This window comes from Lepus europaeus, chromosome 17 (assembly GCF_033115175.1).
Source record: "Lepus europaeus isolate LE1 chromosome 17, mLepTim1.pri, whole genome shotgun sequence".
Classification (NCBI taxonomy): Eukaryota; Metazoa; Chordata; class Mammalia; order Lagomorpha; family Leporidae; genus Lepus; species Lepus europaeus.
The window spans coordinates 39,408,885-39,697,242 of record NC_084843.1 but is presented as its reverse complement, the minus strand read 5'-3'; the positions used below and the strand labels follow the sequence as shown (position 1 = coordinate 39,697,242).

Below are 288,358 nucleotides of genomic sequence, written 5' to 3'. Positions count from 1 at the left end.
TAAATTCCAATTCAGCGTGGCAAACACAACTCTAAATAGGCACATCATAGAGATATAGTACAAAGATGAGTGCAAGTAGTGAGTGATTTCCTTTGTTTCATGAAAATTGCGCTTGAGTTGGACTTTGGGCTTTCTTCCTGCTTTTCACTAAAGAATGACTATATTCACTCAGCTTTTTACTACTATAATGAAGTACCTGAAACAGCCTACTTATAAAAAAAGAGGTTTATGTAGCCTCTGTTTTAGCAGCTCAAAGGCATTACACAAATATTAGTTTGGTTCTGGTAAGGACCTCACGACAAATGGCAGGTAACAGTGGCAGGAGTGTAAGAGATCACATCTCAAACTAAGAGCAGACAGAGCATGGCTGAGATCAACTTAGACTTTTGTAACAAGCCTCTGGGGATAACCACCAAAGTCCCACAACAACTACCTGCTAAGGGCATGCCCCCAGTGACATACAAGCTTCCCTCTAGCCTCAGCCTCTGAGGAGTTCCAAAATATCTCCCAATACCAACACCTTCAGATGTAATAGACCTTTGAAATCTAATTGAACCACACCCAAACCATAACAAAAACATATACAAAAAAATGAAAACATCATAAGACTAAAGCAAGGCATGAGAGATCGGAATGGCAGGACTTGAGTCTGAAAAAGCAGGCAAGGTCCAGATTCTGACAGTTTGGGCTTCAGTGAAGCCTGTAGGGTAGGACAGGTTGAACACAAGAGGGATGGCCTAGAAAAATCACTGAGGATATGGTACTGAGGATGGACGGGAATAGAAATCAGACAGGAAATAGGAGGAATGTTTAGCAATTTCTTCCACTGTCTAACATGGAAAATTGGAATTTCCTCAATGTAAGAAATACGTTTCCTAGGAATACAACATTATTGTTCCCTCAACTTCTGAAAAACTTTGGTTCTGGGTCAGAGTGCACTCTCTTGAGTCTTTAAAGTGGCAAGCAGAGAAAGTCATTTCAGCCTCAGGACTCAGATTTAGAATTTTTGCTACAGTTTTAATTCATTTATGTTACTGATTTTTAATAAAAATCTGGCTTTCCTGTGCATTCTTTCTGAAGATGGGTAGTCTAATCAGATCAGATCTGTAGATCTTGTCCTAAAATAAGAAGCAGTCACTTCCTTTTTAAGAGGTAACAGGATCTAAATAGTGATGGCCAAAGTTGAGCAGAGAGTTTCTGTAAGTCACATGGAAGAAGTGGTTCCTGTAGCAATTTGGGGATAGTCAGCAGAGAAAAAAATGTTGCCCTCACCTCCACTTCATTTATTTTTACTCTATTGGAAAATAATGCTAATATGAAGACTCTTCTATCAGTAGTAAAGTATCTTTTTAACCAAAGATACCAAAGATCTCTATGATGAGAATTATAAACATTAAAGAAAGAAATAGAAGAAGATACAAAAAAATGGAAAAATCATCCATGTTCACAGATTGGAAAAATCGATATCATCAAATGTCCATTCTTTTGAAAGCAATTTACAGATTCAATGTGATACCAATCAAAATACCAAAGACATTCTTTTCAGATATAGAAAAAACGAAACTGAAATCCATATGGAGGCACAGGAGACCTCGAATAGCTAAAGCAATCTTATACAACAACAACAAAAAAGCCAGAGGCATCACAATACCAGATCATGACATACTACAAGGCAGTTCTAAACAAATCAGCCTGGTACTGTTGCAAAAACAGATGGATAGACCAATGGAACAGAATAGAAACACCAGAAATCTATCCAAGCATCTACAACCAACTTATATTTGACCAAGGAGCAAAAAACAACCCCTGGAGCAAGGACAGTCTCTTCAACAAATGGTGCTGGGAAAACTGGATTTCCACATGCAGAAGGATGAAGCAAGACCCCTACTTTACACCTTACACAAAAATTCACTCAACATGAATTAAAGATCTAAATCTACGACCCGACACCATCAAATAATTAGAGAACACTAGGGAAACCCTGCAAGACATTGGCACTGGAAAGGAGATCTTGGAAAAGACCCCAGAGGCACAGGCAATCAAAGCCAAATTAACAAGTGGGATTATATCAAACTGAAAAGCTTCTGTACTGCAAAACAAACACTCAGGAAAATGAAGAGGCAACCAACTGAATGCGAGAAATTTTTGGATTAATAACCAGAATATATAAAGAGATCAAGAAACTCCACAACAACAAAAGTAACAGCCCAGTTACGAAATGGGCAAAGGACTTAAACAAACATTTTTCAAAAGAGGAAATCCAAATGGTCAACAGACACATGAAAAAATGTTCAGGATCACTAGCCGTCAGGAAAATGCAAATCAAAACCACAATGATTTTTTATCTCACCCCAGTTAGAACAGCTCTCATACAGAAATCAACAAACAACAAATGCTGGCGAGGATGTGGGGGAAAAAAAATCCACTGTTGGTGGCAATGTAAACTGGTAAAGCCATTATGGAAGACAGTATGGAGATACATCAAAAATCTGAATATAGACATACCATATGACCCAGTCATCCCACTCCTGGGAATTTACCCAAGGGAAATGAAATCAGCAAATAAAAGAGTTATCTGAACCCCCATGTTTGTTGTAGCTCAATTCACAATAGCTAAGACATAGAATCAACCTAAATGCCCATCAGCTGAAGACTCGGTAAAGAAATTATGGGATATTTACACTATGAGATACTACTAAGCAGTACAAAAAATGAAATCTGGTCATTCACAATAAAATGGATGAATCTGGAAAACATCATACTTAGTGAAATGACCAGTCCCAGAATCAAATACCATATGTTCTCCCTGATCTGTGAGAACTAATAGAGTACCTAAAATGAAATCTGTAGAAGTGAAATTGACACTTCAAGAAGTGATGTCTTGACTGTCAAGGAACAGTTTCATTTTTTTTTTTTTTCGTATTTTTTTCTTCATACTATTTGTTGAACTCTTTACTTAACATAGAGCTAATCATATGTGTATAAAATCAATTGAGGATGGATTTCAGTAAAAAATAAGAGTGTGAATAAGAGAGGGAGGAGGAAGTTTGTAACTGTAAAGCTGTATAGTTCTGCATACCCTTACTTCTAAGGGTACAGTTTAAAAACTTGTCATGGGATTCCAAATCTCATTAAGCTGTGTGACAAAAATGCCATCTTAAGTGTTAAAGTGATCATATTAAGTGTTAAAGTGAACATATAGATAGGATTAAGTGTTAAAGTGAACACATAAATGGGATCAAGTGTCTAGTAATAATAATAATTATTAGTCCTTGTATTACTGGGGAGGAGCAAGGTATGGTATATAAAGGGACTCCATAAACTTCATGGACAATGGAATGATTATATAATGAATTATTCTAGAAGTCAGAAATCCAAAATGGGCCTCACACGGCTAAAGTCAAGCTGTAAGTATGAGTATATTCTTTCTGAAGGCTTTATGAAATAATCCTTGTCTTTGGATTTTCCAGCTTCTACAGACTACCTACATTTCATGGCTTGCCCCTCTCTCCATTGTTGGTAATCACAACATTCTTCCCTTACCTCTCCTGCTTGGACTCTCCTACCTCTCTCTAGCACTGTTTAAAGATCTTTCTGATTACAGTAAGGCTACTTGATAATCAAAGATACTGTTACTATATGAAGATATTTAGTCACATCTATTCCCTGTTGCCATGAAAAGCAACATACTCAGAGATTCTAGGAATTAAAATGTAAACACTTTCATAGACCACTTTTCTGCCTATCTTATTATTATTTAATCATATCTCTGTACCAGTAAATAGATGTCAGCTTTTAAAAAGTTGGCACCAATGCAAAATGCTAAGGAGAAACGTACAAGCCTGACTTCTTAGGACTACTTTTGGTTTACTTCTCTGTTTCTGATGTAAATAACAATTCTAGGAAGCACCATGCAGAAAAGAGCACAGTGTGTCTAAAATAAATATTCTTCCCCCCCATCCCTTACCACAGGCAATTCAAAGGTGGCCTAAAACTTGAGAAATCTGCAGCATGGGCAATTTTGAAAGGACAAAATCCTCAGCAAATGGAAAATTGAAGTACATTGAGATTTTAGGAAACAATACAGACATATCTAAAGAAAGTGACCACAGGAAGGAACTGAATCATATGAACAAATCCACTGAGCGCTTAGCTGAACTTCTTCTTTTAACATTAATTTTATTTCCTTCACTGTATAACTTATAAATTGAGCATGAATGGAGAAAAATCCATGTATCTATTCCATTGCAATGCTAAGTAGTGACATTTCTAAATGATTTCACAGAAATGACTGAGAGCTGACTTGGTTAATCTTTTAACAAACACAGCCCAATTTTGTTCTACTATACCATTGTAGCTTTTCTCCTGGCTCAGATCCTTGTATAAAAAATACTACATATCTTGATATGTTTGGTCAGTCTATCGAATGTTTGTATTTATTCATTAAATCCAAGATAGTTCATGATCTTGCAAAAATTTACATCTCTTTTTTTCTAATACTGAAAATATAACAGGGCCCTAGAATTCTGAAATCTACTGATTCCTCTGGTAGCAATGATTATGGTATATTCACTCCACTCAACAATGGTGCATATAGTTAGCAAGTAAAAAACACTCCAAAGAACTTTGTAGCCAGCCAATACTGCAATAGCTCAGAGTGGGCACAGAAATCAATGGCCTAGAAAGAAGACAGTGAAAGTTTTTGAAGGGAAGTCAGATTTGAACTGAGTTTTAAGGAGTGATTTGGATTTGGACAGCCAGATAGGATTAAGAACAGTCAGGTCAAATAAAGAGCACAAGAGAAGAAAGACCAGAAGACTGTAGCTTTTTCAGAGGCAATGAGGAAGTTAGTTTGGGAGGTGAGAGGGATATGCAAATGGGGATCATAATTAAAAGAATTTCTGAAGTCTCTTCCCAATTCTTTTAGATAATTAATCCCTTCCTTTTCTATGTCCACATGGCATTTTTAAAACATACTTATGCTGTAGCATTTAATATCCTACATCATAATTATTTGTGCTATCATGTTGACTATTAAATGCATTACATGGACAAGAACAAGCAATCTTTGATTGACTGATTGATTGAATCAATGAATGAAAGAATAGTTTCTTCATTACATGTGAGCTCTAAGAACAAAGCTTGTGTTCTACTCATCTTTGTATCTCTGGCTCTGAACCTATAGGTACTCAATAAATATAAAAATGATTTAATAAGCCCAACTCCACTCATTGTTCAAGGCTACTCCTCTTTTTTTTTTTTTTTTTTTTGACAGGCAGAGTGGATAGTGAGAGAGACAGAGAGAAAGGTCTTCCTTTTTGCCCTTGGTTCACCCTCCAATGGCTGCTGCGGCCGGCGCATCTCGCTGATCCGAAGGCAGGAGCCAGGTGCTTCTCCTGGTCTCCCTTGTGGGTGCAGGGCCCAAGCACTTGGGCCATCCTCCACTGCCTTCCCGGGCCATAGCAGAGAGCTGGCCTGGAAGAGGGGCAACCGGGATAGAATCCGGCGCCCCAACCGGGGCTAGAACCTGGTGTGCCGGCGCCGCAAGGCAGAGGATTAGCCTGTTAAGCCACGGTGCCGGCCGGCTACTCCTCTTTTTACCCTTAGCTTCCTCTACCTCCCTCTCCCTTATGAAGCCTTTCTGACTTACTAGCCAGATAAATGTAGCATACACCCACACACTAGGCAACCCTCCCTCTTCTCCTGTAGTTCCCCATGCACCAGGGTGCTATTTACAGTGGAGTGCTGGAGCTACCTCATAGCAGATCCTAAGAGACAATTATGAAACACTCAGGAATTTTGTAAACCAATTGTTAAGATCTACTTATTATAAAAAGTAAATGTTAAACTTAAAACTAAATCAGTTATATTTTAGAATCCTTCCCTTCCTAAATATTTTGCTAAATTTTACTATTATCTCTGCTGTTTCAATTATTTGTGTCAATTACAACTGTATAATGGAAATACTATATAATCATGAGGTCCTATGCAACTCTTCTCAACTCCAGTTCACTAACGTTCTGTGGGTGGTTTCAAATAAGCCAAAGAGCATTACAACATGTCAACTGGCAAACATACAGAACAGAGTGTGATTTTTCATTTTGTTGGTTATCTAGACTAGAGATCAGCAAACTCTTCCTGTAAAAAGCCAAATAGTAAATATTTTAGACTTTATAGGCCATCTAAGCAACAATTACTCAACTGTGTAATTGTATCTTCAAAGCAGCCATAGACAACATGGAAACAGATGGGAATGCTTGTACTCCAATAAAACATTCTTTTTTTTTTTTTGACAGGCAGAGTGGACAGCGAGAGAGAGACAGAGAGAAAGGTCTTCCTTTGCCGTTGGTTCACCCTCCAATGGCCACCGCGGTTGGTGCGCTGCAGCCGTCGCACCATGCTGGTCCAGTGGCAGGAGCCAGGTACTTATCCTGGTCTCCCATGCGGGTGCAGGGCCCAAGCACTTGGGCCATCCTCCACTGCACTCCCAGGCCACAGCAGAGAGCTGGCCTGGAATTGGGGCAACCGGGACAGAATCCGGTGCCCCGACCGGGACTAGAACCTGGTGTGCTGACGCCGCAAGGCAGAGGATTAGCCTAGTGAGCCGCGGCGCCGGCAAAACATTCTTTATATAGTCAAGGTGGATTAGGGTCATGGAGTAGCTTTGGTTGTAATTTGATGGCTCTTGGTCTAGATTTAAGAAATGTTAGCTATGCAAACTAAACTAAATGGTGAAATGTTAGCTATGCAAACTAAACTTTAAAAATGTATCATGACTATTACATTGTGAATAGTACCAAATATTGAGGAAATATTCTTCTATTTAAGAGTCATCACCCAATTCAGCAATGAAGTTGCTTTTATAACTGATGAATGAGTGAGGTTATAACATGCTTGTTTTCCATCTTTTTCATTAATTTATATGAAAATATCAATGAGCATTCACATCACAACTACATTCCTTTGTCAGTTGTAACTGCAGGATGACTATAGACACAAGGATTAGGCAAAATCAATGAAAGCATTCTTTGAGAATAAAATGATTTTACAGAATTCACAATAAAACATTGCTTATTTTATTATTATTTATAAATTATTTGCTACACATCCTTATAAATACATACATAAATAAATGTATGTACAGACCTATGTGGACATATTTTTACCCAAGATTGCTGGTTGTGAAGCATTTACCAATACACAACGGTTCTATCACTCTACACATTAATTTCCAGTTGTCTCTATCATCTCTTCTCCTAAGACTTTAAGCATCTTGAAAGCAGAAATCTAGTGTCTTTAGTCTCACAGCCTGGGACAAAGCTTAGCTCTTATGAGCTAAATAAATACATTATTGAAAGTAATTATATTAATGATCATAATGGAAATGACATGTATTCTGAACCTTCACTATGTAACAGAGACAGTATGAAGTATTTTATATGCTCATTTAATGCTCACCAACAACCTATGAGATAGTTTGTCCATTTTAGTGTTGGAGAGACTGAGGATTCGACAACATAAGTCATTTGCTCAAAGCCATGGACTGAGTAGTATAAATAATGCTGGGATTGGAAACCAGACAGTGTCACATCACAACTTATGCCCTTTATGACTCTGGTGTCTCCACACCAATTCCCATTTGCACTACCTCTTAAAATTTCCTTAAAACTGGCTTTTTTCAACTAAGTATATTTAGCCTCATTTCTGAAATCACATATTTGATAAACTGCCCATGTTTTTCCAAATATATTAAAAAGATACACCCAGATGTAAAGTGAGAATGTCTCACCTTCAAGGCACACTTTTAGAAACACTGGCCTTTCCTATGTTGCTCTGTAGAGTGGTCCTTGGAAAACACCAATCAATCAAGATGACTGTCTCTATTATGTGGGCTCCTGGTTTTCCAAGTAATGAGTTAATAACAGTTTTTCTAAAGACCAGTTGCCCTGGTTTGTCAGCACAGAAGACAACATGCTTTGGGGTGTCGGACTTATATGTGGGCTTAGGAACAAGAAATAAGTTGCTTATTGCACCAGTACAGCCATTTTCTCAAGTCTAGGTTATCAGAGATCTATGGATAAAATTAAATGCTATTTTGACCTTTTTTGTCCTTGATCCTTAGCTGTAATTTATTTTCTCTTATTTCAAAGGTAAGGCTTAATTACATCCAAGGGTCCTGGTCAAATGTCATCTCACGGAATCCCAATATCTTATCAATTTCTAAAACACAAGTTTTCTGAAATCAACCCCATGCCCAATACAGACACTTCATGGAGAATTAAATTAAACCCTGCGGAAAATTAAACATTGCTTATGAAGTGGCTAAGGTCTTTATATAAAAGTCCTATCCAGACAAGTTTCATTACTACTTGGTCTGCCATCCTTAATATAGTCATTTTTATTTTGTGGAAGCACTGCTGGCTTGATTAAACTTTGTGCTCTCCTGAGGACTCTCCTAAGGAAGGCTAAAAAATAAGAGATTTCTGAACAGGATGGCCTTAAAAGGAACAGATGGTGTTTTGGTCACTCACCCAATGCATATTTCTCTACCATAAGCCACTATTCCTACCACGAAAGACACTTCTAGTTTGTTTAAACTACCTAAGAGTAAATGATTAGAAAGCAGCTTAGAACGCAACTGTGATTTTGATGAGGTTGAACAAGAATCCTCACCAGCTGCATATAATAGGAAAAATGAAAAATTATGTGACTGCCATTCAGCTTCAGCACAAACACATCACTATTTTAGTGCATGTGACTAGTGTGATCAGCTTGGGGTTCTCAGCACTTCTGAAGAGACCCCCTCCGAGAAGACCTCAGTGACTCTCCTGAGGAAACTTGGGCCACATTACCTCAGCCCCTTGCCACTGGGAACAAGACCCTTGTCTGGCAGGTATTGTATTTCTTACTTCTTATCTGATTTTCCATCCATGAATAACGTGGCAGGAAAAATGATGTCCTACTTACTCTTGTAATCCAACTCCTAAAAGAGTGGCAGTGCATAGTCAGTGCTCCATAGAAATATCACTACTTGGCTGCATGAGTACAAAGTGAGCCTCTGAGAGGGCGGGGTGTCCTATTATCAGTTTTACATCTAGCTGTAATTGGCCAGTCTTATCCAAAATATTGTGAGAATAAGAAAGCAGAAATGATTTAAATGGTTGTTGTCTAATTAAAAGACAATGAAGTATACAAACTAGAAATGTCTTCGTTTGATACAAAGGTGATAGGTGGAGGGCAGCATTGTGGTGCAGCAGGTTAAGCCACTGGTTATGATACCTAATTGCATATGAGAACCAGTTCCAGTCCCTGCTGTTCCACTCACAATCTAGCTCCCTCTGAATGTACCTGGGAAAGCAGTGGAGGACAGTCCAAGTTCTTGGGCCCGTGCACCCAAGTGGGAAAGCAGATGAAGTTCCTGCCTTCAGCTTAGCCCAGTCCTGGCTGTTGTGCCCATTTGGGGAGTCAATCAGAGAATGGAAGATCAATCAATTGCACTCTCTGCCTGCCCTCCTTCTAATGAACAAACAAATCTTTTTTTTTTAAATGATATATGTAAGATTCAAAAATAAACTTCTAAACTAGATGCAAAGTTGATATCCAGTCATACACAGACTGGAAATTTTAGAGGCCAAATACAACACAATTTTGATAATCAATGGGCCACAGAAATTGAAGATGCAAGAATCTTAGCTTTAAAAGAATAATTAATTCTTTACTTTCAAAGAAAATAATTATAAATATTTTTCACTGCCTCAGGAAATCAAATGTCTAAAATTCAGTAATTAACAACCATTCATGAGGACCATCTTAAGACCCAGTTCCACAATTCCCACCAGGCAGAGCAAAAGGCAATGTGAGAGAGACAGAAAGTTGAATTCTGTAGTAGGAGTAAATATGTTTTCAATTGCATAATTTTACATCCCATGTTGGGCAGAGTGCATGAATACTTAAAAGTCTGGTAAAGCATTAGTTTGAGTGTGTTTCCAAGGATAAGTGTGTAAGCCTGAGCGCACTAAGTAGGGAATAATCTCCGCAAAGAAAATGAATAATGTGAACAGATTTTTAGAGGATAGGAATGCCCTAAAGGAAAAACAGCAGGCATAGATATTTGGAGAAGTGATTAGACACTGCCTGGGACACCTGCATCCTATATTGGAGTGCCTGGGTTTAAGTTCCAGGTCTACTCCTGATTCTAACTTCCTGCTAATACTTACCCTGGGAAGCAGCAGATAATGGTACATATGGTGAAGTTCCTTCCACCCTTGTGGGAGACCCAAATTGAGTTCCTGGCTCCTGCTTATTCCTGGACCAGCCTGATTGTATTTAGACTTACAAATTCTGTTCTCTCCTGTTGAGGGTCACTTGACTTCTCTCCCCAATTTGGAAGAAGTTAGTGTTGACTTCCATGCACATTCATTTCAGCGTTACTTTATTTAATTTATATTTTTGTTTTTGTCACTTCTCCTTTGAATCTTTTGTAACATTTGTGTAGGTGTAACATCAAGAGTGAAATAAAAAATTTAGCATATGTTGATTATTCATCTCTATAAGAGCTATGATTTTATCATTTTTTGAAAATTAAAGTGATAAATCCGTCTATAAAATAATACAGGATATCTTTTTTTTTGCTTTGCAGTCTCTTCCTCTGTGGGCAAATTTATCACCACTTCCTGATCTCACACAACCCTGGTGACTTCACCGGGTACAGCAATAAACCAGATCTGAACACATCAAAGATGTTGAGCCTGGACTTCACCCAAGAAAATCATGCCCACAGTTAAGTAATACCATGGCATGTCTGTGATTTCATGTGACACAGACTAGATGCTAATGAATTCTTGGAAATGAAATTACACAGAAAATTTAGTAATTCATCTTTTCTTTTTTCTACTTTTTTCAACTTTTGACATACTTTTCTAGTCATGTGCCTTATTCATTTCAATATCTGTAGAGGGCTATAAATATTTCGGTACTGTGTGGAATATATACACTGAAAAGCTTTCTAATATAAAATAACTACAAATGACAGGAAATATATAGCAAACATTTCTTAAATACATAGCTAAACTTAAAAGAAAATAGGACAAATAGTGCTGGAAAAATTGGATCTGCAAAAAAAAATCTAGACCTATACTTTACATCTTTCAAAAAAATTAACTCAGAATGGATTACAGACCTAAATGTAAAATGCAAAACTAAATTTCCTGAAAAATAACAAAAGAGAATTAGACCAATAAAATATCAATGGATATGGCAAAATAAAAAATAAAAATAAAATAACCAAAGAGAAAGTCTAGATGACCTGGAATATGGAGGCAATGTAACAGAAACAATAGCAAAGACACAATCTACAAATAACTGGAAAAAAAACCTTCTAAGAGACATATAATATTTGTTCTCTAAAACATACAAAGAACTCACAACTCAACAATAAAGAAAGAAACAACCTATTAAAAAATGGGAAACAAGGGTATGTGGTCTACAGGTGAAGCTGCCACTTGGGAACTCTACACATCACATACTGGAGTCCTTAGGTTCAAGTCCTAGCTCTGCTCCTGATTACAGCTTCCTGCCAAAAAACATCATGGGGGCCAGCAAGTGATGGCTCAACTGGTAGGATCCTTGCCACCCATGTGGGAGACCTGGATTAAGTTCCCAGCTCCTGCCTTCAATCTGAACTGGTAATGCTTGTTGCAGTCATTTGGAGAGTGAAATCAGTAGATGGGAGTACTTGCCACACTCTCACACTCTCTTTCTCCCTCTCCTACCCCCTCCAATAGATAAATAGCAGGAAATACCTGAACAGACACCTCAACAAAAATATAGATGACAATCACGTGAAAAGATGTTCAACATCATATGTTATTAAGGAATTTCAACACTGATGTAGTTTTCATTAAAAAAAAAAACAGTCATTTCTCTTTTTTAAAAAAACTATTTTATTTTATTTATTTGAAAGACAGAGTTACAGAGGCAGAGAGAGAGGAAGGGAGAGAGAGAGTCTTCCACTCACTGGTTCACTTCCCAAATGGCCACAATGGCTGGGGCTGGGCTGATCCGAAGCCAAGAGCCTGGTACTTCTTCCAGGTCTCTCACATGGGTGTGGGGGCCCATGGACTTGGGCCATCTTCTACTGCTTTCCTAGGCCATAGAAGAGAGCTGGATCAGAAGTCGAGTAGCCGGGACTCAAACTGGCACCCATGTGGGATGCCGGCACTGCAGGCAGTGGCTTTACCAGCTACACCACAGCACTGGCCCCTGATTTAGGTTTATAAACCTATTACATTGGCCAAAACCTGAAACACTGACAACATCAAACGCCGGTAAGGATGTGGAGCAAGAAAAAGTCTTTCTCATTGCTGGTAACAATGCAGCTAGTACCCCTACATTGGAAGACAGTTTTGTGGTTTCCCACACAGCTAAACAAATTATTATTAAATGATCCATCAATCTCACCCCTTGGTATTTCAAATTGATTTGAAAGCTCATGCCTATACAAAAGCCTACAGATGGATGCTCATACAAGCTTTATTTATAATTGCCTAAACTTAGTAACAACCAAGATGCCCTCCAGTAGGTGAATGGCGGCAATCAAAATATTCTTTCCCACATGAATGGATGGCTATACTATGCTGCATCCAGACACAGAATATTAATCAATGCTCAAAAAGTTAACTATCAAGTCATGAAAATAGGTGAAGGAAACATAAATACATATTACTCAGTGAATGAAGCCAATCTGGAAGGCATAAATTCTGTATGATTCCAACTATATGACATTATAGAAATTATCAGTGTATTACCAGGGTAAGTAGGAAGGGCAGAAGAAATGTAAGTGGAGCATAGAGAATTTTAATGGCACTGAGACAGTTAAATAATATTATAATGATAGATACATGTCACCATCCATTTTTTTTAAATCCATAGGCTGTGTAACACCAAGAGCAAGCTAATATAAGCTATAGATTTGGTATAATAATATGTCAATGTAGGTTCATCAATTGTAAAAAAATATGTACTACTCTGGTGTGGGATAGGATATTGGCAGAATGGAACAAGCAATGAATATGTGAGAATTTTCTGAACTTTTCAACCAATTTTGCTTCAAACATAAAACTTCTATAAAAGATACAGTCCTAGACAATTTAAATGTCAAGCATTTCCAAATACTTCCTAATTTTATACAAAATATTTCCTAATGTAAAGATGAAGGAATATTCTACAACTCGTTTTGTGAAACAAGCACAGTCTTGACACCTAACTTGCTAGAATAGGAACTGTCTACACCCACATTCAGCTGAGACACTATGAATGCAAATCAAGTCTTACTGTCTCTGTTAACAGGACTATTTGTTGTCCTTTTGCCTTCATTAGCATGATTTTTTTTCTTCCAGGAGTAGCCTGCCCAGGCAAATCGTTTTCTGATTCTTCATTATAGAAATTTCCTCAGCAAGTCTTCAATGGCAAATATCAACACACAGCTCACATTCTAGGAAGGGCTGAGGCTCTGTCTTTCCACCAATTCTTAACTGTTATGTCTTCAAGGTTATCCAATTCCAATAATGCCTACCTGCTTGCAAGAAGCTGCTTTGAATCAAACTTCAAATTCAATAAATGTTGGCCTCTTCTTTCTCTCTTCAGAGACACCGATTTGTTGTTGTTTTTAAAGATTTATTCATTTACTTGAAAGAGTTACACAGAGAGAGGAGAGGCAGAGAGAGAGAGAAAGGAGAGGCAGAGGGAGAGAGAGAGACAGAGAGACAGAGAGACACAGAGAGAGAGACAAAGAGAAGGGTCTTACATCTGATGGTTCACTCCCCAATTGGCCGCAACAGCTGGAGCTGCTCCAATCCAAAGCCAGGAGCCAGGAGCTTCCTCTGGGTCTCCCACATGGGTGCAGGGGCCCAAGGACCTGGGCCACCCTCTACTGCTTTTTCAGGCCATAGCAGAGAGCTGGATCAGAAGTGAAGCAGCCGGGACTCGAACTGTCACCCATATGGGATGCTGGAGCTTCAGGCCAGGGAGTCAACCTGCTGTGCCACAGTGCTGGACACTAGAGACACTGTTAAGCCTTGCAGAGGTGCAAGGCTCTGATTGCTGTAAGTTACTGTCTTGGGAAATTGTCAGCTCCATTTCATCAGGTAGAGTTGATATTTGGGGAGGGGCTGGCTCTCTCTGGCTCTACCTCGCTCTGTAACTCTTTATTTTATTTTATTTTTGACAGGCAGAGTGGACAGCGAGAGAGAGAGAGACAGAGAGAAAGGTCTTCCTTTGCCGTTGGTTCACGCTCCAATGGCCGCTGCGGCCGCGCGCTGCAGCCGGCACACCGCGCTGATCCGAAGCCAGGAGCCAGGTGCTTATCCTGGTCTCCCATGCGGGTGCAGGGCCCAAGCACTTGGGCCATCCTCCACTGTACTCCCAGGCCACAGCAGAGAGCTGGCCTGGAAGAGGGGCAACTGGGACAGAATCTGGTGCCCCGACCGGGACTAGAACCCGGTGTGCCAGCACCGCTAGGCGGAGGACTAGCCTGTTGAGCTACGGCGCTGGCCAACTCTGTAACTCTTACAAATAAATAAAATAAGTTTTCAAAAATTATTTACTAAAAAAATATTTGGGGAGCCAGCTTTTGATATTTTGAAAAGACAGCATACAAAAAGAAATTTACAGGTCAAGCTTACTCATGAAGAAGATGGAAAAATTCTAAGCAAAATTTTATATAACCAAATACAGATTTTCCTTGACTTAGAATGCTGCTATGTCCTGATAAACCCATCATAAGTTGAAAATATCCTAATTTGAAAATGCATTTAATACACCTTTCCTGTCAAACTACATAGCTTAGCAACACAATACACTATACAGTATGTTGATTCACTCTCCTATTCTTGTAAGATTGACTGGGAGCTATAACAACATACAAGGTATCCTCAAAAAGTTCATGGTAACAAGAGTATAATGGAGATTCCAAGATGGCAGAATAGGAACAGGGCAGACTGCTCTTGGCAAGAGGAAAATACTAAAAAGAAAAAAAAAAAAACTGGAGAAAGTATATTCTCAGGGGAGAGTTGGAGAGAAACCTTCAGCAGAGATTCCATGGATGGAGGGATAATGCCTTAGATCATTGTAGAAGGTTCAATGCAGAGCAATGAGCAGAGATACAACACATGACCCAAACATCCCTGAGCTGGAGAAAGTGCCAGCTTTGGAGAGCAAATTGAGATCAGACTGCAGCAGTCCATGCCAATGGAGATATACCTGGAGGGAGAGCCTATGGATTATATTATCTTTGAGTCTGGCCCAGAGCCCTGAGTGAACAATGTGCCCACTCACCCAGAGAAAAAAAGGGGGGCACATTTCTCTCTCAACATCCCCCCAACAATGGCACCTGGAAACCAGCTGAGAAATCCATACATGACATGCATGAAAAGTTTTCCCATGAAATTGAGATTTTAAGATAAATCAAAATTAAATACTAGAAATGCAGAATTCAATAGGTCAAATAAAAAAATGTGTTGGAAAGCCTTAAAAACAGATTTGATTAGACAGAAGAAAGAATATCTGAGCCAGAAGACAAATATTTAGAAATTTTTCAGTCAGACCAAAAAAAAAAAATAGAAAAATTAAAAAGTGTTGGAGATTTATGGGATACTATCAACCAACCCAATATAGAGGTTTTACAAGTTCCTCAAAGTGTAAAGAGAGAATGGGGTAAAAGGCCTATTTAATGAAATAATTACAGAAAAATTACCTAATTTGGAGAGAGAAAGGAAGCACATACAACTCCAAATTGATATGACCAAAAAAGGTCTTTAAATGTCTGGTAGAATTTAGCAATGAATCCATCTGGTCCTGGGCTTTTCTTTGTTGGGAGGGCCTTTATTACTGTTTCAATTTCTGTCTCTGTTATGGGTCTGTTTAGGTTTTCTGTGTCTTCCTGGTTCAATTTAGGTAGGTTGCATGTGTCCAGGAATCTATCCATTTCTGATAGATTTCCCTGTTTGCTGGCATACAGTAATTTCTGGTGATTCTTTTTATTTCTGTGGTGTCTGTTGTTACATTTCCTTTATCACCTCTGATTTCATTGATTTGGATCTTTTCTCCTCTTTTTTTAGTTAGTTGGGCCAATGGGGTGTCAATTTTGTTTATTTTTTCAAAAAACCAGCTCCTCATTTGGTTGATTTTTTTGTAATTTTTTTTGGATTCAATCCTATTGATTTCTTCTCTGATTTTAATTATTTTTCTTCCTTTACTAGATTTGGGTCTGGTTTGCTTCAGTTTTTCTAGATCCTCTAATTCCAATTCTTCTCAAACTATTCAGAACAATCGAAAAAGAGGGAATCCTCCCAAATTCTTTCTGTGAGGCCAGCATCACCTTAATTCCTAAGCTAGAAAAAGATGCAGCATTGAAAGAAAATTACAGACCAATATCCCTGAAGAACATAGATGCAAAAATCCTCAATAAAATTCTGGCCAATAGAATGCAACAACACATCAGAAAGATCAGCCACCCAGACCAAGTGGGATTTATCCCTGGTATGCAGGGATGGTTCAATGTTCACAAAACAATCAACGTGATACACCACATTAACAGACTGCAGAAGAAAAACCATATGATTCTCTCAATAGATGCAGAGAAAGCATTTGATAAAATACAACACCCTTTCATGATGAAAACTCTAAGCAAACTGGGTATGGAAGGAACATTCCTCAATACAATCAAAGCAATTTATGAAAAACCCACGGCCAGCATCCTATTGAATGGGGAAAAGTTGGAGGCATTTCTGCTGAGATCTGGTACCAGCCAGGGATGCCCACTCTCACCACTGCTATTCAATATAGTTCTGGAAGTTTTAGCCAGAGCCATTAGGCAAGAAAAAAAAATTAAAGGGATACAAATTGGGAAGGAGGAACTCAAGCTATACCTCTTTGAAGGTGATATGATTCTTTATTTAGGGTATCCAAAGAACTCTACTAAGAGACTATTGGAACTCATAGAAGAGTTTGGCAAAGTAGCAGGATATAAAATCAATGCACAAAAATCAACAGCCTTTGTATACACAGGCAATGCCACAGCTGAGAAAGAACTTTTAAGATCAATCCCATTCACAACAGCCACAAAAACAAACAAATACCTTGGAATAAACTTAACCAAGGACATTAAAGATCTCTATGATGAAAATTACAAAACCTTAAAAAAAGAAATAGAAGAGGATACCAAAAAATGGAAAAATCTTCCATGCTCATGGATTGGAAGAATCAATATCATCAAAATGTCCATTCTCCCAAAAGCAATTTATAGATTCAATGTGATACCAATCAAAATACCAAAGACATTCTTCTCAGATCTGGAAAAAAATTATGCTGAAATTCATATGGAGACACAGGAGACCTTGAATAGCTAAAGCAATTTTGTACAATAAAAACAAAGCCAGAGGCATCACAATACCAGATTTCAGGACATACTACAGGGCAGTTGTTATCAAAACAGCATGGTACTGGTACAGAAACAGATGGATAGACCAATGGAACAGAATAGAAACATCAGAAATCAATCCAAACATCTATAGCCAACTTATATTTGATCAAGGATCCAAAAACAATCTCTGGAGTAAGGACAGTCTATTCAATAAATGGTGCTGGGAAAATTGGATTTCCACGTGCAGAAGCATGAAGCAAGACCCCTACCTTTCACCTTACACAAAAATCCACTCAACATAGATTAAAGACCTAAATCTGCAACCCGACACCATCAAATTATTAGAGAAAATTGGAGAAAACCTGCAAGATATAGCTACCGGCAAAGACTTCTTGGAAAAGACCCTGGAAGCACAGGCAGTCAAAAACAAAATTAACTATTGGGATTGCATCAAATTGAGAAGTTTCTGTACTGCAAAAGAAACAGTCAGGAAAGTAAAGAAGCAACCAACAGAATGGGAAAATATATTTGCAAACTATGCAACAGCTAAAGGGTTGATAACCAGAATCTACAAAGAGATCAAGAAACTCCACAACATCAAAACAAACAACCCACTGAAGAGATGGGCCAAGGACCTCAATAGACATTTTTCAAAAGAGGAAATCCAAATGGCCAACAGACACATGGAAAAATGTCCATGGTCACTAGCAATCAGGGAAATGCAAATCAAAACCACAATGAGGTTTCACCTCACCCCGTTACAATGGCTCACATTCAGAAATCTACGAACAACAGATGCTGGCGAGGATGTGGGGGAAAAGGGACACTAACCCACTGTTGGTGGGAATGCAAACTGGTTAAGCCACTATGGTAGTCAGCCTGGAGATTCCTCAGGAACCTGAATATAACCCTACCATACAACCCAACCATCCCACTCCTTGGAATTTACCCAAAGGAAATTAAACTAGCAAACAAAAAAGCGGTCTGCACCTTAAAGTTTATTGCAGCTCAATTCACAATAGCTAAGACCTGGAATCAACCCAAATGCCCATCAACAGTAGACTGGATAAAAAAAATTATGGAACATGTACTCTATAGAATACTATACAGCAGTAAAAAAAAAAAACAATAAAATTCGGTCATTTTCAACAAAATGGAGGAATCTGGAAAATATCATGCTGAGTGAATTAAGCCAGTCCCAAAGGGACAAATATATGTTCTCCCTGATCAGTGACAACTAACCGAGCACCAAAAAGGAAACCTGTTGAAGTGAAATGGACACTATGAGAAACAGTGACTTGATCAGCTCCTTTCCTGACTGTTGATGTACAATTTAATACTTCATCCATTTTAGTATTTTTTTTTTGTTTTTCTACTTAATACTATTGGTTGAACTCTGTAATTCACACACACAATTACTCTTAGGTGTTTAAATTTAACTGAAAAGTGATCCTTGTTAAATATAAGAGTGGGAATAAGAGAGGGAGGAGATGTACAATTTGGGACATGCTCAATCAGACTTTCCCCAAATGGTGGAGTTAGAAACATGCCAGGGGATTCCAATACAATCCCATCAAGGTGGCATGTACCAATGCCATCGCACTAGTTCAAGTGATCAATTTCAGTTCACAGCTGATCATATTGATAGGTCTAAGAGTCAAAGGGATCACATAAACAAGACTAGTGTCTGCTAATACTAACTGATAGAATCAAAAAGGGAGAGAACGATCCAACATGGGAAGCAGGATACACAGCAGACTCATAGAATGGCAGATGTCCTAAATAGCACTCTGGCCTCAGAATCAGCCCTTAAGGCATTCGGATATGGCTGAAGGGCCCATGAGAGTATTTTAGGCATGGAAAGCCAAGACACTTACATAACTTAAGTAAAATTTAAAAATAAATAAAGAAGATCTAATTCTATTCTTCTCAAACTCATAATAACTAAAAATGAGGGAATCCTCCCAAACTCTTTCTATGAGGCCTGCATCACCTTACTTCCTAACTAGAAAAGATCATAAAAAGAGAACTACAGATCTATATCTTTGATGAACATTGATGCACTAATCCTCAATAAAACAGTAGCTGATCAAATCCAAAAGCATATCAGAAAGACCATTCATTCCAAGTGGGATTTATCCCTGGTATGTGGGGAAAGTTCAACATTTGCAAATAAATAAATTTGATATACCACATTAACAAACTAAATAACAAAAGCCATATGATAATCTCAATAGATGAAGAGAAAGCATTTGAAAAAGCACAGCATCCTTTCATGATTAAAACCTTAAGCAAACTGAGTATGGAAGGAACATTCCTCAACAGAATCAAGGATTCCAACTAAGATCTGGAACCAGACAAGGATGCCCACTCTCATCATTGCTATTCAATATAGTCCTGGAAGTTTTATCCAGAGCCATTAGGTAAGATAAAGTAATAAAAGATATACAAATTGGAAAGGAGGAAGTCAAGCTATCCCTATTTGCAGATGACATAATTCTATAAATGGAGGATTCAAAAGACTCCACTAAGAGACTAACAGAACTCATATAAGAGTTTGATAAAGTTGCAGGATGTAAAATGAACAACAATCAATAGCATTTTTATACACAAACAACTCCATGGCTGAAAAAGAACTTCTAAGATCAACCCCATTCATAATAGTTACAAAAAATTAAATACCTTGGAATAACTTTAACCTAGGATGTCAAAGATCTCTAGGATGAAAATTATAAAACACAAAGAAAGAAATAGAAGACACAAAAAAGGAAAAATCTTCTATGTTCATGGATTGGAAAAATCTGCATTATCAAAATGTCCATAATACTGAAAGCAATTTACAGATTCAATTTGATCCCAATCAAAATACTAATGACATCCTTCTGAAATCTAGAAAAAAAAAACAATGCTAAAATTCACAGGGAAGCACAATAGACCCCAAATAGCTACAGCAATCTTATACAACATGGATGGGTAGCATCTTCAGCATGGATGTGTTGGACAAAACAACGGTTCATGCCCCAATTGGGATGGAGCAAAATGGTGTAAGATTTCATCACAGTACTCAAAATGACACACAGTTTAACATTTATGAATGGTTTATTTCTGAAATGTTTTATTTAAGATTTTCAGACCACAGTTGATCATGGGTAACTGAAAATACAGAAAGTCAAACTACACACCAGGAAGAGATGACTGTATTCTCTTTTCATGGAGCACATGGTCATAACAGAACTGTTACAGGTGAGAGATATAATCTTTGTTATGCTTATGGTGATGATTAAATGATTGCATATATTCATAAACTTGCACATTTAAAACTAGTCAATTTTATTGTAGATAAATAATATCAATACATGAATGGAAAAAAATAAAATGTTCAGAATTAGTCCACGTATATATGGTCTGCTTCTCTTTGGCAAAAGTAAATATGATTTAAAAATAAACATATGACAATAATAAAGGTGATTTAAAATACTGGGAAATGAAATGTAAAATTGAAGAGACCAGATTTAAAGCATCATTGCACTAAAGTATTAAGGTCATTGACCTGTTCATAAAAAAGAGTACAGATGTTCTTTTCATCTGACTTTCCAAAGTATACATTTTTAAAATATTAAGTATAACCACCAAAACTGACTATAAAATATATGGCCGTGGAAAGCAAAGGAATTTGAAAAAATTCATCCAAAAGAATTCAGGGGGCTGGTGCCATGGCTCACTTGGTTAATTCTCCACCTGCGGCACTGGCATCCCATATGGGCACCGGGTTCTAGTCCCGGTTGCTCCTCTTTCAGTCCAGCTCTCTACTTAGACCAGAAGGGCAGTGGAGGATGGCCCAGGTGCTTGGACCCCTGCACCTGCATGGGAGACCAGGAGGAAGCACCTGGCTGTTGGCTTCGGATCAGCACAGCGCCAGCCGTAGTGGCCATTTGGGGAGTAAACCAACAGAAGGAAGACCTTTCTCATGGTCTCTCTCACTGTCTGTAACTCTACCTGTCAAATTTTTAAAAATAAAAGAATTTAGATAGGGATTGAAAATTGAAGCTTACAGAAACTGTTTAAATAGCTAAACATGAGAACACAGAGGGGCCAACGTTGTGATACAGCAGTTTAAAGCTCTGGCCTGAGGAGCTGGCATCCCATATGAGCGCCAGTTTGAGTCCCAGCTGCTCCACTTCTGATCCAGCTTTCTGCTGTGGCCTTGGAAAGCAGTGGAAGATGGCCCAAGTTCTTGGGCTCCTGCACCCGCATTGGGAGACCCAGAAAAGGCTCCCGGCTCCAGATTGGTGCATCTGCAGCCGTTGTGGCCAATTGTGAACCATCGGATGGAAGACCTCTCTCTCTCTCTCTCTCTCTCTCACTCTCTGCCTCTCCTCTCTCTGTGTAATTCTTGACTTTCAAGTAAAATAAATAAATCTTTAAAAAAATAGAGAACATATAGATAAATCCAAGTATATCACAGGAATATGTGATATAAATCCAATGAATCACATGAATATTTGGAATGCATCTTCCCAGGAAAAAACTAATGATGTCAGATTGCAGTGTCTACTATGTGCCACAGATTGTGCATGGTACAAGGGATAGAAAGGAACTGAAATGACTGCAAAGTGAGAACTCAAGCAAATGACGATTGAGTCTGTGAAACAGATCTGAGAGCTCTTTCCAAGTGTTACAGGAGCACTGGCAAGAAAGCATGAGACTCTCTGTGAAGTCACGTATCTCAGTGAGCAGAAAACCAAATTGAGCTACCCAACTAAAGAGGCAGAAGGGCATTCTTGGCATAAGGGACAGGCTGAGCAAAAGCACACAGGGGAGAGACAGCATGCTCTTTTAGGGACAACAGCAACTTCACGTTGTCAGAGTGTCAACTAGCCTGAGAGATGAGTTTTGATGGATGATGCACTGATAAACGTTTATGTTTACACGTAAAGGATTCATGTAATTCTCTGTCTCAGGAGTACACTATCCCAGGACAAGATCATTTTGAGGGCAGTGCCTAATACAGTGTAATCAATCCCCCACAGTGCAAATCACTTTGTCTTCAGATCTTTATTTTCAAACATTCCTGGAATATATGAATGAATTATGCATGAATTAATAAATCCAACTTCGCAAATTGGGTGGATTTTCATGATTCACTTCCTTACCCTGAAGGTTGAACCCACCTTTTACCTTTTCTGTGTACTTCCCTGAAACTTTTTCCTCTGAGCTGTGAATGTATTTACTTCTGGCTTAATATATTTTCATTTTTCTACCTCATTCTTTACTTAATTGTATCTTTAAACTTCTACAATTTCCAGAACACAATGCGATGCCTTATCACAGTACTTTGAATTAAGATGACAGAATAGTTATTTCTATAAATTATTCTTTCAAATATGATTTTAGAATGGGGGCAGGTAAATGGCAAAGCAGTTAACATGCTGCTTTGGATCCCAATATCCAGTATCAGAGTGCCTGAGTTTGAATCTTGGCTCTGCTTCCAATTCCAGCATCCTGTTAATGTAACCATGGGAAGCAGTAGGTGATGGTTCAAGTGTGTGAGTCTCTGACACCCACTGTGAGAGACACCAATTGAGTTCTGGACTCCTGCCTTTAGCCTGACCCAGCCACTGCTTTTGCCAACATTTGGGAAATGAACTACTAAATGGAAGATTTCTGTCTTTTTGGCTTTCAAATAAATAATAAATTAAATAAAATGATGTTTTACTTGGAGTCACTAGTGAAAAAATTAGATTAGGCTCTTGCATGAATTTCAGGGATTTTTGTGTTCTTCAAAAGAAAACAATTAAAATATAGTTGCCCATATACTATTTGAAGATGTGGGAATTTAAATAGTAGTATTTCAAGACCATGAATAAAGCTCACTGGCAGACACTTCTGCAAAATGGCCACAGTGGCAAACGGATACTGAAACTGCAGGAAGGGTTGCTTGTTCCTGCGAAGTCCCTCATAGCTCAGCTATGGTACTAGCAGCAGGAAGGTGGGAAGCTAGACTCCTTCTATGTAACCTTCCCAAGACGTCTCATCTTTCTGGTATTTCCTATTGTCTAAGAAATAAAACCTTTGTCTGTGATTCCTTTCATTCTGCAGTTATACCTGCTTAATTTTATTGATAACTTGGAATACTTAAGGTGCTTCTTTATTTCCCCTTCAATTTCCCATTACCACACTTCCTCCAGTAATTCCCAAGCTAGTGAGGGGATAAGGAAAACAGAGATGCTCAGAGTGCCTCCGCCATGAAGGGTGCTGTAACTATGCACTTTCACATCTGCATCTTCATGAACCCTCACAAAACCCTGTGGTAGGCCGGTGCCGTGGCTCAACAGGCTAATCCTCCACCTAGCGGCGCCGACACACCGGGTTCTAGTTCTGGTTGGGGCACCGGATTCTGTCCCGGTTGTCCCTCTTCCAGTCCAGCTCTCTGCTATGCTGGTATGGCCCGGGAGTGCAGTGGAGGATGGCCCCAGAGCTTGGACCCTGCACCCACAAGGGAGACCAGGAGAAGCACCTGGTTCCTGCCTTTGGATCAGCGTGGTGCGCCGGCCACAGCATGGCAGCCATTGGAGGGTGAACCAATGGCAAAGGAAGACCTTTCTCTCTGTCTCTCTCTCACTATCCACTCTGCCTGTCAAAAATTAAAAAAAAAAAAAAACCCCTATGGTAGCAGATGTGATATTAATAACAGCTAACACTTATCTCTACATGGACTATGTCATTTGATTTTCACACAAACCTTTTAAAGTGGGCATAGCATTCTCCCCATTTTGCAGACGAGATCCACAGAAGCTCAGAGGAGATAGAACACAGCCAAGAAATCAGGGCATACAGCTTTGAGTGCATGTTAATCTCTCCAATAGCCATACTTTTAACTATACTGCCTATCTGCAAATTAGGGAACACATCTCCTTTTTAAAGGTAACAGCATAGGTTCAAAATGTATGCAGGTCAGATATTTAATAAATATCAGAGCAAAGATTTAAACCTGGCTGTGTCAAACTCCCAAATCTTAGTGTTCTGCCTTGCTGAGACAAAAAAACGAGTTTTAAGATTGGACTGTATAGTAAGGTTTATTCTTCTCCTGGTCTAAATTTGAGTCTTTGATAAGTTGCACGACAGAGGCAGGAACCATAAAAAAGTAAACAGGAAAGAGTTGGGATGAGCCAACACTTCACATGACAGAAAAGCCCTGACGCTAAGATAGCTCAATAGAGGAACTTGGTGTTTTATATGAGCTAATAATCAGCACAGGCTTTGTGAAACAATCTTACTGTTGCTCCCTTTCCTTCAGATTTTTCTTGAGGAAAATCAGAATACTTGTTTTCATTTCATTTTATACCAGTCCAAACCCAAATGCTTCCTTGGGTTTTTAAATCTGTTACCCAACCAAGATTATGAATGGGCATACGGCTTCAGGTTTTTATCCAGAAGGCGGAGAATTCAGTCCTATCCAAAGAACCTCTTGTAGACCCTCGTTACTCATTGTGTGCACACGCAAAATCATCTGGGCACATACTAGATACACAGAGTCACGAGGTCTAACAAATCAAATTCTGCATTTTAACATGATCTCCAAGTGATTCCCATGCACACTGAAGTTTGACAGCCCTTGGGATAGAGCTTGAGAACCTCGGCACTCCAGCCTCCATCTCCATGTCTGTCAAGCAGGCATGTTACAGAGCCTGACTCACTGTAGGTGTTTTACAGAAAAGATCAGTTAGAATTGTATCACTGTGTTATTTTCCCCCTTCAGGATAACAGCTAAATAGAACACGTCTCCTGGCTCTGCTTTATCTCCTTCATGAGCACATTTCCTTCTCTCCTACCCTTTATAGCAAAGCATCCTGAGAGAGTCATCTGGACACTGTCCTTCCTCTCCTCATTTCTTGCTTACACCCACTCTGGGAAGCTTTTCGTTCCCAACAGACCAACAAAACAGGTTTGCTAAAGGACGCCAGTGACTGTCAGGATGCTCAATCCAAGGGCCATTGCCCAGTGCTCATCTGACTTATTTAGTGTCACAGCAGCTTGCTTTCTGCCTTAGAACATTTTCATTTTGCCTCTCAGACACCATGCTCACCTGGTTGTACTCTTACATGTTTTCTTGTTCTTCCCTCTCTGTTTATCTTACTGCTACTTTCTCTCTTTCATACTTATGAATATCAATAAGTAGTAGGACTCAGTATTTATTGTTTTTCTTCTTGAGAAAACTTTACATTATAGTCAAAGCTCCACTACATAAAGAGGTCTACAAATAAAATGTAAGAATACCATAGTTCAGCAGGAATACAGGCAAGGGCTATGAAGAATAATTGAATGAAAAGACTTTCAACTTAATTCATATAAAGTAAATTTTATAGCAGTCCAAATTAGTAGTATACAATCCTAAACAATTTGTTTGACTAAGATTTAAAACAAGTTTGAAAAACAGTATATTAGCAAAATTGATACACAGGAATTTGTTTCTTTTTTTTAAATTTTAGCTCCCACATATTAGGGAGAACATACAGTTTTTTTTTTTTTTTTCCTGTGTATGGCTTATTCCACTTACCATGATGTCCTCTTGTTGCAATCATTTTGATGCAAATGATAGAATTTCATTTTTAACTGCATAATATTCAATTGTATGCATGTTCATTTTCTGTATTCATTCATCTGATGATGGACACCTTGATGCAAGGTAACAGAGCCCAGTATTTGGACCAATGTTTTTTCTCTGTAGACAATCATGCCCTGGTAATCTCATTTAATCTAATGGCTTTCATCATAATATCTTCTATTAAGTGATGAGTTCTAAACTGTATCTCTAGCCTGGCTTTTTCCCCTAAACAACATGCCACGTATCTAGCCATCAGCTTGCCATGCTCAGCCATAGGCACAGCCTACTTCCTTCACCTCTTTCCTGGAAATGCCCCCTTCAGTGACAGCTGCTTGGACATCCTAAAATTCAACTACCTCACCTCTCCACTGCAAAACCTATGTCTTCTGTTCCTGTTTTATTTTTCTTTTAGGCATTTAACCATAACTGTGATATATTTTAACTCATACATCTCATCGGCTATTTCTCCCCCTGTCAGTTGAATATATGATGCACTGGCAAGGATTTCTCTTCTCTCTTCTCTCTAAGGTATTCCCTAAGACAGTGCTTGGCATAAAGTTGGTCCTCATTAATCACTAGGTGAGTGTAGAATCCCATTTCATGGTAGAAGGAACATAGGTTCAAAAATGGGCATTCCCAAGGTCAACAGAGCTAATCAGTTGCAGAGTTGTGAGCTGAATGGGAGTCAATCTGACACCAAATCTCTTACTTTTACTCAGTGCCATCTGTTGCCTCTATTTGAAAGAATTCTACATGACTACTTTCATTCTTCAGCTTTCATTTTTGTAAATGATATGTTTGCAGGGACTCAGGACTTTCTTCTTGAGCAGAACCCCAAAGTTCATGAAAAAGTCAAATTAAAACATAAGTATATTTTGGTGCAAATTTTTTTGAAATACATGCAGTTTTTTTGTAACATGCGTTTTTCATAATTTTTTTAAAAACTCCTCATAAATATATATTTTGGGAATTTTTAAAAGATTTATTTATTTGTTTATTTTAAAGGCAGCATTACAGAGAGAGAGGGAAAGACAGAGAGAGTCCTTCATCTGCTGGTTCACTCCCTGGGGCTGAGCCAGACTGAAGCCAGGAACCTAGAACTCCATCAGAATGTCCCACATGGGTGGCAGGGAGTTGGAAAGAAAGTGGAGCACCCAGGACTTGACCCAGCACTCATATGGGTTACTGGCATTGCAGGTAGTGGCTTAGCCAGTTTTGCCCCATCTGAGAAATTGTTTACACCAAAATGAATTTATTTTTCAATCCCATTTCACTTGAACTTTTTGAAGTATGCTCATAATTCTCTACCAAGTCATATTAGCACACTATCAAATCACTAGGAAGTGTCATATGACATCTTGCCTGAGGCAGCCTTTGCAAATGATCTTTTCAGAGAACTTGAATCAGAGCAGACAAGGGAAATGTGTAATGCTTCCACTTTATTCCTTGTTACCCCCTCTTTCCTCTACTTTCACAAATACTTCTGGGATATTCTTTCCACAGAAAGAACATAGGAAGGAGAAGTTTATCACATTTCATGACTCCTCTAAAATATGGTCTGGATTAGAATATCAGGAAACACACTTGATTCTTTCCGCTGATTCAAGTTAGGAATACATGTCATTGCCCCTTCCGGCCACTGCAGCCACAGCAGCAGGGCACGTGGGAAGTGGATATAACTTTTGCAGAAGTATTACTCCTAGCTCTGCCATTTCCAGCAGTGCTTGAGTTTCATTTTCCTTGTCTTAGAAATGGGACTAATAGCACTATTTTAGAGGGTTGCTGCATGTGTTAAAGATAAAACACACAAGGCTGAGGGCAAGGCTTATAGGCTGCTATGAAAGTCAATTTGTTTCTGACTGCACTAAACACAGATTACATTTGTAGGATTTGTTGCTGCTTATTCACTCCAGTAGTAAAGCAAATGGATTGGATCCCTTGGGGAAATAGCAAGGAATAGGTTTTACAGAGCTCTGGTATGTGTCATGCCACTGTGGAAGCCCTTGACACACAATCTGTGAGTGGCATTAGCTCTACTTCAAAGATGAGGAAATTCAAGTTCAGGGGTGGCACAAACTTGATTCTGGATCATTTAGTCAGTAAATGGTAGAACAAGGGTTCAAATTGAAACCTAATTCCAAAGAGCTTGTTATTTGAAGCAGAGTAGCACCACCATAATCCCATAGGCACAAATAACCACCTCTCCCCAATAAACACACACATACAAACACCACTTACCGATAAGAAATTCTTCAAGCCTTGGGAAAATATCACTACCTTATCAAGCCCATGTATTTCCAATCCCTTAATTTTACTTTCCCAAAGCATTTCATATCCATTTTCTTTTCTACCTCCCTTATGCCATATCTCATTTAGATGTTAAATATCTCAACCTAGACCATTGTTATTTCTTCCTAACTAGTCTCTGTGCCTCCTGTTTCCCAGTCTCACAACATATTCTCAAGTGGCTGTCTAGTATGACAGAATGAAGACAGATCAGGCCTGCTCTTGCTCTGAGTTTAGGGATGCTCCCAATAGCTTACAGAGTGAATCTCAAGTTTCCTATCAATGACATCCAACCACCTTTTCCAGCTCATCTCATGCCAAATCTATTATGTATAGATTTACTTCTGTCCTAGTGTGTTCCTTAGTGTTCCCCAAATATCAAGTTACACTTACCCATATGATTCTATAAACTTGAAGTACTGTTCTCTGATCAACACATTCTTTCTCATACTAATATAGGCGAAGGATTGGGAACACATGTTTTGAAATATCATTTATTAAAAGATCTCAAATTGCTAGTGAATATCTAAAATTTTTTTTGACAGGCTGAGTTAGACAGTGTGAGAGAGAGAGAGAGAGAGAGAAAGAGAAAAAGCTCTTCTTTTTTCCGTTGGAGTACCCCTCAAATGGTTGCTATGGCCAGCGTGCTGCGCCGATCCGAAGCCAGGAGCCAGGCGCCAAGCGCTTCCTCCTGGACTCCTGTGCGGATGCAGGGCTCAAGCACTTGGGCCATCCTCCACTGCCTTCCCGGGCCACAGCAGAGAGCTGCACTGGAAGAGGAGCAACCGGGACAGAACCGGCACCCCAACCGGGACTAGAACCCGGGGTCCCAGCGCCACAGTTGGAGGATTAGCCAAGTGAGGCGCGGCACCAGCCGTGAATATCTAAATTTTTATGCCTATGTTTCCCTTTCAGGAGTTTATCCTAAGGACAATTTCAGAGATTAGTGCAAATATGTAGAATGTTATCTGATTATAATTCTTTCAAATTATATGCAATCTAAAGTTCATCCAATAAGAATTTTCTTAAAATAGTATAAAATGTATAAATTATGATACATTCACATCAGAGAAATGTGAGTTTTAATCATATTTTATAAATTATTTCATTTCATGAAATGTTCTCTCAGTATTGGAAGTGGGAAAACATTAATGAAGAAAGTGTTTCCATCTTATAATTCTAGTTCTGCTAAGAAAAAATATAAAAATATAACTATTGTGTGATGTATGTTCATTTAAAAGCTTGCAAGTACAAATACCAAATACAAATATCGGTCATCTTTTAGTGTAGTGATTGTTAAGTTATTTAATTTTCTTCACTGTATTTTTATAGTTTCAAAATATGTAGCAAACATGTGCTGAGTGTACAGTTTTCTTCCCTGCAGAGAATAACTTTAAATTTTCCTACTCAGTTCAAACCCCTAGCACAAAATCCTCCTCTAATGCTCTCCACATTCTCCTAGTCAGAATCAACTCTGCTTCCACTAAACTACCTACGCAGTCCTGCTGCATCTGTCTAATACACACAGGGTTATGGGCTACCAGGGTCTGAATATAGCCTCCAGGTCTTAAACTCACCTGGCATAAGCTTCACCTATTCCAGAAGTCCTTCCTAGAAAAGGATTAATGGGGACATTTAGAGAACACCAGAATGAGGAGGAAGAGTGATGTGTTTTTACAGACATGGCTTCATAATCTACTTTCACCTGGGACTCGTCTGAAATAGAAATGGGCTTGTGCAAGAGATGATTTGGAATTTGACACTCAAAATGGGAATGTTTTTCTTATGGCTCTAACTTCCTATGTTCTTAGTTCTACCCCCAGGTCACGTGTCAGTACAAGTTGCACACAAAGCACAAGTCCACACGACTGACTCAGTACCTTTTTCTCAAAGGGCCCCAACCCTCACCACTTAGAATTTGAGGTCACTATTCCTTTGGATCTTAGCCAAATTTCTTTAGAGTTTCTTTACCTACTTACTAGAAACTGTTCCATTAGCAGTACTGTGATTTTCAAGATATCATATATAAGTTTTTCAAAGTTACATTTCTAGCAAACTTTTTAAATGTTAGTGAATTTATTTCCTTTCATTAGAGAAGGAATGGGCTGCCTTTTGCCCTGATATATACTTCCTTATTTAATCCTTATCTTCTAAACCCTGGCTTCAAGGCCTTGTGGATTCTAAGGCATGCTAAGCATAAACTGAACTATGAGTGTTCTGAGATAGTCTTTGAATTCCACTCTTATATTTTCTTATGAGGACCAAAAACACACAAAGAAAAATAATTTACGAGAGGATATCATGAGAGAAAAAGAATCAGCAATCAAGTGCCTCTTTGCTTCTTTTGAATTTCCATCTCAACTTCTGTTCCAGTCCCTCTAGCTTTTCCCTGAACATCAGGTGATATGAGGTGGAAATCCATCCTCCCTAACTAGCTTCTGGGGTCTTGGGAAAAATGTATAACTGAACCTCAGTGTTCTCATCTGGGGAATGTTGGAGAATGGAAGTAATATTCCCCACCTCTTTGTGTGATGATGGAGGTAAAATTTAACATTGCTCCTCCTGTTTAGTATGTTCACATCAAATGTTTATTTGGCAGATAATTTATCAACCATTTTTAAACTTTGATATTGCTACCAGAGGAAATTTAGAAGGAAGAGTTCCACCCACATCCTCTGCAACCCATAATCTTTTGTCCTTTTGAAAACCCCAGAGCACTTTCCCTTCCCATTTGCTATTAGGCTCCTAACTTCCAAGAATGGAAGTGACCAGTTATTCATATAATTCAAATCTTCATGCTTAGATTTACATACTTGCCTCATGGAGAAGTTGCTCAAATATTCTAACAGCTTTCATGATGTGTGTGGTTAATTTTGTTTCCAGTCCATTTATCAAAGGTAGTTGAAGCAAAAATCTCATTAGTTACTGATTGAGCCATCAGTTAGTATAACAGGTAGAAGAGTGGTGGAACCATCCCATGAAACAACAGTATCCAAACACTGTTTGTTCATTGTCACACCCCTATCACCTGGAAACATGCTTTCAGGAATTCAATCATGACCAGTAAATAAACAAACAAATGCATTTTCAACAGTGTTCTTCTATGGGTAAAAAATGATAGCAAGCCCACATATGCACTTATACATTTAGGTAATTATATTCCTATACTATATTATGATCATATATATATACACTAGAAAACCTACACTCAACAGACACTAAAAAAAAAATGAGATGATAGAGTGAGAACAGAGGTTCTGATATTGCCTTGGACGCAGAGGCAGCAGTAAGGGAAACATCAGCAGTTTCCCCAAACCACTCTTTGGCTTCTCATCCTTCGGCCCAGAAGCTCAAGCTTCTGCCGTCTCCGGTCCCCTCACACTCCTCTCCCCTGCCCCAAGAATGAACCCAAAGGCCTTTACAGAAGGCTGAGTCCCACACTTCTTGGAACACACAGTATTTATTCTTTGGGAAATCAGCAAGGGAAAAAATATTTATAAGATGAAATTTATTTATTATTATATTCAATTTGGTAACCAAAAGGAAATCCTTTACATTTTTATCTGTCCATAGTTAGAAGAATTGGAAGCCATGCAGGCAAAAGGAGCAAGTCAATAAAGAAACACAGAATCTGGCTGCTGGGAGTTTGTTTCTGCATTTGTTAAGAATAATGAGTCACCTGCAAGTATGGTCATTCCAGGCAGAACCCCTTAGTAGTCAAGTAGCAGAGGAGACACAATGCTAGAAGACCACCACCACCCCTTCGCAAGCCAGACCAAAATATATTGAACCCAGACAGGACACCTCTCGGCAAAGATCCAATATTAAGAATTGGTTCAATGTCAAGTGCAAATTCTATATGTAAAAATACTTAACCCATTTCTAATTTCATCATACAAACTTTTACTTTAGAAAATAAATAAGCAAGGACACATGTGCAAGTACTATAGGATTTATAATACCAACAAATAGATTAACTAAATGATCATACTAAAGGATTTTACCAATCATTAAAAAGAATAGTTAGATCTATAGGTACTGACCCAAAAATCTCAAGAATACATTAGAATGTGGGAAAAACACAAACTGCAATAAAATATATGGAATATTACTCTATTTATGCTTTTGAAATAAAAAATAACACTCTATCCTTGTGTAGATAGATGGGTAAACAGATAAGAGGTGGAATCTCATGAAATTGCTGATATTTGACTATTTGTGATCTAACAGAGATTTTATATGCCCCAAGAATACTTTATATGCCTCAGTGAGGAAGACATGTGCAAAAGAGATGCAGAAAAATTGGGCAGCCAAGAGGAGAAGGGAAAAGAAAAATTCTGAATGCAGATGTAAAAACACTAGAGTAAGAAGAAAATTTAAAGGGCATCATGTATGTGCTTTCCCTTCTCCACTCCTGAACACACCTCAAATATTTTGCAAGATTAAACAAAAACTAAAATTGCATGCAGTTGATTGGAAAAATAATAATGCAACAAAGACACAAAGGCATCTGATCTCATTAGAGGAAGCCACAGTTAAAAATGAAGCTGCCATGAGACTAGTGCCGTAGGGCACATTTCAAACAGATTGTTAAATGAGTCACACATAAAATGTTAACTTTCTCCCAGAGAAGATTAATTCTGATGGCTAAACAATGATTAATTCTGATGGTGAAATAAAATCAACCACACATTTTATGTAAGTAATTAGAAAATGGGGAGGGAAACTGTATTGCGCAAGGCTGGACTTCCAAACATCCTAACGTCAGCAGTTGATCATCCCTGGGACACCACAACCATCCTCTCCCAGGTCATGCACTGGCACTCTCCACAGAGATATATATATATATATACAATCAGCCCTCTCCGCTTTCATGTCTCCATACCTGTGGATTCCATTACCTTAGGCTTGAAAATATTTGAGGAAAAACAGCTACATAAATTTCTAAAATCAAAACTTGAGTTTGCTATGTACATTCTGAATCCATGCCAATTACATAATGTGTAGGCACTGTATTAGGTATTTAAGCAATCCAGAGGCAATTTAAAGAATTTTGGATGATGAGTGTAGGTCACATGCAAATACTATCCCAATTGTATGTAAGGGACTTTAAACTGCAGATTTGGCTATCTGTGAGGGCAATAGAATCAGTCTCCCTCAGGCTGAGGAGTAATTACTGAGGGATCAGTTATTGTTCATGAAAAAGTGTTAATAAGAATGGTTAACTTGAGGCTAGTGCCGTGGCACAGTAGGTTAATCTTCCACCTGTGGCACCGGCATCCCATATGGATGCTGGTGTTAGTCCCGGCTGCTCCTCTTCCAACTCAGCTCTCTGCTATGGCCTGGGAAAGCAGTAGAAGATGGCCCAAGTCCTTGGACCCCTGCACCACCGTGGGAGACCAGAAGAAGCTCCTGGCTCCTGGCTCCTGGCTCCTGGCTTCAGATTGGCGCAGCTCCAGCCGTTTCGGCCATTTAGGGAGTGAACCAGCAGACGGAAGACCTTTCTCTCTGTCTCTCCCTCTTACTGTCTGTAACTCTACCTCTCAAATAAATAAATAAAATCTTTAAAAAAAAAAAGTTCAACTTAATTTTCTTTTTGAGGACTTAGCTTTTAAGTTTAGTGGCTTGTGACCGAGTGAAAATGAGTTTGAAGTCAATTTCAGAGTCTACGATTGGCACCTTACAAGTGTTATCTAATTTAATTAACCCAATGATCTCATAGGAAGATCTTCCTGCGCTTCAGAAGAGAAAAATGAAGCACAGAAATATACAGGAACCCACATAAAGTCACACAATAAATAGGCAGTACAGTTGAGAATTGCATACAGATCTAATTTAAGTTCAGAATCCCTGTTTCTCTACCTCCATTCCCTGAACTGTGGAGTTAATCTGTGTCATGCCCAGGACTCTACCTACAGCCTACTTCTATGTTCCTCTGCATGCATGGTAGAGAACTTAGAGAGCCTTCCAATCCATGTATGATCTAGACAGGGAAATACTAATGTACAGAATATATATATATATATATATATATATATATTACATACATACTATGTATATGTTTACAAATGTGCTTGCATATGTTTTTATTGATAGACATTATTACAAGTAATATTACAGATTTGAGAAAGAACATAAAGATCATGGTACACATACACAGGTACAGCCACTCAAACATGTCTGCCTTACAAATACAATCCTTTCAAACTCAGCCTCTACATCAGTGTGTGCTATCTTTAACTCTTGCTCAGGGATAGTACCAGCTCTTATCAGTGATGCATATATATATATATGCATATATATACACATATATGTATATATACATATATACAATGATGCATATATATATACACACACACACACACCTATGTGCCTTTCAGGAAATGCTAACTTATAGGAAAGTTGTGGGTTGATGATGCATTAGTCAGTGAGCACTATTAAAACTAATTCTATTTTGGATACCAAATCGGGTTAGATGAAAGGCACCTACATGTAAAGCCAAAGAGAAAGAAGATGGATCAGTCTTCCTAAGTGAACCTCAAAAGCTTTCCCTTCGGGGCACACTGACTTCACTAAAACTTGGTGTTATTTCAGACAGAGCATTGGACTGAGAAAGCCAGGATCAGAGCTCTTTCTCCAGCTTCATTTCTTATTTAGCCAATTCAGAATCACATCATTTTCCTCTTTGGAAAGCATTCTCAAATATGAAATGAGGGATCAGGGCTGCATCAGATAATTTAATTTCAATTTAATTTTAAAATATTTATTATGATCAACAACATATAACATAAATTTCCCTCTTTAAATTTTAAGTTGTAGTACAGTAGTGTTAACTGTATTCACATTGCTGGACCATAGATCTCTACGCCCCAAAGTTTCTGACTGAAACTTTACCCACTAAACAGCAATTCTCTACTTCCTGCTCCCAAGCCCCTGATTTCACTTAGCATAATGTCTTCAAGCTTCATCGATGAAGCACATAACAGTATTTCTTAGTTTTTCTAAGGCTGAGCAGTACTCCATTCTATCTTTATTCACTTTCCGGCCATGAACATTTAGGTTACTTCCATATCTTTTTTTTTGTAAAGATTTATATATTTATTCATTTACTTTTAAAGATGTACTTATTTATTTGAAAGGCAGAGTTACAGAGAGGCAGAGGCAGAAGCGGAGGCAGGGTGGGGGGAGAGAGAGAGAGAGAGAAATCTTTTCATCAGCTGGTTTACTCCTCAAATGGCCACAATGGCCAGGCTGAAGCCAGAAGGTCCATCCAGGTCTTCCATGTGAGTGGCAGGGCCCCAAGCATTAGGCTGTCTTCCATTGCTTTCTCGGGGAAAATGACAGGGAGCTGGATCAGAAGTGGAGAAGTCAGGCATCCAACTGGCATGTATATGGGATGCCGGTGTCATAGGTGGTGTCTTAACCTGCGATGTCACAATGCTGGCCCTGCTTCCACATCTTGTCTGTTGTGATTAATACTGCTATAGAAGTGATGAGTACAAACAGCTCTTCTTTATTCTTTACAAACTATTCTTTTTAAAATGTTTATTTGAGAGGTAGACTCCCCAGATTCCCTCATCAGGCCAAAGTGGGAGCTGGGCACTCCATCCAGGCATCCCACATCCACATGTGGAAGGGACCAAGTACCTGCGCTGTCACCTGCTGCTTCCCAGTGTCTGCATTTGGAGGAAGCTGGAATCAAGAACATAGTCAGGACTCAGACCCAGTTACTCTGGTATGGGATACGAGCCTCCCAACCAGTGTCTTAACCACTAGGCCAAACGCCCATCCTGATCTTGTTTCCAATTCTTCTGTGTATACCCAGACGTGGAACTGCTGGACGATATGGTAGTTCTATTTATAATTTATTTTTTGAGCAACTACTATACTGCCTTCTATAGTAGGCACATCATTTTACCATTCCAACAGTGCACAAGGATTCCAATTTCTCCATATCCTCTCTGGTACCTATTATTTTCGTGGCCATTTTACCAGGTACAAAGCAGAATCTCTCTTTAGTTTGATTTGCACTTCCCTGATGATTAGTAAGGCTCAGCATCTTCACATATGGTTGTTGGCCATTTGTATCTCTTCCTCTTTTTTAAGATTTATTTTTTTATTTGAAAGGCAGAGTGAGAGAGGGGGAGGGAAGGAGAGAGAGAGAAAGAAATATCTTCCATCTGCTGGTTCACTCCCCAATGGCAGGGGCTTGGGCCAGGATGAAGCCAGGAGCTTCATCTCTGTCTCCTACAGGGATGCAGGTGCCCAAGTACTTGGTCCACCTTCTACTTCTTTCCCATGCACATTACCAGGGAGCTGGATCCAAAGTAGAGCAGTCAGGACTCAAATGCATGCTCACATAAGATGCTGGTGTTGCAGACGGCGGCTTAACCTGTTGTACCACAAGACCAGCCCCTATTTGTGTATCTTCTTTAAAGAAATTCTATTCAATTCTTTTGTCTATTTTTAAATCAGGTTATTGATTTTCTTATTAAGTTGTAGGATAAATTTTTTTTAAGAATTGAGATCCATATGCTATATCTTAGATTTTAAAAAGTAGTATATGTGATGGACAATCTAGTGTTTAAGATGCCCACATCCCACATTGGAGTACCTGGGCTCACCATCTGGCTCTTGCTCTTGATTCTAGTTTCCCAATAATGATGACACTGGGAGGCAGCAGTAATGGCTCAAGTAATTAGTTTCCTGTCAACCTTACGGGAGACCTGAATTGAGTTCGTGACTCTCAGCTTCTTCCCTGTGCTGTCCTGGCCTTTTGGGGCAAGTGGAGAGTAAACCAGCACGTCAAAGAGCTCTGTTTGTCTCTCTCTCCCTCTCTGTACCTCTCCCCCATGACCACTGTGTGTGTGTGTGTGTTTCCCTCTCCCTCTGTTTCTCTGTCTCTCAAACTATAAGAAAAGTAGTATCTAGGATATTTTGAGAGTGAAATTGGAGAATCTGTATAAATGATGTAGATCAGTGTCTGGCGCATGGCAAGTAGTGAATAAATGTTAACTAGTTTTTTTTTTTTTTTTGCATCATGCAGCTAAATATTATTTTTTCTTGGCTTACTTTCTCCTTCTAGTTCTGCATTGTTTGTATTTGTTTTGAAAGGATAAGACCCCTTCTACCATCTTCATGAACATATCTGTACTTCTTGTTAATGTGTCAGTCTGGTAAAGTAGTTTTACTGCTTGGTCTATTGAAGCGTTAAGGCTGATGCATAGCTGCTCTGTAAAATTACTAGTTAAGTAGAGTACTACCTGATCTCTCTCAGCACTCGAATAAATGTCAGCGAGGCACTGGCACATCTGCTTTTTCCCCTTATGATGTGCATATGTTTGTGCAATAAAATGTGAGTTTCAAATATGTTACTCCATAATAATGTGTTTTTAGTACAGCATATCACACATTTTAGTGGAGTACCTGATATTTATAATAAATTATGTAATCACATGTGCAATGTAGATGACTCAGCTGCATTACAAAGATTTCTTATCATTCTTCATTCAAAGGACTGACATTTTATTAGATGACTGCTATTTTTATCAGCATCTCAATGGTGTGGAAATTGAGGTATGACATGTTTAAATTATTCTTGAGCTCCTACACTTAATATAAGGTGCAATGAAACTCTCACCATATGTTTTTACCATTCGGGGGAAAAGACCATCAGATCATTGGGTACCCAAAGAGGGAAAAGAGTTACCCCAGGAGGAGAAATCAGAGGACTAAAGAAAACATTTCATCTGCTTGTCAGTTTTACCAAAGATCATATCAGGGAAAGAACAAGAAAGGCTGAAACCAGTATCATGGTACAGTAGATTAAGCTGCTGCTTGTGACACTGGCATCCTCTACCAGAGTGCTGGCTCAAGTCCTGACTGCTCAGTTTCTGATACAGCTCCCTGCTAACGTGCCTGGGAACGCAGCAGAAGATGACTCAATTGCTTGGGCCCCTGCCACCCATGTGGGAAACCTGGATGGGGTTCCAGGTTCCTGATTTCAGCCCTGCCCAGCTCTTGCTGTTGTGGTCATTTGGGGAGTGAACCAGCAAATGGAGGACTTCTGTGTCTCTCTCTGTCTCCTTCCCTCTTCCTTTCTCACCTCTCCTCTAACGCTTAAAAAAAAGAAAGAAAGAAAGAAAGACAAGAAAAGAAAGAAAAAGAAAGGCTGGATATTAGAGGAAGATGGAGGTGGGGTGAAGTAAAGGATGTAACTGACTCATGCTACCATGAATAAAACAGAAGCCCTGAAATTATTACCCAGGGCAATCCAGACAAGATGGAGAATTGTAAATGAGGTTTTTTGATGGCTTTTGTCCCCACCTGGTAACTGAATGTCCATCTGATGGTCAAATTTTTTTTTCTTTGAAACTGTACTTAAAAAGCCCATTGCCACCAGTCCCTTTGGGTTTATTCCTCTCTTTGAAACCTCACTCCACGCCACTCTGTTTGGAGGTCTTTGACTCTAATAAATACTTTTAAATCTCAAAAAAAAAAAAAAAAAAGGATAAGGGAGGAAGAGGTCACTAACCAACTCACCCTCACCTGTCTGATCATTTTCCCCAGGTGATAACATTGTGTAAAATAATCTCTGAAAACCAAATATTCTAGTACCCGTCAACTATTACCCATCTCGTAGCTTTGTTACAGAACATACGAATGTAACAACATGAACAAGAAATTTCTAAGTTATATTTAATAAGTATTTATTGATACAAGGCTCTGGGCCAGGCTTGGGAAATAAACATGAAGTCTACATATTCTGGATGTAGTTATCCAATAGTTAAGATTTTTATACTACAATTGCATTATTTTCACTAAAAGTCATTGGTTTCATGCAAGCCAATCACCTTTTAATTCAATTTAATAACTAACATTTTAATAGCTTTTGCATATTGTTTCATAACATATATTCACAAGTTTGAAATAATTCCTATGCTGTGCTTGGGATATAATCATTAAATTTCTCACTGTGGTATTTATTAGCTCTAAAACTCTCTTAGTCTTCTGAGCCACAGTTTTTTTTCACTGTTTAAACAGGAGTAATAAAAACATTTCCTGCTCTTATATGGAGCTATTCTGAGGATAAAATGAAAATTATATATATATATATATATATATATATATATATGAGAATGAGTTCTAATGAACATACAAACATAAGGCATGACATCTGCAGCTAACAGATCTCATTTACTCAGAGAAATCTTGGTCAAATTTAATTCTCCTAAACCTCAGAATCCTCAGCTACAATATGAGAATAACAGTAATTAGTTGAAAGAATTAAATGAGCTAATGTTGATATAGTAGAGTATATACAGTGTTCAAAAATTGGTGGCTGTTATTTCATTCACTCAATCCTTCACTATTTACTGATCACCTCTTATGGGACTAAGAAACAAATATATAGCATGCCACAACCAATGTGCAATGAAGAAAATTAAAGAACAAGGAAAGAGTGTGACAGGGTATGATGGAGGTGCTTGTATGTATCAAGTAATCAGAAAAGGCCTCCCTGCAAGGTGCTATTGAAGCAAAGATCTGAAGGATGTGAGAGAGTCAGCACTCTGGAGGAAGATGATCACCAACAGAGCAAGCAGCAAGGGCAAAGGCCCTGAGGTAAGAGTGAGTTTCATATTTTCCAGGAAGAGCAAGGATGGTCAGCATGACTACAGGATGGAGAGATAAAGGAAATGGTTCAGAGAGGAGCAGGAAGTGGGTAATGTAGAGCCATCAATGATATGAAAAGGACTAGAACTTAACTATAAATTAGATGAGAAGTCACAAGGAGATTTTTCAATTCAGGCATTGTAGGAAGACATGTAAGGCAGTAATTGTGAGTCAACAAGAAAGATAATGGTAGTACAAGTGGAGAGATTTCTGGAGTTTGGATACATTTTTGAAGAACTTGTAGAATTTACTCATGGACTAGATGTTGTACGAATGAAAGAAAAGAGTCAAAGATTTGTTTTTCTAGTTAGACAAGTAAAAATACTGGAGACAGTGACTGACTAGGATAAGAACAACCATGGAAAATGAGTACGCTTGAGTGAAAGTAAACCGAAGAAAGAAGAGTTTGGTTTGGGATGTATTATGGTGGGAAATGCCTATTGGGCATTAGTGTTAAGATGCCAATTAGGGGGCCAGCGCCGTGGCTCACTTGGTTAATCCTCCGCCTGCAGTGCTGGCATCCCATATGGGTGCTGGATTCTGTCCCAGTTGCTCCTCTTCCAGTCCAGCTCTCTGCTGTGGCCAGGGAGGGCAGTGGGGGATGGCCCAAGTACCTGGGCCCTGCACCTGCATGGGAGACCAGGAAGAAGCAGCCATTTGGGGAGTGAACCAGCGGAAGAAGACCTTTCTCTCTCTCTCTCTCTCTCTCTCTCGCTCTCGCTCTCTCTCTCTCACTGTCTATAACTCTACCTGTCAAATAAAAAAATTAGATGCCAATTAGGTATTTGCATGTGCATGCACAAATCATAGGAGAGGCCCATGTTGGAGACACAAATTTGGAAGCCATCTGCTGTGGAATTAGATATAAGAATGGAACACCGAAGCCTTACAACAGAGTTGGGGAAAGTGAGACACTAACAAAGGAGAATGAAAAGTAGTGATGAGTCAGGTGGGAAAAGACCTATGAAAGCGTGGGCTATAGAAGCCAAAGGACAGCATATTTCCAGAAAAAGGACATAATGTAGTACTACTTCAGCATGGAGGGTAAGGTTAGGCCTGAGAACCTGAGAAATCATCCTTGAATGTCCCAGCATAGGGAGGGTTCTTAGTGACCCTGAAAGGTGAAAATGAAAACCCTGCTAATAGGTTAAAGGGAGAATGGAAGATAAGTAGAGACAATGAGTTTACACAATGTATGCAGAGTTTAGCTGCAAACAAAGGAGAGAAGTGGGGGGCCTGAAGGGGAATGTGGGAGATGGCTCAAGGAACAATCTTGTTTTTGAAAGACAAGGGCTACTAAAGCATGCTGGTAAACTAACTACGATGATCCAGTAAAAGGAGGGGCAGTGAGTAATGAAGAAAGAGAATGCAATTCCAAGAGCCATGCCTTTGAGGAGGGAAGGGGAATGGAGTCCAGAAGACAAACAGAGGGAGGGATTGGCAATGGAAAGAGATGTGACTGCTCATCCTTAGAAGGAGGGAGGACAGAGCTTAGATGGGCAGGGGGAATGCAGAAAACTGTTCATATGGCTTCCTTTTTCTCATTGCAGGAAGAGAAAAAGTATTCGGATGAAAATGAAAGAGTGGAGAAGGTGCTAGAGATGGAGGAGAGAGACAGTCATCCCAGATCCGTGGCAACTGATTGGACTAGAGAAATGACAGAAGAATTCATCCAGGACTTAACACCTTCCTGAGTTTAGTGGTATATTACTCACGTGAAATAAGAATGTTGGTTAGTGACCTACTAACATTTTTGTTATTAATTTGTGGCATCTTTTTCTTTAAATATTTATTTATTTGAAAATCAGGGTTATAGATGCAGAGGGAGAAGAAGAGAGGGGTAGATGGAGAGAGGGAGAGAGGGAGGAAGGGAGAGAGGAGGAGAGAAGGAGGGAGAGGAAGGGAGAGGAAGGAAAGGAAGAGAGAGGAAGAGAGAGGGAGAGAGAGGGAGAGAGATCTTCCATTCTTTACTCCCTGCATGGCCACCTTGGCCAGGCTGAAGCCAGGAGCCAGGAGCATCATCCAGATCTCCCATGTGGGTGGCAGGGGCCCAATCACCTGTGCCATCATCCGCTGTTTTCTCAGGCACATTAGCATGAAACTGGATTGGAAGTGGAGCAGCCTGGACATGAATCAATACCCACATGGGATGTTGGTGTCTGTCACAGGTGGTGGCTTTACCTGCTATGCCACAATGCTGGCCCTAGTTTCTAGTATCTTTTAGTGGGATTTTTAAAATTAGTAAATAATTTTAAACTCATATTCAAGATGAAAAATTTTATCAAATAATACCTACTTCCATATTTATTAGCAGATGTAGAAACAGAAGATTCCCAAAAATGTTACTGTCAAAAGTTGGAATTTATTTCTTTATCTCATAGATCTTCAGCAAATTTGAGAACTTGGTAGTGTGCAAGTGGTACTCACCACTTCATTTGTTCATCTCTCTATTTTACCCCTTTATTTTCCACTTTCTAAGTTTTAATCTTAGACCCCTCCCTCTCTCTTTGACTCCCTCTGTGTCTCTCTATCTATGCCAAATAGTCCTAAATGATAACCAGACTTCAAGATTGCTTCTATGTCCTGTGAGGTAACCTTAACTTCTAACAAATCTGTAATTTAAAATTATTTATTTATTTGAAATATAGAAGCAGAGATCTTCTGCCTATTGGTTCACTCCTCAAATGCTCAAAACAGTCAGGGCTGGGCCAGGAGCCCAGAACTCAATCTGAGTCCAAAAAGGGGACAGCAACCCAAGTACTTGAGCCATTGACTCTGCCTCCAGGATGTGCAGCAGCAGGAAGCTGAATCGGAAGTGGTACCAGGAGTTTAACTCAAGTACTCTGATATGGGACAGGGTTATCCAAATGATGTAACTGCCAGCCAGTCCCAAAGGTCTGTAATTTTGATTGGTTGACTTACTTAAAATTATACCTTATATTAATATTTCAATTTGTGTTCTCTGTTCCATGAAGGGAATAAATATCTTGGATTTCCTGTGTTAAATCAGACCTGGTTTTGGAAATTTCCTTTTATTGGCACACTGCTGGAAGTTAAAAGTAAGATACAGTCTAAGACTACTGCATTTCTTCTTTAACCAAAGAGTTTAAAGGTGTAATCTCATTGAAACTAACAATGATAAATTCAGAATTTACAAAATAATATTTAAATAGTAAAAGACCTATGTTAAAAAATTATTTCTCCATACAGATAGAAATCAAGCAATGATAAATTCCAAGCCATTTTATTGGCTATTTTTTATAAGATGCTGATTCCAAGAATGAGCTTAATGGATAGTAAGTTTCTACATTTGTAACATTAGGCTAAATCCTGATGATGCTTAATTCAATCAGAAATATTTATCAAAGCAAACTGGGTTTACTTTTATTTATTCTAGGAAGAAACGTTGGCATGGAAGTCCTTTCTATGTTGATAAATTTTATTTTTATTCATTTTTATTTTATAAAAAGCATAAATTCTAACAGAACTAGATTCATTTGCACTTTAAAAGTTCTCATATTTTACTAGTTGCTTCAAACATTTACATTTTAGTATGCTCTTGGGAAAATGGGCCTATTTGTTGGAAAATAAATTTATTTTACTTGGGGGGAAGGGTGGGAAGGCTGATTCTTGAGCCTGCAAAACAATGAAACTTAAAATAGAAAGCATGTGGTTTTCATTCTTTTGATAAACCTCTGTCCTCTGCCATCCCATCCCATCCCACACCACACACAACTCATGACAGCACAGGGGTATCAACGTACAAAAAGTGATCTGGCTCCAGTTTCTCAATAAAGTTTCTGCCTTTTTTGTTTCTTACAGAAACAAGGTGAATCACATATTTTAGACTCATGGTTTCAAGGTAAACAAGTCATTACACCTGTGGGCACCACTAGGATGAAGAAAGATCTGGTTATTCTGATCAAGTAGAACGGCTGTTACAAGAACATTTTCACATGATTTAAAACAGTGGACTGCAGTTAAATGTACCAGATGCTTTCAGGAAAATAGGAGCCAAACTGAACGGGTCTAAATATTCATAACATGGTATGGCCATCTAAAAGGTTGGATGTGTTATGCAAATTAACATATTTTTAAAAGGGAGGGAGGGAGGGAGGAGAAAAGAAAAAGAAGGAAAGACAAAGGAAGAAAGGAAGGAAGCAAGGAGAAAGAGAAACAAGCAGTTGGGGAGAGAGAGAGGAGAATGGGAAGAAAGTTGGAAGAGAAAAAAGGGAATAGGGAAAGAAGAAGGAAGGAGGAAGGAAAGGAAGCAGGGAGGCAGGCAGGACGTCCAGCCAGAAATACAACAGGAAAAAAGATAATTCAGAAATAGGTGGGAACAAACTTTGTAGTGGACTACAACCTTCCATGGCCTATATAACTCATCAGTGTTTCCTTCAAAATAATTAGATCCAAAGATAACTAAAAACTAAAAATAACAATGTACCACTTTTCATATATTATTTAGTTATCACACTCTATGAGTAACTGCTAAATTAATTCCGTCTTAAAGCTGAGGATAAATCTAAGAAAGGGTAAATAACATTTACAAAGACACACAAATGGTAAATTGCAAATTTGAGAGTTAAACCAAGCTGCGTAACCCCAATATATTTCTCTTCTAATCTTTACAAAAGTGGGACAACTAAGCTAATACTATTTGACCTCCTTCAACTTTCCCAGCATGCTATAAATACTTTAACATTTTTAAATGGTGTCTGTGTTTTTCCAGGATGCTCTGTTCCTACTGTGTTATGTGTGTAACAGTTAAGACCCAAAGAACTAAAGGCTGCTTTGGTATTCCAACTTCATTTTGTAGAAGAAAAGAAAAAAAAAATTCCCATACCCAGACTCTATCCAGACCAATTAAATAAGACATTTGTTAAAGTACCCAGGTGATTCAAATTTGTGGCCAAGTTGGAAACTCATATTTAGGACCAGTTTAGTCATAATGGAGTAGCATAAGATGGCATTACCTATTTTGATATCACTTCACCACTTCACTGTTTTGAAGCATTTGATGTAATACATTGTCACAGATACTGTTTATAAACTATATGTTCATAAAATTCACTAAAACTGATTAATCAGTTCATTTCCACTCTGAATGTGTGCATATAACTTCGAAATTCTGGAGCAGATCTTACTTTTGGGTCATTGCCTTTTCCATCATGTCAAAGGGTTAAGATATTTCTTGATACTGTTTCTACCAATGAACTTGATACTCTTCTTGGTTTCCTGTCATACATAATGTTAAACATCACAATTCGTGGGATTTTCCAAGGTAGAACAAAGACTAGAGGATCACTGTATAGTGTTAGAAATGGTTCTTCAATTTGGCAATGAGCCATTTGCTAATCATCTCCTTTTGTTGTTCATCAAACAAATTCTATCAACTTCTATTTCACAGGCTACTTCTGACATACTGGCCATAGCAAAAAGATGTTTTTAATTGACTTCCTTTTGGGAATTTCTTGGATGTTCCCATGGCCAGCACTTCTGGAATAAGAACTTTATCTCCCAGCTGATGAATATCCAACTCAAACTCCATTATCTTTTGATGATCAATATTATTTACTTAAAAAAGCACAACTCTTCTGTCTCAGGCCTGAAAATTAAAATTTATGAGCTGCTAAGAAGAATTGGAATCCACTGGGAGTTAATATGAAGGAGAATGAAGGACATGAACAAAAGAGCCAACATTTTAAAGTAAGTTATTTATGATGTAGTGATGCTCAATAAATATTTCTGTGAAAAATAAATGCAATGTCTACTGTACATCTAATATGTGTCCTAAAATTATTAAAATTGCAAAATGAATCTGCAAGGTAGAAGGTTATTATTCCCATTTCATAAATGAAAAAAATCGAACAAAGAGTTAATGAACATGCCCAAGAAGACCCTAATTTAGGTCCTGTATCTTTGCTTTTTTTTTTATTTTTTATTTTTATTTTTTGACAGGCAGAGTGGACAGTGAGAGAGAGACAGAGAGAAAGGTCTTCCTTTTGCCGTTGTTTCACCCCCCCAATGGCCGCTGCGGCCGGCGCGCTGTGACCGGTGCACCACGCTGATCCGATGGCAGGAGCCAGGTGCTTCTCCTTGTGTCCCATGGTGTGCAGGGCCCAAGCACTTGGGCCATTCTCCACTGCACTCCCAGGCCACAGCAGAGAACTTCACTAGAAGAGGAGCAACCGGGACAGAATCCGGTGCCCTGACCGGGGCTAGAACCCGGTGCGCTGGCGCCGCAGGTAGAGGATTAGCCTATTGAGCCACGGCGCCGGCCAGTCCTGCATCTTTGTATTGGTGGCAGAAGGACTGGCCCTGGGTAGCATGTAGCAAGTGTGAGTGGCAGCTTGACATTTTTCAGTGGCAGCTTCCTTTGTGTTTCCTAGTAAGGGCAAACTTAGTGGTTTATTTTATGTAATGTAAAACTGCATCCTCTCTCCAGCAAGATATTTACCTTAATGCATGTCCCTGAGAAGCTAAAATAGACACTCAACGTCCCTGGTACGTAAGTGACAAAACCTTACCCTCTGAAATTAGGTCTGCATTCCAATCTGGCTGGTGGTCAACTCTCCAGTGACAAATAAGTTATGACCTCATTTCAGAAAGGGAAAAGTGACTAGATGCCTGAAAGAGCTGCTTATCACCTGTAAGGTGAGGTATTTTTGCCTATAGATTTTCTGCTCAGAAAATCTGAGATGGGGAGCCAGAGCTGTGATGCAGTGGGTTAAAGCTCTGGCCTGAAGTGCCAGCATCCCATATGGGCGTTGGTTCTAGTCCCAGCTGCTCCGCTTCTGATCCAGCTCTCTGCAATGGCCTGGGATAGCAGTAGAAGATGGCCCAAGTCCTTGGGCCCCTCTACCTACGTGGGAGACCCAGAAGAAGCTCCTGGCTCCTGGCTTTGAATCAGCGCAGCTCTGGCCATTGTGGCCGTCTGGGGAGTGAACCAGCGGATGGAAGACCTCTCTCTCTGTCTCTACTTCTCTCTGTAACTCTTTTAAATAAATAAAATAGATCTAGAAAAGAAAAGAAAATCTGAGATGGCTTCTCTGCTCATTTTTACCAGATGGGCTACAAAACAAGACTTGTCAGTAAACTGAAACTTGCAACCAGAGAGGCCAGTTGCCAGGAAGCATGTTTCAACACTGCTCTGTCAGCATCACAACTTATGTAAGTGCCTGTTTACGAAATGGGGGACAAGAATTTGAATTGATGAGAGTTTTAAGGTTTGATTCCATGTCACGTAGTAGAGTTTTTGATTGGAAAGTCTAGTCATGATTCTACCAGTAACTTTGTGATGTTAGGAGCCATTTAACTTCTCTGGAAAAAAAAAAAGGCCTACAAAGTCAACCTTGTAGAGAATTGTAAGGAAAAAGAACTTTCCTAAGTGAGAGCCATGCACCCTGGCTAAGAAGTAGCATGGTTCCTTATGGTGACTAGAAAGGGAGTGGACAGCTGTTGGTGACTGTCATGAGGCACTTTAGAAGTTAGAGGACGCCAAGGACAGAATGTGCACATTATCCATATAGAATCTGGCAGAAAAAGAACTGACGAAAAGCAAGAACAGCAAGAACAAGGCTGGGATGGGAATGGAATGGAACAGAGAACACTGAGCCCGGGACGTCGGTGCTTGCTGTACAACGGATTTCAGAGGGACAAAAATAAGGAGGAGGAGGAGGAGCAAACAAGAAAAAAAATTTACAGGAAAGAGTAAAAGAATGAAGGAAAAGGAAAGCATGGTTCTGATCAGGATTACAGGCTGGTGGGGAGCCATCCCCCAGAATCTCTGAAAACAGGCTGCAGGAACGGTCAGTAGATACCTGGCAGGACCAACAGAAGACCTCAGCTCACAATATGCATACCCATTTAATCTAGGAGGGTATTTGGCAGGAAACACATTCAAAAAAAGAAAGAACAGTAGTTTAAATGATCAAGGATTTTATTGTCTCTATGGATCTTTCTCTTTTTCTATTCCACTATATTCAACAACATAAGCATAGCAACTAAAGCCTTAACATACCCATTTCAGGTAAGAAGAAGCAAAAAAGTGATGAGCAGAAAGCACAGGCTGTTGTTTGTTTTGTCCAAAACAACCCTCCCTGCCCCCAATCTGCCATCTGCTGTCTCTACTGAATAGAGCATGGGTATAAATCACTACTCCCTACAAGGGGAATCTAGCTATTTAGTTGGTCTCATTTCTGCTCTGGATAAAAGTATGTTAGTAAAAAAAAAAAAAAGGAAAGAAAAGCAAAGAAAGGGTACTGGGTAGACAAACTGAGTATCACAACAGGAATTAGTATTTTAAATAAATCCTATAAGTATCCTTCCAAAATCACTTTATCTTTTTTGCATATATGAAGTACAGTATTTTTAAAATATAAACAGTAAATATATACCAAGATTTTTAATGGTGTACTTTGGCTTTTTATTATTTTTAAATAATTCACTAACTTCAAAATATTTGAAATGGTTTTCCAAATACTGACATAAAAATGAGAGATTTCAAATGTGTAGACACATAGAGGAATTACATAATTCTGAGGGTGAGGAATTAAACAAAATGAGAAAAGCTGGCAGTAGTGTACAATTCTTGTGAATATCCCACCACATGAAGGACACAAAAATGTACTCCTAACAAAGATAGCTAAGCCAAGATAGAATAAAATAGAGCATCTATAGAATATGAATGGTACATGAATTGCTAAAAAGTACTCCAATATCTTGCTGCATGATATTTCAACTCTTCACCAAGACAACTGGTTGAATTACCTGAAATCAGAGGTTTAAATACATTTATTTTAAGAACTGACTTTCAAAGAAAGTGAAAGGGAAGACAATAAACGCTGTTTCCATGTTAAATTCTAATACATAAAAAAGAAGTAGCTAGCAAATGAAAGGAAGAAAGTATTGCTGAATTTGTGAGGACCTAGGAGAATCTGGGATATCATCATAGCACACATCCTATAGTTTACAAAAACAGACGTCAAAAGTGGTGAAGCAGACAACTGACACTACCAGACTTCAAGACTAAAGTAAGGCTAAAGTAGCCAATACAATATGGCACTGGTGAAAGAACAGAAAAATAGATCAGCTGAATAAAACAGAGAGCCTAAAAATAAACAACATAAACTCAATCAGGTAATTATTGATGATGAGGCAAGGCAATACAGTGGAGAAAACTTCAACAAATGGCTCTGGAACTACCCAACATCTACATGCGAAAAACAAAATCTACACACAGATCTTATCCCTGTCATAAAAATTAACTGAAAATGCATCATAGACCTACCTGTAAAACATAAAACTACTTGGCTGGTGCTGCGGCTCAATAGGCTAATCCTCCGCCTGCGGCGCCGGCACACCGGGTTCTAGTCCCGGTTGTGGTGCTGGATTCTGTCCTGGTTGCCCCTCTTCCAGGCCAGCTCTCTGCTATGGTCCAGGAGTGCAGTGGAGGATGGCCCAAGTCCTTGGGCCCTGCACCAGCATGGGAGACCAGGAGAAGCACCTGGCTCCTGGCTTCGGATCAGCGCAGTGCGCTGGCCGCATTGCACCAGCCGTGGTGGCCATTGGAGGGTAAACCAACGGTAAAGGAAGACCTTTCTCTCTGTCTCTCTGTCGCTGTCCACTCTGCCTGTCAAAAAAGAAAAAAAACAAAAACAAACTACATGTAGAAACAAAACCAGAAATAAGATTCCTAAGAGATATCACTGGAGAAAACCTAAGTTATCTTGTGTTTGGTGATAACTTCCTAGATAAAACATGAAACATATGGCCCATGAAACAAAATAATCAATGATCTCAACTTCATTAAAATTAAAGATGTCTGCTCTGTGAAGATACTGTCACGAGGATGAACAAATTCACAAACAAAGCCACAGACAGTATTTGCAAATACACATCTGACGAAGTACCTGTATCCAAATATACAAAGAACCCTTAAACTCAATAGCAAGAAAATAAACAACTCAATTTTTCAAAATGGGATATATGCACAATAAATGCATACCATGACTGCATATCAATTCAAAACAAAATAAATACTTGATATTCTTCAGGGTTTTTTTTTTTAATGGGAAAGATATCAAAAGGCACATTACAAAAGAACATCTATGGATGTCACTAAGTATATGATGATTCTCAACATCATATGGGATCAGCAAATTGTAAATCAAAACAATACTGAGGCACCTCTACACACATATAAGAATGACCAAAATCCAAAACACTGATAACATCAAATGCTGACAAGGATGTGGAGAAATAGAAATCTCACATGCTTTGTTTTGTTTTGTTTTGTTTTGTTTTCATTTGTTTTGTTTTTTTACAGGCAGAGTGGATAGTGAGAGAGAGAGACAGAGAGGAAGGTCTTCCTTTTTGCCGTTGGTTCACCCTCCAATGGCCGCTGCAGACGGCGCATCTCGCTGATCCGAAGCCAGGAGCCAGGTGCTTCTCCTGGTCTCCCATGGGGTGCAGAGCCCAAGCACTTGGGCCATCCTCCACTGCCTTCCCGGGCCACAGCAGAGAGCTGGCCTGGAAGAGGGGCAACCGGGATAGAATCCGGCGCCCCAACCGGGACTAGAACCCAGTGTGTTGGCGCCGCAAGGCAGAGGATTAGCCTGTTAAGCCACGGTGCCCGGCCTCACATGCATTGTTAAATGGCTGTGCTGGAAAGCAGTCTGACAATTTCTTACAAAGCTCACCTAAACATATTCTTATCATGCGATTTAGCTATATATGCCTTTATATTTACACAAATGAGTTGAAACCTTATGTTGATACAAAAACTTGAACACAAGTGTTTATAAAAGTTATAATTGTCAAAACTTGGAAGCAACCAAGATATCCTTTGATAGGTGAGTAGATACATGTAAGTATAGCAAATACATAAATGAATATTCCTATGTACCTTCAAAAGCACAAATTGGAACCATATTGAGAAACATTTGTAGTCAATTAAGACAGACTTTTAAAAGCACAGATGTCCAGGCCGGCGCCGTGGCTCACTTGGCTAATCCTCCGCCTGTGGCGCCGGCACCCTGGGTTCTAGTTCCGGTTGGGGTGCCGGGTACTAGTCCCAGTTGCTCCTCTTCTAGTCCAGCCTTCTGCTGTGGCCCAGGAGGCCAGAGGGGGATGGCCCAAGTCTTGGGTCCCTGCACCCACATGAGAGACGGGAAGGAAGCACCTGGCTCCTGGCTTCGGATAGGCGCAGCACAGGCCAGAGTGGACATTAGGGGAGTGAACCAGCAGAAGGAAGACCTTTCTCTCTGTCTCTCTCTCACTGTCTATAACTCTCTCTCTGTCTCTCTCTCTCTCTCTCACTGTCTAACTCTGCTGGCAAACAAAAACAAAAACAAAATAAAAAAACACAGATGTCCAGTGCTAGAATAGTCTTCATGAAATGTCAAATTCTGTCATTAGGAGAGACTAGATGACTAGAATACTGGATGGAACTTGGATTCAAAGACCTCTAAAGGACTTTACAGCTCAGATATTCTGTGCTTTTTGATAAAGTTTCTCCTAGAAGACAATGAGAAGAGTTAATATATCTTGTGCAATAATCTATTTGAGTGGAATTGTGTTGAATGACAAAAGTATACAAATCACTAAAAAGAACTCCAATGTCTTGCTGCATGATAATATTCAACTCTATTCAACATTTTCAGTCACTGTCTTGGATGGCAACACAGAGAGCTTGTTAACTACATTTGAGGCTGGCATGAGCTAAAAAAAGATGATAAACACCTAAATGATGAAAAAATTTTAAGAGATTTTGGTGGGCTGAACTGAAGTGGTATTTAGGGGTAGAAGGAAAAGTCAGAACAAGACATTTAAAATAATGTAAGCAGGTATTATATTCACAGAGAAGGTGGAATGGACAAGGGATTCTTCTCCAAAATTTGGCTTCTCAGACAAAGTAAAAAATTTGTAGCTAGATTAGAGAAAATACAATAAGATGTCAAGAGCCTAATGAGGTCGCAGGGATCAAAGCTGAGAGAAGATAGTTGAGAGAGACAAATGGGCATCTTTCAAATTAATACGTGTAAAGTTCTCCATAGAGGATACAATGGCAATCTCAAGTCTCAGCTTTAGTACCAGATCCTCTAGGAATCCTTCTAGGAAACCTTTCCCTCCACCCCCACAATCATCCCCACCCCAACACTGACTTTAGGAGTCACTGTGTGTGCTCAAGTAGCACCTTCTCTTACCCCCAACATAGCCCACACCTCACTATGTTGTAATCATCAGCTTACCAGTCTAACACCCCATAGGCATAAAGGATTCCTCAGTAAAGGTTTTGGGCCTCATTCACTGTCATAACTCTAGTACCAAGTTCAAGACCTGGCGCATTATGAGCAATTGAGAAATGATTGTTGAATGAAGTAGTGATCCATGTTACACAAAACAGTGATGAACTCTCTGAAGGGCATCAAAGCCAAGAAATAGGGAGAAGCAGAATAAAATGAAGAACAAAGAGAAGGAAGTGGAAGAGTTGGAAGGGAAATAGGAGGAGACATGAAAGACGATGAGAGGAGGAGAAAGAGAAGAAGGAAAAAACTGCTTCAAGAAAGAAAGTAGAACACTGAAGAATATCATTATATCTAGAAAAAACTTAGACTCATCCTTCATCTGGAGAAGAAGTGCAGGACAACAGAAGGATCCCAGAACTCCAAGGTCCTGGTGAGCAGAGTCTTGCACTATACAGTGACAGCTGAGTGGAGTCCTGATGTGGCCACCAGAGATGATTCCGGGGGTACATTATGCATCCTTATCTATCTGATGCTCATCTGATGGCTCACCCCTGGGTTGAGAGAACAGATACTCTCCGAGGAGTTTCAGGGTCAATGAAGTGTGAAGAGAGGAAACTAAGGGAGCTAAAGAGATAGAAAAAGGACCAACCTGGCACCGTGTAACATAGATTTGAAACCTAGTTCCCTCACTTACTTATCAAACTGATCTTTTGCAAATTGTTGTATTTTTCCTAGCCTGTTTTCCTTACCTGTAAAGTGGCCATAACAGCTTTCTCCTTAGGTTGTAATGAAGATGAAATGAGGTAACATACAATTAACATAAAGCATGTAACCCAGCAGGCACTCAGCAAATACTTGTTTACTTTCTCTCCCTTGGTTTTATAGAGGTCATTTTCCTTATTTCCCCCTGCAAGTATTTGGGATTCAAGAAGAGCTGGGTGGGGAATAACTGTTGTACAGATGGTAGGGGTGTTTGAGAGAACTATCTCTGGGATCTTCCCTCAGTGCTCTCCTGTTTTTACAGTTTTTTATCCAATGACTTAAATGCAGATAAAGATAAGCTGCATAACAAAATATATGGAAGACAAAAACCAAGTTAAGTAGGACTATTAAAAAAGAAAGATCAGGGCTGGCACTGTAGCACAGCAGGTAAAAGCCTCTGCCTGTAGCACCAGCATCCCATATGGGCACTGGGTCAAGTCCTGGCTGCTCCTCTTCCAATTCAGCTCTCTGCTATGGCCTGGGAAAGCAGTAGAAGATGGCCCAAGTCCTTAGGCCCCTGCACCTGTGTGGGAGATATGGAAGAAGCTCCTGGTTCCTGGCTTTGGATCGGCACAGCTCCAGCTGTTGCAGCCATTTGGGGAGTGAACCAGCGATGGAAGACCTCTCTCTCTCTGTCTCCCTCTCTCCCTCTCTCCCTCCTTCCCTCTCTCCCTCCCTCCATCTCTCTCTCTGTCTCTCCTCTTTCTGTATTACTCTTTCAAATAAAATAAAGAAATATTTTAAAAAAATCATGAACTAGAAGCAATGGTCAAATTTTAGAGGATGCCGTACAAAAAAGTAGTTGATAAGCTCCCATCTAGGATCAAACAACTCATGTGTATAAAGAACATATCTGATGTATTTTACACTAATTTGTACAGTAACATGAAACTCAGACAAGAGCATCTCTACCAAATTTGTCACCAGCTTGAGTTTATATATAAAGGAAAGTGAAATGATATCTGTTCCTGCTTGTCTAAAAAAGATGAAGTGGTCTCTTTCGTTTTCCCTAAATATCTTCAGGCTATTCTAAACAAATACAGTCATTATGATTCAAAACACAAGGAAACATGTCTTAACTTACTACAAGACTTTCATGTTTCATGACAAATGCTTTCTTACAAGCATGAAAGACATTCATAATCTAGAGTTGATATTCTGAAAAAAATTAGAGACACATCATAAAAATGAGTAACAAAAATCAATGTTATTAAACAAAGGGTCTTCAAACACTTCATAAAAATGTGTGTTGTGAAAACAACTATGCACAGATTTCAGAATTTTTGCACCAAAATAATCTTGTCTTTTGTTTTTTCCATAAACTTTCTCCCCAGAAACCTTTTATTTAAGGAATATAAACTTTATGCATTCATAAATACAATTTTAAGAACACAGTGATTCTTCCCACTGTACCCATCCTCTCACCCACACTCCCACCCACTCTTTCTCCTCCCACTCCTATTCTCACTTATTTTTTACTAAGATCTATTTTCAATTAACTTTATACACAATTTACTCTATAATAAGTAAAGAGTTCAATAAATAGTATGAAAAAGAATTGTTCCTCAACAGTAGAGACAAGGGCTGTTTAAAGTTACTGCATCTCAAAGTGTCAATTTCACTTCTAATAGATTACCTTTTAGATGCTCTATTAGTTACCACAGATCATGGAGAGCATATGGTATTTGTCCTGTAGGAACTTGCTTATGTCACTAATTATGATATATTCCAGTTTCACTCATTTTGTTAAAAATGACAGGATTACCTTTTTTACTGCTGTATAGTATTCCATGATGTACATATCCCATAATTTCTTTATCCAGTATTCTATGGACAGGAATTTAGGTTGATTCCATATTTTAGCTATTGTGAATTGAGCCACAATAAACACGGGGGTACAGATAACTATTTCATATGCTAATTTTATTTCCCTTGAGTAAATCCCCAGGAATGAGATGCCTGTTTAAGTCCTTTGCCATTTTTAACTGAATTGTTTGTTTTGTTGTTGTTGAGTTTCCCGATTTCTTTTATATATTCTGGTTATTAATCCATTATTAGTTGGATAGTCTGCAAATATTTTTTCTCATTCTGTCAGTTGTCTCTTCACTTTCATGATTGTTTCTTTTGCAATGCAGGAGCTTCTCAATTTGATGTAATCCATTTGTCAATTTTGGCTTTGATTGCCTGTACCTCTGGGATCTTTTATAAGAACTCTGCCAATGCCAATGTCTTGCAGGGTTTCTCCCAATATTTTCTATTAATTCGATGGTATTAGGGTGTAGAATGGTCGTTAATCTATTTGAGTGGATTTCTGTATAAGGTGTAAGGTAGGGGCCATGCTTCATACTTCCTCATGTGAAAATTCAGTTTTCCCAATAACATTTGCTGAAGAGACAGTCCTTGCTCCAGGGATTGATTTTAGCTCTTTTGTCAAAGGTAAGTTAGTTGTAGATGCATATATTGATTTCTGGTGTTTCTATTCTGTTCAATTAGTCTATCTATCTATTTTTGTACCAGTCCTAGAGTGTCTTGATTATGACTGTGCTTTTGTATGTCTTGAAATCTGGTATTGTGATGTTGCTGGCTTTGTTTTTGTTGTTTAAGATTGCTTTAGCTATTCTGGGTCTCTTGAGTTTCGATTTGAATGTCACCCTCACATTTTCTATATCTGAGAAGAATGTCCTTGGTATTTTGAATGGTATCACATTGAATCAGTAAATTGCTTTCAGTAGTATGTATATTTTGATGATATTGATTCCATGAACATGGAAGATTATTCCATTTTTTGTGTCTTCCATACCTTTCTTCAATGTTTTGTAATTCTCATCATAGAGATCTTTGATATCCTTAGTTAAATTTATTCCAAGGTATTTGATCTTTTTGTAGTTATTGTGAATCAGATTGATCTTAAAAGGCTTTTCTCAGCCATGCAATTGTGTGTGTATACAAGAGCTATTGATTTTTGTGTGTTAATTTTATATCCTGATACTTTACTAAACTCTTCCATGAGTTCCAATAGTCTCTCAGTGGGGTCCTTGGATCCCCTATATATAAATCATGTCATCTGCAAATAGGGCGAGTTTGACGTCCTGCTTCCCAATATGTATCCCTTAGATTTCTTTGTCTTGACTTAATGGTTCTGGATAAAACTTCCAGGACTATATTGAAAAGCAATGGTGAGAGTAGACATCCTTATCTGGGTCCAGATTTCAGTGAGAATGCTTCCAACTTTTCCCCATTCAATAGGTTGCTGGCCATGGCCATACTTAACTGTGTTTAAGAATATTCCTTCTATAACCAATTTGTTTAAAGTTTTCTCTTGAAAGGGCATTGCATTTTTTTCAAGATTTATTTATTTATTTGAAAGAGTTACACAGAGAGAAGGAGTGGCGGGGGGTGGGGGTGGGGGAGGAGGTCTTCCATCTGCTGGTTCACTCCCCAATTGGCCACAACAGCTGGAGCTGGGCCAATCTGAAGCCATGAGCCAGGAGTTTCCTCTGGGTCTCCCACGTGGGCGCAGAGGTCCAAGGACTTGGGCCATCTTCTACTGCTATACCAGGCCATAGTAGAGAGCTGGATCAGAAGTGGAACATCTGGGACTCAAACTGGTGCCCATATGCGATGCCAGCTCTGCTTTACCCATTACACCACAGTGATGGCCACCATCCTGTAAGTTTTGGTATGTTGTTCCTTTGTTACCAGGAATTTTTTGATTTCTCTTTTGATTTCTTCAATGACCCACTGTTCTTTCAGGAGCATGTTGTTCAATCTCTGTATGTTTGCATATGTTCTAGAGATCCTTGAGTTGTTGATTTCCAACTTCATTCCATTTTGGTCAGAGAAGATGCATATCATTTTCATTTTTTGAATTTTCTGTAACTTACTTTATGGTCTATCATGTGGTCTATCCTAGAAAAAGTTCTATGCACCAGTAGAAAGAATGTGTATTCTGCAAATATAGGATGAAAAGTCTGTAGATATCTGTTAGGTACATTTGGTCCCTATTGTTGATTAACTCTCTTGTTTCCTTGCTGATTTTCTGTCTGGTTGATCTGTCTATTGCTGAAAGGGGGTATTGAAGTCCGCTATTACTATTGTATTGGAGTCTATGTCTCCCTTTACATCCATTAACACTTCTTTTAAATAGCCTGGCACCCTGTAATTAAGTTTATAATAGTCACATTCTCCTGTTGAATTGATCCCTTATTCATTACACAGTGCCCTTGTCTCTCTCTCTTTTTTTTTTTTTTGACAGGCAGAGTGGACAGTGAGAGAGAGAGAGAGACAGAGACAGAGAGAAAGGTCTTCCTTTTGCCGTTGGTTCACCCCCCAATGGCCGCTGTGGCCGGCGCACTGCAGCCAACGCACCACGCTGATCCGAAGCCAGGAGCCAGGTGCTTCTGGTCTCCCATGCGGGTGCAGGACCCAAGGACTTGGGCCATCCTCCACTGCACTCCCAGGCCACAGCAGAGAGCTGGACAGGAAGAGGAGCAACTGGGACAGAATCCGGCGCCCCGACCAGGACTAGAACCTGGTGTGCCAGCACCGCAGGCGGAGGATTAGCCTATTGAGCTGCGGCACCGGGCAACCCCCTTGTCTCTTTTAATAGTTTTTGTGTTAAAGTCTATTCTGTCTGATACTAGGATGACTACACCAGCTCTTTTTGGTTTCTGTTAGCAAGGAATATCTTTTTCTATCCTTTCACTTTCAAATTGCATGTATATTTTTTGGTGAGATGTGAATTGAGGCCATTTACATTCAAGGTGACTATTGATAAGTAATAGACTTGGCCCTGACATTTTTCCATGAATATTCCTATTGTTTACTTTGGATTTCCTTTGTACTTATACTGGGAGATTTTCTGCCTTTACCTTCTTTTTGTAGTGATGACCATGTTTCCGTGTTTCTGTGTGTCACACATTCTTAAGCATCTTTTTTTTTTCTTTTTTTTTTTTTCTTTTTTGGACAGGCAGAGTGGACAGTGAGAGAGAGAGAGACAGAGAGAAAGGTCTTCCTTTGTCGTTGGTTCACCCTCCAATGGCCGCCGCAGCCAGTGTGCTGCGGCTGGTGCACTGCGCTGATCCGAAGCCAGGAGCCAGGTGCTTCTCCTGGTCTCCCATGGGGTGCAGGGCCCAAGCACTTGGGCCATCCTCCACTGCACTCCCTGGCCACAGCAGAGAGCTGGCCTGGAAGAGGGGCAACCGGGACAGAATCTGGCACCCTGACCAGGACTAGAACCTGGTGTGCCAGCGCCGCAAGGCGGAGGATGAGCCTGTTGAGCCACGGCGCCGGCCTCTTAAGCATCTTTAGTGATGCTGGGTGAGTGGTGACAAATTCTTTCAATTTCTCTGTGTTTTGGAAGGACTTTACATCATCTTCATCCATAAATGAGGGCTTTGCATGGTACAGTATTTATTGGGGCCAGCGCTGTGGCACCAACATCCCACTTGGGTGCCACTTCTAGTCCCGGCTGCTCCTCTTCTGATCCAGCTCTCTGCTATGACCTTGGAAAGCAGTGGGAGATGGCCCAGGTTCTTGGGCCCCTGCACCCATGTGGGAGACCCAGAAAAAGCTCCTGGCTCCTGGTTTCAGATCGGCACAGCTCCAGCCATTGCAGCCATCTGGGGAGTGAACCAGTGGATGGAATACCTCTTTCTCTGTCTCTACCTCTCTCTGTAACTCTGTCTTTCAAAAATACATAAAATAAATCTTTAAAAAATAAATAAATAAAAGCAAAGATTTATTTATTTATTTGAAAGTCAGAGTTATACACAGAGAAAAAAGCCAGGAGCCAGGAGCTTCTTCCAGGTCTCCCACACAGGTGCAGGGGCCAAGGACTTGGGCCATTTTCTGCTTTCCCTGGCCATAGCAGAGAGCTGGATTGGAAGTCGAGCAGCCGGGACTTGAATCAGTGCCTATATGGGATGCCAGCACTATAGATGATGGCTTTACCTGCTATGCCACAGCACCAACCCATGCACAATTTTTAAACATCTCTTAATTCTAGTGTGAGGAATGGAACTCTGGACAGCATTCACCAGGGACTAACAAATAAAGCCTTGTTCCCCTGAGGTTCCAATACAACCCCAACAGGAAAGCATGCCTTCTTCCTTTAGTTTGTACATGAAAGTAGAAAAATAAAGATCATGAAAAGTTACCACATACATGGTAGACATATAAAGAAAGTGGAGGCTTAAAGAAGAGTTTGCACACTAAAGACAAAAGATGATACTGACTGAGAAGTTAATATTTAAGTATCAAGACAGCAGCATAGTGGCAGACATTTAGCCTAGAAGTTGACACTGGGTAAGTAGTATAGTGCAAAGAAACATAAACTTTATAATTACAAATGCTAGCTTAAGGTCCAGATCCATCATTTTAATTGTGGTACTATAGCTTCTGTTACACACTGATTCATCTGGAAATACCTTGGACCTATCTGTTTTCCCAACCTGTAATAACCACATTATTCATACAAAGGAAGAGGAGAAGGAAGTGGCCGCTGCCTGTTTCTCTGTCAAACAAATCACTATGGGAATGCTTGTGGCTAAATCAGGAAGAGAGACTATCAAGCCGCCTACGCTGCACAGCCCTTTCCCAGTCCACCCCTCAAATTAAGCACAAGAGTCCAACTGGAGACTCAGGTTTGCCATCCCTGAGGAAAGGAAGGTCTTATCACTGTCTTTGTAGAAGGAGCCTGAAATGACTTCTGATAGGATGAGAGCAAGAGCCTCAGAACACTCAGCTGCCTACACAGGGCCAGGCACAGAGAGAAACAAACCATGGCACTATCTGCAGCCAGGTGGCTACTCTTCAAACAACTATTCAGTCACAACTGCAGCCAGGTCAAGGCAGGAGAGCAAGCAGAGATAGATCAGAAACTACTGCTGGAATATTATTTAGAAATAGATGTTAATAGATTTTCTGAGAGCCTAGGGTGGTTACTGGCACTATAAACTAGAGTGTCAATTTGTTGGGTCAACAACAGGAGTCACTGTGCACTTGCTCCTCATGTGGGATCTCTGTCCTTAATGTGCTGTACATTGTGATTTAATGCTATAACTAGTACTCAAACAGTATGTTTCACTTTGTGTTTCTATGTGGGTGCAAACTGTTGAAATCTTTACTTAATATATACTAAATTGATCTTCTGTATATAAAGAGAATTGAAAATGAATCTTGATGTGAATGGAAGGGGAGAGGGAGCGGGAGAGGGGAGGGTTGCGGGTGGGAAAGAAGTTATGGGAGGGGGAAGCCATTGTAATCCATAAGCTGTACATTAGAAATTTATATTCATTAAATAAAAGTTTAAAAAAATAGATTTTCTGCACAAAAACAGCATGTCAAGCCAATAAATCTGGAAAATGTTACAAAACAAATCCTTCCCCCAAAGATTCATATTTCACAGGAGCACATGGAGGACTTCCCTCAATTGTTATGTTTTATCATGCTAATCTTCTTTTTTTTCTTTTAAGATTTATTTATTTGAAAGTCAGAATTACAGAGAAGGAGAGGCAGAAGGAGAGACAGAGAGAGAGAGAGAGAGAGAGAGAGAGAGAGAGATCTTCCATCTGCTGGTTCACTCCCCAAAAGGCCGGTACAGCTAGGGCTGGGCCAGACTGAAGCCAGGAGCCAGGAACCAAGAGCTTCATCTGGTTCTCCCATCTTCTGCTGCTTTTTGAGGAGCATCGGTAGGGAGCTGGATTGAAGTGGAGCAGCCTGTGACTCAAACCAACACCCTGATGGGACGCTGGGGCTGCAGCGGCTTAACCCAGTACACCTCAGGGCCAGTCCTGCTAATCTTCCTTCAGCCACACCAATATATCAGGATTTCTGATTCAGCCATTCCTTCTGCCTTCAGTGTTCTTCCTCTTCATCACCACATGACTGGTTCTTTCCTGTTGTTGCAATCTCAGGTCAAACAGCACTTTCACAAAGAAATCTTCCTGACTACCACTTTTAAACCAGCCCATTGAATCATGTTTTATCATGCCTATTTTAATTTTCTGCATATTAAGTAACCTCAATGAAAGCATGGACTTTTCTTTGCTAATTGCTAGCTGTCTAATACACAGGAGTGTTTGGCATAAATTTTGCACTCAGCAAGTATGTGTGAATAAATGCATAAAGTTTTCATAATATGCATTTTCCACAAACATTTCAAAATTTATTCTATTGAGTTATTTATATTTATATAATATATTTATATATTATTTATATATTTATATTATATATTACATATTTATATTTTAACTAAATCCGCAAGTTTTTTGAAGATCCTTGATACAAGTACTTTGTCCACACAGGCAAACTGGCTTGCCCAAGTCTTAGCATTCCCAGTAAGGACGAGGAAAAGCAATAAAGAGCTAAATCCCAGAATGAAGAAAAAAATGAGGCCAGCGCCGCGGCTCAATAGGCTAATCCTCAGCCTTGCGGCGCCGGCACTCCCGGTTGCCCCTCTTCCAGGCCAGCTCTCTGCTGTGGCCAGGGAGTGCAGCGGAGGATGGCCCAAATGCTTGGGCCCTGCACCCACAGGGGAGACCAGGAGAAGCACCTGGCTCCTGCCTTCGGATCAGCACAGTGCGCTGGCTGCAGCAACCATTGGAAGGTGAACCAACGGTAAAGGAAGACCTTTCTCTCTGTCTCTCTCTCTCTCTCACTGTCCACTCTGCTTGTCAAAAATAAAAAAAATAATAATAATAAAATAAAAGAATGAGCATTTATTGAGTGATCCTATCTGCTTTTCAGTGTTAAAAGATTATTTAATCATTTTACCTAGAACAACTCTACAAGAGGGACATTATCTTTCCCATTTCTTTAGCTGAGGGAACAAGGACTCAAGCTAATAAGAGACAGGGCTGAAATTTGAACCCAGGTGCATGGCAGTCCCAAGTCCATGACTATGATATATATATATCACACTGTCTTTCTGGAGTGAAAGAACCTACCACAGCATTACTCGACTGAGTTAAAAGTGGACCCTGCCTTAACCAAGTGAAATGCAAGAGCTCAGGCACAGGCTCAGAAGCCCAAGACCAAAGCCTGCCCATAAACCAGTGATACCCTATGATTGCCCAAAACTGCTGAGTGAAAGATTCTTAAATTCTGCCTTTCAGCAACAGCACTGGTCCCAAACACTGAGCCAGGATTAGCCTGTAGATAGGAGCCAAGTGTCTTATAGCTGTAGGTTTCTAACGTGTGAGCAAAAATTAAGGAGGCCATTATAAATACCTAGGCCAAGAGTTGCCTTGGAGAAAACTTGAAAGATGAAAATCCTATGCAAAGATTATGGTTTGCTTATCAATGCAGTTGACACACAGAAAGAAAATGCATACATCACTCAATGGATACACCAAAATGCATACATACACAAATATAGAGTGTTAGCCACATCCCAGGCACTTGGTTGCATTCTTATAAACTAGTAAACAAGACAGAGATAGTGCCTGCTTTATTTGATAAATACTTTATAAGTGAATGAAATGTAGAGAATAATGAATGCATTTGAATTTGTGTGAAAATTCAAGGGCTACCAGCTCTGCTTCAATAGATATGCATTTACCGTTGGCCAAAAAAAAAAAAAAATCTAGGAAAGAACACTTGAGTATGTCACTATTTCTCACCTAAACATCAATTTACCTTGAGTAAATTTAAATTTGAGTGTTATTCCAAAGGATACTATTCTGTGTGCCTCTGTTTGGTGAAGCTGGTATCATCAAATATCAGCTACCATCTACTTCTTATTCCTGGAAAACTGATCCCTGAGAACCGTATCTGAATGACTTTGATTCAAAAGTTTTCACTTTTCAAGAAAAAAATGTGGTATAACCTGAGTCAGGGTTCTCCAGAAAAACAACCAGCAGGATATGTCTGAATTCACACAGAGACTTAATCTCGGGAATTGGCTCATGTGAGTTTAGGTACTAATGAGTCCTAAATGTGTTTGGTCAGACAGCTTGAAATTCAGGGTTTCTACATTGCAATTTTGAGGCTCTATCCTTTATTTTCTAAGAAAACTGTTCTTGTTTACTAAACACTCAAGTGATTGAATGAAGCCCACCCACATCAGCAAGATTAATCTCCTAAAGTCAACTGATGTAATAACCACATCTACAAAACACCCCAAAAGGCAACACTGTGCCTAGTGTTTGATCAAACAACTTGATATGAGAGCCAAGTCAAGTCAACAAAACCTCTCAAGAAGCCAAAGCTTTTTGCGTGACCTAATGAAAACATCTGGTTAAGTTATTGCTTCATATTTCTCAATGATAGTTCCAAAATCCATTATAATTCAGGGACCTTTTAAGAAAATGAAACAAGTGAAGTCAGCCAAGAATACAACAGAAAAAATGTATTTGCTTCTGCCCAAAAATCCACTGATTGTCAAGAGATTGATTGCATGATATTCAGCAAAAGAAAAACACTGCAGAATAGCCAACTTAATTATTGTTGTCACTGTAACAGACAGGATGTGTGTAAAGATGATAAATTATCATGGGATGCTGGCTCCCTCAGTAAATCAGAACTGAAGAAATTACAGAGAAATGCATGCATGTTAGGAATTAAGGAGGAACAAAAACAGAGATAAAGAGGAGAAGAAGAGAAAGGAGGAAGAATTGGAGAGTAGAGGAGGAAAAATAGGGTGTGGAGAAGGAGACAAAGGAGGTAAAAGTGGAGGAAGGTAGATAGTAGAAGAGGAAGAAGAACAGAAAAAAACCCTTGAAGCGCCAGCAGACACGTTCCCAGCTCTGCTGCTGAGAGATGACCCAGGTGGCTTGGCTTTTGCTGCTGTATGAACTTCCTCACCGCAGGAGCCCTCTGGAGGATACCTGGACACCTCAGGTTTGGGGAAATGATGAAATCCTAGAGATAGCTACATATTTCCAAGACCTAAGAAAATGTATACAACTCTAAGACAGAGATACAGGGAGGGAAAACTCCCATCTACTGATTTACTCCCCTGTAATGGCTGGAACTACGCCAGCCAGAAGCTGGGTGCTGAGAATTCAGTCTAGGGCTTCCATATGGGTGGCTAAAACCCAATTATTTGAGCTATCACCACCACCAGGCCATCACCTGCTGTGGCTCACCTATGCGGGAAGCTAGAATCAGAAGGCAAATGAGACATCAGGCCCAGTTTGGAGGCTGGAAGTTCAAGGTCACGTAGTATCATCTAGAATGGGCCATTGCACACTAGCATGGCAGAAAACCATGACAAGAGGTATTTTGCTCAAGAACATGCCTGATTACTGAAAGGGCTTGCTGGATGTGGAGGCTCCTGACGAGGCCAAGGCAACTTCAGCTGGCTGACAAGGTCACAGCACAAGGTCTGTCTCAGCAAGGTATGAGAAGGACAGCTGCGGTCCTCTTGGTGGCTTTAGGTTTGATGGGAACTACACTCTGCATAAGCAAGCTGGAGCTTCCTGGTGGTCCTGCTAATGATTGCTGTATTCCTAATTTTACGGAAGAGCACTTAGTCTCATAACCTCCAAAATGTCCATTGCCTTGTAGAATTTTAATCAAGCAGAATGTTAGTGTAGAAGAAAGGGTTAATGCCTTATGCAAGGTTGAGCTGTTTGTGGAAAAGAATTAAAAGGCAACAGGCTCTCTGGTATATACTTCCCACTAGAATAAAGATAGATGTTAATAAAGCTTTAATTCACTATATGCTACAAATACTACAATGGTTAGGATGTCAGAACTGTAGAACAGATCTAAGTAAACCTTTAAATAAGTACAATAAAGAAATTAAAGAATTACAGAAAAAAATTGCAAAGAAGGGATACATTTTAAAAAGGGTCTACTTTGAACTTGGGGCTTCTAGTAAAGATTAGATTAGGAAGGTACTATTCTAGCTTATATAGTCAATTTCTGCATAGTTCAGCAGCACTCGAGGCCTTGGCTTGTGTGGGCAGCCTGTTATCTTGCACCTGTCTGTGATTGCAACCCATGCTCTGAGTATACCCTTGAAAATCAAAAAAAATTGTAATTAGAAAAAATGGACAACAGGCTTTTCATTGTAAGAAGAAAAAATCATTATGTGGCTTATAATATAAAAATAAAGTCTGGTGCTTGAAAGTCAGAGCCATGCCATCAGCCTTGCTCTGAGTGTCTCTCATTTCTTCGAGCGCCAACACCTCTCACACCTTGGGGCCCCTGAACTGGCTGGAGCTGGTCTCCAGCAGGCTCCAGCAATACATGAATATAATCCCAGAGTGTGAGACAGCCACATGTAGCATGGACAGTAAGTGACGGGAAAGATCTGGAGATGCTCACTCTGTGGAAAGTACCTTGTATATGACATATCAGTCTTTGTTGTTTCAGTTTCACTCATCTGTCAGACCTCCTGAGAAAGAGGTGATGCACTGATTTTGCATCCCTATTATATATCAACCACAGAGACCTCTGTGTGTGTATTTGGGGCTTAAATACCACCGCTATTATTATCATGCAGATGGTGAAGACTGGACACAGAGGGTATAAAATTATGACCAAGGGGCACAGTTTGTAGGCAGGCAAGACATGATTTAAACTAGGATCTGGGGCAGGCATTTGGCTTGGAAGTTCAGATGCCAGTTGACACACCTACATCCAATGTCAGAGTGCCAGGGTTACGATCCCAGTGTGACTCCCAATTTCAGCTACCTATTGAGGCACTCAGGTAGATAGGTTCCTACAACCCTTGAGGAATCCTGAATTGAGTTCCTGGTTTCAACTTGCCTGTCCCAAGCCCTTGCAGACATTTGGCAAGTAAAGTAGCTGATGGACTCTATTTCTTTCCTTCTCTGTCTTTCAAATAAATTAATTTTTAAAATACATAAACAAAGAGCTGCTTAATTTTCAAATGAGCTCTTTTTGGTACCATGATGTATGAGACTTAGCAGAAAAGGTTTTAATAAAGTCAAAGAAGCTCTAGATCTAGTGAAAAGGTGGAAAGTAGAAGGCCAAGCACATTGGTCTAAATAAGATCTGCATCTTCTGATAAAAGTTTGAACTGGGAGTAACTAAACTATTGATGCCGACAAAGAAAAACAGAGAAACAGAGATCTCCTATCTTCTAGTCTACCTCCCAATAAATATATACAATGGCCAAGTCAAAGCCAGGAGCTGGAAACTCCATCAATATTTCCCACATGGGTGTCAGAGACATAAATAATTGAGCCAGAGCCTGCTGTCGCCTGGGGGTGCACATTGGCAGTAGTGTAGAACTGGGAGGCAAGCCAGGACTTGAACCTGGGCACCCTGATATGGATTGAGGGCATTTTATTCTGTATCTTAAGCACTGGGCCAAATGTCAAACTGGGCCTTTCATCTCAAAAAACCAGAAATTTCATTTATGGTTTCCATTCTTGAGAAAATGATGAAAACTCAGGATGGAGAAAACTTGAAAATCCAATCCTTTTATTAACAAGGTCTCTATAGGAAGTTGTCAAAGTCAGATTATAAATCCTATAGCAGAGAAAACATTTCATGATGGTCTGAGTGCCATTTGATTTTTAAAAGTAACTGAGTTTGCCAATTTTTTTTACTGTTAATATGGAAGCATACATTTATTTACGCTAAGATTTTCTGTAGGAGAAATCCAGAATTCATCAGTTTTTTTATTCATAGGAAATACTATATTTCTATGTAAGGAAATGTTATTTAACCTGAAATTGTTATAGTTTCAAGTAATTTATACCAGAATTGGATGTCTGTTCTTAATTTTGCTTAATAAGATCATGTGTGGTCGTGTGTTCACAAAATTTTTTAACTTCGGTTAAATTAAAAAATAAACATTTTATTTATATTGGAAAGTTAGTTGCAGAGGGAGAGCAGAGGGAAAGGGAGAGGAAGGGAGAGGAAGCTATGTTTCAGCCTCTAGTTCATTCCCTAGATGGCCACACCAGCCTGGGCTGGGCCAGGCAGAAGCCAGGAGTTTCTTCCAGGTCTCCCATGTGGGTGGCAGGGGCCCCAAAACTTAGGTCATCTTTCAGTGTTCTTCCCAACCTATTAACATGAAGCTGGATCAGAAGTGGAACATCTGGAATTCAAACCAGGGCACTTTACTTTCTATGCCACAACTCTGGCCCCTATTTTCAACTAAAGATAAGCATTCTGGTCAGTGCAGGGAAGAATGGAGTAGTTTTACTCAGTGGCTGCTCCATGGACAATGGAATGTTCCTAGTGTGCTTCCTTCTCAGCAACACAGAAAGAAGCAAAACATCTTCTCCATCAGTATCTCTGAAGGCCCCATATCCAAAGTTACGTTCTACCTGAAGGAAAGCTTCTCCTAGTCAATAATAGACTCGCCTGTGTTAGCCATCAGCTCAATGGTCACACTAAAGTGCTGCACTGTGGGGCTTTCTCTTTGACACTTCCCTCTCTGTGTGGGAATGCAACAAGGCAATAAATGACTTACTTATTACTCATTTAAAAACAGACAGACCTGAGGTTGTATAAGGCAGGGGATCTTGAAATCAGGAAATCATATAGATGTGTTTACAGAGATTACAGACCACATCTACATTTACAGAATAAATAAAACAACAAAGAAATTCCATGAGAAGCTGAGAAGTGGAAGGTTGTTTTGGACTGGTATTTGTGTGTGTGTCTGTGAGCGTGCATGCTGATGAGTACTCTGGGTGATATAGTCTAGAGTACAGGTGTAGGAGTCTTTGAAAACAAAATCAGAGCAGAGCAAAAGTCCAGCTGGGATGAGGAGGTGAGGAAAACAAGTGAAACTGAATGGCTTCAGGAATTCATTCCATCACCATAACCTCTGCAAGCTCCTGGTGCTGATTTATAATCCCAGGTGTTCCCCTCTCTCCCTGCTCATGCTCTGATGATAACGATGGAACAGTCACTGGAGGGTTGCTAGGTGAGCAATCCCAAAGGAGATTAACTGATTTTTACACTTCTATGCCTCATGTCTTTCTCTTTCTTTGAACTCACCAAAGTTGTCAGAAACTATTTCTCAACCTCAGCACTTTTGACACTTGGAGCCAGAATATTCTTTGTTGTGGGAGGCTGACCTGTGCATTTTAGGATGTTAAACAGCATCCCCCACCCCTACCTCAGAGATACCAGTAGTTTCTCCCAGTTGTGATTACCAAAATTATTTCCAGACAGTGCCAAATGTGTTTTGTGGTGTAAAACTGTCCCAGTTTGGTAACCACTGGACTAGAATCTAACAGTCCTTCCCCAGTAAAAGCCACTAGAGTAGCCAACATGAGTGAGACATATTTGAGTAAGAAGACTACTTCAAAAGAAAAACAACCAACTGGAAAGTATATATTAGTGAAAATAAAATCATTCAAACTGCAGTAGGCATTTGACCTACAGGTTAAGACATCTATGCCCACATTGGAATGTCTGAATTCAATTCCCAGCTCCAGCTACTGACTCCAGCTTCCTATGAATGCAGACCCTGAGAGGCAGGGTTCCCACCATCCAGGTGGGAGACTTGGATCCTTGCTCCTAGCTTCAGTCCCAGACATTATGGGTATTTGAGGAAGCACATCCTATCTATCTATCTATCTATCTATCTACCTACCTACCTATCTATCAATCATCTATCAACTATCTGCGACTTGTCTCTTTCTCTCTACCTCTTATCATCTTTATCTACCCTACCTTCCCTTCTCTCAAATAAAAATTTAAAATGTTATTCCCACTATTATATTTAACAGGGATCACTTTTCAATTAAAATTTAAACACCTAAGAATAATTGTGTGTTAATTACAGAGTTCAACCAATAGTACTAGAACAAAACAGAGAAAAAATACTAAAATGGATAAAGTATTACATTGTACATCAACAGTCAGGACAAGAGCTGATCAAGTCACTGTTTCTCATAGTGTTCATTTCATTTCAACAGGTTTCCCCTTTGGTGCTCAGTTAGTTGTCGCCGAGCAGGGAGAACATATGATATTTGTCCCTTTGGGACTGGCTTAATTCACTCAACATAATGTTTTCCAGATACCTCCATCTTGTTGCAAATGACCGGATTTCATTATTTTTGACTACTGTATAGTATTCTACAACAGTGGGAATAAGAGAGGGAGGAGATGTACAATTTGGGACATGCTCAATCGGACTTGCTCCAGATGGTGGAGTTAGAATCGTGCCAGGGGATTCCAATACAATCCCATCAAGGTGGCATGTACCAATGCCATCTCACTAGTCCAAGTGATCAATTTCAGTTCACAATTGATCACACTGATAGGTCTAAGAGTCAAAGGGATCACACAAACAAGACTGGTGTCTGCTAATACTAACTGATAGAATCAAAAAGGGAGAGAACGATCTATCATGGGAAGCAGGATACACAGCAGACTCATAGAATGGCAGATGTCCTAAATAGCACTCTGGCCTCAGAATCAGCCCTTAAGGCATTTGGATCTGGCTCAAGAGCCCATGAGAGTATTTTAGGCATGGAAAGCCAAGACACTCTGGAAAAAAAAAAAAAGACCTAAATGAAAGATCTCTGTGAGTGAGATCCTAGTGGAAAGAACGGGGCCATCAAAGAAGGAGGTACCTTTCTCTGAAGGGAGGAGAGAACTTCCACTTTGACCCTGTCGGAATAAGATCGAAGTCAGCAAACTCAAAAGGCTTCCATAGCCTTAGCAACTCATAACTAGAGCCTAGGGAGATTACTGATGCCATAAACAAGAGTGTCAAATTGTTAAGTCAACAACAGGAGTCACTGTGTACTTACGTCTCATGTGGGATCTGTCCTTAATGTGTTGTCCAATGTGAAGTAATGCTATAACTAGTACTGAAACAGTATTTTACACTTTGTGTTTCTGTGTGGGTGCAAATTGATGAACTCTTTACTTAATATATACTAAATCTTCTGTATATAAAGAGAATTGAAAATGAATCTTGATGTGAATGCAATGGGAGGGGTGTGAGTGGGAGGGAAATTATGGGGGGGGAGCCATTGTATCCATAAACTGTACTTTGGAAATTTATATTTACTAAAGAAAAAATTAAAAAAGAATGCTATTAACTGCAAAAAAAAATTAAAATGTTAGAAGTATTAGAGACTGGGAGGGAAAATAGTTTTAAATGAGAAATAACCAAGGGAGAACAAGAAATATGTACTGGAAAATATGAATGAAGATTGCTTCTGGGAAGAATACTAGGAAACCAAGAGCCTGGGGTAGGAGGGGGATGCATTTTTTATTTCTGTTACTGAACAGAACACAGTATAAAACAAATCTGCAGCCATTTTAACAGTTTGAAGCAACACACATACAACTACCCAACAGGTCAGGAATTAACTATTGCATTCTTCCAAACTAGAACAGCTTCTCTTTTCTCCAGAGGTAGCTGTATTCTGATTTTTATGACAATTGTTACTTTGCTTGCCTAGCCTTGTCACTATGTATCCTAAACCATACAGTCTGGTGTTGCTGATTTTGAGGTTTATATAAATGTAATATCATTGTATATATTCTTCTATTTAACATTAAGTAAGACTAATACATATTGCTATAAGTATGTACGTTTGGTCACATTTATTTCTGTATAATAATGCAGTACATGACTATATCACATCTCATTCAGTGCTGTTTCTCTTGATGGATGTTTGGGTTATATCCATCTTAAGGCGATAATGGAAAATGCTGCAACAAATGCCTTTGTGTACTTTCCTAAGAGCAAGTATGTATACTTTTCTCAAGAGCATGTATGTGTAAGTGAATGACTAAGTCATGAGGTCTTCTAGGGTCACCTCACTAAATAATCCAAATAATTTTCCCATGCAGTTTTACTAACATACACTCCTAGAAACTGTAAGTAAACATCATTTTTGCTCCATGTTCTGTTCAGTATTTTGTTTGTCAAAATTTCGTGCTTTCAATTTTTTTTCTTTTTTTGTGTGTGTGGTGTATATGAATGTGTAGTTCTATGATGATTATTAATGAGGCTGCTAGATGCCTTCATTAGTGAGGTTCAACTATCTTAGAATATGATGCAGAAGAGCAAAGAAAAGAAAAATGTGTGATGTTAGAGGCCATGGTATAAGGACATTTAATAAAATATACGTAAAATATGAAAAGTTTAAATATATTTGACTAGGACTAGACATAGATAGGAGTAGATATAAAACACTCCATAATAAATAGGATCTCAAAATATAGGTAAGATATGGAGGAAGCCATGCAAGAGGAAGCATAATGAAATTGTAGGAACGGCTGAGCAGCTACACATCAAAGAATGAGCCAGCAAATGATTTTATAGAAGAAAAAAGCTTACTTTGAAAAGCAAAATCTATATCCTCTGTTTCCAACAAAAGTTGAGAGCTAAATAAAATTAAAGATACATTATGAAGGTTATAAATACTTTTCTAAATCTCTGAACTAAAATAAGTCACAAATCTTTAGGCTGAAAGAACATTCCATATGACAGAAAAAAAAAAATCAGCCTAGAATTTGTCTGGACATGGACATACCCTTATAACGTTATTGTAGTTCCAAGATAAAGAAACCTTTCTCTGGATATCCAAGCAAGATGATCAAATTACTAAAAAGGGGTAAAAATCAGATTTGCCTCAGGTTTGTCCATAGAAACATCCAATTCCAAAAGAAAATAGAGCAAGACTACAAGATGTTTAAGAAAATGTGAACCAAAGATTTTATAACCATTGAAACTTCTCTCCAGCCAAGTCCTACATTAATACCTGACTAACCCACTAGGTTGTTAAGTTTCTCAGTGGTAAATGAATGTCTGACATGTGAGCACCCCTAGGGTGTCTGCTACTCAGTGGTATTAGGTATGTATTTGAATCAGAACAGTATCGTGTCATCTCAGAAGGCAGCAGCTTGGTTCTGCAGGAAAGAAACATAGAACAACGAGCTTCAGGGCAGAGGGAGGGCATTGCAGCAGCAAATCCTGAGTGTCAAGGGAACAGCAATCCCATAGACCCTAGAACAGGAAGGCTGGTCCAGATAATGAAGGACCATGTTGGGAACCAGAAGGGAACTAAGATTTATTGATCAGTCATTGTGTATCTGCAGATGAGCAGATTTGTCAACCTCTCTGCCAGGCACTTGAGGAACACAAACACTTGTGAGACAGGATCTAGGGGCTGGCGCTGTGGCACAGTGGGTAAAGCCACTGCCTGCAGTGCCAGCATCCCATATGGGTGCCAGCTCGAGTCCTGGCTGCTCCACTTCCAATACAGCTCTCTGCTATGGCCTGGGAAAGCAGCAGAAGATGGCCCAACTCCTTGGGCCCCTGTACCTGTATGGGAGACCCAGAGGAAGCTCCTGGCTCCTGGCTTCGGATCGGCACAGCTCCGGCTGTCACTGCCAACTGGGGAGTGTACCAGTGGGTGGAAGGCCTCTCTTTCTCTACTTCTCTCCTCTCTCTGTGTAACTCTGACTTCCAAATAAATAAATGACTCTTAAAAAAAAAAAACAAAAAACAACACAGGCTGTAGGCTTTAAACATTTGGGGAAATGAGAGCAATACAAAGTTTCACACATGCCTTTGAAAACTTGCCAGTACAGATGGGTGAACAAGACATCCAAACAAATAACTATATATATGGTAAATCAAGGCTCCAAATCCTATCCAACTCGAGGCTGATCCAAACTTAAACCAATAAAATAATTTGTGACATTCTGTTAAGTTCTAAGACTGGAGTGTAAATTGCTTATGTGAGAAAACAGGAGATAATTAGACAAAAAGACAGATTCTGTAAAAGATAGCTATTATCCACATACCCAGGATACACAAGAGAGAACAGCAAATACAAAAGGCCCACCTAAAGTTGAAGCCAAGAAGCCAACCAGTCAGAGATTGACAGAGAGCTTTTGGTTAGGTAGCAAAGAATTACATGATGGATTATTAGTGTCTGATAGCTGTGGGGGCGGGGGCAAAGTCCATTTATCATGTGTTACTGTCCCAGCCCTGGACATGACCCACTCTACTACCCTCAAAATTCAGGGAGAGAAAATATCACCAAATATGGGAGTACTTCAAATGTTCAAGGAAAATGGAATTAAAGGATAAACTTATTTTGGTACAAAATTTTTGAAATCCATGTGTAGTTTTCTCGTAATACTTACTTCCCACGAACTTTTGAAGATCCCTTGTATAAATTAATGAGACAGCAGAGGTCACTTTGTGCTCTACCAGCAAGAAAAAAATGATACCAGACTCCCTCTGATGACATATTTTGTCCCCAGAACATTCTTTATGAGCTAAGCTTCCTTTGTTAATCATGTAACTCCACTACTGCTTTCTCTGAAAACCTGCTGATCTTTAGTCACATGTCCTTCCTTTCATTCTTATATGACAAATATTTCCTTGAAGATATTTCCCCCTTTTTCTATTATTGTGGGTACATGTCATATTGGTACATACATCTGGGCAAGAAAGTGAAATCCAAGATTCTTCAGTTGCATTGTGCACACATTTGCACACCCACACCACACACACACACACAAGCATAACACACTACACACACCACACACAAGTTTGAAACATGCACACAGAGGAACACACATGTATACCACTCACACATGTACATACACACACTATTCAAACACACATACCAACAAGCAAATCATCATACCCCACTCAACACATGCACACATACAAGTACACACAGCACAACTACACACAAACCCTACCCCCATACAAACATATCACACTACTCACATTACACCATACACAAACACAAGAAAGAATTACATTTTACTTTTCAACCTAGTTTTTTCAGACAATTATAAATACAAAGAGGGCAAACATTCTGTCCCATTTATCTGTGATCCTTTTGACCTCCCCTGGCACCTAACTGTGTATGACCGGCCAGAGCATAACTGTTCCTCTGTAAATAAAACAAAGGTTTGAAATCTAATAGCTGCATCTTTGAAACATAAAGCTATGATTTCTTTTTTTATGGCTTGATATTACATAATATTTTCTCAGAGTTACAGTATTTTGCCTCCCACATCCACTCACCCCAAGCTATATTTAAGGTAACCTCATAAAAAATGTCAAAACACATAATGGGAATACAAGATACAGATAAAGAGGCTGAAATGAAGCAGATAAGGGTTTGAATAATGCCTCCACACCCTATCAATGGTGCGGCTTTAAGTGCACTGAGTAATATTCCCAAGCTTCAGTTTTCTCTTTTTTAAGACTTATTTTTTATTTATTTGAAAGCTGGCATTATAAAAAGAGAGGTGGAGAGATCTATCTGCTGGTTCACTCCCCAAATGGCCACAATAGCCAGAGCTGTGCCAGACCAAAGCCTGGAGCTTGGAGCTTCCTCCAAGTCCCCTACATGGCTGCAGGGGCCTAAGCACGTGGGCCAGTCTCTGTCCCTTTACCCAGGCCACTAACAGGGAGCTGGATTGGAAGTGGAGCAGCAGGAACATCAATCGGCATCCCTATGGGATACAGGCATCACAGCTGGCAGCTGAACCCACTACGCCACAATGCTGGCCTCCTCATTTTTCTTATTTATTTATTTATTTATTATTTTTTTGCAGAGAAAATTGTGGTGAATGAGGTGTGCCCTTGGCACAACCTCTACAGATTTTTTTCTTCCTCTCCTCAACTCACTGCAAACAGTCTCTGGATCTTGACTCCCCCATGAGTTTTTTGATTACTAATGTGGTGAGTGAGGTTCTAGCTTTGTATAAATAGTAGGAGACAGGAGATTTTGAGCTAAACAGGAACAACAAGGAGTTTGTTGCAGGCCGGCGCGGGGGCTCACTAAGCTAATCCTCCGCCTGCGGTACCAGCACCCCGGGTTCTAGTCCCGTTTGGGGTGCCGGGTTCTGTCCCAGTTGCTCCTCTTCCAGTCCAGCTCTCTGCTGTGGCCCGGGAGGGCAGTGGAGGATGGCCCAGGTCCTTGGGCCCCTGCACCCGCATGGGAGACCAGGAGGAAGCTGGTCACTCTAACCTAATCCCTCACATTCTGCCTCATCTTCCCTAACACTGAATTGTTTGACATAGATGCTTTGCAAAACTCTAAGCCTTAAACCCAACTCCCTACCTATTTTTCACCTGCTTCCACACATCTACTTGACCTGGAGAAAAACACACACATGCTGATTGCCCATGCTTTAAATTCATGACAGATAATCCCAGGAGAGGCCTTAATTTTGGTTGGCAATCATTCTTTTCCCCCTACTTCATTCATTTCCCCATTCTCCTAGGAGATTATTTTATTTCCTTGTTCCTGTTTTTCAAGTTTCTACCCTTTTACCCTCATTTTCTCTCTTACCTAATGATTTTTTTTCATTGAGAAAATAAAAGTAATCGTAAACTTGGATAAATTCCCACTACCACATTGCCCCATCAAGTTGCATATATGCCCATACAGCTACCTTCTTCCTATGTTTTGAATCAAGGCCATCTCTATCATAAACATACTGGATCCCACCCCCACTTACGTCCTCAAGAGAATTGCTCCATCAACAATTTCTATAACCACATAATTTGCTGTTAGAATACAAACATACTTTCTGGAGGCCGGCGCTGTGGTTCAGTGGGTTAACGCCCCAGCCAGAAGCGCCGGCATCCCATTTGGGCGCTGTTAGGAAACTGGCGCAGTCTTATCTGTGGCGCGATCTGCACCTTGATTTACATTCTACACCCCGGTTCCCACTGCCATTGCTGAAAGCTAGGTAGCCACATGGCCCAAACTACCTGTGCCAAGCTCCACCCCCAGCCTAATGGGATTCGCTGCTCCTGCTTACCTGCCCGAACTCGGGCAAAGTTTTAAAAGGACCTGTTCCTGAACATGTGGCTCTCTTGGCTTCTCTCTTCTCTCCTGCTCACTCTCTCTAATCTTCTCTCCTCTCTCACTCCCCCTTTTCTCTTTCTCTCTTACTCTCCTTTTTCCTCTTTGCCCCTTCCCTCTGGTCTGGTAGGTTTTCCCCAATAAACACTTTTCCTTACTCCTTCCTTCGGTGAGCTTTGTGATGGCCTAACAGAAATATATAACAGGCTCGGCTGTTCCAGTTCCAGTCCAGCTCTCTGCTATGGCCTGGGAAAGCAGCAGAAGATGGCCCAGGTCCTTGGGCCCCTGCACCTATATGGGAGACCCATAAGAGGCTGCTGGCTCCTGGCTTCAGATCCACACAGCTCCAGCCATAGTGGCCAATTGGGGAGTGAACCAACAGATGAAAGACCTCTCTCTCTCTCTGTTTCTCTCTCTCTGCCTCTCCTCTGTGTAACTGACTTTCAAATAAATAAATAAATCTTTAAAAAAAAAACATACTTTCTGATCGTCACTCTCCTTATTTTTCTCCTCTTATTTATAAGAGAATTCTGTGAAACGTCTAAACTTACTGCTCATTGTGTCTCTCCTCCTGTTATCTCTTGATAACAGATAGGCTTTTGTCTATTCCATTCAGATACTTTTGTTTTGATCACTTATTCAAAATGGCTCTTGGTGATATCACCAATGTCTTCATGAAATCCAATGGTCAGTGCTCAGTTCCTTCTTAGTTGAACTATGAACAACAAACAGCATTTGATAGTTACTACATTCCTCCTTATAGTAACTGTCTTCATATGGCTTCAAAGACACCCCATTTACCTGCTCTTCTTCCTACCTCTCCATCTACTCCTTTTCAGTCTCCTTCATTCATTCCTCACATTAAATATTGGGGTGAAGTCTTCTCTTGTCTATTCCTTTTATTTTATAAATCTCATTGAGTTTCATAAATTTTAATGCTTGTTGGATGATAATCACTTTCAAATTTACCTCTGGCCCACATTTATCCCTTGAACCTTGGGGTTTATATGTCAACTTCCATGGATGGAAATCTTCCATCCACCTGGTTCACCTGCCTAAGTGACATCCCCATCTATATTCTGTAGACAAAACACATCAAAAACTGAGCTTCTACTTCTCCCTTTACTCAAGTCTTGCTCCTGAGGGAGACATAGCCATCTTAGTAAACCAAACTCTCATACATCCAGTTTCTCAAGATAAACTCCCCTATTTCTCTGAAACCTATATTCAGGCCATCAGTAAATACTATGTGCTCTACTGTTAAAACTCATCCATAATATAAGTATTTCTCACCATCTTCACTGATACATATGGTCCTCGCCACAACCATATCTAAAGCTCTCTACTTCATCCCAACTTTGTGCTGGTAGGCTATTCTCCACACAGCAGCTAGAATGAACATTTCAGAGAATCACTTCTCTGCCTTACTCTTCCCATGGAGGAATGAGCCCTATGGTCCTCACAATAACATATCACAATCTACATAATCTGGCCTCTCTGACCTATTCATGTAGACATTCACAGATCTTCAAGCCACTTGAACCTTTCTGTTCCTCACAGCATTAAGCACATGTCTACCTCAGTAGCTATTACCCTTGGGATTCCCTGAGTTTCTCTCTAGTTATTCAAATCTTATTTTTTTCAGTGAAGCTCTCCCTGGCTATCCTATATAAGATTCCATGACAACCCCCACTTCCTCTCAGGTCAACATTCTTCACTCATTCCTTATTTTATTACTCTCTCAGAGCCAGGTAATCTTTAGTATGTGTGCAGTTTATATCACCATTTTGTTTAGTATCTATCTTCCCTGCTATGATGTTAAATTCCATGAGGACTTGGATGTTTATTCACAGCTATGTCCCAATGTTTAGAATAGTGTCTGGCACACTGTATGGGCTCATTTGGTGAGTTAATTAATAAAGAAAATACGTCTACATTTATGCTAGACATTGAGGGCTGGAGTGAGAGCAGAAGACCATGAATATAATTCATGTCTTTAAAGTGTTAAATAACCCTGAAGAGGAGATGTTAAATAAACATAAATAACAATAATACAAGGCAGTACATGATAACACCAAGACAAGGGATAGAAAAGGGGTAACAGAAATTACAAGACAGCTTAAGAAGGCCAAGAAGATTGGTGAGAAGTCCTTTCATGTCAAGGAAGTCGATCTTGGATTTGATTAATCAGCACAAGACAGACTTGGGAACAGAATCTTTACACAGGATTTCAAGTGGCTACATTCAAATATTCTATACATGTCACTGGAGATTCTGTTGTGAACATACCACTCATGGTCTTCCCTCCACAATGAGGTTTACAATCTAGTTATAGATAAAGTAACATCAAACTAGGTAAGATATAATCTACGTCAACTTCAAACTTTATGGTTTACAGAACTATGAAGTCTATAGAAGAACTCAACTAGATTTGTTAAGAAAGACATATAAGGGTCAAAGTGTTATATTAAATAAACTAAATGAAACTTTATGTATGATACAACTTTTTAAATATTTATTTTATTTATTTGAAAGAGTTACACAAAGAAAGAGAGGGAGAGGGAGGGAGGGAGGGAGAGAGAGAGAGAAGTCTTCCATCTGCTGGTTTACTCCCCAATTGGCAGCAATGGCCGGAGCTGCATCGATCCAAAGCCAGGAGCCAGGAGCTTCCTCTGGGTTTTCCCATGTGGATGCAGGGGCCCAAGCACTTGGGCCACCTTCTACTGCCTTCCCAGGCCATAGAAGAGAGCTACATTGGAAATGGAGCAGCTGGGCAGCCGGGTCTTGAACTGGTGTCCATATGGGATGCCAGCACTACAGGCAGCAGCTTTACTCGCTACATCACAGTGCCAGCCCCATGATACAACTTTTAATCCTGTAGTCCATCAGAGATTTTCATTCTATGACTGCCTAAAAATTGGTTTTACTAAACTCTGGAAAAGAAGGGTTAATTTTAGGGTAGGAGCAGGGTAGGGAATGGCTAGGGTCCCAAAGATGTCTGTTGAATGACCCCTATGTGGATGCAAAAGAGTCTTGGTACTAAGAGAAAAGTATCATCAAAGAGTGATAGTTATGGTTGAAGGAGGAGAAGTATTAATAAAGACCAAGGTTATCAAGGGTTACCTCATGGAGCAGGTAGAATTTTTAACAGGCTCACAAGATGACTCTAACTGGAAACAAAATAAGTAACTGACAGAGCCAGTTGGAGAAGAGGCATATATGGAGTGTCTGAGAGTGTCCCCAAGGCCACATACCATTGCTAATGTTCAGCTCCATATTCAAGTATAAACTTATTGGATATTAAACTAATGAAACCAATCAGTCTTCACTATTCACAAATTCCTCTTTGCTTAAATTTTTTTTTTTTAATTTTTGACAGGCAGAGTGGACAGTGAGAGAGAGACAGAGAGAAAGGTCTTCCTTTTGCCGTTGGTTCACCCTCCAATGGCCGCCGCGGTAGGCGCGCTGCGGCCGGCGCACTGCGCTGTTCCGATGGCAGGAGCCAGGTGCTTATCCTGGTCTCCCATGGGGTGCAGGGCCCAAGAACTTGGGCCATCCCCCACTGCACTCCCTGGCCACAGCAGAGAGCTGGCCTGGAAGAGGGGCAACGGGGACAGGATCTGTGCCCCGACCGGGACTAGAACCCGGTGTGCCAGCGCCGCAAGGCGGAGGATTAGCCTGTTGAGCCACGGCGCCGGCCTGCTTAAAATTTTTTGCTACCTAAAAATCATTATTTATGGCCCTTTCACTGGCAAAGTCGCAAAAACCTCTTTAATATCTTTTTAAATTATATATATTTTAGACTTAGTACGTCACAAAATGTATCTCTTTTTGTCTAAAATATTTTAGACATTTGTGTGCAATTTCAATGTTAAAATATATTATGGGGATAGGCATTGTGGTGCAGCAGGTTAAGCTGCCAACTGGAACAACCACATTCCATACTGGAGTGCTAGTTCCAGATTCCACTACTCCACTTACTATCCAGCTTCCTGTTAATGTATACCCTGAGAGGCAGTAGGCAATGGCTCAACTACTTAGGTTCCTGCCATCCATGTGGGTAATACACATGGAATTCTTGGCTCCTGGCTTTGGCTTAGCTCAACCTTAGGAGCCGCAGGCATTTGGGGAGTTAGTCAGTGGATAGAAAAGCATTTCTCTTTCTCTCTCTTTCAAATAAATAATTTTTAAAAACTTTAAAAAACTTTAAAAATAATTTTTAAAAACTGATAATGTTATTTTTCTTTTTACAATTCATTTATTTGAGAGAGAGAGAGAGAGAGAATGCTGTCACTCTCCAAATTGCCTGCAATGGTAGGGGCTGGGCCAGTATGAAACCAGAAGCTGGGAATTAAATCCAGGTTGCTCACGCTGGGTGGCAGGAATCCAATTATTTGAGCCACCACTATTGGTTTCCAAGGTATTTGTTAGAAGAAAGCTGGAAACAAGTCAGAGCCAGGAATCAAACCCAGAGACTCCAATGTGGAACACAGGTCTTTGAAACTAGGCTAAATGTCTACCTCAAATGCGGTTTTCTCTGATGAGGACAATAATTGGTTCCTAACAATTCCCTAATTTAAAGGTTTTTTAAATTGTTCATTTGTAGAATATTCATTACAAGAACTGGAAGGCAAGTGTCAATCAAGGCCAAATTTCATATAAATTCTACAAATGATCTGGAGAGAACGTCAGTCTTTCTTACCATTTTTTCAATGCCCACAGAGCCATCAGCCAATTCTCTAGTTGCTTACTTCTATTCTTATCATATCAGGCAGCTTGTATTGAGCTACAGGATGACAATCTAGCTGATATTCCTGAAGGGGGAGCCACTAAACCTTTGTCAGAACACACACACACACACACACTCACACACACACTCACACACACACATTCTACCAAGAATACTGCTGAAAATTCTGCCAATGTACCATTGTTGGGGATGTAGGGGACTTTCAGATCTTTCCTTTCATTATGGGTGAAATTATTACCAGCAGTTATTTGAGTAGGGCTCAAGTCTTCTTGATGGGGAATAGTGACTTTCCTCCAGGCCTAATTTGGCATTATCTTCATCAAGATATGTCTGTATCAATTTTTTGTGACAGATCTTATCTAGATAATTGATCAGCATTAATCATGATGAGTCTTCAAGCTTTTATCCCCATCTTAACACACAGTGTTCTTGCTCTCTCAAATCTCAACTGAGAAAATTATCTGACTAGGAAACAAGCCAGCTACTTTACATTTCCCAACAGACAAAATCAAAATTTATAACTTGACCATGTGACATATTATAGCATATCAGAGCTGGAAGAAATATTAGACATTGGGTTTCATAAGGGACAAAAGGGTAGAATCCAAGAGGGAAGTAATTGCTCAAGTCTATGTAAAGTATGGTTAGGCTTTTGAAGGCAAGAAAATCACACCATTTTCTTTTTTCTTTAAATTTCTGCTCTAGAGTTATTTTTCATACGATTTTACTGTAATAACATTGTAGAATGTTATTTTTAAAGGATAACTATTATTAAAAGAGTGATTCCAAATGGAAAAAGGGAAAAGATATTAGAATTGAAGGTAAGGTGTAATTTGAGATTCGTTATGTTTTCAAGTTGTTTGAAAGGCAGAGAGATAGACAGTGACCTTCCATCCACTGGTTTACTCCCTCAAATAATTGCAACAGCTGGAGCTGGACCAGGCTGAAGGTAGCAGCCTGGAGTTCAGTCTAGGTCTTCCATGTGATTGGCAGGGACACAAGTACTTGAGTCACCACCTGCTGCCTCACAGGGTTCAGAGGCTGAAGTCAGAAGCCAAAGTTGGGACTCAAACCAGGCACTCCAATATGAGATGTGGGTATCCCCTGGAGCATATTAACTGCTGCACCAAACTCCCACCTAGAAACTGCTAATGTTAATTAAAAGGGAGACATACAACCAAAAAGTTTGAAAAGCATTGTTTTGCTTGCTAAAAGAACCCTAATTTTTAAAAGTATCATGAATCATAAGGGATTCTGAAAGGCATCCTCAGACCAAACATTCTTTTCTACATTTCTTATATGTGCAAAATGTGTTAACAGGGTTCATGAATTTCATTGTGGTATTTAAAATGTAGCTATTTTTGTGCAAAAACTAACAATATTGAGAGGTACCTGGGATAAGCAACTTCAACAATAATCTGGAAATATTTCTGCCATGAAGATTGACTACTCAATATTTTGTTAAACAAAAATGTTGTAACTGATGCACTCCACCGAGACATGATGAAACTATTTTATGCCCCTGGTAATGATGCCACTGTTGTTTGAACACGTTGGGAGAGATCTCTCTTTCAAAACTAATTTCAGGGGCCAGTGTTGTGGTATAGCAGGTAAGGCTTCTGCCTGTGATGCTGGCATTCTATATAGGTGCCAGTTCATATCTGGTTGCTCCACTTCCAATCTGGCTCCCTCCTAATGGCCTGAGAAAATCAGTAGAATGGTCCTGTAGAACGAGTGGTGACCTTTAATCTTTTGCAACTGCATCCAGTGCATTCAAGGTTTCTCAAATCATGACCCATGAACCATTTATAAAAGAACTCCTTGTCCCTATCCAAGAACTGCTGGATCAGAACCTCTTCAGTGCAGCCCCTGAAGCTATGTTTTCTATAGTTTCTTGGTGATCCCTACCCATTCTAAAGTTTGAGAACTATGGTTTGACTTGAATAACAACTTCTAGGATGTAATTAGGACTAGACTTGATGATTTGCCATCGCAATGATACACTGAGCTGGAAGATTCATTAATATTACAAATTTCATTCCTCAAATGGGCCAAATAGTAAGAAATTTCTCTCTAGGTAGGCAATCATGAGAACATAAAGTCAACATTAGAACTGCATCCACTGACTTTAATATATTTACTTTCTTATGCTCCCTAGGTTCTAGATGTGTTTGAGCACTCAGAAGCAGATTTTAATATATTCATTTATTAAACAAACATGAACATCTGCTGTAAGCCAAGTTTATGCTTGCCACCAATAATATAATAAGATAGGATATTTCCCATTAGGAGCTCACATCTACTCCTTTCTTCTTAGTTATCCCTAGCAATTGCTACAGAGCAACCACCTGATTCCAGATAAAGAAATTCTAGAAATTCCCTAGTCCACTGGTTTTTCACTGTGTTCTTAGAGCTCTGAAGTACCTCAGATGTTCCCTAAGAGATGCGTGGGTGGCAGATCAAGTAGACTCTGTGTAACTACCTTCCATTCAGCCATAACAACTCTAGTGTTATTACTTATTTTTATTACATTTCCACATAAGATTTTAGTTAAGGCAAGAAGGAAAGTTTGTAAAACAACAGCCTAGTTAGACACATTTTCAAATATTTATCTTCAATGAAAACTTACAACTCTAATGTAACTTCCCCTTTCTGTCCTTTTTTTATGTTTCTGGTAAATCAGAGAAAACTCCTTAAATTGGTGAATGTTTGGCATAACATTTTCCCCCATGAACTAAACTTTAAGAAGGGGTTTGCCCCTCACATGTGATGAAAGCAGTAGAATCACTAATTTTGAATGGCACTACTACCCTGGCATCTCATGTGGAAGCAGAAGTTTTGGAACCATGTCAAACCACAAATGGAATATTTGAAGCCAAAATATTAATTCTCTTGTTCTCTGAATTCTTTCTTGTTCAAACCTGCTCCAATCTTGGTCTAGGCTAATTTCTTTGCTTAAATTCCCATTAAGATGTGAATCAGTACCAACTTCCACTGAAGTAAAAATAAATAAATATATTTTCATTTTCTAAAATAACATTTTCCCTTCACATCAAGAGCCTGGATTCATGTTTATTAAATTGTTTTCAACAACCCAGATATTGAAAGAGAAAAAGTGCTGGCGTCCAGGCTCACTAGGCTAATCCTCCGCCTGCGGCACCGGTACTCCAGGTTCTAGTCCTGGTTGGGGTGCCGGTTCTGTCCTGGTTGCTCCTCTTCCAGTCCAGCTCTCTGCTGTGGCCTGGGAATGCAGTGGAGGATGGCCCAAGTGCTTGGGCCCTGCACCCTATGGGAGACCAGGAGGAAGGGCTTGGTTCCTGGCTTCGTATTGGTGCAGCGCGCTGGCCGCAACGCGCCGGCTGCAGCGGCCATTTTGGGGGGGTGAACCAACGGAAAAAGGAAGACCTTTCTCTCTGTCTCTCTCTCTCTCACTAACTCTGCCTGTCAAAAAAAAAAAAAAAGAAAGAAAGAAAGAGAAACAGACAGACTTCTTTATTTGTCATCACTTAATCATATAGTAATACTATACTTCTATCATTGTTCACGTTTACACACAGCAGACATGCCTGCTGAAGATCACATTTTAAGACACATGTAATAAAGGACAGCAGTTAGGTGGAAGGGGAGGGGGAACCAGAGATTTCTCTGAAAGGACAACTACTTTTATGACCCCAGTGTCACACAGCGTCATAATCTGAGTGACAACAGGTCAGGCTATTTGTCCTCTAGCCACTTGCTTATATCACTCAGTAAGCTGATGGAAGACAAATGTCTAGAGTGTGAATATATCCTTTGCCTTGGAGTAATTCTTGTTGAAGCAACTCTTAATATACAGCAACTACAATTCTTTCACTTAATATTTACGTTAGCAATTGTACTGAGGTAGAGGGTTATTCTGAATAAGGTCACTTACATAGTAATGGATTTATTGTGCTGGAATAGTGACTCAACTCTTGTCTAAAGTCACTATAATAAATTGGAGAGGTTTTACATATTCTTGATATTTTATAGTAAAACTTTAGGTGTATGGCTTGAGAAAGCAAAAGATTTAAATTTACATGCTCTCCAAAAGGATGCATTGGTTGTTATGGGCATCCTTAGAGATAAAGCTCATTGGAATTTGAATTCTTATTTGTTTAGTGAATTTTGGCATCTTATTTAACATCTCTTTCCTCAGATGTCAGATTTCTTGTTTGCAAGACATGTAATTATTTACTCCTCCAACATCATAAGGTTTATATATATATATATATATATATATACACAATAGATATAGATATAGATATAGATATAGATATAGATATAGATATGTGTGTGTGTATGTGTGTGTGTGTTCCTTTGTTTTGGAACAGCAGGTAAAGTCATCACCTGCAATGCTTGCATCCCATACAGGCACCACTTCATCTCTCAGCTGTTCCACTTCTGATCCAGCTCCCTGTTAATGAGCATGGAAAATCAGTGGAAGATGACCCAAGTACTTGGCCTCTGCACCCACAGAGCAGATCTGGATGAAACTCCTGGCTCCTGGTTTAGGCCTGGCCAAGCCTTGGCTGTTGCAACCATCTGGGAAACGAACCAGCATATGGAAGATCTCCCTCTCTGTGCGTCTTTCCTTCTCTCTCTCTCTCTCATCTGTAACTCTCTTTTAAATAAATAATCAATTTTTTTAAAGATTTATTTATTTATTTGAAAGTCAGAGTTACACAGAGAGAGAAGGAGAGGCAGAGAGAGAGAGAGAGGTCTTCCATATGCTGGTTCACTCCCCAGATGGCCACAATGGGCTGGAGCTGTGCCAGGAGCGAGGAGCTTCCTTCAGGTCTTCCCATGTGGGTGCAAGGGCCCAAGGACTCGGGCATCTTCTACTGCTTTCCCAGGCCATAGCAGAGAGCTAGATAGGAAGTGGAGTGGCCAGGACTTGACACCGGCACTGCAGGTGGCAGCTTTACCCTCTACACCCCAGTGCCGGCCCCTCAAATAAATAATCTTTTACATTATATATAAAATATTGCTGACTATGAAAGAATTCTGTAAAAGTAAAACCCTTTATAAATGTAAGGATTGTATAATAATATAATAATGATTATTATGTTAACTAAACACAGTCTCTAGCTAGACCAAATTAGGACCCTAGACTCTTCACATTTCCACAAAAAGTTGGTGTTCCTACTGCCTCCAGCTTCCTTGAGTACAGCTATCTCTAGCTGGTGCAGAAAGGCTGCCTTGGACTGCAGTATTTAAGAACTGGCCAAGAGAAGAAGGAAACATGCACAACTGAGAGCTATTCATGTCCTCTAACTTATTCTGAAAGCAATATTTCCTCTATTTCCTCTCATATACAAATAAAGACAAAGGCACAGAGCAGTAACAAACTTTATTTTCTGAAAAATGATATGTGGAAAGGTTTATTTCCTGGGAGACTTCAAGACTTTCATTGGTTTAAGCACATATAAGCACAAGAGGAAAATCTCCTGAGATGAATTCAGACACTATTTGCCCGTGATTTGGCATCATGCTACCAAATGCAGCCAGGCAATTTCTTTCCCAATAATGTTTTGGAAGGTGTAAGGCATACAGTGGCATGTGGAAAGGAAATACTAAAAGAGTAGTACAAGCGCAGGCATATCTACCACCTGTCGAGAAAGTCATGCCAAGTGGTGGGAAATCATGCAGTCAAGTTCACTCAGGCCACTGACTCAGAAGTATAAAGAATGGAAAACACCTTCAAGAATGACTGAAAGGAGAAATGCTAGGGTGATGATGTGACTGTCAACAAAATCTTCTCACCTCTCTGAATAAAACACATTGACCACTCTACAGTTTTAAACAATTCTGCAAGCCGTGTATGTCCTAATCCAGGTAGTACCACCCACATTAACTATAAACACTGCACTCCCTGAAGTTGTTCAGTGTGCATAGCTATATGGAGCAGGATAACTCACTGTCATTTAAGGAAAGAAAACAAGAGTCTCTTCCTCTCCCTTCTAACTCACCAAATAAACACCAATGAAGAGACAGAAAGTATAAAATGGAACCAAATAGAACTCCCAAGTTAAAGAGTACAAAAACTGAAATTTTGAAACTCCACTGTGGGGCTCAAGATCAGCTTTTAGGAGAAAGAAGAAAGAATCAGCAAACTTGAAGCTAGATCAACTGATACTAAAGAAAAATGGACAGAGCCTAAGAGGCCCATGACCATCATCAAGCACATCAACATGCAGAAATGGGACCCAAATAAGGAACAGAGAGACAGAAAATGAACAGAAATAATATGGGAAGATATAATGGCAAAAAACGTCCCAAATTTGATGAAAAACAGTAACATACATGGCTAAGAAACTCAACAAACTCCAAATGAAATAAACCCCAAGATATTCTATCAAATATATTATAATCAAACTTTCAAAAACAAAGTATCTTAAATATGACTTATCATGGAAAAGGGATTCACAACAAGAATAACAGCTAATTTTTCATCAGAAACCGTGGAAAACAGAAGGAAGTCGATTGCAATAAAAAAATTCTATCCTTCAAAGACATCATTCAAAAATGGGGGGGCATTAAGACTTTCTCAGGTAAATAAAAACAGTTAATAATTAATAGAACTAGCCTATAACAAATGGCAATGTGAACATTTAGGGCTAAAATGAAACTATACTAGATAGTTATCAAAAAATCAGATGAAGCAATAAAAAACAGTGGTGAAAGCAACTACACAGGTAATACAAAAGACAATATAATTTTATTTCTACACTTCTATCTGAAGCAGAAATTGAATAAAATAATTATTATAAATTCTTTATGTAGCACACTATGTATAAGATATAATTTGCCATTATAAAAACATGATGGAAGACAAAATTATATAGAAAGAAAATATTGGTATACTACTGAAATTAGTTTGTTATAAATTCAACTAGTTTTATTATAAATTAAGTTTTTAATAGTAATCCCCAGAGAAACCACTAAGAAAATGACTCAAAGCTATGTAGTGGAAGAAATGAAAGTCAATTAAAATGCACGCTAGAAAACATTCATTTGTCACCAAAAGGGAATAATGAAGAAACTGAAAAGCCAAAAGTGAAACATATAAGACAAATAGCAAATTACAAAATCCTCTTCCACACCAGCAATTACATTAGATGAAAATCACTTAACCTCCTCAGAATGAGTGGAAAATACAATATAACTACATGCTGTGTACAGACAACTCTTTTAGTTTCAAAGACACAAATAGGTTGAGAATAAAAGGATGAAAGAGTTATTCCATTTAAAAAGAATGACCAAAACAGAGTTGGAATAGCTATTTTAATATCAAACAAAATATATTTAAGGAAGTTATTACTGTGAGACAACGAATATTATGCTCAAAGAGTCAATCTACCAATAATATATATCAATTACATACATACATGTACCTACTACAGAGACCAAAAATGTATGAAGCAAAGCTGATAGACTTGAAGGGACACAAAGTTTAAAAAACACCAATACTCTACTTAACAATGTAAACAATAGCAAGACAGAAGATCAGCAAAAATAAATACATAAAAAAAAAACCAAGTCATACACACATCAAAATATCCCTAAAACCCAATAGACTTAACAGCCATCTGTAAAACATTTCAACAACAATATGCAATCATAGAAGGAACATACTATCATCTCAAGTGCAAATGGAATATTCTCTAGAATAAGTCATATGTATAGGCCTCAAAAAAATACTCCACAAACTTCAAAAGATCAAAAATATCTTCTTCGTCCACAAAGAAATCAAACTATAAATCAGTAACAGAAATAAAACTGAGAAACCTACAAATATGTGTACAGTAAGTGTTCATAAATAACAAATAGGTTATGGAAAAGAATCACCTAGGAATTAGAAAATCATTTAAGGTTAATCAAATGAAAACACAATATGTCAAAATTTATAAAACACACAAAAAAATGCTCAGAGGGAAATTTATACCTGCAAATATCTACATTTTAAAATAAATAATTGAAATAAATAACTTTATCCTTCAGTAACTAGAAAAAGAGGAACAAACAAAACCAGAAGCTAGTAAAATATAAGAAATAATAAAGATTAGAGTAATATAAATGAAATAAAGACTTAAAAAAGAGGAAATCAACTAAACCAAAGATAGTTCTTTGAAAATACTAAAAAAATAAAAAATCTTTGAGTTAGACAAAGAATTTAAAGAGTTAAATAAGTAAAATCAGAAATGAAAATAATAGAAGTTTTACAAGTGAATCTGTAAAAATAAAAGGATCTTAGAAGAATATTAACATTTATATGATGACAAATTAGATAATCTAGACAAAATAGACAAAAACACACAAACTTCCAAAACTAAATCAAGAAATTACAAATCTGAATAAATATTTAACAAAGAAAGACAATCAGGGCTGGTGCTGTGGCATAGCCAGTAAAGCTACCACCTGAAGTGCTGATATCCCATATGGGCACGGGTTCAAATCCCAGCTGCTCTACTTCCAATCCAGCTCTCTGCTATGGCCTGGGAAAGCAATGGAAGATGGCCCAAGTCCTTGGATCCCTGCACCCATATGAGAGACCTGGAAGAAGCTTCTGGCTCCTGGCTTTGAATGGGCACAGCTCCAGCCATTGCAGCCAATTGGGGAGTGAACCAGCAGATATAATCTCTCTCTCTCTCTCTCTCTCTCTCTCTCTCTGTAACTCTGACTTTCAAATCAATAAATAAATCTTAAAAAAAGAAAAAAAGAAAGGCAATGAAGAGTATTCAATGCCCCTTGCCCCCAACAAAGAAAAGTTAATCTCCAAGAAGCTTCACTGATTTCTATCAAACAGTTAAAGAACAACAATTCTTTTTAACTACCCCCTCCACGAAAAAAATGGATGCCAAGATAACACTTCCCAGGTCAATCTAGAAAAGTACAATTAATATCCTGATACCAAAGCCAGACAAATATGAAAAGAAAACTAAAGATCAGCATCTCTCCTAAATATAGATGAAAACATTCACAACAAAAATACAATAGCAGCATACTGAAACAGTTATACATCATGATCAAGTGAAATTTATTGCAATATGGTTGAACATCAATTAATCTAACATACCACATTAACAGAACGGTTATATCAATAGAGGCAGAGAAAACATTTGACAAAATCAACACCTTTTTGATTAAAAAAAAAAAAAAAAACACTCCAGAAGAGAACACTGTACAGATAGCATCACACAACAGTGAAAGTGTGAAAGCTTTCCCACTAGCTCCAAGGAGGAAGACAAAGATATCCACTGTCATTACTTCTATTCAACATTATATCTAAAGTTCTAGCCAGATGATAAACCAAGTAATAAAAGCATGAAGATTGGAAAAAAAGAAGTAAAAATATCTCTTCATAGGTAATATGATCTACTATATTTATAAAACCCTAAAGAATTTACCTAAAAACTCATTAGTGGTTAAGAAGTGAGCTTACCAAAGTTGCTGGATCAATATACAAAAATAATCTGCATTTTCATATATAAGCAATGAACAATCCAAAAGAGAAGTTTGGAAAACAATTCGATTTTAAGCAGTATCAAAAATAATAAAACAATTAGGAATAAGGAATTTCAAGGCTTATATATTGAGAACTACAAACCATAGCTGAAAGTTAAAAAAAAAAACTAAATAAATGAAAAGATTTCCATTGTTTGTCGATTCGAAGTTTTAGTATTTTAAGATGGTAATACTTCCCCAAATTGATGTACAGATTCAAAATAATTTCTGTCAAAATTCCAACTGCTTCTTTTGCAGAAATGGAAAAGCCATTTCCAAACCTAAAATTCATATGAAATTGCAAGGAACCCTAAATCATGAAAACAATCTCAAAAAAGAAGAACAAAGCTAGAACACTCATACTTCCAGATCTCAAAACTTGCTACAAAACTATATATAATGTCTGAAATAGTGTGAGACTTGGGTAAGACACATAGATCATTATAACAGAATTAAGAGTCCAAAAATAAATTTCACATCAATGGTCAACTGATTTGTAACAAGAGTTCTAAGGCTACTGGGCAAATTAGTATTTCAAATAAATTGTGCTGGGACAAGGGGGTACTACAAACAAAAGAATTCAGATGACACCCCATACAGAAAACTTAGCTCACATAAATATAGGAGCTAAAACTAGAACTCTTAGAAGAAAATATAGGCAAAAAGCATAATGAATTTGCCTAGGGAAGTTTCTTAAATATGACACCAGGACTCTAAGTAGCAAAAGAAAAAAAATAATTAGATAATCAAAATTAAAAATTCTTTGTGCCTCAAATAACACTATCAGAAAAACGAAAAACAGCCCACAGACTAAGAGCAAGTACCTGCGTATCATCTATCTGATAAAGATCTAGTATCTAGAATATAAAAACAACTATTACAACAAAAAGATAAAAGATTATTTAAGGAGCAAAGGAGATAAACATTTCCTCAAAGAAGATATATAAATAACTAATAAACACATGAGTAGATGTTCAACATTATTCAACACTTATAGGAAATTGCATAGCACTAAAAATTTCTATAGTATAAAAGAAGATATCGGGGCCGGCACCATGGCTCACTTGGTTAATCCTCCACCTGCGGCACTGGCATCCCTAATGGGTGCTGGGTCCTAGTCCTGATTGCTCCTCTTCCAGTCCAGCTCTCTGGTGTGGCCCAGAAAAGCAGTGGAGGATGGCCCAAGTCCATGGGACCGTGCACCCTTGTGGGAGACCAGGAGGAAGCACCTGGCTCCTGGCTTCAGTGTAGCTCCAGCCGTAGCAGCCATTTGGGGGGTGAACCAACAGAAGACTTTTCTCTCTCTCTCTTTCTCTCTCTCTCTCTCTCTCTCTCACTGTCTAACTCTATCTGTCCAAAAAAAAAAAAAAAAAAAAAGAAGAAGAAGATATCAGATCAATGATATGAGCTTCTATCTTAAGAACCTAGAAAGAGAAAAGTAACAAAATCCTAAGTAAGCAGAATAAAGGAATTAATATAAATGAGAATAGAAATAAAGAAAATAAAAAATAAAGAAATAATATTTAAAAGTAAATAAAGGCAAAAGCAGTTTCCTTAGGAAGATCTATAAAATTGATAATCCTCTAGTTAGAGAGGTAAGGAACAAAGAAAACACAAATTTTCCTATCAGGGAGAACAGGTTACATAAATACATAGCCTACAGATGCTAAAAGGGAAATGAGTAAGTATTTTTAAATGTATGCCAGAGATGAGCATTTAGCCTAGCACTTAAGACAGTACGATGCCCACATTCCATATCAGAGTAACTGGGTTTGAGGTCCAGCTCCAGCTCCTGACTTCACCTCCTGCCTAGGCAGACCCAGCGAGGGAGCTGTGATAGCTCAAGTAACTGGGTCCCTGACACTTAAGTGGAAGACCTGGATGGAGTTCCATGCTCCTGGCTTCAACCTCGACAAGGGGGCCATCGCAGACAACTGGAGAGTAACCCAAAAGTTAAGATCTCTCTCATAATAAAAATGTTAAAAACTTATGCCAATATATTTGACAAATTAGAAGAAATTAACAAATGTCTTGAAAAACACCAATAACCTGAACTCATGAAGAAACAGATGCACTAAATAGTTCAATATCCACTAAAGACACTGATTTATAGGGGGAGAACCTGAGGTGGGTGAGGGAACAGGGACGTAAGCCTCAGCCATTCTTGCTCATTGCCCAAAAAATAGGAAAACACTGAAATATATTCCTTGTCCTTGAATCTCAATTGGGTCTCACACCCTATTGCTTTCATACCCCATCCTGCATTCTTTTCCAGTCTCCCAAGGCCTCCTGGCCAGTTCCAGGAATTCCCCTCTGCCTGCTGCCCCCTACCCCACCCCCATCCTTAGCCCTCCATAAAAAGACCCAGCCCCTGGAGGCCTGGGCCTTCTGCCAAGTGTTCCTTCAATGTGCACACAGGCAGTTGGTCCCCCACCTCTACGAATTTATTTTCTCTGAATAAATTCAGTCTGGCTGTAAATTCGTACACTGCCTCCTCTCTATTCTGCAACTCTTTTCCTAACATTTTGGTGCCCTGTGTGAGGAGGCACCAATCTGCAAATTCTCCTAACAATGGGCATTTGCACAGTTGTTAAGATGCCACTGAGATGCCTGTAGTCCTCATCAGAGTGTCCAAGTGAGAGTACCCAGCTCAGCTTCCAGTGCCAGCTGCCTGCTAATGTGCACCCTGGGAAGCAACAGGTGATGTCTCAAGTAGTTGAGTCCCTGTCAGCCACATGGGAGGGCCTGGACTGAGTTCCATGCCCCTGGCTTTAGCCTGGCCCAGTCTCAGCTATTGTGAGCATTTGGGGAGTAAACCAGCAGATGAAAGATCTGTCTTTCTGTGTCCATCTCTTTCTCTCTGCTTTTCAAATAAGGTGAAAATAAATAAATAAAACGTATATGGGGAGAAAGTCTTTCAGCAAGAACACTCAGGTCCTCATGGCTTCATTTTACCAATGTTTAACGAAGATGTCATATTAGGTCTACACAAACTCATGGAACAGGTGGGACGAATTCATAATAAATTTTTATAAAGCCAGCATTACAATGATACATTTTAGAAAAATACATTTCTAGCAAAAGACATTAAAGAAAATTACAGAATAATATACATCATAACCATACATACAAATCTTAAAAATTTAGTCAATGTAAAACAATGTAATAAAAGGATAACATTATAGCCAAGTAAGATTTATCCTACTATGCAAAATTGGTTTAACATTTGAAAATCAATTCATTTAATTTACCATAATAGTTGAAAAGTCACATAATCATCTGATAAATGAAAATGCTTTCCAACATTCATTTCTTATTTTTTAAAAATATCTCAGAAAACTAGGAATAAAAAGGAATTGTTAAACTTGATGAAGGGCATGTAACAACAATTCAGAGACCTTAATTAATTAATTAGTTAATCATACTTAAAGGTGAAAGAATGAATGTTTTTCCAAGATCAGTAACAAAGAAAGGGTATCTGCTCTTATTATTTTTATTTAGTTTTTTCCTGGAGGTGTTAGTCTTCAGACCAAAGCAAGAATGCAAGACAAAGGAATACAAAGTGTCTAGGTTGGAAAGAAGGAAGTAAAATGTTTTGATTTGTATAACACTTTATTTGCATCTCTACTCCATTCTAGATCCAAGACTGTCAGAGTCTGACATTATTGTCTTTGTTCTGCAGGCTGGAATGTGGAATGGAATAGAAGCTCTTAAACTCCAGGGACATGCTGCAAGCAAAAAAATCATCTTAGAGGATGATCATGTACACCTGGCTAATGACTTTGAACTGGGAAAACCAGAGCTCAGAGAGAAACGGGTAATAGGAAAGAGACCAGAAATGCAAGAACCAGAAGCAAGAGGGAACTCTTTTTTTTTTTTTCTTTGACAGGCACAGTTAGACAGTAAGAGAGAGACAGAGAGAAAGGTCTTCCTTCCGCTGGTTCACCCCCCAAGTGGCCACCACGCCGGTGCGCTGCACCAATCCGAAGCCAGGAGCCAGGCCCTTCCTCCTGGTCTCCCATGCGGGTGCAGGGCCCAAGGACCTGGGCCATCCTCCACTGCCCTCCCGGGCCACAGCAGAGAGCTGGACTGGAAGAGGAGCAACCGGGGCAGGACAGAATCCAGCGCCCCAACCAGGACTAGAAACCGGGGTGCCGGCGCTGCATGCAGAAGATTAGCCTAATGAGCCACGGCGCCGGCCAAGAGGGAACTCTTAAGACAGTTAAAGCAGTGATACCTAGAGTAGGGCATAACAGGGCATGACAGGCTGAGCGGACAAATGAGAAGGGACATGAGCAACGAGACGAGATAAGTGTGGGAGTAGCAGGTAAAGCTGCTGCCTGCAATGCTGGCATCCCACACGGTTCAAGCCCTGGCTGCTCCACTTCCTTTTTTTAAAAAATTATTTAATAAATGTGAATTTACAAAGTGCAACTTTTGTATTGTTGTGGCTCCCCCCCCCCCCAACCTCCCTCTCTCCCACGGCCCTCCCCTCTCCCACTCCCTCTCCCATCCTGCCCTTCATCGAGTTTCATTTTCAATTACCTTTATATACAGAAGATCAACTTAGTATATACTAAGCAAGGATTTCAACAGGCTGCCCTCACACAACCGCACAAGGTATAGGGTATTGTTCGACTAGTAGTGTTGTTTTTAAGTTTCATAGTAAAACACATTAAGGACAGAGATCCTACATGGGGAGCATGTACCCAGTGACTCCTGTTGTTGATTTAACAATTGGCACTCTTATTTATGGTGTCAGCAATCACCTGAGGTTCTTGCCATGAGCTGTCTAGGCTATGGAAGCCCCTTGAGTTCACCAACTCTGAACTTGTTTAGTCAAGGCCATATCACAGTGGAGGTTCCTGCCTCCCTTTGGAGAAAGGCGCCTCCCTCCTTGATGGCCTGTTCCTTCTGCTGGGGTCTTGTTCACCAGGATCTTTCATTTAGATTGTTTTTGCATTGCTTTCCATGCCTGTGAGACTCTCATGGGCCTTTTAGCCAGATCCTAATGCCCCAAGGGTTGATTCTGAGGCCGTAGTGCTGTTTTGGGCATTTGAGGTTTTTACTTAAGCTTTACTTCTAGTCTATGAAATAGGAAGAAGCCCTGATGCACATCACCCAGCTGGCTCCCTCTTGTCATACAGGTTCCCTTCCCACATCCCTCCTCCCATCACCTAGGTCACCTTTATCACAATCTAGCTCATTCTTCATAGCACTAACATAATCTAAAATTAATTTGTTCATTTATTTGTTTATTTTCTGGGATCTTTGATATCAGTTTAAAAAGCTATTATTTAAATAAATAGACTGTTAGCTATGAGAGATTGTTTCAAGAATAAAAAAGGAATCATGAATGCAAAACATTTACCATAGTGCCTGGGCCAAAGTAAGTAATCATTACGTTAAGTAGCAATTATTAATAATATTATCACCATCCTCATCACTGCTATCAGGGTTACTTATCACACTGTACAAGCTCATTCAGGTACTGCCTGAATTGAAGGGCTGGGCTTTAAGCCGGGGAGGGGAAACAGAGTAGTCCTAAGTGGTCTGATGTGCTTGGCTGTGTGCTTGCAATCCGAGCGGAGACGCCCCCAACCAGATCCTGCCATTGCAAGAGTCAACCAGAAAGAAGCCACGACCCTGGGCAAGCAGCAATCTTACAAGCTGAGAGATGTGGGGCAAATTTCTGAGCCTCTCAGTGCCATTCAGGGGGTTACTGTGAGGGATCCAATGAATTTCTAGACAGAAAATGAGTGGGAAGATTCCAGTATATAGTAAGCACTTGATAAACGTCAACCAAAGAACAAACGAACAAGTCAACCAAAGAGAAATAAACAGCCAGCCAGAGACAGGAGAAGTACCAAGAGGCATCAAGATGTACCAAAGGGCAATCAGCCCCACAGACGCAGTCAGTCTGTGTGGTGGGAAGCTACTAGCATCTGCAAACCCACGGAGAACCTAAGGGAAGAACAGAATTAAGGTTTGAGTCTCCACATCAGCTTTGATTCAAAGTCTTTTTGATTGGACATGATAGGTCTTATCAAAAGCGTAACAGAAACTCTGCCTCAAATTGTTATAAAACAGCAGCATTTGCCAAGCTTGGGGACTAGAGGGTCAAGATGAAATTTAGTGCCATTAAATAATGTCAGAGCATGCACATTGGCCCCTAACAACACACGTGGTCAGTCTGCCCCGCCCCCACCCCATGGGGCACCACAGCCTGTAGCCTGCACTTAAGATGTAGCTCTTCATTGTCCACTCATGATAGCCAACCATCTCCTCCTAAGCTGGTTGGCACCAAAGGGTTTCCTCCTTCAACACTAACACAAATGGATGCTGTAGAGCCTTCATGTGTTTTTTTTTTTTATATTTTTTATTTTTTTTGACAGGCAGAGTGGACAGTGAGAGAGAGACAGAGAGAAAGGGCTTCCTTTGCCGTTGGTTCACCCTCCAATGGCCGCAGCGGCCGGCGCCAGCGTACCACGCTGATCCGAAGCCAGGAGCCAGGTGCTTCTCCTGGTCTCCCATGTGGATGCAGGGCCCAAGCACTTGGGCCATCCTCCACTGCCTTCCCAGGCCATAGCAGAGAGCTGGACTGGAAGAGGGGCAACCGGGACAGAATCCAGCGCCCCGACCGGGACTAGAACCTGGTGTGCCGGCGCCGCAAGGCGGAGGATTAGCCTATTGAGCCACGGCGCCAGCCTTAATGTTTCTTTTCTTTTCTTTTTTTTTTTTTTTTTTTTTTGACAGGCAGAGTGGACAGTGAGAGAGAGACAGAGAGAAAGGTCTTCCTTTTGCCATTGGTTCACCGTCCAATGGCCGCCGCGGTAGGCGCGCTGCAGCCGGCGCACCGCGCCGATCCGATGGCAGGAGCCAGGTGCTTCTCCTGGTCTCCCATGGGGTGCAGGACCCAAGGACTTGGGCCATCCTCCACTGCACTCCCTGGCCACAGCAGAGAGCTGGCCTGGAAGAGGGGCAACCGGGACAGGATCGGTGCCCCGACCGGGACTAGAACCCAGTGTGCCGGCGCCGCAAGGCGGAGGATTAGCCTAGTGAGCCGCGGCGCCGGCCGAGCCTTCATGTTTTAACCAATGTTCACTTTGAATACAAGAACCAGAAAGGCTTCTACCCAGCACAGAACAGGAAGTCGTGGAACCTCAAAGTAGGAAGCACAGTGGTACAGTGGTCCCTGGGCTTAGCATCTGGGCCTACTGTGCCTCCAGAAACCAAGACACTGAGTGATCTACTCTTTCCAGGGTTGTGTGTTAGTCAGTTCTCCTCCCTGATAATCTGCTCTTCCTTCTCTTGTTCCGTGGATGATCTTTCCTTGTACAATCATACCCATGGCATGAATGGAGCCCCCCAAATGGCCACCTTTGGTGGGCAATGAATGCATTAATTTCCAATCCACGTTCTTGTCTCCAGCAGAGGTGAAAACACCTCATATCAAGTGTACCGGTATCATGCGCAAACAGGAAGAGACTGTTTAACAGCGAGAGAATTCACACACGTACACACGCGAGTGTGGGCCATGCCATATTGAGAAATACCAGTATACATGGGCCAGTTTCCTGTAAATGAGAGCGAGGGGAAAAAAAAAAAATAAAACAAAACAGAAAAGGGTACCTCTAAGCGAGAGCGGGAGACGTCTGTCCATGAGCGGGGGATGTCCGTCGCAGACAGGTCCGAAGCGTCTTGGAAGAAAACTTTCTTCTGCTTCCCCCCCTCCTTTTTATTAAGGAAAGGGGTGGCACCTCATAGGACCGAAGGCTGAAAGGGCGTCTGAGCTTGCGCTCTGGTCCTGGATGCCACAGGTGCATCCTGGGAAGGTGGAGGTAGCATAGCAACAGTTAAAGAGACAGTACCACTTTGCCGGGATAAACAGTTTCAGTTCACCTAACATTCAACCAAGTAGCTACACCATATCAACCTTACCCCCTCATTTACATATTCTACATTCCAATTTACATATCCTACATTCCTGGGAGATAGTCTAACAATTCCTAGGTGGATATCATTCTGGACCATGGTACAGAAACCTGTGGCCGCGACAAAGAGATCGTACAATATACTATGGCACAGGGTCCAAACCAGTGTGTATACGTGTGTGTGTGTGCGTGTGTGTGTGCATGCACAAGCATGCATGTGTGTGATGTTATTAAGCTCTGTCATTTTTTTTTTTTTTGACAGGCAGAGTTAATGAGAGAGAGAGACAGAGAAAAAGGTCTTCCCTCCGTTGGTTCACCCCCAAAATGGCCGCTATGGCTGGCACAATGCGGCCAGCGCGCCACGCTGATCCAAAGCCAGGAGCCAGGTGCCTCCCCCTGGTCTCCCACGCAGGTGCAGGGCCCAAGCACTTGGGCCATCCTCCACTGCCTTCCCAGGCCACAGCAGAGAGCTGGACTGGAAGAGGAGCAACAGGGACAGAACTGGCGCCCACATGGGATGCCGGCACCGCAGGCAGAGGATCAGCCCAGTGAGCCGCAGCACCGGCCTCTGTCATATTTTTTTAAAGATTAATTTTGTTTATTTGAAAGCCAGAGTTAACAGAGAGAGGTGGAGACAGAGAGAGAGAGGCCTTCCACCCACTGGTTCACTCCCCAGATGGCTGCAATGGCCCGAACTGCACCAATCCAAAGCCAGGAGCCAGGAGCTTCTTCCGGGTCTCCCACGTGGGTGCAGGGGCCCAAGGATTTGGACCATCTTCTACTGCTTTCCCAGGCCATTGCAGAGAGCTGAATTGGAAGATGAGCAGCCGGGACTAGAACCGGCGCCCATATGGGATGCTGGTGCTTCAGGCCAGGGTGTTAACCCACTGCGCCACAGCGCTGGCCCCTAAGCTCTGTCATATTTTTAGTTTCAAAGCTAAAACAGTAAACCACATATACTTAATGTGTACAATTTGATAAATTTTGATATATATATATATATATATACACACACCTATGAAACCATCACCAAAGTAAAAACATCATCCCTAAAAGGTTTTTCATGCCCCTTGGAAGTGCACATTTTCTGTACCCCTCCCCTACCTCACACAGTTACTGATCTGCTTTCTGTCACAATGGATTTGTTTGTGTTTCTCAGAGTTTTACTTAAGTGGGAATATATAGTGTATGCTCCTTGTTGTCTGGCTTCTTTTATTCAGCAGAACTATTCTAATTTTCATCCTTATTGCACGTATGAATAGTTCATTCCTCTATTGCTGAGTTGTATCCTATTGTATGAATACTATCTCAAACATTTTTCAGACAGTTTTTCAGAGTTCACAAATATAAAATAACTTAAATTTCTAAAGTTTATTTGAAAGGCAGAAAAACAGGGTGGGGAGGCAGTCAGAGAGACAGAGAGAGATAGCTTCCATCCTCTGATTTATTCTCCAAAGGCCTACAACAACTGGGGCTGAGCCAGGCCAAAGAAAGGAGCCTGCAACTCAGTCCAGGTCTCCCACATAGGTGGCAAGCACCTAGTTACTTGAGCCATTATCTGATGCCTCCTGGGGTGTGCATTAGCAGGAGGCTGATGTGGAGAGCGGATAAGACTCCAATCCAAGCACATAGAATGCAGGGATCCCGAGCAGCAGCTTAACCACTGTACCAATCATCTCTCCTCCCCTTAGTTCACATCAGTTGCTTACATGGCAGGACAGACCTTAAAAAAAATTAGAACAAACATTTCACTCAGATTCCTGCAAGTTAGCAGAGTTGTTCATATTTTCCTTATGCAAACGTTAGCAAAAAGTACAGATTGTACAATTTATTTTCTTTTTAAGAATATCACACCACCAATGGATTTTTAAAAGTAATTAATTTGAGAAACACACACATAGAATGGAGAGAGAGAGAGAGAGAGAGAGAGAGAGAGAGAGAGACCTCTTATCTACAGGTTCTTCACTCCAATGCCCTCAATGGCCAGGTCTGGGCCAAGCTGCAGCCAGGAGCTAGGGACTTAATCCAGGTCACCCGTGTAGGTGGCAGGAACCCACTTAACCTGAGTCCCCACTGGTGTCTCCCAGGGTCAGCAGTAGCAAGAAGCTGGCATCAAGAGCCAGAGCCAGAGTCCAGAATCGAACCCAGACACTCCGATAAGGAATGTGGGCATGTTAGCTGGTGGTATCTTAACCACTAGGCAGAATGCCAACCTCTGTATCAATATCTGCTGGTGACCCATAACAGCACATCTGATCCTTACCTAGAGCGAGCCCCCAAAGGCTCTGAGACCCCGAAAGCAGAGAGGGTCAGGAAGAGCACAGGTCTTTGGGTTCTGGCACAACTGTGTGACGCAGGCCAAGTCATGTTCTGTGCCTGAGCCTCGGTTTCCTTATGTATACACTGGGGAAACTGGAAAGGGGTGCCTCGGCCTTAGCTCTCATAGCCTCTCCGTACTGCAGGATGTCAGCATGGGCACTGTCTCCTCAGCGATGTTGGGGCTGAGGCACATTAAACCCAATGCTGGGGGAACTCATGCTGCGAGTAGGATGTGACTTCCAGTTAGTGATCATCTCCAGGAGGCTTCTTTCAAAAGCTGTGAGTTGCCAAATTCTGCTTAGGAGTAGGCGGCAGCTCCTGGCGTGGAGCCACGCTATGCACAGAGAAGGAACCCTCTCCAGGCAAGCACAGGCGGGTGCCACCCTCCCTTCTGTCCTCCAGCTCTGCCCTTGGGGGTGCCCCACTCCTGACCCTGGCAGGAAGTCCACCCCTAGCTGCTCCTGAGAGATGGCAGTGAAGTTAGAAGCAGGAGGAAGCTAAGATGGGGCCGAGAGACGCCAGTAGAGGGAGGAAAGCGGGGCACTGTCATGGCACAGATGGAGGGACGCTGAGCCCCTTCCTTCCTCCCTTCTGGATGCCTGAGGTCTACCTTGTCACACTGGGCACGCAGAGCCTGTGCTCATCCACTCTGCACCCTCTGCTCCGTCACACGCCATCTTCACAGCTGCCTAAGAAGCAGGCAAGGCCAGTTATTGTGACCTCAAACTGCACTCATTTCACAGAGGAGAAAAGTGATGTTCAGAACCAGTTAATGATTTCCTCCCAAAACAGAGAGCATGGGACCTCAGTCTGAGGTTCTTCAGGCGCCAAGGGTAGTGGCTGCACCTCAGAGACATTTATATGTAAGATCCTTGAAGGAATCCCCATCAGGGCAGCTCCCCAGGGAGCCTTGCAGGAAAGGGAAACTTGGCATCTATTCCTGTTTTGCACAGTGATCAGGAAGAATCAGAAAAGAAAAAAAAAAAACACACACACACACACAAATATTTTAAAAGAGAGAATGCCCTGGGGCCTTTATCTAAAGAACTTCTATTCACACTAATTTGCTTGGCTTTTTTCATTTTTTACTTTTAGAAACTGTTTATTTACTGTATACCAGCTAAAGAGGAAGGAGGGAGGAAGGGGTGAGGGAGAGGCTTTTGGTTTGGTATCAGAAAGGGTGGAGTGATGATATCTGTATTGGAAATCAGTTAATTAAATGTGACTGGAAGGTTTTTTGTTTGTTTGTTTGTTTTTACTTTCTCCTGTTCTCTAAGTTTGGAATCTTCCCATGTGCATGCATTACTTTTGTAACAGCAAAATCTATTCCTTCCTCTCTATCCCCTCTCCATTTGTCTTGGGACAGTTTCTTTGTCTTTCATCTGTCATCAGCACACTTTTGTCAGAACTGGTAACAGAGTGTTACTGTTTAGAGGGTGCTTGCTCTATGTGAAACCAAGCTCCCTAATGTTTTCTTATTCCTCAGCACAATTCTAAGGGTTGTTCCTACCAGCCTCTTTGTACAGATGAGGAAATTGAGCCTCAGAGAGATGCAATAATTTGCTCAAGGTCACAAAGTTAAGTAGTGGAGCTAGGGTTGGAATTCAAGCAGAATTGGTACTGGTCTCTTAGCTGCAATCACTATGGCTATTTTCTGCTGCCAGTTTTTTTCTTAAACCAGATCCAATTACAGCACTCCTTTGCTTAAAATTTGCAAAGCACTCTCTTTGCTCTCGCCATTGTCAAGTCCGGTTTTTATTTAAAAATCCATCCATCTATTCATTATAAACCAACAAATAATAACAAGTCCTAACATTGGCTTCATAGCAATGTTACATACAGTCTCAAAAATCCTGTTACACAGGCAAGTGAGCAAACAGTTCTACGCAGGCTTAGTGGCTTGTCAAGAGACAAGACGAGAATGCTTATAGCAGGGACCCAAACCAAAGTCTCAACTCTCTCATTAGGCTTATATCTTGAGCTTCCTTCCTTGCACATTTGGTGCTCTGAACTTCCTGCTATGTTTCAAGCATGTCAAGCTCTTTCATCCCTGTCTGATTTTTGTCAATACTATTCGTTCTGCCAAGTATGCTATAAACCCCTTCTAGTGAATCCCATGCAAATCCCTTATGATGTGACTCAAATGATCCATCTTTCTCTGGACTCCTTAAAAAACCTTTTAATAGCTATGATACGGACCATATTACATTAGCTGCATTTGTTTTCCTGACTCTCTCTCCCAGGAGACTGCACTGTTCTCTAAAACAGAGACCCAGAGATCACAAGCTGTGAGTATGGCCATGGTGGGAAGCTGGGATGGAGAGAGAAGGAGATTGTAGAGGAAGAAGAGAGAATGGGCAGAGACACGACAAATGGCAAAGATGTGTTTCTGGTACTTCCAGGACTTATGCAACATTAAACTAATATTTATCAAGAACTGAGCACAGTACTAGAGGCTCAGATAAATAGTAAAAGGGACAAAAATGCTACTGTGCATGTGTGTTGTATGTCAAGAGAGAGAAAATGAGTGGGATATATAGTGCGTATATTGTAGTGTGCATATAGGTTTCATGTTTGTACTCATATACATTGTGTTTATACATAAATATGTGTATATGTAGCATGTTGTGTGAATATTGAATGTGTATGTGCAAGGTGCATACATGTGTGTGCATATATATGTAGCACATATACATACACATTATTGTCTACACGTACATATCTGTGGTGTGCACACATATACGTATGTGTGTATTAGAATGCAATGCAATAGGAGATTTACAGAGTATGTTAGGAGATGGTAAGAGAGCTATTTATTATATACCATCTATAATTTTTAATTAAAAAGAGAAGCACTTTGAGCTTGCCTTCCTGTTGTGGTAAAAGAGGAGCCATTGGAGAAACAACAGCTGGAAAACTAGGAAGGAAAAGAAAACTTCACAAAATCAACAAGAACCACATTCCAACATGAGGCGGTTAACAAAAACAAACACCAAAAGAAAAAAAAAAGAAAAACCAAAGAGATGGAAAACCAAGAGGAAAAAAATTCCCTGGATTTGATCATGGGGAAGATAGAAGAGTGGTGAACCCAGAGCAGAAGTTTCAGGAAGAAGTGGGGGTGGGATGACTCAGAGGCAAAGGAAGTAGAAGGAGACAAACACAGACTTCCGTGTCTTTCCACAACATTTGCCTTGAAAGGATGATGAGGCCAGCAGCCTATAACAGAAGGCCTTTTGAGGTTCCCTGTAAGAGGGAAGTGCTGAGGCCTGCATGTGGACAGACAGACAGCTGTCATCCTGGATGGCAGTCTTGGTCCCCATGTCACACAGCACCAGTCTTAGCACACAAGACAGCAGCCAAGTCTTCCAGCCCATCTAGCCCTTGACACACAGCGACTCTGCTAGAGAGCTGCTGTCATCAGCTTCACTTTGTAGATGAGGAAGCTGAGGAACACAGAAGTTAAGTAACTTGTCCAAAGTCACCCAGCGATTCGGTTCCAGAACCCAGGTTCCCAGGTCACCTGACTTTGGCTTTCAGGCCAGGGCAATGAGGGATGCAGAAAATGCATTGCTTGGCCTGCCGGTCACCTTCCCAGGTCCTGCTTACACTGCCCTAGGTCTACCTCCCCTGCTCCCTACCCCACAGAGGCCTTGACTCCAGGCACACCTGAATCTAAGAACTCATCATGGGCCAGGGATCCTTGTTTGTTAGGGGCAGTGGCCAAAGAGAAACAGTAGAGTTAGCCTATCTGTGTTGCAGCGGTTGTATCTCTGGCAGTTGTGAGAATTACCATAAGCACTATCATAAGAGAGGTATAGTACACACTGTCAAACCTAATTTTGGGGTCTAGAATTTTATTACCCAGAAAAGGACACATCACCTGTGCAGCACCAATCTTCCATTCATAACAGGGAAGGAGGATAATAATAATAATCGTTATTATTATTATTATACATCCCTTAGGACTATTGCCAAGAGTGAGTGAAACCATGTGTGAATAGTTCATACCCATAGGAGCAATTTATTTGTTATTATTATTATTAGGCTCTTAATACATCTGAAAAATTGTGTTTTCTCTCTTCTCCTCCAATCCCATTTACCAAGCCATAAAGAACTGCAAGACATCTGATTTTGATAAAATTACCTTTAAAAAAGATTTATTTATTTATTTGAAGGCAAAGTTACAGAAAGAAAGAGGGAGAGACAGAGAGATCTTTCATCTATTGACTCATTCCTCAAATGCCCACAAGAGCCAGAGCTGGGCCAGGCTGAAGCCAGGAGCTAGGAACTCCATCTGGGTCTCCTACATGGGTGGCAGGGTCCCAAGCACTTGCACCATCACCTGCTGCCTCCCAGGATGCATTACCAAGAAGCTGGATCAGAAGCATAAAGTTAGTGAGACTAGAAACAGCACTCCAATATGGAATGCAGATGTCCCAAGTAGCTGTTTAATCTGCTGGGTCACAACACCCACCCTGAGACAGTGTTTCTATTTCTAAGTTCAGATACTTTCCATGTGTAAAACTTGCTCCAAATCTAACATTCCCTTGGATGGTGGGGCAACATGACACTTTTACAAATTTTACATTCATCATGATAGTAATATAAGAGGATTTCAAAAAGTTCACGGAGAGTGGAATAAAAGGTGAGTGAAACAATTTTTAAATCCATGCGTACATGAGGTCTTCAAAAAATTCATGGAAAACGTCTATTACCAAAAAAAGAACTATGCATGACTTAGAAAAACCTTTTTGCATCAGAACAAAGTTACCTTTTAATTCTGTTTTTCTATGATACTTTGAAGTACCTTCTTATACCACCTCCAGCAGTATTTTCCCCTCACATCTCACTTCCTCTTTCTGTGGATTTCACTTTTATAAACTGAAGGCATCTTTAGTTCCCAGCCTTGTTCTGCTGTGGACAGTGGAGGAGGTAAATTCAGTCTAGCAGCCAAGGGAATGATGTTGGGGGGAGCATGAACAAATCTCCCCAGCAGCCACATGCTGGCTACCTCCTGACAATCATTGGGAAGACTTAAGCCCATGTCTCAGAAGTCGCAGAAGCTGGCAGACCATGGAGACCAGGTTTTCCAATGGATTTTTTTCACCTTCCGAAAAAGATTGTTTGGTTCATATATATTGAACCTAGAATTACAGGCAAAGTTTCTGTTTTTGAAGTGTTTGTATAAATTATCTTGATTTTTAACTCAGCAAAATATGAATTGCATCCCAGAGTTAATACTATAACAGTTGGGCAGCAGCCAGATGGGGTGCTTGAAGGGTGATAGGTATGTGGGACACTTACTGTCACAAGTAATCTACAAGAACATCTGGGACACCATCTCCTTTTACAGATGAGAAGCCAGAGATTCAGGGCCAAATTTTGCTTTATCTTTCTTTAAGAAAGGACTGTGCACTCTTCATGTGTGTTTTAATTAAGGAAACAGAATATACAAAACCTTCAGCTTTTAAAAGCATGGTCATTGTGGTCGTTTGCACTAGCTGAGGATGATTTCATGGGAACAGGGGCTTACTCAAAACTCTTTTCTGTTTCTTCAGCTACTCTGTGCAAATACTTGACCTCCCAGTTTTGCAAAGCAAGGCAGTCCTCCGATTCTATAAATCCCCAAACACACCCCAAACAAAATAATCAAATATTTTCCCAGCATTATAGCATTGACCTATTAAGCAGCAATTGGCAGAAAAGCATTGAGAATAACTGAGTTTGTCCCTCTGTAAAATCTCTAGACTAAACAAACAGACTATTTCTCCTGCTTCCCCTCCTACAAGCAACGCCACACAAAGCAAAACAGCCCACCCCAGCCTCCTCTCTGTTCCTGGCAGGGCTGAGGATGCTCTGCAAAACACCTGCCCTCCAAGTCCCCCCTCCTTTTTCAGTTTCATCAAAATGCCAGTGCATCAGGAGTCACGACTTTTTTTTTTTTAAGTACAAATTATATTTCTTTCAACATAAATATACAATTCTATGAACAAGTAGAAAAGGCTATCATCTTGGTCACTGTCCAGCAGGAATATGAAGTCAGAAGTTGCATCCTTCATAAAAATACATTCAACCAAGTTCTAGGGCACTTTCAACATAGGAAATTCCTCTTACTGCAAGCAAATCCCCTTAGAGGTGGCTTGAATGGGCCAGGATGGGTGTCCACTTTATATCTAGGAATCCACACTATGGAAGTGAGCTAGAATTTGATACAAAGAAAACAACTATCTTAATATACAAACAGTATATAAATTACTTTGTCAGATAGCAAAAATACATCAGATTTTATCTGTAACAGTTTTTATCAGCTAATAAGTTACTTGCTTAAAAAAATATATAGCTCAGATGTGTTTCTTCCGATTCAGTTGTGGATTGCACAGCTGTCCCGTGTCTGAGGGGCACCCACTGCCCTCAGACCATTGCCCTCGGGGGGCTGCAAGACGCAGGGTCCCCAGGATTTTGTCCCAGTGTGTGAAGTAGGGAGCGAAGTTGCAGTTAAACTGTGAGTGATGCAGGTCGTGGTGCGCCACGCCGCCGTACCAGCCAAAAGGCACCAGTCTGTGGGTCGACCAAGGGAAGTCATAGCCGGAGTGGTCCTCCACCGACAGCCAGATGTTGACCACGTGAAAGATCAACACGGTGAGCGGGTGGCACCCGAGCAGCGTGACATTCGCTATGTCAAAGAAGCCCAAGGAAAACAGCTCCCAGACGCTCATGTACTGCGTGGCCAGCGCAAAGGGGGACGAGTTGCTGTGGTGCACCTTGTGGAAGGTGCGGTATAGCCAGGGCACCTTGTGGTGCAGCACGTGCCATGCGAAAAACTCGGTGTCGAAGAGCAGCAGGCAGAGCACGACGTGGCGCACCAGCTGGAGCAGCTCGGGGGGATCGGGGGGCAGGTGCGCCGGGCTGCGCGCCCAGTGCAGCAGCGACACCGGGAACACGAACACCAAGTGCTGGTAGAGCGTCTGCCCCAGGCAGGGCAGCAGCTGTCGCGGGGACGGCGAGAAGTCGGGGTGGATCTTGTAGCGACGCAGAGCCGGCAGCCAGGGGCACAGGAAATCCAGCACCACGAAGGGCAGGCAGAAGCCCACGTAGGTGAAGATGGAGAAGATGACCGGGAAGAAGGGCGAGTGCAGGACGGCCTCCCAGGACTTCAGGCGGTCCCAGAGAGGCTGCAGGAACAGCTGCCCGGGGCTGCAGACCACCTGGACCTCGGAGCTGTTGTAGCCGCTCATGGCGAGGATGTTCCCGGGGCGGCTGTTGCGGATCGTGTCCCACTCGCTTTTCTGAGGACTTGTGGCCCCGCCCCGAGTGATGTCAGCTGCCTTTTCGCCCGCTCTCCCGACTGCGCGGAACTGAAACCAATAACCTGCAGTTGGCACTCAGATGCTACCAACAGGCTTATCTGCAGCCGCATCTACTGAAGGTTCTCCGATATGCGGGTATGCAGTAGCACGTTGTAACTTTCGTATGCATGCACGATTACTCGCTCTTATTTATTTTTTTAAACCCTCGCCCAAAGTACACAAAATGCAATAGGCTACAGGGTAGAGCCGCTATGAGTTTTGGCAACTCATTTTGCGTCTCCCAGTTAGATGATGTTCGCATCATCGCCAGAAAGCGCTCCCTTGCCATCAGCTCAAAATAGCTTGTATTTTTACATGCATACATAGAACTGCATCATTGTGTTTTCAGAAACACAGAAACACGCCGGCAGAGCTGCATTTTTTAACACAAGAGAAACTCCGTAAAGCGACATACCTTGGGTAGTTCAGGTCTTTGCTGTCTGCGCACCCCACAGAGATCTGAACCGCGGCGGAGGCAAAAAGACCCTTTCCCAGAGGGAACCGCGGTCCCCGCCGACCGACTCCTCCCGCGGCGGTCAGGGCGCAGGGAATCAGATGCCAAGGGTGGCGGGCTGGGAAAACTCCACGCCCTCCCGCGTCCTGGGAGAGAGCGCTCCTGCGTGGCTCGCAGGGAGCTTGGGGACCCAGCGCGAGCAGACTTGTCCCGAGGAGCCGGTGGCCGGCCCCTCGAGCATCGGCGTCCAGGACAGCCACAGAACCCAAAGGCGGAGCAGTGAAGAGTCTGCCGCGGCCAAGAGGCTTCGTTAGACGCGGGGAGGTGCAGAGTTGACTCCCCAAATTTGCGCGGATCTGGTCTAAAAGCCACGGACTCTTCTGTGTGGAGTGGAAGCCGTGGAATCGAAAACCCGCTTATTCTGTTCCTCAAGGGCATAATCTGCGCGCCCCCGAAGTCTCCCGGGAGCTGTAGCGGCTGGCAGGGGTTTCCCTAGACCAGCCCTACCAAGCAGAACCCTCACCCCCACCCTACTTCCTTCCCCCAAACACTCCTGAATCCAGCCAGTCTCCATCCCTTGCATTTCTCTGCCCCCAAATTGGGGTCCAAGGACAGAGCACAGGGAGGAGAGATCCTGGGACCACCATGAAAACCACATCTGCATTGAACCCAGGAGCGCTGCCAAGAGATCTCCAGGGGATAGAACTCTGGATAACAGCTGGGAAGCCGGGGACCACTGCAGTTTCAGCTGTTGAGTCTCCTATTAGGGCCAGCCCTGAACTCCTTGGCTTCCTACCCCCTCAAAGGGAAATGATAATAGGAGTCAACCTGTGTGTGTGAGCCTTAAGTAGAGGAACGCCAACTCCAGAGCCTTCCAGGTGTCTGGCATCAGTGAGTGCCTTACTGGAAGTGATGTCATCCAGTCTTTAAAAGAACCGAGGTCCCCTCCTTGCCTGGAAACAGGCGTCATGACTGTTGTGGGTTGACATCACTAGCTTCACTCTGCCCAGCAGGCAGTAACCACCCAGATGTAAGAGACGTGTGTTTTATGTCTGTACTCCACGGCTTCTCCCAAGGAACACCAAATGCAACAGGGCCCGGAGGCCCTGGTGGCTTCCTGGAAGGCTTTCGAAGCGGCAACCAGCGAACACTGCTGAGGCCAAGGCCACAGAGCTCTAGGAGGCAAAGACAAGGACCAGGAGGGGCTCTTTGTCACTGAGCTGGGCCTCCTGATCAAGGACATGAAAATCAAGTCCCTAGAGAGCTGTGTCTTCTCCCTGCCCGCCATGGAGGCTGAGATCACTGACTTTTTCCCGGGGGCATCCCTCAAGGACGAGGTCTTAGAAGATTGTGCAGGTGCAAAGTCTTATGCGGGCCAGCCAGCTGACCAGGTGCAAGGCATTTGTAGCCACATCATCCTTGGTGTGAAGTGCTCCAGGGAGGTAGCCACCACCATCCAAGTGGCCACCATCCTGGTCAAGCTCTCCATTGAACCAGTGTGAAAAGGCTACTGGGAGAACAAGATTGGGCAAACCTCACAAGGTGCCTCGCAAGGAGACCCCTGAGGCTCTATGCTGGTGCACTTCATCTCCACCCACAGAGGCACTGGTATTGCCTTGGTCCCTGAGCCCAAAAATTTGTTGCTGATGGCTGGTTTTGATGACGGCTCCACTGCAACCAGGGGCTGCCCTGCCACCCTGGGTAATTTTACCAAGGCTACTTTTGATGCCATCTCCAAAACCTACAGCTAGCTCTTGACTCCTGATTGCTAGGAAGAGACTGTGTTCAGCAGGTCAGCCTGTCAGGGAGTCACTGACCATCTTGTAAAGACCCACACCAGAGTGTTTGTGCAGCCCCAGCTGTGGCTGTGACATAGGATTTTTACAAAAGAAAATAGAGTGAATTAAGCTTTTTAAAAAAGAATCTATGCTTTACATTTTACTAAAGAACAACTGAGATATTTACAGTTAAAATATGACTATGTGAAGAGAAATGAAAGATATCAAGGAAGCCATGTTATGAGGAAAGAATACTACAAAAATATGGACCAATATGAGACTTAAGATACAATAATATGCATGGCATTTAATAGGCCCTTTCTTAATTTGGAACCTCCCAGGATGGACATTCCTTGAATGCCTATCTCTCAGGCATTTTTGTAAAATCCCAGCCTGCCATAAGAATATCATTGCATTATGTGAGGCTGGTGTTGTGGCACATCAAGTTAAGCCACTGTTTGTGATGCCTGCATCCCACATAGGAGCACTGGTTGGAGTCCTGTTTGCCCCACCTGGGATCCAGCTCCTTGCTAATGTACCTGGGAAGGCAATAGACAATGGCCCAAGTACATGGGCCATGCTCCCCATGTAAGAGACTAGATTGGAGTTCCTGGCTCCTGGCTTCAGCCTGGCCCAGATCTGGCTGTTGAGGCCATTTGGGGGATGAACCAGTGAATAGAAAATCTCTCTTTCACTCTCTCAAAAAAATACATAAAATATTAAAAATATTATCATATTGTGCTTGCATATTTTCCACTCATGAGATAAATGTTCAGCTTTAAACTTCTCACCAACCAATGCAAAAAAGGGAAAGATGGCAGATTTTAAAATGCTGCTGTGATGTCTACATGGTAGCGTAAACAGATGCAATGCAGTCCCCTGGCCTCCCTGCCAGAGGGTTTTCTCCAACCAGACAGCCTCCTCTCTAGGCTCCTTTCCATTCACCTCATTCCTCAGTGTTCTTCATACATCACTTTGGGGAAACCCAGCAACTTTCTTCTTTCTCCCTCCTGGTGGACGTGGCCTTGCCCTTAACACAGTATCTCACACAGCAGGGTCATTTTTCTGCTTCAGTCTTGGGCCCCTCAGTGCTCCAAAGGCACCATCAGAGCTCACATTCTCAATAATAAATTAAGCTCATAAATATTATTCAAGGTCACCCTTATCAAGTTGCATCAACTTTCAAATTTTTTTCAACACACACTGTCCTTTACTTGGGGCCATTCACTATGCTTGGATGATTGCATGTTCTTATAGAACTTTCAAGGGAGTGACAAGGGCAGATTGCTTAATTTGGACTTAGTTGTTAGATTTGCTGTTGGGCCTGCCTCCTTCAAGGCCCAGCCCACCCACTCTTCCCCTGCTCCACGGCTTCCATCTCCATCACTCCATGGGCTCTTTGTGTCCAGTCCTTGCAGCAAGACCTGGAAGTTGGGGCTTCAGCTTGCTTTGTCCAGGCTAGTCCCATCTCCCTCCCAGTAGAACAACCAGCTCCTCTGCCAGTTCTGCACATGCATTCTGTTCCCCAGCACAGAGGTTTGCATCTGGTATACAAAAGTTTGCGCCTGGTACACATCTCAGGGCTGTCAGTCTGTTACAATCTCAGCTGTCCACTCTATGCCATGGAGGACACTGAAAAAGTAGGCACAGTCTATGTCAGGTCACCCAAGACAGCAAGCCCTCAATGGAGAAAAATAAAAATCCAACCTTCTATAGTGTTGACTGAAGTGCTGTCATTGCTTGAATTTGCTTGCATCTGTGTGAGTTTCTATTTGCACTAACAGCTCACTAGGTAAACGGTTCTTTTAAAGAATGCAGGATGTAACTTCTAGAACTTTTCTCCACAATGCAGAGCATTACAGCTTGTAATAATGAGTGTTCCAAATACATGTGTGGATTCAGTGCACATTTTAAGAAGGACTGGCTCTAAATCAAATCTAAAAGATAGAACCGCTTCTTCTGGAGTGCCAGGCGATGCAGTTTGGGTCAACTTACCTCCAGAGATGGTTTTCCAGAGGGATATTTTCAGATTTTTGACTATCTTAGGGCTTTGGCCACACCATTCCTGGTACTTCTTCAGTTGGTTGTGGCTTCCTGTAAGTCATTCTGATCTTGGCATGGTCTCCCTCACAAGGTTTGAGGACAGGAGCCCTTCTTCTCTGATCATCGCAGAGGGTCAAATCACCTCTCTCAGAGTATGATAATCTAGTGTGTGCATATGCAACACAATCTTTAAGCTATTTGTTACCAACTCAGCAAGAGACTTTTTGAATAATGACTCCTCCTAAAAATAGAACATGTGGTTGGCAGAACCTATTATCAATATCATGATCTTTCTTTACTGTTTATGATTTATTTCTTTACAAAGTTGCATGAGACTGTTTTGGCATCCATCTTACCGAAACAACTATTCCTGGATATCAGAGATGTGCAATGTTGTGTAACAAGTTTGCCTCTTACAGGGGGACCTATCTCAAATATCAGAATTGGATCCCACATTTTAAAGAGGAAAGATTCAGTCTCAGACAATTCAAGACAGCTTGGGTTTGATAGAAGTCACTGTCAAACCCAAGGCACCACCAGTTAGTGTCCATTCCAATGAAAGTTTCCCTGTGGGAGTTTGGTTTTGGAAGAGGATATCCCAGATACTTTTACCTGACACTTTCAAAGACTCAGAAAACATTCATGACCAAAACCAATAGGAGATGCTAGCAAAACTTACGGGGATGTTAACTCCCTGCAGCACTCTCCTGATGCTCCTATTAACCCAGATACTGATGCACATTTGGTTTGAAATATTTTGTACTTTTAATCCATCCATGTCACATGTGAGTATCCCTACTGATATTGCTGGAACACTCACCAACTCATCTCAAACACTTAACACATATACAATCATCCCCAAGAAAAGGCAGACCATAAGGCTGCCTGTTAAGCAGAGAAAACAACACTCACCTCGCCTGACAAAGGAGCTGGCTGCCAACATCAAAGCCTTTGAAAACCCCAGAAGGCATACTGTGAAGTGCAAAGTGTTATTTTTAGTGATATTAAGACAATGTGACAGAGAATGGGTGTTACTTGCTCAGTGTGGAATCCAGCATTACATCTGCAGCTAGCACAACACAGTAAACACCCTTGAAGGAACGACAACTTTTATCAGAAGAATTACTGCTGAGGCCACCCAGAGATCAGCATCTGTTCTGTTTTGAAAATCTATTTGGTAAACAACATTGGAGCTCAGATTGCAATATATTTTAAATGTTTCACTTAACAAATTAGCACTTTTAATAATCACATAATTTTCACTATTTAGAGATAATGTCACAGGTCTAAACTTTGATCTTTAGCAAGTCTGAGGCCTGGGTCAAAGCTTTGTCCGCGCTTCATCCATGTTCCAGGTGCTGATCACTTGTTTACCTGTTAGATAAGTTTTTACTTTCAGGTCACATTTCCCAGACAACTTTTCCTTGAGAACATTTTTCAGATATTTATCCATTAGGCCAGACTAAATCAGAGTTCTGGGGAAGAATGATCCCAGCCACGGCTTGCCTGACTCATCATCCAATTACCAACTGGCTCAGAAAGCAATGAAATTCACTACTTTTCCCAGAGGAAGGCACCACCAACACTTGGTGGGGGTGGGGTGGGGGTGGGAGCTGAGGAAATCTGCATCAGAGCCAAGAGTGTCCTCTTGTGGCAAATGAAAGAAACGACTCTTCATTCTCAATTGTGATTCATTTCCCCGCTGTGACAACAGGATCTTAGAGAAGACGTGTAGGTTGGCAGAATAGTCACTGGTCTTCTGTGGAGATCTTCTCATTCCACTCAAAAGAAATGCACCAAAGCCAGATGAAAACAGCAGAAACTGTCACAGCTCACCCCATGGGAGACCAGGATAAGCACCTGGCTCCTGCCATCGGATCAGCGCGGTGCGCCGGCTGCAGCGCGCTACCGCGGCGGCCATTGGAGGGTGAACCAACGGCAAAAGGAAGACCTTTCTCTCTGTCTCTCTCTCACTGTCCACTCTGCCTGTCAAAAAAAATAAATAAATAAAAAATAAAAATAAAAAAAAAAAAACAATGAATGAAAACCATGTGAACACAGCCAGGATTACAAGGCTGCAAACAGCCTATGTTCAGGGCAGGAGGCCACCAACAAAGGTAAGCATTTTGCCTGGTGGTTAAGGCACCTGTGTCTCAAACACTGAAAGCATATAAAACCATCCCCCAATAAAAGGCATTTCTCTGCAAAGCAGAGAAAACAACATTTACCTTGCCTGTCAAAGGGGTTGTTGCAAAGATCAAAGCCTCAAGAGGAGGCTTTAAAAACCCAGAAGGCACAATGTGAAATGACAAGTATTATTTTTAATTATACTAAGACAGTCTGGCAGAAAATTTCTTTTATTTGCTTAGATGCAGTGCCTGAGTTCAACACTTGATGCCTGCTCCTGACTCCAGCTTCCTGCTAATGCAGACCCTGGGACGCAGTGGCAAAGGCTCAAGTAATTGGGCTCCTGCCATCCATGGGGGAGACCTGGATTGTGTCGCAGCTCCTGGCATTCATTGGTCCAGCTCAAGAGTGACCCAGCAAGGTGCTCTCTCGCATTTTTTTTAAAGGCAAATGAACAGTGTAACCCAACTGTAGCAGGAACAACTGAGTCATGTCTCCACTTTTAGACTTGTACACCTATTTTTCTTTAGAAAAGCCCCCAGGGAAAAGTTTGGAAAGATGAAAATGGGCAAGGCAAAGTAGACTCCAGGATGTAACCCCTGCTCACTCGTCAGTCTCCTGTCTGATGTGTAAGAATCAGATTGACCACAAGTTCTCAAAGGCATCTTTGGAACACCTACACCCAGCAGGAACCAAAGCTAGAGAAGCTAAGTCATCTATGGTGCTGAAGCCATCCTCTGGGACAAAAATAAGACACTCACCATGCCTTTCTTTTCAGCCTGGCTCAGGTAGTGTTTCTGTACCTGGTTGGCCGAACCACTTCGCCTGGTCACAGGAGAAAGAAGGGATCTTTGTGGGCATGAGGCCAGCGAGGAGGGTGACATGCTCCTGGAGATACACCCTGTGCATCCGGTGCAATGTAACTATATTCTACGAGAGTCATGAAAAAAACATCACACTGATTCTCCATCAGTCTTTAGATGCTCCCAGATGTTGAATGATATTTGTTGAAGCAATAGGCTAGACAGCCCTTGAATCTGTGGGACTACTCAGAGCCTTGTTAACACAGATCCCACGGGATAATCTCCAAAGCCAGTATTTCCAAACCACTGGCTTCCTTAAGCTGGGGACTGTTCTCTCTTCCCTGCGGCAGAGGAACAAATTCATGGACTGAATCAGTGAGGCATTATGGGGAGGAAGGAGAGATGAGAAAGAAAAGCTTACACCTTACCTAAAGAACAAGATGGCTATTAAAGTGAAGGAAAACACATCCATAAGACCCTTCAAGCTTATGAGTCTGTGTTTTATTGAAAAGATTAAATAAGATGCTTTAATAATGTTACAAAGTACTAGTATTCTTCTTGCATATGTTAGCTAATACCAAATAGTGTTATTGCAGCTTAATACACTGTATCATAAAAATACATCAAACATTGTTTTGTCTACCTGAAGGTTTTCTAAGGAAACAATGCCACAAGCCAAGCAGGTGAATGACCTCCATACACAGGGATGCAACATAGTTGTGCTAAAAATACAGGCATATGATCACACAGAACTGAACAGGCAAAATGAATTCCTGAGCTGAGCTTTAACCTGAAAACATGTCCACATCTCACTGGCATGAAAGTGAACTAGGACACTTCTCCTGGGCAGCCACAGAGCTCTGGGCTCATACAGACATCATCTATAGCAGCTGGTTCCCAGAGTACCTTAATTTCCAGGAAAACAGTGGTACAGTCTCTTCACAGGGCTCTTCTCTCAGACATGTAGAACCAGGACATGTCACCCAATTTAGAGTTCATCTAGACAACTCAGTGTCAATCTTCAAGATATTTAAAACATTGGTTTTTTTTTTAACTGGTCCAATTCATTTTGGAGGACACCCACAAATTATTTCACTTAGCCTGAGAAGTTTAAACAGTTTTTTAAAATTTAGGTTTGATAAAATTCATGATAGATTCATTTATTATTGGCATAGCTGGATTATTACTGAGTTTGTGCATCTATTGCATGAATACATGAAAAAGTGTCACTTGGATCTCTCCTACAAGACCATGAGACAAGAGAGTCTGTTAAGGGCAGGGGATGAGGACTGGGAACTTTCTACACCGAGCTCAACCCAGTGCCAGATGATTTTACCGAAAAACATCACAGGGTAACAATTCTAACATGTGTGTTCCTGTGTGGGAGTTAAAAGGCAACATCATGGACTTTGGTCATAAGGATAAACAGAATGGTTACGACCACCTTCACACAAGTTGGTGATACTGTGACACTCACCATGCCTTTAAAGAGACAAACACAATGGCTGAAACACTAGCTTCACATTCAGACACAGCTAAACTAATAATATCTGGGTAGGGGCGATGGTCTCTAATTCTAATGAGAAAATTAGGCATCTTCATAGTCATAAATTTCTTGTATATAAAAATACAGTCTATATTCATGATCACCCTGAGAAAGCAAGACAGGTATTTTACAGAAATCACACATTTTCACCAACTGGATGGTACAGTTTCACACACCATCGCCGACTAGATCATACATTTCTGGCTTTCACTGGTACTTCCTCATTAGATTGACAATTTCATTATACATCCGCCATGGGGCATCCAAGCCCCAGATAAAGTCAAGATGTTCCCATTCAGGCAAGTGCTTGTGGTACACCAGATTGGTGATCTGAGTCAGTAAGATGCTAATGTCCTTGACGTCTGCCAGCCAGTCCCGACCTCCACTCCAGACTGCGGTGGGCACGTGCATGTCTTTCACGATGTACGCGGGAGGGTGACTCTGCAACACAAAAGAGCCAAGGAAAGCTGTGCGGATGTTGACCTGATTTCCAAAATCGCAGTAAACACAGTCCCCATAAGACGCTCTCTAGCGCATTTGATCTGAGAACAGGTGTCGAAACCTAGTGAGGAGGGTGGTGTTCTCCCCAGCTGTCGATGTGAAGCAAGAGGAAAAAACAAAAAAACAGGGAAGGGGCTTCGGAGTCACCCCTCCTACTTTCTCCTTAGGTGTTCAAGTTCAAGTCCCAGGAATTCTCTAAGCCTTAGTTTCTCCATCTTCAAACCAGAGACAGCCATGTCTGTGTCACAGGGTTATTGTCAGAAATTAAGAGAAAAATGGGCAAAGTGTCTCTCTTTAGTGGACTCAGTGCACAAAGCATGGTGATTTTATTTGTGCAAAAAAGCTGAGGCTGAAGCAATGACATCTGGCCAAAGCCCCATCACGGCTGGTGCGTCACAGACCCAGGACTCTCTGATTTTGAAGTCTGTGCTCAAGATCAGGCTGAAAAAAGTGCATGATAGTGATGGTTCGTTCTCCACGCCAGGGAAACACCAAGAGAGGAGGTTCAGTCTACAACACCGGCTCAAGGCGTGGTCATTCTAAACTCCAGAATCAAGGGGAAAGCAACTCAGCCTCAGTCAACTCTCCCAAGCACTTCCCACAGCACCCAAGCCCAGCCTGACCCCTACAACCCAGGGTTTCCCTGGTGAGTTTTCAGGGCCCATCAACATAGAAGGATTGGGAACTATACCTGGTTATAATGAAGATAGTTCTTGGCACTGCTTCCCCAGTCAAAGGCCTGAAACTTTTGTAATTTAACAGCCTAAAAAAGAAGGTAATTTGGAAGAAAAAGTTACCTGAGACTGAAGTTTTGAGAGAAAATCACAGATTGCTGGAGTTCACTATATACTCAGAAATCAATTTGATACCAATATTCAGATTTACCTGTCATTTCCAAACCATTATTTCAAATAAAATAGAATTGGGGCCGGTGTCGTGGTGCAGTGGGTAAAGCCGCCACCTACAATGCTGACATCCTAACTGTTCTTCCGATCCTTGCTAATGGCCTGGGAAAGCAGCAGAAGATGGCTCAAGTGTTTGGGCCCCTCCCACCCACGTGGGAGACACAGAAGAAGCTCCTGGCTCCTGGCTTCGGCCTGGCCCAGCACTGCCCATTGTAGCTATCTGGGATGTGAACCAGCAGCTAGAAGATCTCTTTGTCTTTCTCCTTCTCTCTCTGTAGCTTTTCAAAATAAATCTTCAAAATAAAACATAATTGTTTTGTTTTCCTTTACTAAATGAGTCAATTTCCCAGTGTTTGACTAAAAAGTACCTACTATACAAGAAAACAGCTGTACACATGTGATTTGAATTATACTAGACCAACAGATCTCCCATTAAATTAACTTATGGTGATGCCTTCCATTGGAATTTGCACCTTGACTTTCTCAAAGAGTTAACAACTTTTACTGTGCATTGCATAGCAACATTTCAGTCAGTGATGGATCCCATACGCAACACTGGGCCCTTACGATCCTACAGCCTAGTGACACTGTGACTGTCTTAGTGTGTGTCCAACAGTTACATTCTATGAGGTTCACACAAAGAGAAACTTGCCTAATTATGTGTTTCTCATACCATATCGCAGTCATTAGGTGATGCATGACCACATAAAAAATACAAACTTAAACTGTACATTTTCTATATACCACTCTACCTGTCCAGTTCTGTCAGTTGTTCATATTTTAATGGTTTCGTTAGTTAGTTAAACAGGTTTTTTTTGAGAAGTCCTGGCAGTGTAGCCACCAAATTGTACTTCATGCCACCACAATTCTAACTAGCTGGGGATACTACAGATAAGACAATAATGTACATCAAATTTAAATTTATGCATATTTAAAGGTAAATAACATAAAACATTTAAAAATTCAACTATTTGTGAAATCTGAACTAATATAAATCCACATCTCTTCTATATCCTCAAATCAAAAATGTGTCAAGAATTAAAACCAAAATAAGCAAAGAAAATCGATTGGAAACTGCAAGCTTTGGCCACATGGTGGCGCTGACAAAAAGAAACACTTCAAGAGAATTGTCAGATCCGCTTTTGGTTTATGTGAGGTTGCATTTCTTACCAAGTACATACAATACTACTGTTTGATGTAGAAGAATATAGTGTGAGATTAGACTGCCATAGGAGAAATGTTTAAGATCACTTTTGCCAATGGCAATGAGAGATACGTGTAGCATATTTAACAAACAATAAAATATGCATTTATAGCAACTGTTAGTGATCTGGTCCCTATCACCAACTGCCAGCAATGAAAACTGCTCTGCTACTACACAAAGACACAAGTTTATCACTTGGTCAAATTGGATTTTTAGCATTCATATAAAGCAATAGGAGTTTCTAATACAAATAAAAGCTTCCTATAACTCAGAAAAAATTTAATTTTTAGTTAATTTTATTCATTTGAAAGGCAGGGAAATGCACACACAGTTCTCCCATCCACTAACTCACTCCCCAAATGTCCAATACTCAGGGCTAGGCCAGCTAAAGTTAGGAACTAGGACATCGATCCAGGTCTCCCACATGGGTGGCAGAGTCTCAAGTACTTGAGCCATCACCTGTTGCCTCCAAAGGTGTACATCAGAAGGAAGCTGGAATGGAAAGTGGAGCCAGGATCTGAACCCAGGCACTCTGACATAGGGATGTGGGCATCCAAATCCGCAGCCTAACTGCTGTGCCAAGCCCCTGCCCCTCAGACTGAACCTTTAAAGGTTGGACATGGGCAGGAGGGAGGGCGGGGGGAAGTGTCACTATGTTCCTAAATCTGTATCTATAAAGTACATGAAACTTGGGTAACTTAAATGAAATTTTTAAAAAACTTCACTTTTATGCTTAGGGTCACACAGAACTTTGAGTTATCCATTTGAAAGGACATCTCAAAAGGAAAGATGTGTGGAGATTATTTATAGCAACAAAGCACTGGAAATAAACTAAAATACAATAATAGCTATTCAGTTAAATCTATTATGTTACATCATTATACACAGTATGCCACTGTCGTAAATATAATAAAAATTCACTTACAAATAATTTTCATAAATAATATTAAGTAAAAAAAGACAAAGTAGGCCGGCGCCGCGGCTCACTAGGCTAATCCTCCGCCTTGCGGCGCCGGCACACCGGGTTCTAGTCCCGGTCGGGGCACCGATCCTGTCCCGGTTGCCCCTCTTCCAGGCCAGCTCTCTGCTGTGGCCAGGGAGTGCAGTGGAGGATGGCCCAAGTGCTTGGGCCCTGCACCCCATGGGAGACCAGGAGAAGCACCTGGCTCCTGCCATTGGATCAGTGCGGTGTGCCGGCCGCAGCGCGCCAACCACGGCGGCCATTGGAGGGTGAACCAACGGCAAAAGGAAGACCTTTCTCTCTGTCTCTCTCTCTCACTGTCCACTCTGCCTGTCAAAAAATTAAAAAAAAAAAAAAGACAAAGTAAAATTGTATGTATATTATGGTAATGCTTTTGTGATAACCATATATGGGTAAGATAAGAAGGAGATGCTCATAGCACTAAGACAGAGAGTTTTAAAGTGATATTTTAGCAATTCCTTTTAGGGTGGGGTCATTTAGCCTAGTGGTGAAGACACTTGCCTATCCTCTCACCACTAATGTACCATCTTCAAAAAAAAAATCTTCCCAATGTATTAGGACAGATCTAGAAAATTACTTATCCAGGGGTAGTTTTCTATTTCAAAAACTATTATAACAAGACAATAAAATTCAAGTATAGGAAAATATGCATTGTCAGAGTTATTTACTAAGATTTACTTACAGATCTGCAAAGGTATTATTTACAGATTTATTTTTATATTTATTTATTTATTTGATAGACAGAACTCTTATCCACTAGTCTGCAAACACCCACAACAGCCAAGGGGGCTGAAACTGGAACTGAAAATCAACCCAAGTCTCTCACATCGGTGGCAGGAACACAACTACTGGAGTCATTAACCTGCCTCTGAGGGAACTTAGTGAAAAGGCAGAATCAGGAGTGGGAGCTAGGTTTCTTTTTATTTTTAAAAATAAATTTGGGAAAGAGAGAGAAAAGAGAGGGAACTGTCATCAGCTGGTTCACTTTACACCTGTCAGCAAGGGTGGGGACTGGAGCTGGGGACTCAATGCAGGTTTCCCAGGTGAGGGGCAGGAACCCAATTACGTGAGCCACCACTGCCTCTCTAGGGTCTGCACTAGCATGAGCTGGGAATCAAACCAGGGTACTCAGATATGGGATGTGGGCACCCTTTGTTGTTGTTGTTAGGAGAGAGAGAGAGAGAGATCTTCTATCCAGTTGTTCACTCCCCAAATGGCCTTAACAGCCAGGGGCTGGACCAGGACAAAACCAGGAGCCAGGAGCCTCATCCAGTTCTCCCACATGGGTGCAGAGGCCCAAGGACTTGGGCATCCTCCACAGCTTTTCCAGGTGCACTAGCAGGGAGCTGGACTGAAAGTGGAGCAGCCAGGACTTAAACCAGTGCCCATGTGAGATGCCGGTACTCTTAGAAAAAATAAAAAGCTTAAAAGACCCTACCAAATGTACATCTGGGTACAATGGAGGACATCAGAATCATCTGAGGTCTTTATTAAAATGCACATCCCAGGGCCACAGCCCAGGAATCTAGATTCTTCGCAGGCTGTGGCTAGGCCCAAGTGCTTGTATTTTAAACAGAATTTTAAGTAACTGACCAACTCTTACCCTCAAGAGGGTAAAATAAAGTCTTGGCTCTGGGATCTGTGAAATTCACAGGTGCACAAGGTGTGTATAAGGAAACAGGAAGACAAGCGAGCTAGATTTAACAGTCCAGTGAATAACTGGGTCTTGGAATGGTTAACAAGTGTGTGCTAATTATTTAAATAAAAAGCAAACTTCTAAAGGTACTATGAATACAATGGCCTTTAAGGGCACTCCAAACTCACACCATAGGGATCCTCATACTCCACACCTGAACTGTAGCCCTTGCCTGCCAGCATGGGGCCCTCCCCACCCCCAGCAGAAGCCTCTCCCAGCAGGCACTGGGGCTGCCTCTTGGAGCTAAGCAGCCCAGACCAGAGAGCAGCAGTCCCTGGCCAACTGCACAGAGGGAGAACCAAGGATGAGCCCTATTGAAACAGCTGCATGAAGCAACGATGTTACTGACAGAGGGATGGCAGACAGAGTGAGCAGGTCAAAGGGCAAGGTGGCTTTCTGTAGTAAGCCTGGACTTTGGAAACGTTTGTGGGCATGTTCCATGTGGTTGGAACCTACAGCCACAAGGTCACAGCTGGGCCAGAGAGCAGCCCGCAGCCTTTGATCCTGGCCAAGAGCTCAATAACGGGCTGAAACAAGAGTGCAAGTGTGGCTTGTGACTAGTCTAACAGCTCTCCTGCAAACCCAATGCTCAGCACGGGCCTGAGCCACCAAGGGATGAGGAAATACTGTTCAGCAACGTCAAACAGAGCAGTCTTAGGCCACCCTTGGTTTCAACACTCCCAAGGGACCCCTGTAGGCCCAGGTCTGGCGGCCATTTGTACTTGGCTGAGGCGTGCAGTGGAGGGAGAGGAGCTCAGAGCAGTAGTGTGTTCGATCACCCTCCCAACACACAGGAATCCCAGGGCAACTGGAAACTGGTGAACCAAGGAAGGCCTCACGATCCCCTCGGAGGAGGACAAGGGCAGCCATAGCAAGGACTCTGGGGAAGAAAGGCAGATCAGTTCCTGAACAGGGTTTGCAGAGAGGAGCTGCCTGGAATACACAGTCCCTTCGAACGCTGACTCTGTGTGAACCCAGCTGCACCCCTGGGTGCGTACCTGGCTCCAGTGCAACATGTTTTGCACAGAGGTTCCGGCAGGACAGTGTGATCCATAGACATCCACTCTGGACTGCAAAAGAAATGAGAACAGTGCTATAGTGGCAATGATAACAAACATAACATTTCATACTTCAAACCAGGAAACATTACAGAGCCATAAGCTCTAACACATCAGGGATGGAAAAAATTATCTGACCACAAACACATCCTGTAAAAGTCTGTGCAACTGTACTCAGAGTCACTGTGAGGGAGATGCAACCACATAGCAAGTATGAGACTATATGGGCTAAGATTACACCTTGCTTTTGTTTTCTTCTTCATGCCTTCCTGAATCTTCAAAATTTTATATAACCATTACACCTTGCCTTAATTGTCAGAGAAAAAAGAAAAATCGCTATCACTTAAAAATGTTCCCCAGAGCCTTCATTGTAGGAATCTGTGAAAATTACAGATGATTCAGGAACACCAGCTTATTGCTGGTTAAGAGTTTATATTTAAATAAATAAATACACGTGTATGTATGTGTATTATATGTGTATGCAAAAATGGCCATTCTAAATTTAAACACACTGATAGTAATTTTTCAAAAGAAACAAATCATTAGAGTAAATATTTTTAGATATAATGACTTGAATTACGACAGCCCTCCTCATGCAATAGTCTCCATATGGGTTGGATGTAGGAAGCCAACAACAGCAGGTCTGCGGATATTTTGCTGAAGTGGATTCTTGCTCCATGTAAATCAAAGACCTTTCACCGCTCTGCTAAGGTTGCTTTCGCATCTACTTCATCACCCAACACAAACAAGCCTGTTCAGTTGAAATTAAGCCTTATGATCAATACACATACCATATTCAAATTTCTCTCATTAAATCCACACAGAATAAAGAAAGTATTTGCACAGAGCTCCTTCAAAATGACGTGGGTGCAAATGTGGACACTCAGCCACTTCAGCATTTCACTCTCGGGAAGAAAGTCTTTATTTCCAAATAAGTCCTACAAAATAAAAAAAGAAGCCGTTACACCTTAGCCTTTCCCCACTCTGTGTGGGCCCCGAGGTCCCCTGAGAAGCAGAGAGGTGCAGTGAGCATCTCCACACATGGCTGCCACAGCAGAACAGCAACCCGCCGACGCTCACGGCAGCGCGGCCAGTGTGGCAAGGTGAGACCATTCACACATGGGCATTTCAAGTCTCAAAAGGAAAGCACAGAGACAAACAACCGGATCAGTTTTCAGGGAACTCTTACAACGGGAAATGGTCTTCAAGATCATCCATCCCAGGGCCATCCTCAAATGGCTCTCCTCAAACTGACGGATTAGGGGTGACTCTCCAGGAAACAGCTGAGGCTATGACGGATCGACCCCATGGGCAGGGGGTGCTAACACCTAATCCAATTCTACTGGCCAGTGGGCCAGATCTGGCTACTGCCCTTTGGGTTTTCTTTTAAGCTTTCTTTTTCAGTTGTAACAGAATCTGCATAACACAAATGGACCGTCTTAACCACTTTTAGTCTTCAGTTTGGGAGCATTAAGTACACTCACATTGCTGTGCACCCCTCACCACCATCCATCACCATGGCACGGATCCCAGCTGAAGCTGAAGCTGAAGCTCTGTACCCAGCAATCCCTCCGGTTCTCCCCTCCCCCAGCCCTGCTGTTTGTGTCAGTAGAGTCTTACTGGAACCCAGTCACCCTCATCTCTTTATGCATTGTCACTGGCTGCTTTCACTCCGCAGCACCAGAGTGAGCATTTGCAACAGAGACCACAAGGTACTCTCTGTGTCTGTAACTCTATCTGTAAAATCAATCAATCTTATTTTAGAGTTATTTTATTTATTTGAAAGGCAGTGTTACAGAGAGGGAGAAGACAGAGAGAGAGGTCTTCCATCTGCTGTTCACTCCCCAAATGGCCACAACAGCCAGAGCTGGGCCAATCTAAGGCCAGGAGCTAGGAACTTAATCCAGGTCTCCCACATGAATGCAGGGGCCCAAGCACTGGGCCATCTTTCACTGCTTTCCCAGGCCATTAGCAGGGAGCTGGATCGGAAGCAGAGCAGCTGAGACTCGAACTGGCACTCATATGGGTTGCTGGAACCACAGGCAGAGCCTTAACCTACTATGCCACAATGCCAGCCCCAGTAAATAAGTCTTAAAAAAAAAAACACTTATGGAAGTGAATTGTTAAAATTCTCTCTAAGCATTACAGGTGCTTACACCTGTCCACTGGGTTGGTAGAGATGGGAAGTGAAAGGGTTCTGGGCCACAATGCTCTTGTTGAGAAGACACTTTTCACATTAGAAACCTTGTTATATATGTGTGAGTTTTTTAGGAGCTACTGTGTAGATAGTGAGAAACTGAAGTCCTCACTGGAAACATCTGCTCTCTAGATGTTTAAAAGTAACACCTGTTTAAGTAGTTTCTGTTATTCCACAGGAGTGGTTGCATTTGGGGAATGGCATTAAAGCTGATGTCTTGGAGACAATGCTGATGACACTGGGTGGTGGGCAGGGGTGGTGGTGGTGGTGAGGAAGGATGTCTTCCTATTAGATTGCTCAGTTTGTCCACCCATTGTTCTATAAGTGCAGTTTAGTTAATATTGCTGTGTATTTAAGATAAGTAAGGCCTAATGCCCAAAGTATGTTAAAAGTAGAGGTAGTAAAATAATTTCTATATAAATACCTCTTTTGATAGTTCTTAGGAAGGACCCTCGCTAAGCCTCCTCTTGGAGGGAGATGTCATTGAACTAGGCTTAGTCACTGGAATGGTAGAAGGGAAGGGCTCGGTACTAGTATCTCCATATCTAGAAGATGGTTTTAGATGAGAGCAGTAGATGTATATATGAATTTTTTTGGTAAAGTACCTGTGTTTATTGTAGGCAAAGTTCATTGTTTATAACATCTATGCCTTAAAGATGTCCTGAGGTGGCAATGTATGAAAAAAAAAATACAGAGCTAGTGAATTAGCTAGTTTGTATGTATCTTTTTATTATAATTGATAGAGAAGATGTACCTTAGGCCTGAAATTGTTAAACCACCTCTGAGCAGTGTGTATCAGATCTTTCTCACCAGGCTGGAAGCAGAGAGGCAGAAGGAAGTAGGAAGAGGTGTACACAGAATTGTCGTATTTACATTCTGATGATAGCCATCATGGATGTGCATTTCTTTTGGCTGTGCTATAGGAACACATTAAGTAAATGAATGCATCTACTTAATGCATTTGCATACAGAAACAGATAGATAGACCAATGGAACAGAATAGAAACACCAGAAATCAACCTAAACATCTATAGCCAACTTATATTTGATCAAGGATCTAAAACCAATTCCTGGAGCAAGGACAGTCTATTCAATAAATGGTGCTGGGAAAACTGGATTTCCACATGCAGAAGCATGAAGCAAGACCCTTACCTTACACCTTACACAAAAATCCACTCAACGTGAATTAAAGACCTAAATCTACGACCCAACACCATCAAATTATTAGAGAACATTGGAGAAACCCTGCAAGATATCGGCACTGGCAAAGACTTCTTGGAAAAGACCCCGGAAGCATAGGTAGTCAAAGCCAAAATTACTATTGGGATTGCATTAAATTGAGAAGTTTCTGTACTGCAAAAGAAACAGGAGAGTGAAGAGGCAACCGACAGAATGGGAAAAAATATTTGCAAACTATGCTACAGATAAAGGGTTGATAACCAGAATCTACAAAGAAATCAAGAAACTCCACAACATCAAAACAAACAACCCACTTAAAGAGATGGGCCAAGGAGCTCAATAGACATTTTTCAAAAGAGAAAATCCAAATGGCCAACAGACACATGGAAAAATGTTCAAAGTCACTAGCAATCAGGGAAATGCAAATCAAAACCACAATGAGGTCTCACCTCACCCCGGTGAGAATGGCGCACATTCAGAAATCTACCCACAATAGATGCTGGCGAGGATGTGGGGAAAAAGGGACACTAACCCACTGTTTTTGGAAATCAAACTGGTTAAGCCACTATGGAGGTCAGTTTGGAGACTCCTCAGAAACCTGAATATAACCCTACCATACAACACAGCCATCCCACTCCTTGGAATTTACCCAAAGGAAATTAAATTGGCAAACAAAAAAGTGGTCTGCACCTTAATGTTTATTGCAGCTCAGTTTCTGGAATCAACCCAAATGCCCATCAACAGTAGACTGGATAAAGAAATTATGGGACATGTACTCTATAGAATACTATACAGCAGTCAAAAACAGTGAAATCTGGTCATTTGCAACAAGATGGAGGAATCTGGAAAACATTATGCTGAGCGAATTAAGCCAGTCCCAAAGGGACAAATATCATATATTCTCCCTCTCGGCGACAACTAACCGAGCACCAAAAAGGAAACCTGTTGAAGTGAAATGGACACTATGAGAAACAGTGACTTGATCAGCTCTTGTGCTGACTGCTGATGTACAATGTAATACTTCATCCATTTTAGTATTTTTTTTCCTCTGTTTTGTTCTAGTACTATTGTTTGAACTCTGTAATTAACACACAATTATTCTTAGGTGTTTAAATTTTAATTGAAAAGTGATCCCTGTTAAATATAAGAGTGGGAATAAGAGACAGAGGAGAGTTACCATTTGGGACATGCTCAATTAGACTTTACCCAAATGGTGGAGTTAGAAATGTGCCAGGGGATTCCAATACAATCCCATCAGGGTGGCATGTACCAATGCCATCTCACTAGTCCAAATGATCAATTTTAGTTCACAATTGATCACACTGATAGGTCTAAGAGTCAAAGGGATCACACAAACAAGACTAGTGTCTGCTAATATTAACTGATAGAATCAAAAAGGGAGAGAACGATCCATCATGGGAAGCGGGATACACAGCAGACTCATAGAATGGCAGATGTCCTAAATAGCACTCTGGCCTCAGAATCAGCCCTCAAGGCATTCGGATCTGGCTGAAGAGCCTATGAGAGTATTGTAGGCATGGAAAGCCAAGACACTGTGGCAAAACAAAAAAAAAAAAAAAAAAAGAAGAAGAAGAAGAAGAAGACCTAAATGAAAGATCTCTGTGAGTGAGATCCCAGTGGAAAGAACAGGGCCATCAAAGAAGGAGGTACCTTTCTCTGAAGGGAGGAGAGAATTTCCACTTTGACTATGACCCTATCAGAATAAGATCGAAGTCGGCGAACTCTAAAGGCCTCCATAGCCTTGGAAACTCATGACTAGAGCCTAGGGAGATTACTGACGCCATAAACAAGAGTGTCAAATTGTTAAGTCAACAACAGGAGTCACTGTGTACTTACATCTCATGTGGGATCTGTCCTTAAATTGTGGTCCAATGTGAAGTAATGCTATAACTAGTACTGAAACAGTATTTTACACTTTGTGTTTCTGTGTGGGTGCAAACTGATGAAATCTTTACTTAATATATACTAAATCTTCTGTATATAAAGAGAATTGAAAATGAATCTTGATATGAATGGAATGGGAGAGGGCGCAGGAGATGGGAGGGATGTGAGTGGGAGGGAAATTATGGGGGGAGGGAAGCCATTGTAATCCATAAACTGTACGTTGGAAATTTATTTTTACTAAATAAAAAATTTAAAAAAAAAGTGAAATGGACACTATGAGAAACAGTGACTTGATCAGCCCTTGCCCTGACTGTTGATGAACAACTTAATACTTTATCCCTTTTAGTATTTTTTTTTTGGTTGTTCTACTTAATACTATTGGTTGAATTCTGTAAAAAAAAAAAAAAGTGAATGCAAACATGCCTTCTTGCTAATATTTCGGTAATAGCAATCTGATCATGAATTCTCTTAGAAATAATACACTCAGGATGCACCATTGCTCTGTGTGTCACTTTAAATCAGGCAGTAAGGGAATGCAGCATCTTAACTGTAACTCAGCTACAACTTGAATTTAGAGTCCTTCTTCTATTTTTGTCTTTTACAAAAAAGCAACAGGACTCTAAATACAAGTTTAAAAAACATTTTTTTTTAATTTACAAAATTGTAGTTCCTAAGAAAATCAGAATTACATGTTTTCCTAACAGATTGAACTGGTGTAATATGTTTTTAGTTATCTAAATACTCATTGAAATTCGGGATTTTGAAGTGGTAAATATTCATGAAGTGTGAAAAAGCATGATCCACACAGTCCATATAATCTCAGTCTCACAGGACCCAGAATGACATGTTGAACTCAACAACTTGTGACTGTGGGTGATTTTGTTCTTTTGCTTCTTGTGTTTTTAGCTTTGAGAAAATCAAGGTGATTTTAAACCTCCACCCTCCAAAAAGAACTGGCTTTGATTCTAGCTAGTGATCATATGTGACAACTATACACATTCTTGAGCTTCTCCACTAAAAACAAGCTCACAGGATGATACATCATTGACCTAAATCACAATAGACACAACCTTTCCTTCTGGCTGACACAGGATACGAAGGTGACCTTGTACTTTAGAACCACTACGCAAATACTACTGTGGTAAACTCCACTGATCACATCAATGTAGGACAGTACAAAGAACATTTATCTCAAACATTCACAGAGCTGCTTGTGTCAACTGCGGTATCTTCGTAATGTATACCTTCATTATAAAAAGGTTTAGAAGGAATGCTCTACTTGCAGAAAAGCAAAATGAACTTTTCAGAGCATCTAATTCAAAGGTTTTACAGATATGTGTTCATCTTACTCTCTCAGTATAGTACAAAGCACGACCGTCTGGAAGAGGGGTTCCCAAATACCAGCTCGTTTAGCCTAACAAGCTGACATCATCACTAGTGTGTCATCAGGCATCACAAGAGTGTCTCATAAAGACACAGATCCCTGGGCTCATTTCAGATTTTACAAAACACCATCTCAAGGAAGGATGGGGGAAAGGGAGAAGGGTGCAGAAGAGGAACAAGAGTGTGCATTTTGGCAATGCTGCTAGGTCATGATCTCCAGGGATTAAATTAGATACATTCCGATGAAACAGCATTTTCAATTCTCTGTATCTACTCTATGATATACCCCCTAACGGGCAAAAAAGATGTGGCAACAACAAACCAGCAACAACTTGAATATGTACCATAGGAGTCTGGCTAACAAATAATGGTTTCTTATAATCAAAAACTAGTACTATGCAACACTTAAAAAGGATGGGGTAGAATTTTATGCCTTAACATGACAGCTGAGAGTAAAAAAATGCAATATATGGTTGGATACAACTGACCTTAAAGCAAAATCATAATATTTACATCTGTATGTGTGTATTTTCACACATGAGGTTTACAGGAAACAACTCTACACTAAGCACTCTGCTTAATTCTGTGGAAAGCACTAGAAGAAGGCTTAGTATCTGGCAAGTACTTTATTTGTAATTCTGAATTGTTTATAATGAAAGTAAATGCTTCAATACATTATCCAAAACACTAAAAATTAATGTGGGCAAAAGGGGACTGTATCTTCTCTGCATGTTCTGGTCACTGATGCAGTGAATCTCCTCTTATGTCATAGTCAGGTTTTGAGGTCAGAGGGTGGTCCAATTTCTTGTGAGTCTCTGAAATGGTCCATGAGATATATCCCATCTGATTTTAAGTACAGCCACCTGTCACTTAATGACAGAGATGTATTCTGAGAGATGAGCAGTTGGGTGATTCTGTCATTGAGCAGACATCAGAGTGCGCACACAAACCTAGATGGTAGAGGTCAATCACTCCACAAAACCTCTTGATAAAGCTGAGATGTGGTAAATGTGAGATGTTCGAGGCTGCTGCCAGCTAACACAGCCTGCTGTTTTACAGTTAGCTTCTTTCCAAAGTAGAAAAAGACTTTAAAATAATGACTAAAAGCATAGTATAGTAAGCACAGAAACCAGTGACATAGTTGCTATTATCATTATTGAGTATTATGTAATGTATGTGCTATACTTTTATACAATCGGCAGTGCAGTATGCTTGTTTATACCAGCAACACCACAAACACGTGAGCAACATTGCACTGTGACACCACAAGGCGACAGGAATTTTTCAGCTCTATTAGAACCTTAGGGACCGCATCAAGTATGCAATCTATCATTGACAGAAGTGCTGCTACACAGCACCAGACTGTATATATTTCTATATAAGATCTTGTGTATATGTAAACAGCTAATACATAAAACACATACATGCACAACAGACCATGTGGCCTCAGCTGGCATTAAAACTCCTTCTCGTGTCAGCTGGTTGCTTCTTGAGCAGAGCTTGGGCTGAATATCTTTAGGGATGAGCCCAAAGACATTGGCTAGTGTTTAGGGGCCATATTATAAAATATAATACAAGTTTCTTAAGATCACCTTCACTGTGGCTGAAGGCAGGCATATGGGAAAGACATACTTTCTGTCTCCCACTCCCTGAATACTGCAGTACACAGGCTCACTTAATAGAATAAATGGCAAAGCAGTGTGGATATAAATTTTCTCAGACTGGTGGGCTGTCTTTGTGTGCTGTACTCAGCAGTACTGTCCCATGCTAACCGAGAGTGTGCAGGTGCCGTGTACGGTCAGTGATGCACCTGTGCTGACTCACCTGGATTGGAAGTAGAGGTGACAACCAGGAAGAGAAAACCCCACTGCTCCACTGCCAGCAAAAGGCAGGAGGAAGGCACAGCTTCTCCCTCCACTGGCCAGTTTTTCAGATCTGAAGAGGAAATTTGTATGGAGGGGTAGAGGGTGGGGTGTTCCAAGTACCTTAAGGAGAAGATCTGGAAATTGTCCCAATTTGGCTAGAGGGCTAGTACAGAAATCAACTGAAGCCACAGGAGCCAGGGCAAAAAACATTTTAATCCTTTTGGCCACCTCAGGGTTCTGTGAAAATGCTATAAATCCTGTGGGAACAAAAGAAAAAAAAGCAGATACTCCATCTTCTGGAACTTTCTTCTCAGAAAAGGCAAAGGCAGTCATCCCCACACCCTCTAGAAGCAGCCTGAGAACAAAGCAAGCTACACTGCCCTTGAGAGGCAAACACTTGAAATGGGGATCCCTGAACTGGTGTGCGTGCAACACTGAAGTGGACTTAGCTAGTGAACCAACTATTTATTAAGTGCTTGTTCCAAACCTCAGCCTAAATATGCACTGGATGAAATCCAGGCTGGGAGAACCCAAAGATCTTCCCGTCCACAGCACAGCACCTTCATCCCCTGCTCTTCCCTCCACCCCTACAAACAATTTACAGATCACTTAAGAAACCACCCACGACTCAAAAGAACTCACACCTGGCTCCAAAATAGCTCTTGGCCCCGTCTCGTGTCACTTCTCCCTACCCGACCCAGAATGTCACTTTAGAACATAGAGGGGCAAAGTGCACAAGCAGACAAGTCATGTAAGAAGCAACATAAGGCCGGCGCCGTGGCTTAACAGGCTAATCCTCTGCCTTGTGGTGCCGGCACATGGGGTTCTAGTCCCGGTCGGGGCACCGGATTCTGTCCCGGTTGCCCCTCTTCCAGGCCAGCTCTCTGCTATGGCCCGGGAAGGCAATGGAGGATGGCCCAAGTCCTTGGGCCCTGCACCCGCATGGGAGACCAGGAGAAGCACCTGGCTCCTGCCTTCGGATCAGCGAGATGCACGGGCCGCAGCGGCCATTGGAGGGTGAACCAACGGCAAAAAGGAAGACCTTTCTCTCTGTCTCTCTCTCTCACTATCCACTCTGTCAAAAAAAAAAAAAAGAAGAAGCAATATAAATCTGTGCTGAAGTATCTCACAGTACCCCACAAAAACATGCCTAACTGCATGTTCTGAGCGCGAGGCAATGTAACCATATATGTATGTATGTATGCACACACATATACATACATATGTATATACATATAAATTTTATATGTATATATAAATTTTATATGTATATACATATACATATAAATTTTATACATGTATAAGATATACATATATGTATGTATGTATATGTATATATATATATATATATATATATCAAGAATCTTAAAAGCATTCATAGAGTGACTCTCTTTTGAGCAGTGTATTCTATGGAGATCATGTGACATGAACACAAAGGTTGGTCACCGTAAGCACTAAAAGGGAGAATTAAATAAATTGTGGGACTGCTCCCTATTCCTTAACTAGAGAAACTCTTCCTTTCTAGATTGATGCAATTTTGATTTTTTTACACATTGCTAAATTTTTCATTTTTCCTTATAACAAGCATCTATTACTTTCATAATCAGCATAAATAAAAAATGCATGTGGCTTATAAAAACTGTTTGTAAGTAAAGTGTAACCTGTAATCTTTGCCCTTAGTTACATCCCAGTTAACCGTGAAAGTTCATGTATTTTCTTGTTTTCTTTTTCTTGGACCTTAGAAGGCTTGTTTTCCACCCTCTCACATGCCCATGTTGTATAAATGGGAAAATATCTAGTAGGATGTGGCTTACAATCATATCTTCAATTTCAAGAAAATCATACACCACATTTAGAAATGTATATTAAAATCTCCATCCCTATGAAAGATTACCACCAAAATTCCTTTTCCCATTGACTAGTTCTGCTTGGCATTTAAAAGACTGTATTTGAACTAACTTCCTACAGTATCTCACTCTGAAGAACAAATGCAAATTCTCTAATAAAGACTCCGTACCCAGTTCCAGTGTTTATTCCATACGTACCTATTGTGGTGCCTTGAGAATGACCCACATAATACAGTTGTTCTTGGCCAGTTTTATTCAGAATGAAGTTAATTGAAGCTGGTAGGTCATATTTTGCCATCTCGTCAAAACTGGAATCCAAACAAGGAACTCTTTCATTGAAATAGAAGAACACACGCACCCTAAGCACACATTTGGATGTGTTACAACAAACTGAATGCAGTGGGGTAGGCCAGCACGGAGTTCAGGATCCTGAATCTTACTAGGATCACAGAAGTTCCATGGGCTTCCTCCAGCTGTGCCTCCAAAGGTAGCCATGATCCTAATTTTTCATAACATAAATTAGTTTCACTCATTTTTAAATTTTTTGTTGACTGGTATTGTATAGTATGCATTCTTCCATTCCTGGCTTCACTCACGAGGGTGCACAGGTGAGTAGGCTGTTCATTCTCATTCTGTTATGTAAATTACCACACTTTGTCCATTGACTGCTTGGTGCACTTGGGTAGTTTTTAGTATTTTAAACAATATTATAAGAAACATGTTTTACATGTGTTTTAGTAAAAACTCTCATTCTTGTGTTTCATGTCCTTAGGGTGGCTTTATTACAAATGGAGGCAAGCCTAGAGCTCTAGGTGTCCAAGGTGCTGACCTTCTCTAATATTTGGCACCAAGACAGCCCTGACCCTATGTGTGTGTGTGTGAGTGTGTGTGCAGGGGACACATGAGTGTGCAGCTTTGACATCTGGGGACAAATGAGCAGCTGATAACACTCACACTGTGCCTGTTCTTTCAGCATATCCTCTCCTCTAAGACCCCAATGACCTCATGAGATAGGTGTTTGTGATCTGTCCAATGCCACACAAATAGCAATCAACAGAGGTACAAGTAAGAGAGAGAGAGAATTTCTGGGGAGATGAAAGTGAGCATTTAGAGTACTTCTGGAGTAGGAGAGACATCGACCCAGCAGCTTCCACACCAGCAGGAATGACGAAATAACCCTTAACTGAACCCAATTCTTAATATAATCATTTACTGACTTATTATACTCTTTGCAACCTTTTTTTTTTTTTTTTTTTTTTTGACAGGCAGAGTTAGACAGTGAGAGAAAGAGAGACAGAGAGAAAGGTCTTCCTTCTGTTGGTTCATCCCCCAAATGGCCGCTGCGGCTGGCATTGCGCCGATCCGAAGCCAGGAGCCAAGTGCTTCTCCTGGTCTCCCATGCGGGTGCAGGGCCCAAGGACGTGGCCCATCCTCCACTGCACTCCCGGGCCACAGCAGAGAGCTGGATGGAAAAGGAGCAACCGGGACAGAATCCGGCGCCCCATCCGGGACTAGAACCCCGGGGGTGCCAGCGCCGCAGGCAGAGGATTAGCCCAGTGAGCCGTGGTGCCAGCCAATGCTCTTTGCAACTTTTAAAACTTTTTAAGAGACATCAGTTGCCATCTCATCCAAGCTCAGCATTCCCCACCTCGTGGCTTCTCCTGCTGAAAGCCATACGCCTGCTCTGAGGGGACAAGGGCCCATGACACGATCACTGCGACACACCTGAAAGCCCAGAATTCATCCTGAGTCACTGAAAGAGTCTTGTGTTTCCGAGACCAGGTGTTTCCCCGGCTGTTCCCCATCCACACGTCAAAGCCAGCGTCAGCCAGAATGAAGCCCAGACTGCTATCGGCAAGGTTTGTGACCCAGTTACTAGAATCTGCCAGCAAGCCATGCTGCAGATAGACAACCGGTCTTGGACCTGAAAAACATGCATGATTTAGGAGGCAGCAGTGCCACACTTCAATACATACTATCTTATAAGAGATCCCAAAGCAAATAATAATATAGAAGCAAATTAAAATACTGAGGTAGCGATGTACTCCTATATAATGTCAGTAAAAACATGAAAACATTTAAAAATGTTGCTGGCAAGGTAGCAGCAAAACAGGATTATTTTTGTGTGTCTAGTAACAAAATATACTGACTTCACCAACAAAGGAAAATTTTAATATTTTTGTAAGAACTTAGAAAATGTTTTTAAAATCTGCTCTAAAAATTGCATTTCTCACAAAATTCCTAACAAAACAAAGAAACAAGGAAAGATCACACATAATGAGCTAACACTATACATTCACTGACAAAATCAATTACTACCAAGGAAGTGGACCAGGAACACTTATTCCTTGTGGATAGGCTTACAAAATAGCACAAGCACCTTGGAAGACAGTTTGGTAGTTTTTTATAAAACTGAACATAATCAGTCCAGCGTTGTGGCTCACTAGGCTAATCCTCCGCCTGTGGTGCTGGTACCCCAAGTTCTAGTCCCGGCTGGGGCACCGGATTCTGTCCTGGTTGCACCTCTTCCAGTCCAGCTCTCTGCTGTGGCCCAGGAGGGCAGTGGAGAATGGCCCAAGTGCTTGGGCCCTGCACCCGCATGGGAGACCAGGAGAAGCACCTGGCTCCTGGCTTCGGATCAGCCGGTGCGCTGGCCACAGCAGCCATTTGGGGGATGAACCAATGGAAGGAAGACCTTTCTCTCTGTCTAACTCAGCCTGTCCAAAAAAACAAACAAACAAAAAACAAAACTGAACATAATCTTATACAGTTGAGTAATCAATTGTGCTCCTTGGTAATTTGCCCATAGGAGTTGGAAATTCAGGTCCACACAAAACCTGCACCTGGCTGTTTATAGCACTTCCACTGACAGTTGCCAAAAGTTGTAAGTAAACAAGATGAGTGGATACATTGTGGTGCATCTAGACAATGGAATGTTATTCATCCTTAAAAGGGAATGAGCTACCAAGCCAGGAAAAGTCATGCAGGAAACTTAAATGCACATACTAGAAAAAAAGCCAATCTGAAAAGACTACATCCTGTAGGACACTCTGGAAAAGACAAAACTGGAGACACAATAAAAAGATCAGTGGTTGCCAGGGTGAGTAGTAGAGTACAGAAGGCAGTGAAATTACTCTGTATGATACTATAATGTTGGACACCTGTCATTATCCCCCTCTCCTAGCCCATTGAACTTGCAACATTGGTAGTGAACCTGTAGTTCATCAATTGTAACAAATGTATCTTTTTGTTATAGGATGTTGATAATGGGGGGGGGGGGGTATGTTTGTGCAGGGACTGGGATATGGGAAAATCTCTGTACCTCCTAACCAATTTTTCTGTGAACCTAAAAAAATTTTTGAGTAAAAGATTTAAGTTGAACAAAATGGTTAAATATCACATACACATACAAATTCATAAGTACATATGTATGTGTTGTGTGTATGGATTTATTTTCCACTCACTTGTACTGAGACACTGATATAGCAAGAAAAAAGACTTGTGAACCAAAGAAATCTGACCTCAAGCTACTTACAAGGTTGATACTGTTCAGTCATTCATCAAACTTTTATTGAACACCAACTAAGAGCACAAGGGTACTTCAAAATATTTGTAGAAAATTGGAATCAAAAACTGTACTTTGGTACAAAAAAATTTTGAAATCAATGCAGTTTTTTTGTAATATGCATTTCCCATGAACTTTTTGAAAATGCCTCACATGTACCATAAGGGGAATGAGATATGAAATATTGTAGGTAAGTTTTTAGCAAAATACCTCACACACAGGAAGAGTTCAATAAATCAGCTCCTATTACGAAGTTGCTTAACCAGTCTGAGTTTCAGTTCCATAAATAATCAAGAAGAATAAATGAGATAAGTATCTAGCATAGTGACTGACATATAGGTCAAAGTGAACAAGTAAGAATTCTTTGTGCCTTCTGCCCATTTTCTATAATAGGGAAACCCAGGAAATAAGTAGTTGTCAAGAGGTCAAATAGTGAAGTGAAACCCCATTGGTGCAATGATTAAGCCATCAACATTGACAAGGACAGTAATAGCACAAAATAAGCTCATTACTTAGTTTTGAAAAGGAAAAAGTAAAATACAAAATTACAGACTACTCTAGATTATAGGTTGCAAAAATACAGTACACTAATGAGAAGAAGTCTAAACCATCATGAGACTGAAAGTGAATTGAAAAAAGTTTTTCAATGTAGTTAGGGTCCTATATCCTTTAAATATTACCATAAGCATCCTTGAATAATCTTTCATAGAAAACAATGACAGTGGTGATGTCTACCTCATTAATAAACATACACCCAATACAGTAATTTTGATCAGAGAAGTTACTCCCACAGAAACAACAATGTGGAGACTGGTGTTGTGGCATAGCGGGTTAAGCCACAGTCTGCAGCACCACCATCCCATATGGCACCAGTTCAGGTCCTGGCTGCTCTACTTCCAATCCAACTCCCTGCTAATGGGCCTGGGAAAGCAGCAGAAGATGGCCCAAGTGCCTGGGCCCCTGCCACCTACATGGGAGACCCACAAGAAGCTCCTGGCTCCTGGCTTCAGCCTGGCCCATATCCAGTCACCGTAGCCATTTGGGGAATGAACCAGCAGATGGAAGATATCTCTCTCTCTCTCTCTCTCTAACTTTGTCTTTCAAATAAATAAATCTTAAAAAAAAAAAAATGTGTTGTTGACAAGAACACACACCTTTGAGCCACACAGAGGTCCACATCTCACACCCTTGAGGTCTCAGGCTGGGCCATAGGACATTTTTGACTTCTAAAGACAATTTTGTTTTCCAAGGACATTCAACATTGATCCCATATGAGCAGGAGACCCAAAGAACTAAATAACCTTAATTTCTGCTAATGTCCTAATCCATACGGCATTAATTCCAGGACCTCCCAAGGATACTAAAATCTGCACATGCTCGAGTCCCTTATATTAAATGGCACAGTACACAAACCTGTGTATAACTCACACACCTCTACACATATTCTTTAAGTCACCTTCAAATTATTTAGCATATGTAATAAATGTAAGTACCATGTAAGTAGTTGCTATATTCTACTGTTTAGGAACTGATAAGAAAAAATAGTCTATACACATTCAGTGCAAAAACAGTCTTTTTCCTAATATTTTTGATCTGTGGTTGGTTGAATGCATGATATGAACATAAAGGACAGGTTACATTTGACAATTCATAAATTGCTTTTAAATGACAACTCCTCTGATGCAAGGTAATCTCTACTAGACAATTCCAGGAAGCACTGTTGACATACCTGACTGGTCCCTGGAGTTGTAAAACATGGGAGCCCTGCTCTCCTCATTTGTTGAAACAGTGGGACCTTCCCACTACAGCCAGAGTACAAAATGACTATGATTCAGAAAAATTACAAAATTGCAACCTTTTGTAGTGCCAGGGCCACTTGTAGGTGACCTGTTACTGGTAGGGAGACAACAGAAAGCAAATAGGCCAAGACTGGGGCTGCTCTGTGTACATTGATTTGCCTTCCAATAATCATCTTATTGCTACCTGAACAAGACTAAATTTACTGTGAAAGTTATAGGTAAGAAGCACTGGGGTAGATAGAGCCTTTTATGAGTAGACTCCTGGATTTCAAGGAAGAAGAGCATAATCAACTGGCAAAATATGAAAAATAATTTTTAAAAATCTTGAAATTATAAATCGGTCTAAGTGACAATAATAATCATGAAAATTAATTCACTGTTCAATTGTAGTTGGCTCAAGAAGAGCGGGGGGAGGGGCTAATTTTTTGGCCCAGAGAGGACAAATGACTTTATCACAGTCACCTACATAGTTAGCCCAGAGCTGCCACAGAGGAGCAGCTTAGAGAGCCCTGCAATACGCTGCCTCCCTGATAAGAACCAAGCAAGGGAGGAGGAAAGAGGAGATGACTCACTGAGCCCACAGTTACCCTGGAGGAACATGACCCAGTAGGTGGAGGAGTCCTGTTGCTCAAGTGGCACTGGGCACTAGTCCAGCTGGAACTCCTCCACACTCAAAAGACATTTGTGAGAAACCAGCTGAGACCTTGGGCAGAACTGAAATGAAGAACAAAGAGGAGGTAAAGATGAGGTCATTTGGGGTGGGTATTTGACACAGAGGTTAGGGCGCCTACACTGTGGCTCCACTCCTGATAACAGCTCCCTGCTAATGTGCATTCTCGGAGTTAGCAGGTGATAGCTCAAGTACTTAGGTCCCTACCACCCATGTGGGAGACCCAGATGGAGTTCCTGGTTCCTTGCTTTGGCCTAGGTTAGCCCTAGCTGTTCCAGACATTTGAGGAGTGAACCAGCTGATGGAAAAAATTTCTCTATGGGGCCGCCGCTGTGGCGTAGCAGGTTAAAACCTCGGCCTGAAGCACCGGCATCCCATATGGGTGCTAGTTCTAGTCCCGGCTGCTCCTCTTCTGATCCAGCTCTCTGCTATGGCTTGGGAAAGCAGCAGAAGATGGCCCAAGTCCTTGGGCCCCTGCACCCACATGGGAGACCTGGAAGAAGCTCCTGGCTCCTGGCTTTGGATTGGCGCAGCTCCAGCCGTTGTGGCCATCTGGGGAGTGAACCAGTGGATGGAAGGCCTCTCTCTCTGCTCTACCTCTCTCTGTAACTCTGTCTTTAAAAAAGAAAAAAGAAAGAAAGAAAGAAAAAAATCTCTCTCTCTCTCTCAAATACATTTTAAACAAATAAATGCAAAGACACTCAAAGGTATTTGCATGAGACAAACCTCAGTTCTTATTAGCTAAGGAACCTTGTTGGATTTTTTCAACCTGTCTGAACTACAGGTGTACTTTCCTAAAGTTATGAGGATGACGTGGCGATTGATAGATAGCAAAGCTCAATAAATAATATTCCCTGGAAACAAATACACAAATGTAGTAAAACCTTAGAACACAAGCACTGTGAAGAAAGATAAAATGAACTAGTATTCTTTTGCATAGGTAATCTAACCAAACTCACAGCAAAAGCACACTAAGCATTGATTTTGTGGTAGTAGTATGCTAAGTTCCTTCCACATATCATCTCAGATCAGTCACCAACAATTCTCAGTTGTTGCATGTGGGACAATGGCTCCCGAGACACGCATATCCTAATTCCCAATACCTGTGAATATGTTACCCTCTCTGGCAAAAGGAACTTCTCAGATGTGATTAGGGATCTTGAGATAGGGACAGCATCTAAGATTATTCAGGTAGTATCACACAACCTCAAGGTTCCTCATGAAGGGGAGGTGGAAAGGGTCTGAGTGACAGAGAAAACGGAAGACATACACCATTGGTTCAAGACGGAGGAAGAGCCAGGGAGTGCAAGCAGCCTCTGGGAGCTGACAACAGCAAGAAAATTATCCTCCCTTAGGACCAACGGCAGGTGCACAGCCCTGCCAAGATCTCAGTTTTAAGACTCTGACCTCCAAACTCTAAGACAAATCTATGCAGATTCCAATCACTATGTCCACAGTAGTTGGTTATATAGCCACAGGACACTAATATAATCAGGGACTTGAATTGAACACATTTTTCAGATGAGGTGTCTGAGGCACAAGGTGGCTAAGGAACCACGCCATCATTTTACATGCATCAATGGTGGACACAGTGTTCAGAAGTAGGCACTGTCTCCTGGGCCCAGCACCTACCACCCACTGTCTAGCCTTACTAAGGAACAGAAAGCCGGGAAACCACAGGGCAGCAGGGCCTCACGAGTGTCCTCTGAGCTTCGCTTCTAGTCTGAGTTCTTCAATTCTGATATAACCCTCCATGGGCTTCAAGGGTTTCACAAACCCCTTTATGAAATATCTGCTGTATTTTGTGTACTGAGCACTTACTCAGAGTCTATCCAGTGGCTCCTAAATCTGGCTGTTCATTAGACTTCCAGGGGAGCTCGTTAAACATTTGGCTTCCTGGGATCCATCCTTAGGAGCTTAGGTCAGGCCTCAATTTCTGCCTTTGAATACTAACTCCACAGGTGATCAGTGCATGAGGGTCTGTGCCTTGCTCAGGACCTGCAAGGCTCTCCCTAGCCTGTTGGCCCAGGCTTACTGGCTTGTTTCATTCTGAAGGGAGACACAGGCTCCTGGTTGGGTCTGAGGAGGCTGCATAATCCCAAACCTTCCAGGACAGTTTAGAACAGGTGCTGCAAGTCCCAGAAGGGACCCTTCTCCTCTCGCAATGTCAGGTTCTAGACTCAATAGCAACAAGGACCTTGCATATGGCAAACACATTTCCATGACTTGTTACTCAGTGATACAAAGTGAGAATCCCCCCCCCCCCCCCCGCACTCCATTGATGCCTCCCTGAATGGTGGACAGATGAGACAATTCAGGGAAGTTCAACACCCAGCATAGAAGGTCCCCCATTCTAGACAAACCCCCAGTACAAGGACTGTCACAATAATCTCTAAGACAGGCTTTGGAACCCCAAAGGCCTTGAGGTCAAGAGGCTTCCTGCACTTGCCTCGCCTACAAAAGGAGAACCCTGCAACCATTCTGGCATTTGGATGTGCTGTCACCACTAATATTATTTGTCATGACAGTGACCAGCTATGTGCCACACACCATGGTTTATGTGGATTTCATTGTTGTACACATATTTTTAAAGAGAAGTTAAGGAACCTGCCCTAGAACACTCAGCTAGCACATGCCAAAATCAAAATCCAAGTCTGCTCCTTCCAACATCCTTGCTTTGAATCAACATTCCAAAGAAAACCTGATTAAAATCTAAAGTGGAAGAGCCAGTGCCATGGCTCACTTGGTTAATCCTCTGCCTGTGGCGCCCGCATCCCATATGGGTGTCGGTTCTAGTCCTGGTTGCTCCTCTTCCATCCAGCTCTCTGCTGTGGCCTGGGAGTGCAGTGGAGGATGGCCCAAGTGCTTGGGCCCTGCACCCACATGGGAGACCAGGAGGAAGCACCTGGCTCCTGGCTTCGGATCGGCATAGCTCCAGCCATAGTGGCCATTTGGGGGGTGAACCAGCAGAAGGAAGACCTTTCTCTCTGTGTCTGTCTCTCAGTGTCTAACTCTATCTGACAAATAAAAAAAAAAAAACTAAAGTAGACACAAATATCTGGCTTATGCTTGCCCATTTCATAACCAACTAAGCAGCATTTTCCCAAAATGGCTAAATAGTGATGTCACCTGGGTGGGGGTGGCGGGTTGCTTACAAAACACACACATTCCTGTCCTAGGCCCTGGCCTTCACTTGGAAAATCAGGAACTCCAAGGACAGAGCTTGGAGATGTTTGTCTGTGGCTAGCTCCCTTGGCTACTCTGAATCCCATGGGTGAGATCACACTGAGATTCTCTGAAGTGGGGTGTGGCCAGCCCTCAGCTCTGCCAAGTTGGCTCAGAGAAGAGTGCACTGCGTGCAATGGCCATGCAGAGGCCACTCTGACATGGACACCACTGGTGAGCCTCTAGCAGGCTCCTAAAGACAGTTCTAGGGCCTCCTTTCAAAGATTATTAAGAGACTTTCACTGCTGCAAAACACAGGGCTATTGAGTGACCTAATACAGTGTAATTTTAATCTGAAGAGTTGGCTTCAGAAAAAAGCCCCCAAAACTATTGTCTTCATCTGCTTTGTGCTGCTAAGTAATGACAGAATACTTGAAATCTGGTCATTTACTTTTTTTTTTTTTTTTTAAACAGGCAGAGTTAGACAGTGAGAGAGAGAGACAGAGAGAAAGGTCTTCCTTCAGTTGGTTCATCCCCAAATGGCTCTACAGCTGGCGTGCTGCGCCAATCCGAAGCCAGGAGCCAGGTGCTTCCTCCTGGTCTCCCATGCGGATACAGGGCCCAAGCACTTGGGCCATCCTCCACTGCCCTCCTGGGCCACAGCAGAGAGCTGGACTGGAAGAGGAGCAACCGGGACAGAATCCGGTGCCCCAGCACCGCAGGCAGAGGATTAGCCTAGTGAGCCATGGCACCGGCCGGTCATTTACTTTTTTAAAATTTATTTATTTATTTGAAAGTCAGATTTGCAGACAGAGAGGGAGAGACATAGGTCTTCCGTCGGCTGGTTCACTCTCCAGGTGGCTGTAGTGGCATGGCTGAGCCAGGCTGAAGCCAGGAGTCAGGAGCTTTATCAGAGTCTCACACATATATGACAGGTGCCTAAGCACTTGGACCATCTTCTAATGCTTTTCCCAAACTGTTAGCAGGGAGCTGGACTAGAAGTGGAGTAGCCAGGATTCAATCCATCACCCATGTGGGATGCCATTGCAGATGGCAGCTTTACCTGCTACGCCATAATGCCTGCCCCAAGATTTGTTAATTTCTAAGGAACCAAGATCTGTTTTCATAGTTCTAGAAGAAGCCAAATCTAAGGGCAAGAAGCCCACTTCCTGGTGAAGGCCTTCTGATGCCTCACCCCATGGGAGAAGGTGGGAAACCAGGAAAGCACAGGCCAGAGAGAGACAGGGGAAGGGAGTGAGATTCATCCTTTTATCAGAAACCCATTCCTACAATAATGGAATTCATGCATCCATTAATGCACTTATTCATGACTTAATCATCTCTTTTTTTTTTTTTTTTTTGACAGGCAGAGTGGACAGTAGAGAGAGAGAGACAGAGAGAAAGGTCTTCCTTTTTGCCGCTGGTTCACCCTCCAATGGCCGCTGCGGTTGGCGCGCTGCGGCTGGCGCACCGCGCTGATCCGATGGCAGGAGCCAGGTGCTTCTCCTGGTCTCCCATGGGGTGCAGGGCCCAAGCACTTGGGCCATCCTCCACTGCACTCCCTGGCCACAGCAGAGAGCTGGCCTGGAAGAGGGGCAACCGGGACAGGGTCGGTGCCCCAACCGGGACTAGAACCCGGTGTGCCGGCGCATCTCTTAAAGGTTCCATCTCCCAACGCTGTCATGTTGGGGATGAACTTCATAGGACACAGTCAAACCACAGCTACTATCAGCAAATAACTTTAGTAAGAAGCCTTGGCCATAGTGCCTGTTATTTGCTAGAGTACCAGGGAAGATGTTTATGAAACAAATTATGCATGGACTTTAAATATTTTTACAGTAAAATAAACATGTTTTAATTCCTTTTCTCAGGGGCTGGCGCCATGGTTCACTTGGCTAATTCTCCGCCTGCAGCACCAGCGTCCTATATGGACACTGGTTCTAGTCCCAGCTGCTCCTCTTCCAGTCCAGCTCTCTGCTGTGGCCCAGGAGGGCAGTGGAGGATGCACCTGCATGGGAGACCAGGAGGAAGCACCTGGCTCCTGGCTTCAGACTGGCATAGCTCTGGCCATATCGGCCATTTGGGGAGTGAACCAACGGAAGGAAGATCTTTCTCTCTGTCTCTATCTCTCTCTCACTGTCTAACTCTGTCAAATAAGTAAAAAAAAAAAATTAATTCCTTTTCTCTGTGAACTTTGCTAAGTCCTCTTATAAATAAGGAGAGGCTTATCTCCAAAGCATTCATCCCAGGAACTTATGTGCAATAGAAGTAGACCAGCAGGTTCTCTTATAAATCACTTTTCTGACTTTGTTAGGGAGGTCACTGTGGTCACAGACCTGACAGAGTGGGGGAGGAATTGAATTACAAGCTTTATCACTCCTGTCTTTACTATCAACCAGTCTCTCATGGGTAAAACAGGATGAGAGATTTTTTTTTTTTTTTGTAAAAATTAATTAATTTGAAAGGCAAAGTGACAGAGAGGGAGGGAGAGACAGAGAGACATCTTTAATCTGCTGGTTCACTTCCCCAAATGTCCACAACAGCAAGGACTGGCTCAGGAAAAAGCCAGGAACCAGGAACTCCATCCTGGTCTTCCACACCAGCGGCAGGGGCCAAAGCAGGTGGGCCATCATCCACTGCTCTCCTAGACACATTAGCAGGAAGCTGGATTGAAAGCAGAGCAGTCGGGACATAAACCAGCATTTTGACATGAGACACTGGTGTAGCATGGGTTGCAAGCAGCAGCTTAACACACTGCACCACAACAATTTCCCCAAGAGTTCTCATATCTCTGTAGTTCATGAGAATTCATTCAATGACTCACAGGAGACACAGGGCACAGCACTTGGTCTCTACTGAATACGTTCAGAAAGATATGTGCCCACACTACCCAAACCCCTGCACTTCCACTTCACAGTCTCCCTGTTAAAAGGGGTGACCGCTGGAGTGAACCAGCATCACAGAACAAGGAGGAAAACCCTCTCACCCCTCAGAAAGCTGTTCTCCCCACTGTTGGCCACTGAGCCTCTGCGGTCAGCGGGCCACACGGAGGCAGTGGTCTGGTCTGTTTTGTCACAGGCACTTCCTCATGCTAAGTCCAGCACGCAACAGTAGTAATACCCTGATGATAAATGAAGGAGAACAAAATGACATATTCACACGCACGCACACGCAGAGGCCAGCTGTGCTCTCCGGGGCACTGCCTATGTGCTCAGGATGCCCAGGGTGACGCTGCACCATGGACAGCATTCTACTGAGGGGATTCTGAGTCTCAGGAAAAATCATTCGCCTCTGGGGTAGACACAATTAGCATATGGCGAAGCTGGGAAGCAAACCCAGGTCATGTGACACCAAAGAGCCAGTCACCTCCCTGCCAAACTGCCCTCCTGCCTTCCACTGCCCCCCAACGCCACCACAGCCTAGCCTCAGACAGCTTCGTGTTAGGACAACTCTGGTTCACGGGGCTTCAGCGTTGGCGGGGTGCGCAAAGCATATAGCTCTGGAAGGAGCAGAGAGGTCCAGAGAGTGAAGCTCTTATGGGCAACACCTGGCCAGAGACGATGGTGCTTGTTGCCTGACCCCCAGGCACAGTTCTGCTGAAGACATTTCTTGGGGCAACACCTTCTACTTGTGGTAAGCAGATCCTGACATATGTAGCTCTCTGTTTAGAACACACTCCTTGTCGGGGCAGTCTGGAATCTGAGACAGCAGATACCAGGGACCACCAGAAAATCCATCACAATATATGAAACTACAGCTCCTATCTGAACTAGGAAAAGATACTCCATGGGCCTATTTCATCTGAATTTCATTAATAACATAGAAGTAGTGACTATTATTCTGCTAGTGTAAGAGATGACAAAATTAATACTTAGGTTACATAAATCCCCAAGCTCACACGGCTAACGCAGTAGAGCTGGAACTTAACACATAGGCTGGCAGCTGCTACCATGCTCACAGTTAACTCCCAGGCAACCCGACCTCCACTGCCTACCACAGGAAGACCTCAATCTGTGTTTGTGGGCACCATTGACACCAGAGGCAGGGAATCCTTAAGCTGATGTGGCCTTGAGCAAAGAACACTATGAAGCTGCAACATTTTCTCATCCTAGATGCAGGAAGGCTGCAGGGGAAGTCCTGGTTAGGCAGAAACCTTAGGCGATTACCAAACAAATGAGTCAGAAAGCCTTAGGCCTCCACATAATTTATGGTCTAGAGAGAAAGACAGAGCTCACATACTCACACTGCCCAGAGTTCTTACTCACTGACTTATGTGTTGTGAAATAAATAAACAGAGAACTGTGAGAACATGTAGCCAGGGGCCTGGCCTGCTGTGAGTGGCTAAGGAAATCTGCCCTGAAGAAGTGACTTTTGAGTTGTAGGCAGAGGAAGAACCAGAGCACTAAGTGCTGGGAGAAGGAGCGAGCGCTGGGGCAGAGGAAGGGGCCAGACAGAGCATACTCTTCTGCTCCTAGCTGCCCCTGTCCCTTTGCTCCAGCCACAATCTAGGTCTGCGAGACAAAGTGCCTGGCTGACACTAACTCAGGTTGCTCAGTTAGGCAAAGGATCTGAGGCAGTTCCCTCCCAGTCACCGAGCTGAGGTGTGGATTAATGAATCCACATTTGTTTAGAACTATGGGGGAAGGGAATGTGTGGTGGGTGGGGGAACGCTACATGAAGCTTCTTAAAGTGCACTGAATTTACTCATAAAATGGTATCGATAAAAGGGAAGAGTTTCTGGAAAGGAAAAAAAAATTCAGAAACCAGACAAATTCCTAAAAGAAATAGCAAGGGGCAGGCATTGTGATTCAGCAGGTTAAGCCACCGTCTGCAGTGTCAGCATCCCATATAGGCACCGGTTCATCCCAGATGCTCCACTTCTGATCCAGCTCCCTGCTAATGTGCCTGGGGAAGCGGCAAGTGATGGCAAAGTCCTTAGACCCCTGCATCCACACGGAGGACCCGGAGGAAGCTCCTAGCTCCTGGCTTTGGCCTGGCTTAGTCCCGGCTGTTGTGGCTACTTGGGGAGAGAACTAGTGGATGGAAGACCTTTCTGTAACTCTGCCTCTCAAATAAAATAAAATGAAAATCTTAAAAAAGAACAGAAGAAGAAGAAAAAGAAACAAAGCAAAATGCAGGTCGATAATCTATCCTTCCAAAACGGAACCAGCAAGCCATGTTGTGAGTGTCTACTTGTGACTCAAAATGCTCGCTGGACAACCATGGAGAGTCTCTGCCAACAGCACAGTTGGGCTACTTTCTGGTTGCTGCCAGCCTGGAAGGGCATCATTCCCACTGGGCCATCAGGAGTAACTTTCTAGCCATCAAAGTGCCACTCTGGTGCTTTCTTTGACCACTGGCCAATTTCCCAGTTAGGCCAAGAGTAAATCTGTCCTGCACACTGTTGCTATTTGTGTGTTTCATGTATTTCTCTCTTTTCACCCAATAAAAATATGACTATCATGGGATCAACTTGCTTAATACTTAATAGGTAACACCATGCTCTCTAGCTCAAAGAACACTGAAATCAGTAGACAGACTTCTGGGCCATTACCCTTCAACCTGAGGCAAGTATCTTTTCCTTCTTGAAAAGGCTCTCTCCCAGTAAAATAAGGACCTTGGTCTACAACACAGCTTCCAAGTCCCAAGCGGTTTTTTTTTTTTTTTTAAACTTAGAACCCACCAGGGGAGTTTACCCAGGCAAGAAGCTGAGGTTCTTCCGGTGCTAAAATCTCATGACTTTTTGAAATAAGGCTGAGCAGATGAAAATAGAACCACTTCCCTATGAGTGATTAATTTCTGAATTTCAGTTCCCTTAAGGAGATAGCAAAATGCAAGCCCAGCTCAATACGACAAGTGGGAGAGGCCACACATGCACTCCAAAGGTAGCCAGAAACTGCTACTGTATGGAATGGGGGTCAAAGTTACACACAGCAGCAAGGACAAAATGTATATTCATTACATCCCGGAGGATGACTTGATGGCAAAAACAAGTACCTGCATCTGGGCTTTAGAAAACTTCATGTGGCAAAACCACACAGGACAGATGAGAACTGGAGGCTGGCGGAGCTTCTAAGAAGCCAATGACACAGGAACCACATGGCTCAACCCTGTGCTCATAAAGAACCTCCAATTATCTCCAGGTGAGCCTATACATAGTCACAGGGACCCACTGCAATGGGACCAAAAGATGCTATCACTCAGGGGCAAGTCAGGTTCCACAAGGAGTGTGCCAGCAATAACTGGTTAACATGTTAACATGTCCTGTAACTGCCTGTACGTAGTACAGGTGAGGGGCCCGTGTTGAGGTGCAGTGAGTTAAGCTGTGCTGACAGTACATATAAAAGCATCGGTTCCAGTCCAACCTGCTCTACTTTCAATCCAGCTCCCTGCTAATGTGCCTGGGAAAGCAGCAGCAGATGACCCCTGCCTTCAGTGTGGACAAGGCTTAGATGAAGTTCCTGGCTTCTGGTGTCAGCTGGACCCAGTGCTGGTCATCGTGAACATCTGAAATGAACCAGCAGATGGAAAGATGGAAAATCTCTGTCTCCTTCTATCATTATGCCTTTCAAGTTAAAAAAAAAATCTTAAAAACATACAAACCAGTATAAGTACATGGCATTATTTGGGGGATATATTAAAAGCGTTAATTTCTAAAATTTTAAGCAGACTCAATTTCCTCTTCTGTAATTCTCTTTTTTACTATACAAGGAGCCTTGAAATGGCAGTAGCGTGAGGCTCTCTTTCTGGCTTATTTTAAATGGTGACAGCAGCCTAAGGGAGGGTGGAGGTCAGGGAAAGCAAAGCAAAGGATAAGCTGAAACAGCCCAACCTGGCTTGCCTACAGAGAACCTGACAGTACTCGGGGATGGGAGCCCAGAATGAGTCTGCAGTTCCCAGGCCAAGTCATTGGAGGATGACCGTGCTATTAATAGAGGAGGAAGACTGGAGGGGAAGTGGCAGGCCTGGGAAGAGTTCCACTTGATGACTGAAGGACTTTGCCTATTTATTTATTATTTATCAATCTGACTTTAAAGGAACCAAAGTCACACCACTCACAGCATTGCTCTTGAGCTGGGGTAAAGGTCAGCAAAGGCCTCTGTCCCGGGCTTTCCCTTGGACCAAGGAATTGCAACCTGTCAGAAAAGCACCTAGGCAGTTCTTAGGAAAACTCACAATTCCTTTCCAGAACCGAGCGGTTCGTCATGGATTTCCTGGAAAGCTCCCCTCTGCAGTTAGCTCGAAGCTGGAGTTCTACGTGCTCTTCCCCGATCCCCTATGCGGGTGGCAGGAACAGAGAAGATGGTGGCTATCTAATACCACGGCCAGATGTAACACAGAGTGCGTCCCGTCTATGTTCCCCCTGCTGAAGACCAACAGCATCCACTTTCCCACCCTCCAACACCTCTGCCAGAAAGAGAAGAAATTTAACCACAGAACCAGAGTGAAAATGACTAAGTGAGACGGTTTTCTCAGAGGACGAGCCTGAGACCCCCAGGCGTGAGAGCACACAGGCAGGCAGGGCAGACCCAGGTCTGCCCTGAGATCCTCTAAGCTGCTTTCTGCCACGTGGAAGCTGATCAAGATTCCTGCACACCTTCCTCCCGTTCCAGGGCACTGTGCCTTCCCCTGCAATGGGACATGCAGAGTAAACGGTTTCACATGCTTTAACTGCACACAGAAAATAAAGAATCCTGCAGGGTAAAGAGCAGGTGCATTCTCTCAGAATGCTTTTCCTGGAATTCTTAGTGCCTTTTAACAAGGACTCACATTGTTCATTTTATTAGCCAAAAAATTCCTTTTAAGAGAAGTAATACCAATGCATATTTTTCTTTTTAAAATTTCTTTATTTGTGAGACAGAACCAGAGAAAGAGAAGAAAGAGAAAAGTCCTATCTGCTGCTTCACCCTTCAAATGCCTGCAACAGCCAGGACTGGGCCAGGCTGAAGCTGGGAGCTGGGAACTCAATCCAGGTCTCCACCATGGGTGGCAGAAACCCAACTATCTGGAGCATCACCACTGCCTCTCAGGGTATGCACTGGTAGGAAGCGAGGGTCTGGATGGAGAGCTGGGAATCGGCACAGGTACTCTATGGAACACGCGTGCCTCAGCCAGCAGGCTAAATATCAACTCCCATATTTTACTTTCTTTACAGTCTGAAATCTATATACAGAGTTGTTCTCTTAGATTCTCACTCTGGAAAAACCACAATAGATAAAAAGCAGATAATTATATAAAGCCCATACTGACACTGGAGGTTTTTAAGTTTGCTTTGAGGCAAAAAAAAAAAAAAAAAAAAAAAAAAAAAAGGAGGGGGGCTATTCTTTCCATGTAAAACTTTAATTAAGGAAGAGATATCAAAATACCTTAATCTAAACCTGAATTTCCCAGGTAAAATTTCCAGAAAGAGAAGATGCTAAGGAATAAGCTACATCTGAATAACTGAATAAGGATCTCTTATTCTGATATTTGTTTAATAATTTCAAGTAGTCTTTATAGAAATTCCTTCCCTGCACTGAAATCTGTAGTTTTGCTTGAGTTATAAAATAAGTGATAGAAAAAAATGATATACATGAACATATGTTTATATCTCTTATATTTTTTAGCCAGAGATACAATAACTTTGATATATTCCTAGCAAAAGTAGCTTTCAGAACAAGCGCATGTGGAAGGCAATTCATCCTTGCCTATTAAAATCAGATGTTTACATGTATTCCAACCAAAAAATTCTATTTCTGGGAATATATCCTATAAATGAACTTGCACATATATTTGCAGCAGTAATATTCATTGGCCTAAGATTATAAATAGCATCAATACTCATTAATGAAAGGCTTGTTTAATTATGATATGTCTATATAGGTGAATTTGATGTATCTGTGGGATAAATGCACTAGGTATTGTATGGGAAGATTTCCAAGTTATTAAGGAAAAAAAAATCAAAGAATAAAACAGTGTACATTATATGCTACCTTTCATATGAGGGCATTTCAAAGAGATTGTGGGAAAAAATGGAATTAAAAGATAATATTATTTTGGTGCCCAAAAAACTTTGGAATCCACACACAGTTTTTTCATGATTTACATTTTGTACAAGGTTTCTGAAGACCCCTTAACTTGAAAAGGAGGCAAAAGAAAAACAAGAATCTATGTTTGTGTTTCTAAGAAGATTTTTGGAGATAGAGTCTAAAAATGAAGAGGTTTTAGAAGGATGCACAAAGAATGGGAAGTTAAGAATGAGAATTCTCAGGAGAGAAGTATTTTGCTCTGTATATTTTGGTTTTCTTTGATTTTTAGACAATGTGACATCAGTTATTCCAAAACTTAAATAATTTTCAAATAGCAAAAGCCATCCACATAGTGCTAAAAACATTTCATTAAACCAGATGCTTCCTCATCAAAGAAAACTGAGGTTTTAGCATATTCTCAAATACATCTGACCTTTGAACCTTTAGGTAAAATATGAAATTAGATGATTGTCCTTATTTCTTTAAAAGAAAAAGGTATTTCTCCGTGCCTTGTATAAATGCAACACACTTAATACTTCAATATAAAAATAATCCTATTTCAATGTTTTCAAGTTAAAACTGAGCTTGGTTAATGACGTAAAAGCTGTCCAAATTCCAGCAATGCTCTCAACTCAGAAAACTCCCAACCTTTGTCAGAGCGGTTCTTCCTGCCATGAGGGATGTGGTGAAGGCACAGAATGTACCCATCTTCTGTCTCCACGTAGTGCTCCTCGGCCGGGTATCCCCAGTGACTGATGATTTCACTCTGGAGACAGAAAACAGAAGGACAGACTCTGAAGTAGCTGTGCACACACGGACAGGCAAAGGAGAAGAGCAGAATGTTGATGGTATTTTCTGGGCTTTACTTAAGGCATTCATTGTTACTAAATTTTTTTTGGGGGGGGGCAGGCAGAGTTAGACAGTGAGAGAGAGAGAGAGAGAGAGAGAGAGAGAGAGAGAGAAAGGTCTTCCTTCTGTTGGTTCACCTCCCAAATGGCCAATCCGAACCCAGGAGCCAGGTGCTTCCTCCTGGTCTCCCATGTGGGTGTAGGGCCCAAGCACTTGGGCCATCCTCCACTGCATTCCCGGGCCACAGCAGAGAGCTGGACTGGAAGAGGAACAACCGGGACAGAAGCCGGTGCCCCAAATGGGACTAGAACCTAGGGTGCCAGCGCCGCAGGCAGAGGATTAGCCAAGTGAGCTGCAGTGCCGGTCTTACTAAATTTTTAATTGTTCCATCTAGATGCCAACATCGCATTACAAAAGAAAAGTCTACCTATTCACAGATGTTTGGTTAAATGTTGGTTCCACCATTTTAGGGTGTTCTGTGTCAAGTACTTCTAACTTTACCATAGCTTTGGGCCTCATGGCTTCCATTTTGCCTACTAGGAATAGATAAACCCTCTTTTCACAGTAACCAGATAATCCTATCAAAGTAGAAAACATTTTCCTTTTTTAAGAAGCTCCATCCTGGGAAATAAAGTATAAAAAATTCATTTGTTTTTAGTCAGTAACTAAAAACTTTACATTAGAATGCCAAGGTAAAAGTGAAGAAAAGCTAAAAAACAAGGAATTATGATCAGATAGACTTTCCCATAGGGAACATTCCACAGGGCAATCATGAATCAGGAGTTCAGTGGGATCTGAAACATTAATTTAATTATGCAAAGGATCTATGTAGCTAAATGTCCACCTATCATAAATACTTGAAAAAATAATGTTTTTGTTCTTAAAGGAAGAAATTTTTTTAAAGGGGGAAGGTAATAGAAAAGCTTTGGGATAAGAAATGGAAGTTAACCTTGAGTACCTTGTTGTCAGCTCACACCCTCTTGGCTCACTAGGAAATCTCTTGATTCTTCAAGAGATAGCATCAACTATTTTAAAGATGTTGCTTTCTTTAATATTTTGTATCTTTCCAATGATTTATGCCTAAATGAGGTATTTAAATATTCTTTGTGTCTACTTAGGATTAATAACTTTGGGGTGCTTCAATTCATCAATAACTTATTTTTGTTTCTTTGTCCTAACAAACTTTTTTCAGATACTTTAATTTCGTACTGAAGGATTTTCCTGGGACATTCTTAATCAGAATCTTGGTTCAATGAATTCTAAAACCAGCACTCAATATGTAATGTCAATGAAGTTTTGTCACATTCTTACTGGTCTTAAAACTCAGTGAGACTTAAAAATGAAATGAATTAATAAAAATATCTTATTAAGAAATGTAGGGGCCGGTGCTGTGTGTAGTGCATAAAGCTGCTGCCTGAAGTGCTGGCATCCCATATGGGCGCCGGTTTGAGACCTGGCTGCTCTGCTTCCAATCCAGCAGTAGAAGATGGCCCAAGTGTTTGGGCCCCTCCATCAGCATGGGAGACCAAGAGCTTCTGGCTCCTGGCTCCAGATCAGCCCACTCTGGACCTTGCGGCCACTTGGGGAGTGAACCAGCAGATGGAAGACCTCTCTCTCTCTCTCTCTGCCTCTGCCTCTCTGTAACTCTGCCTTTCAAATAAATAAATCTTTAAAAAAAAAAAAAAAGAAATGTATAGTTTAACAGCAAGATGAGGTTTGTTAAATATTACTTGGTGGGAAAAGTCTATTAAAAAGAATCTAAGATTCAGAGAAAGTGAAAAACATAATGAAGTATAAACAGATTAGAATTCTGGCTTTGGGTACCCATATAACTGGATTAAGACAGCAACATCTGTCACAAAGGCATTTTTATGGCTCATGACTCTGATGTACTCACCACATTCATGTAGACTTCGGGATCCACAGATGTGGGCTTTATACTAGATCCCTCAGAATGCCACGTCCCAAGGACCAAGCAGGCCACCAACGCCAAGAGCTGCATTTTCATTCTGTATGAAACAGTCCTTTGTTAAATGGCCAAATCTTACTAAATTGAAATATGTTGGCAGATTACGCTCCCAGAAATGTTCTGAGCCAGATGTAGGGCAAGTGAAAGCTAAGCAAAGGGAAAATATGAAACAAATGTCTCCAGTCATATTTGGAAACAGAAAATGAAGAATTCTTATTTACCGAGACCTTCTCCACCTACAACCCCCAAATAACATGTGACCATTGGAAAAGAAAAGCACTTTCCTCCTAACCAGAGAAATAACAAAAGACAGGACTTAAAATAGGACAGGTTGAGAGTCACAAAATTGCCTACCTCTTCCCCTCCTTTTGCGATGGAAGCATCATTAACTTCAGCCAAGGTTAACTGTTGCCTCCTCCTACCATGTATTCACTTCTGCTCTTGCCCAAAATTATGTCAGCATTCCAATGTGTCAATCAAGGGCGGAGAAAGAGAAATGAAAGAAAACAAAGCCTACAAGAGAACAGAAAAGAAGAAGTCTACCCTCGCCCCCTTCTGAAACTCTTCAATCATCGACAAAGATCATCTTAGCTTCTGGCAGTAGTGTCTCAAAATCCGCACAGCAAAAATCTCAGAAATTAAAGGTGTTTTGCTTTCCCTAAACACACCCAGATGGTTCAAGGAAAAGCTGAGGCTCCTGCCAAGGCCTCCTACATGTTAAAGATAAATAAAATAACTTAAATAGAGGCATGCATTTATGTTCCCATAATGACTGGTATGAGGGTACTTCAAGTTCAGGTAAAATGAGATTAAAAGTTTATTTGTGCAAAAGCAATTTTGAAGTCCATGCATATGAAAAGTGTTCAAAAAGTTTATGGAAAATGCAGATTACAAAAAATTATGCATAGATTTCCAATTTTTTGCAACAAAATAAACTTATCTCTCTTTTTTAAAAAACATTTATTTAGTAATTTGAAAGGTAGAGTTACAGAGAGGCAGAGGCAGAAAGAGAGAGGTCTTCCACTCACTGGTTCACTCTCCAAATGGTTCCAATGACCGGAGCTGAACAGATCTGAGACCAGGAGCCAACAGTTTCTTCGTGGACTCCCACACAGGTGCAGGGGCCCAAGCACTTGGGCCATCTTTCACTGCTTTCCCAGGCTAGCAAAGAGCTGGATCCGAAGTGGAGTAACTGGCACTCAAATGGGATGCCGGTGCTGCAGGTTTACCTCCTATGCCACAGCCGCAGCCCCAACTTTTCTTTTTAATTTTATCTTTCTATGAACTTCTTGAAGTCCCTTCATGTAATAGCAACTTTATGTGTAACAGCTCAAAACTGGAAAAACCCAAATGCTTGAATGGACACACTGTGGTATATACATACTATTCAACAATATACATAAATCTTAAAATAATTATGCTGAGTGAAACCAGAAGTTGGAGCTTTGGCTTATCAAGTTAAGCCTCTGCCTACAGTGCCGGTATCCCATATGGGGGCCAGTTCATGTCCTGGCTGCTCCACTTACAATCCAGCTCCCTGCAAATGGCCTGGGAAAGCAGTAGAAGATGGCTCAAGTGCTTGGGCCCCTGCACCTGTGGGGTAGACCTGGCAGAAGCTCTTGGCTCCTGGGCTCCTGGCTTTGTACTGGCCCAGTTCCGGCTGTTGTGGCAATTTGGGGAGTGAACCAGCAGATGGAGGAACTTTCTCTCTCTCTCTCCCTCTGTCTGTAACTTTACTTCTCCAGTAAACAAATAAAATCTTAAAAAAAAATCTGGGGCCGGCGCCGTGACTCAACAGGCTAATCCTCAGCCTTGCGGCACCGGCACACCGGGTTCTAGTCCCGGTGGGGCGCCGGATTCTGTCCTGGTTGCCCCTCTTCCAGGCCAGCTCTCTGCTGTGGCCCGGGAGTGCAGTGGAGGATAGCCCAAGTGCTTGGGCCCTGCACCCCATGGGAGACCAGGAGAAGCACCTGGCTCCTGCCATCGGATCAGCGTGGTGCACCGGTCACAGCGCGCCGGCCGCAGCGGCCATTGGAGGGTGAACCAACGGCAAAGGAAGACCTTTCTCTCTGTCTCTCTCTCACTATCCACTCTGCCTGTCAAAAAAAAAAAAAAAAAAATCTGAAGACCAAAAATGTATGATCTAATTTATTTAAAAAAAAAAAAAGAAATAAAACAATAGAAAATGCAACCTAATCTATATTGACAGAAAGCAGAGCCATGGTTGCCTGGAGAGAAAGAGGAAAGGATTACAAAGGGGCAACCACAAGATATCTTTTGGGGGTGATGTACAGGTTCACACAATTGAATGCACTGATGGTTTCACACCTGTTTGCACACAGCAGAACTCATGCAGCAAACTGTACAACTGAAATATGGCCAGCAATACTTCTATACTGCTGGGCTTATTTTTTTTTTTTTAAGACTTGCACTTAAACTAAGTATTCCACAAGTCTTAAGAAGTTCATTCTCAGGAAATTGCAAAGTGAATTTATGGCCTTCTGTTGAAGAGATTCCTCTTGGTGTTATTTTCTGAAAATTCTAGACGAGCAAACGTTATGTTGAGTCTGCTTTGGCAAAGCGAGCCCATGGTTTTTACTTACAAGTTCATATTTCTCAAGGGTAGTTGGGTAGGGCTGTTCAGCACGGGGCTACTTGTTCCTGCAACTACAAACACCCCCCAAAAGTCCATTACCAGTAGAGAGGAAGGAGCCGACTGAAAAGGGAGAGATTAAAAGGTGAGCAATAATTGCTTTCTAGGAAGCGCCACAGCTAGGGAACCTGGACCAGCTGCCTGGCAGAACTAACAACTCAACCTACACAGCTGGACATGCTTTTCAAACAACACGAAGTTTCTCTACCGTTTAGTCAAGTCATGGTATGAGTCACTCAAAGGAGGAAAAAACCCTCTAAGCTGAAGTGTGTGTGTGTGTGTGTGTTCTGGCTTCCTCGCAATTCAACCAATGTCTGCTCGGTTCACCCCAGTCCCAAGGGTAGAGTCTGAGCCATTTGCCAGAACCTGTGAGATGCACGTGCGAGATCTCCAAAACCGGGAGGGGGCGGCCCAGCAATTCAGCTGCAGAAAAAAAAGGGCTTTCTAGGAATAACAAGAATTATGGCTCCTGTGGAAGCTCCGGCGCCGGACACCGCAAGCAGCACTCCTGCTGTCCACGACTCCACCACCCATCCCAAGGCGGTACCATTAAGTCCGGTTCTCGGGATCCGAGGTTTTTCCAAGGTAAGAACCGGGAGCAAAGTGTCAGCGGATCAAAGAGCGGGATCGCGGGTACCTTTACCAGGACAGAAGCCTGACGCGGTCTGGAGGGCAGGCTGTTCCGAGGGGATAACGGGACCGGAGGACCGCGCGCAAGCAGGGCTGCTGGCAAGGCGGCGCCGCGGCTGTCCCCAAGGTCAAGGGGCTCTGCGCAGCCCCACCGGCCCCAGCGCGCCCCGCTTGTCTCCCGAGTGCCCGGGAGACGCCCCCGGCCGCAGGCCGCCGGTCGCAGCCACCCGGGCAAGAGGCGCCCGGGTCCTGGTGCAGAGACGCTGGGCGCGAGGGCTGCACCCTGAGCCGGGTGCGGCTCTGCCAATGGAGCCGCGGGGCTGCAGGCCGGGCCCCCGCACCCCGCGGCGCAGCGGGGCCCGCACTCACCTGAGGCCGTCGTCCCTGGCCACCGTCCCGAGCCGCACTGACCGCCTGCGGAGCGTCGGTGCAGGGCGGAGCTGGGGGGACCAAGGCGTCCCCAGCGAGTGGGCGGGCAGCCGCCACTCGACTCGGGCTATTAGCGCCTCCAACCAGAGCCGCTCAGCACGGGAAGTGCCGCGAAGACTCCGCCCCGCACCCACCCGGCGCCACCGCGGTCCTGCCCGCCCTGGAGCAAGGCACGGGGAGGAAGGGCCCCCGGGGCGTGGGCGGGGGTTGGAGGCTTGGACCCCCGGCCTCCCCGCAGGGCCTAACCCCCAAGGCTACCCGCAGCCCGCTTGCTCAGGGTGTTCTTTTAAGGGCTGCCTCCTGCTCTGCCCAGGAGCTCCTGCTGAGCTTGGGCCTTCTGGGCCTGCCTGCCATAGAGAACATGAACTCTTACCAATGAAAATAAGTTAACAATCCGCATATAACATGCTTAGCATGGTTGCTGACGCAGAGCAATCCAGCTGCACATTTTAGATTTATCGTTACAAGTTTGTTAAAAGTGGAAGAAATAATTTCCAACATGCAATATTCTGTACTAATCACTTCACTCAACAAGCCTGTTATTAAGCACTTATTAACTGCCAGGAATTATTAAGAGATGGGGTACAGCAGCTCCCACGAAATCCCTGTTCCTAATATCTTGCAGTGGGAAGAGACACCCTGTGCATGAACAACTATGTAATACATGAGGTGGTGTTAAACGCTATGGAAACAAACAGGGTAAAAAGGAAAATGAGGTAGGAGACTATGTTACAAATGGGGGAATCTTCAGAAAGTTCATAAAGATGCATGTTATGAAAATGTGGATGGGCTTTAAAATTTTTGCACCAAAATAAGCATCTGCTAATTCCATTTTTCCACAATTTTTTTAAAGTGCCCTGTTATGGGTGATCAGAAACGGACTCTGGTAAAGAGACATCTGAGGGGAAGGAGATGGTTGAGAATCATGTGAATACTGGGAGGGAAAACATGAGGGAGGAAGGAGCAGGTGCAAAGACCCAGAGGCAGGAATATTCCAGAAGTGTTGTATCAGGAGTCACAGGCAGAAAGCAGTGGAACGTGGAAACCCTGAGGTAGCTCAGTGCCCTGGGGCCCAGTTTTCAAGAGATTATCTCATCTTCCAAGCAAGATGAAAAGGCAATGTTAAAGTGTTAAAGTTAAGTGTTAAAATGGAAATGGCATAGAAAATTAATTAATTTGAAAAAAAATTATGTAGGTTCTCTGTCTTTAATGTGCTGTACATTGCTATTTAATGCTATAATTAGTAATCCAATGGTAGTTTTTTCACTTTATGTTGCTATATGGGCAAAATGTTGAAATCTTTACCTAATATATACTAAACTGATCTTCTGTATACAAAGAAACAAACAAAAAAAAAAGGCAATGGAGAGTTTTTAGTAGAAGGGCGACATACTCTGATTTACAATTTAGAGAGGGCACTCCGGCCGGCTGCTGAGCTTAACTATGGACCAGAATGCTACTGCAATAATCCAAGGGGGAATTAATCATGGATTGGACAAGATGGGGAGAGCAGTGGAGGTGGGGAAAAGTAGTCAACTCTAGGTATATTCATGAAATTGAGCCAACAGGATTTGCTGGTGGATTGGACAGAGGTATGAGAGGAGAAGTAGTAGCGAGGTCAGCACTCGTTGCTTTAGTGAAATGGGTTTGCCATGAAGTGAAGTGGAGAAAGTATCAGGAGGAGGAAAGCCAGAGTTTGTTCTAGATGTGTTGGTTCTAAGATGCCTATTAGCTCAATGAGCTAAAGCTACACCAGGAAAACAGAAACCACTGTACATATTGCAAACAGAGGAAATGGTTACACAGGTTGGGAAGTCAAACAGGGTGGTAGGCAGGTGCCTCAGAGATGATTAACAACAGCAGGAAGGGCTGGGGCATTATTGGGAGAAGGCAGAACCAGCAGAGACCAGAGGATGAACAGCAGCCCCTGCTAAAGACACTGCCTGAGGCCAAAAGAGGGAACTGGAAACTGTGGCTTCCTTTTCATTCTGCCCTTCTGTGGCCCATCAAATCCTTCCTGTGGGTCAAATGCAGCCTGAATCTGCTGAAAATGGACCTAAGAAATGCACTCTGCCAGGAGCAGACCCTGTGTCCTCCAAGACAGAGCAGAGCAGGACAAGGAGAAGGAATGGAAAAAGCAAAGTTGAGCAAAGCATCCACTTGGAGTTGTTGAATAGGCACTAGGATGAGTGGATCTAGCAGCCAACGTCAAGTCCGAGGCGTGAGATACATTTTGGGAACCACCAGTATTCAAAGCTATGAGATTAGATGATGTCTGTAAAGCCAGCATAAGTAGCAAAGAATATATGTAGAGACTCAGAAGAATAGAAGCTGAGAAGACACTGGGGGAACAACTGAGAGTGTTGTACTTAATATCAAGTGTTGTACTTAATATATCTTTTTAAGAAAGAGGAAGTGATTACTTTATTGTCAGGGATAGCTTGAGTGAAAGGAGTCCTGAGAAATAGCGTCAGTTTTAGCAACATTTCTGTGTGTTGGTTGCTCTGCCCTTCACGTAGAGTAAACCCTCAACAGAAGCTCCATGTTCCCACTCAGTAGGTGAGAAAACTGAGGCTTGGAAAGGTTAAAAATATGGCCCTGAATCACAAAGGCAGGAAAGGATGCAGCCCAACATCCAACCCAGGCAAACAGATCGTCATCTAAGAACGAATGAACAAATGAAAATACAACCAAAAAGTTTCTTGACTCCGATAAGGGGAATTTTCTTCCCGTTCTGATTTGCGCAACTGTAATCCACAATGACTGGTGAATGACCCATACTTTTACCAAAAGAGGAAGTTTTACATAATACAAGAGGCAACAGGTGGTAGTGATGGTGATGGTGGTGGTATGGGATGACCACTTTATATTATAAGCCAGACTGGTATATTAAAGAGTGAAATAGGTGCTGGCATTGTGGTGTAGCAGGTTAAACCACTGCCTGTAGCACCAGCATCTGGTTCAAGTCCCGGCTGCTCCACTTTCAATCCAGCTCCCTGCCAATGGCCTGGGAAAAGCATTGGAGAATGGCTCAAGTCTTTGGGATCCACCACCCACATGAGAGACCCGGGGAGGCTCCTGGCTCCTGGCTCCTGGCTTGGGCCTGGCCCAGCCCCAGCCATTGCTGCCATGTGGGGAGTGAACCAGTAGATGGAAGACCTCTTCTTCTTTTTTTTTTTTCTTTTTTTTTTTTGACAGGCAGAGTTAGTGAGAGAGAGAGACAGAGAGAAAGGTCTTCCTTCTGTTGGTTCACCCCCCAAATGGCCACCATTCGAAGCCAGGAGCCAGGTGCTTTCTCCTGGTGGATGCAGGGCCTAAGCATGTGGGCCATCCTCCACTGCCTTCCTGGGCCACAGCAGAGAGCTGGACTGGAAGAGGAGCAACCAGGACAGAACCAGTGCCCCAACTGGGACTAGAAGCTGGAATACCAGTGCCACAGGTGGAGAATTAGTCTAGTGAGCCATGGCGCTGGCCAGAAGACTGCTTCTATCCATGTCTGTTTCTTCCTCTCTCTGTGTAACTCTGACTTTCAAATAAACAATCTTAGGGGGAAAAAAGAGTGAAATAAAATACTATTAGCGGCTAATCCTCCACCTGCAGCGCTGGCACACTGGGTTCTAGTCCCAGTCAGGGTGCCAGATTCTGTCCTGGTTGCCCATCTTCCAGGCCAGCTGTCTGCTATGGCCCGGGAAGGCAGTGGAGGATGGTCCAAATGCTTGGGCCCTGCACCCGCATGGGAGACTAGGAGAAGCACCTGGCTCCTGGCTTTGGATCAGCGCAGCCTGCCAACTGCGGTGGCCATTGGAGGGTGAACCAACGGCAAAAGGAAGACCTTTCTCTCTGTCTCTCTCTCTCACTGTCCACTCTGCCTGTCAAAAAAAAAAAAATACTATTAGCAGTTCTGCTTCCAACCGAGATGAAGTAAGAATGACCAGTTTTACTCTCGTGCTTTAAACAACTAGAAACAAAAAGTGTGAAACAATGGGATTAGAAATTGGACAAAAGACAGTGCAGGAGAGTAATCCCTGAGAAAAGGAAAATGAATTAAATGAGCCCTGAAATGTCCTATGTCTGGGGAGAATTTCTAGGCTGCAGCTCAGGGGGACAATCCAAGCAAACTCCAGCATTTTCTCTGAATGTAGGAGACAGAGGAGAATTCAAGAGGGTGAAGGCAGTAGAACTGCAGGACAGAGTACTGGAGTGAAGAAAGTGTTAGGTAGGAAGTCAGAAATGAGCTTACGTGTGTGTGACGAAGGCCTAAGGACACGTAGGTCCAGCATCCGCATCTCAAAGTCATCCCGATAACCTTCCAGGTGCAGCCCAGTATCTGCACTTCAAACATTCTGACTGGATCCTGACGACCTTCCAGGAGGTCCTGCCCCTTCTACCTGATAGCCATCCTTCCTCTAAGGCGGGTGATGCCAGCCAGGCTTCCCCTGTCTGATAACTTGAGGGGGAAAACTCAGAAAGGAATTTTTTTGTATTTACATCCAACAAGTCCTTTGTTCAAGAGCAGAAGAAGGAGAGGGTGAGGGAAGGCAAGACCCATCCCCTTAAAAACCCCAGCCTAAATACAAACTGCGCACTCTCTCTCAGGTCCTGTCTGGAGAGATGCCCATCCGTTCTTATAGATGTCCCTACCCCGATAAACCTTGCTATTTTGCTTTCCACTACTCTCTGTCTCACGCCTGAATTCTCTCTTGCATGAAGACAAGGACCCTTTGCTTTTCCAGTAACAAAAGCTGAAGAGAGAAAGGGAGCCCTGGCCAGCTGCAGAGGGATCCCCTCAAGTCGTCCACTGAGTGTGTTTGGGACATTGCAAGTGAAGAAACTACACTGCACTGGCGAAAGGAGCATTTTCTTTGGCAAAAATCCCCAGGGAATTATTATTTCATGTTACAACCAGCTACAGTGAGGAGACCTTGTCCTGTACAAGGCACTAGCTGGAAGATTCATGAGTCTGGATTGGAGCAAAATTAGTCCTAGGTTAAATTCCTTAAAAACAAGAATCAGGAAACAGACTCCCCAATTAATTTTTCACCAAGAAGTAAGACAGTCCAACAGGAAAAGGATAATCTTTGTGACAGTTTGATAGTTACATGAAAACCAGTGAACCTAGACCTTTATCCCATGGCTTAGAGAAAAATTAACTTAGGACCACACACGTGAATTTGAGAGCTAATACTATGGAGCCTCCAAGGGGAGGAAAAAAAAAAAAACCCATTAGGAAAAAAAAATCTTAAACCAAAACCCATAAAGAAAAAAAAGATCAACACTTTGGACTTCTTCAGAATGAGAAACATTTGCTCTTCAAAGACACTTTATAACCACAATGAGATAACTCTTGGTGCTCACTAGGATGGCTATAATAAAAAGATACAGTAACCAGTGTGGGTGAGGATGCGGGGAAATTTGAACCCTCACACACAGCCAGTGGTCACTTTGGAAAATGATTTAACAGTTCTTCAAAAGACTAAACATAGTTGTTATATGCTTCAGAAATTTTACTCCTTGTTACATAGTCAAGAGAAATGAAACTTAAGTCCACATAAAAACTTTTACACAAATGTTCACAGGAGCATTACCCACAATGATCAAAAAAGTGTAAACAACTCAATGTCTATTAATTGAGAAATGGATGGATATAATGTATTATGAGTATACAATGGATATTATTTTATAATTTTACTAATGCAGGCTGCAAGATGGATGAACCTTAAAAACCATATGCTAAGTGAAAAAAAGCCAGTATAAAAGGCCATTCCATTTAAATGAAATGTCCAGAATGGGAAAATCAATAGAGACAAAAAGTGGAGTAGTGGTCACCTGGTGCTGGGGGAGCGAAAGGGGAGAAAGTGGATTGTTGACTACACGGTGGAAGGTTTATTTTTAGGGTGCTGAAAATGTTCTAAAATAACTATGGTGAGGTTTGCACAACTCTGCAAATATACTGAACACTATTGTTCACTTTAAATGGGTGAATTGTATGGTTTATGGATAATATCTCAACCAGCTGTTTTTAAAAATTCTTACAAAATTATAAATATACTTCTTACAATTTAATAAGAAGACTAAAACCCCAAAGGAAAAATGGGAAGACTATTTGAATGGACACTTCACAAAAGAAGATAGTGTGGTGAATGATAAACATGTAGAAGAGGCTCAGTCTGGTTAATCATCATGGAAATGCAATGAGAACCATGATACGATACCGCCATTCTACCACCACAATGGCTAAGTTAGAAAGACTTGGCGAGGAGCAGGCAGTTACCCTAGCAGTTAAGACTCCCACATCTGAGTGCCTGGTTTGTTTCCTGCCTCTGGTTCCTGATGCCAGCTTTTTGTTAATGCAAGAATATGAGAGGCAGTGATGACAGCTCAAGTAATTATTTCCTGTCCCTCATGTGGGAGACCTGGATTGAGTTCTTGGCTCCTGGCTCTGGTTGCAACCCAGCCCTGGCCAGTGGTGGGCATTTGGGAGTAAACAGTTGATGGGAGCTCTGTCTGTCAAATAAACACACAAAAATTGTTTCAAAAAAGAAAGGACTGGTGAAGATATGAAGCAGCTGGAAATCTTACACACGCTAGTAGGAGTGTAAAATTGTATAACCTCTTTGGAAAAAACTTTGATATGGCTAACTATTCTACTCTTAAATATTTATTTGAGATATATGAAAGCATTTGTACACAAATGATCATAAAATTTTATTTGCATTAACCAAAAATTAGGAACAACACAAAAGCTCATCAATAGATAAATGGATAAACAAATTGTGGTGTATTCACAGAATGGAATATCACTCCATAATTAAAAAAAATAACTAACAATGTAAATAGCAGTTTGACGGTCTTCTAAACACTTATGTTAAAAGAAAGTAGACAAAAAACTACACATATAATTTTGTTCATCTAAAATTCCAAAAATGTAAATTGATCCACAGTGGCCAAAAATTAGTGGTTACCTGAGAAGTGGATTACAAACAGATATGAGGAAACTTTTGATGGAAATAGGTATGATTATTATCTTCATTATAGTGATGGTTTGCAAAGAATGATGTACATGTGTCATATCTCACCAAAATATACACTTTAAATATGTGCGGGTTAACCTTTATCAATCATATCAAATAAGCCTGTTTTAAAAAATGCAAATAGTTATATATCAAGCCTTCACTATAGTCATATATAATTGAAAATATTCTATATTCATTATCTTGTTGAAGCATTAACCACTCAACAGAGTTGTCTCTTCCCTTCTGTGGGGTATAGGAGGGCCATTTCAGGGTGCTGGTGGTAGTGGTAGGGGGTGTGGAGATGATACAGAGACTAAGACAGGAAGATAGCATCCAACTCAAGTAGCCTGATGCCAGGGATCCAGCTTTTATTCACTACCTAAGGATTTAACCCATTTCCATTCATCAAGTTTCAGTTGAGTGCCAGGCACTCCCTTGAGAATTGCAAAATCAGAACTGAACAGACACCCAGCTCCTGCCTTCATAGTGCAGGGCAAGAGGCAGGCTTACAGCGCCTCCAGCAGAAGGAGAGGCTGAGGAAGAGCTCTGTCTGCATCTCCAACGTCTGTCTTAGAGCTCAGGAAGAGCGATGTTGCTGTAGATGAGGGTGGTAAACCTCATGAGAAGATGGGAAATCTCTTGGCCTCTACAACTCCTGAGGAGATCTCAGAGAAATTAAAACAGGAAGCTGAAAAAAAATAATAAAAGTAAGAAATGAAAAACTCATCCTTTAGAAGCATATTGCTGAGGATGAAAAGGCTATTAAATAGAAAAATATATTTACATGCACAGAAAAAATGGGAGAAAATATATTTGTATGTATATTTGAATATGAATAAGACTAAAACAGTAGAAGCTTTGAAAGTGCTATACATTGAATCCAGTTTCTAAATTCCCCAGACAGCCTGGAACAAGTTATTCCAATTTCATGGCATTACACAATAACAGCTGGAAAATGTTCAAGAAGACTTGATTTATATCTTGTTGTCACCAGAGAAAAGGCTGTGGAAGCCCTGGGGTTCTCTTTACAGAAGGAATTTAGACTTGAGAGAGAAAGCAAAGTGATAAGGTTTTACTGGGGGAAGGGCATCCATCAGAATGGAAGGGAAGGAGAGAGTGCCCAGTCACTGGGACTGAGGGAGACCGGGGTTATATGGTTGAATGGAGAGAATACACCTGGAGCAGGGTTATATGGTTGAATGGAGAGAATACACCTGGGCAGCCCAGAGGCAGAGGGCTGAATGTGCAGTCTGTTTGAACACCCTAGGTTTTTAAGGGAGCCTATTTACCCACCTCCCCCTTCCCTCCAGGACAAAGGATGGGGAAAATTATCAAATTAGCAAATTCCTCCCCAGATTGGCTGGCTCTGGGCAGAGTAGAGGGGCTTCCCTTAGGGCATTTGAGAAAGTTTTATTGCCTCTGTAACCCATTTGGTCCTGAGGAGAGAATTCTCCTGGGAGCTTTCCTTGAGGAAAAGGCTGGGACCACCTGGGAGGCTATCAGGGTCTGAGCAGGACTTTGAAGTGCAAGATGCTGGACTTCTGGAGCTTCCCCAGTAGGTGCTGGTCTTCAGGCCTGTCTCCACACACGTGTAGGCTAAATTTCTAACTTTCTACCTAACATTGTGATGGGGCTTCTGATACCCAGGAGTGACTGATTCAACGTTGTACCATATATGAGAGCACTTGAGCCCAGATCCTTTGACTCTTGGTTAAAAGTAGTCCATCCTGGTTGTAAATTAAAATGATATTTTCGTAACATGCCTGGAATCCTGAAGACTGCCTTCTAGCCCCAGTTTGCAAGTGACAGGAAAACCAGTTACACTGCTCTGAATTCTTACCTTATATTTCAAGATTGTGAAACTTTTTTACATGTTTTTCAAAACTATTTTGAGCATCTTGTGAAAAGGTAAGAATAATCTAGACTTCTAATCTCATGTTAATGATTTATGAGAAGTCACTGAATTTCTTTCCTCTTCCATGGTTAACTGCAGTCAACAAACCCAGTAAATCTTAGAAATCTCCAAAGATCTGAAAAGAAATGGGAAGAGTTAGAAGCTATTTTCAGTATTTCTAAAGACCATCAGAAGTCACTTCCATATTAAAGCTCCAAAAGCTATAATAAATATGGTCTTACATATTCAGTATAAGCTACAGTAATTTAGTAAGAGAAAGAACTCAGTTGCCCTTGCTGATCAGAAGAGCTGATGTGCAGTCCTCTGTTTTGTCTAATAAGTGCCTGAGAAAAATGTCCTGATGAGAGAAGCCATTGAAAACAAAGAATTCCCAAGAAGGGAGGAGGAAGAGGGAGGGTGGGGAGAATGGGGGGAAAGAGGGAAGTATCATTATGTTTTTAGAGGCGAAGGATTAGCCTGTTAAGCCACGGCGCCGGCACACTGGGTTCTAGTCCCGGTTGGGGCGCCGGATTCTATCCCGGTTGCCCCTCTTCCAGGCCAGCTCTCTGCTATGGCCCGGGAAGGCAGTGGAGGATGGCCCAAGAGCTTGGGCCCTGCACCCGCATGGGTCTGGTGCAAACTAAAACTGAAGAGAGCGATTTCTTTTAAGAGACTTTGATGAAAGGAGAAGCAACGGAAAAACAGAAGAGTACAGCGCTGTGCTAGGGAATCCCTAAAAGAATTAATGTCACAAATTACGTTAAAATTGAAGAAACACAAACAGAGACAGAACCTTTTCACATGTAGCCCCTGAAGTGGAAACCGCTCTCCGTGTCCAAGTGTTACCGGAGAAATTGCAGGGTTCTTGTCTTCGTGCAAGAAAGAATTCAGGCGTGAGACAGAGAGTAGTGGGAGGTAAAATAGCAAGGTTTATTAAGAAGGAACATCTGTAAGGACGGATGGGCACCTCTCCAGACAGGACCTGAGAGAGAGTGCCCAGTCCCTCAGACTGGGGGAGGGGGGGGCTGCATGGGTGAGTGGAGAGTACACCTGGCCAGGCCAGGTCAGGCCAGGCAGGCGGCTCAGCAAAGATGCAGAGAGCTGAGCGCGCAGTCCAGTTGAGGCTGGGGGTTTTAAGGAGATGGGTCTTGCTTCCCCACCTCTGCTCCTCTTGGAACAAAGGGCTTTTTGGATGTAAATAGAAAAACTTCTCTTGAAGGTCTGAAACAAAGGACTTTATGGATGCAAATGTTATCAGCCCTGAGGAAGGGAACAGGGTGTTTGAGATGCAGATACTGGGCTGCACCTGGGAGATTGTGGAAGATTTATCAGGCAGGAAGCAGGAGGGGTGAGGGCCTCCACCTGGCAGGTTATCAGGTAGAAGGGGGCAGGGCAGGCAGGATGCGAAATCTGGGCTTCCCCTGAAACATTGTTAGGATGACTTTGAGATGCAGATGCATATAGATGTCTTCTGTTTAGGCCTGTCACACACACATAAGCTCATAACTGACTTCCTACCTAACACAAGCAATTGCGCAGCTGCTACGAGGGGCGGCAGTGCTCAGACCCAGAGCAACCACTATGAAGCCCGAAGACCAAAAGGCAGAGCCTCAGATGCCGGTCTCCTAGGCTAAGCTGAGGGGGTGAGCCTGAGCAAAGGTCGTTGGCTGTAGCCAGGGAGATGGAAGGGCGGGAGGCGCCACCAGGGGGCGCGCTGGGCCGACTCCCGGCAGCCTCTCCCAGAGACCTGCCCCCTAAGGCGAGTTTTCCCCAGTGATGTCATTCTTTGTGTTTCTCATTTGACAAGGAATACACAGAAAACTGGGACAGCAGGGAGAAACACAGCGAAAAAACATGATGCAGTTAGGTACTACATGATGCACAATTCCTCTGTTAGCGTGTCAGTGTGCAGTGAGCTGCCTTTTTCTTTTTTAAATGACTACAGGCATGAGAATTCCTTTTTCAGGTGAAATTCCTTGCTGCCTTCCTGCCTTCTTCCCCCCCCCCCCTTCCTTCTCTTTGTCCCACTTTCTTTCTGAAAAATAAACGGATACACTTTCTGAATTTGGAGTAGGGGCACAACATTTTGTCCCTTGGTACAGGAAGGCGTGAGATATGAGGGAGGCACTGTGTGTCCTCAGGAAATGGGGACTTAGGTGGGGGAGCTGGAGGACCCAGGGAAACCATTTGCGACCTTGGGTGGATGGATATTTGTGGGATTCTGTGAAGAGGTGCTGATTCCTAGGTCCACATGAGCGGCACAAGGAAGCAGGAGCTTGGGAGGCCCCGGGTGCTGAAACCCAGTTGGCCCAGAGTTCTTTAAATGCTCTAAGAAAACAAAGCTGATGGTTAATGTCATTTTTGAAACCTTGGGAAGTCAGGAGTTTCCAGGATCCTGCTCAGGAGAGGAGGAAGCCACCATGCCCAGGATGTAGTCACAGGACTTAGCCAACGTCAAGACAGAGATGGCATATTTGGGGTGCTCCGTGGGATATTCCTGAGCTGTAGGTTGTGTATAATAACAATGCCGATTTGAAATACAAGGATGTGGAGTGAGTAACACTAGGCTCTTATTTCTTCAAAATGGTCTGTGAGCAAGAGGAATTTATAGGGTCATAGAGCAAGAGTTAACAAATGACAGCTCATGTTCCGACTCTGGTGCAGCATGTTGCCTGCTTTTGTTGGATCACATGTTCTCTGTGACTGTTTTACACTACAACAGCAGAGTTGAAGGTTGAGAAACAGACCACATTGCCTACAAAGCTGCAGAAAATATTTTCTATTTGGCTCTTAACAAAAAAGAGCTTGAAACTCTTTTTTTTCTTTATTTGACAGGTAGAGTTATAGGTAGTGAGAGAGAGAGAGACAGAGAGAAAGGTCTTCCTTCTGTTGGTTCACTCCCCAAATGGCTGCCACGGCCAGTACTGCGCCTATCCGAAGGCAGGAGCCAGGTGCTTCCTCCTGGTCTCCCATGCAGGTGCAGGGGCCCAAGCACTTGGGCCATCCTCCACTGCCCTTCCGGGCCACAGCAGAGAGCTGGACTGGAAGAGGAGCAACCAGGACTAGAACCTGGCACCCATATGGGATGCCAGCGCCACAGGTGGAGGATTAGCCAAGTGAGCTATAACGCCGGCCCCAAGCTTGAAAACTCTTGCTATGGAATATCATTATAGCTATAATTCACAGTCCTGGGATGCTTGACATACAAGACCACTGGAGGAGCTACTGGAAGCTTGGAGCCAGGGGCCCTTGTGCAAAAGTGCAAAATCTCACTGGGCGATTTGTTTGTTTTTTGAAATAGTTCAATGTTTTCTATGAGATATAATTTAATCAAATAATAACAAAGTCTAGAAAAGAGGCAAGGGTTGTCTTGCATTCTACTGAGAATCTCTGCACACTTGTTGCTTTGGATTGTGTCTGTTAGAGGAAATTCACATTTTAACACTCAAGTGAGCATGGAAAACATACATGGATAGCATTGTTGTCGGTCCTAAATACTTGGCGGGACAGATAGATATCTTCAACAGAGAGGACCAGTGACAGGGTGCATTTTTGGCTCCTGAGTCCAAGCGGCCTTTTGTTTTGGGTACTTCTGGGAGAAGAGGTGCTTAAATGTCAGCTCTGTTCAGTCCTGAAAAGCAGCCCATGTGTTGAAGACCTCTCTGTATCTCACATTTGATAAATCAAGACATGTTGTGTTGTTATAGTATCTTGATTGGAACATAAAGGGATTTTAAAAAAATGCTGTGACTAATGTTTGCCCATTAGCAACCTGGATCTTGGCCCACTGATCTGATAAAAAAAAAAAAAGCCTCTGTTTATTGCTATTGAAATCTGGCAGGGTGAAAGGCATATCCCTTGTGTCTGTTGGTCCTTGTACCCTGGCAAATACTGTGCGGTAAGGATGTGCACCAAGACTCCCAGTGTGCACTGGCATTTCCCCAACTGATGGGAGGGAGGTGACCTTTAGTGAGAGCTTCTGCCACACAGAACACACAAAGATGAAGAGTGACTTAATCTGTTGGTGCTGCATCTATTAATAGAGGAGGGTTCTGGTGTTATGACTTCCGCCATTATTTCAGAATTCAAAAACATTGTATTCTTCAACATTCTCTCACAATGATGAGACATTCCATGTCAGAAGCCACTGCTGACAGGTTCCTATGAATGTTTCAGGCTAGGGACAGCAGTAGATTTTAGAACTGTGGAGGTTCTGGAATGTGTCAGCTTGGCTAGGCTGACCTGCGTTTCTCAGAATTTCCTTCTCTGTATGTTCCCATCGAAGGAAATTCAGGAGACATTTCTGTGGATGATTTGAAGGTGGAAAAGAGATGGCCATTTGCTTTTTATTCTTGAGGAGGGCAGGGTTTTTTGGTGACTCAGGGCATGCTATGGTTCGAATATGATCCCACCATTTCCCTAAAACATGCAGGAGTTCTTTTTCAAAAATTTAATCAAGAGGGGGAAAGAGAGAGAGAGAGAGAGAGAGAGAGAGAGAGAGATCCCCTCTGTTAGTTCACTTCCCCAAATGCCTGCAGCGGTCACTTGTTGGGCCAAAGCTGGGAGCCAGGAACTCCATCCAGGTCTCCTACGTGGGTGGCAAGTACCCAATTACATACTCCCACAATTGCAGGGATTCAGACTGCTCTAAGAAATCCGTACAGATAACTCCTCTTCCTACTGGCTCTGTTCCTCCAGTTGAACTGAGTGAAACCAGGAATTAGAAAATCACAAATTAGTTTCATTGCCACCAATTCTGGTCCTCTGACTTTGTGGAAATTATTTTTGTTAAGTTTGTTAAGCTTTGATTTCTTCACCTGCTGTCTCCCTGGGTATGCACTGGCAGGAAGCTGGTATCCAGTTCTGGAGCTGGGAATCAAACCCAGATATTCTGCTATGACAGGCAGATGTCTTAACCACTAGACCAAATTCCCACTCCCATGCAGGAGCTTAATGACTAAAATCTTTTGTTAATAATATTAAGAAGATGGGAACTTAATCCAACCATGGTATTTAGAGGTGGAGCCTTTGGAAAGTGACTAGATCATCAGGATGGGGCCCCGTGACTGAAGCTTGGTGTCTTTATAAGGAGAGGGAAACCACACAGCTTTAGACAGAAATGTGCACTCTCCATCTCCTGTGTGATGCCGTGCACCTCCTCAAGATCTGCCGGAAAGAAGGCCATTGCCTCAGACAATGGTCTAAGACAGCCTTAGACCTTGCAGCTCCAGGACCCTGAGCCCAAAGAGCCTCTTTCCTGAGTCTGAGCTTGCCTCAGAAACGTCATTGCAGTAATGCAAATTTGGCTAGACAGGGCAAATTGCTGCAGATCTCTTGGCTCAACCTCTTGGCATGCCAGGCCAGCCACGGCTTCACCTTCCCCTGGAGCCTCCTTCCCTGCCTGTGAACCCTGGGCCAGGGATTTATGGAGCTCTGTGACAATAGGCTCCAGCTTCTTCCGGAGCCAGAGTGTTGGCTCAGGTTCCAGTGATCCTTATTGGCCTAACGCTCATGCTTGGGGTTTTAGCCTGTCCTTGCTCTCGCATTCGTGTCTGTCTTCCCTTCTCTGTTGCCTGCCAAGTAGCCTTTAAGCTCCAGTGTCAGACAGGAAGACAAAGGCCTTACACAGACTCCCACGATTGCAGGGATTCAAACTGCTCTAAGAAATCCGTACAGATAACTCCTCTTCCTACTGGCTCTGTTCCTCTAGTTGAACTGAGTGAAACCAGGAATTAGCAAATCACAGATTAGTTTCATTTCCACCAATTCTGGTCCTCTGACTTTGTAGAAATTATTTTTGTTGAGTTTGTTAGGTTTCAATTTCTTCAAAGTACAGGAATTTTACCAAGTGATCTTCTTATATCCCATTCCAGTTCTAGGGCTGTCAGATGACTTGATGGCGCTATGCCCGGGTGTACCAGATGTTTCATATGTAGCTCTCAAGCTGCAGTGTATGGAGATTATCTCACTCCATCTGACTTTACATTCTCTGATCCTCACCTACACAGCTTGTGTGATAGCAACACCAACTCAGGCCAGAGTGTCACCTTTCTACTTCATAGTATACTTTTGTAGAAAATGTTAAGTTGTAAAGGGCAGAGTTAAAAAATGTAGGTTCTGGCAAGGGCCAAGACTGCAGAGTTCTGCTTCTGGATTCAGACTCCCAGGTTCAAAGCAGATTCTCCACCTGCAAGTGTGCAATCATATGCAAGTTACTTAACCCCTTTGTATGTGTTTCCTGATCGCTATGAAATATATCATAATATATATCATAACTATTTCTGAGACGAAACACAATAATATATTAAAGGTCCGCTAAAACAGTTCTTGGCAGGTAGCCATGGTTTAACTGAAAAAAAAAAAAATCTGAATAATTTTGGCATGGATTAAGAATGTTTGCTCTTTTGGCAGCACAAGTATCCCTTTGTATGGAGGCACTAACTTTTCTTCCTCAGGAGTAGCATCCTAGTTTGTCACTGTGGACACAAAAGAAGATAAAAAGAAAAATGGAATCTGAAACATCCACGCTGTGTCAGCCACCAATACTATAACATCATGGTCAAAGATCCACCTTGGAGCCCAGAGTACTTCTAGATGTGTGGCCCCGGCTCTAGGAGGAAATGCCGTTCCCCGGTGGTGGTGGTGGCAGCGGTGGGCAGTAATGAGCAACCCTTACTGGGAATTTACTGTGTTCCAGGCACTGTTTCCAGGCTTTTACATACAGAACGATTCATTTAATCTTCATAAAGCCCTATGTGGCAAGTACTAATGTAATTCCTATTTTAACAATGAAGACATTAAGGGCAGAGAGGTTTGTAGCTCTATTGCTTAACAACTGTCAGACCTTGGGCCCCTTGCTCCCCTCCCCCACCAATATAGAGTTCCTCTTATTCTCTTTACTTGCTTTCCCCCCCTCCCCTATTGCACTTATCATAATGCTATCTGGTTACTATGATGTTACTCTGCTCAGGCTGCCATAACAAAGCGTCACACATGGAGTGGCTTCAACAAAAATCTGTTGTCTTGGAGTTCTAGAGGCTGGAAGTGCAAGATCAGGGTGCCAGTAGGGTTGGTTTCCACTGAGGCTTCTCTATGGCTTGCATAAGGCTGCCTTCTCACTGTGTCCACACATGGCCTTTCCTGTGTGTGTGTAGAGAGGAACGAGTTGGGGGGAGAGATCTTCCTTTTTGTATAAGGACATTAATGCCGTCAAATTCACACTGGTGCCCTAATATACCACTACTAGCCCGTATAGCCCTCATTGACCCATATGACTTCATTTAACCTTAACTCTCTCTTAACAGGCCCTATCTCCAAAGAGAATCATTTTGGAACACATGTCTCTTGTAAATGAATGCAAAAGAGAATACTAATAGAATAGAAACACATTATTCCCTAATTATAGGCCAATTGTGGCAATCAAGAAATTACATTGGGGCACCAAGGTATGACTATTATTGAACTAGGCACCAGGTCTTCTAGATGATCAAAACTTTAGTCAAACATTCTTTGTGTAGACACAGAATAAAAATGATGGTAAGCTTTTAGAAAATTTCAAGGTAAAAATATAGCGCTTAATTTCACCAACGTAAAATTTTTTCACATTTTTTTTTTTAATTTGACAGAGTGAGACAGTGAGAGAGAGAGAGAGAGAGAGAGAGAGAGAAAGGTCTTCCTTCCATTGGTTCACCCCCCAAATGGCCACCATGGCCGGAACTATGCTGATCCTAAGCCAGGAGCTAGGTGCCTCTTCCTGGTCTCCAACGTGGGTGCTGGCACCCAAGCACTTGGGCCATCCTCCACTGCCTTCCCGGGCCACAGCAGAGAGCTGGACTGGAAGAGGAGCAACTGGGACTAGAACCCGGCACCAATATGGGATGCCGGCGCCGCATCCCAGGTGGAGGATTAGCCAAGTGAGCCATGGCACTGGCCCTTGCACATGTGTTTTAATATATCATATGGTTCTCAGATTTTAGCATGTGTTAGAATTATCTGTAAGGCTTATTAACACATAGATTTTTTGGTGCCACAGTTAGAACTTGATTTAACTGGTCTAAAATGAGGCCTTGGCATTTGCTTTTCTCACAATTTCCCAGCTGGTGCTGATACTGCTGGTTGCTGATCCAACATGAGGAGTACTGCACTCTATTGTCCTAGGCTGACAGAGCCACTCAAGGTGGCTTTCCTCATTCTGGGAACAGCAAGCAAGCCCCTCCTTTAGTCCAGGCTGAGACAGTGCCCGACGAAGGCCTGTGTTCTAGGGAGAAGACAGTTAAATTCTTTTGGTAACCTGAGTAGGCAGAGCTTTCACTGCACAAGTTTCATTTTTCTCAATATAGGAATAGCAGCGGGAGAAAGCTGATTCCCTTCCCAGTTTCGATTTCACAAGCACACCGCAAATCCTCACACTAACCCAGCTGCCAGGTCAGCTGATGCATTCCTGCTGGGTAACATCATACATATGCACTGGTCATCCAAATAGACCATTATCTCTAGGAACTTCAAAACCTTTCTCTGTGCTTCTCTCTTTTGTTTCTAAGATTGAAACAGTTCCATCCAATAGTCTCCTTAAAGGCAAATTCCTAACAACAAAACCAAGCCAGAACCACAGCTTATCTAATTTCCCATTTCAGCATTTCTTGCACACCTAACACACATTTCTATAAAAGCATAATAGAACTTGTAAATACAAAAAGAACTTGTAACTCCAGAGTGAGACCTAGAAATTAGGACTTCCCAGCTGGATAGTCTCAGTGGTGTATCCTAATCAGGGGGTGCAGGATTTTTTGAAGTGCAGCCTGTTGCCACCCCACCCAACGTAGGCAGAAAAATGGACAATAACTTTCTCTAAGACTGAATAATTTACCTCAGCAGCCACAGTTTTGTTGGAGTACATGTTCCACCTGAGCTCTGTGTAATCTCAAAGAAACAACCAGAACTAGTATCATTTTTCCTCTTGGGTCCATGTACAATTTAATCCCTTTGTGATTATGGGTATATATAAGAAAAAAGCAAGGAAACCCCATTTCTTATATTATTACAAACTCCTATGGTTGTACATTATGATGTTTGGTTGCCAAATGTTAAAGTGATATGCAAAGATTTAAAATGTTGTGTACTGAGGGAAACCAAGAAAATAGATGTTAGTCATTGTTTGGTTCAGGCTAATGATCATGATAGGTGGAGGAATATTCCAGGAGCTAAAGTTCAGAAAAAGGTGAACACTGGGTGCCGGTGCCATAGCGCAGTAGGTTAATCCTCTGCCTGAGGCGCCAGCATCCCATATAGGCGGTTCTAGTCCTGGCTGCTCCTCTTCCAATCCAGCTCTCTGCTGTAGCCTGGGAAAGCAATAGAAGATGGCCCAAGTGCTTGGGCCCCTGCACCCACGTGGGAGACCCAGAAGAAGCTCCTGGCTCCTGGCTTTGGATCAGCGCAGCTCCAAATGTTGCGGCCATTTGGGGGGTGAACCAAGGGAAGGAAGACCTTTCTCTCTCTATCTCTGCCTCTCACTGTCTGTAACTCTACCTCTCAAATAAATAAATGAATAAATAATCTTTTAAAAAAACGTTGGCCAGTGCTGCAGCTCACTAGACTAATCCTCCGCCTGCAGCGCCGGCACACCGGGTTCTAGTCCTGGTTGGGGTGCCAGTTCTGTCCTGGTTGCTCCTCTTCCATTCCAGCTCTCTGCTGTGGCCCAGGAGGGCAGTGGAGGATGGCCCAAGTGCTTGGGCCCTGCACCCGCTTGGGAGACCAGGAGGAAGCACATGGCTCCTGGCTCCGGATCAGCACAGTGCACCAGCCGTAGCGGCCATTTGGGGGGTGGACCAACGAAAGGAAGACCTTTCTCTCTGTCTCTCTCTCTCTCTCACTGTCTAACTCTACCTGTCAAAAAAATAATAATAAAAAAAAGAAGGTGAACACTGGGAGTTTCTTCTTTGGTCTCTTTGGTTAATGATCCTGGTTATTGATTCTAATAGAAACTAATATCTACTTATTAGGCACCAGTAGCACTCTAAGGACGTTTTATGTATTCACCCATTTAATCTTCCTAATGCCACTCTGAATCAGTGGTAGTAGTATTAGTCCCAATTCACAGAAGAGACTAGAGATACTCAATAACTTCACCAGTTCCAAAATATAGAAATAGAGTCTGGTTTCAAATCCAATAGACTGACACAGTGCCAATGCTTCCAAACATGCATTCATTCAACCAGTACTTTTTTTTAGTTATTAAATAATTAATATGATTGCAAACAACATGGTAACTACAAATAATGAGAAGAGCTCGAAGTGGTGAATTTTCCAAATGAGGAAACCACAAATGTCTATAGCTCTAGAGCCCAGAGTCCTGGCTACCAGGTAGGGAGGCTCCACAATAAATAATGGAGTTGGGAGCAAAGGATCAGAGCGTCTCCTGTTGCTTCCTGATGAAGATGCACTTCTATCTCACCACCAGCAAATCATAGACGGGATCCATGTTCACAGCCAGCAGGGTGAGGGCCAGTACACCAGGAAGCTCCCCTCAACCATCTGGCTGTCAGCCTCTGATTGGTAGTCTTTGATGAAGTGGCCCTTGTTGTTGAGGGTGTAAAGCTCAAAGCAGTGAGGTCATCCACCTCCTGGGTGCTAGGATTCTCCAAGCGATGATTCTTAGGGGCTCCTCGGGGGAAGTATTTGTGAGCCAGCACTGCTGCCATTCTTCACCCAGCCTTCACCCCCTCCCCAGCTTAGGGAGTCAGCCTTCCTGGTCCGAACTGAAACAGGAGTGGATCAGATGCTTCTCCTCACCCCTCACACTCTTTTTTTTTTTTTTTTTTTTTTTGACAGGCAGAGTGGACAGTGAGAGAGAGAGAGACAGAGAGAAAGGTCTTCCTTTGCTGTTGGTTCACCCTCCAATGGCCGCCATGGCCGGCGCACCGCTGATCTGAAGGCAGGAGCCAGGTGCTTCTCCTGGTCTCCCATGCAGGTGCAGGGCCCAAGCACTTGGGCCATCCTCCACTGCGCTCCCGGGCCACAGCAGAGAGCTGGCCTGGAAGAGGGGCAACCAGGACAGAATCTGGCGCCCCGACCAGGACTGGAACCCGGTGTGCCGGCGCCGCAGGCGGAGGATTAGCCTAGTGAGCCGTGGCGCTGGCCTCCCCCAGACTCTTGAAGGGCTCCTTTCAGATGCTGTAGTAGAGGTCTCTGAGCTGCTCCCAAGGGAGGTCCCCATCCTCCTTGATATGCTGGTCCCTACCACAAAACACTCCAGACCCAACTTGTCCAGGACATTGGGACAATGAAGGCTGGTGTTTAGCATGATCTCTGCAAAAGACAGCATCATGTGTCTCTAACATGGAAAACCCCAGTGCTCATTGGCAGATCCATGTTCTTTCTGGGCCTTTCCAGGGAGGCTAAAGCTCTGTAGAAATTGCCTTAAGGCCTGTGCCACATTGAGATGGTAAACTCAATGCAGATGCGAAAAGGCATGGTGCACTGCCAGGTCCAGCTCTTCTGTCTCCCCCAGGTAGTCCCACATGGCCAGGGCTGTCTGGTTCAACTCCTTCTCCTTGTCCAGGAAGTAGGCAATCTCCTTGGGCGTGTTCTGTGGAAATTCATGCTCCAGAATGGGATCTTGAATTGTTGTGGAACTTCTTGCTGCCTGATGCCATTTTCTAGTTGTGGGGCAAGGTGATATGGCCCTTGTTGGCTCCCAGACTCTACCCCCTTGCTGGTGGCCATGCCAAGCTCCTCCCCTTGAGATCCTGAGCCCCACCAATGGCTCCCACTTCTGCTGGATGCTCTCCAGCTCCGTGTGCTCCCCTGAAGTCCTGCCTAGGGGTGCATAGACACAGGCCTCCTTAGCGGCAAGGGAGGCCTATCCGGACTCTGGGATAGTCTTACTGGTTGAATCTGGATTGGCATTGGCTCACAGTCTCAGAGGAGTAACTTAAATGCCCCAGGAGCCATGGCCACTGCTGCTTCAGTGCCAGTCCTGAGCCCTGAACCTGTTCAACCCATACTTTTGCATGCAGCCCTAGGGTGTTAGGTAACTTTGGGTCACAAGGTGGATGAGGGTGGGGCACAGGGAGGATGAGGTTAACAGTTCAATAATGAGGCAGGATGCTTTGTCAAAATGTCCTTTGGATTGGAGTACCTTAGTGTCACAAACCAAGGACATCAGGACATTCTAAAAAAATGATGTTCTTCTGACTCATTGCACAAAACTGCTCTGGGAAGAGCTTGGCTAACAAGCTGCATTCAGTTAAGAATACTGAGGGTTTCACTTTCCAGTTTCAGTTTCTCTTTTGCAAAGTCCCACACCGAGGGGTGGGAGACAAGGGACAGGAAGCAGATGCTCCCTTAAATAGAGGTCTTCTGTTGCAGGCAGAGGAGAAGGGTTTCTCAGGAGCCTGGCAGCCTGAACAGCAGCGCTCCTGACAGCCGGGAATTGCACCGTCATCATGAGGTAAAGTTCTCCCTTGTGTTGTGATGTTGCTGAAAATGTCTAATCTCGTCAAAAAGCTGAAGTTAGAGACTGAAGTGGGCAGAGAGGGGTGTTTAATCCGTGGGGCCTCACTTAAATGTGAATCTGGGGATTGCCCATATAGTCTGACCTTTTTCTCTTGTTTGGAAGGATTGAGTTAGGGTTTTATGGAAAAGTGTTATGTAACACAGGCTTTCTTTTTGGAAGATATTGTTACTCAGAATAGCAATCCCACTCCCTGCAAAAGTCCATTTTACTTCTTTGGGTTTTTTATTTGTTTTTCATTTACTTGAAAGGCGGATTGAGGGGTGGGGCAGGAGGAGAGAGAGAGAGAGAGAGAATTTTCTATCTGCTGATTCACTTGGCAAATGCCTGCAAAAGCCGGGGCTGAGCCCGTCCAAATCCAGGAGCTCCATTCAGATGTGGGTGTCAGGGGCCCAAGCACTAGAACTATCATTTGCTGCCTTGCAGGTTGCATTAGCTGAAAGCTAGATGGGAAGCAGAGTAGCCTGAACTTGAACCAGCACTCTGATAGAGGCTGTTGGTGACCCAACCAGCAACTTAATCCTGTGCGTCACAACACCAACCACCCCCAACACACACATGCCAATTTCACTTTTAAGTTAATCATTTACCTTGGATTTGCTTTAGAGCTGTGAGACTAATGAATGTATTTCATGTATATTCACTCTCAAATTCTTTTTGTGCCTGATTTATTCCCTTAACATAATGGACTGCAGTTCCATCTGAGCTGCAGCACACAACAGAATTTCATTCTCTTTTATAGCTGAATAATATTTCATTACACACACACACACACATTCCAGATTTGCTTTGTCCATTCATTGATGGACACCTCGGTTTAGTCCCTATCTTGGCCCTGTGTATGGTGCTGCAATAAACATGAGTCTACTTGGTTTTTTTTAAAGATTTATTTATTTATTTGAAAAGCAAAGTTACAGAGAGGGCTGGTGCCGTGGCTCACTTGGTTGATCCTCTGCCTGTGACGTCGGCATCCCATATGGGTGCCGGGTTCTAGTCCCGGTTGCTCCTCTTCCAGTCCAGCTCTCTGCTGTGGCCCAGGAAGGCAGTGGAGGATGGCCCAAGTGCTTGGGTCCCTGCACCTGCATGGGAGACCAGGAGGAAGCACCTGGCTCCTGGCTTCGGATCGGTGCAGCGCCAGCCATAGCGGCCATTTGGGGAGTGACCAATGAATCTGTGCTGTCTCAAGCTGTTCATATTTCTGTCTTTCCTTACAGTGAGATCACTCAGAAGTCCTTGGAGAGTAATCTACAGCAACTAAAGTGCCATTTCACCTGGAACTTGCTAGAGGGAGAAAATTCCTTAGATGATTTTGAGGACAGGGTGTTTAATCAGTCTGAGTTTCAGAATAGTGAATTCAGAGCCACAATGTGCAATTTACAGGCGTACATAAAGCACCACAGAGGCCAAAATGAGGCAGCCTTGGCATGCTTACGGCAAGCTGAAGAGTTCATCCAGCAAGATCACGCTGACCAAGCAGAACTCAGAAGCCTGGTTACCTGGGGAAACTTTGCCTGGGTCTACTATCACATGGGCCAGCTCTCGGAAGCTCAGACGTACATAGACAAGGTAAAACATGTCTGCGAGAAGTTTTCCAGTGCCTATAGAATTGAGAGTCCTGAGCTGGATTGTGAGGAGGGGTGGACACGGTTGAAGTGTGGAAAAGATCAAATTCAATGGGCGAAGGTGTGTTTCGAGAAGGCTCTGGAAAAGAACCCAAAGAGCCCAGAATTCTCCTCTGGGCTGGCCATCGTAAGCTATCGTCTGGATAACATGACACTGTCTCAGAACCCCATGGGACCTCTGAGGAAAGCCATTGAGCTGAATTGTGACAACCAGTATGTGAAAGTCCTCCTGGCTCTGAAACTTCAGAAGATGAATTTAGAAGAAGGAGAAGGCGAGAGGTTAGTGGAAGAAGCCTTGGAGGGAGCCCCAGGGGCAACAGATGTACTTTGCAGTGCAGCAAAGCTTTATCGAAATAAACGTGTTCTGGACAAAGCCATAGAACTGCTTACAAAGGCTTTGGAGCACATGCCAGACAACACCTACCTACATTACCACATTGCATGCTGCTATAGGTTAAAAATCACCCAAGAACTGAATATGGTAGAGAATAAAATGTACAGGAGAAGAGAGAAGTTACTGGAACTGATAGGACACGCTGTGGATCATTTCAAGAAAGCAGAGTCCAATGGAAATCTCTTCCGTGTTGCTTCCTACCTGGCCTGCCTCTATGTCCTAGCAGATCAGCACGAGGAAGCAGAACGTTATTTCCAAAAAGCATTCAGCCAAGAGCTTACTCCCGTATCGAAACAACTGCTCCACCTGCGGTATGGCAATTTTCAGCTGTATCAAATGAAGTGTGAAGACAGAGCCATCCACCATTACATGGAAGGTGTGAAAATAAACAAGGACTCAAAGGAGAGAGAGAAGATGAAATACAAACTGAAAAATATTGCAGAAAAACGGCTTTCCAAAAATGAGGCAGATGCTGAGGCTTTGTGTATCCTGGCATTTCTCCAGAAGTTTAATGGAGACATGCAGCAGGCAGGTGAAGATGCTGAGAAGGGCTTGGGGCCTGGAAACCTCATCCTTCAGCATCTTTAGAGGAGACAAGGAATGAGGAATAGCAATATGGTCCCCCTAGAGTTAGTGCTGGAAGGGAGCTGAAATGCTTCAACTAACTTTATATGTCAATATGTTTAACAACTGGTGTTGCATAACTGTGGACTAAGAAAAACATCATAGACTGGATCAGGGCCATAGGGGAAGTGTGCTGTGTGAGGGATTAACACCTGAATTGCTGGATCATGGAGAATCCTAAAGAGTTCTGGGACAGGAACTAGATTGGGGGGCAGGTCCAAAGACTTGGTAAAGGGAGTTTCCAGTTGACCTCTTAAATACAGTTCTCACTGTGACATTCTCTAGTTATCTTCAGTGGAATGATGCCTTGGGCTTGTTTCTGTGTTAGTATAAAGAAGCCAGCTCCCTCACATTTGTGGTACTGGGGTCTAGTTTTACAATATTTTTCTATCCTTTGGCATCATTTTAGATCCTGATCCTGCATAGACAGTTATCTATCAAAAGACTGAGCAAGTCAGGTGTAGATAGGGGTCAGTATCCTCGCTTTCTCTCACACCTCTGCCTCTTTGTTCCTCCTTGTGGGCCAGTTTTCAAGATAGAGAGGGTCCTACAAGTGAGATCAGTTGTTCCAATAATTGAGGTGACAGCATAGTTTGGAAAACTGAGAGCAGACAGCCAAGTGAGCTAGGAGAAGCAACTTGGCCAGACAGCCACAGTGTGAGATATTTGGGACACGTAGGGAGCTATCACTTCCACTCTACCCTCTCTGTCATTGAAATACAGTCTGTGAAGAAGGAAAGGGGATTCTGTACAATAATACAGACACCACAATAAAACAGTTCTTTAAAACTTCTGTGGGAAATAACAATGTCCCCCCAGTAGAGATAAGAAAGGGTAAGCAAAAGAGAGAAAGAAAAAGGAATGTTCGCTTATCTGTGTAGATTGTAATTTGGAGACATTTCCACTTTTTGAGCTACTGTTCAGAATTTTTTTGTAAGAAAAAGACTTGGCTTGTTTAAAAATGCTACCATTTATTTGCAGCAAAATGGACTCAAATGGAAGACTTCATGTTGAGTGAAATAAGCTAGACCCAGAAAGACAAATACTGCATGTTCTCCCCTACATGTAGGATCTAAAATTAAAAAAAAGAGAGAGGAAAGAAAGAAAAAAAGTTTGTGCATATCAGTGTTTCTGCAAATATAGTTTTGTAAAACTTTGTAACTTTGTGAAACCAATGGTTAAGAATGTTATACTACTGTATTTTGATGATCTGTGACTACTTTAAAATTCACTGTAAATGGATGGAATGGTCATTTTCCCATTCAATTATTGTTTATGGCCATTGTCTATATTCCACTAAACTAGGGTCTTTTTGCTTTTTACTTGTTAAACTTCTTATTTGGTGAAGTATTAAACCTTTTTACTGTAATGTATATTTAAAATGTATCTCAAAAAATAAAAAATAAGAAAAAGAAAGGGAGAAAGAAGGAGGGTGGGAGGGAGAGAGGGGGATGGAGGAAGATAGTATCAATGTGTTCTTGGAACTGTATCTACAAATATTATTGAATCTGGTAAAAATGAATTAAAAACTAAAATAAAGTTAAAAAAGAAAAAATCCCAGATTAGAAAAATGCTTTGAGATCCTATACAAGCAGTTAAATGGGAGAATGACTTGGTGATTAAAGGCCTAGAGGAAAGTCTTAGAAAATGACAGTGATAATGGCAGAGGGGGGTGGAGGTGCTCCCATTAGGAATGTTGTGTGGTGGGTGATATAAACACTTCTTTTAATTCTGAAAATCTTTGGGAAAAATAACAAAATTCATAATATGCTTGAGGTGATTGACATTTTACAGGAAGACACGGCATGAACTAGATGTCAATGTTGGTGTGTACCAAAATGATCAGCTGATCCAGCTTGGGATCATCCACTATCCTCTCCATTGAGAAATGTTTGATAGTCGGAATTAGATTAAATTTTTCATTTATAAACATTTTTTTGTTAAGCAAGTAAGACATCTATACCATTCAACATTTTTTAAGTAAAAAGCCCATATTTTCTGTATTACAAATAGTATGGCATAAATACAATTTGTATTCCTGAATGCAGTCATGGATTTAATGAATAAATAACTTTGATGTGATGAAGTATAAAGCAGTGTTCTTATTTATATGTAGCTACTGATATATATACAGTGTATATATATATATATATATATATATACAGCAGCTGATATGTTATTGTAAGTGGGAATTGCCTCCAAATAACTTAGACTAATCAAACATTGTAACCACTGAATTTAATAAAAACAAACTGTGCAGCCTTGAGAGTCCAGGACTTCATTTTATACCTTAAAACACATCCCTATGTACCTGTGTGCACATAAACACCCTGCTCCCACACTGACGTTGAGTGGGCTTTTGCCTTTTTCTCCATTATATCTATACTTCATCATATTCTCTCTTCTGATCTCTTATAATGGGAAATGAAGTTTTGTAGATTATGTTTTATGCCCCATCCTGGAGGCAATCCAAAGACATGCTGGAGAGCTTTCCATATTAAATAAATACTAGAAAGAGAAAATAAACTTGAAATCTTTCTTGTTTTTTTTCCCAAATGTCTCATGGAAAAATAAAAATCAGACCAGATGCAATAGTCAAGCCATTCCATTGTACTGGGTTAGACTGCTTATGTTTCAGGGGAAGATCTGCTTCATTTTTCCTGAATAACTTATTGGATCATGTTTCTAGACAGGAAAACTAGGAGTGGTCTGAGTGGAAGGTAGGGTATGCAGGTGCAATGACCTTGAGATAGGACCATCAGGTACACCAGGTGATGTCGTCTTTTCCTTGCCTGTCATGCCACCAAATCCTTGCTGGAAAAAGACCGTGAGAGGGATAAAGGTAGAAAGCATAGAGAAGTAAACGTGTATGACATATTACATGTAGTGATTATTTGAAGATTAAAAGATAAATGATTGGGACATAATAAAATGATGTATGTAGCTAATGGGTCCTGAATTCTCAATATCTAGGGATAACAAATAGAATCATATTCATTGAACTTGACTCATAATTGCCTGCCTCCAAACCATTTCTCCCAGTGCATGACATTTGACTCTCCTCATACAGTCACCTAGGTAAATAACAAGGTCTGAATAAGTGCTTCTGAGGTGCTGATGAACAATGTGCTAGAATTACTTGGCCATATCTTATCTGTATTGCCCCAGCACCCACATCCAACAATGTCCATTGCCAACAAAACTGCTTCAGTACATCTCAGCATTCTCAGTATTTGATTTTTACCTTCAGGGTAGTTATAGCCATGCTTCATTAGCCATAGCCAGCTCTTTGTTATTTTAATTGCCAACTTAAATTACTTTTTTATCAAATTTAATTACTTTTGTTACCAAAATGCTGGAGAGGAGCTATTTAGGAAAGAAGGTATAGTTCGAAGGTTCACAATACAAGATCGAATAAACTCAGTGGTTTAGATCTGCTAAGGCTGGGGAATGGCAGAAGGATGGTCACACAGCAAGCCAGGAAGCAGAGAGACAGGAGTCCTGCTCTTTCTCCATGCATGTATCTCTTTTTTGAAGCCATCATGATTTGATCATGGTGCTCTATACAAGCAACAACCTCATCACTTTCCAAAAGTCCCACCTTCGGATATTGCATTTAGATCCAGGCTCTACCCTCAACCCACCAAACATTAATATGTTAACCATTAACATAAGCATCTGCATTAGTTGGGAAGGCAAATTCTGTTCCAACCACAACACTTGCCAAGGATGTCCCCAAGAATGTTAGCAATCATGAAGAAATGAGAATTTCTTTCATATATATCTTGATTCCAGATAGTACTTATTATTTCTTTTTTTAAAAAAATTATTATTTATTTTATTTGAGAGGTAGAGTTACAGACAGTGAGAGGAAGAGACAGAGAGAAAGGTCTTCCTTCCGTTGGTTCACCCCCCAAATGGCCGCCATGGCCGGCGCTGCGCTGATCCAAAGCCAGGAGCCAGGTGCTTCTTCCTGGTCTCCCACGCGGGTATAGGGGCCCAAGCACTTGGGCCATCCTCCACTGCTTTCCCAGGCCATAGCAGGGAGCTGGACTGGAAGTGGAGCTGCTGGGACTAAAACCGGCACCCATATGGGGTGCCGGCGTCACAGATGGAGGATTAACCCACTGCACCACAGCACCAGCTTCCAGTACTTATTATTTCTTAGCCTCAGAGTCCTCAGTAAAAATATTCACTCCCTTCTGCTTGTGGCCCCCTTCTAGAGCTCAGACCTAGTCCCTGGGGTCAGCTTTCATCTATCTTACCACCAGATCAGTTGATTTACCCATTAGGTGCCCAGCACAGCTGGAAGCCTAGTGGTATTAGCATTCTGATCACATACACAAATAAGACCTGTGCTAAAATTCTTACTACATGCACTCTCCTGGGTGCCAATCTGGGGATTGTAGCTTCCAACTAGAAAACATATTTGTAGTTCCTCCTTTCTGCCACTATTTCATCTATTACTTATTTTGGGAAGTCACTAACTTTGATAGGTAAGAAAATTTCCTTGTGATTCACAGTGCAGCCTCCTCATCACTGATAATCTGCACTTTCTTGTGGGGTTGATGTTGCGGCGCAGCAGGTTAAGCTGCTGTTGTTGACACTGGCATCCCATATCAGAGTGCTGTTTTAAGTTCTGGCTGCTTCGCTCCTGACCCAGCTTCCTGTTAGCTCAGCAGCTGATGGGCCAAGTAGTTGGGCCCCTGCCACCCGTGTGGGAGACCCAGATGGAGTTCCTGGGTTCTGACTTTAGCCTTGCCTAGCCCTGGCTGTTGTGAGCCAGAAGATGGAAGCACTTGCTCTGTGTGTGTGTGTGTGTGTCACTCTGCCTTTTAAGTAGATTAAAATAATACACAGATATTAAAAGAGGTGCTTTCAGCTTTGCAGGGGAACCGCCTTCTGCTGCTCTAGATATAGGACTTAAGGCTAGAGAAAGTAGCAGAGGCAGGATTTGTTGGAAGGTTGTGAAACCAAATCTCAAACAGTTCTGCTTTCTTATTTGGTCCTCCTCCAGCTGCTGTTGCAAAAGAAGCTGCTGAACTGGCAGATGATACATAGCAACCCCCGGCCTTTGGTCATGTCTCACTTGTTTGAGAAATACAATGGGCCCAAGTGTATGTTATCTCTGAATTGGATAAACTTTGAAAATAAAAAATAAATTCCACCTTAAACCTTAAATTTATTTCTCTTTTCTTTTTTATTTATTTGACAGGTAGAGTTATAGACAGTGAGAGAGAGAGAGACAGAGAGAAAGGTCTTCCTTCCGTTGGTTCACTCCCCAAATGGCCGCTACAGCCAGAACTGTGCCGATCTGAAGCCAGGAGCCAGGTGCTTCTTCCTGGTCTCCCATGCGGGTGCAGGGCCCAAGCACTTGGGCCATCCTCCACTGCCTTCCCGGGCCACAGTACAGAGCTGGACTGGAAGAGAAGTAGCCGGGACTAGAACCGGCGTCCATATGGGATGCCGGTGCTGCAGGTGGAGTATTAACCAACTGCGACACAATGCCGGCCCCTAAATTTATTTTTGTAAAAAAGGTATTTATTAGCCAGCGCCGTGGCTTAACAGGCTAATCCTCCGCCTTGCAGCGCCGGCACACCGGGTTCTAGTCCCGGTCGGGGCGCTGGATTCTATCCCGGTTGCCCCTCTTCCAGTCCAGCTCTCTGCTATGGTCCGGGAAGGCAGTGGAGGATGGCCCAAGAGCTTGGGCCCTGCACCAGCATGGGAGACCAGGAGAAGCACCTGGCTCCTGGCTTCGGATCAGCGCGATGCGCCGGCCGCAGCGGCCATTGGAAGGTGAACCAATGGCAAAAAGGAAGACCTTTCTCTCTGTCTCTCTCTCTCACTATCCACTCTGTCTATCAAAAAAAAAAAAAAGTATTTAAATGGCAAAATTACAGAGGGAGAGAAAGAGAGAGAGAGAAAGAGAGGGAGTGAGAAAGAATCTTTGATCTACTGGTTCACTCCCAAAATGTCCCCAGTAGTTGACGCTGCACCAGGGCAAATCCAGGAGCCAGGAACTCCAACCAGGTTTCCCACATGGGTGGCATGGTCCAAGTACTTGAACCATCTTCTGCTGATTTCCCAGGTACACTAGCAGAGAGCTGGGTCAGAAGTGGAGCAGCTGGGACTCAAACCACTGTGCATATGGGATGCCAGTGTCTCAGGCAGCAGCTTAACCTGCTGCACCACATCACTGGCCCCTAAGCCAGAAAATTTCTAAGACCTTTCTAGAGTCTTCTGCCAATCAGGAAAAAGAAGAGTAAGAAGATCTAAGAATGTTATTCAGCTACCACATGCTACTGTTGCAAATAATAGTGGTAATTCACCAGTACTTCTTAACATTTATTTATTATTTATTTTCATTTTATTAAAAAGACAGAGCAGAAACAAACAGGCAGAGATCTTCCTGGTTCACTCCATAAATGCCAGCAACAGCTGGGCTGAGCTAGGCTGAAGCCAGGAGCTTAGAACTCCATCTGGGTCTCCTGTGTCAGTGGCAGGGACCCAAGGACTTGAGCCATCATTTGTTGCTTGCCGAGGTGTACGTTAGCAGTTGAATTGGAAGCAGAGTTGATATACAAACCCAGGCACTCCATCATGGGACATGGACATCTCAAGCAGTGTCTTAACCACTGTACCAAAGCATGCTACCACCAACCCTGCCCTCACCCCACTAGTACTTCTTGAACCAGCAATTAGCATGAAAAAGTAGCTCCCTAAAACTTTTCAAAAGAGCAAGGGGCATGGGTGTTTGGTACAGTGGTTGCTGCTTGGAGTGCCTGCATTCCATATCGGAGAATCTGGGAGTGGGTCCTTACTTCTGAGCTAGCTTCCTGTTAATGCATACCTTGGGAGGCAGTAAGTGATGGCTCAAGTACCTGGGTCTCTGCCATCCATGTGAGAGAACCAGAATGAGCTTCTGTCTTCAGCTGGGTCCAGCCCTAGCTGTTGCAGATATTCAGGAAATGAACTAGTGAAAGGAAGATCTCTCATTGTCTCTCTCTCTCTCTCTCTCTCTCTCTTTCTTTCTTTCTTTCTTTCTTTCTATGTGTGGGTCTCTGCTTTTCAAATGAAATATAAATAAATAAATAGAATTTTAAAAGGACGAAAATGGAAAAGTATGCTACTGTACTGGAAAATAACTCTTTCATTATGTAAGAATCTACTGTGTTCTGATAAGGGGCAGACTTGGACCTGTTCAAATCACTTTTGCTGGTCAGATCCTGCCTGCACTCCAAGTTCTCAAAAACAATTTGCTGTGAGCAAAGAAAATATGACCTAGAAACAAATTCCCCTGGCAATGTTTAAGGTTTCAAGTCCTGCTGTGCCAGGATTGAGCACTGTGTTCTGAGTAAGAGAGATCTGTGTGTTCTTTTAAAAATGTATAACATTCTGCATCTGTGATATATGAAGTCCTCGAAATCCCAGGATCAAAGGCAAGGGCACTCTTTACTTGTGTGTAACGGTGGTGTTTACTCATTTCAGAGCCATGCACTTTTATTGTCTACAGGATAATAAATTATTACACAAATGTGAAGTCAGACATCGACGAGAAATGTGGATTTTTCCAAATTGCAGGTTACTTTCGTGGTACACAATAACAATGTCTGAATTCAGGATATCTTAAAAGACAAGGTTGCAAATACCAAGCACCAGGCCAGTTGTGCTATGCAAGGATGTCCATTTTGTGAGGCTTTAGGGTGGATGGAAACTTTCTCCTAACTGGCAATTCCTCTGTCACCAAATTAGCCATGAACTATACTTCCCAGGGTTTTGTGGAATTTACATCATGACTAGGAAGTATTGTAAATATGAAAATAAAATCTCTCAGCATGATATCACTCCTGCTTCAGAGATCAAAGCATAAATACACACCTCCCATTCATCCATACAACTATAAACAGCAATATGAGGGAACTTCATTGAAAATTCATATTGTCTTTTAATTCCATTTTCCATAAAACTTATGAAGCTCCCCCACTCCCAACATGTATTTCTATTTCTCATTTTACAGGTGGGTGACCAAAGTATTGTGTTAGAATTTAGAGAGTTGAGTAATTCAGAGATCCCTGCAGAGTTTGTCTTCCCATGTTTAGTATTGTGGCCCAGAGGAAATTCAGGTTCAATGATCTGACCTCCGGAAAATTCCAGAGCTAGTAAGGTAAACAGAGAAGATTAAAGCCAGGTCTCTGGATACAAATTATCTTCTGCTGGACAACAGTATTATTTGTTTTACAAAGTATTTTGAGATATCCTTTTCCATCATGTGTTACCAGAATCCCTACAGCAGAATATTCTACAGACTTTACTAAAAAAGCAGCTTCTTGGGTCCCTCCCCAGACTGACAGATTCCTGGGACTGCTTTCATATTCTCTCATACTCTAGTTTCAGGGTTATTGTGTTGAACGGTGTACTGAGGCTGAGTTATCCCAGCTCTCAAAGTTAAGTTTCATTTTACTCTTCCTGTGGATTTTAAGTCAGTTTCACTTTCTAGTTTCTCTTTCCTTTCAGAGACTGGAGAAACTGTCAGCTGATGTGTTACCCACTCTGCTTCTCCTTTATATAGTTCTTTCAGCACTGGCTTGCAGCACACCAGGAAGGTTGCTGAAGATCATCTGCTCCCCAGATTTTCAGAACAGCGGCGACACAGACTGAAGTCATGAGGTCAGTGAAATCAGGTTGTATAACCACACTCTCATTCTGCCAGCTGTGAGCTGCACTTCTCAGTGGGAAGAATGTCCTGTCTTGCTGCTAATGGATCCCTGAGTCTTTATTCAATTTCTGTGGCTTTTTCTGGTGTACACACTCAGAACTGTTGGCTGTGCGGAGCTGGTTGCTGAGATGACGAGGAGACTTGGCATTAGGATTTAGATTGACTCAGGCACAAAGTTTGCTGATTCAAAGCCAGAACTAAGGGAATTTACTCTTGGCAGGGTTTTCTGTTGTTTCATTTGAAAGGAGTAAGTCAGAGGCTTCTTTCTTGTAATTTTAAGAGGAAGTTTTTATTTTCTTTTTTTTCCTTATTTCTCCATCACTTTATTTATTATTATTTTTTTATTTCATAAATGTGAATTTACAAAGTGCAACTTTTGTATTGTTGTGGCTCCTCCCCCCAACCTCCCTCCCTCTCCCATCCTGCCCTTTATCGAGTTTCATTTTCAATTACCTTCATATACTGAAGATCAACTTAGTATATACTAAGCAAGGATTTCAACAGGCTGCACTCATCAGATACTATGAGAGATGAAATCAGTACTGCAAACCCAACTCACACAGAAGCAAATTGTACCCTAAAATATTAGATCACTTCAAAATGGGAAGTGGGAGAAATAATTATTAGAAATGGGTATTTTGTTCATTTCTTATGTGAAAAGAACTTTCAAAGCTTGCAGTTTATTTTGATTGCCACGGTGAATGTTGATGACAATGATCTAATCTATGGTCTACTAGTGGTCTACTATGGAAAGCAGACCAGTGGCTGCCTGGAGAGGCTGGGGAACTGTATAGAAGGGCATACAGAGATATTTTGAAATGATAGAAATAGCCTATGGGGAGATAGTGGGAGTTCCATAGGTAGAAACACATATTGTGACTCATCAAACTGTACACTTAGAATGTGTGTTTTTTATTGCATGGCGAGCATAATCTTAGTAAACTGGATTTTAAAAATATTTATTTTTATTATTTGGGAGGCAGAGCTGTAAAGAGGGAATGGGAAGATGGTTCACTTTCCCATGAGCCAGGGCAGGGCTAGTTCAAAGCCAGGTGCCTGGAACTCCACCCACTTCTCCCACGTGGTGGCAGGGGAGCTGGATCCTCCCAGTACTCATATGGGATACTGGAATCATAAGTGGTGGCTTAACCTGCTGCACCACAACTCCAGCCCCATTTACCTTGATTTTTATAAATGTGTATAGACTTGCTAGTTACGCCACTGAATACAGCATTGGGGAAAACTAAGGGAAAAACATTTTTTTTTTTTTTCCAGCAAATGCCTTTGCGAAAGGACTGAGGGGTTGATTGCTTGGGGGAGAGAGATCCTACTGATCTCTCACAGAGGGAAGAAAGGGGACTGGTTAATTTACTCTCAGTGAGTGACATTGACCAGAGAGCCTGTCCCCACTCGCCTGCACAAGAGGCTTTGCAGTGTTCTGTGTGTGGATGTGCCTAGAGCCACTGCTCTGAGGAGGTCTGAGTGGCAGGGTGGTGGTGGTGGTGGGGCTTTTAGAATCATGTTGAGCTGAGGCCCACGTCAAGGTGCTCCTTTCTCCCAGAGATAATGCAGGGGGCAAATTGGGGTGCTCCTCTCTCATAGGGCTAAAAATTGCCAAAGAGGGAAATCACCTGGGAAGATGCCTGGCACTTGCAGGCTGATGCTCATCTTCCCCTGCCCCAACCACAAGGAATTCTGTTGCTCTCTTAGTACATTCATGAATTCACTTAAAATGATGTGGCACAGTGAGCTAGGCTGCTGCCTTCAATGCTTCCATACCATACTGTAGTGCTTGTTCAAGTCCAGCCTGCTCCACTTGTGATCCAGCTCGCTGCTGGTGTGCCTGAGAAGGCAGCAGAGGATGGCTTGAGTAATTGGGCTCCTGCCACCAGGTGGGATTCCCAGGTATAGCCCTGAGCTCCTGGCTTCAGTCTAGTCCAGCTCCAATCATTGTGGCCATTTGTGAAGTGAACCAACAGATGGAAGATCTGGATTCCCATTTTTTGGTATGGCTCCTCATAACCAGACTGTGATCTCCTGGGGTTGAGAGTCAAGATAATTTTTATCTTTCTTAGATCCTTAACAACTAATCAAGTGGCAAAAAGTGGTAGCCCAAGAATGAGTCACTGGATGGCTAAATAAACCCATTCAGAAGGTGTGAGGACTGACATTTGACTTAGATTTCAGCTCCTCTGACTGCAGCTGTCTCTTTTCATCTACCTTACCTCATCTCCTGCATATCAGCTTAAACAGTGTAAGGCATGTTCACAGACCATTGTCTTAATAGATGAATTTAGGAGGTAAGGAGGAAATATTAGTCCGGAAAGACTTAGGGGTAAATTAGAAAAACAGAAATAGTAGAATATACAAATGTTCTTCAACATCATGATGGGGTTACATCCTGGTAAGCTCAGTGTAAGTAGAAAATATTGAAAATTGAAGATGTATTTAATATCCAATTAATGCATTATTAAGTCAAAAAAACAGAAGCCAAACCATTGTAAATTCAGATGTTCCTTAACTTATAATGGAGTTATATTCCAATAAACCCACCGTAAAGCAAAAGCATTATTAAGTTAAACCATTGTAAGTCAGAGACCATCTGTTGATAGGTATATAGATGGAGATTTATGATGAGGATTTGCTCGTGAGATGATGGAGGCTGAGGAGTCCCACAATCTGCTAACACAGGAATCTTTGCAGTATAGTTTCAAGCCCACGTCCAAGGGCCTGTGACCCAGCAGAGTGGCTGCTGGCAGTCTCAATGGAAGTCCCTGTCTGAAGACAGAAGACAGAGGTCTCATCTCAAGTAGTCAGAGAAAGAGAATTCCCCCTTCCTCCACGTTTGTGTTCTGCTCAGGTCCTTAACGGATTGTATGATGCCCACCCACACTGGGGTGGAAACTGCTCTACTCAGTCTGCCAAGTCAAATGCTAATCTTTTCCAGAAGCATCCTTACAGACACACATTCAGAAGTAATCTTTAACCAGATATAGGGCATACTTTAGTCAAGTTGGCATGTGTAATTAACCATGAAAGTGCTTAATGCTTGACAAGTGTATGTGATAATGACCATGCTTATTTTTTCAACAGTGAAGTCACCAAGACTTCCCTGGAGAAAATCCTTCCACAGCTGAAATGCCATTTCACCTGGAACTTATTCAAGGAGGGAAGCATCTCACGTTATCTAGAAGATAGAGTGTGTAACCAGATCGAATTTTTAAACACTGAGTTCAAAGCTACAATGTACAACTTGTTGGCCTACATAAAGCACCTAGATGGCAAAAATGAGGCAGCTCTGGAATGCTTGCGGCTAGCTGAAGAGTCAGTCCAGCAAGAGCACAATGGCCAAGCAGAAATCAGGAGCCTGGTCACCTGGGGAAACTATGCCTGGGTCCACTACCACATGGGCCAGCTCTCAGAAGCTCAGACTTACGTAGACAAGGTGAAACGCACCTGTGAGAAGTTCTCAACTCCTTACAGCATTGAGTGTCCTGAGCTGGACAGTGAGGAAGGGTGGACACGCCTGAAGTGTGGAAAGCATGAAAGGGCTAAGGTGTGTTTTCAGAAGGCCCTAGAACAGAAACCCCACAACCCAGAATTCTCCTCTGGGCTGGCAATTGCAATGTATCATCTAGATGAGAACCCACCAAAGCACTTCTCTGTCAAAGTTCTGACGCAGGCTATGGAGCTGAGTCCTGATAACCATTATATCAAAGTTCTCCTGGGCCTGGCCCTGAAGAAGATGAATAAAGAAGCTGAGGGTGAGCAGTTTGTTAAAGAGGCCCTGGAGAAGGCTCCTTGCCAAACAGATGTCCTTCGCAGTGCAGCCAATTTTTACAGAAAAAGTGACCTAGACAAAGCTATTGAGCTGCTTCAAAGGGCATTAGAATCTACACCGAACAACAGCTATGTCTATCACCGTCTTCAATTCTGCTACAGGGCAAAAATCAAACAATTGCAAGATACAGGAGAATCTGAAACTAGCGGAGAGAAGATTGAAGAACTAAGGAAATCTCTGAATGACTGTATGGATAAACTTAGGGAGAAGGGACTAAATCCCCCGGGTGCATACTCCAATCTCTCTGAGTTCCTGGAAGAAGAAGATTATGAGACAGCCATCAACCAGGAGTTCCCCTATGCCGAGAGAGAACCACCCCATCAGAGCTATTGCAACCTGCAGGAGAATCACAGGGAGTCTGAACACACCGCTGTCCAACAGTGCTTAGAGGGCATGCCTGCGGGCAAAAAACCAAGCGAGAATGAAGAGGGGAAACACCTAATAAAGAACAGAGATGGAAATGTCTCTCCACAGAACACACCCAATTCTTATTATCTCCAAGGATTAACTCACAAGCTGAACGGAGATCTACTGCAAGCAGCTAAATGTTATGAGAAGGAACTGGGTCACCTGCTAAGGAATGCGCCTTCAGGCATAGGTGACTTTTTCCTGTCAGCATGGGAGCCTCACGATGGCGGTGAGGAAACGGGCCAGGACACAGGTAGCTCCACCTCAAGAGAGCTCCATGATGTCTGAGCCAGGACAAAGAGGAAGAAACAAAACAGAGCAGCAGAAGGCCAGGAGGCCAGAGATGGCGGGGCGGAGGGGAGGACAGGGGTACCCGGGGTGGTGGGGCTGTAGGTATAGCTTGTAGCCATTATAGTAGACTTTTAGAGTTGTTTCTTATGTTCTGCCTCCCTTGCCTATCCTATCTGCACTGTTACATAGACGGTAGGTCCCATAACTAATCAATCACTAGCAGAAATAGTGCTTCTGGCCTATAGAATGCCAATTAGTTCTGTTTGTACTCAGTTCACCATGTAACTCCCATTTCTGCTGTTCTTGCCAAGGGTCCTGAATGGTGACTGCCCGTCAACAAAATCTTCAGTGATATTCACCCTATTTCCTCCAGGCTCCATGTCTAGAAGATTACCTTTTAACCAACCTGAGAATATTCATCATGTTTTACTTTGGGTTTCAGTCATGTAATTATATGGATTTTGATAGTGATAAATGTGCATGCTTGATAGTGATGCTATAATAAATCTAAAAATTTCAACTCAGAAAGCAGATGATTGTGTAGTTTCTGTGTGAGACTAAGTAGCATTAATTCCCCAAGTTTCTTCTGCTAGAGATGGTGGTTATTGCAAAGCTATTCTTAATATGCCCATTTTAGCTTCTCCGTTGGATATAATGCTTTTTACCTGTAGCACATCCTTAGACTGTGAGAACTCTGATTCTCATTCCAGCCCAGGAGCCTCATCTGAGCACAGTGCTCAGTTAGCAGGTACTGCTGTTGGCTGCAGTTACTGTGCACTCATGAATACCTGGGAAAATGCCTCCCTCAGAATGTGTGAGGGGCTCCTGTACAAGCTGGCCATAGGAACAAAGCTCCAACTGTCATGCAGAAGGTGAGAGATGAATGATTTGGGAAAGGACCATAAGCCCCTCCTCCAGGGGAAAGGACCAGGGACACTACTCTTTATCTGAGTCTACCAAAGACTGGCCACTTGTGGTTAACTTCTGACTTAATTTGTGGCTAAAGTGTTCTGATAAAAAGAGAATTCAGTCAAACCAGAAAATTCTAGTTTATGGCACGTGTTCAATGAGACCCCTTTTGACCTTAGAATGACCGTCCTTCATTAAGCAAACATTATAATATAATTAGCATCATGGTTTTGCCTCCTGCCCCCAGTGGCCGTTCCCAGTGCATGCTGGGAATGCATGCACAGAAAGCACAGAGCTATACAACTCCCCAGTGTCAGTCAAGAATACCGGTCATGAGCATTACAGCCATGTCACCACTCAATGCCCCTCAGACTTCCAAACCAGGAAGAAAGGGGCCTGTGCTCTTCTCTCTTGACTGGCCAGTTCCTCTCTTGGAATGCACTTTAATAAACTTTGCTACTTTCTTCCACTGAATTATAATTCATTACTCCACTGACAAAAAGAATCAAGGCAAACCAGCCACTGCTGGTGACACATCCAGACCTGCAGCACCCCTTTCAAAACTGGAAGCAGCTGGACATTTTGTTCAGGTGAAAGGCATGGATAACAAGGATCTCAAACTCAGGGCAAACAGTCTCCCAGGACTTTGCAATTTTCCTCTGCAGCCAATTTTTTATTCACTCATGAATATAATATCTAACCACAGGTTATAAACAGGAAAGTAAAAGTCTATGGAGATGATCAGTTGAATACTTTTCCCCTTAAGTTCCTATCCCCTTAGATTGAGAATTAATATAACTTTTGAAATAAGTTCTGGAATGATTGCCTAGATGGTTTAATATCAGGAAGGTTGTTTTCAAGTTTGTGAGTGGCAGGAAGACTAGGCCCCAAATGAGTTTTGCTCTTTGAATTTAGAATTTAGAACCCATTCCAAGAATTCACATATAGCATAGCATTGAAGCCACACTCACAGACATAATCTGTATACCTTGGACTATCCTTTGACTCCAGAATCCAGACCTACGGGGGATTTTGAGTTTTGCCAAGACCATATTAGGAGGCTAATGTGATACATTTGTGCTCACTAGCAGTGCATACTTGTAAGCTGTGAGGGAGATTTTAAGTGTTCTCACCACAAAAGAAACAGCAAGTTATCTGTGGTAACACATAGCCATCCCACAGGACATACATGTATAAAAACATCATATTGTATGCCATAAATATATATAGTTTTTACTTGTCAATTAAGATTTAACTTCTTTGAAAAGATGGTAAATGTGGGGAAAAATGGCTAATGAATAAACTTACCCAGTAGGCTCAACATTCTGTGTAATGTCTACTCTGTGTGTCATATTTAGTCCTAATTCTAACAAATGCCATATGTGATCAGATATACTACTCAAGAGACCACAGAGCATCACACTATGTTATAAGATGGGCAGAAGGCAAAATCAGAAAAATTAAGACATGAGAATGAGTGAAAACCTCTGCAGTATTTCAAAGACAGTGATTATTGTTAGCTAAATTTTTCTCATGAAAACCACTGGAAATTACTTGAAAATACTTTTAGAAGGTAATAGATTACACATTTGACTGCATGGGACTCAAAGCACTTCCATCTATACTCTGTCTTCACATGACTTCCCTATGGTGTAGCAGGCATGCCAGAAATTACCATAGTCCCTATACACATGTAGAAATAGGGAAATGAAGGCACAATGTATCTGTTACCTATCATGGCACAACAAACCATCCCAGGATGTGTGCTTTCAAACAATAATAATTTTATTTGCTTACAATTCTTCAGTTAGAAAGGTAAATCGGGTGGAGCTAGAGGGTTCTCCTCCAATTTCACCTGGAATCATCTAAGTGACTGCAATCATCCAGCTCCTTACCAAAGATGTCTCTACGGTAAAAGTATTATCTGTACGATTCCACCCAGCAGGGTTAAGCCTGAAGTAAAATCTCAGTTGTTTCTTTTAAGGATCCTGAATTTAGCCGGCTTAAGCAAATCCTACTCATTTTAAAAGTCTACCTTAGAAGTTCCAGTGGCTTCTTCATTAACTTTCCGTATTAAGTGATTCATGTGGTGGCATAACACAACTCTGGTGAGTCAATTGAGGTGGGGAGGGGGGCAAACAGAGGTAAAGGGGGACAGAGACAGGGTAGGGGCAGAGAGAGGACAGAGGAGGGGCAGAGAGAGGACAGAGGAAGGACAGAGAAAGCATGGGGAAGAGCGAGTGGGGGACAAAGAGAAAGGGGACAGAGAATGACAGAGAAAGGAGGACAGAGGGGGGGTAATAGAAAGGGAGGAGGAACAGACAGGGTGGGGGGCATATGGAGAGGGTAGAGAAGAGGGAGAGAAGAGGAAGAGAGGAGGCGATGGAGAGACATGGGTTCAGAGAGAAAGAGGAGAGACAAAGCGGGGGACAAAGGGAAAGGGGACTGAGTGACAGAGAAGGGAGGACAGAGACGGGTGATAGAGAGAGAGGAGGGACAGACAGGATGGGGGGCATACAGAGAGGGTAGAGAAGAGGGAGAGAGGAGGCAATGGAGAGGAGTACAAAGAGAAAGGGTAGAGACAAAGCAGGGGACAGAGAGAAAGTGGGATCTAGAGAGGAGGATGTGAAAGGGAGAGAGGGTGGAAAATATAAGAAGGACACAGAGAGTAGGGGAACAGGGAGAGGAGGACAAAGGAGGTGACAGAAAGAGTTGGGGACAGAGAGAGAGGGAGGAAAAAGGATAGGGGATAGAATGGGGAGAGAGAGGGGGCAGAAAGAGGGGAGCAGGAAGAAGGGGACAGAGAGAGAGAAAGGGACTGGGGTAGTGACAGGGAGAGGTGTTGAAAGAGAGAGGTGTGTGGGTTAGACAGAGAGAGATAGGCAAATAGGGGGGTGAAAGAGAGAGGGGGTGGCACGGATAGAGAGGAAAGATGGGGGTGGGGGAGCAGAGAGAAGAGGGACAGAGAAGGGAGACAGAAGGGAGCATGGAGCAGGGGACAGAGAGACAGAGAAGAGGACTGGGGGGTTACAGGGAGAGGAGGTGATGGGGGAGCGTGTTCCAGACTGAGGGGATGGGGGCAGGGAAAGAAAGAGAGGAGAGGGAACAGAGGAAGGGAGGAGATAGAGGGGTGCACAGAGAAACAGAGAGGCAGGCAAGAGGAGGTCGGAGAGAGAACAGGGGACAGAGAGGTGGGAACAGAGAGAGGGGGAAAGGAAGGGGATGGGGGACAGAAAGAGGGGGAGAGGACAGAAAGGAAGGACAGTGAGAGAAAGAGGGGAGTCAGACAATGGGGAACAGAGTAGGGCAGAGTTAGAGAGAAGGGACAGTGAAAGAGGGAGAGAGTGACGAGGAAGACAGAGGGAGAGTGGGGGGAAGGAGGGGAATAGATAGAGGGGGGAAGACAGTGGAGATGAGGGGACAAAGAGTGAGGGGGGACAGAGGAAGACTGGCAGAGAGAAGGGGCAGAGAGGGAGAGAGTGACAGAGACAGAAGGGGTAGAGGGGCAACAGAAGGGGAGACAGAGTAGGGGGATGGAGATGGGCAGGGTGGGGGGACTCCAATGGACTTACCAGTTAACTCCCATGGACTTACCACCCGGCCCCAGCAGTTTTCTCATGCTCTGGTTTCATCTGTATACCTATGGCACCCCCTCCCCTTCATACTGCGAGATTATTTTAGTGCAAATCTCATACATTCACTTCATTCATACATAATTTGTACTTATCTCAAAGACAAAGACACAACCACAATACTCCCATCACCCTCTCTGAGCCCCCACCCCCCAAAACACAGCCATTCTTTGAAGCTACCACATTGTCCCAACTATTTCACACTTTTTTTTAAAGATTTTTATTTATTTATGTGACAGGTAGTTACAGACAGTGTGAGAGAGAGAGACAGAGAGAAAAGTCTTCCATTGTTTCACTCCTCAAATGGCAGCAAAGGCTGGAGCTATGTTGATCCAAAGCCAGGAGCCAGGTGCTTACTCCTGGTCTCCCATGCAGGTGCAGGGCCCAAGCACTTGGGTCATCCTCCACTGCCTTCCCAGGCCACAGCAGAGAGCTGGACTGGAAGAGGAGCAACTGGGACTAGAACCCGGAGCCCATATGGGATGCCGGTGCCGCAGGCGGAGGATTAACCTAGTGCACCATGGTGGTTGCCCCTGTTTCACACTTTTTTAAAAAAACTAGTTTGAATATGGATTCAAAAAATGTTCACATGTGGTATTTAGTGGATAGTGCTATTAATCTGTCTCTCACTTTCTGTCACATGGAAGTAACCAGGTAGTCTTGTTTCCTGCATCCCTTATAAATTGGTAGTTAGAGCTGGAGGCTTGGTTAGATTTAGATTGATTATGGGGAGACAAGGTGGCTTACAAGTGGGCTGTGTGCCTCCAAACAGCAGCAATGACCACTATTCAGAGGGTCCAGGTGTGGTCAGCCTGGTCCCTCCCCCTTATAAGTTCCCTGCTCTTCTTTTACCTGATCTGTGACCCTGGTAGCACATGACCATCACTTGGGAAGTTTATTAAACCCACTGAGACTGGGACGTACTTTAAACCAGGTGTTTTATTTAAAAAAAAATTTTTTTTAAATTTATTGGGTGAGATGGGCATTTAGCCTAGTGGTTAAGACATCATGCTCCACATCAGAATACTTGGATTCAATTCCAGCATTTGGCTCTTGGGCTGTTGCAGGCATTTGGGGAGTGAACTAGCAAGTGGGAATTCTTTCTTTTCTCAAATGTTCAGAAGCAGACGGAGAAAGAGTTCCCACATGCTGGTTTACTCCCCAAATACCCACAATGGCTGGGGATGAACTGGGGCTGAAGCCTAGGAGCTAGGAACTCAATCTAGGTCTCTCATAGATGAGAGATGTCTGAGCCATTACCACTGCCCCCTGAGGCTGCGTTAGCAGGAAACTGGAGTCAAGAGTTGACATCAGAAATTGAACCAGATACTCCTATGTGGGATGGGGATGTCTTAAACAGCATCTTAACTACTAAGGGAAACCCTTGACTCTCAAAGCATTTTAAATGGACTCCCTGTGAGGGTCATGCATCTGTGTTGTTAAAAACTCTCCAGGGGATTTTATTATGCAGCCAAGGCTGAAAACCACTGTGGTGGGGGCTGGCACTATGGCATGGGTAAAGCTACTGCCTGCAATGCTGGTATCCCATGTGGGCCCTGGTTCTAGTCCCAGATGCTCCTGGTTCAAGTCCCAACTGCCCCACTTCCAATTCAGCTCTCTGCTATGGCCTGGGAAAGCAGTGGAAGATGGCCGAAGTCCTTGGGCCCCTGCACCCATGTGGGAGACCCGGAAGAAACTCCTGGCTTCTGGCTTCAGCCATTGGGGCTATCCGGGGAGTGAACCAGCGGATGGAAGACTTCTCTCTCTCTCTCTCTACCTCCACTTGTCTTGCCTTTCAAATAAATAAATTAATTAAAAAAAAAAAAACACTGTGGTGAAAGTGTTATGATCATTATTGGATCTCATTAGGAGTTTCAAAGGGGTAAATCTTTTTTTGAACAGTGATATTATAAATCTTTCATTCCTTTGGTGATGATTAACTGGAATTCTGTAAGGAAGGCTTCTGTCATTGACTAGCTGATTTCCAATGGGTAAACTTTGTACAGGGTATGCAGATGAATGTTCTTTTCCCTCTATTTATCAGCTTTCAAAATAACACATGTGCTGCTCCAAAGGGGACCTAAGGGATTTTTATACTATCCTAAACTCTTCAAAATGAAACAAAGTTCCCATTTAATTCCTTCATATTCCTCCAAACAGTTCTGATGAATCTTTCTGCTAATGTGGCAAAATGAAAAGATATTTGCTTAGTGATTCTAAGCAAGCTACTTAGCCTGTTAGCTTCTCTCCCCCATTGTTTCAATGCAGACAATAGTTCTATAAAAGTGGAGTGACTAGCTCACCTGGGTTTGCCTAGAATTTTCTATGTTTTAGCATTGAAAGGCCTGTGTCCTGTGCAGCCCCTTACTCCCAGGCAAACTGGGACAGTTTATCACATTAATATTGTTACAAGGATTAAGTGTAAATATGTGTAAAATGCTTTGTATGTAGCAGATTGTCAACAAATACAAGCTACTTTCTTTGTAACCATATTTCATAATCTGGATTTCTATCCTTCCCCCCAGTTTTGGGAAGCATATTCTAAAACATGGGGATGGGGGTGTAACTGGTGCACCTGGTGGCCTTTTGGGGGCAACAATATGAATGGTCCTCTTTTCTAGCCTAATAGATGCTGAAATATTTTGCCTGGGAGCTTTGATTCAAAGACCAAGTCTGCAGTCTTAAGAACCTGTGGGTCTGTGATAATGTTCCTCTCGTACTCATACTTAACTCCAGCCCCGGGGAGTAGCAGAGACCAGTGAACTGGCAGGTTTGGGGCCTGGGTCAGCTTCCTGATGAGGATGGTCTGTTCTTGATTCAACACCCAGCACCTCTAGACCTGATTTCAAAACCCAGGGAACTTAGCTCTTCCTTCTCAACTCCCCATATTGCTACATTGAGTCTCCCACCTCCAGTTGCACCCTTGGGTTCTGTTTGTTGACTTGTTAGTCCGAAGCAAATGTTTGGGATATTCAGCATGAGTGGAATCTTCCAAGAATGATTAACACAGCATGGCTTCTTGTCTCCTCGGGGAGGTGGTTTGGGTCTATAATGGAAGTGACACTGATATAGGAGCCAGAGAACCTGAGCTCTGGTTCTAGAAATCCATTAGTTACCTTTGTGTAAGATGTCTCCTCCTCTCCTGAGCTCGGTTCTCTCATCTGTAACATGAGGAGGTTGGAATAATCCCAATGCTTCCTTCAACTCTGATAAACTCTATTCCTGCAACTCAGACATTTATATCCTGGATGACCCCATGTAAGCCATAGATGTGCACGTGGGAAAACATATTTTCAATAACATCTTGGGCCCCAACTGGCCTGTTGAATGGCAAGGTGAGAAGTCACTCCAAGTGATAAAGGTATAAGGGTGTGTGGCAGGTGTGTGGGTGGGAGTGGTGAGGGGGATCCCATGCATCTCCAAGGACAGCTGTGGTCCTGAAGCAGATTTCCTATTTACCTGCCCCTTGGATTCCTGAGGAGCACAGTATCAGACTGGTCTCATTGGAAACTACCCCATAAAGGCTCCCATCATGAGGTCATGGCTAATGCCAGGATGAGCTAATTAGAGCCTTAACCTGTAGCTCTGAGATTGAGCCTTTTAGGACTATTTATGACAAAAGGCAGTTTGGAATCTGTGATTAGGTTAACAAACATACTTGGTCTTTGTCCCCACTTCCTGGCACAGAACTCCTAAGACACATGGAATTTCCTTAGTGACCGGAATACATTGTTATTTATCATGAGCCCTGTTGACCACACCTGAGTTTATGCTGATGAGCTGACTTAGGGGAGGGCCCCTAGATGGACTAAGCAGGGAGTTGGTCACCAGAAAGACCAAGTATTACACCATTGGAACTTTCAGCCCTATCCACCCACCTCGAGGTGGGAAAGAGGGGGCTAGAGATTGGTGAACACACCAATATGTAGGGGTGAAGGGGTAGGGAAGGGGAGGGAAGGCAGGAAAGGCATTAAAGCTCCATGCTCTCCCCCATACCTTGCTCTGTACTTCTTTTCCATTTGGCTGCTTCTGAGTTTTATCCTTTATAACAAATTGGTAAACCTAAACACTATTTCTAGTGTATTATGGAACCTGAAAAGGGATCCATGGAAACCGCCAATCTTCCTACTGGTGTCTGAAATGGCTGAAGTCTTATAAAACTGAGCCCCAGAAGCTGTGAGGTCTCCCAGATAGCTGGTGTCAGAATTGAGTTGAACTGTTGAATACTCATCATCAAGTATCAAAGAATTGATTGTTGTCATCCTGCGAGTTCTAAAATTGATGCGTTTGTAGCTCTATCTGTTCAAGTTCATTGTCTTGTGCTCAACAAAGAATGAAGACACAGACACAGAGGAGTGAGCAAAGGGCAAAGCAAAGACCAGGACGTGAACAGAGATGGCTCTCACAGCCAAGTGGCACAACAGGAGGCACCCTGGGAAACAGAAAGGCCTGTTGAAATGAGCACCGACTCCCAGGAAAGGCAGCCATGAGACAGCCATTGAAAGCATGAGAGGTAAGCATTTGGTTCACTTGCAGAGTAAGGTGTTTAGCTGTGAGCAGACAACTAGCTAGCACAGCAATAGGAACACAAGTAGCTAGCTAGCATAAAAACTAGGTTACACGCACCAGAAAGTTCTTGGGCAAACAGGACATCAGGAGTGGCCAGGAAAACTGAAGCAAATGCTGGGAAAATAACTCCATGGCATTCAGCCAGTGAGGAACTTGTATGCTAGGAAGTAAATAGCTTGCTGTAAACAACTTGGGTTTGCCTGACTACTTCCCAGACACACAATGTTGCAAGGTCATTAAAAAAAATCTGACTTTTGCTGCACTTCCTTAATCTGAGTCCATTTTTAGGTGGATGAGTGAGCTTGTTTCTCACAAAAGTGATCTGGGGGCTTTATATCCTCTGAAAGTTTCCACAGTGGATTTTTTTTAAGATTTATTTATTTGAAAGCCAAGAGAGAGAGTAAGAGCAAGAGAGAGAGAGAGAGGAATCTTCAGTCCACTGGTTCACTCCTCAAATGGCCAGGCCAGAGGGAGGAGCTTCTTCCAGGTCTCCCAAGTGGGTACAGAGGCCCAGGGACTTGAGCCATCTTCTGCTGGGGCCCAAGCACTCAATCCGTCCTCTCCTGCATCCCTGGGTGGTTAGCGGGGAGTTAAATTAGAAGTGGAGTATCTGGGACTCCAACAGGTGCTCACAGCGGGTCCAGCATTGCAGGCGGTGGCTTAACCTACTGCACCATAATGCCAGCCCCCAAATTCAAATTCTTAAGTCTCACCCCAGGCCCACTGAATTGGAACCTCCTGGGGAAAGATCCAGGAGTTTTTTTTGTTTGTTTGTTTGTTTTTTTTTTTTTGACAGGCAGAGTGGACAGTGAGAGAGAGAGACAGAGAGAAAGGTCTTCCTTTGCCGTTGGTTCACCCTCTAATGGCCGCCGCGGTAGCGCGCTGCGGCCGGCGCACCGCGCTGTTCCGATGGCAGGAGCCAGGTGCTTCTCCTGGTCTCCCATGGGGTGCAGAGCCCAAACACTTGAGCCATCCTCCACTGCACTCCCGGGCCACGCAGAGAGCTGGCCTGGAAGAGGGGCAACCGGGACAGGATCGGTGCCCTGACCGGGACTAGAACCCGGTGTGCCGGCGCTGCAAGGAGATCCAGGAGTTTTTTACATAAATTTGTAATTTTGTATTTTGAACAACTGCCCTAAGCGATTCTTATCATTTGGCAACTTTGGGAGGCTGGCACTCAAAGAGTCCCTTAATTTAGCAAACACCTCTAGGACCTTCAAAACCCAGTTTATTTCCTGGAAAAAAAATCAATTTAATAGGCTTTTAGAAGTACACAATGTTCCTAAACCAAATTAAGACCTCCCAAGAGTGCAGCTGTACCAGTTCAGGCCCTCTAAGAATGTTCTATGAATGCAAAGGCTGCGGGCTAAGGTGAGGAAGTCATAAATGATATGTCTCTCTTTGGTTCTATTGTCTTCTAGGTGGCTTGCAATTCTCCTGGAGCTGGTTGGGAACTTGATTATCTTTTCATTCTTGATGATGGTTATTTATAGAGAGACCCTAAACGGGGATGTTGTGGGCTCTGTTTGTCCACTGCAGCTGATGTGAATCTGAAGCAACCATCTTGGGAGTTACTTGCTCCTCAAGCCTGCAGACACGGCTCTTGATTGGTTAGTTCATCTGCCAAGAGATTGTTGGGTTGTCTCTTGGTCCCAGATGTCTCTCCTGATGCCTGACTGTAGGCCAGGTTGTGGTGTGGTTTGTTAGCATCTGCATTCTGATACCACAAAGATACTCCTGGCCCCATACTGCCTGACTGGTTGGAAAGTTCATTAGTTCCAATCTGAAAGCCAATTACCTTTTGCCTAGTTTTTGTTTTCCTTCACCAAAACGTGTAAATTTTCTGTATAACTGACTGCAGTGTTAATAAACAGAATCCTTGGTGTCATTCCTGTTGATGAAACCATATCCGTTCCTTACATTGAACCATTTTACTGTTCCCAAAACCTTCGTTGCGATGACCTTCTTGTCCCCCGCCGGCGGGCGCCGCCGATGTGAGGCCGCCCGGGCCACAGCTCCCTGCGCCGCTGCCCGTGGTGCCGGGCTTGGTTTCGGCGGCGCTGAGGGCGGGGGCGGCGGGGGGGGCGGCGGGCGGCTGCTGGGTCTCGGCCTCGCTGCTCATGGTTGCGGTGATGGTGACTGGGGCCGGCTGCGGCAGCTGCGGCTCCTCCCGGGGTGTGATGGTAACTAGGCCGGCGGCGGCGGTGGGGCTGCTCAGGGCTCTCTGGGGTCCGCTCTCCGCTCCCGCTACCGATCGAACTCTTTTTTAAAAAAGCCTGGTTTTTCTCAATACACCTTTAAAGGTTTTTAAATTGTTTCATATCTGGTCAAGTTGAGATTTTTAAGAACTTCATTTTTAATTTGTAATAAAAGTTTACAACTTGATTTTTTCAAAAAAGTCAACAAACTGCAAGCACCTGCTAATAAAGGTCTTAAATAATAAAAAAAAAATAAAAATAAAAAATAAACAGAATCCTTTTGTTTCAGCTGGACCTCTGATAAGGGTATGACTCAAAGACCAAATTTGGCCTGCTGTATCTTTAAGTGAATTTTTACTGAAACACAGCCATGCTCCTTGGTTTCTATCTCATCTTTTTTCATGTTGAATGCAGAGTTCAGTGGTTGTAACAAACTGTATGGCCCACAAAGAATGAAATGTTTTACTATCTGACCCTTTACCAAAACAAAACAAACAAACAAACAAACAAAACCCACAAAGAATGTTTGCTGTCTCCTGCTCCAGAGCTTCCAGTGTAGTCTGGACCAGCTCATGTTTGCATTCGAGAGAGAGAGACAGAGAGAGAGAGAGAGAGAGGCCAGAGTTAGAGAGACTAGGGGAAGATGGCTGTGGGGACACCTTTGTGGATCGTACACTGCTGACTCTGAAGAAGGAGGAAGGCAATGAAGGCAGAAGAGGTAAGGAAATGGATCCCCTCTGGAGTCTCCAGAATTATCCAGCCCTTCCAACTCCTTGACTGAAGATCTGACCTCTGAAACTATAGTAAGCCACTGAACCCGTTACAGCAGCAATAGGAAATCAAGGTTAGAGAGTAGCTGTGATCTAATCATGATGTTCCTTGCCTGGTCAGCTTCAAGTGTGCTCACCAACCCTTGCTGAATCCTGCTGTGGCGTGCACTCAGGGGATCAGGCAGCCTCCCAAGGCTGACAAGAGCTGCTAGTGAGACTCCTGCCTGGCACCTCTGCTGGCCTTAAGAAAGCCACTCTTTGGCCTGCTCACACTCACAGGTAATGTGTTCTTGGTCTCAGCTGAGAGGCAGTGCTGGTGGTTCTCGTGTTGATTACAACAGCAGCAGGTCCAGGCTCTCTCACCCTCAGCTTCCCTGATGCTGGACCTGAGGGTGGTGCTGGTGAGAGTGCTTCGGGTTTGTCTTCCCTTGGGTGTCCAGGCACGGCAGTGCGCAAGCAGTGCTCTGTGACATGGTCCTGCTGAGTCCTCAGCCCTCCTGCCCTGGCGGACTCCCACATGCCTGCCTGCGCCCAGTGAGTGGTTTCTGAATGAACACACTGCTGCTACAAAGCCATGGTTTCCCTCTCCTTGTCACTGCACCAGGACTTCCCTGGGAAAAAGCACCTCTCTGTGAGGGCCCTCTCTGGAGGGGTGGTAAGGCACAGGTACCCCGCTATGTAGCTTGTGCAACCTGTGATTGGTGGTGGAAAACTTGTCAACATAAGCCGAACACTAATCATGCTCTACAGTAGCAATTGCAGAAAATGACCAGTGGATAGTGTGACGTGAACCAGGGGCTCAGAGGTGAGGGGAATTACTGTTGTGTAATTTCACAAATGAAACAGTAAAAGCTTCATCAACATGATGTGCTGGTGGGTGGGTGTTTGGGGCAGTGGTTAAGAACCTGCCTTTTAGGACACCTACATCCCATTATCGGAGTGCTGTGGTGTGAACCAGTGAATGGAAGGTATCTCTTTCAAATGAAATAAAAATAAATAATTTTGAAAAGCAATTAAAATGAACTAAAAGGTAGAAGAGTTTAAAATTCTGTGAGTGTGTGGTGACTAGAAAGAGTTAGAAATTACTTCAATCTTGGTTTCATGGTCCTTAAGTGTGTTAAATAAAGTTTTTGCAACCCCATAGGTTTGGACTGGGCAATTGCCCTAAGCTCCAAGAGCCCACATTGGTGGGCTAATATCTGAACTTTGGTTACAGGAAGCCCTGTAGCCAGTTACTGAGCTCTAACCAATAAACCAGGTCAAGCTGGAATCAGTTGACTGGTTAACTAAGCTGTAGTCAATTAAGTTGTTTTGCATGTCTCATTTGAGTTGTTCCGTAAATGCTGTCAGGTTCTGTTGAAGATCTTGCAACTTGGCTGTGGTTGCTGACCAGTGTGCATCGATTTTGTTTTACTTTGGTTTTTCTCTGCTCAAATGAACTCTACTAGATGAATGTGTTTAAAGAATTTTCATGTTAGCAGGCATAAGGTTATGCAACTGAAACACAATTCAGAACACAATTGTGCTCTAGGGCCTGTTTGTCTTCCTGACCCTGAAATAAAACTCAGGTAAACAGTCCCGAGCTCCACTACTGGAACAAGGTGACACAAGCCAGTCCTGAGGAAGAGGGCAGGCTTGCAGAGCTCACACTTAACAGAAGTTCTGCAGACATCACCTTGTTGGATGCTCAAAATCTTAAGGGAAAGGGGTACTGGAAATCTACATTGTACACACTGTAACTTCCCACCTCTATCCCTGTTCCAGGACTCACAGATCAAGGCACAACTCAAGAACTAGCTCTGGACATAAAGGGAAAACAAGAGAGGAAATAAGCAGGCAAATTGAATCTGGAAATTTTCATCAACAGTATTTCCTCTTATTGTACTTGAAATAGTTGACACCCTCTTTTTCCTTGGTTTTGTGACTCCTGCTTTTCTGACAGCTAAAACTTCATTTAAAAAATGTTCATGGGAGGACACCTAGACTAGTGGTTATCTTGTTGGTTATGATACCTATTTCCCGCATCAGTGTACCTAGGTTTGATAGTCCGTTCTGGCTCCTGTCCCCTCCCCAGCTTTCTGCTTATGTGAACCCTGGGAAGCAGTGGTGACAGTTCAAGTAATTAGGTGCCTGCCACCCATGTAGGAGACCTGGAATGAGTTCCCAGCCCCAGTCATTGTGGGTATTTGGGTGGAGAACATTTGGATGCAGTGTGTTCTCTCCCTGTCTCTCCAATTTTAGAGACACCTTTTGTTATCCTTTCTACTTTTATTTACTTTGAAGGAGTTAAAGGGACAGGGGAGAGACAAAGAGCTTCCATACACTGATTACTGATTCATTCCCTAGATGGCCATAGCACCTCGCCCTGGGTCAGGCCAAAGCCAGGAGCCTAGAGTTTCATCTGGGTCTTCCGTGTTGGGGGAAGGGGTACCAAAGACTTGCTGCTTTTTCCCAGGCCGTTAGCAGGGAGCTGGAACAGAGTGGAAAAGCCAGGACTTGAACCAGCACCCATATGGGATGCCAGTGTCAGTCACAGTTGGTGGCTTTACATACTTTGGCACAACACTGGCCCCTAGAAATAACTTAAAAATTGCCTAGGTGAGGCCAGTGTTGTGTCACAGTGGGTAAAGCCAACATCTGTGGTACCTACATCCCATATGGGCACCATTCTAGTCTTAGCTGCTCTACTTATGATCTAGCTCCCTGCCAATGCACCTGGAAAAGCAGTGGAGGATGGCCCAAGTATTTAGACTCCTGCCATCCATGTGAGAGACCTGGAAGAAGCTCCTGGCTTTGACTGGGCCCAGCTCTGGCCATTGCAGACATTTGGGGAGTGAATCAACGGATGGAAGATCTCTTTCTGCCTCCTTCCCCCTCATCTCCCACCTGTAACTCTGCCTTTCAGATAAATCTGTTTTTTTAAAAAAGTTGCCTAGGCAAGTGCTTCTGAAACTTTAATGCACAAATCACCTGGGAATCTTGTTTAAACAGACTTTGATTCTGAGGCCTAGGAGGTGGTGATGCCACTGGCCTGGAGACCACATCTTCAGAAGCAGGGGCCTGGCAGATATCTCTTGGCACTTTTTACCTGTTGAACAATATTGTTAGTGGTGCTTTAAGGCTGTAATTACAGGGTAAAATGAAAGTGTACTATTGTAAAAATATAGAAAGGAAAGGAGTGGAGATAGAGGTAGGGAAGTATGGTTATCTTGTAGAATTGTACCTATGAAATCTGTTCTTAAAGTTAAAAAAAAAAACCAACACTTTCACACACTTGTTCCTATGCCAACTACCTCCCTTTTGCCAGTGTTCTGATATTTCTTCAATTTCTTGTTCTATGTAGGATGTTACTTTTGCTCATTCTCTGTGCCCACATAAATTTTTCCCAATAATTGGCTTTTCTTTACTTTGTGGGGAGTTCTTGCTGAATCATGCCATGGGCATTTAGCTGTCATGAAATGGGAAGCTCCCAGAGAACCCATGGGAGTTCAAGACTTGACCCATCAGAAAGAAAGTCCTTGATTTCACCCCAGGGCTCTGTAACTTCTTACTATGATTATGTAATGCAAATAACTATACATCACATTTTTGGTACTCTTAGTTGCCAGAGATCAGAGAAACCATGATATTTGTCTATTTTGGGGACTGCTTATTTTACTAGGTACAATGGTTTCCAGTTACATCCATTTTCTTATAAAAGATAGGATTTGATTCTTTTTTTACAGCTGGATAATATCCCATAGTGTTTATATACCACATTTTCTTTATCCAGTCATCAGTTAATGGTCATCTGACTTGATTCCATCTCTTATCCACTGTGAATTGAACTGCAATAAACATGGGGATACACCAAGGGAAATGAAATCAGTAAACAAAAGAGCTATCTGCACTTCCATGTTTATTGCAGCTCAATGCATAACAGCTAAGACATGGAATGACATAAATGACATAAATGACCATCAACCGAAGACTGGATAAAGATGCAATGAAATATGTACACTATGGTATACTACACATCAGTAAGAAAAAATGAAATCTGGTCATTTGCAACAAAATGGACGAATCTGGAAAACTTGATACTTGGTGGAATAAGCCAACCCAAAGGGACAAATACCATATGTTCTTCCTTATCTGTGAGGATTAATAGCGTACCTAAAATGAAAGCTGTAGAAGTGAAATTGACACTTAGAAAAACAATGACTTGAACAGCCCTTGTCTTGACTGTCAAGGAACAGTTTATTCATTTTTTTAATTTTAATACTATATGTTGAATTCCTTACTTAACATAGAGTTAATCATATATATATCATATATATATATATATAATATATATTCATATATATATATAAAGTCAAATGAAAATAGATCTCAGTAAAAAATAAGAGGGAGAATAAGAGAGGAGGAAGTTTCAAACTATAAAGCTGTAAAATGTCATCTTAATTATTAAAGTGATCATATTAAGTGTTAAATTGAACCTATAGATAGGATCAAGTGTTAAAGGGACCAAATAAATAGCATCAAGTGCCTGGTAATAACAGACAGAATTAAAAAGGAAGGAATGTCCAACACAGGAAGCAGTCCAAATGGCAGACTCATAAATGACAATTGTTTTAAGTAACACTCTGACCTCAGAATTGGCCCTTAAGGCATTCAGATGTGGCTGAAAAACCCATGAGAGCAATGCAGGCATGAAAAGCCAAGACACTATGGCAAAAATTTCCTACATGAAGGATCTCTGTGAATGAGACCCCAGTGGAAAGAAGGGGCCATCAATGAAGAATGTACTTTGCTATGAAGGTAGGTAGGAATTTCCACTTTGCTTATGGCCTTTTCTAAATATTGATGAAGTTTCTGGTCACAAAAAGCTTCCATAGCATTGGCAGCTCATGGTAAGAGCCTCTGGTGATCACTGAAGTCATACATAAGAGTGTTAATTTTAAATTAACAACAGAAGTCATTGTGCACTTGTTCCCCTGTGGGACCTCTGTCCTTATTGAGTTGTACTATGAGAATTAATTGCAAAACTTGTTCTCAAACAGTACTTTTTACATGGTTTGTATGTATGTGTGCAAACTGTTGAAATATTTACTTAGCATAGAGTTGGTATTCTGATATAAGGGTAATTAAAAATGAATCTTAAAGAAGAATGGGATGGGAGAGGGAGTAGGAGGTGGGATGGGAGTGGAGGAGGGGGGATGGGTATGGGGGGGACCCCAAATCAATCTTTTATATGCTGGTTTCATTTAATTTAGGTAAATTCCTAGGAGTGGCATAACAGGGTCATATGGCAAGTCTATTTTCAGATTTCTAAGGAATCTCCATTCTGTCTTCCAAAATGACTATACTAGTATATGTTCTACCAACAGTGGATTAAGGTACATTTTCCCCCCACATCCTCACTGGCATTTATTATTTGTTTGTTTCTGTATGAAAGGCATTCTAACTTGGGTGAGGTGAAACATCATTGTGGTTTTCATTTGCATTTCCCTGATGGCTAGTGATCCTATGCATTTTCACGTCTGTTGGCCATTTGAAATTCTTCTTTTGAAAAATGCCTGTTCAAGTCCTTTGCCTATGTCTTAACTGGATTGTTAACATAAAAACAGATTTTTTTATGTTGTTAAGCTTCTTGAGCTCTTTATAGATTCTGGATATTAATGTTTTTCAGATTCATAGTTTGCAAATATGTTTTTCTCATGCTGCAGGTGGCCTCTTCACTTTGCTGATCATTCTCTTTGCAGTGCAGGAGCTTCTTAGCTTGGTATAATTCTAATTGTCTATTTTGGCTTTGATTGCTTGTGTTTCTGGGGTCTTTTCCAAGGAGTTTTTTCCTATGCTAATGTCTAGCAGAGTTTCCCCAGTATTCTCTACTATTTTGATGACATTGGGTTTAGATTTAGGTCCTTGATCCATTTTGAGTGGATTTTTGTGTAAGTTGGGGTCTTATTGAATACTTCTGTCTGTGGCAATCAAATTTTCCCAGAACCATTTGTTGAAGAGTCTGTCCTTTCTCCAGGGGATGATTTTTTTTTACCTCCTTCCTTTGTCAAAGTCTACCAGTCTATTTTTGTGCCAGTACCAAGCTGTTATGCTTATAACTGTCCTGTACTATGTCTGGTATTGGGATGTCTCTGGCTTGAGTTACCTTTAACCCTGATGTTTATAACAACTCAATTCATAATACTTAAGATATGGGATCAACCCAGATGTCTATTAGCTCATGACTTGATAAATAAAATGTATATATGCATGATGGAATAATACTTAGCCATAAAAAGAATTAATTCTTGGGACTGGCACTGTGGTACAGCAGGTTAAAGCCCCAGCCTGCAGTGCTAGCCTCCCATGTGGGAATAGGTTTCAGTCCCAGCTTGTCTACTTCTTATCTAGCTCCCTGCTAATGTGCCTGGGAAAGCAATGGAAGATGGTCCAGATCCTTGAGCCCCTGTGCCCACATAGGAGATGAGAAAAAAGCTCCTGGATTCAGGCTTTGGATTGGTTCAGTTCCAGCTGTTGTTGCCATTTGGGGAGTGAACCTCCCTCTGTAATTGTCGTTCGAATACAATTTTTTAAAAAAAAAATCTTTTGCAACAAAATGGATGCAACTGAGAACCATTATGCTTAGTGAAATAAGCCAGACCCTAAAAGATAAATCTTGGATTTTCTCCATTATGTATACATAATATACAGAGTACAGAGTACAGAAAACCCACAACATATAAAAATGAAATTGACACTTTGGGATTTGATTGTTTATAGCCTGTATCTATACTCCTGTAGGACAGTGGTATTCTTACTTTGTTCTTGTGATTTCTTATACTTACTGGAGATTTAAGCCAGTTAATATAAAGCAGATTGGAGGTATATTGTCCCAAAAACTAAGATGGAGGGGTGGAGGGAAGTATCATTGTGTCCTTGCAATCTTACCTATGAAATACATGAAATCTATACCCTTCATATAAATAATAACATCAAAAAGGCAGCATTACAGAAAGGAGCAATAGAACGATGTCTGGTATGTTGCATTACTACCCAAATGCTGCATGACCAGGGCTGGGCCAGGCAGAAGCTGGGAGCTTGGAACTCCTTCTGGGTCTCCTATGTGGATGTCACTATGTGGATGTCAGGGACTCAAATACTTGGGTCACCTTCTGCTTTCCCAGGTACATTGTCAGGGATCTCACATCTATAGGGGATGCCAGTGTTGCAAGTGGCAGCTTAACTCACTGTACCACAATACTGGCCACATTCTTTACTTTTTGAGCAACCTACTGTTTTCCTTAATGAGTGTGCTAACTTAGGTACCCACCAGCAGTGTACAAGGGTTCTTTTTCTCCATCTTTACCAACATTTATCTTTTTTTTTTTTATAATGGCCATTCTAACAGGGTGAAATGGTATCTAATTGTGTTTCTAACTTCCATTCCCAGGATGAGTTTTTGACTTAATGCTTACATCTCCTATCAGAGTGCTTGGGTTTGAATCTTGGCTCTACTTAGATCTCACCTTCCTATTAATGTCTCCCAGGGAAGCAGCCGGTGATGCTCGAGTAGTTGGGTCCCTGCCACCCATGTGGGAGACCCAGATTACTGGCTCCTGGCTTTGGCCTGGCCCAGCCTTGGCTGTTGTGGACATTTGTGGAGGGGACTAACAGATGGGAGCTCTCTCTGTATGTCTCTAATATAAATTTTTTAAAATGTGTGTTTCCATGACTAGAGATGTAGGTCATTTTATCATATACTTGGCGGTCATTTGTATGTCTTTTAATAAATGTTCAGGTGTTTTATCCAGTTTTTAATCTGATGATATGTTTTCTTGTAGAGTTGTTTGAGTTCCTTACATATTTTGGCTATTAGTCTTATAGATGTGTGGTTTGCAAATATTTCATCTCATCTCCTAGATTCCTTTTACTCTATTGGTTGTTTCCTGTGTTTGGTAGGAATGTTTTAATTTGATGGAGTCTCATTCATCTATTTTTGCTTTTGTTGCCTATGTATCAGCATCCATTCTAAGACATCTTTGGCCAATCAATGTCGTGGAACTTTCTTCCTATATTAATAGTTTCCGTTTCTGGATTTAGGTTTATATCTTTCTAAAAGAGGTTTTATCTTCTGTCTGCTGATTCCCTCCCCAAATAGCTTTCTCTGCTGGGGTTAGCCAGGCTGAAGCAGGAGTCTGGAACTCCATCTGCATCTCCATTGTGGATGCCAGGGGCCCAAGGACTTGAGCCATCTCCCATTGCTTTCTCTGGTACATATGTAGGGAGCTGGATTGGAAGCAGAGCTGCTCTGTGGGGTCTTTTGTGCTTCCATATTACTGTGGTTTGAATGTGATTTGGGTTCCAAAAGTCACAAGATGTTAAACACCAGAGCCCCAAGTTAATAGTATTAAGTGGGTGGAAACAATCCAGTTTTGGGACTTAGGAGGTGGGCTGAGTAGGAGGTCTTAGGCTGTAGGGCACATCCTCAGTGCTTCTCAGGAGTGTTGCTTATAAAAGCCTGTGACAGGCCCACTCTCTCTCTGAGCTTCCTGATGACCACGCTATCCTTCTCAGCACACACTCAGCCAGCGCTATGCTGGGCCCTCATGAGAGGCCAAACCATGGGGCCTGTCCAATAAGGGACTGTCAGCTATGAGCCAAAATAATTCTCTGCTTTGTAAGCAGCTTGCCTGTAGTGTTCCATTGGAACAAAAAGCTCAACGATATGTAAGAATTTTAAGTTTGGTTTTGCTGCTTACATGAAGGATGTCATGTGGATTTTGAGGGGATTCCATGGAATCTGTAAGTTGTATCAGCAAGTATGGATAGTTTAATATTCTGTCGAGGACCACGATAGGCTTTTGCTTTTTTGTGCATATTTGTCTTCAATTTCCTTCATTAGTGTCTTGCAATTATCACTGAAGAGATCTTTAACATTCTGGGTCACATTTATTCCAAAGTGTTCATACAGTGGGATTGCCCTTTAACTGTGTTGTTGAGTTTGTTATTGGTGTGTGAGAATGCTACTGATCTTCTAAATTTCTATTTGTGATACACAATGAGAAAGAGTGAGGCCGATATCCCATTAACTGATTGACTTCCCAAATGTCTGTGATGACTATAGATTGACAGAGACTGAAACTGGGAACCAGGAATGCATGCCAAGTTCCCCGCTGTGTGTTGCTGGAACTCAGTTACTTAGCATCATTACTGCCATCTAGGGTCTGTATTAGCAGGAAACTGGTGTCAGGTGCGAGAAATGGGTACCAACTTGGGCACTCTGATATAGGACACTGATGGGTGTCTTAGCTGGCATCTTAACTGCTAAGCCAAACACCTGCCCACTACTGATTGTGTGTGTGTGTGTGTGTGTGAACTGATTTTTATTTTCTACAATCTTAATGAATTTGTTAGTTCAAAATAGGCATTTGATAGAATCTTTAGGTTTTTCTATATAGAATAACATCATACACAACCAGGGATAGCTTAACTTCATCCATTCCTATTTCTATGTCTTTTATTTATTTCTCTTTCCTAATTTCTTTGGCTAAAACTTCCAGCACTGTGTTGAATAAGAGGATTAAGAGAGCACATCTTATCTGGCTCCAGATCTTAGAGGAAATACTTCCAGCTTTTTTCCCCATTCGATATGATGTTGGCTGTGGGTTTGTCATATATAGTCTTTTGTTCTTAAAGCTTTTATTTAATGAATACAAATTTCATAGGTACAGCTTTAGGAATATAGTGGTTCTTCTCCCCATACCCACCCTCCCAGCCCTACTCCCATCCCACCTCCTACTCTCTCTGCCACCTCATTCTTCATTAAGATTCATTTTTTCTTTCTTTCTTTCTTTTTTTTTTGGACAGGCAGAGTTCGACAGAGAGAGAGAGAGAGAGAGAGAGAGAGGTCTTCCTTTTTCCATTGGTTCACCCCACAAATGGCCGCTATGGCTGGTGCACTGCACCAATCTGAAGCCAGGAGCCAGGTGCATTCTCCCGGTCTCCCATGCAGGTACAGGGCCCAAGTACTTGGGCCATCCTCCACTGCCCTCCCGGGCCACAGCAGAGAGCTGGACTGGAAAAGGAATAGCCGAAGGCCGGCGCCGTGGCTTAACAGGCTAATCCTCCGCCTTGCGGCGCCGGCACACCGGGTTCTAGTCCCGGTTGGGGCACCGGATTCTATCCCGGTTGCCCCTCTTCCAGGCCAGCTCTCTGTTGTGGCCAGGGAGTGCAGTGGAGGATGGCCCAAGTCCTTGGGCCCTGCACCCCATGGGAGACCAGGAGAAGCACCTGGCTCCTGGCTTCAGATCAGCGAGATGCGCTGGCCGCAGCGGCCATTGGAGGGTGAACCAACGGCAAAGGAAGACCTTTCTCTCTGTCCCTCTCTCACTATCCACTCTGCCTGTCAAAAAAAAAAAAAGAAAAAAAAAGAAAAAAGAAAAGGAATAGCCGGGACAGAACCCGGCACCCCAACCAGGACTAGAACCGGGGTGCCGGCGCCTCAGGCAGAGGATTAGCCTAGTGAGCCGCGGTGCCGGCCAAGATTCATTTTTAATTATCATTATATACAGAAAACCAACTCTATATAAGTAAAAATTTCAACAGTTTGCACACATACACACACACAAAATATAGAGTACTGTTTGCATCTATTTAGATAATCATGGTTTTTGTTCAATTTGTTAATGTGATGTATCACATTAATTTGCAAATGTTGAACCATCATTGCATCCCAGGTATAAATCCCCTTGGTCCAGGTGAATGATCATTCTTACGTATTGTTGGATTCAATTGGCCAGAATTTTATTGAAGATTTTTGCATCTATGTTCATCAGGGAAATTGGTCTCTAGTTCTCGCTCTTTTGCATCTTTTCCTGGTTTAGGAATTAAGGTGATGCTGGCTTCATAGAAAAAATTTGGGAGGATTCTATCCCTTTCAATTATTTTGAATTACTTGAAGAATTGGAGTAAGTAGTTCTTTAAAAGTCTGGTAGAATTCAGTATTGAAGCTGTCTGGTCCCTGGGCTTTTCTATGTTGGGAGGGTCTTTATTACTGATTCAATTTCTGTCTCGCTTATGGTACTGTTTAGGTTTTCCACATCTTCATGACTCAATTTAGGTAGGTTGTATGTATCTAAGAATCTATCCATTTCTTCTAGGTTTCCCGTTTTGTCAGCGTACAGCTCTTTGTAGTAATTTCTGATGATTCTTTTTATTTCTGTGGTGTCTGTTGTTACATTTCTTTTTCATCTCTAATTTTATTGATTTGGGTCTTCTCTCTCCTTTTTTTGGTTAGTTGGGGCAATGGTGTGCCAATCTTATTTATTTTTTTCAACAAACCAGCTTTTTGTTTTGCTGATCTTTTTCATTGTTTTTTTAGTTTCAATTTTGTTTTCTTCTCTAATTTTAATTATTTTTTTCTCCTACTGGTTTTGGGTTTGGTTTGCTGTTGTTTTTCTAGATTCTTGAGGTACATTGATATTTCATTTATTTGGTGCCTTTCCAGTTGTATCACAATGCCGCCTGTCTCCCCTGTCTCCTGCCTCTGTCACTATGTCCCCCTTTTTTTTCTCTGGGCTGTCTGTCTCCCTCTGTTACTTGCCCCTTGGGCCCCTGTCCTTTGTGTCCCCCATCCTCTCTCTCTCCCTGCCCCTAGTCTGTCTCCCTCTCCCCATTCTCTGTCTCCCTGTGTTGTCTTTCTCTCCGCTTTGTCGCTGTATCTCTGTCCCCTGCCTTTTCTCCGTGTCCTGTCTCTCTCCCACTGTCCCAGTCACTCTGCTCACTGACCTGTGTCTTCCCCACTCTGATGCCTGCTTCTCTCTCCCATTGCCCTACCTCTCAGCCTCCCTTTCCCATTTCTCTCTCACACCATGGCTTTTGTTTTTCCCCAGCTGTCCCCTGTCCTTCTGTACCCCTGTCCACTGTCTCACTCTTTCCCTGTCCCTGAGTGTCCCCTTCTGTGGCCTCTCTGCCCCTGTCATGTAGCTCTTTTCCCTGGACTCTCTCTCGCTGTCTGGGCTGTCTCTCTCTGTGGCCTGTCCATCCCTTGCCCAATGGGGGTTTATCTCGCCACTTGACCCTTGTCTCTGTCTCTACCTTTGTCTCTTTGGCTCCCCGTGGTCTTTCACTCTCCCCACCTCTTCTCTGTCTCTCTCTCCCCATTCCCTCTCTGTGTGCCTGTGTCCTGTCTCCCCAAGTTGTAGGACTCTTGCCTCCATTGCCATCTCTGTCCCCCTTTCCACTTTGTGTGACCTATCTCTCCTTCCCATTGTCCTCTGTCACTTTTGTCTCCATCCTGTGTCTCTCTTGCATTCTGGCCTGTCTCTCCAACTGTCCTCTCTCTCTTTCTGTGGCCAGTCTCTTACTCCCCATCCACTGCCTCTGTGTCCCACTCTCCCTGGCTGTATCCTTCCCTGTGGGCTATTTCCCTTGCTTGTAATTTCTCTGTCCCCTGTCTCTCTCACTCTGGCCTCTCATTCCTTGTCAGTTGGTCAACTAACCCCTATCTCTGCCCCTATCCACAATCTCTCCTTCTGAGCCCCATCTATCTCACCCTGACCCTAGTTTGTGTGCCCCATGTCTCTGACTGCCTGTCTGCTATCTCTATTCCCTGTCCCTGTCTGTGTTCCCCGTCTCTACTCTGGCCTATCTCCATCTCCCCACTTGTCCCTTGTCTTTGTCTCCCAGTCCCCAGTCTGTCACCCCGTCCAGTGTCTCTCACTCCCTCATTGGCTTCTCTTCCCACCATCCTCTCTGTCCCTGTGAGAAGAGCTCCTCTGTGCTCTGCCCCCTTTCCTCTCTCCCGGGGTTTCCTGTGTATCTCTCCCCTTTGTCACTATCTCTCTGCGCCTCCATCCCTTTTTTTTTTTTTTTTCTGTGACCTGTCTCTCTGCCTGTCCTCTGTGATTCTGTTTCTGTCCTGTGTCTCTCCCCTCTGTGGCCTGTCTGCATCACCCTGTTAGTGTGTTCCCCTTGCCCTTATCTCACTCTGTGAACTGTTTCCAAACGTCCCCTCTCTGTACCAATGTCTACTGTCTCTGTCCCACTGTGAGCTGTCCGTCATTGCCCCTGTCCCCTGTCTGTCTCTTTTTCATCCCCTGCCTCTGTGTCCCACTTTATCCTGTCTCTCTTCCTGTGGCCTATTTCTCGTCCCCAAAACTGGTCTCTCGGTGCCCCTTCGACCCTCTCCTTCCCGGATTTTCTGTGCCCTGCCTCCTCTCTGTCCCCTGTGGCTTCGCTCCCTCTCCTGCTGTGCCATCTCTGTTCACCTGTCCCCTGTCTCTCTCCCTTTTTGGCCTGTCAGAGTCCCTGTGTCCATCTGTCCCCTGTTTCTCCTCCTGTGGCCTGTCTGTTCTATCCCCAGCCTCTGTGTCCCCAGTCTCTTGTCCCCGAGTTGCCTATCTCACTGTCATATCCTGTACCCTGCCTCTGTGTCCCATAGTCCCTTGTCTCCTCAGTGGCCTAGATCTCTCCCCATATAGCCTGTCTTTGTCCCCAGTCTCTTTCCATCTATGGCCTGTCTCCTGTCACTTGTCTGTCCACTTGTATCCTGTGTCTCAGATCTCTGTCCACTGTCTCAATCTCTTTACCATGTCTCTCTCTGACTCCATGACCTGTCTCTTACTTCCCTGTCCCCTGTGTCTGTCACACATGCCGCTGTCTCTGTCTCCCTCTGCAACCGGAGTCTCCACCTCGCCCCTATCTCACTGTCCCCCTGTCCCTAATCTCTGGGGCCTGTCTCTCCTTCTGTGGCCTGCTTCCCTGTGTCCCTTGTTTGTCCCTCCCTCTGTCCCTTGTCTCTCCTCCAGTTCCCTGCCTCTGTGTCCTATTGTCCCCTTCTCCCTCTCCTCTATGGGCTGTCTACACCCCCCCACCACCACCTTCCTCTGTCCTGTCACTCTTCCCCACCCCATCTCTGTCCCCATTCTCTCTTGCCCTCTGTGAGCTGTCTAACCATGGGCCCTGTCTGTCACTCTGTCCCATCTAATCCCCTATGGGATGTCTCTACCCCTTTAACCTGATACCTATTCCCTGTCTCTCCCATGGCCTCTCTCTCCTCCTATGTCCTGTCTTTGTAGCATGTCTCTTTTCCATCTGCCTCGGTCTCTCTATATCCCTGTCTGCTGTCTCTCCCTCTGTGGCCTGTCTCTCTTCAACTGTCCCATCTCTGTGTGTCCTGTCCCTCTTTCTCTGTCCCTGTTTCCTTTCTTCATTGTGGCATGCATATACCTCCAACTCTTGCCTATCTGTCCACCTGCCCTCTGTCTCTTTCCCTCGTCCCCCCTTTGTACCCCCTCTCCCTCCCTCGTCTTCCCCTCCCTCGATCCCCCTCTCCCTCACCCCCCTCCCTCATCCCCCCTCCCTCGATCCCCCTCCCTCATCCCCCATTGCTTGCACTCATTCTCTCACTCTCATCCCCCATCGCTCATGCTCGTTCTCTCCCCCTCTCCCCCTCTGTCCTCCTCTGTCCCTCTCTCTCCCCTTCTCTACCCCTCTCTCCCCCTCTCCCCCTCTGTTCGCCTCTCTCCCCCTCTGTTCCCCTCTGTCCCCCTCTGTCCCACCCGCCCCCTCTCCCCCTCTCTCCCCCCACCCCCTCTCCCTCTCTCTCCCTCCCACCCCCCTCTCCCCTTTCTCACTCCCCATCCTATTTTTATATACCTGTTGCCTATCTCTGTCTTCGTCTCTGCTGTGTTTCTCATTTCCCTATCCTCTGTCCATGGCTCCCCCTTCCCTGTTTCTCTGTGTCCTAATCCCCTACCTCTGTCTTCTCTAGCTTGTCCTTTTCTCCCCCTGTATCGTCTCTGTCCCTCTCCTCTGTGTCCTGTCTCTGTCTTCAGTGGTCCACTGACTCTCTCTCACTACGTATCCAGTCTCTCTGCCCCTGTCTGCTCTCCTGTCTCCTGTTGTGGTGTGTCTCCACCTCCCCCTGTCCACTGTCTGTACCCCTGGTCCTCTGTCCCTCTATAAGATGTCTTCCTCTCTACCCATCCCCGGCTTCCTTTTCTCTGTCACAAATCCCCCCATCTCTCCTCTGTTGTAGCCTATCTGTTCCCTTTGTCTCTCCATCCCCCTCTCCTCTGTCTCTCTCCCTTTGTGGCCTTTCTCTCTGTCCCCAGTCTGTCTCCTTGTTACCTGTCTGTCCTCGAGATCCCTCTAAGGCCTCTTTGCCTTGTACCCTCTCTGTATAATCACAAATCCCCTGAGTCTCCCACTGTGCTCTGTCGCTGTGCCACTCTCTTCTGTATCTCTCAGCCTCTGTGTACTGCCTTTCTCTTCCCTGTCTCTTCTCTCTCTACCTGAGGCTGTGTCACTCACACCCCAAAGTTTGTCCCTCTCTCCTACTGTCTGTTTCCCCCATCCTCTAACCTATCCCGACTTGTCCCTTGGCCCTGCTCACCACGTGCCTGTCTCCCTCCCCACGTGCCCGTCTCCCTCCCCACCGTCCCCTGCTTCTCTCCACTTGTTTCCCGACTGACTCTGAGACTGTATGGCCTCTCTGACTTCTGTTCCCTGTCTCTCTCTCCCTGTGGCTCATCTCTCTTGCTCTGTACTGTTTCTGTGTCTCACTGTCTCCAGCCTTGCTCTCTCCCTCTGTGGCCTTCTGTCTCCCACTCCGCCTTGCTGTTGTGCTGTCCCCTGTGTCTCTCTCCACTTGTCTTCTGACACTTTCTCTCACCCTGTAGCATGTCTCACTCTGCCGCAGTTGTCACTCTGACCCCTGTGGCTTGTCTCTAACCCCATCCCTTGTCTCTCTCTCTGTCTGTGGACTCAGTCGTCTCCACCTGTCCCCTGTCTTCTGCCATGACCTCTCTCCCCTCCCATCCTGTCTCTGTATCTCTCTCCCTTTTCTCCCACTTCCTCTGTGACATCTCTCCCCTTGACCTTCTGTCTTTCTATCCCCATCTCTCCTTCTGTCCTTTCTTTTCCCTCTTTCCTGTCTCTCTCTCTCTCACTGTCCCCTGTCTCCCCACCCCCATCTTTATCTGTCCTCCTGTCTTCTTGTCTCTATGGCCTCTCTCTCCCATTGCCCTCTGTCCCTGTCATCCTGTCCCTGTCTCTCTTCCTCTCTTCCCCATCACTGTCCCTACCTGTCTCTGGTCTCTCTGTCCTATGCCTATCTTCCCACCTGTACCTTGTCTCTTTCCCACTCTGAGGCCTGTCTCTCCCTAGTCCCTAGTTTCACTGTTAGCTGTCTCCTGTCTGTTTCCTTTGACCCTGGGCCCTATCACTGTCCCCTCTGCGGACTGTCTTTCTCCCCTCCTGTACTCCGTCTGTCAATCCACCTGGCCCCTGTCTCTCTCTCCCTCTATGGAATGCTTCCCTCTCCCACTGTCCTCTGTCCCATGGTCTCCATGTGCCCTGTCTCTACCTCTGTGTGCTGTTTCTTCCCTGGCCCCAGTCTTTCCCCTCATTCTCCAACTTTGTCACTCTCTCCACTGTGTCTCTAGCCCTCTCTGACCCATCTCTCTCACAACAAGTCCCCTATTTCTGTTCCAATGTCCCCTGTCTCCCTCTAGATATGTTGTCTCTGACCCATCTCTCTGCTCTGTTGCTCTCTCCCTGACTGGCCTGCCACTCGCTCCCCCTCCCCACTCTGGTTTCCTGTATGTCTCATCTCTGGCCTATTTCTCTCCCTCAACTCCAGTTTATCTGTCGCCCTTTCCCCGTCTCTCTGTTCCCATCCGTGGTCGCGCTCTCACTCTGGCCTGTATCTCTCACATCATGTCCCCTCTCTCTTTTCCCCTTACCCCTGTCTCTCCCCATAACCCCTGTCTTCTCACTCTGTGTCCTATCTCTCCCCCGACCTGTCCCCTGTACCTTGGACCCCATGTCCCCTGTCTCTGTTCCCTGTACTCAGTCTCTCTCCTCCTCTCTCTTCTGTCACTCCTTCTGTGACCTGTCTTGTTCTCCAGCCCTGTCTCTCTCTTGTTCTCTTAGATCCTGTGGCCAGTGTCTCCCTCCTACCTTGGCTGTCTCCCTCACCCTCTATGGCCTGTCTCTCCCTCTGTCCCCTGTCTTTCTGTTGCCATGTCATCTTTCTATCTTTCCATCTTTATCCTGCCCATCTGTCCCCTGCAGCTATCTCCCTCTGGCCTCTCTCAGTCTCCCCCTGATGGCTGTCTCTCTCAACCTTGGTCTTCTGTCTGTCTGTCCCCCTGTTCCCAGTTTCTCTGTCCCCTTGTCAGCTGTGTCTCTGTGCCTGCATGGCTTGTCCCCCGCACTGTGCCCTGTCTCTCCCTCTGAGGCCTGACATTCTATGCCCTGTTCCTTGTCTCTCTCTGTCCTCCTGTTCCCTGTCTCCTACTCCCTCTGTCCTAATTCTGTAGCCTGTCCTCTGTCACTATCACTTGTCACTCTCCCTTTGTGGCCTCTCTCCTCCCTTTCACCAGTCTCTGTTCCAGTGTCCACTGTTTTGTCTCATTGTGACTTGTGTCTCTCTGCCCCTTGCTACTCTGTCTCCCTGTCCTTTTCTCTCTCATTCTGTAGGCTGTCTCTCTCTCTCTCTCTCTCTCTCTCTCTCTCTCTCTCTCTCCTTCTCCCCCACTATCTCCTGTCTCTGCCATCTCTCTATCCTCTCCCATCTCCTATTTGTTCTCCCTCTGTAGCCTGCCTCTCCCTCTCTTCCCTGTCTCTCTCTTGCTTCTCTCTCTCGCCCCCCTTCCCTGTCTCTCTCCCATCCCTTGTCTGCCTGTCTCTCCCCAACCTCTTGTCTCTCTCTCTCTCTCTCTCTCCCTCTCCTCTCTCTCTCTCTGTCCCCTGTCTCTCCCTCTCCTCTCTTTGTCTCTCTGCCCCATTGTACCCTTTCATTTGTGGAATTTCTCTTCTATGGCCTCTCTCTCATTGTCCCCAGTCTTTCTCTCCATCCTCAGTCTCTCTGTCCCTTGATTTTTCTCCCCCTCTGAGGCCTGTCACTTTCATGCCCCCATCTGTGTGTCCCTTCTCTGTCCCTAGTTCCCTCCCTCTGTGTCTCCCTGTTTCCTGTCTCTCTGAACCAGTGGCCTATCTTTCTCTCCCCCAATCCTGTCTCTATTTCTCCTGTCCCTTACCTCTTACCTCTGTAGCCTGTCTCTGTCACATGTCCCCAGCCTCTCAGTCTGCCCCTCCTGTGTCTCTGTTGCTCCTGTCCCCTATAGCTCTCTTGCTGTGTGGTCTGTATCTCCTCATTGCTGGCTCCTTGTCCCCCTGTCCCTTTGCCCTTTTTGTGGCCCCTCTCTTTCTCTGACTGGCTCTTGTCTCTTTATGCCGTATCTGTTGTCTCTTCACATTGTCACCTGCTATGCCACAGAGCTGGCTCCTAAAGAAAGCTTAAAGACGTGGCAAAGGCAGACAAGCTTGTTAGAATTGAAAATCTATACCCCTCTTAAAGGAGAGACAAAAACAAGTTCAAGGATCCCCTATACCCAAGAGGCCTCCTTCAGCCTTTGTCTTGTTCTGTTCTGAGTATCATCCAAAGATCAAAGGAGAACATGCTGGCCTGTCCGTTGGCGATGTGGTGAAGAAACTGAGAGGGATGTGGAAGAACACTGCCGCAGGTGACAAGCAGGCTGATGGAACATGACTGCTAAGCTGAAGGAAAAATATGAAAAGGATATTGCCACATACTCAGCTAGGGAAAGCCTGATACAGCAAAAAAGGGGGTTGTCAAGGCGAAAAGAGCAAGAAAAAGAAGCATGAGGGGAAGAGGAACGACAAAGATAAGGATGAAGATGAAGAAGATGATGATAAAAATAACTTCAGGGGCCAGTGCCATGGCATAGTAGGCTAAGGCTCTGCATGCAGTGCCGGTGTCCTTTATGTGGACTGGTTCGAGTCCCAGCTGCTCCTCCTCAGATCCAGCTTTCTGCTTATGGCCTGGGAAAGCAGCAGAGGATGGCCCAAGTGCTTGGACCCATGTACCTGCATGGAAGACCCAGAAGAAGCTCCTGGGTCTTGGCTTTGGCCGTGGTGACCATTTACGGAGAGAACTGGTGAATGGAAGATTTTTGTAACTCTGTCTCTCAGATAAATAAATAGAATTGTTTATAATCTTCACTGTGTGTGTGTGTGTGTATGTTAGCACATTACTGAATGTGTCTTTAAAATCCCTGTCTTGGTGGTATTTTTAATAGCCATTAACCTTTAATAGCCATTAACCTAGCCTGGTGAAGTATAGAAATTGTAAAGTAGCATGGAAATTAAAAGTAGCTTCTTGTTGGTGCACAGCACAAATTAGGGATCTGTGGCATGGTAGTTTTTTCATCTTCAGTTGTCTCTGATGCAGCTCATACAAAATAATGTTGTTAACTGAATTCCACTGTACAGTTGCAAAAAAAAAAGTCACAGCTGTTTTGTTGCCATTTTGAATGCTTCTAAGTAAATACATGTTTTTGTTAAAAAAAAAAAAAGAGTTCCAGAGAATTTTCTAATTTGCAAGCAAAGTTGTAAACCATGTTTAAGGCCAACAATTTTATCCAGTAGATGAGGCAGAGTTTCAGTGAAATCAAGTTCACCCAGCTTGTCAGTCAAACATAGAGCTGATCCTTGAATCCTGATAGCAGGCTCATAATTCTCAGCTTAAATTTCATTTCTACTAGTGGAAGTCCTATTGGAAATGAGTTTCCCTCACAAGTTTCCACATTGCTCTTTCCTATGTGTACACACACACACACACACAGACAGACACACACACACACTGTTGGCTGTTTCCTCTCCTTAATGCTGCTCCATCCTGTGTAGTTTAATGAGCTTGTTTATACCAAGGACATAGCAGGCAAGTCTGAATACCTAATCAGCTGAGCCAGAGATGCACAGAACCAGGCTTGTTGCCAAATTCAGTATGACCATGTGATAGACACCTGCTGTTTCTCTGATATGCTGTTAGTAAGCATATATTTTATGCACAGAAATTCCACTCTCAGCATAAGCAGCAGCTCTTCTAACATTCATTTTGGCATTTACTTATGTTTCCATCCCATTTTTCAAAACAGAGTATGGCTAATGCCCTGCAGAAAATGTTTATACCTGAAAACTCAGCTTACTGTGAACCTCCCATCTGACTCAAAACTGGAGGGAGAGAACTGAGCGAACACAATCCCTCTTTGATCTTTTCCTCTCCTCTACCATGAAGGGACTGGGTGCCAGCTGCACATGAGCTGGGGCCAGGCTCTGCACTTGGGCATGACCAGGGACCCCTGACCTGAACTCTAGGATGGGAACATCTAGATTGCCCTGGCCTGCAACTCAGAACAAAAAGCCCTTCTCTTAGGAGCTGCATGGTTGGAGACATACCATGAGACACATCTCCCTTTGTGGGGAAGGACTCTGGCTGATGGTCAACCCAGAATACAGAGGTGAAGGGATTTGTTCCCCATTGTTAAAGCAACACTTGCCATTAGGCTCTTAAATGAGACACGCTTTCCAGGTAGTACCCCATTTCATCTCACCTAAGAGGATTTTATGAGTAAGTAAATGTAGCTTAGAATGCCAACCAGGTCTCCCACATGGGTGGCAGGAACCTAACTGTGTGGGTCATGACCATTATCTCCCTGGGTCTATATGGCAGGAGATTGAAGTCAGGAGCTGGAGCTGGAAATCAAATCCAGGCACTCTAGTGTGGGACATAGGGATCTTAACCCAGTGCTAAATGCCTGCTCTGTTGACTCCACCATCTTTAATATGCTGCTTCCAGATGTTCCCACAAAAGAGGAAAAACATGGAAGGCCCTCAATGGCTATTTTTATGGGTTAGGTTTGGAAGTGACATGTTAACTTTTGCCCAGTTTCCATTAAAGTTAGGTACATGATCAAATCTTACACAGGGAGCCTGGGAAATACGATCCAGATGCAACAGCACAGTCAAGCCACAGCGTCACTTGACAATTATGAGTAGGCTATAATGACACTGATAATCCTATCTTAAACACACTCAAAGGAAAATTGCTCTCAGCCTTTGCCCCCTTTCACTTATCTTGGTGCACTACCCCCCTTATAACCAGGATACAGAGACTGAAAAGATTATTCAGTAAGACTTCACAAGAGTTCCATTCTCTGGCTCTGCACACATGTTCCTCTCCCGACCAGTTCAATCACGTTTGTCAGAATTACTCATGAGGATCAGTAAAGATCATCAAAACAACCAACAGGCTTGACAGTAATATAAATGCTGCTAAAGGTTGTAAACGACACAAAACTTTTCTTTCAGACCAACATCTCAAAACCTAGAAGGAGTCAATTTGCAGAACACACAGCCTCATGGAAGAAGATGTAACCACTTGTGACCTTATTCTTCTATAAATGGGCAATAGCTTTTTACAGAATTCCTCTAGGCATAAACTTCTGACCTGGATCCAAAGAGCTATCACACTGTCCCTGGAAACACCTGGCTAGGTACAAGTAACAGTAACAAATTTGACAGCTGAGTCTGACATTTTCTATGAAGATACACGCCCCTGTCCTCCACGGGGTTGCCTTTCTGCAACACTGAATGTCGTCAGAAGATTCAGTTACTCTCTTATCTCCAAGGCCACCTTGACACCCACAGAGATTCTACACATCAAAACTGCTTCATTCACACATCCTCTAGGGTGCCAAAACATAGTTCTTTCTCTCAAGGTTTCATTTTCACCAATATGGAACACTGCCAATTTCACTGGGCCTTGAGAGCACGCAAAGTTGCTTGGAGACACCTCCCATATATAAGCACCATGGTTGTCTGAGAAGCCCTAGACCTCTGTGGACAAACCTTGGAGGAGCAGCCTCCCAGCCTGACTCAAGCCCTCAAAAGCACTTGTTGCGTTGCAGCACCATGAGGTAAAGATTTTCTCCTTATTTCTGTGCACTTTGATATTTCAAATCTCTCCTTAGGAATCAGTTCTTGGGCAGGTCTCCACCTAAGGGAGCTGTTGTATTCATGGTTCTAATGCTCACAGGCCTCCTCATCCTGGTAACTTGGGAAATTTAAGGAGGCTATTTAAGATTATGTGGACAAGGTTCAGGGAAACCAGCAGGAGGAGGTGCTGGAAGATGATGGTGACCAACAATGGGAGTAATGTGGCAGGCCTAGCACTACAGGGGCAAGAGGAGGGAGCAGTCACCAGACCTAGGGAGAGTCTGAGCTGTTGCTGTAGGGGACAGCCTCAGCAAGAGGCCTTTTGTGGAAAACTCAACACCTGACAACCTAAGCCAAGCACAGTGCATTCCTTACACACTCTAATTTGACTGCTGCCTCCCAGTGGCCAAAAAGAAGAGAAAGTAAAAAATCAAACAGGTGCAGTTGAAGTCAGCTTGTCCAAGCAGATGGCATGGTAAAGAATGGAGGTAAGTAAGTCCAGATGGGGCAAAATGAGAATGTGTGTACAGATGTTTCCTAACCGTCCCATTACACAGCTTGGCCAGTAAGAGCAGCAGAGGTCTTCAGGGAATGAATGAGGTAACCTTCTAAATTCCAAGGGAGATGGCATTTGGGTAGAAGTTTTCAATGAAGCAACACTTTCCCAGGGGACATATACAGACTTTAAGAGAAACAGAGGTCTGAGCCTGGAAGAGAGACAGGCAAGGGACCAGTTCAGGCAAGAACATTGAGATCCTTTTGGGCATCCAGCTGAGCAAGAGAGGAAGCTGTTTTTCATTTGATAATTTGTTTAAAACCAAGTGGGGAGAAGAAACTATTTTCAAAGATGTCTACTTTTTTATTGATACCAAGTTAAAGTTTTGTGATTGCCATGAAACTAGATATTGTGATAACCATGGAATTTTCTGTTTATTAAATCACCTCTTCTCGAAGTGTGCTCCCCTGACCAGCAGCATTATCATGACCTGGGAACTTGTTAGAAACACAGGTTCTCAGGCCGCACCTCAGTCTGCTGACTCAGAAACTCTGGGGTGGGCCCCTCTGTCTCTAGGTTTGGAGTCTTCCAGCTGATCATGTCACAGGTTAACATTTGAAAGACTAGATGTTAGAAAATAAGAACTCTTACAGGAGTTGTGATGTATTTATTCCAGGAAAAAGACAGTCCTTGATTTACTGGTTTGTTTAGTACTAAATTGCAGGAAAATATTTTCTGCTCAAAAGCAGTCTGATGTGTTCCCACACATGATGTTGCAGACAGTAGGGGACAAACAGCTTACACTAAACAGGTCCCTCCTCCAGGATCCTTTTCCAGAAAACATCTATACCTGTCTCTTTTTTTCTATTTCTTTTTAAACTGACATGTAGCATGTGCACATCTTAATGAGGAACAGGGTTATAATATGTAGTGATCAAATCAGGCTAATTAACATTTCAATTTCCTCAAATATTATCATTTCTATGTGTTGGGAATCTTTGAAATGTATAAGTAATTGTTGTAGACTCTCCAATTACCCTGCTGGCTATACAACACTAGAACTGCTTCCATTCAACTATATTTGAATATCTGTCCTGAGAAGAAATTGAACATGAATGGTTGTAAGGAATTTACCACAAGAGTATACTAGACAAGAATTTTTTTGATTTTGTTTATTTCTTAGAAAGACAGAGAGGTGGACAGAGCCCCCATAGCTGGTTCACTCCCAAATGTCCATATCATCCTGGGCTGGACCAGGCCAAATCCAGGAACTAGGAACCCTATCTAGTCTCCCACGAACTCTTGATCCAATACCATCTGCCTCCCAGGGTGCATTAGCAAGCAGTTAGAATGGGAAGCAGAGCTGGGACTCAAACCCATGCACTTCCAGCCAGCATCTTAACAGCGAGGCCAAAAGTGTGCTGCTACATACCCCTTTTGAATGTAATGGGCTCCCAGTCATAACATAATGTTAGCTGGGTCTGCATCTGTGAATTGACAGAAAGCAAGCCCTCTCTCTCTCCCCCAATCCTGGAGGCTAGCCTAAGTGAGAGGTTTTGCAATGGCCTATTGCTTATGTTTCTGGAACCCCTGCCGTGAGATGGTCAAATGGGGCTCTGGACTATCCTAGACTGAATAAAGACTACATCAAAATATTCCTGATTCTAGTGGTACTGGCACAGAGAAGCAAATTGAGTGCCTCCCTCCATTCAAGTTCACTGATGAAAATACCCTAAGGAGAAAAAATCCAGGTGAATTCTGGACAATTTGTGATGACAAATTCCCATCTGCCACATGCACAGAGAAATTAGGTCACCACCCAGGAACATACCCGCAATGTGATACTACTACAGACACTACCAATAACAGTATTCTCAGTGTACTCACTGAGTAACAGGCAGCCTTTAGGTTCTTAGCATTCCTATTTTAGAAATTGAGACCATCTCCACATTGATATATTCTACTCTATGGTCTTTCCAGAGCCCAGGCCCAGAAGAAAAAATTATACTTATCTACAAACAACTTCTCGTAAGAAAGAACTCTAATTTCTTAAAGCCCTTCAAGTTGTCCTAGTTGCATACTAGTTCTGCAATCTTGGTGAGGGCTGAAACCTGCATACTTTCCACTTACCAATGCAGGCCACTCTGGACCTGGTTACATCACTCAGAAAAATAAGTCTATTTCTACTCACAAACAAGCTAGCTGAGCCAGCAGCCAAGGTGCATGAGATTAGGGTACATGCTTAGAGAGCATGAAATTACTCATCCCCAATTATATATTCTAGACAACAAGAGTAAAGGCAGTCTGCGTGGAGGATTGTCCCTGGATTTTCCTCATGACACCAAGGACTACAGTGGGCAAAAATGGAGCATTTGGGTCAAAAGCTCCTCCAGGTTCCATCTCCCTTAGGAGAGGTGACTATTTTCAGTGCATTCTTGGGTCAATATCGACCTTACTCTCTTCTAATCTCCCCCATGACCCCAACACCACCAGCAACACACACATGTACACAGGTTTCAGTGACTGATATTTCTTGCCCATGCTTGGTTGGTAAAGAGCCAAGTTTCTGAAGCTTCTCCCCTCAGCAGTTGTTACACAGGCCTGTCATAAAGCAAGAACAGACTCTGTGTCACTTATGTCATCTTTCATAGACACATGTCTACCACTGAGGCTGTGGCTTGGGAGTGGGGCAAAAATTCACTCAAGGAAAAAAAATCTATGCATTGTGGGTAGTTTTTGAAGTGGAGACTTTGAGGTTGAAATGAGAAAGCCACATAGAGCTACCAGCTGTACTTGCAGAGGCAAGAGCAAACCTGAATATTGGCTGCCTACCTGGGTAATGTAATACATCATTTTGTGAATGAGTACTTCATATTCTAGTTTTTTGTAATTAGATTATGGTTAGATATTAAGAGTGATGATGGTGGGGCTTATATGAAAATGGTGGTTTTTGCTAAATATTGCCAAACACAGGCTTAAAAGAAAATTTAGAAAGGGTTCCTTCTGAGATCTTTTTTTTTTTTTTTGGACCTAAAAGGTAGAAAGTGTGTCAAGTATAAGATGTAAGATAATTAGTTCAGAACAGAGAGCCAGACACACTTATGTAGAACACAAGGGCCACTTTTTCAACTATTAGAAACAAATTTCTTTTTCTTCCTTCACGTTGCAATAGGGGGAATGGGACTTCATGTTCACTTCATAGGAGGGAGAAATATTAGAAAGAAAACTTCTAGTCCCACTGACCTCTTATTATTCACTCTTCTCTTTGAGTAGCCAATATAGATTTCTCTAATTTTAGAGATTTGGGATATATATCCTTCACTGGGCTATGGGATTACATGGCATCACTGTTCCCAATTTACAGAAGTGGGACTTACATATGACCTTATGCAATGTTCTCTCATCCACTGAACCCATGTGGTAAGTCTGCCATTGTGAAATGATTCCACCAATTTCTCAACCTCTCAATAACTTTTTCTGAAGATTGGATAACTTTATACTGGCCAATAATGCAGAATACCCTACCGTATTCTCTAACCTAACTTAAGTGTTTGTAAAATCAATGATTGGAAACCACAGTTGGCTCTCATGTATATTCATAACCCTTCCTAGGAGGAGAGAGAACAAAGACATGTGTAGGTGTTGAAAACATGGGAGCAAATGAGTTTGGAATCCACCCTTCTGTGACTCTTCTCTCCATGTTTGTTCTGGATGTGTTAGAGTAGACCACAATGTTGTAGAGAGGCAGAAGATGGAGAACGGTTTTGTTCTCCAGTATTGATGGTGACATTGAAATTAATCTGATGCTGGAAGAATTAGTCTCTTTTGAGTTGACTTTCACACTACACATAACCTACCTGTTGGCACTATAAAATCATTAGAGTTTCCTGAGGCTTCCTTGAAGATTTATTTATTTATTTGCATGGCAGAGTTGCAGAGAGAAGGGTAGAGACAGACATAGACAGAGAGAGATCTTCCATCCACTGGTTCACTCCCTCAAATGGCCACAATGGCAAGGACTGAGTCAAGCAGAAGCCAGGGGATTCTTCCAGTTTTCCCACATGGGTGACAGTGGCGCAACCACTTTGGCCATCTTTTGCTGCTTTCCCAGGCCTGTAGCAGGGAGCTGAATCAGAAGTGGAGCAGCCAGGACATGAACTGTACCCATAAGAGATGCAAACATGACTAGTGGTGGTTTAACCTGCTACATCACAACATCAATCCCTATCTTGAGGTTTTCTATGCCAACCTCCACAGAATATAGAGAAAAAACATAATGTAGGCAGGTGTACTAGTTAGGGGTTTGTTGTTGGGACTATTCAGGTGAAGTGCTAGCTTCATTTCCAGTAGAGTAAATACTCCTAACATTTTTTAAACTATTTTTTTTTCAGTGAGGAATCCCATGGAAATCAGATTAACGATAGCCTGGTTCAATTGAGATGTCATTTTACATGGGAGTTGTTAATTGAAGACATTGAAATGCCGGATTTAGAAAACAGGATCTGGGAAGAGATTGAATTCCTAAATACCAGATACAAGGTTGGAATATACAACCTGCTGGCCTATGTGAAACACCTGCAAGGCAAGCATGAGGATGCCCTGGAGAGCCTGAAAGAAGCAGAAGACTTGGTCCAGGGAGGCCAGGCTGACCAATCAGATGTGAGGAATCTGGTGACCTGGGGCAACTACGCCTGGGTGTACTACCACATGGGCAGACTGGCAGATGCACAGACGTACCTGGACATGGTGGAGAACATGTGCCAGAAGTCTGCAAATCCCTCCCGCTATAGAATGGAGTGTCCTGAGATGGACTGTGAGGAAGGCTGGGCTTTGCTGAAGTGTGGAAGAAAAAATTATGAGCGGGCCAAGGCCTGCTTTGAGAAGGCTCTGGAAGCAGACCCTGAGAACCCTGAATTCAACACAGGGTATGCAATCACTGTCTATCGCCTGGATTACCCTGCCAAAAGACTATACAATGTCAGTGATGCGTTTTCTCTGCAGCCCCTAAGGCAGGCCATCAGGCTCAATCCGGAAGATGCATACCTTAAAGCTCTGCTTGCTCTGAAGCTGCAGGATGTAGGACAGGAGGCCGAAGGAAGAGAGTGCATGGAGGAAGCTCTGGCTCACATGTCCTCCCAGACCTATGTCTTTCGATACGCAGCCAAGTTTTTCCGCAGACAAGGCCGTCTGGATGAAGCTCTGGAGTACCTAAAAATGGCCTTGGAGGCAACACCCAGCTCTGCCTTTCTTCACCACCAGATAGGCCTCTGCTACAGGGGACAAATGTTCCAAATAAAGAATGCTACCCACATGCAGCCTAGAGGACGGGACAGGGAGAACGTGGACAAATTGGTTCAATTAGCCATAGATGAGTTTCAAAAAGCTTCAGTACTAAAGCCGACGTTTGAATTGGCTTATGTTCACCTGGGTGAGATGTGTGCAGAAATACGCCAGTACGGAGAGGCCGAGGAACATTTTCAGAAAGCATTACGCATCAAGAACAGTGATGATCGCATCCAGCAAGAAATTCATTACTGCTACGGTCATTTCTTAGAATATCACTGGAAATCTGAAGACAGAGCCATCACTCAGTATCTAAAAGGTCTAAAAATAGAAAAAGTGTCCCATGCCAGGGAAAAACTGCTCAAGGCTTTAGAGAGATTGGCAGAAAGACGTGTGAACCGGAATGTCCAAGTTGTGGAAAGTACCGCCCTCCTTGGGCTCATCCACAAATTGAGAGGGGAAGTGAACGAAGCTCTGCTGTGTTATGAGAAGGCTCTGAGGCTGGCTGCTGACCTAAACTCCATGTTCTGAAATGGAGATCACCGTTATCCAAGTAATGTACTCAAAACTAAATATAACATCATCTCTCCCAAGCACTACCTTCAAACATATAGAACCTGCGAGGATACAAACCAATTTCCTTTGCCTGCCCTGATGCTTTTACTTTTCCCCTTCCCTCCAAGCACCTATGACAAGAAAATCCATTCTTCTACACCACATTCCTATACACATACACCACAGATGCTTAATACCATTTGGGGCAACTCTCATATGCTGGGCCAAGCAGATTCATTTTGCTTCTGATTTTACTTTTGGAAGAAGCAGTTTCAATTGTCAGACTAGCTGTTGTCCCAAACAGAGGAGACTTCTTCATGCAACCAGGGCATTGACCTACCACAAAAGAACAGTAAAACAAGTGAGCAATGATGAGACTTACCATGAAAGAGAAGACTTCAGTGATCACTCCAGCATTCCATACCTAGATTTCCATCTCCCAAGGCCCTCCTGAAGCCAAAAACTTAGGATCCATGAGCCAAGCCTTATAATAAACTCGGGCTTCTGTTTGTATCAGTCTAGCTACTAGCAATCAAAAGGATGGACATGATCCAAACACATTGCTGGACTTTATGTCACAGCTAAGAATACTACCTATGCTTTGGGAAACTCTTTTTGGAAAATAACATGGCTCATAGCTTAGTGCAGTTTTTAAGTACTACAAACATGAGTTTGTAGTACTTTTTTTTAAGTACTACAAACATGAGGCAGCATAGGAACACTGTAGACAGATTGGTTCAATTATGCATATTTGATTGTAAATATGCTGTGAAACTATTACCCACATTTGAGATTGCTTATGTACAACGATTGGCATGTATGTAATTGCAGGTGATCAGAAAAAAAAAACAAAACTGACATTTCCCAAAGAATGGAGACCATCCAACAAAACATACTATAAGATATACATTACTACTTTGATCACATAAAGCAGTTTAAAAAAAAAAAACTGAAGATGATGCATTTTGCCATTATTTAAAGGCAGTTAAAATAGGAAAGGACTCATATACCAGGGATAAAAGTATCAATGCCTTGGAAAATTGGTTTCAAAGAAATTAAAGAGAAACCGATTAGACCTGGAAAGCTTGAGCCTCAGGAGATTGGGCCAAAGCTGAAAGAAGAATTGAATGAAGCCCTGGAGTGCTCTGAGCCGGCCCTGAGACTAGCTGCTAATGGTGGGAACCTGGTGGGGAGTAACCACTAGTTGCTCAAGTATCCACCACTTTCAGTTGCATTTGATTTAGGTTAATTAATGCGTAGTAAATGTCTCTCCTACTTGCTGGCTCTAGAAAGATTTTGCATAATTCATGATATGATGCAATTTTTAAAACTGATAAAGTTAGCTGCAATAAGCAAATAGGATAAATAGCTGCAGGGATGGCCAAAGGCTTCAAAGGTCAGGAAACCAATTTACAACATGGAATTCCCTGGGGTTTCACTCTCACTTCCAGCTTCTGACCCAGCTCCTTGCAATGTGGTCTCTGGGAGGCAGCAGTGGTGGTTCAAGAAGTTGGGTTCCTGTCATCCATTTGGGAGACCTGGATTGTGCCTCCAGAACCCAGCTTGGGCTCTTCACCATTGTATGGGCAACTGAGGAGTGAAACAGCAGGGGGAGCACCTGCCTCTGTTCCTTCATCCCCCTCAACCTCAGCCTCTCACAGAAAGCAGAAACTTGTGAAACAGCCTCTTTCTCTCTCTCTCTTTCTCTCTCTCTCTCTTCCTCCCTCCCTCCCTCCCTCTGTGTGTGTGTGTGTGTGTGTATAAAGAGAAAACTTCTGTGTCTATGACATAAGGTAGAAAAAAAGTTTGTCAACTAGCCTTACAACAAATAAACTGTGGTTGTATTCACACGGAAAAGTTTTACTCATTTATTTTACTAACAAATAGCTTACAGAGATAGATACCTAAACTACCATGATGAGCAGACAGACATGTCTCCCTGACATTGCATAGAAACAAGCTACTGAGAGAGGCAGGCAAATGTGGGTACAAAGTCAGTTAAAGGTCAGCTTCCACAGTGAGAATGTTTGCATTTTAATTCATTGTTAACTTGTTCCATGGAGACTGAGAGGTTCATTGCCCATTGTGTAGATGGGATACACGGCACAGAGTTATAAAGACCCTGGAGCCTGCAATCCAAGAAAAGGTGCCCAGGGAATAAGCCCCAGACAGCTTATCAGAGGATTTCAGACAGCAGACACCACCATGGCCGAGGTCCAGCCCAGCCGTCCATGCAGAGTGCTGAGACTCTGCATGCGCATCTGGCCTTGTGCAGCTTGGCCTGGGATGCAGTCTAGTTAGTACTGTGTGTAGAACGTCCCTCGAGGATTCTAAAGTGCAGGGAGGACTGGGATCTGCTAATCCATACAAAATCTCTTGTTTTATCATCTGAATAAACTTGAGATTGCCTGTCACAACCGAGAACCCCAACATGCCAGAAACCAGAAAGCAGACAGCAAACGTGGTCTGGCAAAAATTGCACCCCAGGGATACTAGATGGCAGGCCCCGCCACACCCTCCAGGATCACACGGCAAAGCAAGGTCTTGCAGTCACTGCACCAGAGGCAGAGAGGGCGTGGCAACACCAAGCCCCAGCTGACAGGAACCAGACAAGGAAATGAAGTCTTGCAGAGACTGCAGCCCAGCCAAGCAGAGGTAGACTAGAGATGGGTAGCAGATGGTTGTATCCAACATGGCGTCCCGAGTCACTGTTACCTGACCTCTAGCCTCGTTGTATCTATCGCAATCCATTAGCACAGTGCACATACCACTCCTTCTCTTGCTGTGATAACTTAACAATTGTCATGTCACCTGCAGAAGTAACCATCTACAGATAGAAGGAGTTCTCCTGGTTCCTGGGAATCACAGTTCCTTTTACCAACCAAGGAGAATATTCAGCCCACATATTAACATGTATTTATCAATGCACAGGAAAGAGGGATTGAAATAACACATGGGGGGGGGGGCGCACATGGCAGGAGTCCCCTGATCTTACCACATTAACAAAAGTCTCTTGCTTTCACAGTGCTGGTTTGGGACATTTTCTGCCTTCCACTGATGCCAAGAATCCACACCAAGGCTAAGGTGTCCCCACGAGACACCATGGTGTCCTGTATCATCCTCGGCCCAGCAGATAACCGAGCACACAGAGGTGAAGTGGTCCTCACAACGGCTCAGCCACTCAAGGAGTTGTTTCTAGACTCCTAGGATGGGACCCAGAGTTCAGGGCTGATTCTCTTCCTTAGATTCAGTTTCTCTAATTCCAATTTCTTCCCCATCCGTGAACGCTAACATGTCTGTCCGCCCATACACTGACACACAGACAAACACACACACACACACATACACACACAATATTATCTGTCTCCACTTTGTCTAATACACTCTTTCCTGTGTCACTCTGGGTCCATTTATCTCCACCAAATACTAGGCAGGATTCTGAATGATGAATCAGACTGAGCGACACACCTAGAACTAGGAGTGCTGTCTAATTGAAAGCAATGACTGGATAAATATATTGTTCCCTTCTCTACATGATACCTGATGCACTAGGAAATGGAAAACCCAACTGATCATCCAGAAGTATCCAAAGGCATTGTGCTTTCAGGAAACAGAGCTTTTCTATTTCCTTTTTTTCCTTGCCTGCTAAACGTTTTATTCACACGTAAAGCCTTTTTCCTGTAACATAAATTTAAAACATTTTGTCTCAAAAATGAGAAAAAGAAAGGGTGAGGAAGGCTGCGAGTGAAGAAGGGGAGGGAGGATGGGAGGGTGGAGGGGAGTATCATTATATTCTTAGACTTGTATTTATGAACTACATTGAATCTGTTAAAAACTAATTAAACACCATAAAAGAATAAACTGTATTTCACTAAAAAAAGAGCCAACCTATACACAGGATCCAAATATCAGCAAGACTCTTTCCAACCTCTTATGGCCACAGAAAGTGACAGGTGGCTGGTAGGGTAGACCCCTAGGGTGCCGGGGCCCCCAGAGGACTGGGCACAGCAATGATAGTCATGCGGAGCCACGATACTCGTATCTGGGAGTTAAATCAGATTACACAGCTACACGAAGCTCTACTCAATGAGAATGAGAAATGCATTTTCTTAAGGCCAAAATTGTTCTGATTGAAGACTCAACAAGCTGACACAGATATGCACTCTGTTCCTATGACTAATAAGGAGTAAAATCACTGTTAGCAGGGTATGCAAAGTTATAGTAGAATCAGTAACACGTGATCTCTCATAATGGCAGCAAATGAGAGTTAAGATTTCCATTTAGGAGCCAGCACTGTGGTGTAGCAGGTGCAGCCACTGCCAGCAGTGCCGGCATCCCATTTTGGCACCTGTACGAATCCTGGCTGCTCCACTTCCAATCCAGCTCTCTGCTATGGCCTGGGAAAACAGTAGAAGGTGGCCCAAAACTTGGGGCCTCTGACTCGCGTGAGAGAACTGGAAGAAACGCCTTGTTCCTGGCTTCAGTTCAGCGCAGCTCTGGTCATTGTGGCCATCATGGGTGTCAGTTATGGAAGGAAGATCCCTCTCTCGCTTGCCTGCTCTCAGTAACTCTGTCTTCAAAATACATAAAAAAAAATCATAAAAAAAACTTCCATTTAGAATTTTGTGAAGTCTTGCACTATGAAATGAAAACTGCTTGCTTCCAGTAAACAAACAGGTACACAGATTGGGGGCAGCTTTCCCAGGTTCACCCCGTGGTTTTCATGGTCCCCTGCTCCAGGCTCCCTGGCCTCTGCCCTAACCTGCATCTGCCAGCTCCAGTTCTCTGCAAGGACAGGAAAGAGGCAATGGTACACAAGTACAACGATCTCGTCAGTCTCCTCTCAGTTTTCAAAAGAGGACATAGAAAGCAGTCAACATTTAAGTTTCTTTTTCAGAAACAGGACATCGACCTGTTGCAGTTTCATTTCTGCTCTCAGTTGGAACGTTGATTGGTAAGGATACACCTACAGTTTACAACACCTGCTGCTTATATATACCTGTTGCAGAGTTCAGTTTATCTGGAGTCCACAACGCACACGGGCCAGGTCTCAGAGGGCACAGTCCGGCTCAGGAAACCCTGCAGACTTCTGCCTCCTTCCCAGCAACCATGAGGTAAGGAGTTCTCAGCCTCTCTGCGCTAGGCCTATAGAGATTTTGAGAAAATGTTCGTCACCACTGTCTCAACAGGTGTGACACGTTTGCTCATGACTGTATTTGAGTGGCTGTGTATGGACTGGAATGTGTTGGAAAGTGGACATGTGCCTGTGCGTGTATAAGACTGTGGAGGTGCATATTCATAAACACACACAGAAAGAATTTTCCACCCATGTGTTTTTATGTTTCTTTTCATTAATCAAAGGAGCCTTTTCAAATACTCTACCCCCAGAGCGGAGGGAAGAGAGAGAGTTTTTCACGAAGGGAGAAATGACTCCGATCTCCAGAGTCTCTTCTACCAGATGCACTTGTCCTGTCTGGGCAGGGCTGGGCAGCTTGTTCATGCAGACGGCATTTTCTGCAGGCTGCTCACCACGGAGGACGTGCAGGGCCGAGGGGCTGTGTCAGCTGCAGTCCCGAGGCCTCTCATTTGCTTTGTGGGTCATGTTGTGGGGATGTGGCATGAGAAGCTCATGGCCTTGCCCTGCAGTCTTCTGCTCTCGCTCTCTGCCCAGCCGGGCTCCTGTGTCAGTCGGACTGCATCTTCTTCCTGGGGGAATGCAGGCCATCCACAGTTCATTGTCGTCCTCTTGGCCATGAGTCTTGGCTGGTGTCCCTGCTTGGGAACATGTACACAAACATGTACATACGCTTGACCCTAAGAATGTCTATACGTTGCCAACTGAATCTTCATCACTAGAACTCATTAGATTGATTTCATGTTTCAATATTCCTTAGTATACATATTAGCTTTCTTTGATCTTTATGTTTAATTCAACCTATACTAGAAAATAAAACTATACAATAAATAACTCTGGTGTCTACAGAATTAAAGATTATTAGTGACTTACATGTTTCCCCTATACTTCAATGGGAAAATCTTAGAAGAAGCCAAAATTTCAGAAAATGCACGATTCCTGAACTATCATTAACTCTTATCCATAAAAGCATTGTCACTGATAATTCAAGCAACTAAATGTCAAAATAATGTTATTAAGTAACAATCACAGACTGAATTCTTTTTTTGTACCGTGCCAGTCTGACTTCTTCAAGTATTATTCACATGAATACAATTAATCCTCAGAGTAAATATGTGAGTAGCATCTTAAACTATCTTAATTTTGCAAGAGAAACCTTAAACTTTGACATAGTAAGATCACACAGGGAAGAACGGTAGAGCTGATATATGAAGAAAATCGAAATGCAGTAACAGTTTATTAGATCCATAAAACAATGTTTGTCTGGATCAGTGTTGTGGCGTAGTAGGTTAAGTATCCACCTGTGGCACCAGCATTCCACACAGGTGCAAGTACAAGTCCCAGCAGCCTTCCGATCCAGCTATCTGCTAATGCTGTGGGAAAGCAGTAGAAGATGGCCTAAGTGCTTAGGACCTTGCCCCCATGTGAGAGAACCAGAATAAGCTACTGGCCATGCATTGGCCTAGCTCTGGCCGTTGTGGCCATTTTGGGAGTGAAACAGTAGACAGATAATATTCTCTCTATACCTCCCTATATCTCTGTCTTTAACTCTGACTCTGAAATAAATAAATAAATCTTTTTAAAAAACACACAATGTTTGTCAAGATATTCTCCTTGGGACCAGGAGATCATTTCAGTTGGAAGAGATTCCAGGATGGCCAATTAGGGAACAATGTATTGGGCTAAGCTAAGGATAAACAGTTTAAAAAAAAAAAACCACAAAACCTGTAGAAATAAACTTAAAACCACATGGGAAATCCAGAAAAGGAACACTGTGGACCTGTGTGGAAGGTGCAGAAGTGCAGCACAAACATGGACACAACATGTGTCTGCAGCAGCCGAGAGCAGAGCGGGCAGCAGCTTGGAGATGGGGGTGACAGCAAACTGCAGCAACCAGTGGTGAAGTAACTGGAGGGAGAGCTTGGCATGTGCCAGACTGGACCCCTTGGGACCAGATATTACGAATGGTTAACTGCTAGCCCAGTGGAAGTAAAAGGGGCACATTTATCTCACCTAATCTTCCCCACAATGGCAGACACTGCCCAGCTGAGAATGGGCAGTCATCAATTTGGGCCTGGGCAGCAGCTGCAGATGTCTTTGTGGGAACGCACAGTGACTGGCTGAGACAGGATGCCATCTTCTCAGCAGTACTGATGGCGGTGACAGGGAGCAGGGTATATCTGGCCAGTGGTTCTTGTATATGTGTGAGATCCAGATATTCTAGCAGAGGGAAAAATCTGAAGTCCCTACTGCCTTTGAGCTTGGCTGGCAGGATTGACAGGTGGCTGGGCACTCACACAGGACTGTGAGGCATCCCTAGTCTCCACACATACCACAGGTCAAGCTGCCAAAGTGGAGCTGCTCAGGGAATATCTACCTCTCTGTTGACTAGACAGGCTAGCAGGATAGAGCCGAGCCTCTGCTTACAGTGACTGTGGGAGCCTTTTGTGCTGAGACCATGGGGACTAGGTGGCTACGTGAGAGAGTGCAGGATGTAGCTGGGCATGTGAGCAATCACTGGGTGTGAATCCACATGCTCAGGGCTCCTTCGTTGCCTGGGGCAGGTCTTGCAGCTGTAACTGTGCTCAAGGTGAGAACTCTGCAGATCATTTAATCCATTCATATGGCATCCTGGATGAGTGTTGAAGAGACTGGGGCTAACACCAGGCATTCCTCAGCTTGGAGGAGAGGAGATGAGGAAGTGATCACACCAACAGAGGTAACCATTCCCACTTCTTTGTGTTAACAAGAGGAGATCTACCATGCCCAACTTGGGTTTTACCCTGGATACTTGCCCCACCCTAGAGCACTGACCAGAGGTCCCTGGCCACACCCAGCACACACCTCTTGGTATTCACTCAAAGTACAGACATTTCACTAAGGCACAGAGGCAAAGTTCAAAGATAATGTCCATCAGAGGAAAAGACCAACAAGTAACTAACTCCACAAATGACTAAAAATAAACACAGAAATTCAAGACACGGGAATAAGGAAGACACCATGACCCAACTCCAAAGGAATACAACAACATTTCAATATTAGAATGTGAAGATGAAGAGACTGATGAAATGCCAGAAAAGGAGTTCATAAGATTGATCATAGGATTACTAAAAAGAAATCAGAAGCAAATCCATGAATTAAAGAAAACCATGTGACATGAAAGAAAATTTCTCCCATGAAATTGAGAATATAAAGAGAAATCAAACTGAAATATTAGAAATAAAGAATTCAATAGATCAAATAAAGATGTGGTAGAAAGCCTTAACAACACACTTAATGAGGAAGAAGAAAGAATATTTGAGCTAGAAGACAAAACTCTGGAAATCAATCAGTCAGACAAAGAAGGAGAAGGAGAAGAGGAGGAGGAGGAGGAGGAGGAGGAGGAGGAAATTGGTAAACATAAAACAGTATTGCAGATATAAAAGGATAATTTCAAATGACCCACCATACTGGTCTTAGGAGTTCCTGAAGGTGTGGAAAGAGAGAATGGATTAGAAGGCCTAATTAGTGAAATAATTCTAGAAAACTTTCCCAATTTAGATAAAGAAAGGGACATCTAAATACAGAAAGCACATTGAACTCCTAATAGGCACGACCAGAAAAGATATTCACCATAACACATTGTAGTCAAACTACTACAGTAAAGCATAATGAATAAATTCTACATTGTACATGAGAGAAATGCCAAATTACTTTGAGAGGATCTCCAATTAGACTCAGAGCTGACTTCTCATCAGAAACACTACAGGCTAGAAGAGAATGGAAAGACATAGTGCAAGTCTTAAGAGAAAAAAAACTATCCACCCAGAATACTTTACCCTGAAAAGCTTTCATTTCTGAATGAAGATGAAATAAAGACCTTGGGCGCCTACAGCTATTTGGGAAACCAGTAAGAAGCTGCTAGCTCCTGGCATTGGATTGGCACAGCTCTGACCATTATGGCCATTTGAAAACTGAACCAGCAGAAGGAAGACAGATTTTACGTTATATAGTGTGCTGATTTTTAGCACAGTCATTATGTTGTGCAACCTGTTACTAATGCAAGAACCAGTAGAGAGAGAAAGCCTATACCCATTGTCACTCCCTACTCACCCTTCACCCCAGGCCCCAAAAACCATTTATCTGCTTTCTGTCTCATGGATTGACCTCATACAGACTTTTCATGTAAACAGACACACACACCATGTCGCTATACCAAGTTCTTAATATTCTATCTTGCCTCAGAATCCCTTTTCAAGGTCAGCTGGACTTCCTCACACCACCAGCAGAGCTACCTCAGGCTTGACATTGTTTACAGCTCTCAGATTCCTCCCAATTCTTCAGTGTGCTTGATTCAAATCTGCTTCATGCAGTCACTTCCTAGGAACCACCTGGCCTGTGAACAGCTGGACACAAAATTTCTTTGATTCAACTGAAAGACCCCCCAACAGCCTGCAGGGTCTGGGAACTTAGGCCAAAGTGACAATATCTTAGTGAGATCATGACCGCATAAAACTCACAACCATTTGCTCCAAAGCCAGCACTTAGAACACTATAGAAAACCCAACTGGGTAATGCTGTGATTCCCAATCCTGATTAGAAATAGACTGAATAAGATCACACAAGGGCCACAGTGATGTCTGCATTTAAACAAGTGAGAAGGACACTGGGTCATGGGTGAGATACAGGCATTAGACCATGCACCAGGATAAAGAGGTATCCAAGGGAAGATCCATGTAACCATCCAGACCAAATGTATTTGAGCAGGGCTAGACTTCTGGCAGGGCTAGTCTTCATAGTCATGCTCATGACAGAGACCTCAAGACCACATTAGCAGATAACACCAGCATTTTGTAATGAGTTCTTTTTTTGTAGCATCTATAGGTACTTCATTCTTTTTCATAAATGTGTAATATTCCCCTTTACAGACATTCTGCATTGTGCTTATTGTTGGATCATGTGATGTACATCTTTTGGCTGCTGAGAATTGTGCTGCAATGAACATCCGTGCACACATTTTTCATGAACACCTACTTTTACTTAATTGCAGCATGCCCTCACATGTGGAATATGCCCAGAAGTAGATTAAACAATACCTCTATAGATAACTAATTAAGAGTCCAAATAGCTTATTTTCCACAGCAGCTGTACACCATTTGTCTTTCCCACCAGCAATATCAACATTTCAATTTATTCAATCAATTGCTAATACTTATTCATTTATTGTCTTGTTCTTTTTCCTTTTCATTATATCTGGGCTAGTTAGCTATATGCTAGTTTTCCCATTCTGAGAAGCTATATCTGAGTGTGATTTTGATTTTTACTTTGCTAATGACTAATGGTGTTAAATACACTTTCTGGTGCTTGCTGGTCCTCTGAGATTCTTTTTTGGAGAAATGTCTACTCCAGGCCTTTGCACATCTGTAAATTGAGTGCTATGTCCTTTTGTTGCTGACTTGTAGGAGATTTTTGTATCCACTGAACAATAATCTCTTATTAGATACCTGCTTCCCAAATATTTTCTCTTGTTTCTTGAGTTGTTTTTTCACTTGTTGCTAGTATCCTCTCATGCACAAAGGTTTCTAATTTCCCTGAAGTCCAACTTATCCATTTTGACTGTTTTGCCCAAGATTTTAGTATCACCACCAAGATTATACAGTCAAATCCAATTCCTGAGGTTTTGATTTATGTTTTTCGTCTTCCTTTCCTTTCTTTCCTTTCCTTTCCTTTCCTTTCCTCTCCTCTCCTTTCCTCTCCTCTCCTCTCCTCTCCTCTCCTCTCCTTTCTTTTCCTCCTTTCTTTCTTCATTTCTAAGTCTTATAGCCTTGGGTCATACATTTAGGTAATTCATCTATTTTAAGTTAATATTTGTATGTGGAATCCCATAAGGGTCTATCTTTATTCTCTTGAGTCTGGTTATCTAGGTTTCTCATGTCATTTCTTGAAAAGAATCTTTTTCCAAAATGAACGGCTTTAACATTCATACCAAAAGCTGTTTTACAGTAAGTATACACAGTATTGTGTACTGCCACTCATGCAAATATATATGGCGACTCTTTAAGTACTATTTTGGCAGTATTTGGAGCTGGGTTCTAACAGGAAGGATAAAGGTGAAGTCTAAGTGCAAGACTTTAACCTGGCAAGGCCGGTGTCCTTACTGAAAGAGGAAGGGACAGCAGTTTGCTTTCTCCTCATGGGCCAATGCAGACAGGCCATGGAGGAGGCAGCAAGGAGGCAGCCACCGCAAATCTGGAGGAGTTCTCGCCAGCACAGGACCGTCTGGCACCTTCATCTGAGATTTCTCTTTTCCATAATTATAAGAAAACACATTTTTAAGCCATTCAGTCTGTGGTATTTTGTTATGTCAGCCTGGGCTGACTAATAAAACTCTATAATCAGGCATTGGTTTATATCTTCTGTTTTTATGCCAAGAACATAATATGTTGATTCCTGTAGCTTTGCAGTATGTTTTTAAAACAGGAAGTATGGGATGTCAAATTGGTAGTCCCTTTTCAAGATTCTTTCGGCTATCTGGAATTTCACAAATATGAATTAGAATTAGTTTTCCCATTCTGAGAAAATATTGTTGGGGTTTTGATAAGAGATGAATTAAATCTGTAGATCGCTGTGGATAGTATTGGCATCTTAACGATATTAGGTTTTCCCACTGGATCAAGGGATGTCTTCCCATTGTGTCTCTTTTTAATTCTTTAAGCATACAATTCTCTTGCCTCTTTTTAAAGTTTATTCCTTAATATTTTCTTCTTCATAATAGTATATAAGTTATTTTTTCTTTACTTTTTCTCAGATTGTTTATTGCTAGTATATACAAACAGTGATTTTTTTTTGCACGTTGGTTTTATATCCAGAAGTTTTGTTGAATTTTTAAAATTAGTTCTAACACTTCATGCATGGAATCATCAGAATATTCTACATGTAAGGTCTATGTTGAATAGAAGTGGTGGAAGAGGCATCCTTGCTTGTGTTCCTGATCTTAGAAGATGATTTCAACCTTCTAGCATTGATTAGGATGCTAGCTGTGGGATTTTCCATATGTGGCCTTTATTGTGTTGAAGTAGTTGCCTTCTATTACATGTGGGTTGAGTATTTGTATCATGAGAGAAGGCTAAATTTTGTCAAAAGTTTTTTCTGCATTGATGAGTCATGATTTTCCAACACATTCTCTTAATGTGTTGTATTCCATTGATGGATGTTTCTATACTGTAGGACCATCTCCATTTGTAGGACATTCTTGAAATAGCAGTATTAGAGAGATGAAAGTCAAATTAGTAGTTTCAAAAGCAGGGATGCTTGGGAGTATAGGTAAAGAATCACATGTTGGGGGGCCGGTGCTGAAGCGCTGGCATCCCAAATGGGCACCAGTTCTAGTCTTGGCTGCTCCTCTTCCGATCCAGCTCTCTGCTATGGCCTGGGATAGTAGTAGAAGATGTCCCAAGTGCTTGGGCCCCTGCTTCTGCATGGGAGACCTGGGAGAAGCTCCCAGCTCCTCGTTTTGGATCAGCGTGGCTCCGGCCGTTGCGGCCATCTGGAGAGTGAACCAGTGGATGGAAGACCTCTCTTTCTGTCTCTACCTCTCTCTGTAACTCTGTCTTTCAAATAAATAAAATAAATCTTAAACAAAAAAAGTCACATGTTGATTATAAAGGGTTATCATAATGAGAGTGTTGATATATACATATTATACATGTATGCTAATACATATATAATACATATATATTATATATATATATGTCTCTATATTAATTGAAGTGGTGATTCCACACTTCAATCACATAAAATCACAGAACTATATACATACTTTGTTGTGCCAATGTCAATTCACAGTATTGATATTGGCTGGTAATTGCATAAGATACGATCATTGAGAGAAACTTAGTAAAGTAACACTGGATCTGGGAAGTACTTTTGCCACACTCAGTGAATCCATAGTTATTTTAGGTACAGAGTGAATTGGCAGAAAGACATGTTAGCCAGAATGTATGAGTTATGGAAAGTATCAGCCTCCTGGGCTCATCCACAAATTGAGAGGGGAAATGAGTAAAGCCCTGCTATGTTCCATTGGTAAATAGAACCTCTTTTTGTTGGTCTGAATTTGTTGCATTATATGGAGACCAGATACTAAAATCAACAATGTTTCCAAGATTCTGCATTTCTAACTGGTCTCGATATCAACCATATTAATAGCACAATAGAAAAGTTTCATATTCCAAGTAATATACTCTAGACTTATTAATCCTCCCCAGCCCAGTGTAGGAAGTATTATTGTAGTCCTCATTTATAAAAAGCTGGTTGTTCGACTGAAAGTACTAGAGCTCACAGACAGAGCCAACTGCCTTACATTCACATTCCATGGGAATGCAGGCACTCTAAAGGAATAAAAGTGTGAGATTCAAGAACAGACATTAAAGTTGGTTCTCCCTCCACTACAAGTACATTCTGCTGTTGTTTCACAGTGAATGTGCCGAGGATCATCCGCTGAAGGACAGGCTGCAGAAACTGAGATGTCACTTCACATGGGGGCTGCTCATCGAAGACACTGGGTTGCCTGACCTAGAAGACAGAATTCTGGAAGAGATACAATTTCTAGACACTGAACACAAGGTAGGAATACACAACCTGCTGGCCTATGTGAAACACCTGCAAGGCAAGCATGAGGATGCCCTGGAGAGCCTGAAACAAGAGGAAGAGTTGGTCCAGGGAGGCCAGGCTGACCAATCAGATGTGAGGAGTCTGGTGACCTGGGGCAACTACGCCTGGGTGTACTACCACATGGGCAGGCTGGCAGATGCGCAGATGTACCTGGACAAGGTGGAGAACACGTGCCAGAAGTCTGCAAATCCCTCCCACTATAGAATGCAGTGTCCTGAGATGGACTGTGAGGAAGGCTGGGCTTTGCTGAAGTTTGGAAGAAAAAATTATGAGCGGGCCAAGGCCTGCTTCGAGAAGGCTCTGGAAGCAGACCCTGAGAACCCTGAATTCAACACAGGGTATGCAATCACTGTCTATCGGCTGGATTACTCTAGCAGAACACCCAATGATAATAAAAAAGTGTGTTCTCTACAGCCCCTAAGGAAGGCCATCAGGCTTAATCCAGAAGATGCATACCTTAAAGTTCTGCTTGCTCTGAAGCTGCAGGATATTGGACAGGAGGATAAAGGAGAAGAGTACATTAAGGAAGCTCTGGCCCAACAGTCCTCCCAGACATATGTCTTTCGATACGCCGCCATGTTTTTCCGCAGACAAGGCCATATAGATAAAGATCTGAAGTACTTGAAAATGGCCTTGGAGGCAACGCCCACGTCGGCCTTCCTGCATCACCAGCTGGGACTTTGCTACAGGGGACAAATGAGGAAAGTTAGAAGGCAAGATAGGGAAAATGTGGACAGACTGAGACAATTGGCTATAGGTGAGTTTCAAGAAACTCTGAAATTAAAGCCCACGTTTGAATTGGCTCACGTGAACCTAGCAGAAATGTATATGGAAAAAGGGCAGTACAGAGAGGCTGAGGAACATTTTCAGGAAGCATTACGCATCGAGAACATTGACGATCACATCCAGCAAGACATTCATTACCGCTTCGGCCAATTCCATGAGCTTCATGGACCTTCTGAAGACAAAGCCATCACTCAGTATCTAAAAGGTCTAAAAATAGAAAAAGTGTCCCATGCCAGGGAAAAACTGCTCAAGGCTTTAGAGATTTTGGCAGAAAGACGTGTGAACGAGAATGTCCAAGTTGTGGAAAGTACCGCCCTCCTTGGGCTCATCCACAAATTGAGAGGGGAAGTGAACGAAGCTCTGCTGTGTTATGAGAAGGCTCTGAGGCTGGCTGCTGACCTAAACTCCATGTTCTGAAATGGAGATCACCGTTATCCAAGTAATGTACTCAAAACTAAATATAACATCATCTTTCCCCAAGCACTAACTTGAAAAGACTAACTAGGAGGGGTGTTTGCTATAGCACTTAAAATGGCCCTTAAGATGCCTGCATGCTATATCAGGTCTGTGTTGCATCCCAGCTCCACGCCTGATACCAGCTTCTTGCTAAGCACAGCCTTAGAGCCAGAACTGATACTACAAATACTTGTATCTCTGCCGCCTGAATTTAATTCCTTGCTTCTGGCTTCAGCCTGGCCCAGTCCTGGCTGTTGCAGGCATTTGTGGCATGAAGCAGTGGAGATTATTCTCTCTCTCTCTCCCCCTCTCCTCTACTTTTACCTCACCCTCTCCTTCTCCCTCCTGCTTTCCCAAATAATTAAATAAGTAATGCTTTAAAAAAATGTGTACTTCCTGCAGAGATTGCTCTTTACAGCATCCATGCACTTCTTGTTGACAAAAAACAAAAAACAAAACCTAATGCTAATTGGGGCACCAATCATCTATAGGGCCAATGAGAACATACTCCATCTGATTCTGCCCTTAGAATGAAGACCTTCCACCCTCACATTAACTGATAACCCACACAGAGGAGACTTAAACAAGCAATGATTCTTTTTCATGTGACCTGGAACATTGATCTGCAACAGGGTCAGTGCAAAGGGTAAAACCATTGAGCAAAGGTTAAAGGTACAGACAAGGAGAGGATTCTGGAGTCCACTACAGCACCTTAGCCTAGAGTTCCACTTCCCAAGGACCCACTGAAGCTACCACCTGCGGATCAGTGAGTCAGTCAAGCCAATAACATTACCCTTTGTCAGTTCAGCTACTGGCAGTCACAAGGGTTCTTTATGATCCAAATATGTTCCTGAGCATTTACTCACATCTCTGTTTCTCCAGTTTAATGAGGAAAACATGTAATGGAAAACCTTCTGGATGTGTAAGCTGAAGACGATATTCACAACTGGATGCATGTTTCAAGTGCTGCTGGGTGGTGTGAGATATAATCTGTTTTATACCTACACAAAAATATTCAGCAAAATTTGCTAAGATCACAGATTTCTTGAGTGATTCCTTTGTTAATGAGATTTAAAAAAAAAAAGATGTGTACTCTATGTTTTTGTGGAAATAGCAAAATCATCAACATACGCAGTGCTAGAAGGCCTGAAACAGAGCAATCCTTGGGATTATAAAGCATGGCTAGAATTTTAAAAAATACTTGGAAAGTAATTATTTCTACAGGCCTTGGAAGATTGACTCTTGTCACCTTGATCCCTGAGAGCTGGAATTGACCAATGGTGGGGAACGGAGTAGGGACAGAGTGCATCACTCAGACGATCCCTGGGGAACACACAAGAACCACTCTGTTCAATTCTGTTGATACTAAAGGAAAAGAGTTAATGAATTTGATCAGAGAGAAATACTAAGTAATAATATTTCTTTTTCCTGGGAAAAAAGGTGTGACTTTGGGTTTACCTGCCTCTCCTTGAATACCTTCTATATCCCTATAGTAGAGCCCACTGTGGAGAAATATATGCCACCATTCATGGTAGAAATGAGAAATTTGAAGACACATCTCTTCTGCTTGGAAAACACACAACATTCTTCCAGTCCTCACACCCCACAGCTCTAAACTTTCGATTTGGTTCAGTACTGTAACTGTTGCTAAAATGAAAGCTATTGCTATTTAGCCAGAGATCAGCCTTGGCAAAAACAATTATTGGAAGATTCATAAAACTCCTGACTGAATTCAGGACAAATATTAGAAAGTCACTGACATAAGCAAGTGGTAAATTGTCAGAAAGTTTGGTTTCATTGCAACAAAAGATTCATTAATATTAAAACATTTCTAGTACTTCAGGTACTAGAATCAAAATATGCTTTTCTACTTTCAGATCTACTTCATAGAGTGTGTGACCTTCTGTGAGGATGTGCGTGTGTGTGTGCATGTGTCTCCATGTGTGAGTCTATATCTGTGAGAGAGTGTAAAGTAAGTTCTAAACAAGTAATTTTAACAACATCAACTCCCTTCTCCCTGGAAACTCAAGGAGTCAAGTCACCCAAACTGGCTGGTGAATGTACTTATCCTTTCGGTACCAGATGGACCACAAAGGAACAGAGGGAAAGCAGAAGGTACATAAAAATACATATTTATCTATTCAGCTTAAAATGACAACAATGGAAAGATAGATGAAAGATTCTAATGCTAGCTTCTGGGAAATGATGGGGCAAAGGGAAGGAAAGTCACAGAAGCTGGATCCTCCTTATTTGTATTTGGCACCATGTAAGTATTTCACCTAACTCTAAAGCCAAACATGACACCATATGCATCCTATAAAGTGTTGGCCATTTTATGTAATGATTTAAAAAAAATTAATTGGGGGCAGCACAATGGCATATCGGTAAGGCCGCCACCTGCAGTGCCGGCATCCCATATAGGCGCCAGTTCAGGTCCTGGCTGCTCCACTTCCAATCCAGCTCTCTGCCATGGCCTGGGAAAGTAGTAGAGGATGGCACAAGTCCTTGGGCCCCTGCACTCATGTGGGAGACCCAGAGGAGGCTCTTGGCTCCTGGCTTCAGATTGGCACAGTTCTGGCCATTGCAGGCAATTGGGGAGTGAACCAGTGGATGGAAGACCTCTCTCTCTCTCTCTCTCTCTCTCTCTCTCTCTCTGCCTCTCCTTCTCTCTCTGTGTGTAATAAATAAATAAAAAAATCTTTAAAAATTTTTAAAAAATAGATTGATGGATACAAAACAAAATGGAGGGGCCAACGCTGTGCCATAGTAGGCTAATCCTCTGTCTGCAGCACCAATTTGAGTTGCCACTGCTCCACCTTTGATCCTGTCCTTGCTAATGTGCCTGGGAAAGTGGAAGATGACCCAAGTGCTTGGGCCCATGCACCCATGTGGGAGACCTGGAAGAAGCTCCTGGCTTTGGACTGGCCTAGCTCTGGCTGTTGCTGCCATTTGGGGAATGAATCAGCAGATGGGAGATCTCTCTCTCTCAACCTCTCTCTGTAACTCTACCTCTCAAATAAAGAAACCTGAAAAAAGGAAAAGAAAAGGAAACTGAATGGATGAATAGATAGATATGTGGTTGAGTGCATACAGTGAAATGTAAACTATGGGACCTGCATACATGAGTATTCTTGTAAAGTTCTCCCATCTTTCCTCTCTGGAAATACACATCAGAAATTAGAGAATTAAGAGAGAAAATAGAAATATTTAAAAAAACTAATGCAAACTGGGAAAAATGGGATATTGTATTCATGGGATAGAAGATGAAAGTACATAGAGAACACAAATTTCAGGACTTTTGAATACACTAACTGGATCCTACATTTTTGGTAGGACACATTGCAAAAGTTACAGGGAAAACATTCATGAAATCTACTCAGCAAACATTCTGGAGTTGTCCTGTTGTGCTCTCATTACTCAGAGACTGTTGTAGTGTAATTTAGGAAACACCTCATAATAACTAACTGGTATCACTTTAGAAAGCAGAGGTTCAGTCTGGGAGGCTATATATATATATATATATATGTTTGATTAACCTAAATCAATCACATGCACCTGAATTAATAAGATGCACTTATGACATCTTATCCACAAAATTCACAGAGTAATAATTTCATTTTCCAGCTTTTTACAATTATACTAGGGTGATATGAGATGTTACCAATGGGGAATTCGGGTGAAAGGTACACAGGACCCTTACCACAGCTTCCTATGAGTCTATAATTGTTTCAAAGTAAGCCTGAAATGTAAAAACATGAAATCATGAAAATGCTTTCTATACCTGAATATGTTGCAGTAAACTAAATTGTGAGTCAATGTGGGCAGAATGGTCCCTGGAAGACCCAGGAGAAGATGTTAAAATCATCAAACCATTTGCACAATGGGATTCTGGTATCTGAGCCCTTCCTCGGTAGATCTGATTGGAAGTCCTATAATCTCAAAAGCCAAGACCACAGTTTTCATACAGTGGTCAAAGCATTGAGAATTACAATCTTGAAATAGGCTGTTACCGAGTACAACTTTATGATTGAGTAAATTAGGAAATAATATAATGTGTAATGAACAGAGAGATAGTCTCACCATTTCATGTGAGGTTATAAGGAGAAATGCTCATCAACTTGACTTTTACAATGACTTGAAACCTCTAAGGAAACCAGTGTCCATGGATAGACGACTTCAGTCCAACCATTGCTTTTTAAGAGGAGAACATCCTGTACATCTGCCCCAGTAACTTCAATGCTCTCATTTAGCTGTGATTACCAACCACAAACACCTAACAATCTCCCCAGTACATTCTCGTGGGAGGAGGATACTGGGAAGATAGAAATGCCAGACTGTGGAAAGCAGCGCCATCTATGGGCTGAATTTGTTTCTAGCAAGAAACCAGTTTGTCAATAGACCTTATTCCATATGGCCTGTAGCAAATTGATAACTGGTTGAGACTACACACAACAGGCATGGAAAAGAGGGCAATCCTGTGTGGCACACATTCCTTTAAAACTGTGAATGGATACCTGAGATATTTCAGTAGAAATGGCTTAATCTCCTCCAGTTGGAATCACACACACACACACACACACATAAAACAAACAAACAAACAGACAAAAAACAGAGCAAACTAGAATTCTTCTGCATGCCATCCTGTGGCTTTGGAATAGACTGAGAAGTTCATTGTCCATGGGGTACATGATGCTGCAAGGCACAGAGAAATGCAGATCCTAAAAGTGGGCCTCAAAGAAATACACCCAAGGATTAAGTCCCAGACTCTATCAGAGGATTTCAGACATGTAGAGGATAGCAGGCACCATCAAGGCCCTGGGTCCAGCCTGACATACATCCAGATACTCTTCCTTGTGATGTTGAGGCTGGGTGCCCACTCCTGGACACGAGTGGATTGGTCAGAGATGGGATCTAGTTAGCATTTTGTTTAAAAATTCCCTTGTTGATTTTAATGTGCAGTGAGGATTAAGACCTGCTAATTCTTCTAAAATCTCTACTTTATCATGTGATGAAATTTGAGATACCATGTCACAACCACCAGTCCTGACCTGCCAGGAACCAGACAACAAGCAAGGTCTTGCAAAAATGCACCACCAGGATATAGTACGTGGAAGGCCCTGCAGGAATCAAAGAATGTCCTACAAAGAGTGCAGAATGGCAAAGGCAGACCAGAGCCTGGTTTAAGCTGGTTAGATCCAACATGCTGTGCAGATGAACAGATACCTAACTGCCAGCCTCATTACAGTCACACTGTAATTAATTAGCATAGTAAAAATCATTCCCTCTCAGACCATAACAGTTTACTTTTGCTATGACAACCTGCAGAGGTAACCCTATAAGGAACAAAGGGAGGTGGATCCCTGGTTCTTGGGAAACAGAGTCCTTTACCAGAAATAGGAGGAATATTCAGCCCAAATAACATAAAATTTTTCAAAACCCATAAAAAGAAGAACTGAAACCTAGGAGGTTCACACCTCCCTTAGGATATACCCCATGTGAAGAGATAGATAGGTCTGGGCCTCTTCACTTACAAGGCCTAAAGCCCACCAGATTATTATCAAGCCCCTTCTATCAGGTTCTATTTGCCTCTCAATCAGAAAAATTACTGGTAGCTTAGACAGCACCTTTCTTAGCTCCTCTAATAATGACTCTGTCCTTTGTTCTAGACCCTGTCTAGTGCACTTGGGCCTCATTCCTTTGTAATCATAACCTCTACTCTACCACCAATGGCTCTACTCCCAACCTGTGTGTACTGATGGTCCTCTTCCCCACTTAATGCTGTATAATTGTTCAAACCTGGTAAATGCCACTCTTAGGATCATTGGTTACTATCCTCACTCTGTCTTTTATGACCTTGTCTAAATATGATCAGAGTCGGTAAACTTGGAAGGCTTCCATAGCCTTGGCAACTCATGACGACAGCCTAGGATGGTTACTGGCGCCATAAACTAGAGTGTCAGTTTGTTGGGTCAACAACAGGAGCCACTGTGCACTTGCTCCTCATGTGGGATCTCTGTCCTTAATGTGCTGTACATTGTGATTTAATGCTATAACTAGTACTCAAACAGTATGTTTCACTTTGTGTTTCTATGTGGGTGCAAACTGTTGAAATCTTTATACTAAATTGATCTTCTGTATATAAAGAGAATTGAAAATGAAACTTGATGCAAATGGAAGGGGAGAGGGAGCGGGAGAGGGGAGGGTTGCAGGTGGGAGGGAAGTTATGGGAGGGGGAAGCCATTGTAATCCATAAGCTGTACACTGGAAATTTATATTCATTAAATAAAAGTTTAAAAAAAAAAAAAAAGAACTGAAATAGCCCCCAGGGGCTGTCCTTTCTATGAAGTGGACGGCCCTTTGCTGCTTTCATTAATAAAACTCTCTTGCTTTCACTTTGCTGATTCATGACTCACTTCTACCCACCTTGAAGCTGAGGTGAGCCACATAAGACTCTCAGGTGTCCTATGTCACCTGCTATCCAACCTTGAACTGATGTTCACAGAAGTGAAGTGGCTTCTCAAAACTGGCCGATCATGCAAAGAGTTGTTCCTGTACTCCTAGGATTGGACCCAGAGTCCAGGGATGAAATTTGCTTTTCCAGATTTTTTCTAGGTCTCAATTTCTTCCCCATCTGTGAACACTTGCACATGAGTGTGTGCACCTGTGTGCATGTGCACACGCACGCACACACACTTGTTAACTGTTTCCACTTTCCACTTTCTTTAATATCACTTATTCCTGTGTCACTCTGGATCTGTTAGATCCAAGAGACATTAGACAGGATTCTGAATAACGAATCAGCCCAAGCCAAACCCATAGAATCAGGCTCGCTGGCTAATTCAGAACAAAGACTGGATAAACACGTCGTTCCCTTTTCTACAAGGTATCTAATGCACTGGGAAATGGAAAGCCCAATTGTTTTTCCACATGTATTCCAAAGACATTGTGCTCTCAGAAAACAGAACTTCTCTAATTCATTTGTTTCAGCATTGGCTTGTAGACTGACTATTCATCTGAAAATGTAACAAAACCTGTCTTACTAACTCTGAAGCTGCTCTTTGTGTAGAACTTTCTGAAGAGCTCAGAATTTCTCGGTGGAAGCTTACAGCTTTGGTTTGGGCTAAGGGGAGAGAGGAGCTGGGCAGAGGGTTAAAAGGACCTGGGTAGGCCTGGCAATATGATCAATTAACTGTTCTAAGTGGAAAATATTCTTGCAGATGCTCCTCTTCTGTTTTGCATTTGTAGAGACAAAGTGAGCTGTTTCATTACAAGCAGGCATCACACTGAAGTTGCAGCCTGCTTCTACATCCCAGGGGGCTATTCCTAACCATGAAACCTCTTGCCATAGTGCTCAGGGCATGGGGGACTATTTTGGCGTTTCACTTCTTGCCTTTATAGAAAAGCTTTGAATGTTCATTTTTCCCTCTGGATTTTTTAAAATATAATTTAGTATATGAAATAAACTGAAAACAGACTAACTGGGAAAAGTATAGGCTGATTAAGGTGCTGAAACATGGGAGTCACAGCTAACTGTACCGGTCTCAAAGAAAGGCCACAGAGGTAAAATCTGAATAATCTCTTTAAAAGGGAGGAGGAAGCAGAAGGGGGAGTTGCAAAGGGTCTCAGAGGGAGAGGAAGTGATTACCAGGGTGAATCAATGGAGCTGGTACACAGAAATTAGCCTGGGAGTGATGCGCTGTGGTCCCTGCAGAGGAGAGGGACAGACATGATGTGTGTGATCACAGGCATGATGTTGAGGTCCTTACTCATCTTTTCTTCCAGACATAATGGGTGAGATGGAAGGCAACTGGGTTTACTTTTTTAGGCCTGGCCTTGATGCAAGAAGGGGATCCAAGAGAGACCTCTTCCCAGCATTTGTGTAGGACAAACAAGGCAAGGTTGAGGCAGCCAATAAAGCTCTTAGCAGGTCAAAGTGCCAATTCTGGGATTATCCTTTTCTGTACCCCAACACCCTCTTTCCTAAACTAGGTTGATGGTTTGTTTCTGTCAAGCTGAAACCAATAGTAACGCCTAAAATCCTTGTTATTTAATTTGGAGTAGATATTTATATATTATAGCAGATTCCTTCTGCATATAAAAGGCCAAGAGAAAATAAGGCTGATTCCTTCATGGACTTCCTCTTCTGTAGCCATCCAGAATCCAGCCACTGTCTTCTGGGGAAGGCAACAATGGGCTAATGCCCCTTTTCAGAGTAGGAGGTACATATGGTTCCAAATGCAGGATACTCCCTGGGATTCTGCAGCACTAGCCACACCTACGGCCCCAGGCCCACAGCCAGTGATAATCTTGGTTTGCACTGCTCAGCCCACACCTGGAAACCCCGCATGACCCTGCACGTGGCCTTGGCCTTTGACTTGATGAACAGCTGTGGAGAAAAGGCACTTGCACAGCTTTGTAGCTTCTATCTCTGTCTGGTTCTCTATTTCTCTCCACTCAAGTATATGAGAACCTTTTTTGTGAATTAACTTTTATTGATTTTCTTAACTTCAGGCCACAGAGAAAAACCTCTTGGACAATGGCATCAAATATGGATGTGATGGGATCAACAGCTCCAGATGCAGCTTTCTAGGGAAGCAAGTCTGGGCATCTTCTCCCCATCAAGGGCTTTCCCAGACTAATTCACTGTCCTGCAGGTAAGTTTGCTTTGAATAAACAGCTGCAGGATCATCACATTGCCACACGTATCATGACAGGGGGTAGTTTCTAGCACCAAGAAGGGAGAAGTGGAGCTCTGGCAGACACCAACAATAAGAAACAAACCTCTACCCAGAATCCCAATCTCAGCACAGGCTTATTCTTCCCAGACTATTATGAACACAGAAGATGATGTGTTCATAAGCAAGTTGCTGTAGGCCAAGCCAGAGGACTGGGCACAGCTATGGTGATCATTCATAGCCAAGATACTTATCTCTGGGGAATCAGATCAGCTTATACAGCTACAAGGGCCTTTATTCACCAAGAATGAGAAATAGATTGTCATTAATGCCTAGTGTGCTTTGACTAAAGACTCAGTATGCTGACACATACATAAACTCTGTTTCTATGACTTCTAAGACCTAAAAATCACCTATTGCAAAGTAATGCAACATTACTGTATAATCAATATTACTTGGTATCTCAGAGAACAGTGGTAAATGTAGGCTAAGGCTTCCATTTAGAGATGTACAGACTCTTGTACCATGAAAAGAAAAATTCTTTATTCCAGTAAGCAAACAGAGGTGCAGGTGAGGGCATGACTTCTGCAGGTTCACACAGCCACATGCCTGGGCTTCCCTGCTGGCCTGCTCCATGGCCTCCTTACTAAGCTCCATCTGCCAGTGCCAATTCTGACCAAGGATGGAAACAGAAAATGACACATCAGCACAACTGTTTTCCCAGTCTCTTATCAACCGGTTTTCTTTATTTTTTGTTGTTGACTATTTCCATAGTTTACTTCATATGTCAAGATATCCCATTGTCATATTTTAATTAAAGCTTTTATTTAATGAATGCATATTTTATAGGTAAAACTTTAGGAATAGAGTGGTTCTTTCCCCCATGCCCTTCCTACCACCCCCACTCCTGTCCCACCTTCTACTCCTTCTCCCATCCCATTCTTCATTATGGTTCATTTTTAGTTCAACTTTATATACAGAAGACCAACTCTATGCTAAGAACAGATTTCAAGAGTTTGCACCCACCCCCACACACAACATCTAAAGTACAGTTTGAGAAAGAGAACAAAGCAGTCTCTAGGTTTCCTTTTCCAGGGAAAAGTTTCAGTTTCATTTTCCACTTTCGGTTTCCAACTTTCAAATGCAGGGATACACCCCTAACTGACAACATTTCCTGCTGTTACCTCCCTTATATATTCTGAGGTATCTGAAAATCTACAAGGCAGACTGGCCAGATCACCAAGGACCCCATCAGCTAAAGGAAACCCTACAGAACTTCGGACTCCTCACAGCCACCATGAGGTAAGAGGCTCTCAGCTTCTTTGCACTGTGTCTGTAGAGATTCTGAGAAACTTTTCATCAGTATTATTCCAGCAGGTTTGGTCTCAGTAAGGTCAAGTTTCCCAATGACTTTATGTAACTAGCTGTATTTGGACTAGTATGTTGGAGTGTCAGTGTGTGTGCATTTATGTTTGTGTGTGTCCAAGACTATGGGGATACACATTTCTAAACACAGGTAAAGGACTTCTTTCATGAAGGCATTTTCAGTTTTGCTAACTTTGACCTAAGCAATATTTCCTCATATTCTAGTCCAAAGAGGAGAGGGAAAATGGAAAAGAGTTTTGCAGGAAGGGAGAAAATGATCCAAATCTCAAGAGTCAGTTCTACCAAATGCACTTGTCCTGTGTGTGAAGGACTGGGCAGCTTGTTTATGCAGACAGCATTTTTTGCTGACTCCTCACCAGGCAGGAAACACAGGGTCCATGGGGCTGGGTCAACTGCGGTCAGGAGGCCTCTGAGATGCTCTGTTGGAAATATTGTGGGGATGTGGCAAGAGCAGCTCATGGCCCTACCCTGCAGGCTTCTGTTTTGACTTTCTGCACAGCTGGGCTCCTGTGTCAGTCTGGCTGCATTTTAGAGCAGCAGATACTTCTTCCCAGGGGAACTCCGGCCATCCACAGAACCCTGATACCTGCCTTGCTGTGAGTCTTGGCTGGAGTTCTGTGCTTGGAAGCAGGAATATCTCCCTTGCCTACAGGGCCTTGTGTGAGAATTTCTGTATGGTCTCAACTGAATCTTGATTCAAAGAACTCTTATTAATTTGCTTTCATGTTTTACTGCATGACCCCAGTCATTTCTTCCAAACCTGCCAATTCGAACACTGCAGGAAACCCACCTAGATAATGCCCTGGACACTAATAAAGACTTGGGTGCACGGGTACATCTCTCTTCTCCCCACCCCGTGGTAGAGCCTGCACGTTCCCAGAGGCTCTCCCATTCCCATCACCCCTGCATGGTGCTTGCACTCTTCTCTCTGGGACCTGTAAAGATTTAGCTGCTCTGCTAGTTGATGTGTCTCTTTGAGTTGTCTCCTCTTTAGCTCATCTGATCCTAACTTCTTTTCAGGTCAGGGCTCTCCCAGAGAGGGCCTATCCTGACAGCAATGGCTTGGATAACGTCAGACCAGGGCCACAGTAGTGATTGCCAGTAGGAACAAGTGTCCTGTGAGAGGGACACCTGATTAGGGACCAGACATTTAGCATCAGGCCATGAACCAAAATAAAGAGGTAGCCATTGAGAGACACATGTAAACACCCTGGGTTGGGGCTAGTCTTCATAGTCACTCTCATGACTGATACCTCAAGTCAAATTGGGAGAAAAATAACTAACCTTTGGAGTTGGCTTCTTATAATAAGCATGTGCAGCTGCTTTATTTGTTTCTACGTTTGAATAATATTACCTTTCTAGATGTTCTATGTTGTGCTTATCTGTTCATCAGGTAAGGAACATTTGGATTGTTTCCATTCTTGGGCTGTTGAGAGTATTGCTGCAGTGAACAACTGTGTACCAATTTTCCTTAAACATATGTTTTTAATTATTTTGAGCATACACGGAGGTATGGGATATAGCCAGGAATATATACCCTGGAGTGGGCTATATGATAATTCTACGAATAACTTGTTGAGAGTCAAAATAGCTACTTTCCACAGCAACTGTACCATTTTTCATTCCTGCCAGCAATGTCTGAGGATTTCTATTTTCCCACATCATTGCTGATACTTCCTGTTTTTTTCTTTTCCAATTTGGCTGACTTAGTGAGAAGTGATTTGGATTTACATTTTGCTAATGACTAATGATGTTGACTATACTTTCATGTGCTTGCTGGTCCTCTGTGACTTTTTTGGAGAAATGTCTACTCAAGTCCTTTGCACATCTGTAAAGAGTTCTTCATCCTTTTGTTGCTGATTTGTAGGAGATTTTGGTATACATGGGATAGTAATCTCTTACCAAATACATGCTTTAAAAGTATTTTCTCTTGTTCTGCAAGTTTCCTTATCACTTGTTGCTAGTGTCCTTTGATATACACAAATTTTTAATTTCCATGAAGTCCAATTTATCCATTTTGTCTGTTTTTCCCTAGGGTTTTAGTATCACGATCAAAAAACTACTGTCAAATCATGTCCTGAGGGTTTTGTTTTTTTTTTAATGTTTCCTTCTAAGAGTTGTATAGCTTTAGGTTATACATTTTTTTATTCTCTTTTAAGTTAATATTTTTATGTGGAATAGCATGAGACTAGCTTTATTCTTTTGTGTGGTTATCTATGTTTCTCATACCATTTATTCAAAAGACTCTTTTTCCCAAAGTAAAACACTTTTGTCAAAAACTATTTCACCATAAGAATGAACTTCAGGGCCAGCACTGTGGCACAGTGTGTAAAGCCGCTGCCTGCAGTGCCAGCATCCCATACGGGGGCCTGTTTGAGTCCTAGCTGTTTACTTCCAATTCAGCTTTCTGCTATGGCCTGGGATAGCAGTGAAAGATGGCCCAAGTCCCTGGGCCCCTCACCTGCGTGCACATGGCTCCTAGCTTCCAATAGGTGCGGCTCGGGCTGTTGTGGCCATCCAGGGAGTGAACCAGCAGATAGATCTCTTTCTCTCTCTCTCTCTCTCTCTTTCTCTCTTTTGCTATCTCTCTCTGCCTCTGCCTCTCTATAATTCTCCCTTTCATATAAATAAATAAATCTTAAAAAAAAAATCTTAAAAAAAAAAGAATGAACTTCATTGTGTACTGCCACACAAACTTGCATGTTGAATCTCTAAGTCCTATTGAGACTCTATCTGGAGATAGTGTCGAATAGGAAGGAATAACGGTGAGGTCATAGTGCAGGACTTTAATCTGGTAAGGCTGGTATCCTCATAAAAAGATGAAGAGACCCAAGTGTGTTTTCTCCTCATGGACCAATGCAGACAGGCCATGTGAGGAGGCAGCAAGAAGGCAGCCACTGCAAATCCAGAGGAGCCCTCACCAGGAACCAGATTTTCTCCCTACCTTCATCTGGGACTTCTAGCTTCCAGAACTCCTGAAAAAATATCTTTTAAGCCATCTAGTCTGTGATGTTTTGTTATTTTAGCCTGAGCTGATGAATACAACCCTTATTCAACAGTTTATTTCTGGGCTCTCTATTGTACTCCATTCGTCTATATAGTTTGTTTGTATGCCAGGAACACAGTATTTTGATCCTTTTTTTAGTATATTTTGAAATATGACATATGAGCTGTCCAACTTTGTAATATTTCTCAAGATTGTAATGGCTAATAGGGATCTTTTGAGATCCTAAATACAATTAGGATGAGAATTCTAATTCTGAAAAAAAAAAAACTGTTGGGATTTTGACAGGGGATGAATTAAATCTGTATATTTCTTTGAGTAGTGTTTCCTTCTTTACAATATTAAGTCTTCTAATCCATGAACACAGGATGTCTTTCCACTTATTTGTGTCTTTCTTCAATTCATTCAGCAATGTTTTATAGATTTAGATATACAAATCTTTTACCTTTTGGTTAAGTTTATTCCTAAGTATATCATTGTCATGGTATTAAATATGAGATTTGTGCTTTCTTAATTTCCTTTTTAGATTGTTCATAGTTAGTGAACAGAAACATAAGTGATTTTTTCGTGCTGATTTTTTTTTATCCTGCAACTTTGCTGAATTTATTTATTAGTTGTAACAGTTTTTGCATTGAATCATCAAGATTTTCTATATATAAGATCTATATTTTTAGATTTTTTTTCTATATATAAGATTCTATGCTAAATAGAATTTGTGGAAGCAAGCATCCTTGTCTGTGTTCCTGATCTTGAAAGATTAGATTTCATCTTCTAGCATTGAGTGTGATGTTCTCTGTGGGGTTTTCATATGTGGCTTTTATTGTGTTGGGGGTAGTTTCCTTCTATTATTTGTTCATTGAGTGTTTGTATCTGGTAGTATGTTAATTTTGCCAAATGCTTTTTCTGTGGTGAGAGTCATTATTTTTCCCCTTAATTATATTAATTTGGTATATTACATTGGTTGTTATTTGCATAGTGTATAACATTCTCCATTTATAGCACATATTTTTAAATGAAAACATCAGAGATGAAAATCAAATTAGTAACTCCAAAAGGCCAGGGATGTTTGGGAGGCTAGGTCAAGAAGGGGCATGTTGATTATAAAGGGTTATCCTAAGAGAAATGTTTCAGTGATGGGATAGTTTTGAATATTAATTGAGGTGGTAGTTCCAAGTTCATTAATGTGAAGAAAAAAATCACAGAACTACATACATACATTATTGTACCAATGTCAATTCCTGATGTTGATATTGGATTATAATTACATAAGATGTGATCACTGAGAAAAGTGAGTGAAGGAAACCCTGAGTCTCTGCTTTACTTTTGTGTGAACTTAGAGGTATGTTGAGTGGAGAAAAAAAAACCTTGGTAAAATAGTATGTCTTTTGGTCGCTCTGAATTTTTTGCATTATATGGAGACTAAGATATTAAAATGTATAACTTTTTATAAGCATCTGTATTACTAACTGGTTTGTGTCCAATTATATTAGCAGCAAAATAAAAAAACTTTGATATAGCTTATAATATATCTAAGTGCTATAGATCTCTAGGCTTATTAAGCTTCCCTAAGCCCATTATGAGAAGTTTTATTGTTATCCTCACTTACAAAAAGGATCCTAAGAGTAGGTGGTTAGCCAGAAAGTACTGGAGCCAGAAGATAGTCAACCAAAAGACATTCATAGCCCATATCTTAAAAATATGGTGCTCTGTAAGAAATACAAGCGGTACACTGTTAAGAAGAGAGGCTAAAATTGGACATGTGGTTCCTTGGGTCTTTTTGCTTTGGCATTCCTTCATCAGATACATGAATTCTGCTGTTGTTTTCGCAGTGAGTGTGCTGAGGATCATCCGCTGAAGGACAGGCTGCAGAAACTGAGATGTCACTTCACATGGGGGCTGCTCATTGAAGACACTGAACTTTCGAACTTACAAGACAGGATTTTGGAAGAGATTCAATTTCTAGACACCAAATATAATGTACGAGTGCACAACCTATTGGCCTATGTGAAACACCTGAAAGGCAAGCATGAGGATGCCCTGGAGAGCCTGAAACAAGAGGAAGAGTTGGTCCAGGGAGGCCAGGCTGACCAATCAGATGTGAGGAATCTGGTGACCTGGGGCAACTACGCCTGGGTGTACTACCACATGGGCAGGCTGGCAGATGCACAGACGTACCTGGACAAGGTGGAGAACACGTGCCAGAAGTCTGCAAATCCCTCCCACTATAGAATGGAGTGTCCTGAGATGGACTGTGAGGAAGGCTGGGCTTTGCTGAAGTGTGGAAGAAAGAACTATGAGCGGGCCAAGGCCTGCTTTGAGAAGGCTCTGGAAGCAGACCCTGAGAACCCTGAATTCAACACAGGGTATGCAATCACTGTCTATCGCCTGGATTACCCTGCCAAAAGACTATACAATGTCAGTGATGCGTTTTCTCTACAGCCCCTAAGGCAGGCCATCAGGCTCAATCCAGAAGATGCATACCTTAAAGCTCTGCTTGCTCTGAAGCTGCAGGATGTAGGACAGGAAGCCGAAGGAAGAGAGTGCATGGAGGAAGCTCTGGCTCACACGTCCTCCCAGACCTATGTCTTTCGATACGCAGCCAAGTTTTTCCGCAGACAAGGCCGTCTGGATGAAGCTCTGAAGTACTTAAAAATGGCCTTGAAGGCAACACCCAGCTCTGCCTTTCTTCACCACCAGATAGGCCTCTGCTACAGGGGACAAATGTTCCAAATAAAGAATGCTACCCATATGCAGCCTAGAGGACGGGACAGGGAGAACGTGGACAGATTGATTCAATTAGTCATATTTCACTTTGAATATGCTGTCAAACAAAAGCCCACGTTTGAGATTGCTCATATACACCTGGCACTCATGTATGTAATCGCAGGCGATCATGAAAAAGCTGAAGATACTTTCCAAAAATTGTTACACATGACACCAGCCCAGGAAAACACACTGCAAGATATACACTTCCACTATGGTCAATTTCAACAATTTCAAAAGAAATCTGAAGTTGATGCAATTACCCATTATTTAAAGGCAATAAAAATAGGAAAGGACTCATATGCCAGGGATAAAAGTATCAATGCCTTGAAACAATTGGCTTCAAAGAAACTAAAGACAAATGCATTTGACCTGGAAGGCTTGAGTCTCCAGGGGTTGGTCCACAGGGTAAAAGGAGAATTGAAAGAAGCCCTGGAGTGCTATGAGCAGGCCCTGAGACTAGCTGCTGACCGTGATAACAAGGTGGCATGTGGCCTCTAGGTACTCTAATATTGACCACTTTCATACTGTGTTTGATTTAGGTTAACATGTAGTAATTACCTCTCCTGCTTGCTGGCTTTAGAAACATATTACATAATTCATGATAATGATGCAATTTTTAAAAAAATTACTCAAAACTGATACAACTAGTTGCATTCAAAAAATAGTAAATCAGCTATAGGCATTTGGCCTAGTGCTTTGATTGCCAGGATACCCACACCCCACCTTGAAGCACATGGTTTCATCCTCAGTTCCAGCTTCTGATTTCAGCTTCATGCTAATATGGACCCTGGGAGGCAACAACGATGGCTCAAGTAGTTGGGTTCCTGTCAGCAATGGGAGACCTGGATTGCTCTCCCTACCTTTGCCTGTCACAACCATATGGGCACTTGCAGAATAAACCAGCTATGGGAACACCCTCTCTCTCTCCCTGTCAAATGAAAATAATAGAAAATAGTGAAACATAAAGTATGTATGTGTGTGTAGAAGACAACTATTTGCATAAATTTTGTTTAGTAGAATTAACAGTTTGCCAAGTAGCTTTGTAACAAATAAAATACTCGGCTTATGTGTACTAAAATGTTTACTTCATTTATCAACAAATGTTTACAGTGATAAACACCAAAAATACTATGGTGAACAGGAAGATGTTTTCCAAAAACTTAATGCAGTTTACAACCTAGTGACACAGGCAGTAAAATAAGTATGCAGTCAAGTAAAGGTCAGCCTTCACAATGAACATGTTTTATGTTTAATTCATTGTTAAAAATTCATAGAAAATAAACTTCTTGGGAAAGCTTACTTGAAGCTCTATTTAAGTCATTTTCTAATATTGATCTTGTTATGTCAAGAAATATGAAAAGGATGCTAAATTATATGACAGCAGAGATCATCAATGCAAAGTAATGATTATATAATTTCTTCTATAATATATACAGTAGGTTGTGTGAGACAGGTGTGACAGTCTTCAGAGATCATAGAATGCTTCACTGTTTACCCAACAGCAGCTCTCCATCCCATCACTTAAGAGATCTCTCTTCTCAGGGTCAAGAATATTCAAGTGTGGCATAGCCTGGATGTTGGCAGAGGCAAATAGAAAAAGATGCAGCAATATAGATGCTGTTTTGTATTGAAAATACTCATAGCATTGCCATACTTACACACAAACACCTCTAGGCATTACCATGAAGTCTCTTGAAACTGGCATCTCAATTTCAGCAACGTGTTACTCCCATGTAAATGATTGCCATAACCTCAGCTGATTCCTTTACTTACATTCACACCTAGATCAGGCCAAGCTCTAGCTCCTCTCATTGACTACTGCTACAGGGGTCCCAGCTCAGTCCTTTGCTTGTTGCTGTGTACACAGCACTGCAGGCTCCAGCCCCTTGCAGGCCACTCTGACCACCCATATCTGCATTTTCATGATGCCTGCTGGAAAAGGAACTTCATGGGGACTCAGTACTTCTCCCCTATAGCCGACTTCCACTTCAATTATCCACCCCAGCGAGACCAAATGTCATACAGCTACCTCTACTCTGAAGTCCCACATTGAAAGGAGTAAGCCTTCTGGTATTCCTTAAAAAAAAAAAAAAACTAGAAACAATTATTTTTATTTAAAATATATTTAAAAGTTGGATAAAACAACTGTCTAAATCAAACAAAATTATATTTCTGCAAGTTTTTCCTATTTTCTTCATTAAAATTAGTATATTTCTTATATAAAGACTCCACCCTTTCACCCAGGCCTCTTCTTTCTGAATCTGAGTAGTATTTTCAACTTCTTCAATCTGCATTCATTTTTCTTCTGACACTTGAAGTCTACCTCATGTCTCACGCAGGCTATATCGTGCAGGTAAATCTTTAAACTAGGAATGGAAATGAAGGTATTATTTACAGCAGTGATCTAATGGAAGGAGGAGAATGCAGTAAGAGAATGAGGGAAGATTTTGCCTCCCAGAGGGTTGACAATGCCAGCAGACTTATTCTGATGATTGGACTTCTGGGATATTACTGAGGGTTTATGAAAGGATCCTGCTTAAGTATCCAGCAATGCCTTGGACAGCTTCCCACACAAAAGAATTATCCAGTCCAAATGTCCATAGTGCCAAGGTTGAGAAACTTTGACTTACATCCATTTCTTAGAACAGTTATCAACAGTCAATGTTTACTCCAAAATACTACTATTGTTTGTTAGTTTCCCAACCAAATTTTAGATCATATGTCACCTTCTGTTCCCATTTTCTCCAATTGCTGTGTTTTTAAATTTTAACATAAATGCAAAAGATAATCAACTATTCAGTCTGTTAAAAAGACTGAGATTCCAGTCCCATTTAATAATTTCAGCATGTTCAGCACCCACTCAATAACCAAGTCTTTGTTTCTTCTCAATCCTGAAATGTATATCCCATCAATATTCTTACACATGACTTTTGATTTATGAATTCAAATTCCTAAACAGTTTAAGTAGGTAACCAGATATTTCTCCCCTTGATTTTTACCACTGGTGGCTTAGTTTCTATTCATGAAAACCTTAGTAAATGAAGACCATCTCTTAGCCCACATGCAATCAAGGGAAGAGGAAGAAGTAGGAAGACAGAAGGAAAAAGGATCAGTGCACAGGAACATTTTTGAAACACTGGAGCTGTATTAAATTCTTCCACATCCTTGCATTTATTTTTCTAGGCAAAATAAATCAGTATGTTTGGCACAATGTGATCTCCGATAAACCATGCAGCAGCGTCCCAAGACCACCACACATTGCCTCTCTGGCCGAATTTTTTTGTATCTTTTGCCCGTTTTCTCCACTGCCACACCACCCTCCAGGATTGCCAAGTTTTGCCCACCTGACGGCCTCAGAATTTCCTGTTTTCTAGGCTCAGAACACTCTTCCCAGCCCCAGGTCCAGGGCTCATTTCTTCACAGCCCTCAGCTCTTTGCTCCGGAGAAGCCTCCCCCCCACCCCGCACCCTACTTAACAGTAGTCAAACACCGTGAGCCCCAACTCTGTATTGGAGGTCCCTTGAACAAAGTGTGGCTCTTAGCAGGTTTCCAGTAACATTTGTTGAATCAATGAATGAATTTGGAAGCCAAAATTTTTTATAACATATAGGTTTGACATTTTCTGTTCATTATCATCCCAATCTTGACTGGGGCCTCATCACACACAGATTGACAAGGGTGTGGGGAAAAAGGTACTCTCATACAATTGCGGGTGGGACTGCATACACTTCTTGCAGAGCTATTCAGCAAAATCAAAACTTAAAACGTACATACCTTTTCACCCCTATATTTCTCTAATTTACAGAAAAGTTAACCGAGTGGAATGTGGACTCCGTGCAGTGGTCCAGAGGCAAAGTCAACTTCGAGGAGCCCTGCTCTAACCAAACGTCTCCTTCCTCCGCACCTCCCCCTCCCCTGGCTTCTCTAGGTTTCGTTTTCCGAGAGGGGCAGGGATGCAATCAGATTCGCTTTCTAGTTTCCTTTTCCTGCTCGGGTCCTCCCTCAACAAAGAGTGGCAGCGCCCGCAAACCCCACCTCTGCAAAGGCCTTGGCGGGGAGCGCGCGCATGCGCACTCGCCTCCCGCAGCCGGGTCTGGAGGACGCATCAGGGCATACGGACTCCCGGGTGGCAATCGCCATGAGGTGAGGTCTTTTCCCGCACAACTCCTCGAGCCCCGCATCGGCCTCTAGCTCAAGCCGGTACCGTCCTTTTTCCTCCTCTCCATCGCAGCGCTGCGGCCCTCCGCAGGATCCAGCCCCACAACGCCCCTCAGCCAGCCAGGGGTCGGTGCTTGGCACGACCCCGCGAGCCCTGTCCCTGTCCACCGCTCTGAAGCCGCGCTTGGGGAGGAGGGAGGCCTAGGAGAGCCTGGGCCGGCGGGTCAGTGAGGAGGATCGAGCCCGTCCCCTGGGAGACTTGTCCCCTGCCAGAGGCTCTTCCCGGCACAGCACGGGGACCCCGTGGGCTCGCCGTGGCCAACCAGCGTCTTCTGGCGCGCTAGTAGCACTGGTGGAGCCTGCCGCCGCCCGGGAGGCCCCCAAGTCCCCTCCTGGGGCTGCTGCCCAGAGACAGGGTCGCCAGTGCCTGCGCGGCTCCTTGCAGGACCTCCTTCTGGCTGCCATTGTCACGGTGTGGCACGGTCTCCCGCTGCCGTCTCGCCCTTCCCACCTGTGGGTTCCTTCTCGGATGATACCTCTGCATTGTATGAGGATTTCTTATCTGTCTCCTTTACTACTTTATCGTGGTAGAGTACTTTCCATACTCTCTCTGTGTCCCCGGGGGCTAGGACCCTGCCCTCTGGGGGGTTAGTGAACCATGCCTGTAAGCCCATAGTCCTGTGTTCTAATGCCACCCTCAGCACCTCCCAGGTGGAGGATGTGAAGTTTCTTAACCTTACCTGTAAATATTAGTGTTATCCAGCTCTTGGGACTGGAAATAGTTCTAATTGACTTCTCAGTGCATAATATGTGCACAATTGGTGCTGTTACTATAAATTTAAAATTTTATGTGCACAATTGGTGCTCTTACTATGAATTTAAAATTTAAATGCCTAACTTCCACCATTTGTATGAAAAGAGGAGGATTTCAGCAAGGGGCTTGTAGAAGCAACCAGAAAAATGGGTGGCAGTGGGATACACTGTCTGAATATGATGGAATGGAAGAGAGATGGGCCCTATTGGGGACGTCTTCCCAACAGTGAAAGACAGCCCCCATCTAGCAAAAGAATGAAATCACATAAAGATAAATGTCGCCTTTCCAGATGCAACAGCCCTTCTCTACCAACTGCCCAGACGAGTTAAATTCGGTAGATGAAGCTGAAACAGTGAAACTCCTCACTGCATCCAATTGTGCTTGAACTGCACAGTCTGGGCAGAGCACTCCTCTGACATCTCACAGCCACGTTCCCAAAGCCTGAGCAGCCCTGCTCAGCCTCCTGCTGCCAGACTGCTAGAGAGCTTCAGAACACAGGCCACAGTTCATTTACTCTTTAACCGACAGGGAACCAACAAGACCTTACTTTCATGGATCTGAGTAGGATATAGGGTTTAACACTTGCCCATGCGGTTACAATGGAGAAACAAACTGTTACCAAGAGGTAATCCTCCTACCAGGTTTCCCCAGTCAGGATCATGGGAAGCAGTCTAAAATTTTCAAAATCTCAACTCAGAGCCAGGCAGAGTTCCAAACTGTAAAACAAATGGGACAGAGGCTACTGAAATGGGAGAAAATTTGGAGCCTTTAACAGGAAGAGAGCGGCAGGCTTGACTGGAATTCAGGTACTGTTTTATGCTAGGTCTATATTTCTGGGCTAGCTACGCCAGGAGCTGCCACTATGTAACTGCATTCATTCATCCAACAAATATTTATTGAGCTTCTGTTATATGTCTGACGTAATAGATGCTAGGAGTACAGAGGAAAAAAAAAAAAAAAGCCAAACTTGGAAAAAGGCACCTATTCTCATAGGGCTTATGTTTTAATGGATTAAGATAGACACATAACAGACAAGTGGGTAAATAAAAAGTATAATTCAGGAAGTGAGTGTAATGAGCTAGAGAATGAACTAAATTGGGGAGAGCTATGTTAGATAACGTTGCCATATGCAGCCTCAACTAGGGAATATTTGAGCTGAAAGACGGGAGACTTAGTCACATAAAGATTTTATACCAGGCAGAGGAGAACAACAGATGTGCTAGTCCTTCCTCTTTGTATTCTCTAGATAGGTCAGTATGCCCAAAGCACCGTGAACAGTGGGGAGAATACTAGGAGAGAAGGTTGGATGGGTAGTAAGGCCAACTCTTTTACCGCAGTTGAAGTGAGAGCTGGATTAATATCTAAGGGCATTGGAAGGCCAATGGAAGATTTTTAGCAGGAGAGTGACAGAATGTCTGTATTTTTTAAAGTTTAGTGGTGCTGTATAGACAGCACCAAGAGTGTAATTCACGCACCGAAAGTGTAAGCAAAAAGACCAAAGTTGGCTGGCGCCGTGGCTCAGCAGGCTAATCCTCTGCCTTGTGGCGCCGGCACACCACGTTCTAGTCCCGGTTGGGGCACTGGATTCTGTCCCGGTTGCCCCTCTTCCAGGCCAGCTCTCTGCTATGGCTCGGGAGTGCAGTGAAGGATGGCCCAAGTGCTTGGGCCCTGCACCCCATGGGAGACCAGGAGAAGCACCTGGCTCCTGGCTTCAGATCAGCGCGGTGCACCGGCCGCAGTGCGCCAGCCACAGCGGCCATTGGGGGGTGAACCAACAGCAAAAGGAAGACCTTTCTCTCTGTCTCTCTCTCTCTCACTGTCCACTCTGCCTGTCAAAAATAAAAAAATAAAAATAAAAAGACCAAAGTTTTGCCCAAACTCAACAGAAAGGTAGCTGTGGTGTAGAATGGGGAAATCAACCTACCTCCAGCTATGACTCTATTCCTCTGTTCCGTTCCAGTGAAAGTCCTTGAAAGAGTGGCCTATTTTCCCCGTATTTACTTCCTCGCCTCCTGTCCTGCTCTTGGCCCAGTTCCATAATGCTTCATCTTTAGTATCGCTGCTCTTATCAGGTCCAACACAACTCTGCTGCGAAAATGGAGATCTCTCTCCTCATTTTCTCAACTTTTAGAATCATTTTACTCATTGAACATTTCATCTGTCTTTGCTGAAGTAAACACACTCTTCCTTAGGCTTCCATTGTACCAGGTTTCTTGTTTTTTAAGACTTCCTCGTTCAACAATCTTCCTAGGCCTCCTTTCTTGGTCTTTCTACTCTGCTGGACCTGGAGTGTTTGAACAATCCATTTATCACTTTTTTCCTCTATCTCTGCTCACTCCTGAGGCAATCACATTCTAGGGCTCATGATTTTAAAGTTCATCTGCGTGTCAGCAATTCCCGATTTTACATCCCCAGGGCTAACTTCATTCCTCCTCATCTCCAGGATCTTCTTTATATTACCCAATTTCAAACTTCACATTTTCACTTGAATGTATAATAGGCATCTCAGTATTTATATTTCCATTTTCTGGATTTATCTACTCAGTTCCTCAAGTCAGAAGTGTTAAGAGTATCCTTGATTCTGTCTTTCTAGTCTGTCTGAAATGTGACCATCTGGTTCTCTAAGGAACCTTCTACTACAACCCTATACCAGGTGCTTTCAAAAAGTTCCTGGAACATATGTATATAAAAATCTACCTGAGTTTCAAAAAAGTTTTGCACCAATAAAAACTTAATCTTTTAGTTCTGTTTTCCAGGAACTTTTTGAAGTACCTCCCATAAGCCTGCCTCATCTCTCCTTAGATTGTTCAACAGCGCCTCCTTGTTGCAGGGAGGTTTATCCACCCATCCTAATTAAAATTGAACCCCTTTCAACTTCACCATTACCCTTTCCAACTTTATTCTTAGCATTTATTCATCATCTCACATATTCCAGATTTTTTTTGTCTTTTTATGGCACACTGCACCTTCCTGTTACAATGTAAGCTATATGATGTCTGGGATTTTTTTTTCTTCTTTTGTCCATTGCTGTATCCCCAAGACTTAGAACAGAGAAGAGTCCTCCACATAAAATAAGCTCTTAATAAACACGTGTTGAATAAATAGCTCTCCACCAGTTTCCTATTTTTGACCCCTGTTGTACATTCTCCATAGAATAGCCCAAGAGAATATTTTTTCAACTTAGAGCAAACAGTATCATTTCCCTACCTTAAAATCTCTAACTGTTTCCTATTACACTTAGAATAAAATTTAATTCCTCATTATAACCAGTTTGGTCTTGTACACCTGCATATCCCTGCCTGCCATTCTACTTCATATCCATTTTTTCCTCCTTTTTTATTTATTATGCTTCCAGCTTACTCCTCTTCCTTCTGTCCCTGAACACTCTTTTTTTTTTTTTTTTTTTTAATTTGACAGAGTTAGATAGAGAGAGAGGTCTTCCTTCCATTGGTTCACCCCTCAATGGCCGCTATGGCCGGAACTACGTTGATCCGAAGACAGGAGCCAGGTGCTTCCTCCTGGTCTTCCATGTAGGTGCAGGAGCCCGAGCACTAGGGCCATCCTCCACTGCCTTCCCGGGCCACAGCAGAGAGCTGGACTGGAAGAGGAGCAACTGGGACAAGAACCCGGCACCCATAAGGGATGCTGGTGCTGCAGGCAGAGGATTAACCATGAGCCATGGCGCTGGCCCCCCGAACCCTCTTAAATTGTTCCCACATAAGGGCCCTTGCACTTGCTGGTTTCTCAGCATTAGCATTACTGACATTTTGGGTTGAGTACTTCTTTGTCGTTGGGGGATGGCCTATCTGTTTTAGGATATTTGTAGTATCCCTGGCTTTGATTCACTAGATGTCAGTAGCATTTCTCCAAGTAGTAACAACCAAAACTGTCTTCAGACATTTTTAAATGTTTTCTGGGAGCAAATCACTGGTTTTAATCATTTTGATCACTTTTAAAAAATTTTTTATCTGTTACTAATTTTTATTTGTTCTTTCAAGTAAACAATCTTTTTTTAAAAAATTTTCTTTAAAGGATACAAATTTCATGTGTTTCTATATACAGATTTAGGAACATAGCAGTGCTTCCCACCCTCTTCTCTCTCTGGCCCATGTTTTGATGCCTGCTTTTCATATTGAGATCTTAACTTCAATCGCAGCTTTCCACAAGGGCTATTCCATGTCAACCATAACTGAAAGTATTCCCACTGCCAATACCACTCCAATCTGTTATACAGTTTTTGTTTTGTTATTGTTGTTATTCTTATCATTTACTAGTGTGTAGAATCATTGTACACCTTTCCCAGAACTAAATTACCATAAGAAAGGACCTTTTTCTGTCTTCCTCATAACTGTACCACTATAGAACATTTGGCATGCGTGACACGAGGTGATCAGTAAATGTGTATTGACAGAAATATTACCATAGTTACACAAACATGCTTATATGATATACAAAAGGAAGGCTCCTCTGCAGCAAACAGTGAGATTCAGATACATACAGTACACATAAGAGGGCTTTTCACATGAGAGTATTGTAGGCATGGAAAGCCAAGATACCATGGAAAAGAAAAAAAAAAAAGAAGACCTAAATGAAAGATCTCTGTGAGTGAGATCCCAGTTGAAAGAATGGGGCCATCAAAGAAGGAGGTACCTTTCTCTGAAGGGAGGAGAGAACTTCCACTTTGACTATGACCCTGTCGGAATAAGGTCAAAGTCAGCGAACTCTAAAGGCTTCCATAGCCCTGGCAACTCATGACTAGAGCCTAGGGAGATTACTGACGCCATGAACAGGAGTGTCAAATTGTTAAGTTAGCAACAGGAGTCACTGTGTACTTACATCCCATGTGGGATCTGTCCTTAATGTGTTGTCCAATGTGAAGTGATGCTATAACTAGTACTGAAACAGTATTTTTACACTTTGTATTTCTGCGTGGGTACAAACTGATGAGATCTTTACTAATTATATACTGAATCGATCTTCTGTATATAAAGATAATTGGAAATGAAAAAAAAAACCTGGTGTTAATTGGAAATGGCATAGAAAATTAATTAATTTTTAAAAAATATTATGTAGGATCTCTGTCTTTAATGTGTTGTACACTCTTATTTAATGCTATAACTAGTACTCCAACAGTATTTTTTTTCACTTTGTGTTGCTATATGGGGGCAAACTGTTGAAATCATTACCTAATATATACTAAACTGATCTTCTGTATATAAAGAGAATTGAAAATGAATCATGATGTGATTGGAAGGGGAGAGGGAGCGGGAAAGGGGAGGGTTGTGGATGGGAGGGAAGTTTTGGGAGGGGGAAGCCATTGTAATCCATAAGCTGTACTTTGGAAATTTATATTCATTAAATAAAAGTTTAATAAAAGGCCGGCGCCGCAGCTCACTAGGCTAATCCTCCGCCTTGCAGCGCCGGCACACCAGGTTCTAGTCCCGGTCGAGGCGCCGGATTCTATCCCGGTTGCCCCTCTTCCAGGCCAGCTCTCTGCTGTGGCCAGGGAGTGCAGTGGAGGATGGCCCAAGTCCTTGGGCCCTGCACCCCATGGGAGACCAGGATAAGCACCTGGCTCCTGCCATCGGATCAGCGCGGTGCGCCGGCCGCAGCGCGCCTACCGCGGCGGCCATTGGAGGGTGAACCAATGGCAAAAAGGAAGACCTTTCTCTCTGTCTCTCTCTCACTGTCCACTCTGCCTGTCAAAAATAAAAAAAAAGTTTAATAAAAAAAGAGGGCTTTTCATCCATATTTAAGGCATTTCCCTCCCCTAAGAGCAGAGCCTTAATTTTTAGTCACCCTTAATTATGGTCAGTATAAAGTTAGAAAACTATCAACAAATAAATATATTATTCAGGACTTCATCAGTTATAGACAGTGGAAACCCTATTCAAACTGGCTTAAGCTGAGAGAGAGAAAAAGAGATAATTTGGGGGAAGGGATAGACAACTGGACTGCACAGGTACTTGGTATCATTAGCAATCTGTCTCTTTTCCCAAGTTCTGATTTCCTGTGTGTTTGCCTCTTTCTCAAGCAGGCTTTCCTCCAGAGTTCAGAAAGATGGCCACTAGCTACTTCAAGCTTATACTCATATTCTACCCTGTTAAAGTTTTTAGGGGAAAGACAAAGAGTCCCAGGAAATCCCATTTCAGAAAAATTAGATTTTAATTGTACTATCTGGATAAATCACTGGGTCCAGGGAATGACTGAGATATCCTGTGCCTTCCCTCAGACTGAAGTGGAAAGGCTCCAATCTTACAGATTTTAGAGTATGAGAGGTGGTTTCCACAAAGGAAAACCAAAAGCAGCAATTCTTGTTTCTACTGGTGGCAACTGATAAGTAAAAGCAATAAATGTTCATAATCTTGGACTATGTGCCCTTCCTCAGTTGTTTCCATGGGACTTCATTAGAACACGGAGTTAGAATTGACCATTTCCTTGTAATATGAACTTCATGTAATTGTTTCCTTACGTAGGCTCTGTATAAACAGTGTTGTGTTGCGTCTTATCCACAGTTGCACTCCCAGAACATCCTACACATAAAAGGATCTCCCTAACAAACATTTCCAACGCTTCTTCTGCCTTCATCTTCCTAGTTTCAAAGACAGTGCCTCCAGGGGTGCTGCAGAGATTACACTAGGCCTGGCATAAAGGGAACTCAACAGTTTTTTCTTGAACTGAAGACAATGATAAGTCAATAGTAGTTGTTAGCCTTCATTTTTGCCTACAACCTCGTGAGTCAGATGGATGTAACACTTATATCAAAATCTAAGGTTCCCTTTTCCTTTTCTCCCATATTTCTGTAAATTTCTATTTGTCTTCTTTAGTATATCTCACACTGGGGCTTCTTGAGCCTTTCTCTCAATATACCTCTTTCTGCCTAATTTCTATGCTTTTTTTTTTACCCCCTCCTTGTGGTGCTTCCTTATTTTTTCTTGTCATTTCTTTGCAAAAATGGTAAATGTGTTTGGCTTCTCTGTCCTCTTCAGTGCACATCTTTTCTTATTTAACACTTCTTATTCTCTCCTCTTACTACCCATAATATAGAATATCTATTTCTTTATTAATTAAATATAAACTAATTTTCAAGGGTTATTAACTGTCAAAATGAAACACCTCTGTATAACAGAAAACTTGTCATCACTCCACAACTGGTTTTCAATACAGTGAGTATTTTTTTAACTTATTTGACAGGTAGAGTTATAGACAGTGAGAGAGAGAGACAGAGAGAAATGTCTTCCTTCCGCTGGTTCACCCCCCAAATGGCCACTACGGCCAGTACTGCGCTGATCCAAAGCCAGGAGCCAGGTGCTTCCTCCTGGTTTCTCATGCAGGTGCAGGGCCCAAGGACTATGGGCCATCCACCACTGCCTTCCCGGGCCCCAGCAGAGAGCTGGACTGGAAGAGGAGCAGCCGGGACTAGAACCCGGCACCCATATGGCATGCTGGTGCCACAAGGCAGAGGATTAGCCAAGTGAGCCACAGCTCCAGCCCCCAATACAGTGAGTATTTAAATAAAATACTTACAGAACTTTACTATTTTGAGGGGAAACTAGTTGGGAAACCTAGTGCTTTAACTGTAAGTTTAAATGAAAGATAAAATTAGTTAGGCCAAGAACATGCTCATGGTTTAGAAAAGTATTTCCTCAAAAACTAAACAGGATTTTGTCTTTGACAGTGACATTTCCAAGGATTCCTTGAAGGCCATACTGTTGGAATTAGAATGTCACTTCACATGGAATTTACTTAAGAAAGACATTGATCTATTTGAAGTGGAAGATACAATTGGACAGCAGCTTGAATTTCTTACCACAAAATCCAGACTTGCTCTTTATAACCTACTGGCGTATGTTAAACACCTAAAAGGCCAAAACAAAGATGCCCTCAAGTGCTTGGAACAAGCAGAAGCAATAATCCAGCAAGAACACGCAGATGAAAAGGAAGTCCGAAGTCTGGTCACTTGGGGAAACTATGCCTGGGTGTCTTACCGTATGGGCCAGTTTGAAGAGGTTCAGAAGTACATAGACCAGGTAGGAAATGTCTGCAAAAAATTGTCCAGTCCTTCTAAGTATAAGCTGCAGTGTCCTGCGATTGACTGTGAGAAAGGATGGGCACTTTTGAAATTTGGAGGGAAGTATTACCAAAAAGCTAAAGTCGCTTTTGAGAAGGCTCTGGAAGCAGAACCTGACAATCCAGAATTTAACATAGGCTATGCCATCACAGTTTATCGGCTGGATAATTTTGACGGGGAAGGGTCTATAAAGAGTTTTTCTCTGGGACCGCTGAGGAAAGCTGTTGCCCTTAACCCACATGACACCTACATTAAGGTTTTCCTGGCACTGAAGCTTCAAGATGTACATGCAGAGGCTGAAGGGGAAAGGTACATCGAAGAAATTCTGGAACAAACATCTCAGCCTTATGTCCTTCGCTATGCAGCCAAATTCTACAGGAGAAAAAAGGCCTGGGACAAAGCTCTCCAACTGTTGAAAAAGGCCGTGGAGGCGACACCAAACTCTTCTTTCCTGCATCACCAGATGGGACTTTGCTACCGGGCACAAATGATCCAAATCAAGAAGGCCACACGTAATAGACCTAAAGGAAAGGATAAGCTGAAGGTTGATGAGCTGATAGCATCCGCTATATTTCATTTCAGAGCAGCAGTGGAGCAAGACTCTATGTTTGTATTTGCCTACCTGGACCTGGCCAGCATGTATGCTGAAGGAGGCCGGCACAGCAATGCTGAAGACATTTTCCAGAAAGCCCTTTCTCTAGAGCACATAACCGATGATCACAAACAGCAGATCCACTACCACTATGGCCGCTTTCAGGAATTTCACCGTAAGTCAGACTATGCTGCCATCCATCATTATTTAGAAGCCTTAAAGGTCAAACATGGGTCATCCCTACACATGAAACTGACAAGTGCTCTGAAGAAACTGGCTACCAAGAGACTCTGTCACAATGCTTCAGATGTGCAGAGTTTAAGTGCCCTAGGGTTTGTTTACAAGCTTGAAGGAGATAAGAGACAAGCTGCTGAATATTACCAGAAAGCCCAAAAGATAGATCCTGAAAACGCAGAATTCCTTACTGCTCTCTGTGAGCTCCAGCTCTCCGTTTAAATACATATAGAAGGAGATAAGCAGTACTAAGCCCGCCCCTCCATTTTGGGTTCTTATATCTTTGTTTTAATCCATTGGTCATTATAGAATCAATTTTGATTAGTTACATTGTACTGGGCCTGGTATTGTATACTTCCTGTACATTATGATGAATCTTCTGTTTTTTTTTTTTTTTTTTTTTCTGTCCCCCTACCCTAGTTGAAATACTGTAATCCACTGAAAAACATCAAAAACAGTTCAGCTGTTTGGTCATTATGACTTTATCCCTGCTATTTATAATAATTTTATGATTAAGTTTTTATCAGACTTCTCATATTTATTCTGTGAGTTTAATCCTACCTTTGATACTTAGGTCAAAGACAGTCTTTCAGGAGTGCAAAATTTTAACAGTTAAGCTGTTAACTATGTGGCTTACAAAAGATAAAACTTTCCAGTTACACACGTTTTATTTTGATGAGGATATTTAACTACCAGCCTAATAGTCACCTAAAGAATCTTCTTTGTTGGAACAAATAAGTTCATGGTAAAAAGTTTCTCACTTCTAGTGACTTCAATAAAAGGAGGGGAAAATAGAATAGGAGAAAAAAGATTACCTCAAATTTTAAATAATACAAAACTTCAGGGATCCATGAGAAATGTTTCCAAATGTTCATTAAGTAGCTTGAAATTAGGGGAAAAAATGAATAATGGAAACTTACTAGTCCTAAATTTGTGTTTTTAAACTAGAAAAATAAAGCTATAATAAATAGAAAAGATGGAATTAATCTTATTCCTTTCATTTAAAAATGGCAGTATTTTTAGGTTAAATCATTGTAGCCCAAATGAGAAATTGGGAGAAATTATAAACAAGTGGAAAAATTAGATGTTCCTAACCTATACCTCTGGATTGCCAAAATTTCAGTGTATTAAGTTTGGGTCTAGACTGGTTAGAGAGTTCTCATACCCCCAATGTCTGGCCTTTGATTAACTGTTTTGGTATTCTAAATTGATTTTTGTGAAGCTTTTTAAGTCTGTTGTTTCCATAATGTCGTTTTTTTCCTGTAGATCTTGGATAAGCTTGGCATTCAGTTTTAATATCCACCGTGACAAGTACACACTTTTCAGACAAGTCTTATCCCAGAGGACTTCTTAAATTGAGATGTTAAACGTGGCCTTTCTAATGCTTGTGTATAGACTTCACAAGTATATACCACCACAGTTATTAGTAGTTATTAGTAGAAAAGCATTCCATGTGATTTAATATCGCATTTTTCTATTGTAGCTTTTAAAATTGTGTGTTTTTAACTTTTTGTTACTACTTATTTTTTAAATTTCTATTGTGTTTTTGATAGTTATAAAGTGAATTTTTCTAAAAAATTTTCAAATAATATACAAATATATTAATTTAAAGGCAGTCCATGCTCCTTACCCTATCCCAACTCTGTATCTTAACTCTATAATAAAGGAAAACTTGCTATGTATTCTTCTGTATCTTTTTTCTTTTTTCTATGTACATTCAAATATATATATATACACATATGTATATACTGCCAAACTTTTTAAATGTTTTATTTTACTGACTGAAGTCTCTCTCTCTCTCTCTTTTTTTTTTTTTTTTTTGGTTCATCTATTTAAGAAGGAAAAACAAGGAAGGGAATAATCTTACTCAAGAATTCCAGGAATTCAAAACTGAAGTCCAGACCTATCAGAATCATTTTCCCTTTCAGATATTTTAGGCTATTACTTAGCAAAACAGGTCATTTCTTTCCCTGGGAATAATATAATTAAGGCTGTGTTCCCAGGTAAGGCCTTTAAGCACAATGAAATATAGTTATAATATCAAAATAAAGATTACAAGCTGCATATCCAAAATAAAATTATGTAAGGTCTATTGACTTTAAAATTCAATAGCCATTAAAACACTGAATGATACATAAGAAGTCAGAAAATACAGATCACCTAATCAAAACTGAATGTAATACAAATTTTTTCAGTAATTGTACTTGCCCTCTTAAGATTTGTATAGAGGTGATTTCGTAGACTTTTGAGCTTGAAAAGACATGAGTTCACTTTTGTCAATAATCAAAATTTGAATCTAGAATTATCTTCCTAAGCAGGTTATGTCATCTTTAAATAGCTCTTATTCTTTTTTTTCCTGTTTTTTATTTATTTATTTATTTATTTTTTTAACTTTTATTTAATGCATATAAATTTCCAAAGTACAGCTTATGGATTATAATGGCTTTCCCCCCCATAACTTTCCTCCCACCCACAACCCTCCCCTTTCCCACTCCCTGTCCCCTTCCATTCACATCAAGATTCATTTTCAATTCTCTTTATATACAGAAGATCAGTTCAGTATATATTAAGTAAAGATTTAAACAGTTTGCACCCACACAGAAACACAAAGTGAAACCTACTGTTAGAGTACTAGTTATAGCGTTAAATCACAATGTACAGCACATTAAGGACAGAGATCCTACATGAGGAGTAAGTGCACAGTGATTCCTGTTGCTGACTTAACAAATTGACACTCTTGTTTATGGCATCAGTAATCACCCTAGGCTCTTGCCAAAGCTATGGAAGCCTTTTGAGTTCACCGAAATAGCCCTTATTCTTAATTTGTTCTACTTAACTGAAGGTTTTTACCTATAGTTCATATATTTTGGTCTTCTGTTTAGAGACCCAAAAATTCTTTTTAAAGTGGCATTCTGCATCAGAACTTATGACTGCAAATGGAAAAACAACAAAAAACCCACAGTAGCTGACCATGCAGGGGACACAGACATTGGCAGTGACCGAGACTGCTCCGGCTCACAAAGCGAATTTATTAGATAAGATAGATTTGCAGACCCCAGACAGGCAGGGCCTACACTACTACTCTACACCCCTCATAAGCAGGAAGCAGCTACAGAAGATGGATGATTCTATGCCCATCAACACCCCTTCAGATGAAGGTGTGGAGTTTCTGAGGGGGGGGGGGAATGATGTAGGCAGGCACACCTACATTGATTAAAATTGATTAGGCTTGTGAGCTGAAAGACCACGCCTTCACCATGCCCCTATATGACCTCATGCCCCTACCTGGCCACACCTGAGTGCCTACCAGTCAATCAGGTTAATTAACCACTCTCCTTTGAAGTGGACTGAAAGCCTGGGACACTGTGTGCCCAACCCTTTTGCCCTTTTTTTCCTTTCTTTGACCTTTTGCCAGTGTGAGGCTTGCTGCCCCTGTGCCTTCTGGCCACCCACCTCATGCTTCCTGGCCTACATGCTCCTCTTCGTGGCTGGCTCCTGGTGCTTGGTATGAACCCGGATTTGCTTCACTCTTCTAGATAGGGCCCTCACTCTCTGCATTTCTCCCACTGAATAAAAAGCTTAAAAAAAAAACAAAAACAAAAACACCTAGCTCAAACTGACCTAAGCAAAAATGGGAATGTAGTGGCTGATATAATTTAATAGTCCAGGATCAGTAGTGGATTTAGATAAATTTTAAGGGACAGGTAGGTCTCCAAATACACAAGAGACAATTACTGGAAGTCAAGCGATGCTGAGCAGCCGAAAACCAAATACCTATTAACATATTTGAAACTGTGTCCTGTGTCCCCTGAATCTTCAAGTTAAGCATAGCATTGTCTTTCACGGTGTCCCCGTAATAGACTTTCTGGTCTCCTCCCCAACATGTGCAGTATAAACCATCTCAAAATCGTCTTTATCCTTTGCTCATAGTTTGTGCTCAGAATTTAAGTTAACATCCAAAGTAAGTTTTTTAGATTCTGGTAGAATGACTCCCCCCCCTTTTTGGTATGAATTATACATCTATTAAAGTAGCCAAAATCAAAACATCCACCTGTTACCTATTCTCACATGTAGGTTTTTCCACACATACCATTCTATAGCATGTCTTTCACAACTTGTTCATGAGCAGTTAGTTGGCTTTTTGAAAATGTTTTGTCACTTGGTTGCACTCAGCATCTTAATTAGGGTGACCCATATCTCTTTATAAAGTTTAGAAAAAATTCACTTGTAAGATGTGAAAACCCGACTTTTTTTTTTTTGACAGGCAGAGTGGACAGTGAGAGAGAGACAGAGAGAAAGGTCTTCCTTTGCCGTTGGTTCACCCTCGAATGGCCGCCGCGGTAGGTGCGCTGTGGCCAGCGCACTGCGCTGATCTGATGGCAGGAGCCAGGTGCTTCTCCTGGTCTCCCATGCGGGTGCAGGGCCCAAGGACTTGGGCCATCCTCCACTGCACTCCCTAGCCACAGCAGAGAGCTGGCCTGGAAGAGGGGCAACCGGGACAGGATCGGTGCCCCGACCGGGACTAGAACCTGGTGTGCTGGCGCCGCAAGGCGGAGGATTAGCCTAGTGAGCTGCGGCGCCGGCCGAAAACCCGACTTAAAATGGACTTTAAAACAGTAACAAAAGTTGGCCGGCGCCGAGGCTCACCGGCTGTAGTGGCCATTTGGGGGGGTGAACCAATGGAAGGAAGACCTTTCTCTCTGTCTCTCTCTCTCTCTCTCACTAACTCTGTCCAAAAAAAAAAAAAAAAAAAAAAAAAAAAAGAAAAGAAAAGAAAAACAGTAACAAAAGTAAATTGCATTTTTAAGCAAGGCTTGACCTAAGCAGTGTGACCAAGATGCAGTTCTCACCATTTCAAAGGTTCTTACCTTCGTTGGCTCCATTCTGAGAAAGCTCTTACCTTTGTGATCCTACAATGGCTGTCACATACTTTCTTGATCCTATCCAGTATAAAAGAGCATGTCTCCCACAACTGTGTAGGAAGTCCAAGTTTGCAGTCCAATAGAACCCTCTTAAGGGTAACATGCCAGTTTTCAAACCAACCATCATAGTCTGGAGAAGGAAGATACCAATGCTGTTGAACTCTGAGCCACATAATTCACTCAGAAAGCCAGGAATGAGGAAAAGGGACTGACTACCTTAGAAGCATATGGACTGCAATGTACAGAGATGAAGTTACCAAGAAAACTGATACTGGATACCAGCAGCCCAAAATACCAAATGTATGTAAATTTGCATCAATGCCTTTTTTGCTCCCTCCACACATTTCTGTCTCAAGTAAAACAGCTTAAACAGGAGCTGAAGTCACTCTCAACACTGAAGACACTGGTAAACTTTGCATTGGGATTTTAGGTAAGGTGTCCTCCCTCAGCTGGGTCCTCTTCACTTCTACCATGTGGCAAAGAGGGCAGCAGGTAGGACGCAGTAGGTTTATGGAAGGGGTCAAGGGAAACTACATTATAGCAACTGCTACCAGCTGGGATTCAGACAACTCCAGAAAACAGAGCTAAGATTATATACACACATGTATATGAGGGCTCTTTAAAAACTTCATGTATAACATGTATTAAAAACAGTTTTTGGCCGGCACCGCAGTTCACTAGTCTAATCCTCCACCTGCAGCGCGCTGGTACCCTGGGTTCTAGTCCCGATTGGGGTGCCAGATTCTGTCCCAGTTGTTCCTCTTCCAGTCCAGCTCTCTGCTGTGGCCCGGGAAGGCAGTGGAGGATGGCCCAAGTGCTTGGGCACTGCACCCACATGGGAGATCAGAAGGAAGCACCTGGCTTCTGGCTTTGGATCGGTGCAGTGCGCCGGCCGTAGCAGCCATTTGGGGGGAGGGGGGTGAACCAACGGAAGGAAGACCTTTCTCTCGCTCTCTCTCTCTCACTGTCTAACTCTGCCTGTCAAAAAAAAAAAAAAAAAAACACTAAGTCTTTGCACAAACTTTTAATTACATTTGCCAATGGACTTTAAGTTTTTTTTTTTTTTTTAAGATTTTATTTATTTGAGAGGTAGAGTTACAGACAGTGAGAAGGAGAGACAGAGAGAAAGGTTTTCCTTTCATTGGTCCACTCCCCAAATGGCCCCAACTGCTGGAGCTGCCCTGATCGGAAGCCAGGAGCCAGGTGCTTCTTCCTGGTCTCCTATGCGGGTGCAGGAGTCCAAGTACTTGGGCCATCCTCCACTGCCTTCCCGGGCCATAGCAGAGAGCTGGGTTGGAAGAGGAGCAGCTGGGACTTGAACTGGTGCCCATATGGGATGCCAGCACCAGAGGCAGAGGATTAACCTACTGCGCCATGGCGGCAGCCCCCTTTTGAAGTTTTCCTATACATATATATACTTTGAAGGCAAAGGCCCACTCTGATGCCATCACAGGGTGATATAAAAACATTGCTTTGTGGTATAGCAGGTAAAGCTGTTGCCTGCGATGCTGGCATCCCATATTGGTGCTGGTTCATGTCCCAGTGGCTCCACTTCCAATTCAGCTCTCTGCTAATGGCCTGGGAAAAGCAGAGAATGAGGGCCCAGTGCTTGGGCCCCTGCCACTCACGTGGGAGACCTGGATGAAGCTCCTGGCTTTGGCCTATCAGCTCTGACTACAGCAGCCATCTAGGGAGTAAGCAAGCAGATGGAAGATCAATCTCTGTCTTACCCTCTCTGTAACTCTGACTTTCAAATAAATAAGTCTTTTAAAAAGTATATTGCTTTGTGGGGCCAGTGCTGTGGCTTAGTGGGTAAAGCCGCTGCCTGCAGTGCCGGCATCCCATGAGTCCCAGCTGATCCACTTCTGATCCAGCTTTCTGCTATGGCCTGGGAAAGCAGTAGAAGATGACCCAAGTTCTTGGACCCCTGCACCCGTGAGGGAAAACTCGAAGAAGTTCCTGGCTCCTGGCTTCGCATCGGTATAGCAATTTTTAGGTTTCCCAGGTCATACTATTGTGCTGCTAAGTTTGAGAGCCAGACTTAAAATGTGGAAAACAAATACAGAGAAAAAGTAATTAGGCTAATAGGGCTAATATTTCTGTTATATCCTAAGCTCTTTGAGATCTGGTTTGTATTTGAATCCCTCATCAGGTATTTGGCATACAAGTATAATAGGTCTAATTAAAATGGCCTCAGTTGAATCGCATAGTATCCTGCCCACAACTAGGAAAGCAGCCCTTCTTAATTGACTCAAAGCCTCTGAAATGGATCCAGATCCTCCTAGATAAACTCATTCTGTTGAGCCTCAGAAAACTCTATGGCCAAGCCTGAGTTCTTTTTCTTTTCTTTTTTTTTTTTTTTTTTGACAGGCAGAGTGGATAGTGAGAGAGAGAGAGACAGAGAGAAAGGTCCTCCCCTTTGCCGTTGGTTCACCCTCCAATGGCCGCTGCGGCCGGCGCATCGTTCTGATCTGAAGCCAGGAGCCAGGTGCCCCTCCTGGTCTCCCATGGGGTGCAGGGCCCAAGCACTTGGGCCATCCTCCACTGCCTTCCCGGGCCATAGCAGAGAGCTGGCCTGGAAGAAGAGCAATTGGGATAGAATCCAGCGCCCCAACGGGGACCAGAACCCAGTGTGCCGGCGCCACAAGGCGGAGGATTAGCCTGTTAAGCCACGGCGCCGGCCTGAGTTCTTTTCTATTAAACAAATAAAAAAACTATGCCTAGGCAAGGGAGCATGCTTGCCCTTCAGAGTAATTTCACCCTTGAGGAAAACAAGTGCCTCTTCTCCAAATCACAAAGGCACTCCAGCAAATTATCTCTTTCAGCTGTGAAGGTTTCTCCACACCCTACAAAAGTTGAGAAAAGCCCTTTCAAGAAATAATAAACCAGCTGGCAGGAAAACTGGCTTCAGAGTAATGGAACTCTTCAAAGTATTTTCTCCCATCTCTGGGTGCAGAACTATTCTTAACAGTTGATCACATGCTATCAGTCAGAGTTTCAAAGACAATATGAGCAGTCACTATTCCTGCTTATTGTGAACTCTGGATTAAGTCCAAGATTCAAGTTACCTCAATTCAAGAAGAACCTTATATATCTGCAGAACTTCAGATCTGGGAGGACCCTCAGAGGATGCCTGCTCCAACCAACTTTATTGATGGAAAACCTGGGGCCGGCACCAGTAGGTTAATCCTCACAGTAGGTTAATCCTCCGCCTGCGGTGCCAACATCCCATATGGGCGCCAGTTCTAGTTCCGGCTGCTTCTCTTCTGATCCAGCTCTCTACTATGGCCTGGGAAAGCAGTAGAAAATGGCCCAAGGCCTTGGGCCCCTGCACCCACGTGGGAGACCTCGAAGAAGCACCTGGC

At 42.5% G+C, this 288,358-nt stretch overlaps 8 protein-coding genes and 1 pseudogene across 11 annotated transcripts; 7 read left to right on the top strand and 2 right to left on the bottom strand.

Moving 5' to 3' along the window:
* Positions 1–104,513: 104,513 nt before the first annotated feature.
* On the bottom strand, positions 104,514–107,591 carry CH25H (cholesterol 25-hydroxylase). Its single transcript, XM_062214394.1, has one exon. It carries the CDS (start codon positions 107,511–107,513, stop codon positions 106,620–106,622), a length of 894 nt encoding a protein of 297 aa, XP_062070378.1. The 5' UTR covers positions 107,514–107,591; the 3' UTR covers positions 104,514–106,619.
* A 7,724-nt stretch (positions 107,592–115,315) lies between these two features.
* Positions 115,316–270,119, bottom strand: LIPA (lipase A, lysosomal acid type). Of its 4 annotated transcripts, none has more exons than XM_062215362.1 (11): positions 269,977–270,119; positions 154,477–154,635; positions 154,051–154,162; positions 151,953–152,070; positions 134,823–135,021; positions 133,296–133,426; positions 131,371–131,507; positions 123,513–123,659; positions 122,662–122,733; positions 117,568–117,639; positions 115,316–116,816 (listed from the first exon to the last, which is right to left on the bottom strand). In XM_062215362.1, the coding sequence occupies exons 2-11, from the start codon at positions 154,506–154,508 to the stop codon at positions 116,583–116,585; spliced, it is 1,254 nt and encodes a 417-aa protein (XP_062071346.1). In that variant the 5' UTR covers positions 154,509–154,635; positions 269,977–270,119; the 3' UTR covers positions 115,316–116,582. The 4 variants fall into 4 exon arrangements, with proteins under 4 accessions (XP_062071346.1, XP_062071345.1, XP_062071347.1 ...); XM_062215361.1 differs by lacking the exon at positions 269,977–270,119 and adding an exon at positions 157,775–157,887; XM_062215363.1 differs by lacking the exon at positions 269,977–270,119 and adding an exon at positions 157,775–157,886 and having other exon boundaries at positions 133,296–133,405.
* IFIT2 (interferon induced protein with tetratricopeptide repeats 2) lies at positions 178,968–184,158 on the top strand. Its single transcript, XM_062215360.1, is given in 3 exon segments — positions 178,968–179,189; positions 180,467–181,836; positions 181,839–184,158. Coding segments are annotated over 3 exon segments (1,416 nt in total). The 5' UTR covers positions 178,968–179,184; the 3' UTR covers positions 181,880–184,158.
* On the top strand, positions 190,390–195,676 carry IFIT3 (interferon induced protein with tetratricopeptide repeats 3). Its single transcript, XM_062214635.1, has 2 exons — positions 190,390–190,559; positions 193,702–195,676. Exons 1-2 carry the CDS (start codon positions 190,555–190,557, stop codon positions 195,143–195,145), a joined length of 1,449 nt encoding a protein of 482 aa, XP_062070619.1. The 5' UTR covers positions 190,390–190,554; the 3' UTR covers positions 195,146–195,676.
* On the top strand, positions 206,391–225,971 carry LOC133775785 (high mobility group protein B1-like; annotated as a pseudogene).
* LOC133775949 (interferon-induced protein with tetratricopeptide repeats 1B-like) lies at positions 233,973–235,322 on the top strand. Its single transcript, XM_062214551.1, has one exon. The coding sequence runs from the start codon at positions 233,988–233,990 to the stop codon at positions 235,320–235,322; it is 1,335 nt and encodes a 444-aa protein (XP_062070535.1). The 5' UTR covers positions 233,973–233,987.
* On the top strand, positions 236,374–250,363 carry LOC133775784 (interferon-induced protein with tetratricopeptide repeats 1B-like). Its single transcript, XM_062214280.1, has 4 exons — positions 236,374–236,539; positions 238,372–238,497; positions 240,286–240,460; positions 248,934–250,363. Exons 1-4 carry the CDS (start codon positions 236,374–236,376, stop codon positions 250,330–250,332), a joined length of 1,866 nt encoding a protein of 621 aa, XP_062070264.1. The 3' UTR covers positions 250,333–250,363.
* Positions 260,205–267,520, top strand: LOC133776404 (interferon-induced protein with tetratricopeptide repeats 1-like). The gene is made up of 2 exons (XM_062215359.1): positions 260,205–260,348; positions 265,266–267,520. The coding sequence occupies exons 1-2, from the start codon at positions 260,344–260,346 to the stop codon at positions 266,698–266,700; spliced, it is 1,440 nt and encodes a 479-aa protein (XP_062071343.1). The 5' UTR covers positions 260,205–260,343; the 3' UTR covers positions 266,701–267,520.
* Positions 270,120–270,226: 107 nt separating the features above from the next.
* IFIT5 (interferon induced protein with tetratricopeptide repeats 5) lies at positions 270,227–281,777 on the top strand. Its single transcript, XM_062215358.1, has 2 exons — positions 270,227–270,345; positions 278,853–281,777. The coding sequence occupies exons 1-2, from the start codon at positions 270,269–270,271 to the stop codon at positions 280,291–280,293; spliced, it is 1,518 nt and encodes a 505-aa protein (XP_062071342.1). The 5' UTR covers positions 270,227–270,268; the 3' UTR covers positions 280,294–281,777.
* The last annotated feature ends 6,581 nt before the right edge of the window (positions 281,778–288,358 follow it).

Excerpts from the sequence above, each read along its gene's own strand:
- CH25H (XM_062214394.1), bottom strand. The coding sequence starts at position 107,513 with ATGAGCGGCTACAACAGCTCCGAGGTCCAGGTGGTCTGCAGCCCCGGG.
- LIPA (XM_062215362.1), bottom strand. The coding sequence starts at position 154,508 with ATGATGCTTCCATCGCAAAAGGAGGGGAAGAG. Across the intron at positions 135,022-151,952 it reads GAAGAACCGCTCTGACAAAG|GTCCAAGACCGGTTGTCTAT; the intron begins GTTGGGAGTTTT and ends CATGTTTTTCAG. Across the intron at positions 131,508-133,295 it reads TTCTCAAGGCACCACAATAG|GATTTATAGCATTTTCACAG; the intron begins GTACGTATGGAA and ends TTGTTCCCACAG.
- LOC133775949 (XM_062214551.1), top strand. The coding sequence starts at position 233,988 with ATGCCGGATTTAGAAAACAGGATCTGGGAAGAGATTGAATTCCTAAAT.
- LOC133775784 (XM_062214280.1), top strand. The coding sequence starts at position 236,374 with ATGCCTTGGAAAATTGGTTTCAAAGAAATTAAAGAGAAACCGATTAGA. Across the intron at positions 236,540-238,371 it reads TGGTGGGAACCTGGTGGGGA|TGCTGGTTTGGGACATTTTC; the intron begins GTAACCACTAGT and ends TTGCTTTCACAG. Across the intron at positions 238,498-240,285 it reads AGATAACCGAGCACACAGAG|TTGGAACGTTGATTGGTAAG; the intron begins GTGAAGTGGTCC and ends TTCTGCTCTCAG.
- IFIT5 (XM_062215358.1), top strand. The coding sequence starts at position 270,269 with ATGCGCACTCGCCTCCCGCAGCCGGGTCTGGAGGACGCATCAGGGCAT. Across the intron at positions 270,346-278,852 it reads CGGGTGGCAATCGCCATGAG|TGACATTTCCAAGGATTCCT; the intron begins GTGAGGTCTTTT and ends TGTCTTTGACAG.